This window comes from Sceloporus occidentalis, unplaced genomic scaffold (assembly GCF_023333645.1).
Source record: "Sceloporus occidentalis isolate IW3139 unplaced genomic scaffold, rSceOcc1.0.p SCAF_28, whole genome shotgun sequence".
Taxonomy (NCBI): Eukaryota; Metazoa; Chordata; class Lepidosauria; order Squamata; family Phrynosomatidae; genus Sceloporus; species Sceloporus occidentalis.
Window position 1 is genome coordinate 12,674,985 of NW_028317008.1, and position 254,832 is coordinate 12,929,816.

The 254,832-nt window shown below is 39.6% G+C and overlaps 2 protein-coding genes across 8 annotated transcripts; one reads left to right on the forward strand and one right to left on the reverse strand.

Annotated features, from left to right (window-relative positions):
* The first annotated feature begins 8,212 nt into the window (after positions 1–8,212).
* LOC149299841 (DNA helicase B-like) lies at positions 8,213–18,662 on the forward strand. Its single transcript, XM_089486124.1, has 14 exons — positions 8,213–8,438; positions 8,886–9,221; positions 9,461–9,660; positions 9,976–10,764; positions 11,342–11,525; positions 11,865–12,006; positions 12,585–12,709; positions 13,348–13,432; positions 14,929–14,988; positions 15,810–15,893; positions 16,146–16,329; positions 16,703–16,834; positions 17,162–17,668; positions 18,636–18,662. Exons 1-14 carry the CDS (start codon positions 8,213–8,215, stop codon positions 18,660–18,662), a joined length of 3,081 nt encoding a protein of 1,026 aa, XP_089342250.1.
* A 2,755-nt stretch (positions 18,663–21,417) lies between these two features.
* Positions 21,418–228,293, reverse strand: LOC149299842 (glutamate receptor-interacting protein 1-like). 7 transcript variants are annotated; one of them, XM_089486243.1, is made up of 24 exons: positions 228,239–228,293; positions 93,756–93,836; positions 85,664–85,799; positions 84,043–84,188; positions 60,633–60,716; positions 58,560–58,635; positions 56,492–56,637; positions 49,180–49,327; positions 47,849–48,018; positions 46,263–46,409; positions 45,436–45,588; positions 43,398–43,584; positions 40,434–40,579; positions 40,232–40,312; positions 39,056–39,125; positions 37,079–37,228; positions 34,841–35,014; positions 32,755–32,894; positions 32,057–32,242; positions 30,635–30,791; positions 29,552–29,663; positions 28,721–28,954; positions 28,189–28,335; positions 21,418–21,654 (listed from the first exon to the last, which is right to left on the reverse strand). In XM_089486243.1, exons 1-24 carry the CDS (start codon positions 228,291–228,293, stop codon positions 21,418–21,420), a joined length of 3,363 nt encoding a protein of 1,120 aa, XP_089342369.1. The 7 variants fall into 7 exon arrangements, with proteins under 7 accessions (XP_089342369.1, XP_089342370.1, XP_089342368.1 ...); XM_089486244.1 differs by lacking the exons at positions 46,263–46,409; positions 228,239–228,293 and adding exons at positions 29,421–29,465; positions 148,501–148,633 and having other exon boundaries at positions 34,841–34,985; positions 37,083–37,228; XM_089486242.1 differs by lacking the exon at positions 228,239–228,293 and adding an exon at positions 148,501–148,633 and having other exon boundaries at positions 34,841–34,985; positions 37,083–37,228.
* Positions 228,294–254,832: the final 26,539 nt, after the last annotated feature.

A 254,832-nucleotide genomic window follows, 5' to 3' on the forward strand; every position in this document is an offset into this window, starting at 1 on the left:
CACAATACGTTTGCCTGTATTTCTTAATATTAGTTTGGTTCTTTGTTTGGGTGTTAAAGATTCCAGGTAGAACATCCAGGTGCATACACAAAAAGCACAGCACTGGAGCAATGTAGAGTGCAAGAGAGGCTCCCAAATACAACGACCAGTTTACTCAATTGTCTTCAAATAGCAATGTCTACAAACCCCATTTGTGGAGAGTTGGTGGTCCCTTGTGTCTAGTTTCAGAACCACTAGTATACAACACATTCATAAAATGTTTACACTTTAATAAAAACATATTATTTATTTAGCTATTTAAACCACTGAAATAAACAGATTATTTATTGTAGGTCTTGATACAGACCTACTGTATTTCAACTTTCATATTAAAAAAAGTACTTTTGACAGTGTAATGAAAATATATTTTTTAAAGATGAGCTGTATCATACATACGATGTCACAATAACAATTGTACTGAGTATGATTAGAGTTAGTTACTTGGTAATAATGGCTGGGCATACCTAATTGGAAAGACCCCATGATCAATGAAAGTACCAGGTACTATATGATTTGATATGAGGTATACTCTGTGATGTATAGGGTTGATCATTCAACAGGAATGATACCATGTGACAAAAAAGATCTAAATCTCTTGTTCATGCCCAGGGCTGAGGCGACCACGGGTCTCCTGTGCCAGAAAGCACATTTCTGGTAATAGTATGTTTGCTAAGGTTGTAAGTAGCTTTTTCTTTCCAATGTAACTAAATGCATGTTTTTGTATTCATTTTATCTGTGCGAACTGTAATTTATAAGTTGTGATTACCTTTTTTTATATATATATATATATATATATATATATTTTATATGTTTAAGTAAAGTATATTACTTAAAACTGTCTGTGTATTTTATTATCCATATATTCCACTAATATAGCTTCGGCATGATTAGTTCTGCTGTGATTTAAACAGACGGACTCTTCCATGGTGCTCTAGTATATCGTCCACAATTATAAGCCCAGAGAGTTTCTTGTAAGTTATATTACGAGGCATATGTCTATTTTTTCCAGCATATAAACCACTCTATGGACTGAATATTTAGTTATATTTTATATTGCCTCCTAGCCATCTAATGTGCTTTTTATATGTTTCATAACATTTGCATTATGGAATTGTTTATTGTATATTAAGGTTGCTGTGTGCACTTATGACTACTAAATATTTAACAATTACAATATTGGTTATTTATCTCCATTTTCTTTATTTTAAGTTTGCTATGAAACAATTTTAATGCAAAGTTTAATTAAACAGGAATCTTCTTTATCGTTCCTATAGTCACAATGGGTTCATCCTCATCGCATCAACTAGCTATAAAGTGCTCCAGTAATTGGTATGTGGCATAGAGCCTTTACTGTAAACATTTTATAACTAGCATCATGGATAAATGATATAGCTCACCCATGTTTATCAGTTAATGCTTGCTTTATAGGTTGTGCACCATATGTAACACCAATACTGTTTACATGGCACTTAAAGAGCAGTACCCACACCACTTTCAGAGGAATTGGTTTTTCATTGTTTTTCAAATTGCATTTTCATGTTTAGTTATTGCAGTTGCTGCCTGAATAAGCTTCCTTTTTAATTATCTTTCCACAATGCCTCCACAATGATGTAGTTTACAATGTACTGCACTAGCACCAAGTAAATAATATTCATTCACATATTACTCTCTGAGATGGCCTTTATCTCTGCCAAAACTTTCTGGCCATTTGATATATATTTGTGTGACATGGAAGTGACATAGTGGGTGTCTGGTAAAATTGCATCAAAATAATGTCATTTCTGGGGCAAAAATATATAAATTACATGCTTTTTCAGCACAAACCAAAAGTCATCCAGTTCATCACATGTTGGCACCCAAGTTTCCTTTCCTACTGTTTATTTTACACTCTACTTTTGGAACTTCTCCTCTTCATATCTAAGCAGTTGTCTGTTCATTTTCTTTACATTTCCTGGTTCTTCAAACAAGTTATATAGATATGTTATATATATATATCAGGAACTCATTGGACACATAGAATAGTAAGTAGTGTTTGTGTACCTTTGTGTGCATGGTAGAGGTATTGTTATTAACATTCTGCATAAGCAATACCTCTCGAGGCTCCACTTAAATAAAAAATATGCAAAACAACCCAGATTCATGAGTTAATAAACCGGGCATAAACTGTCTAGAAAGTACAATCACCTATATTAGCTATAATTTCAGAATTGCTGGGATCACTAGCATGAGGTCACAGTTATAGACCATCCCCAATTTCCACAAAGTAAATATAAGTTGCTGCCCTAAATCTTAATATTAACTACATAAAATAACATATTTACACAGTTACATATCTATAGGCTGAAAAAAGACATGCAGCCATCAAGTTCAACCTTTCCTTTCAGCTGCATAGTACATTATCATGTTTCTCAGTATTTACAATTTATTTATTTATTATTATTATTACAGGTATTAGGAGGTATTAGTACTGCTGCCAATGCAGATCTCTCCAGGATGGTACTTTCTGCACAGATACAGCCTAATAATCCTAGTCAGCTGCATGCACCATTATATTCATAGTCATTTAAAGCAAGGTGTTCTAGACCCAAAACACAGACACCTACGTGTTCATATTATAAGGCTGGCGGGAAATAAGTGAGCATGAAAATGACCGTCCCACCTAATATTAAAGGCGCAACTGTGTTAAAATATTAAGTAAGAAAGTAGCATTTGAAAAATGTTAAACAATTATATTTCACCTTGGAACGTTCAAAACCTAAATTACTATCTTAGTAAAGTACTAAGAACGCTTTGAAACATATTAACTTTGGACATTTTAGGTTTAAACAGCAGTTGAGACACCATTTACTGTGACCTGAAACAGCTCACATTTACATGGATTTTATGCCCAATAGGCTGTGGCACAAATGAAATTTAAGAAACTGTAGTTTGAAGTAAAACTGGAAAATACAATATTTAAAAAAAAATATTAACAAACCATATTATGAATATATGTAAAAATGCCAAAAAGATTTTTTAAAAAACATACATATATTAAATATCATCCTCTTGTTTTCTGTGATTCCTGTTACCATTTTTCAGTCTGACAAAGTGCCACAAATCTAAATTAAACATCAAATTATCCTCCAAGGTCTCATCACGGTTTAATATACCCAGCAATTTAAGCAATAATGTAACAAAACTGGTAAGGACATGATTGATTATCTGTTTTAAAAGTAGATATAGTTTTTTCTGTTTCTTTGTAGCTACATATGCACTATATGATCATATGTATGTGGATACTTGGTTATCACACCCATATGAGCTTGTTGGACAACCCATTCCAAAACCATGGGCATTAATATGGAGCTGCCCCCACCTTTACAGCTATAACAGCCTCCACTCTTCTAGGAAGGCTTTCCACTAGATTGTTTGAATTTGTGTCCATTCAGCCAAAAAGAGTATTTGTGAGGTCAGGCACGGGTGTGACTGGAAGGCCTGACTCACAATTGCCGTTTCAATTCATCCCAGAGATGTTCAGTGGGGTTAAGGTCAGGGCTCTGTGTGGGCCACTCAAGGTCCTCCACCCCAAATTGGTCAAACTAGGTCTTAATGGACTTTGCTTTGTGCACTGGGCCGCAGTCATCATGGTACAGGAAAGGGCCTTCCCATTTTCCCCTCAAATTAAAGCTTTTCCTTGAAAAAATACACTTTTGTCCTTTTCTTTTTAGAAACTGGATAAAGACAATGTTGCTATTTCAACAGCTCACCTTCACAAAAACATTGCCAGGGTTTGCACTTAGACATCTAGTATACTAGGCCATTTGCGTTCCCTTCCATTATAGGGAATTTTGCTCTTGGTCAGACTCGAGGCAGCACAATATGAAAGACCAAATTATCAAAATATCTGTCACAAATGTGAGTACATATTCCGACTGGCCTCTTGACACCTTTCATTTTTTTCTGGCCAATGCAGAAATACTGCATTAAGAGTACAAAACATTGTCTACGCCATTATAAAACTATACAAATTCATTTAAACGGTTGCTTGATGATGTTGAATGGGCCACTTTAAATTCAGTGAAATTGGTATTTTCTGGGTGGTTAAAGGTAGGTTAAGATCCATAAATGAAAACATTTAATTTCAAAGCACTTATAGAGAAAGGTTTTCTTCCCCAAAAGCAGGCAATTTGATTTTCTGAGAACAATTGATATTTTTTAAGAAAGCCGGGCAAGCTCCACATGAGGGCTCTTTAACTCTGCAAGTAAACCACAGTGAATCATAACCGATGCTCATAATATTCTGCTATATGTTCAATATTTTAGAATGTTTTGTTCAACCAATAGTCCCAAGCATAATAAAGTACTGTGGTAATGGCACCCGTTCCTAAACCCACATATAATTACGCAGCCAGTGCTCACTTTAAAGGGCTATTTGGTTGTTAGAAAAACCTGCACAATGATGCTATGCCAAGAATTTTAAGACACAGCATAATTTCAATAAAAATAAATGGGTATAGCTACTGTTAGATGGTTTAGACTCTTAAACTCAGGGCTATTGTCTCTTTTCGTGTTGCCAAGGATTTTAGTGCCAGGGAAGTACTTAAAACACATATTTTATAGCAGACGAGGGAGATGCTAAATATTAAAGGAACTGACACTTCTGTTTATATCTTATATGAACTCGTATTTATGACCGGCATTATAATTACGTGGAAAAGAAAAAATAGGACTGATGAATTACAGCTTTTTTTTGAGAGTTGGACCAATATTTTTAATTAACACATTACAGTAGAATGCATCGCTAAAGCTCTATAAACTAAATATATGCATATAGAAATTTTGTTTATTGAAATCATTTTTCCTCTAAAAATCAGATGCCATTAAGTAATCAATCCTGATTATAGCTTTGGCATATTCATATTTTGATGTTTTTAACATGACAATGTGACATACAACTGTCTATGAGAAAAAAAACTGGATCTGAAAGTCTATCTTTGGGTTTCATTCACAGTTATCACAAAAGCTGTACTTAATGAAAATTGTCTTCTTTTTAGTGAGAATGGCAGTGATAAATCACTTGGTGCCATGTCTGTTCTTGGCAGGAAAACCCTTTCTCCCGTTTGGCAGTCTGTTCGTATTTCAGTCAATGCCTTTGATGACCATACATGCCCCATAATGTAAACCTTGTTTTATGGTTATGTAATAGTATTGTTACTTTTCCACTTTTGCGTTTTAGTTGATGGGGTGACATCGTCCACAGCTGTAATAATTGTTCTAGAAACAAGTGATTATTGCTTATTGAGGAGTGCAATGTTCTGGTTAGAAATGTAAGCTTTGCAATGCTCCTCAAGACTGCCAAAGATGGGTTGTGATAAAAGAATGTCATGGCATGTTAGATGATGGGACTGGAAGTCACATTGCTGATTGTGACTTGTACGGTAATCTTCCATTATGTGCGTTTTGAATTTTTCCCATAAACGCAAGGGATTTACATGCCACTATAATATGTATATAAGTGCAAAACTGCAGCTTAGTATTTGAACAAAGGCCATTTCCACCAGGCATGATATCCATTCCTTGTCTGCCTGTCAAAGATTCAATTTTTCAGCTCTTTTTTTGAAAGCTGATAATTCTTCACCTTGTACACTTTTTCAGTCATCCAATGACGAAGCACCTGGGGCATGCAATAAAAAGGGTCTTAGATAAAAAATCTTTCAGTTTCGTTAACAGAAACTGTAATATTTAATTACTTTCCTCTCAAGCTTTGTTGCATTACAACCTGGAATTAAAATGTAGATATGTATGTGTATATGTGTATGAAGGAGCAGAATAGAAGTAGAAATAGAAAAATGTAAAATGCAGGCAATCAAGATAAAAGGAGAAAGGAATGAGGAAAATATGTCGGCAAGTGACAGTTAAAAAAGAGATGAAGCAAAAGAAATAACTAAAGAATAAAAAAGACCACAAAGGGTAGGCAGAAAGTAGAGAGAAAAAAAAAGAGGAAAAAACAGGTTGCTAAGGCCAGGAGGAGGGCCCTTTTTGTATAATTGCTCCAGGGCCCGAAACTCCACTGATATATATGAACTCTTCTCCTTTCTCTCAAAGGACATTAACATACCAAAAATGAGAGAACAGTAACGTTGCTTTCGAGTACATATCACCAGGGTTTCTAATACATACATATGGCTTCTTTTCATTATCAAAAAACCTTTTCAGAATACTGAATCCACCTTAACATGGAGAACAGCATGACTAAGGGGTCACGGCATAATGTTACAGGGGGTAAAGGTTTGGGGCACCATTAGAATACGCCTTTGTTAAGAATGTGAGGTAGAGCATCCTAGCAGAGCTGGCTTGGGTGAAAACATGAGTATTCAGACGAACTTGACATAATAGACATAAATTAATGGTGCGTTGGAACCTAGATAAACAAAATATGGTATTTAAGATAAATGGTGCATAGATTGGATAGACACATGAATTTTATCTTCTGTCAAATCCTATTTTTTTTATTAATATCGTTTTCATGTGGTTCCGAAACCATTCAAAGGCTAAATTAATCCTACTCATAAAATACAAAGCCAACAATCACCACCTGTCCAAATCAGTGAGTAGTGTCTTCATTACCGAGGGATAATCATGACCCAATGCCACAAAATTCACTTCAAAATAAATGACAGTATTTAATTGCAGATAAAGACCAATCGCCCCCATCTAATTTAAATTTTCCCTTTCTGCTTTCTGCTCTCTGATATTCATGGCACAGTTCATTTTCTTTATGAACTTTATCCTCTATTTACTCCAGATCTAAACTGTCTTTCCCTAGTGATCTTCCTCCCTCCAGTTTTATGATGTGACCTCCTATCCCTAAACAACTTTTTCTGTCCTGCTTACCAATACAGACAGTCAGCCGATTCAATATGCCACCATCACAAATTAGATTGTAAAATCCGGCGTAACAATCAGCAACATTACAATGTTTTGCTTCCCGTTAATAAACACAGGAATTGGTGCGTGAACAGCTTGTGTGTCTTTTATTTTGTATCCCAAACCAAGCACCTTATTGTCCACGGAGCAGAATGTGTAGCTGTATTAAACTCAATGGGACACACACAAATTCATATGCCATATAGCGTGATGGATTCCACAATAGTTGTGCATTATATAGGTGTTTTTTGAATGGTATTTGTTGGGTATGCGCTAAATTCTTGTTCTGCTTTGTGTATCCTTTGAAGATGCCCTGCTTGGATTCTCTTTATGTTTCAATGAGTTTCTTATGGGTCTGGTCAGGTTTCCAGATAGCATTTACAGCAGGATCTGTTACTTTTCTTCTGGTATTCATGCAAAATGCCCTGTTAACCATTAAATATGAGCCTTTTGCATGAAAGTCTACAACAACCATGGACAAGCCATAAGCATATTGACAGTGGTTCAGCATATGACATCATGACATGTCCCGCCAGCAGAGTCCCAGTTTTGCATCATTTTGGACACTGCGCGTGCACAGCTGATCGCAGCATCAAAAACTGGGATTTCGGCCCAGCCTGCTGTGTACTCCCCAACATTTTATAGGTCAAAGGGCACGCTTTATTGTGCATGGTTATAAGTGTGCCTAGAAATAGAAAAAAGTAAAGCATTTAGATATCCGGTATGCTTCACCTCTCTGAAATGCAATACCTCTGTCTCTTCCATTGATTTCCTTTTCCAGATGTTCAGAATGTGTGGTTAGTGCCCCATGGCCAAAATGTCACAATAATGTGCATTATATTATATTATGCCTGCTTATAAACGACATTTATAAATAGGTTACTCTTCTCCAGTAGACATGACACACGGGGGTCTATTCGCTAAAAGAGGAGTTGTGTTTTTAACTTCACTATTCATTACACTGGCAAGTGTCTCCTGTAGGAATGGAGGTGGCTCATTCATTCATTGTGCTGCTTCAACTATACATCATGCAGGGCCAGTAAAGCCCTTCCTGCTTGTTATTTGAGGGCAGAAGGCTGTGATAACCCAGCAAGAGTTTTCAACTCTCAGACGCCAGAAGTAACTGTAAAGACAAGTTAAAAATTATGCTTCCTGCCCACTCCTCTACGCGGATGAAGCAACCTGCCAGAATGACATCTCGTACTTCCGCCCTCTTTGCGTCGCCATTTCCTGACGCCACTGGCGGCGATTTGGGACGTGAGGCATGATGAGTAGCCAGAGGTATCGGGGCTTCAGAAGAAGGTTGCTTGACTACCAGGTGTTACGGGGCCAGCTGTTGCCCGTCAAAGATGAACCGGCCCGCCATGGCGACGCTGATAGCGAGGGGGAAGCTGACGATTTTGAGGACGTCGATCCTCAGTTTCTGGACGCGGACGAAATCCACCAAGGTGGAGTCGTGGTGAATGCATGGAGCCTCCCGAAGACCACGGGTGAGGAATATGTGCTCCTGGATCGGTACCGGAGCTGCCGGGGGTGAGGCCTCCAATGGCGGTGCCTGGGGAGCTGAGGGTTTGGGGGGGGGGGGGGGTGACAGGTGCAATCAACAAAACTATAGTTTTCTGGTTTTAGTATCTGGCATTTTTTTTGTTTGCTGGAATAGAGCTATATTTCTGGAACAAAAATCCAGATGATGGGGCGATAGGATCAGTGTGTCAAGCAATATGTTAACAACAGGGATTTCACTTTGAGCCCCCCCTGCGAAGTTTTTACCTCAGCTTATGTTTTTTGCCCTGGTCATAGAAAATAGCTACAAATTCTTACATGAAATGGTTATGGGGCATCAATAATGTGATCGTACAGTGCTGGGTATTTCTACATCGTGACCAGTAGCTAAAGCCATGTAAATCGTTCTATTAAATTTCCTTTGTTTTTCCAAGTCCTTATTAAGGATGAAGATGGACGGCAGCATCGTGTGACAGGACCCTTCTCCTTGCTGGATCCATGGTGGTCTGTGACTGTGGAGGTGAAGCATGGCAGCTCGCATTATTTTACACAGGGCTACCCGTCGTATGAACTTCTAAACGATGTACTTGGAGAGGAAACCATGCTCCCCCTGTTCCTTAGCACTTGCAAAATTGAGGCGTCTTTAAAAAAACGTTTTTTGGAATGGCTACCTCCAAGTGTCAGGGTGACTTTCAGTGATCTGAGGGAGATAGCGGAAGACTTTCACGAGGAGAACAATATCAAGATTATGCCTTTGATTGAAAAATCAAGTATGTCTGCCTTTAACTTTATATTTAAGGGAGCAGGGGCAGACCAAGACCACTGCTTAATGACATCACGTATGTCCTCCTTTTGCCACGAGCTGTCTGTGTCACTCTGAACTTTGGCTGTAGCTTTGTATGAGCACAGGGGGGAATTTAATAACTATATGGGGCGTGTGTGTGTAAGGTCATTTTTTTTTCCATGAATCTGTGTTCCGTCATTTCATGAAATATTTTCATTCCTACAGCTGCTGGTAGCATTGCTATGAAAGCCCTGGACATTCCTCTGGTATTGAGATATTTGCCCAGGCTTTTACCACGCCATGTTAAAAGCTTGCTTATGATGGAAGGGAAGCGCGAGTCTCATGGTGTAAAGGAGATTCCTGACCTGTTACCTCAGGTTGAAGCCATATTAGATTCCAGTCCCTGGAAACTTGGATTTGGCCAGGTGAGTAGCAACATATGCTCTCCTTATGGACTGGTGTTGAATTAGCTTTAATAAATTGAGTTGTGATAGTATGCAGTTTGTACTAATGGGCCATAACACTCACAGATTTGCAGATACAGAAAATGTAATGCTGTCCAATCTCACTATATGGAGCAATGCTGTACGTGCGCAGCTCTGCAAGCATTCTCGCCTAGTAGCACAATTCAAGTGCGAGCCTTGTCGGGTTTTGTCCGTGCCGCTGGTATCCTGTACGCTGTTGGGAAAAATAATATATTTTAACACACATGTTCTTTTTTTATTGTTTGATTTATACAGATTGTTTATAGGGACTTACAACTTTACCATTGTGAGGCATCTTGGGAAAACTTTCTCGCTTGTCAACCTCTCTTGGAAAAGATTCCTGACCTCCAGAAACATGCATTAATTATTTATAGTGAACTAAAGAGAAAGTGCAATGAATTAGGGGATACCTATGTAGAACAAAAAGAACTTACTAAAGCAGTTTCAAGGGACATGTCAACTGAGCTTGCATGGGAGGGAATGAAGTTTTTAAAAGATAATAAAATTGTGGTGTTGGAAGGGCAGAGGGTCTTCCTGTGCAGCCTTTACCGATATGAAATGGATATTGCAGATTATATTCACAGACTTATAAAGAAAGAGCCCTGGATATTGGATGTTGATGCAGATGAAGTACTGGGAGGTGCTCAGCATGTTCATCCCGAAGAAGCCTTCTGTAACGATGAGGCGCTTGGTGACTGCTCTAGAAACCCTTGTGCGAAAGCCCTGGATGAAGACCAGAAAAGAGCTGTCCAAATGATATGTTCAAACCCTGTTACTGTCATAAGTGGCAAGGGTGGTTGTGGAAAGACTACTGTTGTCACCCTTGTGTTCAAGTTCTTGATCAGGAAGGAGAATAAAGAAATAGAAGAGGCATGTAAAGCCCTTGAGAGCGATATGGATGCTTCTGACGAGTGGGAATTTGGGCACATGACATCTAGTTTCAAAAAAAGAGACCATATGCATATCTTACTCACTGCGCCCACCGGGAAAGCTGCCTCTCTGTTGAAGAAAAAAACAGACCTGCCTTCAGCTACCTTACACCAGGTACAAATTAAGCCTATGCTGCAACAACTTGGGAGTGCTTCAGATTTTTGCTTATAGGCTGTTCAGTGTGGCCTTTTATTAAAAGATAAATACTCAAATAATAAATCAGATTAAATAAATTTACACTTTCTACCTATAAAATTGTTGCATTGGTTATAGGACAATAGAGTCATATATGTTGACAATTCTTGCCTTCCTGCAAGATTTGTCATTTAATAGCACATTTCCACGAACATAAGTAAGCTTCTGGCCAATTGGTTGCTTTCTTCAGTCCTGGGTTATTATGCCTTGGGCTAATTAGTAAATGTTATTTAAAAAGCTAGTGCGCTTTTCCTGCAAGAAGGGCTGGACTAGACCTAAAAAAAAAAAAAATACATGGTTAATGGGGGAAGCTTTGAAAATGACTTTCCTGATTTATCTATGCACCATACATGGCCAGCTCGGCCCTTCTTGCAGAAGAAACTCCTGTGTTCGGCCTTTGATGATGAACTATGTGAAAGAGAATTGTAATGTTTATTCACCCACTGTTTTAATGAATGCAGTGTAAACACTCTGTACCCTCTCGCTCTTTTGCCAGGTGACATGCAGCTTCTCTCGCTGGAAAAATCGTGCCGCTGATAGTGATCAGAAACATGACTGGAAGTATTCAAAAGTGGAGGTTCTGGTTGTAGATGAAGGAAGCTTGGTGTCTGTTCATATATTAAGCACTGCATTAAAGTTACTCTACTACCATGGCAAACTTGCAAAGCTAATAATACTTGGTATGTTTCATAATATATGTGTGTGATCCTGACGGATTTTGTGATAAGGGGTTTTTGGAAAATCAGTACAGTTATAATATTATATTCTGTGGTAATTATGTGACTTCAGATTTCATTTCCTTGCCTTTGCAAATAATAGCCCTGTCTGTAGAAAATATATATTATGCCAGTTCTAATACTCTTACCTTTTTGTAAAAGAAAATGTTTACCTCTAGAAGTGTATAAAGAACCTTTTCATGGTTTAAATGACACTGAACAATGGATTTATAATGCTTCAATTTTATGCTTAGCGTTCATATAAAAAATTACCAAGCCAACGTCTTGTTGGATTCTCTGCAGGAGATGTTAGACAGCTACCCAGCATTCAGCCTGGAAACCTGCTTGCTGATATATTTACAGCTCTGGATAAAATGAAATGGGCAGTCGAGCTAAGGACAAATCATAGAGCCGAGTCGCAGCTCATTGTGGATAATGCAACACGGTGAGAAGAACTGCTTGCATCAGACTGTGCGCATGTTCACAAAGTGTGCCAGTAAAGAGCTTATGTGGGTGAAGGGGCTAAGTTGTAAATTTTTCAGGCTAACTCAAAGGTGCAAATGTACAGTTTATAGAGTATAATGCAGATCACAACATGGCATAGTGGGTAATGAAGGGTTAACCACAGCAAGTTTTTATCCCAAGAGCTTTCTACTGTACAAGCTTTCCAGATTCTTGGTGACACTACAGTGTTTGGCTCTGACTTCTAGACTGAAGCTAGTATGTGAACACAATGTACACACACACCCCACAAAGTTTCAAGGACCAGTGCCATCTGAATTAGTTATTAGGCTTTCATTTAATGGTGGGTATTCTTTGTTTTAGGCTGCGCCAATCTCTTAGCTAGAAAATATTTTTGGATCTGGTCAAGGGTTTTGGGGTAGCCAATTAGTTTGTGTGTCTTCTCTCGCCTTCAAAATGGACAAAAAGTTACTAATTTAAACCACCAGCACGTCATCAAATTCCATGGCTGCCTTAGTGTGATGTTTCTCTGATGCAAATCCTTTTCTGCTTCCTTTACAGAATTTCTCAGCAAACATCTGTTGAATTTGATGCCGTGATAGAGCTATCTAATGATACAGACGTTGAAATGCCCAGTGAAGACAAGAGATTTATTTTAGTTTCTCTCACTGATGGAAGTGACAATGGTAAGCTGTCCTTTTCTCGCTACATATTTAAGTTGCTTTTTAGTTTCCAACATAAAGGCTGGGATTTCACAGTTGTATGATAAAGATTCAGGATTCAGAAGGTCACCTTTTATATAAAAATAAATAAACATGTCCCTAACATTTCAGTATTAAGAAGAACCTTCTTTCTTTCTGCTCCCTTCTAGGGCAGCAAATACAAACAAGATTTCTTACAAAATAAATTGTATTCCCGCTTCTAGCAGTGTTTCCAGTGTTCTAGGGAAACCTTGTTACCTTTGGCTAAGTTTCAGTCTTGTGTATGAATGAGTAGGAACAGTTGAGAGACAACTTCCCATAAAAGAAAAAGAAGCCAGATTGTCCAAATTATCACTCATCACATCACAGCTAGTAAATAACAACATATTGTGTGAAGGCTTTTCCTCACATATTCTGTATGTGCACATGCTTTAATGTAAGAGTATGTGTATCTTATGGATATATTATGTACATTTAAGGAGCTTTTGTTCTTGGCCATTTCAGAATGCGTTTTGTACTTATTAAGAATGAAGGTGGACATGGAAACAAAAAAATATTTGTACTTGGAAATTAACTTATTATTTTCTTACCTTTCCTGTTAACTCTTTTTGTATAATAATCAGAATTACACAGTGCCATAAAGAAGCTTCTTGAAAAAGGACCAGGATTACAGGATGATAAACATTCCCAATTTATTGCTTTCAGGAGGTAATTGATTATTTACTTTGCCAGTAATCCTAAAACCACAGAAACTGGTAATGTCCATGCTATTTAAGGGCAATCTATGCTCCAAAATGAATATGGGTTTAGTATCTCATAAACTATGTCTCCTCTCACACTGTTTGAGAAGAGAGGTTACCGTTACCTGTAGTCGGCTGCCAACAACTTTTTTTAAAGAAATGTTGAAGTCATTTTTCTAAAAGGGTAGCAGAATATAGTCAGAAAAAGTGGGGCAAAAACCAGTTTATATGCTAAAGAGTATACTATTAACATTTGTGGGAAGCCTATGTTTTAAACATCTCTTGACTTCAGAGTTGAATGTATCTTTGTATTTTTCAATGTATTGCTGCCAGGTCCCATCTTTAATGTCTAGGACCACTAGGGGAAAGTTTGTCCGGTTAATGTCGTTGAACATGATGGGATTTGTAGTTCAACAGCCGTGCTTCACTTGCCGCTGATTGATCTTACCGCAGAAGCAATGTGAATGGGGATCGGCAAATGGAGGAAATACTGAGAATTATAGGGTGTTCTATGTGTCTATTATATTATAAAACCTTGCTTGTTTCAGGTTTAAAATATGCATATGGCATAAATGTATGTATGTGTATTTCAAAAGCTACTTACAAGTTTAAAGACTAAAACAGTACAGCTTTACCTACACTGTATAAAATATTCTATTTGATGGCAAGAATAAAATGCCCTGATATTTAGTGTACTTATAGAGCCATAACCTGGAGACAGAGCCAACTGGACGGCGCTCAAAATAAATTCAACTAAAATTCTTGGAATTAATCAAGTTCTTGGCAGTGATCGGTCATTACTTCCATAGCAATTAGCTATCAAAATTCAGGCGGCAGCTGGAGGATAAAGCTGTTTGCTCTTTGTTTCATTGGTCTGTGCTTGTAAATGTACCTCGACATGGTATAAATACTACAGGATGTGACATGGCTACAGCTCGGTGTGAGTGCTGGCGGCTGGGCCGACAACCGTTGCGTTTAATTGATCAGACACGTAAACTTATTTTATTAGGCGTATTTGTCTTTTACTAGAGCTCCCGGACAGCATAGAATTTGTTGGGCATGGTTCCACGCAGGCTGCACGATACATGTTGTTGGACCTGTCCTGCCATCTCGCGCTACAGTGGACGTTGAATGATTTTGAGCTCTGGATATGAAGGAGATTATCATAGTGACCTGACACTGTTCTTAGACAACCCTAGCATGATCCTGCTGAATGAATAAACTGTAACTGTGAATGAATGCCGTTTACTCGGTTAAGTATAGCGTTCAATCGTCGCTCAGTGGAAATGGGAAAATAGTGGCAAGGCACTTCACTGCTCAAACCATTTATATTAGTTCTGTTTTTACGATTTTTAGTTTGTACCTGCAATACGGTTATGCCTACCTATTTCTCATTAATTATGTATTCAGTGTAAACCACTGTCCTGAATGTTTTTACTTTGATATGTCTTTCTATTCTATTAGGAAGGATTGCATGTCCATAAACGAGCTGTGTTGCAAATATTATTCTGGACATAGTATCAAGTGAGTTATTCTGTAAAAGTATTCATAAACTGTTTGAGCTTTCTCTAGGATATACTTTGGCGGATGTCCTTTTGTTTGGGGTTGTATTAATTACCTTTCATTCCATAATACCAAATGTGCTAAAGTGTCTTACATCCAGCCTTGCAGGAAAAGAAAAAAAGTTATCTGAATGGTTGCGGAATAGTGGGATTTATAGGTTTATTCGTTAAACATGTTTGGGATAAGATTAAACGCTGCAACCTTAATCGGGTTTCTCGGGCAAGAAGAGCTCAGGTCCTGCACAGCGCATAGGTAAATCAGTGAAGGGAGCACTCAATCGCTTCTGTTTGACAATGCATAATTCTGGGCCAGCTCATCTTTCTTGTACTAGATACTGAGTTACACCAATCAGCCATAACATTATGAGCACCTGCATAATATTGTGTAGATCCCCCTTTTGCCACCAAAACTGCCCTGACCCATCGAGGCACGGACCTCTGAAAGTGTGCTGTGGTATCTGGCACCAAGACATTAGTAGATCCTTTAAGTCCTGTAAGCGCGTTGCAGTTTGTTGTGTTTGGGGCTGTATAGCCGCAGACCAGCCAGGGTGCCCATGCTGACCCCTGTCCACTGCAGAAATGCATGCGAGCATAAGAACTGGACCTTGGACTAATGGAAGATGGATGCCTAGTCTGGTGAATCACGTTTTCTTTTACATCACATGGATGTGCCTTGCTTACCTGTGAAACCTTTCTATCCTGTCATAGAACATAGTATTCATTCATTTCATTTGTTTATCACCCCATTCACAATTGTCTATCTTCATTCTCTTTATCACCAAGGACTCATAAGGATAAACTTGACTTCCGCTGTGGTGACAAGGTGTGCTGCACCAAAAATGCCTATGTTAAAGATCTTGTAACAAGGTGAGTATCTACTGGCAAAGATGTTTCTGTTCCACTTTTCACAATTCTCATCCCCCCCCGGTACTTTCTTTTACACATTGACCACATTTTTAATAATCCCATCTGCCCCTACCTTCCAGTATTTTTGAATGTATTATGTACTCTGATAAATCTGATTCATGCCCTTTTTGTAGAGTTGTTTACTCCTTGCCAAAATTAATGTTCGTTTAACAGACAATAGTATCTATTAAATGTATGCTCTTTATACACCAGGGCAGCTAAGGATAGATCAGAGACCGAGGCAACTTGCGCCGAATTGATTGGTACTGAAGACCCAAAGGAGCAAATACATTGTACAAATGTGAACGATAATCAGCATAGTTCACAGGCTCAATTCAAAAGCGAGCTGAATGAGGATGAAAGACTGTGCAATGGAGAAATATTTTTCATAATAAATGTAAGTACTTCCCTGCAAATCATTCTCCTGCATGTAAGGTTATTTCTGAGATATGAGACCAAATGTAGATAAATCATGTTAAAATGTCCGATATGTCATTTCTTACCGCACCTCACTTCATCTTACATATTGCACTGTCATGAACGGCGTGTGCTGTTCAAGGGTAACTTCCAACAGTCAGTGTATTGGGATCTCCAAACCATCTGTGGATAAAAGCAGTTGGCCCATGGGGCCAATGTGTTTTTACTGCTGTAGAGAGGATCTTTGCATACACAACCCAGTAAATTTCTTATACTGTGTATGGCATTCAAGAATAGTCTTATGTTTTCTGATGTTTTCAGCCTTCCTAATGTGTCTGTTTTCCACGTTGCAGGATGTGGAAATAAACAAAGTCCGAGAATTAACTATAACTGATGAGGATCGTAAATATACTTTGAATTATAAAGCTCTCAGAAGTAGAAGTGGGTTAAGGCATGCTTGGGCACGAACCATTCACACGTTCCAAGTAAGATGTTTGTGGTTGTTTAAAGTCATTCTGTTACAACAAACTTTTGTAGACTTGTAATTTTACTTTTAATTTAATAGACCATTTTGCAGATTTACCTATTTTTCAGTCTTCATTATATGGGGTGGGTGTTTATTACATATGGGTTATTTCTTTAAAACATGTGTTTTCCAAAAGTAAAAATAAGTACTCAAAACCAGGAAGAAATATATCATTTTCATGATAACCCTAAATAAACTCATATCTTTCAAACAGAAATATTACTCGTGCAGACCTTCAGTTTGAATTCTCTGAATCAGATTGATTTTCCTTATCCTTGGGTTTCAGGGCTCAGAAGAGGATACAGTTGTGTATGTACTGGGTTCAGCTGGAAGGCAGAATTGGAAACATGTATATACAGCAATAACGCGAGGCCGCAAGCGTGTATATGTGGTAGCCAAAATGAATCAACTGGACCAAGCAATTTCCAATAAGGCCCGTGAAAGAAAAACCCGTCTGCAACAGCGTTTGAATGAGGAATTCGCTCAAAGTAGAGGAATGTTAAATTCTACACGGCAGGATACCCTCTTAAAGGCCGATAAGGATTTTGGTGACAAGGATCTAAATGTAATGCCACATAGCCAGCCGCAAACACCACCACGCTTTAATTATCCGTCGCGGCAGGTCACGACCCCAGAGTCATCGTCTCACAGAGCGAGAGCAGCTGTATCCGGAGACCATTCCAGCGAACATGTCGCCAACTGTGCTACCGGGCACTCGCCTGTCCAGAAAAGAGCAGGAGTGTCCATAGAACTCCAAACCCCTACCAAGTTAAGCCGGGTGGACACTTGCAAGGTAAGCTGTTGCGCTGTGTATTTCACTGTGGGATTGGCCCTTTATAAATAAAACCATCTGAGACTAAACCATGCCTTTTGCAGGGCCCAGCGTACCTTTTGTAGCACGATTTGTCTTTTATAATCTTGCAGTTTTAGCTCACATACTATAACTCACTTGGAAGCTCAACATAGAATTTTGTGCTAGAACACCATGGTATGAGTTAGTGCAGAAAACATAATGTTTTAGAGTTAGTATGCTTTTGAAGCTTTGTTTCTCATTAAAAAGATGGCTGCAAGCCTTATTATATATTTTTGTTTTATTTTTACAAATTGTCTCAAAATAGCGCATTATGTATATAATATATACTCACGAATAACAAAAATTGTGGTGGGTAAAGGTAATGGAAAACCCTTCCACCTAAAATTAAGGGGGTAGTAGAAGTATTCTTAAACACTCATCTACAGACACCAGAAAAGCCAGGCTTGTTTTTCCTTCAGAAATCTCATGGTGCTACCACAAGGGATTCTGGGTAAGTGCATGCAAATAAGGTCAACAATTATCACCTTTGCCTCTATATCCACTTTATCCATGGATCCCTTGAAAGTAATTGCCCGCTGTACGAGACAGCTGTTTCGTCCTTAATGGGACTAGTCAGGCTTGGGGCAGCACAAGAAATAAGTTTATATTAGATATATATCTATTTTAGGAGACAATTTGTAAAAATAAAATAGAGCTATATATATATATATATATATATATATATATATATATATATATATATATATATATATAGTGCTATTTTAAGAGACTAGGGTTACTTAGCTCTTTTTTTTTTTATATTTCCCCTATAAATGTATCCTAACGATATTGAATTTGATCAATGTCCATTCCCCCAGGTTAGATTACTTTTAGGGAGGTGAAGTATGGTAAGATTTCTTGAAAATGCTTTGAGTATTTCTTTTGTAATAAATCCTTTCCCTTTAAGCACTCGTGTCCTGTTGCTGTTGTATGAATGACAGGCCTCCATTTTGTTTTGACAGGATGCGATGGCCTCACCTTTGGCTTGTTCCAGTCTCCAAAATCTCAGTATCAGCGATTCCTGTCAGAAAAATCTCTTTGAATCTTAAGTATCTGAAGCACAATCCCAAATGTAATATTGAATGTTTTATAGAAATAATTACAACGGATCATTTTGTTTATTAAAAAGAGTGGGTGGGGGGGGGGGGGAGAAACATGCCAATTTCTTCTGAATGCTAGGTTTGTATGTCGGAACAGTACTTGTCAATCAATAGTTTACAATCTGTACATAGTGGTAAATAGTGATAAATCCTGTCCTAAAATATGTTCTCATGAAAGGCTGAAAATACATTTTAATGGTAAATCCTAGCTATATCTGCTTTTTTGTGTCCACATTTTTATCGTAGGCAAACAAAACATTTTTTTGATCCTATCATAATTACATATAGACTTTCATGTTTACAACTTGGCATAAAACTTATATATCAAGTATGTTGACTTGTACATGTTACTATGGCAACTGCAGCAAACATAAGTGATAAGTGTATCAATGCTGGTAATTAGATCTTGGGGACATTGAAAACCTCAATATCTCACAATTCAATTTACATCTCAAGTAGGCTTGTTGCGTATAACTGAAGTCAGCACCCCAAATTTAAATAAATTGGAATGTGGGTCTTATGATTCTGCACAAATGAAAATTATTCAATATGCACAGGGATAGGGAATGTATCATGTAGAACACAATGTGCTACAGACGGTATAGTATGTAAATATATATAAATATGTATATATACTACATATACACAGATAAATGGATAGATACGGGCATGCAATAGGAGTGGGATTGCAGCTGTAGCTTCTCCCATATTTTGATGTAAATAATAATTGTTGATTTGTATACAAATGTATGTAAAGTGATTTTACAAATATCCCTAAAATATATCAATGTTGCTACTTTTGATAGGTTTATTTTAAATATCTGTTTGGCTCGATTTATGAATGTGTAAACATGTAATAGTCACTGTGGAAACCCGTGCTTCGCTATACATTGTGAACGGTTGAGCTGGCCCTGTGTAATGTATCATTTAATGTTTGAGGAGACTAACATATCCTGGTGATTTAACGATACATTATGCAGGGCCAGCTAAGTTCGTTTTGCAGCAGAAGCGCGATGTTAAGGACCTTCAAAACGTAAAGTGAAGTCCAAGGAGTCAAGGACTTCACTTGTAAACGTCCCCTTTTTTGGTGGATAACTGGCAGTAAGCCACACGTTAAGGCTGCCATCTCAACTGTTTTGGTTCTGTTACCAATTGTTTCATGGCTACGGGTTTTGTCCTAGAAGTACAATGTTGTAACACGGGACTGATAACGTATTGATCTCAGGTAACCTGTTGGAAAGCGAAAACAAACCACTGGATGCAGTTTACTATACGATGTACTGGAGACCGATGGCCATGCCCTTTAAGTATTGACCGATGTTAAAACCCTCTGTATCCCACGAAATACACGTTCATCTCCTAAATCATGTTTGTGTTCATAGTGCACTGTTTTGTTTTTAAAGCACGGTTTATTCCAGTTTGTACAGTATCATTGTTCCATACAAATTTGCAACAGGTCGGGTTCTCAAAACCATACATAGACAATGTCATGCTATTAAAGTATTAAATTTGTACAAAAATACTTTACAGTTTAATACTTGTTTGTTACAAACAAAAATACATATTTGACTTAAGATAAATGATTTCTTCTCCCATATACATTTATTAAGAATTCATATTTTGACTGGCAGTGTTTTTAAAACAGTGTATTAGTACAGGAAAGGGTAACGTGTATTGACAATACCAACAGGGCTGTAGTCAGTGGTATCACACACACATACACACAGAAATGGATGCTTGGATTCTCTTCTGGATCTTCTCCCATTGAGCAGATGCCACTAGTAAATATCAGAGCTGCTGGTGAGGATCCAATCAAAATAGGAATTTCTTTATTGCTTCGAGGGGTAAAACCATTGGCAAAGCAATGTAACACATGTACAGTCCTAAAACAACACTAGCACATGGCTCTGAACATTTCGATGCAACTATACAAACAGCAGAGCCAGGTTTATTTATATCTCACAATTAAAATGTTTCGGGGTGTGGAACCGAGCAAGCAATACAGTGCCAGGGCCTGCTGCATGTCCGAGGGGTCAGCGACACGCTTGGCACAATAGGGGTCAAGCACCACGTATGTGAACCCTTGGCCACTACCGCAAACATGAATACGCAATGAAACTGTACATTGTACGAGGGGAGGGAGCCCATGAGCATAAAACAGACTGACCGTCTCAGTCTATCAGGTCCTTAATAAATGATTAATCGACAGATTAAAATGTGCTAAAAACATAATTAAAAGAAATTCTTTTCAGCAGCTTTTAAAGTGCGCACACAGCTATGTGACGCTCTCATAGTTCACAGGCGTGCCACATCTAGAAGCTTCACAGCGTATCGTGCAAGCCCTGTTTCCTCGGTATTAAACTAGAAATGGCACGTGTATATTAGAGTGCTCACAAAGAACCCCTGCTACTCCTGTCCTATGTGTATAAAGTACCTAAATTTGTTTCCCGCTTTAACAGTAAAGCGGCACCAGTGTCATTGTATCTGAAACGTCACAGGTCATTCGACAGGGAATTAGCACCAGTTCTTTTTCTTCATTAAAATATTTAGTTTGCTACAGTGTCAATAAAATACACCTAAACCGTCCTGCTATAAAGTATTAGTGGAATCTCTCATATCCGCCCCTGCCAGCCGGCCACTTGCTTGATGGGAGAAGGCGTCATTGTGATCTGTCCATTCGTCTACGGGCAGGGCTGCCACGTCTGGCGCATCCTTCTGCGAAGCTATTGGATTTCTGCTAATAACTAAATCTAGTTTGTTGCCCGAGTCCGCTATAAGTGGAACGACCAGGCAACAGTCAAAATCTCTGGTACGTATGTGATTTACCTACGATGAAAGAAGAGAACAGATATTATGATGGTTGGTATTATAATTCTTAAACATTGCGACGCAGGCTAATTAACCCCTTCAATCCGCTATAGACATACCGGGACGTCCAAAAAACGCCCACTAAGAAACCCCTATGGACGTCCCGGTACGTCCAGCCCTTCGTGCAGCGTCAGGGACACATCCCGGCCGCTGCACGGGAGACTAGGCTGTCGTTTGACAGCCTGGACTCCCCACTGACAGCAGAAGCCGGCTTTCTGCTGTCCGATCGCCTGTAACAGCTTCCGCCATGAAAGCCGGTAAGCTGTTACACGCGTTTCAAACGCGCGATCGGGCATTACCTTCCGGGTTGCGTTATTGCTGACGTAACCCGGAAGGTCATCGGACAGGACAGGATATCCCCTGCGGGATCGGTGCAGGGGGATCGCGGGGAGGGGAGTGAGAAACCATGTCTCTCACTCCCCCTCCCGTCCTGAAAGAGAAAAGCTGAAAAAAAAAAAACGGTTATGTCACACCATCTTGTGTAGTGCATACATGGACTTGCTACTTGGTAGAGATGGTATGGCCAATTTCAGTATGAGAGGGGTTAATTTGATTGTACAGTCATGTGGTGCCAAAAGGTCTTGTGAGATAAATGTGTCCTTTGAAGCTCGGACTCCAACCGGGGCCTTCTACAGGGTGGTAGGTCCTGCAGTGGAGCTGCCGTTTTGTCTAGGTTCAAATGTAGACGACCATATGCCTGTTTCCCCCTCATAATACTGGATTCTTTGATATGCTAAGTGACCACTAGCAGTCAGGAAAACCATCTCATATCCAGGTCATATCCAACACATATCAATAATAACTCATATATTCATTATCATACCTCCTTGTGTGCATACCTAGAACGGGGAAAGCGCAGCCTACAAAAAGAGTACAAACATGACAGCGCAACGTAAACGGTTTGGAAGGAATTGTGAAGTCTATGATGGTCAGTCATATGTAGCAAGTGTGACATATCTATGGACTTCACAATTTACAGGAAATTCATAAATGCATGAATTATGGCTGTGGCGAGCACAGGAGGGACGATAAAATGAAAATAAGTTATTTTGACGGATATGTTTCCACTACTCAAGGGGGAGGTCACTTATGGTACACCTTCCCTCTGCTTATACCACCTCTGGGCCGGCTTGGAAACTCGAGATGAACTGGGAAAGAGTATAAAGTTAGTGAAAGAAGATTGGTCAGTGTGCTTACTAGGGGCCAAGATCTAATTTTGAGTAAGTTGCCATCTTTCCTTGCCGGAGCCCTACGGACAGAAAAACTGTTACTTGACCATTCAGTGAGTAGTTAGGTTTTCTGTAATTTTCTCCTTTTTATTTTTATCTGTTGGTGTAAATAATCTGTTATCTTTTTGTGTATGCACTGTGATTTTTTTATTCATAATAAATAGGGCTGCAACTAACGATTATTTTCATAATCGATTAGTTGGCCGATTATTTTTTCGATTAATCGATTAATCGGATAAAAAAATGAATGTAAATTTTTCATTTATTTAAAATAATTTAATAAACAAATTGTTAAATACAAACATCAGAATAAAAAAAAACTTTGATAAAATACATTTCTTGTCTTTATTTCCCAACCAGCCCCCCCCAATTTATGCACGTTTGAGCCCAGGCTTGCCACGCTGCCTCCCACATATGCCACGCCACGCTGCCTCCCACATATGCCACTCCACACTGCCTCCCACATATGCCATTCCACGCTGCATCCCACATATGCCACTGCACGCTGCCTCCCACATATGCCACTCCACCCCCACATATGCCACTGTGCCTGATACGCCTTATACCCCCTGATACACCACTCCATCCTCCCCAGACATGCCACACTACCTCCCAGACATGCCACGCTGCCCTCCCCACATATGCCACTCCAGTCTACCCCCAGATATGCCTTATACACCCTGATACACCACTCCGTCCTCCCCAGACATGCCACACTGCCCTCCCCACATATGCCTTATATACCGTATATGCCTTATACCCCCGGATATGTCTCTCCGTCCTCCCCTGATATGCCTTATACCCCCCAGATATCTCATGGTGCCCTCACAGAGTCACAGACCCGTTCACATCACACTGACATCATACTTTTTTAAATAAGTACTGGGTTAATCTTCATTGCCCCAGGATTTAGATTCCCCTTAGTTTGGCCCCCCTTTATCTCTAGCTGCACCTTAAGTTAACTTTATTAAATTAATCAAATTAACCCTCAGTCCTCATCATTAAATTAACCCTAAACACCCCATTAACCATAACTACCCCTAAATTAACTCTAAATACCCCATCAAAACAACTACCCTAAATTAACCCTAAACACCCCATTAACCATAACTGCCCCTAAATTAACCCTAAACACCCCATTAACCACAGCATCCCCTAAATTAACCCTAAAGACCCTGTCAACCACAACAGCCCCTAAATTAACCTTAACCCCTTGATGACAATTGCCGGTCCGGGCACGTCACCGAAAATCGTGACGATTATGACAATTGACGTGCCAGGACCGGCACGTCTTTAAACGGGTGAAAAAATCGATCCGTGATCGATTTTTTCACTCAAACGGTGTTGCTCTAATGCCTCGACATCGAGGCATTGAGCAACACCAAAAAAAACATTCCCGGCCCCCCCCGATCGCTCCTAGGAGCAAATAAAAAAACATGTTTGAAAGACTGCACGTCTTTCAAACATGGCGGCGCCCGCCGCCGAAAAACGGGTTTAGGAAGCGATCGCGAGTCGCTTCCTTTGCTTAGCTGGTGTTGCTAAGATGCCTCAGTATCGAGGCATCTTTGCAACACCTGTTTAGCAAAGGAAGCGACTCGCGATCGCTTCCTAAATGCTCAACTTACCTTCCCGGTGCCGGCGTCTTCGAAACACATGCGGTGTTTCAAGATGGCGGTGCCCATCAAGCCGGGGGCGGAGCCTGCTGTCATCATCGGGGGGGGGGGTGTTGCTGGATGTCATGGACATCCAGTGAATAACACCCCTAGTGGTCAGATCACTCATAAGAGTGATCATGATCTGATAAATCAAAGGCAATGTTTTCTAAACATTGCCTTTGATTAGTATTGGATCTGCCTCCCTCCTTCACTTGCTTCTAGTGAGGGAGAGAGACAGATCAGTGTGTTTTTAGGTATTCTCAATAATATATATTATTATTGATCCAAAGGCTCTTATAAGAGCCACCCATTTAATATTAACCCCTTCATTGCCATTGATCACTGCATAAACAGTGATCTTGCATAGTGGCAATTGTTTTTGGGGTTCTTTTTTTTTACATTTTTTTTTACTTTTTATTTTTTTTTGTACTTTTTTTTAGGGTTTTTTTAATTTTTTTTATTAGAGCCATTAACCCTTTCCTTCCCTACTATTTTTGCTGCAATTGTTGCCATGCAGCGGTATACGGCTGAGGAGGCATGTTCCAAATTTGGCCCTTTTGCCCCCAAACAATCTGACAAACCCATGCATGTGGGGTATCAATGTACTCAGGAGATGTTGCTGAACACATATCGTGTTGTGGGACAGTGACATATACCAGGAGCTGTAATTTTACACCTGAAGTACAAAGTATGTTTAAAAAACAGCAAAAACAATTACTATCACAAACTTTGACAAGGGTTGGTGGTAGGATTAGTGCATGGAAAGGGTTAAACTATCAGCATCTAAAATACCCTGGGGTGTCTAGTTTTCAAAAATATATGGTTTGGTGGGGTAAATTTAATTTGCTGGCTTCAAAGATGCCCCAAATACCACATAGAGACAGAATTACCAGATTCAGAGAAAAATGGTTTTGAAATAGCAAAACGCTACTTGTACTTATTGCCCCATAACGTGTAGAAGAAAGCAAAAAAACATAAAAACATTGGGTATTTCTAAACTCGGGACAAATAGTAGAATCTATTTAGCAGGTTTTTTCAGTAGTTTTTTATGATGAATAAAAGATTTTTCAAATAAAAGTGAGAAATTTTTTTTTTTTTTCAATTTTTCGTCATATTTTATTATTTTTATTATAGAAAATTACATCATATATAAAAAATTATGGTGTCTGAAGAAAGCCCTTCTTGTCCTGAAAAAAACTATATATAACTTGTGTGGGTTTAGTAAATGGGTTAAGAGAAAATTACAGCTAAACACAAACACCGCAGAAACGATAAAACAGCCATTGTCACGAAGGGTACAAAAAATAGAATCAGCCTTTGTCACGAAGGGGTTAAACATACCATTAACCACAACTGCCTCAAATTAACCCCAAACTCCCCATTAACCACAGCTGCTCCTAAATTAACCCTAAACACCCCATTAACCATAGCTGCCCCTAAACACCCCATTAACCATAACTTCCCCTAAATTAACCCTAAACACCCCATTAACCATAACTGCCCCTAAATTAACTCCCACTTACCCTAACTTTCAGCAGCCCAAATATTAATTTTATACTTACAGTTAGATGAGTGTCACAGCCATGTGGTTCTGGCCTTCTGGGAGAAGGAAGGGGGCGGGGCAAGTTGTCACAGTGATTACAGGGAGGGACTGGTAAGTAGGAGCTGCTGCTGTGAGTCAGACTAAACGGATTATATAATGAGGGGTATTTTTCAGAGCGTTTGCTCTGAAAAAACCCTCATTTTATAATCGATAATAATCGATTCAACTAATCGATAATGAAATTCGTCGGCAACGAATTTCATTATCGATTATTATCGATTTTATCGATTAGTTGTTGCAGCCCTAATAATAAATATTCGTTTATTAAGTTCTGCCTTTGTCTGGTAAAGACTCACGTTACCTGAAGAGACTGTTTTATTGGTAATTTTAAATCACATAATTTTTGGGTTAAAATATACTGTGTGGGTTTTTATAGTCTGATTCACTTGGGGTACCAAGACACCCCATTTCTAAATTGTCTTGGTGGTGGCAGCGTTATTTTGATATTTGTTATATCATTCTAGTTAATTGCGGGTGGTATTAAGGGTGGATATTTGTATTTTTATCACTATTTCCGGTCTAGTGCAGACAGATAGTGAATTTTAACCCTTTTACCACCAGAACCAAGTTACGCGCACGCTTGGAGTAGAGTGCGTTCGTGACAGGTTAGTCATTTAAAAATAATATTAAATAAATCACTAAAATAATAATATAAATAATACTTAAAAAAATTAAAATGTGAGCTGTGATGTCACTGTGACATCACTGGCATGTTCAGGCGGTCCCTAGGAGGACCTCTAACCATTACTGTGTAAAAATAATATATAAAAAATACAAAAAAAATGTAAAAAAATTAAAATTAAAAAAATATATAAAAAAAGATAATACAAAAAATTCTTAAAAAAACCTTACTTCCCATTGCCCTAGCATAACAGCTAGCCAGTATAACCCTCCTGCCCCCGTTGACAACCCCAAAACCCGTAAAGCCATAGGCATAAAAATTATACAAAATTGTACACCCTATAGTATGCTCCCTGGTGCTGGGAAAGTCTGGAAAATCTATATAAATTAGGTATTTCTGAAATCAGGACACCTAAATTGATAAACTTGGAGGGGATTTTCCATCACTTTACCTAATTTTGTGAGGATTCAGAGGGAACATGTAAAAAAAAATTAGTTTATTTTTCTAATCTTTGCTGGTTTTTACTAAATTTCTCATTCTAAATTTTCAGCTAATCATCCAACTATGGTATCAAACGAAAGCTCAATCTCTCCTTGAAAAAACAATATATAGTTTATATGGGTACACTATTCACAGGAAAAGAGAATAATCCCTAAACCGACATACCCCAAAAATGGCAAAATTGCTCTGGGCTTTGAGGTACCAAAAACCCCTGGGATTGAAGGGGTTAAATTGGACAGGTACTTTAATACGAATTCTCTAGTAGGGGTGGCAGGGATTTTATATTAAGCGGCTTTTTAAAGGGACGCAGCACGTAACATCTCATTTCTGTCTTCTCCCTGGCAATATGTCAGCGTTTTGTTATCTTTCTGACATGTTTTTAGTGGATGTTTTATGGGGGCATGCAAGAGAAGTGAATTAAATTAAGAAAGAATGCTTAAAGAATAGTCTTGGACGCAGTGTCCAAACATCCTGTGTGTGCAACCACGGTAAGTGAACCAGCATCTATTAAAGCTTCTTGCTAGTGCTGCGTTTTTACTGTCAAATAATGCCAAACACATCTACATTGGGTGCATCAGAGAAGCTGCACCATCTTAGCTGCTAGAACTTCCCTGTCGCTGATACAGCCCTCACACTACCGCTCATCTTTCTCCACAACTTAAGTTTGTCCTCACCCCATTCCATCTAGATTGTAAGCTTGTGAGCAGAGCTCTCTCCCCCTAATGTATCGGTTTGTCTTAGTCTGTCAATTCTCGTCTTGTCGTACCCCTTGAATATATGTATTGTATGAAGCGCTGCGTAAATTGTTGGCATCATATAAATAAAAGATAATTCTAATGGTGTAACTGTAGGGTTTCGATTACTCTGGGGCGGATCTTTTACCTGCAAAAGCCGGTCATATGGCTTTAGGCCAGCTATATCTCCAGGCCCGTTTGGACGAATATTCTTTACATATACACCTTTTTCCAGTAAACCATCAGCAACGCTAAAACCAAAGTCCTCACGATCAGAGTCCTTAAATAAGGAGACCTGTTTTGGAGACAGTACTAATGTTAGCTACATTAAACTTTAGACATTATTTTTCAAGTTCTTTGAAAGACCTACCTTTTTTTTTTTTTTATATTTTTAATTTTGAGATATTGAAGCCATAACACTCCTTCCCACATACCAAAGCATGGTGGCTCAGTGCAAAAAGCTGCGAGAGCTGGAGTGCCTGCTGATGCTGACTTGGACCGTCTAGCTGATTAATGTCAGGAGAAAGCTGGTAACCAAGAACTTGCAGGACACTCATTGCGCAATAACAGAAGCACCCAATGGCATTCCTTTAACCTCCAGTTGGTGAATGAATTGATACAGGTGTGTGTGATGGCGAGTAGGGAGAATGATATCCACTACATTGACCAGGGATTCTCACCTTGTGTAACTCCACAGGAGTAGGTGACATAATTTCTTTCATTTCTTGTTTAATTTTTCTCATGGCCACAGATTTCCTTCCAACGTCAGACGGTAAAGTGTTGCTGCGGGCATTCTGGCTGTAATGCTGCCTGACGGAGTTTTTTTCTTGGAAGCTTCCTTGTCTCCCCAGCTGTCCACGTGGCTGTGCGTTGTCGTGATTTAGGCTCAGCGTGCTGCCTGACATGATTGTTGCCTTCAGAGTAAGTAGAAAAAACATTGTCACTCTTTGACCTACATTACACATTGGTAGTATCACACTGGGATGATGGAAGATACAGAATGTTGTCAGCGCTTTCTTCTTATTATTATTTATTGTTTTATATAGCGCCATCAAATTCCGTAGCGCTGTACCGTCTTTGGAAGTTGGATACATTTTGTCTTCTTGTGTCTGATAACATTATACATTTCCTATAGTGTTTAGACAGCTTGCCAGGAACACTTCCTGCTACTTTAAAGTACTCCATGTTGGACCAATACAGCTATATATTCAGTATTACAAGAAGATCGTTTTACATATTATGTTATTATTTACACCCACATATCACAAACCAGTGCAAGGTGCAGTTTAAAAATCAGAATTATAAATGCAGAACCATGCTAAGTTTTACACACACACACACACACACACACACACAAAGACATGCCCACACATGATATACCAGGAGGATCATGTTTCTGATGTATGCGTGTGTATCGGGACTCTCCTGGAAGAAATTATAAAAAGGGTTGTTGAAAGGGTGAACAAGGAAATGCGAGCGGTCCCACGGGCTGCTCAGTGAGCGTGCAGTACCTCTAACTCTCTCAGGATCCCCGACTGGCCACATGTTTCTAAGTCCTCCAGTGCCTGGGACCAGAAGTTTTCCTCTTGATCAGGTTCTGGTTCTCCTTGTCCTACGGTGTAACTGAGGGGGAGAGGGGAAAAAAAGCTTGACCGCTAGAAACACATAATGACAAACTACTCACCTGCTTCAGGGTAATTTCTAATAGTACAGAATAAATTGTGACTCTGTATGCACAGGGATGCGTGTAGCACAGAGTAACAGAATATGATGCAAATGGCTTTTTATTCACATTTCCAAAATTCGAGCAATTTTAATTGATGCTGGGAGGTATAGATTTTCTTCTAAACGGAGTGCGCTTTGTCAGGTACCACTGAAAATTTTAATATACAGGTGCGGAAACAGAGTAATTTGCAATAACCAAGGGCTTTTTGCATTTTTTGGAAAACAGGTGGTGTGACGTTGACACCACGTTGCTCAGGGCTAGGGGATTGCTGTACTTACACAATATAGCCTGTGTGTCAAACTGCTAATTCTGTGATTGTGCCGGAACACAAATACATATGTTTATGTCCCTCTACAACATAATCTACACCTCTGGGACTAGGCTGAGTCTTTGGGCATGGCTCAATGTACTGTGTTCCTTAAGCAGGCTGTTACAATTCAAGTGAAAATGTGGATTTGCGCCATTATTTCAGGATTCACTGGAGGAATGGGGCATGTGCCTCCAACTGATCAATAAAACCTCTTTAATTTGCTATCCATGATGCATTTCACATTATTTCTGAATTACAGTGGCAGTTTGCTTTGTACCAACAAGTGTCACGTAGTATATTTTGATCTTGCCACATAGACAATATTTAGTGACAACACAAGTAGGTCTAGCACCACTACCTAGCAGTCAACGTACAGTATTCTCCATCCATGTTACGTGGGCAATGTTCTGGTGCTACAACATGTCCCATATCTGCCCCTTTTGCCTGTGAGGGGTTCCTGATTTTGAAAATGTATTTGCCAGCAGTCAACAGAACAGTGGAGCGGCCAGGACCGTTGGTGGCTATACAGTATATTTCCTATACGTGACAGCTACTTACCTACTAGTTGTAGGTCTATCCCATTCGTCATCACTAAGCCCCGTATCCTGATAATGGTTAGTTTGTGACCTGCTTAGTGGAGATAAGCTGCCTTTCTGCTTCGGGTTTCTCCATTCAAACGCGTTGAAGCTGAATCCAGAAGCCTGGAAGTTACCCCCTGAAGAAAATCACAGAAGTTCACTACAGAACACTGCAAACTATCCCTTTAAGTTTTAAGCTGCTGATTGTTGTTCCTGCCTTTGTAAGGGACACAAAAATGATCAGATAATACTTGTTTTGCCACTTTATGCCAAATATCTCCGCTTCCATTGGGTAAAATTGTAAACTAAACAATTACTGATTTGACAAAATTAAAAAAGATATAATCTATAACAGGTTTTGATTAATTTAGTTACACTAAAGGTGAAGGTGAACTTTCCCCCGCAGGGAGGCAGTTACATTAACATTTCAGGTTTTGATCCACGTCGTATCAATGAACCATAAACACATCCTTCACCTGACATCTACTTTTACGACGTAAGGTAATCTGTTTTAAAAGCAGCGCTGAAGGTAAATCAGTCATAAGAGCAGACAACATGACTATTAAAGGTCAAAAGTAAGTTCAAATCTGCCATCTCAATCTTTAATGAATGATGAGCCAATGCATCCTGTGAAACACTGAGATAGTAAGTGATTAAACTAACACACAATACTTCCGAAAATATGAATTAAACCAGGAACTACTGGCACAGCGACGGTACATTCTAGTGATCGGCAGTACATATCCATATATGTCCAGGACACAATATCTTTGCCCTTGAAATGCTTTGAGATCAATGGTAGACAGGCTGATTCTGTGTTAGTAGAATTTTAATGTCTATGTCAGATGTGCTTCTTGTGCACTTCAAAAAACAAAAATGGTGATCTTATCACCACAGCAACTAGCATTCTGCCTCCTAAAATGCCTTATACCTCCCTATATGCCTTTTAACCCCCTATATGCCACTCTGGCATTTCTGGAGGCAGAGTGGCATATAGAGGGTCAAAAGGCATTTCATTGGACACAGTGGCATATAGAGGGTTAACAGGCATTTCATGGGGCACAGTGGTATTTAGAGGGTTAAAAGGATTTTTCTCAATCATAGCTTTTATTTAAAAAATTAAAAATAGTTTACATGAATTTACTGGTAAAACTTTTTTCCTATAGGGTCGTCTTATATTGAGGCTTTCTTTTTTTTCCTAAATTAATATTCAGATTTTGGGGGGTCGTCTTATAATCGAGCAAATACGGTATATGGACAACTGCCATGGATAGGCCTGGATCGCCTGCTTATCAGACAACTAGGAAAACATCAGGAAAGCATGTTTCAAGCATACGTTTGACCAGCACAATGACATTTAAACTAAAATTTAAAAAAAGTGAACAACTTCACAGATATTTACCTTGACTTCCAAAAGTGGTGTCAACAGCGGATCCATCCCAGGACTCCACCGCACTGTCCACACTAGGAACTGTGGTGGAGTACACATCAGATAGGTTGCTGGACTTCTGTGTAACCGGTGTCTCGTCATCCACATCACACATCTCACTTATCCTGCTGGATGGTGTAAATGGCTTGGGACTTGTTTCTAAAGGGAATAACACGTTTAAAAAACATGCTGTCATACAGAAATACTTCTTTTGCTGTATTATAAACCATGGGCTACAAATGATGGGGCTGGTTATAGCCCAAGAGATGAAATGCCTGATCTTGTAATATTCACTAACTCATCTGTTATTGCAGGGGAAACCTGCTATGGGACATACAATTGCACTGAACATTCCCCACAGTTTCTAAGAACATCTCTGCAACCTGGGAGTAGTTGTAATCTAGGAGAGAGTTGTTTAGGGATTAACGTAAAGGGACATTCCAGCCATCAAGCAGTATAATGCATATAATGGCTGCGTGGTCCCTTTGATTTTCCAATATATTCCCAAACCCGTTAGTCATGGCTGTTGAAGCATATAACCCAGAATCTAAAGAGTCAACGTGAATGTGTCAATTTAATGATATTTCTGCTCAAAGAATTGCATGATTTTATGGATGTTTTTCTGCAAACAGACATTACCAAAGAACCCCCCGTCCTATTGCTCAGCTTACCATCGGTTTGTTTTTTTATTTTTAAAGTGACCGTCTCTCCTGCCATCTGTAGCAAATGAATGGCTTCACTCAAAGGCTTCCCTTTCAAACTGTTGCTGTTGATAGCCAGAATTCGGTCTCCTATGTGTATTGCGCCAGTTCTGCAACAAAGCATATACATTTCATTATATCTCTTTTTACGCAGCAGGAGAGTATAGTGTGTGTATGTGCTTAGTCTTCTTCATAGTTTGATCTTGTCCCATGTGGGACAACAAAGCTCAGTTTACTTATTGGTATTCACACAAAAAAGACAAACATAAGAAGAAAAAAATGGATTGATGTGGTATGAATCAACATTCTAATTCATTTAATAACAATATCCCAACAGGAATAACGGGTTCAACTCCACATATTGCAATTGAAACCACAGTCAAGAAAATGTTTAGAAGTGTAATACCACTCAATATAAAGGCTAGTAATGCTTGGAGCGCCGCTACACTGCGCTGACGGCTTCTGGTAATTTTAATATTAAATCCCTCGATGAAATCATTGCCAGCAGGTGGGCATGTAATGAGCTTCTCGTACTTTGGCTCTGTGACCCCTTCAACAAAGACATGTCTAGGATACATGATACGAGAAACACACCAAGGATATTTCTAAGCCGCATCAAAGTTATTTTATCCGTGTGCGTAGACGGACACTTAAAGTGATGTCCTGAATGGACTGACTGATTGGAATTATCGTGGGATCTGCCTATAATAACGGCAAATCGACAACTGTCCATGTTACTTAATATTGCATTCTATTCAAAGCAGTCTGCTTTCAGTCAATCTTTAGAAAGCTAAAGCCAGGCTTTTCATAGTTCTTATTTGGCAATCACAGGTGGCTTGGGTATCAATAATGGGGAGATGATGCTGTAAGAAATGCCGATTAGGCCCTGTCTTGCTGCACACATTGCCCGCATGCACTTTTGAGTGCTTCACCCCTGCGAACACACACATAAATCTTTCAAAATAACGATGGAAATTGTATCTAAATGATATATATCTTCCAACTGCTCAGTAAACATTGCATTTGGTATGATTTTGCTGTGACACACACGTTGCAAAGTTATGGTCTATAGCAATGTTTATTTCAACTTTGGCCATCACCCGAGATGGCGGAATGCCACACTAACATAAAATAGCCATCTGAGCAGACTGCGTATGTACACAAGAGTCTTGTACACAAAAGTCTTGTCCATCTGTTGGTCATTGCCTGCGCAGTAAGCATGAGTGCGTGTGAGGCTGTGTATTCTTTAGATAAAGGTGATACTGTGTGTTGTGTTTCAAAAGCATATACAGTTCTTCATCTTTTTTATGTAGGCCTAAAAATTAAATGACAAAATAAATATGATATAAATGTATTTTGAAAGATACAGTTTCTGCGTCAATGTGCCATTAAAGTTATGGTGACGGTTCCTTACACTTTCAAGCACCGCATGAGATTCAAGATGGCTTCTCCTTTGAGAAGGGCAAATATGGCAGAGTAGTTAGAATGTGACGACGTGACATTTCTGTGTTTGAAAGAATGGCTAAATGAGTAAAAAATGTCCCTCCATTTTGAATAGCAGTGACTAATTAAAAATAACTGCCTAGGTATAGACATTCAATTATCTAAACCAGTGGATTCCTAATCCAGGCCTCAATAGCCACAAACAAATATTTCTTTAAATTCAGGTGTTGAAAACCACTGCTCCAAGTCAAAGGATCTACAGACTGTCTTCACCACGAAGGCTACAGAGTAAACAAATGGATTTATGTATAAAAAGTGATTCTGATTCTGAGCCATTACTAGGTTTACTTGCGTTAAGCAATATGCTTGGTACCAGCCATTATTCTACACTTGGGTAGCCTTTTTGTTTATATTGTCCTAGAGTTTGGTGCTAATGTTTATTTAGTGAAGTAATAAACCTAATAAAGTTGATTTACATTTAAAATACTGATTTTTTTTGTTATATGCAGTTGCCAAGATAATGTGCTCTTGAATACGGTATGAGTTGCAGTACTGTATATGGTTTCAGTAAGTAGCCATAGCAAATGCCCATACTATGCATGGCACAACATACCTTTCTGCTAGCCCTCCCTTTGTAAGACTGGAGATTATTATGGGATCAAATGGTTCTTCAGTTCCTGAAATAGTTATTCCTAATGGGCCTCCATATCTCTTCAGTTCAACTGTGTAAATAATGGCTCCGGTGCTCTCTTGTTCATCTGTAAGTGACAAAATGGTTATTATTGGTCTTGCATCTCAATCTTACAGCTGAGATAATTTCCAATTAATTATACACATTTAGGAGATTAACAGTCTTGCATCTTCATTAGTCAACATATTCTCACTGTGTAGGATGGCAGAAATACAAATTTACTGAGGTCATTCTTATTTTCCACATGGGAGAATCTGGCACGTATCGCTTATCTGGGAAGGTATCAAACATCTAGTCTTGAACGCTGTAGACCAGACCTGGGCAAAGCACGGCCCGCAGGCCACATCCGGCCCGCTGAATAGCTCGGACCGGCCCGCAAAGAGTGTCCTGGTGACTCACCAATGAGTCCGGTGTCCCCCCCCGCCCCGGTCACTTACCTTAAACTCCTGTGTTGGAAGCGTTTGTCTCGGGTGCCGGCGCTTTACGCTGGGCGCCGGCATATGACGTCAGACGCCGGCGATCAGCAGTGAAGCGCCGGCACCCGAGACAAACGCCTCACGCTTCCAACACAGGAGTTTAAGGTAAGTGACCGGGGCGGGGGGGGGGAGATCCTGAGAAGGGGGGGTTAGGGAGTTAGAGGGGAGATACTGAGAAGGGGGGGTTAGGGAGTTAGAGGGGAGATACTGAGAAGGGGGGGTTAGGGAGTTAGAGGGGAGATACTGAGAAGGGGGGTTAGGGAGGGAGGTCTTACTGTGTGTGTGTGTCTTACTGTGTTTGTGTGTGTGTGTCTTACTGTGTGTGTGTGTATCTTACTGTGTCTGTGTGTGTCTCACTGTGTCTGTGTGTGTCTTACTGTGTCTGTGTGTGTCTTACTGTGTCTGTGTGTGTCTCACTGTGTCTGTGTGTGTCTTACTGTGTCTGTGTGTGTCTTACTGTGTCTGTGTGTGTCTTACTGTGTCTGTGTGTGTCTCACTGTGTCTGTGTGTGTCTCACTGTGTCTGTGTGTGTCTCACTGTGTCTGTGTGTGTCTTACTGTGTCTGTGTGTGTCTCACTGTGTCTGTGTGTATCTTACTGTGTCTGTGTGTGTCTCACTGTGTCTGTGTGTGTCTCACTGTGTCTGTGTGTGTCTTACTGTGTCTGTGTGTGTCTTACTGTGTCTGTCTCACTGTGTCTGTGTGTGTCTTACTGTGTCTGTGTGTGTCTTACTGTGTCTGTGTGTGTCTTACTGCGTGTGTCTTACTGTGTTCATAGCTTATTCAGTTATTGTAATAAATATTTTAGCCCATTTTTTAGCTCAAAATATTTTTTCCTTTTTTTTCTCCTCTAAAATCTAGGTGCGTCTTATCAGCAGGTGCGTCTTATAGAGCGAAAAATACGGTATGCACTCCGAAGCCTTGTTCATTTTGTTCACTTCTGTGCTGTGCTAATAGTTATTCAGGCCTTACTTATTCAAGCACCTCTACCAATGACGTAGGCTTGAATAACTTTATTAAACAGCACATAAGTTAACAAAATGGACAAGGCTTCGGAGTTTGTAGTTTGTAGAGGTCTGGCCCTCTAAAACCATTCCAATTTCTCATGTGGCCCCATGGGAAAATTAATTGCCCACCCCTGCTGTAGACGGTTGCTTAATTCAGCTGTTGCCACGGTTCAGATATGTAGTATTTTAATAAAACTAAGATAATCACTTATACTATAAACATCTCATATTTCCTCTCTTTAAATGAAAATAAATAAAATTGTGCCTGTGTTTATTTGGACAGATTACAATTAATAGCAGTGTTATTGATTATACTGTTAGGAAATTCTAATTATCTCAGACTGTAGTCTTTACTCCTGCTAATGTTGTGCCATGGGGTGATAAAGCATTAGTAGATGGGCGATGGAGAATTAGACCATGGTAGCAAACAGAAAGGGTCAGAAAGGTATAAAACAAAGGCAAATAAGGCAAAATATCATTGGGATCTGGTGGAACCGCTTTTCAAATACAGGCCTGTTGGCCAGATGCTGCCAAACAATGGTATTTTTTTTAATTTTTTGGTGTGTGAGAACACCATAGGCTTTATTATATGAAAATGCTGTCATGAGACGGTACAGTCCATGACATGATGAGACATATTTAGTGACATGAATGTACCAGCACAGGTTCTGTTGTGTACCCACCCGAGTTATCTTCATCTTTTCGGATCTTGAGCTTTACAAGGTCTTCACATTGCTGTAATATCTGAACAGCATCTTCCATAGAGCAGTTGTCTAGCCGGATGTTATCTATAGCAAGTAGTTTATCCCCAAGTTCCAATGTACCAGTGCTGGAAACAAAATGTAAACTATAATCACCACTTGATGTCCTCTGCAGCTGGCAAGTCACGGTCAGTATCATGGCCAAAGCAACATTAATAGTATTATTATCTACTCATTTATATAGTACCATCATATTCCACAGAGCTGTACAATTAGATTTTCACAAACTGAGGTTTTTTAGTAGTCAGGATTATCCAATTTTGTTCCAGGACATAAAGGATGAATGCTCTACATGGACCATGTGGGTGTTCACTTGGCGATTGTAGTAAAACAAAGCTACAAGTCACATTTCAGAAATGTTAAAATCCATGATTCATTATTTAAAATCTGTGTTAACTAGAACAGACTCGGAGCTAATTTGGGAATGGTAATTAATACTGGTACATAATGAAAAAACGGCAACATTAGTTACGTGAATACAAGGAGAGCATCTGATTGGGTTTTTTCAGCTTTTTCAGAACCACACATGCTGAAGTTAGTCCTAATCCTTCTAGACATAATGTCCAGCTATTTTATTCTCCTGCTACAGCACCCTTAGTAAATATGAGCAAAGAAGGACGTGAAAAATGGTTTTTACTGTATAGCCCTTTGATGTTTTCTTTCAAAAATACTCATAAATACTCTCATGGATATCAAACAATTGCAAACACAACAGAGGTTTGGCCAACAAAAAAATAAAACTGTGAAATATATGTGTGGTATAAATATTCATCACATCGAGTAAGACCAAGGAATATAGCTGTTGTTGAGCTTCACTAAATGGGAAGTGGGTATAAGAAAATAGCAAAACAACTGGAAATGTTATGAATCAACCTGGAAGAGGATGTGTGTCTATATTGTCTTAACACACTGCTAAGAGGATGGTTCAAGTGGCCAAAAATATCTGCAGCTGGAGAATTGCAGAAGTTAGTTGCATCTCGGGGTCAGAAAGTCTCCAAAACTGCAATCCGACGTCACCTACATCATCACATGTCGTCTTCAGTTTGCCAGACACTGGAACTTCAAATGGAATTGGATTCTCTGGTCAGATGAAACCAGAATGGAGCTTTTTGGCAATGAATACCAAAGATGGGTTTGGCGCACACAGAGAGGTAGCCATATGGAAAAGTATCTCATGCCCACGGTTAAATATGGTGGTGGCTCTTTAATGTTTTGGGGCTTTTTTGTTAGGATACATGGAATCATGGACTCTATCAAATATCAACAGACATAAAATGAACACTGGACTGCCCCAAAAAGCTTTAAATTGGCCGTGGATGGATCTTCCAGCAGGACAATGATCCAAAACATACATCACAATCAACACAAAAATGCTTTACTGACCACAAAATCAAGGTAATACCATGGCCATCCCAGTCCCCTGACTTAAACCTCATAGAAAACCTGTGGGGTGAACTGAAGAGGAGAGCCCACTAGTGCCAACCATGAAATTTGAAGGACCTGGAGATATTCTGTAATATTCTGTATGGAGGAATGGTCTCAGATCCCTTGCCATGTATTCTCCAACCTCATCAGGCATTAAAGAAGAAGACTCGGAGCTGTTATCTTGGCAAAGGGAGGCTTCACAAAGTATTAACTAAAATGGAGCCAATAATTTGTGCCACACATATATTTTACAATGTATTTATTTGTTTTGGATAAACCTGTGTTGTGTTTGCAATTGTTTGATATCCATAAGAGCATAGTATTTTTTGTACAAAAAGTGTTAAATAATAAAGACAATTTTTTTACAGAATTCTTTACATATTTACCAAGGATGCCAATATTAGTGGACGGCACTGTATAATTTATAGCATGTACAAGGCTGGAAAGTCAGAGTCTAACAGGTTACTCACCGGTGTGCAACGCTTCCTTTCTTTATATCAGAGATAATCAAGGCATCGCCAGGCTTCCGACTGGAAGGAGCTGTGAATCAGACACACATGATCCATATTATCTATAGTTTTCCATTTTGGAAATGTAAACACATTCTTCATATAATGCCAATTGACTCAGCAGTAATGGTAATGATATAGCATTCCATTTTATTACAGAATACATCTCTTAACTAATTAAATGCTTCATGACAAATTGGAACACGCTCATATAAAATAAAGCCAACACAAAAATTTATTACAACCTCTTCCAAAAAAACACAATACATGTAGTTGCTTTTTCGCCACTCTGTCTATTCAAAGCTGTAATTGCTATTGGCAATTTGTATGTCCCCAATTATTGTTGCTGTCTATTTTTAACCCTCTGAGTGCTATAGGACAAGGAGGTTAAAAATAGACAGTGAAACTAAAGTCTGCAAGGAGACATTTAATATTGACATTAGCCACACGTGATACAGTACTAACGTGTAAAGCATGGTGATAACACAGTTCTGTGTGAATATAGTCAATTACAGTATACATGTCCTTTTGGGCTATAACATTGTGTGTATCTCTTGTGCTGTAAGTGTAGCAACTGTATACAATATCACTACTATCAATGAACAGTGTTATCTAGACTTTGGTAGAATTTGATATATTAGTGTGCAAAGTATTAATAAAAGGTAAAATAACACTTTAAATACAATTCAGGGCATTTTTTATTTAAAGCAGCAAACATTAAATCAAACATGGTACACGCAGGTGTGTATTCATGCCCAGAATGCTACAGTGTGTTATGTTGGCTTGACAAAAATTTGGTAACATATACAGACAGGAAACATGGGTATCTTCAGCAGAGATGGCATATAAATGCAGGGATGAGACTGGGAGGACTGCCCTCTAAAGCAGAAAAAATACTACAATTTGCCTTCCTCAAGGTCAGCGAACATTCCGAAACCCACATGGTTTGCGAATTTCAAAAATGGCATGCAAACTGGACCATGGAGAGGCAATGTGTGGCTTCTCCTAAAGGTAGCTACAGCTAAAGAACACATATTAAGTAGCTACTTAAGTACTTACAAAGCATTCTTCGTTGGTGGGGCTGCATACTGGCATTGAAGCGCCCCTTTAAAAGTTAAGTACTAATGAACAACTTACAGCTTATGGTTATGCCAAGCTCCACATTGTGTTTTTTTGGTAGTTTGACATGGAACGTTCCGCTGCTGGGTATCACAGACTCTGGAAAACAACATACAATACTTTGTATTATATCAAAGTGTAACTGTTAGCACATACAAGGTCCATGTCATACTATTTCACATTACCACGGAATCTCACTTCTTTCAACATATCCACTTACCTGCAACATCAAACTCAATTTCCAGGGTGACTTTTCCTGCAATGGTCGAATCTCGTAAAAGCTGATTGGCTTCTTCAAAAGTGCTATCCTCAGTCTGAACACCATTTATTGCTATCACTCTGTCTCCAACTTGGAGAATTCCACATCTGGGTTGATTAAAGAAAGAAAAAATAACATGGTCAAACCAGGGAGTGCTGCAGTCTTACTCAGTAGTTCACAATAATACATGGCAATAATGGTTATCATGGAAACCAGTTGCTTTCACAAGCACATAATGTATCCTTTTTTATATCCAGGTACACAGAACATCCATCAGGTCACTTTTAAAAATCTGTCAGAGTTAAAGATCATGTAGTCTTATAGATTAGAATTCTACTATATTAGAGCAGAAGATGAATTTATTGTGAAGGACCCAATTGCAGTGATGCAGTGTTAAAAGCTGCACTTAATGTGCTCAATCATTACTAGGTACTCTTGCTTAATTATCTCATCTCACTAGCCTTTTCATAATCCGGTCATAGTTACACGTTAGTGAAGTGAGATCATGACAACAGGCTGGGGCTCCAAGGCTCAAGAGGACCCCCACCACATTACCTGGTTTCTGGATCTCTGCGGTGGGCCCCTTCCTCTCTGCCCCTCTGTTTCTCTTTTTCCCCACTTTCCATCTTTCTTCTCCCCTTTTTCCCCTCTTATTATCTTTATTTGAAGGTATACAGTTAGTGGCAATGAGGGCTTTACATGCTCATGCACATTGTATCTTGGCTTCGGGCTTGTATGTTATGTCCTTCATACATATTAGTAAAACCATAACACAATAAGATTTACAAAAACACTATTGACAGCGTCAAGTGTTAACCCCTTCAGTCCCCTATGGACGTACCGGTACATCCAAAAAATGCATCCCAAGAATCCCCTATGGACGTACCGGTACGTCCTGCCCTTCTTGCAGCGGCAGGGACAACCTGGACTCCTCCCTGACAGCAGAAGCCAGCATCGCCAGCTTTCTGCTGTCCGATCAGATTTAACAGCTTTCGTCACGAAAGCCGAAAAGCTGTACATTTTTTAATTATTTAAATCTAATCATGCATATCCCAATTCATGGATCACTTTCTGGCATGGCTTTTAAACCTTAATCCCTTAAGAACAATGGGCGGTCCCAAAACCCATTGAAAACAATGCATTAAGGGGTTAATGGTGGGTGGTTTCAAACGATTCCTCTGCCCCTGCTACCTCTAAACTTGCTTCTTGTGGTCTCTTACAGCTGAACCCCCTTCCCACACACACAATCTTTTCTCACCTTTGTACTGTCTCACAACTCTCAAACATTCCTTTCTATCATCCAGCCTTGTAACCAACAGTTTTGCCATACCTATAATCCCTTCTCCTCCCAAAAGACCTCAAACCAACAAAAACCTTTATGACCTAACCACCTAATTACCAACTAATTACCAACAATACCCAACTAATTTTACCTTGTCTTCCCATCACCTCTGCCCCTTATATATTGCATTCTAGAAGTAAATTCTCAAGATCTCTATATCACCCTTTCTACAATCAAACCTAAGGACTAACTTATTTATTCCGACATAGAGTTTTTGGAATCATTGCAAAGCACCTTAATTCAGAATGCAAAAAAACACTGTGTAATTCTGAGAAGCCAGTGAAATGGCCCAAAGACGTGATTAATAATTCAAAGCTAGTATTTTCTTAGGAAGTGATCAGAGTTCATATAGTGCTGAATGATGAAGCTTTCCCCCGGCACAAAAAAAGTATTATAGCTCTCCATGTGCCTTTCAATGCTTGTTCTCTTTTGTAATTAATATAGCCTCCAGCCCCCTGATAGTAAAGCCTGCATGACAGAGCCTCTGGAATTTGTTAATCTTCCCATACCAGATCAAGAACATGATATTTTATTGTCAGGACAGAAATTTGATTATGCACTGCATGCAGGGTGAATAATTCTGCATAATTTACTAGAAAACCTAAAAAAAAAGGTATGACAAAAATAGCTCTTGTACATTTTTCTGTCCAGAAACAAAATGGTCATTTTGTTGGGGCACACAATGAAAAGTCTTAGAAAGAAAAAAAAAACAAAAACAAAAAAAAAAGATATAAAAGGGTCCAATTACCAGGAAAATCAATTGGCTTGTACCTAATAAAGGCAAATCAGACATAACCGACTTCAGTCACTAGACACATTAATACCTGCCATCAAGTCACATCTGTTTAATGTATTACCTTGTAAAGCATACTGCCACTCCAACAAGTTAATTACTATCAAAACTTGTATGCCATATTTCACTCAATGTTATTTAGCGTTATGGACAATTACGTTAGAAAGAATAATTTCTCTGTCTTGCTTAGTATAAGAAGTTGTGTTAATATAAGAAGTCGGTGTGCACTGTGCAGTTGTACAAGCTGTATGTGTGGGAAGAAAGACATAACCGAGTATTACATATCTAAAATATGACATATCAGGGCACTCAAAGCATAATATCAAATTCAGAAATCTTTTTTTTCTTCAATTTGCATAATAGGCTGCATACGTGGCTTTAATTTTCCACGATGTTAAATGTTGTTCATTTGTGCTGCACGCTACTTATTATAAAGAATGAAAGCGATATAAATTCAACAAGGAACACTTTGACTTTGTGCGTGGATAATTTAGAATTTCAAATATATTTTCCCTCAAGGACTTTATATTAATGTCTGTAGCGCAGATTCAACAAGTACATTGTGAATCAAAAAACAATTGTTAATATTTATTCTCAACAATGTAATTTGTAAACCTATCAATGGATATGAAATATAAAAGCATAACATAATGGATATAGTTTTTCTATTTTTTCCCCATGCAAATTAATTGCACAGGTTCAGTCTTAGTTCCTGCTACTCTATGTGCTCAAAGATATTATAAAACATCGGTGCTGCACCTAATTGGGTTAGAAATGAGTACTTGCTCACCTTTCAGCTGGACTGTCAATGTCGATATAGGAAATCAAAGGTGGAGAAGACAGCGTCTCTGTTGCGAACACACTGCCCTGGAGCTGTATCCCAAACCCTACTATAGGGTCAGCAGTCAGAACAACTTCCGTGCTCTCCGTGTGCACAACCTGTCCTGCTAATCCCACGGTGCTAGAGGCTAATGACACTGAAAGACAGAGGAAGGATAAGATATCTTAATATTCCAGTATTGCACGTTACACAAGCAAACGCTGTGACTTTCCCGAGAACCACATTACTGATTTATACTTCATACATTATACTGGTGTTGGAGTTTCCTTTTAGGTTCAGTATAGAATAATACGCTGTTACCATATACACGGTGGTAGTTACTGTATGTATCAATCTGAGCCACACTGACAGCCTCTCCTCTCCCCTTTCCTTCAATTGGGGGAGAGGGTGCCCTTTTGTAGGCGTGGGCCAGGAGGCCTGGTTCACTGAGAAACAGATGAAGAAATAAGACATGGAGAGAAGCAGATGAAGAAAGAAGACAGACAAACAAAAGGAGGAAAAAGATGAAGCTGAGTTGCAGGAAAGGATACGCTTTTATTATATACACTGTGGTAGTTACTGCATGCATCTATCGGTGCAACACTGACAGGCCAGGGAGACCTGGTTCACTGAGAAACAGATGAAGAAAGAAGACATTGGGAGAAGCGGTTGAAGAAAGAAGACAGAGAAACAAGAGGTGGAAAAAGATGAAGCTGAGCTGCAGGAAAGGAGACAGGGACATGGAAGCGGTCAGCGGAGAAGCTAAGGAGAGAACGTGGAAGACAGAGTGAGAGTTAGCATGAGAGGGTGCTCGAGAAAAAATAATTTAGTGTGAGAGTGGAAATGCTAACGAAATGCAAATGAAAATTCAGAGCTCTCTGCTTTGTTTTTTGTTTGTGTAGTTGGGGGTCCCTCCTGATTTTTGGACATTTGTGCAAAGTGATGAAATTGGCAAATTTGATTTAAATTAAAATTCGTACAAAGCAAAATGCATATAGCTGCTACATTTCACCAAGAAATATCAGAGATGGTAAATACAGCAAGACAAGCTTTTCAATGACAGCACCTCATAGTCACCTCAAAGTCGGTGACTGCCCTAAATGAACCAAAAAACAGACTACTGCAACTTGATGTGACAGATTCCATATGTATGTACAAACGTTTGTCTTGTTGTTGTGTATTTTAATTGATGATGTCTCCAGTCAATAACCCGGCAACACATCCTTTTAGATATGATCCTGTTTTTTTAATCAAAACAGTTTCTCGGTCTATGATTGCTGTGTCACTTAGATCATGGTAAAGCACTGACCTATGGAAGTCTATACTTGTAATGGGAAGTCAATAAATATCTCTCTGAGAAGGTTCAAAGGAAATTGGCTGAACATTTTTTTCTCTCTACTTTCAGCACAGGTAGAAATAAAAACATTTATCAGAGATTTATCATAGGTTACCTCTGTCATATCATTTTGTGGGATATAAAATAATGCATTACATGTTTTCACTAAAATCATTGAATTTATGGTAAAAAGGCAAATATAAAGAGCCATTTAGCAAGGAAATCACTCATAATTGAGGCCTACATCACATTATAGTGTGCCAGTAATTTCCTCAATCCAGGTAAATTAGGCACTTGACTGCTAATGTTTTTTCATAAGTGCTAATGGAAGGAGAAATTAATGCTGAAATGTATTTTCCATTAAGATGTGTTGTGAGTGATTTCACATGTGACCCAGCCTTCGACCTCGCTTTAGACTCTCTGCTGCCTTATATCTCATCCAACTAAAACACTCATCATTAAGCATGCTTTGGATATTCAAAGAACCCTGTTATTAGATAAGGTAAAAAACACAAAATGTTAATGGAAGAAACAACAGTCTCTCGGGTTTTACCAGTAAATATTTTACCAATATAGTTTTACCAGAGATTTTCTAGGACGTGATTATGGTACCAGAACTTTCCTTTAACGGCTTTGAATAAATGCATGTTTGAAAAGACCAAGGAAGCTTACATGAGCTTTTGAATTCTTTCTTTTTCATTCTCCGCCTCATCAGGGTCCCTCGTGGACTGGTTGGGTACAGACTGCGAGGTAGGGTACCAGTGTTGAGTGAACTCAAGCTGTATGCACTCATGGAGGTAGGAGAGAAGGATGAGGATACCAATGCTGCTGTAAGAAAGAACAATTAGCAACACGCTTTCTCATCTGACATGGTTTATAGTCATTTTCTACGCATAAAACCCAAATCGTGTTTTGTAGCTGACAAGACTATAGGTGTTGCATATAAAAGGGATTCTGGTGTAAAGTTTGTATGGCAATTGTATTACTCCAGTAGCCAATGGAATGTTTCTACAGACTGGGCCATCTGTTAAATGCTATGGTGGTAACATCACAATTCAAATTTTGCGCAAGAATACATAACAACCATGTACTAGAGGCAGCCTATATAAAACACCCATGACAAACAAGACAACTGTTATTGACATTAAGCTGGGGCTTGACATCTGGATGTGTACGCACTGACACACAAGCATGCACATCACAACTATCATTTTCATTTGTGACATGCCATAATTAACACAAGTCTCTTGAACTCTGGTGCAAACATACTACACACCTGCTGTCAGTACAGTAACTAGGTTGTGTTGTGCGTGTGTTTTCCATAGCCCCCCAACCCAATAAAACGCGCACCTAGAACTCTCACAATACAGAATTTTGTGTTATTGTCAGAAGGATAGAGTGACAAAACTAAAAGTTTTCAATGCCTGGAATGTTGAAGTATGGTAAAGAACAGAAAAACAAATTCAAAAAGGAAAGCCAGGAGAAGAAAGGGACATTACGAAGGAGTTTTTGAGGAGGTGGTTTCTGGCATTTCATGGCTTGCGTCCTGCAATGATCAGGGTGGTAGGTGTTATAATGTTGGCGGCTGTGGCTGTTGGCAGAGGAGTTCCATGGAAGTTGCCCGTCTTTGTTCCTTTGAACCTTTACTGCCCGCATGAAGGGATGACGAGAAATTGGAAAACAAACAAAACAACCAGAGAAGAGGGAAAGGTAACTGAATTTTAATGAACAAGGCAGCAGCGAAACTGAAAGCAGCAAGCAAGAAGATTAGATGCATAATGGCATAAATCACCAGACCCCCATGATTACACACGATGTACACAATTATATTTAATCTCATTTTTCAAAGATGCAGAAAGAGCAGGTTCAGTGGCAAACCTCCACAAATTGTAACATAGAATAGAATAGAGTACATCCACAGGGCAGAGCACGTTATTCAAATGAAAAACAAATAGAGGCATTTGGCATTAACAAGGGCATGCTATTCTCAGAACGCTGGTGATTAAGGATCTATTTTGTGCATGGATTGGAACTTATACATATTCTATTTCATACAAGGACAGACTTGGCTGTCAACGCAGGACACATGGAAAGACTTGGGCGTTTAGTAAAGCAACATGGTTGTTTATTTGCAGATGGGCTTCCCAGCATATTTTTCCAAGCATTTCTTAATCAATTTTGCTTTTTCTTTTACTGTTATCACCATATGTTACTTTAGAAATGAGTGCCAAACTCACATTATCGCAATGAATGTCTGTTACCACAGTGCATATTTCACTTGGATGCAATCCATGTTTTCTACATTTTCCCCACGGAACCACAGAAGTATGCACCCCGTGGTACTCCAGACTTGCCCTCTTGTGAGATGGTTAGGCTGCTTTGCATATTAAATGTTAATATGTGTGCAATCTGTGCATCTCATAACAGCAGCTGGCATTTTTTAACAACATTAAGGATCTGATTTATTTTTCAGAATTCCTACTTACTGTCTAAAAGGATTTTATTAATCTGGTGCAACCCGTGAAATGTGTCTGAATGAAAAAAAAAAATGAATCTAATGCATAGCCTCAATAACATTTTTCTTCGTGGAAGTTAACATAATTTGTTTTCATACATACAGGCATCATATCTCAAAGGAAACGTTTTGCTGCTCAGCTTGAAGGCTATGAATCCCATCAGGTTTCATAATTAAAAGAAAAAGAGCATTCACAGCTTGTAGAATGAAACCCTGCGATAAAGAGCCATAGATGTTGGAAGGGATAAACACCTCTGACCTCTAGAACCATTATGTACCACAAGACTACACGTGCTTGGCTTGGAGGAACATCTCAGAGGAATAATTTTTACCTGGACATAAACGGAAACCTCCTGAAAGTTCTCACTTTTATTATCTGAGCTATTAGTGTTAATTTCACTTATTGTTATGTTTCCCTGGACGTACTACTCGCTATCATATTATCATGGGGCTGAGTGGCATTTACTCTGCAGAGAAACACCTGCAGGTTATTAGAAAATAACACAAAAAGGATAAACTGTGAACATGTTAGTTCAGCAGCGAGGCACATAAGGTTTTAGATTACCGTACCGTGATCTGGACCTTTTAATGCCAAGCGGGTCTGGTGGTAGGGTAAAATCTCGAGCTTCACATGCTCAGATGTGCTAGCTAACAGCTGGGTGGCCTCAGCCAACGTGCAATATTCCATACTTGTGCCATCCACCGACAAGATGTGATCACCGATATGCAACGCGCCACACCTGGATGAGAGAACAGTTCATGAGGTCAGGTTAAAACATACACACACCAGGTATTTTTACAATGAAGTTTTTGATGCCACACATGATATATACAGATCAACAAAATAATTTGTAAACCATTGTTGTGTTTCTCATTCAGATTAGCTGCAAGTAGTTCTAACATCAAAAATCTATAGTTATAGGAAATAAAACTAACAACCATACTATTGTAATGACACGCACCATACATTATTATCCAAGAAAGGAATCAGATTTATAATTTCTGCGAGGATGGCAACTTTGTTTTCACTTTAGGGGTAATATACATTTACATTTTATTAGATATTTTGTAGTTCTGCTTCAGCATAGAAACTCACAAAGTCTCACACTAACGTTTAATCCCATTGGATGTAAGGGAAATTGCATGAAAGTTCTGTTGAGTATAAGCCTGCCAAAAATAGATCCATTATTATAAAGTATGGATCACTATTAGGCAAATCACATACAGAAACTTTGATATTAATTCACACAACAAACCCAGGATTTTTCGTATTTATTCATCTTGCGTTCTCATCACCAAAAGATCCTCATACACATACTAAATGTCCTATGCACACACACACACACTACCATATATGTTCATTATATGTCGACACATTGACACACTGATGCATTAGTTAGTCTCTGTCCATCTGAACTTGTAATACCCAATGACCACTCTAAAGGGTGAAACTTTCCCTACTAGAATTAGGATTCATCCCGTACCCCAACAATGCCTTTGGAATACAGGCTGAAATACTGTGATCAGAAACATCAAACAGTAAATACCAGAATTGGAATCAGCTAACAGATAATTATGCAAGCACATTTCTTTGTCCAGGCAGTTGACTTTGAAAGACATGGTACAGGAGAACAGAAGAAGGCCTTTTCGTATGAGGGCACTGCATTTGGGACTGTCAGTGATGGTCCTGCATGGATGGAGTCACACTGGTTTTAACATGAAACGGTAATTGACTGGAACCTTGCAGCTACATACGTGATCTCTTCATCCTCTTGACAGAGTACATTCAAACAAGAACTGGTTCTTGCTTTAAGATAAAAATCAATAGAATGTTTGCTCCAGATGTTACATTTTGCAGTATTCCATAGTAAACTGTGAAAAAGTATTGGACTATAACTTACCTGTCGGCAATACTTCCAGATTTAATTTTGTCTATCACAATGACCTGTTTGTTGCAGTACATGGAAGTAATTAGAGCCACTCCAAGGTTAGAACCAGGAGTTTTGGCAACTTCCACGAGCAGAGGGCCAGAGGCACTGGATACAGAGTCTGCAATCAGAAAAACAAAATAAAAATCAGCCTTCATCGCTTTCAGCATGGCAGGTTCAGGTGTGACAGGTTTGCTTAAAGAAGGTTTTGTGTGCATTTATGATCACATTTTGTTTTGGTCACTGAATTAAAATATCATTAAGGTGCCAACTGAGTGCATTCATAGCTCAGTGATTTATGAGGGGTCCACACATAAATAGATTAAGGCAGTATGTGATAACATTCGACCTGAAGGAATAGACAGCTTGACAAAATATCTCAAACATAGCAGCTCCATACATGAGGCCAGGTGCACACTGGGAATTATAAAAAAAAAAAAGAGACAGGGCGTGTGCATGCAAAAAGATCATTACTACTAATGTAGTAGTAATGACTTTTTTGCATGCACACGCCCTGTCTCTTTTTTTTAATAATTCCCAGTGTGCACCTGGCCTCATGTATGGAGCTGCTATGTGTAGTGCATACTGTGTAGGGGTTTTACCTGAAGTTTGAGCATATTAGTAACTCAGATTATATAAGCAAAAAAAATATGTCAAGTAATGAAGTCATAATAGGTATCGTACACTCCCGGTCATAAAGTGTGTTAAAATAAATAAATAAAGTGCGTTCTAAAAATAAATAAATAAATAAATGTGCTTTTCAAGAAGTGTGGCTTTCCCCTGGTATGCTGCACACACACAAATGCTTTTCCCCTGGTATGCTACTTATTTTTACTCCCAGCCATTGATACCAACAGGGAAACTGCATTTTGGGGAATTACTGGATTACCGTATTTGCTCGATTATAAGACGATCCTGATTATAAAACGACCCCCCAAAATCTGAATATTAATTTAGGAAAAAAAGAAAAAGCCTGAATATAAGATGACCCTAAAGGAAAAAACTTTTACCAGTAAATGTTAATTCATGTAAACTATTTTTTTAAATAAAAGCTATGATTGAGAAAAATATTTTTTTTGTTTTTATTTCCTTGTATTTTCCAACCTGTCCCCCAGTTACGCACATCTGCCCCCAGGCTTGCCACTCCAATATGGCACTGTGGCCCATGATATGCCTTTTAACCCTCTATATGCCACTGTGCCCCATGGTATGCCTTTTGACCCCCCTATGTGCCACTCTGCCTCCAGAAATGCCTTATACTCCTATATCCCATTCTGGCATTTAGGGGGTTAGAAGGCATATTATGGGGCAGAGTGGCATATAGGGAGGTAATAAGGCATTCCAGGAGGCAGAGTGCTCTATTAAATGCCCCCTTAACGCCACTCTGCCTGCTGAAATGCCTTATACCTCCCTATATGCCACTCTGCCCCATAATATGCCTTTTAACCCCCTAAGTGCCAGAGTGGCATATAGGGGTATAAGGCATTCCAGAAATGCCCTATGCCCCCATTTAACACACACACGCACACACTTACCGGTGCTTCCAATTTCCTGCTGTATTGCCGGGGCAGCGGGTTGACGTCTCCTTCCGCTGCAGCCGGAAGGAGGTGGAGTTGGCAGCGGGGGTTTGTCTGCGTCCGTCGTGCATACCTTCCCCGGCTGTCAGAGATCAGAGTTCCCCGCACCGGTGCAGGGAACTCTGATCTCTGACAGTCGGGGAAGGTATGCGCGACGGACGCAGACAACCCCCGCTGCTAGCCACAACTCCTTCCGGCTGCAGCGGACGTTGTCTACGCGGGTCGCGTAGACGTCAACCCGCTGCCCCGACAATACAGCAGGAAGCACCAGTAAGTGTGTGTGGGGGGTGTTAAGTGTGGGGGGGAGACAGGATCCTGCAGCGGTGCGGGGGATCTGGATCTTAGTCTCATAATCAGACCTCTATTTGAGGTCTGATTAGAAGACGACCCCGATTAGAAGACGAGGGGTATTTTTCAGAGCATTTGCTCTGAAAAAACCTCGTCTTATAATCGAGCAAATACGGTATATTAGGTGATAAATATGCACAGTGTATATTTATATGGACTATATATAAGGATTGTTTGTGTGTGTGTGTGTGTGTGTGTGTGTATATATCTTAATTACACTCCCAATTCCAAAGTTTAGATGTGGGAAATCAAACCTAGGGCAAGCTTCCTGTGTAGTCAATAACTGCTGTCTACTGGAATCTAATTTCAATCATTGTAAATGTGCTATAGATACTAGAATTTGAACACCAGTTAAAAGCAAGTAACGTAAGGATATTTTTTTTGAGTTATTGCAAGGATCCATATATACGCTGTAATACGGATACTGTTTCTGTAGCTGAGAGGATTAGAATATGATATCTGCTGGAAGCATTACCTACTATTTCCCAATACAGGATGGTGAGTGTGAATACAAAGATTGATCAAGCAGCATTGAATATACCAGTTACACTTTAAATAAATATGATTACGATTTGGACACTATTATGAGATGAAGATGATATTCCGATGAAGATAAAGAAAAGGCAATATGGCGTATTTATACAGACGTGGATGGCTTGTTGATCATACCAGAGCATAGTATGCATATGAAAATGAAAGCAAATAATCAATTATTCATGCACACACGGTGTTAGTCATTAAAATATTTACACCATGACCGTAGGACTTACATGCTAAGCTGATTTATTAGACATTTAATGACATGAGAACTGCTAATCTTGTAGTTTATTAACAGAACATATCAACGCAGCACTGCAAAAGGCTTTAACACAGTACACACATTCATTCAGAGCATAAAAGTGGTTGCATATTTTAAATGGGCTTCCAATACAAAAAAAAGGCTAACTCATAATAGGAAAATAATAGAAATGAATACACTTCTGTTTCTTCCACCTACAAGAAAATAAGTGGTTTGAACAAACAAGAGATTATATATATATATATATATATATATATATACACACACACACACACATATACATACACACACACACACACAGTATATGTATTTGCCAGCATTGTTCCTATCGTAATCAAGCCTTTGCATTTAAATATAAGCAAGAAGGTTATAAGCACATTTAAATCATTTTTAACACCTAAGTATCTAATATGGTGATTACTTTTACTATTGTGATACTAGCAGTTTCATTGCACGACAGGAGTATACAAGAATACAAAAACAAAAATTAATAAAATTCATTAGGTGCTTTGTTATTTGCCAACCTATTTGATTCACTATAAATATAAAAGAACAATTTGAGTATCAAGAGCAGTGTCTCACATAACATCAATTTTCAGATCTTGTTAACCGCTCGCTCTCAGTAAGGCACTGAGTAAGGTTAGAGAGCCTTTTCACGGCTGCAATAACCAATGAACTTCCAGAAATGAATGTATTATAAATGACTCTGCTCCTAGGACTAATCAATGGATGGACAGTTCCTTTCTCATATTGCATACTATTTGATTGGAGCATCCAGAATAGATTTATTTCCACTCTTTCTTTATTATATTAGCCAAGGGTCATGACATTAAACACTCCATGCTGGAAGATGAATAACCTTCTAACTTAAAGTAAAGAAAAACACTGGCAGATGTTTCTTTACAAGATCTTACAGTAACCATTATTATCAAGGCCAAGGAGGCTACCTCTGGTGCCTACTATTATTACGCATTAGCCATGAAGGCGTAGGAGCATGCTTATATTGTCTCCAAAATAACCACGTCACCTTAAAATGATGTGATCTACACTGGCCTCTGTGAGCAGAGTTCATGTTTAATACTTTAGGGACAAGATAAAAAGCTGCAAGCTGTACTAGGCTGGTGGGTTCCCCACTGTTCAGCAATACTCCCTAATACTTAACTTGCTACAATTGTTTTTATTTGGTTGTGAAACCTTACACAATTCCAAAATGGCTTTTTTAGTCCAAACAGGAGAATTGGACCATGTAAAAGGCTATTTTTGTAATTATTCACATTTGTTAATAATTAAAAAACTGGAGCAAATCCAGGGTAAAGTATTAAACTGCAAAAGAAACCAAAGGGAGGTCTTTTGAGACAACCAAATTCAGCACCTTGCATTACAACTGCTCCAGGTTTTGCCTTTATAAATATGACCCACAATGGCAACGGTATCCATCAGGAAGCTGTTTTAGCTCAGGTTCTTAATGTTTTGTACAGTTTCACAGGATCCTTGTGTAGTAAACTCATGATGTTTCTGATCATGCAAACCATTTACTTACAGATATTTACCTACCCTATACTTTAGCATGGTCTCCATTAGTTTCCCCATGACTGACATAAAACTTACTGGTCTGCAGTTGGCTGAGTCTTGCCTGCTACTATTTTATGTGAAGTACTACAATTGGCAGCAGCAGTCAGGTTTGAGGAAGAGGGAGAGTGGGAGGGGGTTAGTATATGTATGTGTGTGTTCCTTTCTCCTCTCCCCATGTCCCAGTTAAGATGTCCTATCCTTGCTTAAAGGAGAAGTGTCCGAGGATTTCGGCTCCTCACTCCTTCCCTTGTGTTCCTTGCCTTGTTCCCTGTCCTTTGTTGTGCCCTGTATCATGTATTTCTTGTCTGGTTACGTTCCTTGCTTGGTCTCCCTGTCCCTTGCTTGCTATGTTTCTGTTGATACTCTGCTTTAGCTTCCACACTCCCAGCCTGTAGCATCCCACATGTGAGTCTTGTGCTATGTCTCATGCCTGCTCCAGGGTCCCTGCAGGATTTAACTTTGCTTCGTTTTGGACAACATCTGCTGCTATGTCAGGGTGCTGGTATGTGGCTGCACAACCCTAGATGCCCACCTGGGAGAGTGCAGTCGCCCTCCATCAGGCCCTGTCCAACTCCACTACTGCGCAATACCTCCTGAACTCCATCTTTGGGCGCTCTGGGTCATTACAGTCGTCTGTATGGACCCAGTCCATGACAGGGGGGGCTGTCATCTTATTTCTCGGACATATATTCATAGCAGCTTTCAATTGGATTTTAACAATCATACATTATATTTATAAATTGCCCTCAGATTCCTTGGTGCTAAAATTATACCCGACTTGTAAATGCATCTTCAAACTCTTTTAGGTAAGCAACATGAGCAACAAATTACAAAAAAAATCTAGGACACCTTTTGGTTTAGTGAGCTTTCATTCTCATGGAGTTAAATGAAATGTGAGCCATGCACTGCAAATCACCTGCAAATGAAAAGGTAGAAAAGGTAGGAACGGATGTCTGAAAAATCTTCCACTTGAAGTTAGAACAATTTAATACCAATGACTTCATAATAAGCTCACAGTCAGGTGTTCACACCTAACTAACTTGTTTAAACTAGAAAAAAAAAAAGATATTTTAGTATAGAGAGCTATAGCCATTGCTGGGGCTATATAAATTAATCTTGGCATATATCTACTGTAATGGGTCTGATTCAATCACTGTACTTGAGAAAAAGACAAGGTAATGGGGATGTTCTATGGATATGATGTAGGGAAGTCACATGGCTTTGCTTAGTACACTGGAAGGTTAGAAAGTATGTAATGATATTGTATATGAACATATATCATAAAACAGGCAACTTCTTATAAGTTGGCTACTCTTGTCTTTGGCTCTCACTGTGGTCACCAAGTTTTATGAGCACAATTGGCAATCTAATCCACAGCAATACATCTATTAAATCCAGGACCTCAACTAATGTAAAAAGAAAAAAAAATCCAGATGCTCCGTAGTCTACCTCATATTATGGTCAACCAGCCTTCAAAGCATCATGGTAACCATACTCCATAACAGCTGGAGCGTTTATGTTACTGTTGCATCCAATCTACAGACTGCTAGGGAACATTATAGATTGGCAATGTATTTTTCTAATTAAATAAGAATGGATGCGTTAAAGGAACGTATATGCATGGTAGCTAGCTCAGAAAATAAGTGCACGTTGCTGGAAGATAATTTTACCTTCGATCTCACACTCTGAGCTACATGATAGATTAAGAAAAAAAATGTGTAATTCATTGTCTTTCTTGTGTTATTGAAAAGCCCAAGAGGAAAGTTCATTTTATAATACTTTTCACATGCTCTGCTGGAGAGACATTTAAACACAATAAGGGCAGCACATCCCTCTTTATTATGGATTGTTGTGTTCTGTTGCAATTAAACCAGGGCATAAAATTAATAAATGTCGCAAATGAATGATGTTTCCATTGGGAACTGGATGAAGCCATTACAGCTGACTGAGACGTGTGAAAGCATGTTATGTACTCTGGTGACAGTATTTTTTTATGGGACTGTAAAACAATACATCAGTATTTATAACCAAGGCATGGGGAAAAAACAAGTATGTACATAATATAAAAGAACTAAGAAAATCCCTGATTTTCTACACAAAATAGCCTTTCTATAATATTCTTCCATACCACTGTCATATTAGAAACTTAACTGCAGTCAAAAACAGTATATAGTGATACTAAACATTCTGAATTACTATACACCAATCACAAGAAGTAGTATGCCAACTGCACCGGAATGCATTTTGCTGCATGCATATTGGAGCATGCATTCTTTAGTTACTGAGGGTGGAAATTGAGACTTTCACTGCAAGTGACTGCAAGTGACTGCCTCTACTGAGAGCAGGTAGCATTCATGCATAAATGTCCTGCACATACTCAGTAGCACTTCTACTGAAGTCCCTGAAGCAAGACTGCATGCAGGTTAGCAAATCATCAGTGCTCGACATAATACATGTGATTGACTGATGCTACTCACATTGATTTCAAAAGGAGCTCTGCTACTGTGGCCTACAATGGGTATTCTACTGAGCATGTGCATTATTGCATACTATATTGAGCTGCTCAAGGTCAGTAATGAAGTTAAACCCAATGATGATTGTTTTAGGATCTAAAGCATGAGCATTGGTGGCTCAGTAAGTAGTTGTCTTTCAGACCTGCACTAATAAAAGAGCAACCTGGACCAAGACAAAACAGAAGACCAGCTCTGTTGGGTCTTTACACAATGGATTAAGATGATCATTTAAGCTAATCAGTGCATTTTGCTGAACCGATGACTGATATTTAGCTCACAGAAAAACTGCTGCATGTGCACTTCCAAACATTTAAAACAAAAGGAAAAAGTGTACATGAGGCCTTCTACATTAAAGAAAGGATGGAGAATGAACGCATTAAAACCTCCACAACAGCTGCTCCTGTGGCTAAATGATGAATGATGCTGAACTTTAAACAGAGGATCATTACAAGACCGATGCCCATGCCCTGGCTTACCCATTACGGAGATATCATACTCTATCAGTAAGGTTGCCTCCTGGCCGCACTGCTTCAGAATACTCATGGCCTCTGCATGCGTTGTTCCATGAAGGCGAATTCCATCAACGCTCAGCAGTCTGTCACCTGGCTTAATTGTGCCTTCTCTAAAAATGGATGGAAAAAAAAACAACAATCTATCAATTTTATGGAGTGTGGTTAAGAGGTAATAGCCACTCACACAAAATAATTCACTCGCACCACTCTTGACATTAGTCCCATTTGCCTATACTTAACATTTACCTTGATAGTTAATGAGCTTGATGCCACACAGGAAAATAAATTACTTTCAGCAAAAGTGATAAAGGTTAATACTGTGAGGAATTTAAACATGTATGGGATTGGCATAAAAACTATCCTGAGTCTAAGATGAAGCCAAGAACCGATTAACGTTGGAGTCCAGACTAGATGGGCCGAATGGGTCATGTCTGCAGTCAAATTCTATGCTTTGTATATTATTCTAGAAATCAAAGATGGAAAAGTAACTGCATTATCCTTACTTAGACTTAAATGGGATGGTACAATATGATGTAACTTGTAAAATAAGCTCCATACGGCCACTACAAGCTAAATTGGTTTATGGAACAGTAAAATTATATGAACCTAAACCATGGGTAATTTAAAATATATTTCTTTTATAAGAAATAAAATGGGTTTAAATATATATTACCAGTTAGAATCTGAGTTGCCTTCCTAATTTTTTAAATAAATATTACAAGGTAATTTGACAATTAAACACTATGGCCGGACCTTACAACAGCAATGGGTATAATTCATAACATTACAGCTCAGTGTAAATTACTGCAAATGAAAAAAACAATAAAAATATAATGACCAGCACTGGGCGTGATTGATATTACCAGACTGGAGTAAAAATGTAAGGGTAAGTACTAGCTAGCGAGGATTAGTTTGTCGTGGTTGGATCTCAGTGATTTCACAAGAAGGACATAGTATCCTTCAAATTGCCGCGATCCTCCATAAATAAGAATTCAACAATTGGAGGAAAGGGAAGATATGATATTTGCTTTTGCTATGAAATAGTGCTATGACTAATTGACAATATTACTGCATTTAATAGCTCTTTCACTGCTATAAGGAATGTATCTTTGTATTCAGTACAAGTCTTCACTACTGCTGCATACAAAAATAAAAAACCTCCAAAATTAATTTTAAATAATTGCCTTAGAACATTGATTCAGTGCATCTACTGCCAGGTCTTTCTTCTTTTGCACTTAATTGAACATGTACCAAGATGCCCACTTAAAAGAAAATAATTGTGCTGTGTGCACTATACATGTACTGATAGTTTCATTTTTTACTAAACATGTTGTCAGAAGAGCTTCATGTTTAATAATCTATACTAAAATCTGTGATTAAAAAATAAATAGCAGCGCATAATTTTTTGAGCCGTATTACCACATATAAGAAACATCCATCATTTCCTGAGCTCCTAATAGCAAATAATCAGATAATAGCTTTCTCTAGAGATTAAGAATATCATATTTCCCATCATGCATCTGGCCTCCTCTACGCAATACGCTCCCAAGATCTTTGCAACATAGTTTCTGATTGTCGAAATACATTTGTGATAAGCTAGAACGTTTACTCTAAGCATAATCACTGATTTTCTCCAGCTAGGTCTGTTACTGAACATTCTCAGACTCCAAGGGGAGACAAACAGCTTCTAATCTCCATTTGTTATTCTGATTTCATCAGTCTGGTTAGCTAGAACGTCTTCTCTTGCTATTGTCTCAATACCGTTGAAGAATGTTTACTATTGGTGGCATATGTCTTCTGTGCTGCATTATATAAACCAATGGTGATTGTTGATAACAGATGCAAGAGAAGCATCACAACAAGGGCAATACATATCTTCCTTTGACTTTCTTGGCAGCGTTGCTTTTAATACATAGTGAGGATGACTTTTACATTCATTATGTGCGCTTATAACATTTGATGCATAGCTTATCTACTCGCACGCCAGAATAACCCCAATCCATCTGTATTGCCGCAGAAAGATGTATTGTACCTGTCAGCTGGTCCTCCAGGTCTAACGCAAGTTATTACAACAGGACGAGATTTATTTCTGTCCTCGTGTGCTCCTCCTGGAAACGGTGAGAAAGAATCAGCTAATAGCTCCAAGCTTCTGCTTGCCGCTTCATAACCTGACATACATTAGTCTTTACGATTCTACACAAACATCCCATTACAAGGCATTCTAGACACTAAACATTCAGCTGCAGGAAAACAAATTAAAATAAATGAAATATCTGATTGAAGAAAAAAAATACATCAAAGTTTAAAACAAAGAAAAGAGAATAATGCTCAAAATCTCCCGTAACAACTCAAATTAAAACATTACGTTTGTTACAAAATAAACTATAAATTAATGCACAGACACCTCATTAACACACAGCACTACCGTATATTTTACCCTTCTAGATACATGGGTCTGCAACAACGTATTGTTCAAGCAGCTAAACAAGTTTAATTTTTAAAGAGAAAAACTAAAGAAAAAAATAAAGATAAATGTTAACACACACTTTTGGCATAATATTGTTTCACACAACCTTTTTTCTTACAAAGTAGAGTACGATACAATGTGTACGTATTTATGTTGGGTTAATTTTAAAAACACAACATATCACCTGTCACCACTCATAGTTATAATGATACCTGGAAACTTCACAAGTTTGGCTTCCCTGGGTCAGGATTTTCTTTCTTTGGGCACAGGAATGGGGTTTGACTCCTCTTACATGTCAGTAATTATCCTACCATGATTTTGAGATTACCCCAATCCATACAAGACCACATAATTTTTGTGTTTATACTAAGATGAGCTTGTTTGAACATGAATAAAAATGCACATTTATATAGCAGTAACAGATTCCGCAGAGCTGAACTATGGCATTTGTAACTCACACAGAGGCATGATAAAGCATGCCCGTTTATGGATGGATATCGGTGGTTTAACAGAAACATATTTAACAGGTCTTTAGTGTGTGTAAATAGTTTTATCATTTAATTAAACTCAAAGGCAATTCCTCAACTAACAATCATTCTAAGCACTATACGTATTTTTATGTTATCTGCGCAAGGTGAGTGTAAAGCTCCAGAGAGGTATCTAATACCTTACACTATGCCTCATTATAGATTTAAAAAGCTATTTTATCAGTCATTAGCGGACTATTCAAATAATGCAAAAAGTGCAAATAAGAAACCTATTAATAACAAGGGGATGATATGACCTTGCAAACTACAACATCTATTAATCTCAGCACAGAAAACAGAATTCAATGTATATAACATCTCTACATTTTAGTATCTACCATTCCCCTATTAAGATATAATACAAATCAGCCATACATTAGGCATCTTTTTGCTCTACCCCCTTTAGATCTTGAATCAAAATTAAAATGACTAATTACATAATATTCTTATGACATTGCATGTTGTATCTGTGCCAATTCCACCTTGACTAATCTACAACTCATAATTTAGTAGATAACATTACTTCCCCAGTTGTGGGGAAGTCCAGCTATGTTAAGCAGCGGCGTCTTTACATCTGTGCTGCCCTAGGCCTAACCCCTCTGACAGCCCTCCGTATTGCTAACAGGCCGTTTGGGGAGATCAGTGATTTCCCTTTTAAATGGCCGATTAAGTAGTAGCGATACACAAAGCTGCCCCCCCCCAATATTGCTCCCTGTCTCGTATGGACATGCTGGCCTATGCAACTGATGTTAAGACTATAACAAGGAGACCCATTTAATTAGCAAAGTAAGATTTGTTTGGGGGTAGCTATTCCTCCTGTACAGATCCCCTATAAACAATTGACACATTTCCTAAACAAGTTTTGTGCATCATCATTTAGTGTAATGCTTACAGTGAGAATAGATGTAGGCAACATACAACATAAAATCAGAATTCATAAAAAAACTAATATTCCACTGTGTGATGTGAAAGGGTTAAACTAAATAATTTTGCAAGATTTCAGAAGAGAAAGTCGGAATGAAAATTGAAAAATCCAATACTACTCGGAGTGCTAACATACTTGGATATAATAGAGCAATCTTTTTTCAGTGTCAAGTTAGAAATTACTTACCTCGTATTACAAATCCAAAGGTGTTGCCTTCTTTGTGTAGAGTAACTTCCACTGTTCTAAACATCACCCCTGATCCTTGTATTGCTGAGAAATACAAAAAGATGAAAAGATAACTATGGAGCATTGTACAGACAAAGAGAGGAAAGAGGAACAGAAAGAGCTGGCACACATTGTTGGATAGACCCAAACATCTCACACCAGGGCTACTAAAGAGAAGGCAGTTCCCAAGGACCACCACCTGCTTTTCAATTAAAATAAAGTACAGTTGCGTGCTGCAAACCTTTTCAACCTGCATGGCATTATATCAGGAACAATTCCACCAAAGACAGCCCTACTACTGTCTACTGCTAACTAAAGTTCCTTATATAAAAAAAAATTTGGAAGGTTTTTATGGAAGGAACTGTACATAGTAACAAGAAAAGGTAAGAAAACTGTTTTTTGTTCATTAATTGTTCATAAAATGTGATCTGATCTACAAGTCACAATTATAGACAAACAATGTGCTAATCGAATAACACACAAACAATCATAATATTTTATGTCTATATTGAACATACCCATTCACAGGGCTGGTGGAAAAGTTAAATGTATTTAATAACTGGCTGAACTTCATTTGGCAGTAATAACATCAAACAAGCTTTTCCAGTTGCTGCGGATCAGACCTGCACAACGTTCAGGAGGAATTTTGGATCATTCTTCCTTATAGAACTGCTCAAGCTCAGCTATATTCCTAGGATGTCTGGCGTGAACGTTTCTCTTGAGGTTATTCCACAGCATCTCTAATGGGTTAAGGTGGAGGCTGTCACTGGGTCACTCCAAAAGGCAGATTTTTTCTTACAACATTCTGTAGTAGATTTACTTTGACTCATTGTCCAGCTCCATTACATAACTTCTACTGAACTTCAGTTGGCCAACAGCTACCCTGAGTCTAGGGTTCTTTTTCCCCCCTGATTGAGCATTCTGTGTTGTGCACAGGAAGAGTGCTAAATTGTCTCCATTTGTAAACAATTTGTCTAACTGTGGACCGATTAATATGCCGTTTCGGATTGCTTTGTAATTCTTTCCAACTTTGTTTAGACTCCAGGTTTTGCCAACTTCCGACGTGATTAGTCTAGGGGTTCACATACTTATTCCAACCCACACTCTGAACGTTTGAATAATGTATTCAGTATGGACAAGAACAATGCAATAATTTGTGTGTTATTAGTTAAAACAAATTGTGTTAAATATTGTACCTTAGATGAAGATCATATCATATTTTAAAATACATTTATACACACATTCTGGTAATTCTAAAGTGTCCACTTACCTTTTCTTGCCACTGTTTGTCTGTGACATATTTCACATATATCACACATATGTAATATGTAACTAATTTTTCATATTCGAAGGGAGTACTCACCTGTCCATGATCTTAGGCTAACTAATAGGGTAGTTGGTGATTCATAATCACTATTAAGGATATTTATCCCATACCTCTCATTTAGGAACTCTTAAACTAAGAATTGCCTACAGGTTAGTGTCATGATTAACTCATATAACGTAGTGGATGCATGGAAGGGTAACCCAGCAGAGGTGGTTAGTTTCTTTGTTTCAGCACTCAATGAGTTAATCTGAGGTTGATTTAATGTGTTTCTTTGTGAATGCCCTCTGTATCTGTTCTGGCTAGAGGTGTCATCTTCCCAAAGGACCCCTGTGGTGATTCATGGCCTAACAGATAAGGATCCTTAGTTATAGGAATTCCATTCCTATCTTAAGTGGAGGGGTTTCCATCACCTTTACCCCACCATAACTTATTGGCACATCAAAGATGGGACCCGATTCTTGGGGATGGGGTCATATAATCAGTCATGTGGTCAGAGGGACGTTTGCTGTCTGATTTAGGGACAATGCAGCGACCTCAAAGCAGAACTCCATGATATACTCTGATCGGAACAACATCGTAAGAATCCATCTGGACTTAAGGAGTTCCCACAGGCCTACTTATTGGAGAAACTCGTGAGTGAGGGTCCTGTGTTTAAGTCCTATTGTTTTTAAGAACTGTTTGCTGTTTTACTTTTATTTTGTATGTCTTGTTTTTGTAATTCTGGCACTGTGTAATCTTTATCTTTTTGTTATTAAAATATTCATAATCCAAGTCTGTCTTTGGGCTCTAGTATCGATATCCACGAACCCTAAGAGAGGATAACACGTTACCATATTGTTGTTATTACGTTTTACTGGATATATATATATATATATATATATATATATATATGTTGGTTGCCCAGGGTGGGTTGATATATATATAGAGATAAAGGTTCTAATTAGGATTTCTCACGAATCCGGTATCAAAATCGTGAGTGGTGGCAGACTACCTGGGGGGATACAGGCAGGATTTGGGGGTTAATTTGGTATAGCTTATGCCTTGTTAAGGGGTCAAGTTAGTAAATCCAGAGGCCTGGTGCTATTAACCCCTTCATGCCCACGCCCTCCACACAGTCACGGCTTGGCAAGTAGTCCTGACCGTGACAGTTAGTATCCGTATATCAAGAGGACGAATGGAAAACAGCCTTCGGGCCACTATCTATATATGATTATGCCGTCTTCCAAGAGTTTATTAATGACTATTTACAACGATTTGTCATAGTCTTCTTAGATTGTATCCTTATTAATGTCCCAGATCTTAAAACTCATTGATAATATGCTAAAAAGGTGCTGCAATGCCTTTAGGACAACATTTTATACGCTAAGCTGGAGAAAGACTCAAGGACTCAAACCTTTGCAAAGATTTCTTGGTTTTGCTGTAAATTTATTCAAAAGAGGGAGTTGATAAACTGGCCTGAAGCTAAATATGAGTTTATTAAGCTCAAGAAGTGGTTTTCTTTTGCCCCAGTACTGATCCATCCTGACACGCAACAGCAGTTTGTTCTTGAGGCTGATGCCTCTTAAATAGGAGCAGGGGCTATCCTTTTCCAAAGAAAGACTTACAAGAGCCCACTTCATCCTTGCAGGGTTTTTTTTTAATGAAACTTTCTCCTGCAAAAAGGAACTATGAGATTCGGAATCGTCAATGTCTGCCAATTATTATGTTCCCTGAGAAATGAGGACATTTACTGGTGGGTTCTCTCATGCCCTTTACCATACTTACTGGCCATAAAAAATATTCATTATATCTGTGAAGCAGACAATTTCAATAGGCATTATTCCTTTCTCGAGGGTTTTTTCAGAGCAAATGATCTGAAAAATACCCAGCGTCTTATAATCGGGGTCTTCTTATAATCAGACCTCAAATAGAGGTCTGACTATGAGACTAAGATCCAGATCCCCCGCAGCGTTGCTGGGGACCTGGATCCTCCTGTCTGATAACCCTCCCCCCCCAAAACTTACCGGTGCTTCTGACTCCCCGGTGTGTTGTCCGGGCAGCCGGTAGACATGTTCCGCTGCAGCCGGAAGGAGGTGTGGTTAGCAGCAGGGGTTGTCTGCGTCCATCACGCAGACCTTCCCCGACTGTCAGAGAGGAGAGTCCCCCGATGGACGCACACAACTCCCGCTGCTAACCGCACCTCCTTACGGCTGCAGCGGAAGTTGCCTACGCAAATCGCGTAGACGTCTACCCGCTGCCCGGACAACACACCGGGGAGTCAGAACCACCGGTAAGTTTGGGGGGGTGTTAAGTGGGGGGCATAAGGCATTTCTGTAGGCAGAGTGCTATATGATATGCCTTAACCCTCTCAATACCACTCTGCCTCCAAATATGCATTTTAACCCCCTTTATGCCACTCTGCCTCCTGAAATGCCTTATACCTCCCTATATGCCACTCTGCCCCATAATATGCCTTTTAACCCCCTAAGTGTCAGAGTGGCATATAGGGGTATAAGGCATTCCAGAAATGCCCTATGCCCCCATTTAACACACACACGCACACACGCGCACACTTACTGGTGCTTCCAATTTCCTGCTGTATTGCCGGGGCAGCGGGTTGACGTCTCCTTCCGCTGCAGCCGGAAGTGGCATATAGGGGTATAAGGCATTTCTGGAGGCAGGGTGGCACATAGGGGGTCAAAAAGCATATCATGGGGCACAGTGGCATTTAGAGGGTTAAAAGGCATATCATGGGGCACAGTGGCATATAGGGGGTATAGAGCATTTCTGGGGCAGAGTGGCAAGCCTGGGGGCAGGTGTGCAGAACTGGGGGGCAGGTTGGAAAATAAAAAATATTCTCAATCATAGCTTATTTAAAAAAAATAGTTTAGATGAATTAACATTCACTAGTAGAACTTTTTTTCCCTATAGGGTCGTCTTATATTCAGGCTTTTTCTTTTTTTCCTAAATTAATATTCAGATTTTGGGGGGTCATCTTATAATCGAGCAAATACGGTAATTTCTAATAGTCCAGGATCTAAACATACCAAAGCTGAAGGCTCTGTCCAGGATCTTTTCCATTTATGAAGAGCCTGTCAAGACCATAGTGCCTACAGAACTACTTATTGCCTCACTACCGCATTATAATCAGATCTGGCTTCCACTTTCACCAGAGGAATTGTGCGCCTACATGAATTACTTTTTGGAATTGTTTCTGATTGCAGACCCCAATTTTATAGCAAGACAGGAGGCTTCGTATTTTGCATTAACCTTCTTTACTGTTAACCTCCAGCAGCAAAACAGTTAACAGAAAAACAATAAAACAACCAATAGGAACACAGGGAACAGTCTATATAAGTCTGTACAACTGGAAACTCCTCCTCTTTCTTTGCTGCTTAACCTCCAGGTGAGAACATTCCATTTTATTGCTCTATATTGTATTTGGGTACTTTTACTTTATTTTGCTAACTTTTAGTTAAGTTATTTGTATTTTTTAGTACCTGCTTGTCTCCCCTGCGCTCCCGGGGTCGCTTCTTTCCACTTTCCCTCGGGCTGTTTGCCTGTCTGCTCTCGTGGGCCTGGGCCCTCTAGACCCAGGGCGGTGTTTTTTTCCCTCCGCCCTAGGGTATTCTTTGTCTCCGCCGCCTACGCGGTTTCTTATTTCTTCCCGCTCGGCGGTTTTAGATTTCTCCCTCACGCGGCTGCACCTGCCGCGTTTCCCGTTGGCGGCTTGCCGCGTGGTTCGTGCGGCGGCCTGCCGCGTGGTTCGTGCGGCGGCCTGCCGCGTGGGTTATTCTTACCTCGGCGGCGGCTGCCTTCCCGCGCGCCGTCTGTCCGTTCCCGCGCGGCTCTACGTCCGTGACCGCGCCGCGCCCCTTTTGATTTTACCGCGTCGCGGCCCTTTGTATAACCGCGCAGCGGTCTCTGCGTTGCCTCGCTCTGCTGGGTTTTTATTTTCCGGCCTCGCCCGCGGCGTGGTGGTGGCCCCGGCCTTTCCGTTGGCCTTCACCACGCTGCGCGCCGTCCCTTGGCTGTTGGGCCTTATCAGCCGCATGGCATGTTTTTTCTTTTAGGTTGATTTTTTCCTTTTTAGGTTTTTTGCTACGTTGCATGATTACACTTATGGATCTGTATACCTTTCACTAATCCCCATGGGTGAACCCCCACTGCCTCTCACTGTTGCTGGCTGTGCCTCTGAGCACTTTGGGTGAACCCCCTTTAGCCCTGTTTCTCTGGGGTGACCCCCTTTCCAGGTTTTGCTCCTAGGGTGACCCCTTACAATATCTGCTCGGGTAGCCCCCCTGCAGCAATCAGGCGTGGTGAGCCCCACTCCTCTGGGCACGTTCTTGGGGATACTGCACCTCTAGTAGGTTTGCATTTGCTGTACGGGCGAACCCCGTTTATTTGGCCTGTGTCTGGATTACCCCTACTCACTCGTTGTTTTGTGTTCCCATCAGACACACTTGGAGTACAATGGCCGAAGATTTACAAAGCCAGCTCCCAGCGGCTGTCCAGGCTTGGCTCCGATCCGCTCTCGCTGCATCGCTCCCTGCCGCTCTTGAGGAGCTACAGTCTGCGCGCCCAGCTCCTCCTGTCATTTCCCCTGCCGAGGTTGAGGAGTCAGACGCGGGCGGTTCATTTTCCCCCGCAGGCACGGCGGCTTCACAGAAACGTGCCTGGAGCGAAATGCCTTCCACATCGGCAAAAGGAACAGCTCCTTTAAAGAAGGTCCGCAGCTCAGTCCTTCCTATGATGCCCCCAACGGAGGACCTCACGGATTATGAGGTGTTGGATGAATACTGCGCTGGCTCTTCGGGTTTAGCCTCCCCTGCCCGGGAGCAAGACTTTGCTCCCGATCCTCCCAAGATTCCACCCAACCCGTCCAGCGCTCCCGACCAACCGTTTGAAGTTACGGATGACCTCGGCACTCCGTTGTTTGACCCCAGGGCCCTTCGCCACCCTCGCTCTTCGGAGTGGACTCCTTCGGCACATATTGCTGAGTTTTTGCGGTTTTGGATCCGCCGGCCTCTGGACAAGGAAGTACGTCAAAGGCTCCGCTCGGAGTGCCCTCGGCCTACAGTCAAGGATAAGGTCCTCAATACTCCCGAGTTCGACCAGACTTTTGTAACCTTCCTGACAAGGAACGGTAAAGACCCTCGTAAGGGCATTGAGCTGGGGTTGCGTTCCGCGCAAGACAAGCTTTTGGACGTCGCAGGCCCTTTGACACAGGTCTTCCAGATGGCGGATGAGGCCATAACGGACGGCTCGTCTTTGGATCCCCAGTTGGTGCGCGATTGGACTCAGCGCGCCTTATGTCTTCTGGGCAACGCCAATTGCGCTATCTCCTCCGAACGGCGCAAGGCGGCGCTATTCAAGCTGGACGCCAAGTTGGCCCCTAAGGAGTTGGGCGCGGAAGCCAAGGGCCTTCTATTTGGCGAAAAATTTATCAAAGACCTTAGCCAACATGTGAACTTGTTCACCTCCCTCACCAAGGCCCAGACTAACATGAGACGTGTTTTCCAGTCGGGGAGTCGTTTTTCCTCCAGGGCTGGCCGGCAGCGGGGTCGTGCCGCCAGCAGAACGGCCTCATTTGGCTCTAGACCCCGGTTTCCGGATGCCTCCACCGCCTACCGCTCCCATTACCGGCTTCCATTCACCAGAGGTGGCGCCAGGGGCAGAGGACTCTCGTCCACCAGAGGAAGATCGGCTTCAGGTAAGACTGTTTCCTATTCTTCCTCATATTCCTGTCGGGGGTCGGCTCGCCCATTTTTTCCATGTCTGGTCCCGCCTTACGTCCGATCCCTGGGTCCTTCAGACCGTAGAGGGTTTCCGTCTGGAGTTTCTCTCTGTTCCTCGGCAAGCCTCTCTCCCTCCTCTCCCCAGGCTGTCCCGAGACGCCGCGTCCCTGGTACACTCCGAACTCTCCTCCCTCCTAGAGAAGGGTGCCATAGAGAGGGCAGATTCCCCTGGCGGATTTATCAGCAACATTTTCTTGGTTCGCAAGAAGTCAGGGGAGTTCCGTCCCGTGATCAACCTCCGGGCCCTCAACAGGCAGGTCGTGTACCGTCACTTCAAAATGGAGGGTATTCACCTCCTCCGCGACCTTCTCAGGGAGAACGATTGGTTCTCTCGCCTCGACCTCAGGGACGCTTATCTCACCGTCCCAGTCCATCGCGACGATCGGAGGTTTCTGCGGTTTCGTTGGCGCGGCCTCCGCTGGCAGTTCACTTGCCTCCCTTTCGGCCTCAGCTCCGCTCCGTGGTGCTTCACCAAACTGTTGAAGCCGGTCATGGAGTTCCTTCGGGCCGTGCCATTTTCGGGTCAAGCCCGGATTTTGTCTTGGACTGCGACGCAAGCCTGTCTGGCTGGGGAGCAGTTTGCGGAGACGTGGCCACCGGGGGTCCTTGGACTGCGGAGGAGCGCGATCTCCATATCAACTGCCTGGAGCTCATCGCTGGATCGTTCGCGGTTCGCAGCTTCATGAAGGACGTCACACATTGTTCCCTGGTGCTGCGCATGGACAATGTTTCCGCCGTGCGTTACATCAACCGGCTAGGAGGCTCGAGATCCAGGCTTCTCACAGAGCTCACCAAGGAGCTCTACCAGTTCTGCCTGGACAATCATTTGTCCATACGGGCAGAGTATCTGCCCGGCAAGGAGAATCTTGTGGCAGACTGGTTCTCCCGTCATTGGAGAGACGTGAGCGACTGGCGTCTTCTTCCAAGCGTGTTCCACTCTCTCCACCTTTGTCGAGGTCCTCTCCATCTGGACCTGTTCGCGTCCAGGTCGAATCGTCAGACCGAGGCGTTTTTCAGCTGGCTCCCGGACCCGCTGTCCTCGGCAGTGGATGCCTTCCTACAGTCGTGGCCTCTCCACGGAGCGTATGCCTTTCCCCCATTCAACATGATCCTCCGTACTCTCCATTCCGTCCGTCGTCTCGATCCTCTTGATAGCACCCCTTTGGAGGACTCAGCCGTGGTTCCCGTTGCTTCTGGAACTGTCGTGCGCGGATCCCCTGGTCCTTCCCTCGACCTGGGATCTGCTTCGGGATCCGGAGGGGAACCCTCATCCGCTCATCCTCCAGGATCGGCTGACTTTGGTGGCTTGGTCGGTTTCCGGGGATCCTGGCATGTGCCGGGTTTATCGGAGGCAGCTAGGGACCTGCTCTGGGGCTCTTGGGCACCAGGAGATCTTATCTCCAGGCTTGGAACGCCTGGAGTCGCTGGTGTCTGGTTCGACACCTTGATCCCCTTACGGCACCTGTGACGTCGGTCCTTAATTTTCTGGCTCATCTCTTTTCCATCGGCAAGTCCTATCGCACTATTAATTTGTTCCGCTCGGCCATTTCGGCGGCTCATGTTCCAGTGCAGGGCTTGGGAGTCGGTAAGGATCCGGCGGTCTGTCGACTCCTACGGGGTATTCGGCTCTCTAGGCCCCCGAAGGCTCGTTATGAGTCCTTTTGGGACGTCTCCCGGGTTCTCCGTTTTGTCGAGAATTGGCCGGACAACGATGGGTTGTCTTTTCGCCAGCTTTCCGCCAAGATGGCTCTTCTTCTGTGTCTGGTTTCTTTTCGGCGGGTGTCAGATATTTGTGCGTTTGACGTGTCCTCTTTTACCTTTTCCCCCGAGGGTGTCTCGGTGTCCGTGTTTCGGAGGACTAAGTCCAATTCCTCCGTCGTGTCTTATCCTTACTTCCCCGACCGGCCTCGCCTCTGCGCGGCCGTTGTGTCCATTCTTATCTCGCCAGGTCGGCCCCTTTACGCTCGTCTCCCTCTGGTCCTTTCTTCATCTCCTACGTGCGTCCCTTTCGCCCCGTCTCTGTTCCCACGCTTTCCAGGTGGATTCGTTGGCTTCTCCTTTTGGCTGGCGTTGAGGGCTCCTTTGGGGCGCACTCGGTTCGTGGTGCGGCCGCCTCCGCGGCGTTGTCGGCTGGCTGTTCTCTCTCGGACCTTTTGTCGGCGGCAGATTGGTTCAGGGAATCTACATTCCGGACTTTTTATTTTCGAGCCCCGGTTCACGCTGCCTTGGCGTTGATTTAGGGGCGTTAAAATTGCAAAATACGAAGCCTCCTGTCTTGCTATAAAATTAGGGATTAATCTAGCCTTGGTGCAGTATTAATCTAAATTTTATTAAAGACAGGAGGCGAGTATTTTCCCCCCCTTCACTTTGTTCTGTCCCTCCCTTATTTGGCTTTATCGGGCTCTGCATGTTTGGGAGGTTGTTGGGGGGGTTGTCTGTTATGGCGCTGTTGTTTTTGTGTCATGCTTCGCATGTCTCTGCATGGTCCTGTCACGTTCTCTGTTTTTTCAGGTCGTCCTCCGGTGGTGTGACGTGTTGGTGCTGTGGTGGTCCTTTGTTCTGCTATGTTCCTGATGGGATGTTGCTGTCGTTTGCAGCTTCGCAAAGAAAGAGGAGGAGTTTCCAGTTGTACAGACTTATATAGACTGTTCCCTGTGTTCCTATTGGTTGTTTTATTGTTTTTCTGTTAACTGTTTTGCTGCTGGAGGTTAACAGTAAAGAAGGTTAATGCAAAATACTCGCCTCCTGTCTTTAATAAAATTTAGATTAATACTGCACCAAGGCTAGATTAATCCCTAATTTATTTCTCTCTTCTGGAAAAACAACATTTTTTGTATGAGCATAACATTAACTTTCTTCACAGCTCACCATTCCCAAACCAAATGGGATTGGCTTCTGAAAGAGCCAATCAGGCTTTGGAACAATATTTTTGCCCATTTACTAATGATAATCAGGACAGCTGGCCCAGTCTTCTTCCACTTTGCAGAGTATGAAATAACTTCTACCAGTTTTGCTACGTGTCTCTGAGTACTTTAATATGAATTCTTCCCATAATACTTACTTTATGTAGAATCTGCAGCTGCCCCCCTGCATGGTCTGACACCTAGCCAATCAGTGCCAGGTAACTTCTTCCATTGAAACCAATAGCAGCACTTTCTGAACATGTGTACAGGGGTCTAATCAGACCAATACCCGTAATGTTCATCAAGCCAAAGCTGAAGCAGACCGGAGTATATCATGTGCAGGGAAATGCGTTTGGCCCAAGAATCCCCCTCAGATTTGCTAAATGGCCACACGGAAATGTAAAGATGCCACACATCTATTATATGCATTAAATTGCATAAGAGAGCAGGAAGGTCCCTTTGAGTCCAGCTGGGAAAGCCAATACCCAGCTGTAGTAACATTGGATGCACTTCCTATAAATCCTACTTTGGGAAAACAACATAAAAAGAACCATCCACACCTTGATGAACGTTTTCTTCTTGAAATAACCAAAATCTACTTATCACACACTCCTAGACACCATACTAACAATATAAATATGTCACATGCATGATAAAAATGTGGGCATTAAGAAAACCACCATGAGGTAAAATGCACTGTAGTCCAGGCAAAATGGGCCTCAATAAACATATTAAATGAAAATAGGGCTGGAATGCTCCTTCAGCAACAGGATTGCAAAAATTTTTTTTTTCGAAATAACCATATAGTGCTTTTACTGGAACAATATTTTTTAATATAATGTAGGTCACTTGCATTAAAAGCAATAAAAATTAGTTCTGGGGTACCAATAGTGAATGGGTTGTTTCAAATATATGCACATATTAAAAAAAAAAAAAAGGAAATCTACAGTATCAACTGCTGAGGGTCATGGTTAACGGAATGCATGCTTGTGTTATAACGGAAGCAGCACCCTTTTCATCAAAGACCCCTTAATATAGTAGCCCATTGGCTGAATTAGAACATGCCTGTGGACATATTTGTCTTAGCTTTTTTCCTGTTACACCAGAATTGAATATCCATATGTATACAGCAAGAGACTGATTCATCAGGTAGATTCCGACAAATATTAATGAACTACGACACAATGTTAAGTAAACATGTCACAGCAATTGGGGTCTGACATCAATATTAAATTAACTGGATGGACAGGTTGCTTTCTTTTAAAGCACATCACACATATATAGACTTGCATGAGTACATGCTTCTGGGTTCCTTCCGTACGCCTAACACTCTCCACCTTCCCAATGACAATTGATGCAGAAGAGGAGAAAACTGCTTGTTCTGCTTGTTTCCCTGTACTAAGCAGATCCTCTGTCTGCACTTACTCATCAGACAACGACAGCTCCCAGAACAAAATATGTTAATTGCATTTACTCTTTTCCCTGCATAGCCACTTCCCAAACTAGTTTTAAGCATGAAAATCAAAACAATGGAATAAAAAATTAATCCCAGTGCTTGGAACAAATCAGACTTAATCATTTCTTGCAGCCAATAGGGCATAATGACACCAGGCAATGAGAGAAGCACCCATAACAATAAATGGCAATACCCATACTGAAGGCTCATTTAGTGTTATATGTGGAAATTGGAAACATTTTAATCAAATTTAAAGAAGTTAATTACCCAATTCATTGTAGACTAGGAATCATTACACGTGTAAAGCACAGGCACTAAAGACACTTAAAGCACATACCATTAATTTCAGTTTAACTCGCTTAAAATGGGTCCTATTCCCCATGGGAATTGCCATACCATGTAACATTTGATTAAGAGGAAGAATGAGATCCCAGTACCAAGAGCATTGATTTAGCAGAATATATCACTGAGGTAAATTGTTGGGGTACCTTTACAGGGGATTCAGAATCACTGCACACCATCAGCAGAGACGCACATCAATTAATAATAAAAGGCAGAGTCAAACGTGACATCTCTTAATAATAACGGATGTTTGATCAATCAAAAGATATTATCAATGTCCATGGTTATACAGATGGATTGCAACGGAAGCCTCGAACATACTTTATGTTAAAGCTAATAGGGAAATATGGAAGAAAGGTAATTCACATGGTAATCATTTTTAATTACTTAACTGTTTTGATAAAACTCAAGTGCCAAATACTACCATTCACAGCCATCTCATGTTAATTGTCAATGTTAACATCATTTATCTATTTTTCTATGGTATCCTTATACAACATGAAATTGAGGCAGTAGCAAAACTCTCTCATGTGGATTTTTGAGGGAAAGAGCTAAATAGGTTATATAATAAAGGAATTGAGTAAAACAGAAGTCTCATCAACTAGATGTATATAACACAGACAGAGCAAGGTTTTACCAGTACCAAGAAAACAAGATAGTGCCTAAGAATATAAATGTCTCAGAAAATTCTTCCTGTGATGTTCTGATGGAACTCAGAATCATTGGTACATTATACAGCAAAAATATAATCTGCTGCAGATGACTTTATAGCAGCTAAATGGGACATAACTCTAGGCACTCTTCTGTTGTTTTTATAGTAATGAATCACAGCTAGCTATTTCCAGGCTTACCATGGCAACTGCAGCAGGACAGCCTAGACAAAATAGACATTTCTTTGATTTATCACCGTTTTTTTTAAATCACTCTAATTTTACTTTCTTCCACCTATCATATCACACTTAGTGAAAAACCATCATCTTATCCCAAATCTATCCCATTTAAATGATCGTTTCTCCTCAGTTTGTAATCTCCCCTTTCCTATTGGTGGCATCACTGTCCAACTTTCTAAAAGGGAAAAAGAGCTATTTCATATTTTCATATTTATTGTAATGTTCTTACACAATGTGTTTTTATTAAAAAAAACAATATATTAAAAAATAATGTTAATGGACAAAGGAGAATGGTCATCAATAAACAAGGTAGATTTATGGATGAACTGGTGGATATTTGGAAAAAAAACCAGATTAACCTTTAGTCATGGAATCCTGGAGATTCCAGATATAGTAATGATAAACTGGCTCTATTATACGATGGCACAACCAGCATGTAGATCTGTCCCCCCTTCTCATAAATGTCCCTCTTGGAATCAGTCGAAAGGAACATATGAGATCACCCAGCAATAACTCCCACCAGGTTTGCCATACCTCAGATGACTAACATACTACCATTGCCAGAAGACTAAGGGTAGGTGGTAATGCTATAGATCAAAAGCTTTAAAGCGTATAGTTTTAAGTACTGCCTCCTGGACCTTTGCCTAGAAGTGCCCACCTACTCCTCCTTAAGCATCCCCTACAATAAGTTGGCGTACCTAAGACTGGTTTGGACATGGTACTCCTCCAAACATAGTTACAGGGCTCCCAAAATCGATTTATCAATTGAACTGAGTAGACAAGACATCAGTTTTCTTCTAAATATCTTAATCAGTTGCATAAATAGATATTGATCAATGACAAAGTACCGTATTTGCCCGATTATAAGACAAGGTTTTTTTCAGAGCAAATCCCCTCGTCTTATAATCGGGGTCGTCTTATTATCAGACCTCAAATAGCAGGGGACCTGGATCCTCCTGTGTTATCCCCCCCCCCAGCTTACCGGTGCTTCTGAGTCCCCGGTGCTTAGTCCGGCCAGCGCGTAGAGCTCTACGCGATTCACGTAGACAACTTCCGCTCAAGCGCGTAGAGCTCTACATGCTGCCCGCACTAAGCACCGGGGGACTCAGAAGCACCGGTAAGTTTGGAGGAGGGAGAGGGAGGGAGTGTTAAATGGGGGGGGCATAAGGCATTTCTGGAGGCAGAGTGCTCTGTGACATGCCTTTTAACCCCCTTAATGCCACTCTGCCTCCAGAAATGCCTTTTAACCCTCTATACACCACTCTGCCTCCTGAAATGCCTTATACCTCCCTATATGCCACTCTGCCCCATAATATGCCTTTTAACCCCCTAAATTCCAGAGTGGCATATAGGGGTATAAGGCAATTCTGGAAGCAGAGTGGCACATAGGGGGGTCAAAAGGCATATCATGGGGCACAGTGGCATATAGGGGGGTATAAGGCATTTCTGGGGCAGAGTGGCAAGCCTGGGGGCAGATGTGCATAACTGGGGGGGCAGGTTGAAAAAAAGGAAATAAAAACAAAAACAACATTTTTCTCAATCATAGCTTTTATTAACAAACAATTGTTCACATAGTTTACATGAATTAACATTTACTGGTAAAACTTTTCCTATAGGGTCGTCTTATATTCAGGCTTTTTCTTTTTTTTCATTAATTAATATTCAGGTTTTGGGGGGTTGTCTTATAATCAGGGTCGTCTTATAATCGAGCAAATACGGTAATAAAACATTTTTTTGGTAAATCACTGCACTTAATAGCATCTCTAACCATACCCAAAAAAATAAATTTGTCTCACTTTAGGTAAGTGAAATGAGAGGATATATAGGATAGTACCCTGAAACTTCTGCCCCATGTAGCCCATCTGCTTAAACTTTCAATACATTGTGCATTCAGAGATGCCCTTCTGCATATTAATGTGCTAAATGTAAGCATTGGCAGCTTTCTAAACTAAGAAAGGCTGAACAGGCGCTGCATAATGCAAACTCAGAGGAGACATATTACTGATTCAACTATGCTTCATACAGGGCTCTTTTCAGTATACATTCACCAGGGCCCCTGCATAATGCATGTTTGACTCAGGTCTCCCTTAAGTGAATAGACCCATATGATTACATGGTTTCCACATTTTCATACTTGGTCAAACAACTAAACCTCCTAACCACGTCTGAGTACTTCATATATTTATTTGCTGTCAAAGAATGTGGTAAATCAAGTCAACCCATTTTTTACCTTAAACGTTTTAGGAATGTGTTTCTCTTAAAGTATAGAATACCTTGCAAATGGCAGGGATGGTACTGGAAATTAACTGGAGGAACACGAGAGGTTATCGCCAATGCCAAAGAACAATCAATAAATGTAAAATATCATTTTATCATTTATCAATACAATATTTTTAAATAATAATATCACAATGTTAAAGTTTCATGACAAATGATAGAAAATGGATGGCTTTTATGGGAAAATGTTATCTCCAAACTGTAACTTAATGGCAAATGTAGCCAAACTTGAAAGAGCAGCACAAAGCGCTAGTTGCCTTAACAGCTGAGATGTGACAACTTTCTAGCAACATGCTTCATATTTTACCATCCCTTTAAGAATGTTCAGAAGAGAGATAACATAATAATAACGTTAGCACGCTACATTATTGAATACTGCTAGGTTAACAGAAAAGGCTGCCCAGAAGGTAAAATAACCATATGTTAGTTACAGTGATTTTTTTAATAGGTTGTCATAAACATTGAGCCTTCTGACAACATAAAATGTTTGAAATAATGATGTTCAAACAAGATAAAAAATGTGGTCTTTACCCGCTGTCAGATTCTTTATTTCAGGGAGAAACCCTCCAGTGATAATCAAATGCTAACCATCTGTCTCACCTCAGGAAACCGTTTTTGGATAATTGCAGTACAAGGAAATCTTTAGGTTGTTTTGTCCAACTCTACAAGGGACACAATATCAAACAAATCTGACTTTGAAGTATAAATTCGATTAGGATAAATTATTAGAAATATGTAGTCTCCACAACCGTTTCTCACCCTCTGATAATTTAATCAGAACAGTAATAATATTAAATAAAATAATAATAATAATATGAAACAAAATTGCAAATCCAGTGTATAATTATTTCAAAACTGGTTCTCATTGGTCTCAATGTTTTAAATTCTCGACTTGGTTAGAAGGATTCCTTTTATTATTTGTTAAAACAATTGATTGGAATACTACTACTTTTGTTATATACAAGTTTCTTAATATGGCCAGGTGCTACAGTTAGTGAATTGTTGGAGCTAAGTGGGATGGAGCTGAAGAGAAGTGTTAGTTTTAACATTTCATTTTAACAACATTACAAATTCTATTTTGGAGAGGAAATCAACCTTAAAGGGTATTCCTGCTTAAACACGAGTTAGTCAAATACGACAATCCCTAAGACACCAATCTCCCCATAAAGTTGTTATAAGCATAGTTTCTGTTGCTTATGTTTAAGTCCTCATCTAAGACGCTCGATTTCCTCTTAAAGCACAAAATGAAAATTACATTTTGAAATTATTTGCTGTATAAACAAATATATTTGCAGGTATACATCTACAGGGATTTCCGCTCTTTGGTTGGAGACTTTCTTAACTTCATCTGAGATGGTGTCTGCTGCTTTAAGGCTAAAGGTAATGATGACGTAATAAATAACTAGTGAGTAAATCCCATCTTCAATTTAATTTTCTTTTTCTATTTCTTTCCAATTGGAGCTTCTAATACTCACTTAATGGCTGTTCACCTTTTGGCACAGGGGAGCCTGTAAGATGGCTGACTTAAATGCACATCAGGACAGATAAACAATGGTTGGCCATAATTTGCAACTGGAGATGGCTAATATGTGAAGGGTATGGAAATTCTTTTTATTTTCTAGTTTATCTGACAATTCTATCTAATTCCCAAAAAAAATATGGGGTCTAGTCACTTCAGAGTTTGCAGGAGAGATGTTGTTTCAGCTTATAAACAGTCACCATTAAGTTGAGTTGAGCTGGCCCTGCATAATGCATAATTCAGTGGGTGAGAAGACTGGAGAAATGTCACTGCTTGAACAATTCATTACAATAGGCCAGTCAAGCTCTCCTTGTGGCAGAAGCTTGCTGGGGCTTGACCTTCACAATAAACGGTGAAGTTAGAGAAAACGTCAACTCTTAATGAATATATAATATATATATATATATAAAACACACAAGATTTCCCTGTAGTCTCATATGCAAAATTTTATTTGTTCTCAGCCATACATGATGAAAATGCAAGGAGAGTATACTATATTATTTGGTTAGCTATAAAATAAGAATATTTTATTGAAATATTCAGAATGCTCCCAGCTGAAGACATAAATACAAGCGGACATATGGCACGGTAAAGAGACAGTCCTTTTTCCTATACGGATGCGTTATTTCATTTTTCATTGCCTCATATTAAACCACGCTTGCATGACCGAATGAATGAGGGAAATGATGGCTATGCACTGCTGCTGCTCCTTCTACCCTTGTTCATAGCGTATAATGTATCCCATACTCCAGGGGGTGAAAAATTGAGGTCACACATTGTGAAACATGTTAATATTTAGGCATTGCCCACAACCAACATAAGAGAGCTTCTTTCCTTCTCACTGAACAGTTACCAGTGACAACATCAAATCATCTAATTCACGCATGATTACTGAAGAAGAGATATTGAGGAAAAATAAATAGAAACAGACATTCCTATTTCTGCCAGTTGGATTCATTTAGCTGACAACAGAGGGAGAATATTGCTTTCAATATTCATTCTATTAAATAAGATTTTTTTTTATTCTAATGTATGAAGGGACTAATCATTCTTTTAATATGCATTCATGTTTGGTGGGTTTTTTGGTGGAACAAACCATCCCCAAGTTGCTTTTTATCACATGAAAAAGCTATTAAATTCAGTTATAAACGTTCTAGTCTGATTCATGCTACTAATATAAATATCTTCCAACAAAACACTGTTTGCTTGCATGGTACAGAAGAAACTTATAGAATCTGGTTGGCAAATGATAGGGGTAGGAGGCATATGTATATTATCTGATAGGAAAGGGTAAGGTCAAATTATAGAATAATCCACGCAAAAGGAGGAAATACCAAAACATCTTGTGAAATGTCCTGCTGCTACAGGTTATTTGGTTGAAATGCCAGACACTATTGTCCCTACGTTGTACCTAACTTAGCGACATATAAGAATATATATATATCTATATATATTTCCTAGTTTTGCATTTCCATGTCTCCCAACTGTGCCACTTTGCACAGGAGAGTCCTAGTTTTGACACTCTATTACGCAGTCCAGCTTAGCTTTTTTGGGGCAGATGTAGATCTCACAGGACAGCGGGATTGGGTCTGGGACTCTGGAGAATGCATATTGTGCATGGGAAGAATTGTGCGCGTGTACAGTACCGCTGCCAATTTGAATGAAACTCTACCTCCCAAGTTCAACCCCCCATATTACTATTCCCAGAGTAGAAGTTAGGGGGGTATGCATTTCCTAGAATGCATTCAACTCCTAATCTTGATTGTATGCTCATATTTCATGTTTTTGTTAGCGAAAACATTAAAATGTGTTTTAGACAAAAGATTAAAAATGGATTTACGTGCTGTCATGATAAAAAGTTTTAAAATGCATACATTATTATTTACATAGCACACAAACTCTAGTATACATAAAGCCATATTTTACTACATAAAAAATGTCCTTTGAACAGGTTTGGGCTCAGGAAGGACTGTTGCATCGAACTGTACAGCTAATCATATGCCAGTTTATGTGTGCCAAATTATATATATATATATATATTTCACGATAGGAACATTTGATTAGCAACCTTTCAACGTGAAAAAAATGAATTTATATGAAATAGAAAAAACTTACGTGACCTAGTTTTTTTTTCCTGGCTTCGTTTTTAGACAGATTGCTAAAAGCGAGATTGATGAAAACAGCTTCTTAGATGCAGTATTCAGACACAACACTGACAGCTAAAGAGAGTCAGAAATATCTCACTGTTCCAGGCATTGTATCCAGATACAGAGCAGCTCATCTCGTCAGATTCTGTGTGTGCGTGGGGTGAATTTGACTCCTGGAATTAAGCGTCCCATTCCCTGTGCTCCCAGTCACACGAGGATGATCTGGCTTAGAGTCAGTTTTTAAACTCCACTTGCTGGCCTCATGTTGATGAGTAATCAATTCTTTCTGCATATCGTTCTGCCTCAGGATGCTTTCAGCTCCCTTGACCTAGAAAGCAGGCTTTGATGATCAACATAGTGGCACTTAAGTGAGGAATTACAGGTGCAAGGTGCACAAGTGTAACCTCCTGCCTCAACTCACTCACATATCTCTATTTCATTAGCTAACAATCTCTTAGTTATTTCCTTATTTTTTCCTTCTCGTCTTGGTACCTCAAAGATTTAAAGTGCTGAAAGTCTGCAAAAGACTGAGGTTTGCAATACATTGTTCAGTTGTTGTACAGAAGCAGAATGCCACAATTGAAGCAGTGGTGTAGTTAATAGGGGTCGCTGCATTAGGTCTGATGAGGCGTTCTTAGACCTACGGACACCACAGGGGTCATTTGCCTGTCTTCTTTGTGTAGACCGCTCAGATATGATGTCTTATCCCAGAGGTCCACATTCCTATATCTACAAAACAAGCCATTAAGAGCCATGGTGCACTAGGGAGGGCAATAACCAAGTAGTGTGATCATATCCTAGTTATCAGATCCTAGTATCCTAAGTGGCCTACATCAACCGTATATCACACTAGGCTACTAGATCAGGCAGATCCCATCACCTTCACTACATCTACTGGTGGTTCTCTACCATAAAACAGTTTTCCTTTTCAAGATTTTCTAGAATAGATCCATGGCTGCTGTTGCTCTCCATTGATGTGCACTTTACAAATAATGGAAAAAAATCCTCGCTGCACACAGCTCAGAAGGACACATAAAAATATTTGGTGAAGGGGAACCAGTTCTGTGTCCCTGGAAAGACAGTAGAGCGAAGGCAAGATGAGTGTGGCTGAAACGCATTAGAATGAGAAGTAATACAAATAGTTTCCATAGTGTTCTGGAGAATGAGGCCTTTAACGGCGCGGCCTCATTTCAGTGCCATTAGTGGTTACTGTACAGTGAACACCAGCTTTGGCTAATAAGTGCCTGAAACTTACAAGATAATGCATTTTTCAAGAAGCAGCACTATCTACATTAAATAGACTGCAATAAACTTCCTAGATTTTCTTTTAATTAAAATGTATATTTTCAACCAGCATCTTAAATTTTTATATTCTGCACAAGAATTTATTAACATCAATGGTGTATATTTATTACTTGAAATTATTCTCTCTTTTCATCTCAGCACCTTCTGACTACATCAAGCTCTACACTATTAAACTAGAGTGCATAATTACCGAAACTGACACAAAATTCATTAATTTTAGTGATACTCCGGTGAAAACAAGCAACCTAATGACAAATTATAACTAATATTTATGGCTGTTAAAAATGCACATTACTGTTTTATTTCAGCAACCTTTTCAACAAACAAATGCAAATTAAATTAAGACATGGAAAAACATGTTTCGGAATATTTCTTTTGATGAGTTGAATTTGTCATGGGAAGATCTCTTTCTAAAACCTGATAACTTCACTTTTGTTGTCAATGGTAAAAAAGCAGGGTAAGCGTGTGTGTGAGTGCAGACACAGCATCTTGGTTCTGCCAATGTTTAACAGAAGTAGTGTTTTTCACCATTTCTCACTCAGAAACCCCAATATTAAAGCTTCCTTTATTAAGTATGACCCTCTTGTAATTAGCATTATAAATCCCAGGCACAGACAGCTCAGCACCAAACATGGTGAAGTTGCACGTAAATTGATTGATGATAACAGGTACTTAGGAAAAGCTGAAGAACATTGTTTGATTAATTATACAAGCTCTTTGTCTTTAAAAAGATGCATCTTGTAAAGCACTGCATATTTCCCTCTCTTCTTAACCTGTCTGGCACCATGTTCTACCAGCATAATTGTTCTACCGGCAAAACAAAAAAGTGTAGAATTCGAGTGGTGCTATACCAATTGCACCTCCTAGACATCAAAAAATCTTAAAGTTGTCAAAGACTAATCCATTTAGAGTTTCATGCAGAATTTTTTAAATGATACAGGAATCCATTACTGGATCAGTGACCTCCAATGAGCCAATTGTTCAATAACACGCAGATGCACATAATGCACAAATGCATTCGCCTCTACTTTTCAGGTGTCCAAAATGTTCTCTAAAAGCAGGGACCGGTAGCGAAAAGGTGGGAAGATTACCTCTTCGACATAATGTGAACTAAATAAAAGTTGCTGTAAACTAAGTGGGAAGAGACACAGGTACTCATTACACAACAGTGGTAGAAGTAGTAGTATGACATGATAAATTACTATTGCACATTAACTGCTATGGTGGAACATCAAGATGATGCATATGTACGGAACTTTAGGTAAATAGGCTGCTAAACTCCAAATTCCGGTAGAAATCCTATTTACCTATGCAAGAAAAAGACCGCTGGTTTCCATGGTTGTCCAAAACTCAGAATTAGGTTCCAGTGCTGATCTTTAGACATGTTGTCTATTTACAGGTTGACGTCTGACATCATCAAAAAGATGTTTCATAGTTTAAACCATGATCAGACACCCTGCTTTGTGTATACACACACACCAACTAAATAAAGCTTTGGACCGTAAACAAAACAGAGTAGATTCATTTACAAGTAATATTTTGTGTTACTGCTGAAATGAAAACATCAAGTGGCAGAAAGTCATGCGCAGCTTAGACCAAACCACTAAATAATTAAAAGAAATAAAACAGAAGACTCAAGACGGAAGCATGAATAGGTCACTTGTTCTGCATAAAAGAACACAGCAGAGATGAATGTATGCATACAAAAATAAGATTTATGAAGCATGGGATTACACCTCACATACATATTGTATATTTATAAGAAAGGTTGCCTTATCAGAGTCTGGAATTCTATCACATTGTGATGAAGGGGCAACACTATATGAGGAATGTTTGCATCATCAGAACTTGCTCACCATAAATATAAGGTGTCAGCGCTGATGGGATCAGATTTTACCCTTTTACATTGTTACTTGTTTATTTTCTACATGTAAAGTTGCACATATGTTATATTATATTTAGCTATATTTACACCTAGAGGAATATATCGCGTAATCCAAAAACAATAATGCCCTGTTAAACAAAAGAACATACATTTTACGCCTATGGGCTTCTTTATTACATGTATCTTGAGGGCCTCAAGGACCATCAGATTTTACCTACTTATTTTTGTTTTCTACCCATTAGAACGGGATCTCCACAAAGAGAAGCGTCTTTAACACTCATTACGCATTACATAAAAGAATAACCCATCCTTTAATTTCCAGGCACATTCCAGGAGAGAACTCATTTATTAGTAGGCATGGTACAGGAGAAAAGACCTCATCCATCCTTGTTCTTCATGAAATTCTGAGTGACTGGTACATTGCCCAATAATTAATGTACCCCTGGTATGGGTCTCAGGGTAAATCTACAATAAATATCCACAAAAAGTTAAGCACTATAAATATAACACTAGTCAGCTACTAGCATGGTAAAGGATTATGTGATGTTCTGTAACATACAAGTGTGCTTTAAGTGCACTGGGAGACCATTAACATGAAGTTGTAATAATTTAAAGCATTTTGAGAACGAAAATATTACATTTGAAATGAATATATACTTTTGCTTACCAGACCCTTAGAGGAAATAATCTTACAATAACAGGGATGTTAAAGGGACAGTCTAATGTCCCTGACACCCCATCTAAAGAAGAATTCATATTTAAGCGATTATGCATTCTTTCAAAATGAAAATTAAGAAATAAAAGCACTTACCTAAAGACACTGCATTGCTAATATGAATATCTAAATATATTAAATAGAAATATAATTTGTTGCACTTCATAGTGCCTTGAATTCACAGTCAAAAACTACGAGAAGATTTCACAAAGTTATGATATTTTGCCTCCAGGGCTAAATGTTTTACATCAGACTAGATCAGGAAAGCAAAACTTGAAAATGCTAACTGAAGCTATAAGCAAGCATAGTTCTTGCATCTACCTGGACACAATTTATAACTGAAGTGAGAAAAAGGTCAACACTGCTGTAGAGAAAATTAATGTAACCCCAAATATACCAGTGGAATGCAATTCTCACCACCTGACTTTTTGAAAGGGCAGAAAACAGGGTTTGCGTTCTCAAATTCTAAGCGTAAGCATATTACTAACCAAAGCACATGAGCTAGAGTATAACTTCACAAAACAGTGTGTGATCTAGACTGATTGTACTTGAAACAGATTGAAAAAATTGTTACAAGTAAAAATTACAGCTGGTTAAAAGAGTGCAAACAGTGGTAGAACAGATGTGAGGTCTCTTCCGCAGTTTTCCATAAATTCATAAGTTCTTAGGACTTTTATTTTAAAATGATTTCAATTGGTGCTAGAACATTAGTACAGAAAATCCAAAACCGTCCTTTTAACCGTTTTAAAGGGCAAAGTGCTTAATGTTACAATGCAACAGTTGCTTTTGTTGAAAATCAGGACAGTGGACGTTAGCTGGGGCACTTACCCACTGGAGGCAGCTCATATTCCACCTCAAGGACCACTCGTTCTCCAACATTCTTCAGTAGGCTGATAATCTCATCGTGGCGGAACTTGGTGAGGTTTATTCCATTCACAGCTTTGATATAGTCTCCCACATTCAGTTGGTCACTTCTGTAATGGACACTGAACTGTCAGATTGCTGGAAGCTTACCAACTGCATCTGCCATTATGAAAAACATGAACTCCTATTCCGCTATAATCTTTATAAACATCGGCAAGCTGGAGAAGAATTTTATTGTGTTTAGGTTTGGATGCTAGTGAATTAACAAGTAGCTTTACACACTTACGTTTCTGCTTTTATTATACGAAACAGTTTGTGGTTCAACTGTACAGCATATGAACAAAACATGTTACTGAACCAATTTGTGTTCAATGTATCTATGATACAAAGGTCAGCAGTACGGAATGATGTAAACTCTGCAATTCACTTTGTACTGTTAAGAAAATGCTAAATATTGTCTTAAAACCTGACATCTGCATAAAATAATACTTAATACTTAAATATTCATTTGTGAGGATATCCTCAGAGCACATTTTTCAGCGTATCCAGATTCGAATGTCAGCTTAATTCACATAATTATGGCTTTTAAAAATGCGAGAAAGGAAATGAATCATCAGCGGTAAAAGCAGAGATATTAAAATTCATCTCTTCTGAGATTCCCTACATGGAAAATAGACCTAATCGACAGGTGCAGTGAGTGCAACAAATGGATCATGATGGATATCGTCTATTTGTTGTGAAGGTAGAGAGAAAATCAGATGCTTTTGAAGAGGAAGCCCATATTTGAGTCTTCTAAAACTCAGTAATGTGTGTGAGAAGGGCTTCTAATGGGATCAGGTAGCAAGGTGGGACAAACTAGAACCAATGGAAAATGTGCCAGTTTTTAAATTTCTAGTCATACAGACACTAATGTTATTGAACAGAGCAGTATCCAATATATTAATAAACTTTTTTTATGTAATAAATTAAAGATGTTGTCTACGAGGTAACACTCTTGTTGACTGCTCCTTATAGGGATACCTAAAAACTTCCCAGACCTCTCTCTTTCTTCTGGGGAGGTCTGGCCTCAGAGATGGGGAGTGGATGGCACCTTTCTCACTTCTGCTGATAATGTTCCATTGTTGCCAGGCACGTAGTATCTGGTTATGGCAAGAGTCAAGTCTGGAATACTTCTGGGAAGCTAATGTTATGTGTCCCTCGAGCCATTCTCAATTCTCTTAGATTTTTGAATAGCATCAGCATGTTCCAATATTTTAAATCGTTCCGTTTACTTTCCAATTTCACATCCCATTATTCTAATTCACAAGATTACACCCCAATTCTGTATCATTTTTAGTAGTCGGCTTGCAAAGTGTAATTTAGCATTTACTCGTTCCTGACACTTCTGATTGATGGAATGACATTTGGAATAAAGACACAGTAATACATACAGAAAGTAGAAAAAGCACATTTAGTGAAAATGACATTTTGCTACTATTTAGCCTTTAGCTTCAGGTTAATACATCTCACCCAGAAAGCCCAAATCTCTTATCATCCCTGATGCAATATGTCCCAGGGCCAGAATCTAGGCAAAGTACATGATTACCTAGCAGCGATTCCTCCTTGACGTAGGTTAGACACTCTTGGCTTCCCATCCTTGTCAATTCCACCTGACACTGTCAGCCCTAGTGTGGTGCCTTCCTTCTTCATCAATTCAACTATAGTTGAGCCCTTGAACTCTTCTGTTAAAGAAAAATTACGAATATCGTTAAGTTAGGATCATGTAAAAGTGTTGGTTGAGGAAGGGCCAAAATAATCTCGCACATTTAATGCCCCCCCCAAAGCAATAAATTATTCATTTAAACTATTCTGTGGAATTACAGCAGAGTTGTCAAAAGATAATTTGTCAAAATCTATCTAAAATGGAAAATAGTACAAAGGAGGTTCTGAGTGCTTAATATGTGGCAACATTTCTCGACTTTAGCATCTAATACACAGCCAAGTTTAGAAATGCGCATTAGAAAATAAAGTAGAACAGGGCGAGCAGTCAGCTTTATTGTTACAATTTACAGAAGGCCTTAATTATGTTGTCTGGATTCTCCTGCTTTAAGTGGAGAAAACGCTTTTTTTGCGCTCATATTTCTTTTGCAGCTTGTTCGTTTTTCAGGACAGGAGGTCAGGGAAGCCAATAAACCTTTGCAGATGCATACTTTGATTATTATATTCTCCTCAGATTATAGGTGTACTCTATCTATACGAACGCAGAGCGATCAGGATGTAGTCGACTGTAAAGGATTCAATTTTAGAGACTTAAAAACCATATACACTTGAATTCTTAGGTTTATAATAAGCCACTTTAAAAAAAAATACTTGGCTTTTCATTTTCTTTTCCTTCACTTCTACTGATCTTTGCAGTAAAATAGCTGCTTGGTAAAAATAATTAACTTCCTTGGGAATTTATGGGATTTGCATAAATTTCATTCTAAAAGTGCTTTGCCTGATCTACACACACCATGACACGTAACAGAAAAAACAAATGGAGAAACTTGGTGGCTGAACAAAAAAGTCAAACTACTTGGAACACCATCAAGACAGTTATTTACTTTATGCATTATTTAGGAGAGGTGAGGGGTATAGGATAGCCCATGGCAACACAAGCCTTCAGCATTTTTAAGTAAAAGTGAACATACAGCAAATAACCAACCAAAAATCTTCATTTTGCCTATAGCTTGAAACAAAGGTCATAAGACCTTTAAGGCGATTAAATTTGAAACTCTGGAGACAATGCAAAGTACATATCAAAATGTTTTATTTGATCCATTTTCCATAATAAAGCTTTGTTAAATTCATCATAATCCTGTAATAGCACACCTCCTAGTTAAAGTCTAATTCAGATGTGAGGTTTTCTAAATGTGGGGCCTTCATGGAGATGCTCATAAAAGGAGAGTTAATGTCCACCTGTTACTTGATCAGTGTGTAGCCATACATAAGTAGAAAGAGAAAATGGTTTCAGATTTAGCAGCCGTCTCTCATTTTAATCATTCTCATGCAAATGAAATGCTACAAGGAAGCGTATCTAATTTACATGTGAAGTTCTAGTGACTATGTCACATGAGGTTTACATTTCTCCTGACGCAATTGAGCTGCTGTGCCAACAGACATTGTATTTTTTTTGTGTTAAGATATCCATCAATTTTATTGTGTTTAATGGAACGTGCTGTTGCTTGGCAATTGGGCCAATTTAAAATGTCGTGAGATGGACATTTACATTCATGCTAAAGTTAAACCAGAGATAAATGTCAACCCAACTGCAATCAAACCTTTATGAATAGATTTCTGTGAAGTACTCTCTAAAACAATGGTGGAGGAAAGTATTTTTACATGAAAACAATGCCAGTTGAATATTTTTTTTTTTTTAGATACCTGTGATCCAGCTGGGATACCTAAAAACTGTGCTCTGTTTGCAGCCTTAATGACTAGAGTTATGCACCACTAAACATACATATACAGCATACAATACAGTGCTTTATATAGTAATGCAGGATAGCACTGACAAAATCGTATTGCAATACACTTTTTATATCCGCAGACCTGAAGGTTGACATTGTGAGTCATGTGATATGTTGGGGGACTTTCCCTGCTGAAAGACCACACTGTGCCGATTCTTTATGGCAATGCTAAAGAATCCGTACCTACATATACTTTCATTGGCTGTAATAGGCTGGGGTCATTTTTGTATTGATTTCACATAGGCAGTATGATAGATTTTTTTTTTTTTTTTTTTAGTAGATTGGACTAAGGTTAACAGAGCTAGAACACATGCAAATGGCTAATGATCAGCTGCCAGAAAACATATAAAAAAATAACTTTTTTTTAATCTGTTACAAACAATAACAAAAAATGGCTGGAGTTCACCTTTAAGGTGCTTGCAAAGGCCAACCTACAAAGTTTGCATAATAGTCAACCTCGACTCAAGAACTGCTCTAAGTTTTATCTATGCTAAGATTCTGTGGTGAAATAAAAAAGCTTTTTTTTTTGTTGTTTTAATAGGAGCAGTAAATCAAAAGGTTTGAGAAATAGCAATAGAAAATGATTTCATTGCAAGAGAAACTTCTCGTACGAAAATGAATTACAATGAATGTGCATCTAATTCCAGTTTCTATGTAATCACTGGTAATGTATTTCTACAGAAACACCGTTTAAAATAATTGAACTTGGTTGCATTAAAAAAACAGAAGTCAGCTCGATCTGGGCCAGCAAAGCATTTCAATTATACATGTTCTTTATAAATACAGGTACATTATTTTGCCAGAAACATCACTGGGGAAAGTTCACATCAATAACCATCGTCCTCAAAGGGAGTGTTCCGCCAGGAGGCCGGGCATTTCTTGGCTGGTTTGCAGCCTTGCAGATGTTCTGCAGGACTCTGACTTGTACAGTTAGCTATCCGAAATGCTGCACTACCGGCTACCACATGACAGATAACACAACCGAAGTCAAATCGTTTGACACATCGCACCAGCAGTGCACCATATGAAACAGCCACTGAGCAGATGGACAATAGCATAGCGCCTCGTGTATTTCATTTTTAGGTGCATTACAATAATATGGAATTTAAAAAATAACATTTATTATTGTCCTGGAGAATATATTATTATTCAGATGCTTCAAAATATATATATACACACACACATACATACATACATACACACACACACAGTACACACACAAACTGTACCTTATCTATATTATCATATATTTATATATTAAAATTGTGGGTCTAACGAGCTCTCACACGTTGCAAATGACTGCTAAATCTGGTACATTATATCCTGTGTGGCCTCCTATGCACTTTACGGCTTAACAGAGCTGTACTTGTGATTCTATTTTATTCTATTGATAAAGACCTCATCGTGAGGTCGAGACGTTGTTGTCCTTCTTCAATAAATCTGCCTGATGGAACCCTTGAGTGCCTGGAGCCTTTTTCTATTTCTATTTTTTCAGTGACATTTAAGCAGAGAGCTAAAATGTAAATGTATTTTGACAATGTTATGGGTCATTAATTTTGATCCCGCTCACTAAAATAAATTTGAGTTTGGGGGTCATGGAGTAATGATCACATTCTCGTTCCCTGTTAAATTCTGTACAAATGTATAATCGCTGTGCAGTTCTCAAAACAAGATAAATCCTCAACATTCAGATTTAGATGACAACAAGCCTATGGCAAAGCTTTCCAATTAGGCCTCCCAATGCAATGTTAGATGTAAAGGAGCACACCAACCCTATTTTCATGTTAAACGTAACTTGGAGCTCATTGCATTTTACCACATGGAAATCAGTGCCTGCATTCTTAAGTTAAGAGGCTTCTGCCTCATTTAACCCCTTCTTCATAGCTGCCTCTACTGAAAGCAGGAGACATACCTCAATATGCTTCTGGCACTTGCTAAGCAGAAGTCCTGTTGTATGCTATCTGAACATGTAGGAAGGACTCCACACTTGGCCAGGAACCTTAGGTGGAAGCTCTAGGCAGACAGTATCCATACATTATCAACACCCTGGCCTCATGTCCCAGGTAATAGGGGAACATGTGAAGTCACACGTAGGTCCACCCATAATGGATGCCACTGGGCATTCCAGTATTCAAGATACTGGCCAGTACTGCCAACACATTTGGAACTGTTGACAAAAGGGTGACCACATCAGCCATGTTTTCAAGGACACATTTTTACATATCTATATATCACACACACTGAAGGGTAGCATTATATTTTGGGGGAAAAAATCATAAAAATGTTATGTGTCCTGGAAAGCGTTGCCAATAGAGTCACCCTTTTGTCAACAGTTCCAGGATGGAGGATGAGAAAGGTTTGCAAGCTGGTGTGTATATATGTGTATTTGTGTTTATGGGAAGTGTGTATGGGAAGTCGTGTGTAAGGGCAGTGTGTGTGTGTTAGTGTGTAAGGGCAGTGTGTGTGTGTGTGTGTATGTAAGGGCAGTGTATGGATATATGTGTGTTAATGGGCAGGTGTGTGTAAAGGCAGTGTGTATGGGCAGGTATGTGTAAAGGCATTGTATGTGTGTTAATGGGCAGGTGTGTGTAAAGGCATTGTATGTGTGTTAATGGGCAGGTGTGTGTAAAGGCAGTGTGTATGGGCAGGTATGTGTAAAGGCAGTGTATGTGTATATGTGCGCTTATGGGCAGGTGTGTATTGGCAGCTGGGGGGCACAATTTTCCATTCTTGCCTCCGGCACAGAGGTAGCTAGCTATGGCTCTGCTTTCACCTTATAGGAATTTTAGCCATGTAAGTACCGTGTGTCAAATCAAAAAAGTATTGCTCATTTATGTTAAAGATGACCACCTGTTGTGAGAGAGAAACGTGGAAGGGAATTGCAAATCAGGTATTTTATGTGTACTGGACGACAGTCTATTTCACTAATCAATCTCAGTTCTGGCTCCCTTGAGAAAAATGAATGCATAATGAACTAAAACGCAAAGAAGACAGAAGATGGATGCATTAATTTGCATGAGCTAACTTCTTATTTAACCTAGCTGACGGCATTAAGCACAAGCCAATAAGGTGTTTTATCTAAAAGCATTTATACTGCACAGGAATAAGCAATTTGTATGTTTTTTTGCTTCAATGAGACCCTTTAGACAAAGTAACAGCACCAGGACTAATCCTGTCCACCAAGAAAAGACATTTAATGTGAAAATAAAAACCTATAAAGTGGCCATGTACCCCTATCACCTCTGTAATGACCGAAACCCTAGTTAGTATAGTTACAATTACTAGTTAATTATTTTAGAACAAATTAACTGGATGCAAAGAGAGTGCTTACTAACACAGTAAAGAACCCTGCTGCTGATTCTACATTCTTCTTCTAAAAAAACCCCCAAAAAAACAAACATGGTAGTTACAATCTTCTCAACAATATCTGAGGTTGTAAGTTCAGTAACATCTTCAGTAAAGATAGCCTCATTTAACCTCAGCTATACGCTGCATTCCCAGGAATCATATTTAAGGGGGCATAAAGGGAACTATAGAAAAAGCTAGGAGGACAATCATGCAAACTGCATGGCGTTTAAAAAAGCTAACATACATAACTAGGCAACTATCAGACAAAACAGTATAACATAATAACATAGTATAACATACATTGTTGCATATATGATGGGAGAAGAGCTACTGCTTCTGTCCTTGTGCTGCTAAACTGATATGCGCTGACACACAAAAGGCATACATTCATATACACACATAGCTATGCTTAAAAGGCACAATCATGCATTCATATGGAGATATCCAACAAATATATGAATTAAATGTATGAGGAGACTTGTAAGAGATCTTATTGACTTAAATATGCATTACATATGGCTCCCCCTTGCAGGATCTTTCTAAGCACCAGTGACTCCTACCCGCACACTCTTTTCCTGTGGCTGCAGTTTCCTGGCTGGAGCCCCCAACCCAGTAATTATGAGCCTTGCAGACAACATCCTCTTTTACTGACTGCAACATGTAACTACAAACGACAGCACAACTGTATCCCTGCTCTGCTGTCCCGAAAAATGCATAAAAAGTAGTAAGCAGCAAGATGTCCCTTTTGACCCATTCTTAATATGTTCCTGGGAAAAGTTATTCAATGTTGACCAGGACCACTTGCTCTCTTTGGAAAAGGGGCATCTGTTAAGCTATGTTCACGGCTCAGCCCATCACTCCATACCTGTTGTCGCAAGGTGCTTTTTTGTATCCTAATGGATAGTGTCACTTAGCCATCTTTAGAACGGTCATGTTGGTCTCACTTTTTCTGAGAAGCTTCTGCACAGTTCAGAGATTATAGCAGATCCCTGAAAACTGTCAGCTAAATCATATGGGAGGAGGGAAACTGCGTCATACTTAATCTTATTTGAGATTTTTTTTTTAAGGCTATAAGAGAGCTGTGAAAATTAATTAAGATGTGTTAGCATGTGATAAAGTAAGATGCCAAAGTCCTGTTCCCCAGTCTTGGACTGAACAGTGCTTTATGCTGTTCAGAACAAGATGCTGTTCATTAGCACAACAGTAATATTTAGCAGGGTGCTGGACAGAACTGGGTGTTAAATTCTCCAAATTACAGCAATTTTATTTAAGACTTGTAGGCCATGCCATAAAATAAATTGCAAAAATAAGGAAATATAACAATGAGAAATTTTAAATTGATTTCCCATCTAAGCTGGTAAATATTAAGGGCTAGTTACACAGACTATATATATGTCTCAGTCAGTGATCCACTATTTATTATTGTGTCCTTATTTATTAAAGTGCCATTATTGGTGCCACTGAAGGGTTAAATTCCAGAAATGTTGAAATAGGTCAAATTCCACAAGTTCCTGCTGATGCTTACATGCTGCACAATGCCCCTCTGGGCAACAAGCTTCAAATACAGAAAACTATTGCTGTCGGCCTATATATTGTCATCCTAGCCTGATGGCATTCTACCAGTCCAGTATACTGGCATTGTTCCAAGGCTTCACACGCATTGGACAACCACGGCAAATGCCCAATCCCACTTAAACAAAATCTTTGTGGATTCCCGGCGGCTGACACCAGTCTGTTTTCCTTGTAATAGAAAAGTTGTATGCCAACATCGCCTAAAACCACAGAATGCACTTAAGTCATGATATGTCTTAACTTGCAAGCCAAAAAACAGAATCTCTAAGTGCTCCGAGGTGCCTCAAGTAACAACTACTTCCTTGACACCCCATGATTTACGAAGCATGGAAAAACTTGATTATCCCAAGGGTGGAACACATTTCCGATGTATTGGTACTTGCATTTATATCGGTGGCTTTCTCCAAGTCGCTTTCTTACAAAACCAATGCCATACAATTGAAATACAAGGAAACAATTGTGCCTCAAAAAGGGGAATACATCTTAATTTACTCCATAGTGGCAACCTGGTTTTCTAAAAGTGTTTTCTAAAAAGGGAAACTGAGAAGCAAATGTAGTAGCAATGTCATTGAATATGATAGATATTGACAAATCCTACTGTGTACTTGCAGGTGTCATTTTTGGCATAATCAAGTGTCATATCAGTCTTTGGAAACAGTGCTTATAATTGGGACAGTTGTGCAGTGCTTTTGTGAGTTACGTGGTAGCTCTTGCATTACTAATTAAGTAAACCAATAAAAGCTGAATTATTTTACTGATCAAAGATATATTACATCTACTGCAAGCCCCCTATATGTATCTCAAGAGAATTTCATGCCACTGACACATCGAGCTGAAGGCTTTCACACTGAACCTTAAGAGAAGACCTCGCCCCAGCAGTAGACTTTGTTACAAGCACCACCTGTACATATTGCTCCCTTTATCCCTTTGTAAGGGAAGATGGGGTCTTTGGTTGAAGTAGATGCCATTTATTGAACCAACGCAGAAAAGGATGTTACGTTTCATAAGCATCTTGTTCTCAGATAGACGGAGGTTATGCTTAAAGTGCATTGCTCTTGCAAAGCTCTAGCAACTGTAACATTTCATTGGTTTCTATGGTGATAAAGCGTATTTCTCACGCAAAGCTGTAAAACTGGAGAAACTATCACATTCCATTGGTTTCTATGGTGATTGCTTCCCTAAATTCCCCATTATGGATATGCTTCACATGGGAGACCTTCTAAACTGAACACTACCAATACATGATAATACTCCAAGACAGGGACTTACCTGTGATGCTCTGCCTGCGCACTGCCAGTGCCCCATCGGGTGCCTTAGATTGGTTTGCAGACTTTGTGTAAGGACCCTCATCTGTAAAGAAGCAACAGACATGTTACACTGTAGAACGTTTTCTCTCCTAGGCAACAATTTTATTAAGCGTTGACATTTAGCAAGAAAATTGTTTTGAGAAAATAAAGGTGACATCATAAAAATACATCTTTGATTTACAGAAAATAAAACATATCTTTGGACGACTAAACAAATCATTGTGCTTATTTTGACACCAGATTCTACAGAACAGCTTGTAATGCATCCATTTATAAGAGAAGTGCGACACAGATCACTGCAGAAGTACGTCTACATCATTTACATGTAATTGATGCATTTCTCCAAAATTACTTGTGAACAATGAACAGGGAAAAAACGATACATAAATGTTTTGAAATTTCCTTCTTTGTGTTAAAACTTTGATAGTGCTCTATTTATATGCTTCTGTGAAGGGTGAAACAGTGTCCCCATTTTAAGGGGCACAGTTCCCTAGTGGAGACATCTGTCCCCCTCCACCCACAAGTTTGTATTTGTCTTTCCTAGAAATGTCCGCTGAACCCTTCTTAAGGCTAAATGTAAACTGTTTTTCAAGAGTAACCTGGTATTTTGCTTTAAATGCTTTAAATGTCATACAATAAATCTTCCATTATTAATTAATGCATTATTAAACTCCTGCCAAACATTTCATTTTATCAAAATGTCACCCTTAAGTAACACATTAGTACAGAATGTAAACATTGCTATCCATTTGTCTGATTATGGCAAAGCACGACACAACTACACCACATCCTTGGATCCAGATTCTGTCCTGTGATTACTGATATAAACGCATAAAATCTTTCCTGGCATCTTGCTTACTATATTAAAGTCAGTTTACTTTCATGACTAGGTTTTTGGTATTCATTTTATTTCTATATTCACAACATTTCATTTAGCTTGTCAACATATTTACAGTAGCAAAATACGGTCAATTGTGTTTTATAGCAATAACATTCTTAAAGTTACGTTTTTAGATGTCTCTTCTTTAAAGCTCTACATCAGATATCCCAATACCGTAAAAAACAGCCACAAGCTCCTAGCCAGACATTCTGCATTCATAAATGGTTGTGAAAAGATTGGGTCGTTCTGAAGAGCGCAATGAAAGGATCCCACCTTTACAATAAGTCAGTTCATGAAATTTCATCCCTGCTAGATATTCCACAGTCAATATTAAGTGGTATTTTTGGAAAGTGGAAGCATTTAGGAACAGCAGCAACGCAGCCATGAAGCAGAAGACCAAGTCACAGAGTGGGGTCACCGAGTGCTGAGGCCAACACTCTGCTGATCCCATAGCTGAAGAGTTCCAAATGTCCACTGGCATTAATATCAGAACAATAACTGTGCAGTAGGAGCTTCATGGAATGGGTTTCCATGGCCGGGCAGCTGCATGCAATCCTCACATCACCAAGTACAATGCCAAGCGTCGGAACGAGTGGTGTAAAACACGCCGCCACCGGACTGGAGCAGAGGAAACGTGTTCTGTGGAGCAATGAATCACGTTTCTCTGTTTGGCAGTCCGATGGGAGAGTCTGGGTTTGGTGGATGCCAAGAGAATGTTACCTCCCTGACTGCATTGTGCCGACTGTAAAGTATGGTTGAGAGGGATAATGGTATGGGGCTGTTTTTCAGGGGTTGGCCCCTTCCCAGTAAAGGGAAATCTTAATGCTTCCAAAAGTTTGGAGAAGGCCCTTTGACCTCAACCCCATCAAACTATATATAGTAAAGAGTACACCCATGGGAATCACTATTAAAACACCATAAAAAAGTATTAGTTAGTAAAGGCAGCTATGTAGGAGGTGAGAGTAGGTTCTCACCCTATTGAGAGTGTGCCTTGATGAGGCGGGTGAGCTTAATTATGCTTTGGCCAATTCATATAACCAAAACCTCTCATTTATATTATGTTTATATATTTGTTTCTAACTTTATTAGGGTGAGAAGTGCAGACAGTTTTTGTTTTTTGTATACATTGTACAGCCAACACACTGTATTTGTAGCATGCTCACACTGTTTGGTAGGCCTCATATCATACATTTGTATTATTTGAGCCTGAGACTAGCTTAGCGCACCGACATTTTTTCTTTTCCCAGTAAAGGCAGCTATGCACATACTAGATTACTGGGCACAGGGACAATGATTACCACTTTAAAACAGTCACTTGGTTGAGAAGGTACAGAGAGTTTCTGAAGACTGGTGATTCAATCATCATCATTAAAGTTACAGCATTAGCATGGTGCTTATTGTTGGTTTTCAAAAGAATACTAAAAGTGTTAATTAACAAATTACTTGTTATAACTTTTTTTTAATGACAACATCCAAGTAGAATTACTATGGTTTGGAAGGTTGGGTACTGATATCTTGCTTAATAAACAAGCTTTCATTGACTTAACTGTGAAATTTAAGCACTGCAAAATATGCATTAACTGCCTGCTAACCATCCAAATCAATTCTTGGATTTAATCCAGACATGGGCTGAGGATGATATTAACAAATAGGCAATAAACATGGGTATTAATAAAATATAATTAACACACATTTTACTCGCAGACTGTAAAACTATAAAACTATATATTAACTAATAAAATTAAACATGCCAGCTGCAGGCCACAGCATCCCTGATCTACACAAATTACTAATAGACTCTTTGCGCAGAATCCTCCTCGCTCTATATTAAACTGGAAAACACTGTTTACTAAAGAAAACATAAGTATTTCACAGGCAAATGTATAAAATAATAATAATAAAAGGCTTCACCATTATACAGCATCAAACACAAGTTAACTGTTCTATATTGTAGTTATTAATTTGTCTTTGGGGAATTGTAGGCCAATTCATTTTCATTCTCTACTGAGCAGAGTATTGCATAACCCCCCCCCCCTCCAACATTTCATGTGGTAAGTGAATGGAGGAGCAAGGCTTCTGCTGAAAGGGGGGGGGGGGTCAGAGGTGTAACGTCCTAATCATCTTACCCAGAGAGTCAGTACTCTTGGTAGCGGCAATGTAGGGTCTGTGCTGTGATCTCATGGTGTCACACCGGGCCCCCTATAGGCACGGGCCCGGTCGCAGCTGCGAACCCTGTAGTTAGGCCAGTGGATATGACTTTTTCTACATTCACTAACTTGACCATAACTATGTGGACAACGGCATGGATATTGGAATTTTTTTCGAAATATTACTTTTGTTACAAAGGGATGCTCCAAGCAATTCTGCATGCCTTACATTCGAACATAACTACTAAGCATGCAGGGCAGAGGATGGCTACAGCAAGATACATCATCCTTGGAGCACAATGAACATGCTTAGACAAGTGACTGGGAAACAGAAGTGGAAGAGAGCTGCGTCACCCAGCAGTCCACTCCTGTTCGTAGTGTAACTAGCACCGCATAAACGATTGGGCAACAAGATACCACCGAGGAGGAAAACTGTAATTTCCAACCACCTCCAATTTAAAACTATGCTTTAGAGGTATTAGAAGTGCTGCCATCTTACAAAACAAACATGTATTTCAATGCACAATAATTTAAGGATTAGCCCCCATAACAAACCCCTTCAGATATACTTGGGGCACCAATAAGCTTTTTGCTGAATGTCTGCTCCTGAATTACGGTACTAATTCTGTGTTGAGGAAATGCTATAGTCTTAACCTTTACATAATGGCCATGAAATTATTATACTGACTGCTGAACTCACCACATTCCTTCTGGAACGTCTGTTTAAAACCACAAAGAAGGGCCATCGCTGCGCTATGGTTACATACGATTCAAATCAACAAAAATCCAAACTCGGAGAGACAATCTTCCAGTGTCTGCCTTCTTCAATTAATATGCGGTGCAAGAGACTGGTCATCCCTCTTCTCCATTCTACATCTGCTCCACCACAGCCTAAGGATGTCCATGGTGACTTTTACAAGCAATATGTGTCAAGTCAAATTATAGAGGAAGCCTGCTGCCTCTCCTCGGAAATCAGCCACGAAGCAGAATGCTTTATTGTGTTGCCGTAGCCCTGCTCATGGCCTGGGCTGTGGGGAACAAGTTTTAATTTAGCTCCTGGTCTCAGCATGCAGATACTTGGCAGCTGTAACACAGATCTACTGCTCCTTTCAGGTTTCTCCTCCTCACAGTTCATTAACAAATGCCAGTAAATGAGATCTAAAGGGGCATAAAGTCATAACTAGAAGTAGGCCAGAGGGATGGATGAGCTTTATAGGGGTTGTATTCCAGTTGCCCAACTACTAGTTGTAGTCCATGGTTTTCCTTTTTTTTTTTTTTGATTAGTATTAGGTTATTAATCAATCATATGTCATCCATACAATTAAAATACAATATCAAGGGAGGGATGTTTATTTAAAATCTCTGATCCAATGAAATGTCTTGTAATTGAGAACAAAGTAACAGTGTTTTTTTATTGCCTTGTATTTATTTTTGTTTTACAAGGGTAGAGTCTTAATATTCTCATTTTGATATGGCAACAGACAAGGATGCGGAACAGCTTTTCAGGGCGCAATAAAATACATGCATTAGCTACTGCGACAGCCAGTGACTGAGCACAACAAATCTTACCCGTTCACTGCATTATTAGTGTCACTTTTATGGAATCTGTAGTTTTACTTGCTGCAGTATCTTCCAGAGACGACGCTGGCTTGTGTGCACTTGAGCAAAGAGGTAAATTCTGTATATTACCCACATTCTATAAACTCTCATTATGACGAATGAGAAGAATTGTGGCATGTTTAGACCCCCAACAATTATATTACAATAATTACCTGAACCCCGTATTTATCATTTTGCCACTATACCGTGTTCTTTCCAGACACTATCCACATTACTCAGTGTTCCATATTCTGGCATTATGAATACCCTGGCTGAACGCCACTACCTGCAGAGAAAGCCTATACTACCTGGAAACAGACATAGACGTTTGTGTACATTTCCTGATATACTATTTTCAGGCTGTCCCTTTACAAGTTGCCAATTTAAAGGCAACTGGGAGCTTTCATGTTTAGAAGAATTGTCCAAACACTGTTTAGTGGGGATTTTTTATTCTCCTTATAAATAAAACTAAAATTTCACCTCTCCCTGGAGCCACTGTAGTTTATTACATGACGTGATCGACACATTAAATAAACATCACATAGAGCTCTCGTTAAATAAGGCTTAGCACTATAATCTCTCTCATGGGCGTTAAAACGCACAGTGGCGGGCCGTAAACACTGGAAAGGTATTGCCTATGGACTAATTAACATCCTAGGTTAAAGTGTTCATAATGCTACTGGACCGCTGGACTACGTGTAACCAGCGCTTTGGACGCGGTCAGTAAAGGTAGATAAGTAAACTCTACTAAGCAACATTATTTCACAACTAAGATACATTACTTTTATTACACCTTTTTTCTATTTCTTCTGTTGAATGTCATTCCTTTGCCATGGTAACGCAAAGATTTCATGACAAAACCACAGCAAAGAAATTAAATCACTTGATGTCACTGTTTGTAGGGGTAAAAACATAGTATTTCATAGCTTATGAACTAAATGTATCCATCCGTATTTATCTCAATAAAACAAACTGTTACGCTGAATTGTTCCCGTCCTATAACTGTATCAGTGTTCTACAGTCCTAAGTGTCACAATAATGGTTGATTATCCAGCAGTAAATGTGCTTAACATACTGGAGAAGATGGTATTTAGTGGAGCAGCCTGCCAACGGAAGTAATAGGTGTTAACATCATAAGGAAATTTAAACATGTGTGGAATATGTATATGACTTTCCTGAATCTTAGAAGAGAACAAGGACTGATTAAGGACCAAGTCTTCAAAGCAGAAAAAAACAGGCAGAGTAGATGGGCCAAATGGTTCTTATCTGCTTACAGTTAATCTTTGTCTAATTGGAACAAAACCTTCTTTATGTACCACAGACATATCTATTTGTGGATTGTTGTGTTTATTTGACTTAAAAAAAACACCCACATTAAAACATGTTTCTTCCTGTAAAGTGTAGATAAAGTCTGGTTTTAGAAGAAGGTTGTAATTTCATTACTAACGGGTCTACAAGATATTTCCGATGTACTTCAGTGTACATCCAGTAGCACTAAACAAGTTGTGTTACTGAGATAAGGACATCAAAGAGGAAAAGTGCTCTAACTCCCCCCAAATAGACAATCTTCCTATTTTAAGATGTCCAGCTTTCATGGGCTAGTACCCTCCTAGCTTCTACTGCTACACTGTGCTCTAATCCATTCTATTTTAAAAACCACACAAATGAAAACTGGCCCATATCAGAAACAAAGCAATTTGGCAAAAAAATAGTTAATTCCTCAACACAAATGTGTGGTGACACCCTTAACAAAGCAATGAGAAAACAAAATGCTTAGCGATTAAGCCAACTTTTTACACTATTGCAAGAGGGCAGTCTGCACTAAAAGGAATATGATTTTAAAGGTGCTGTTCCGCTAACTGGGAAAAATGTATACTTTTCTAAATAAACAATCAAGAAACATCATCCCAAGTACAGCTCAATGTCCAAACTCTTCCCAGAGGTAATTCTTTAATCAGGTAAAAATGTTGCCTCATTCGTATTTTTGCCAGGAACAATTATGCGACACTTAGAAACTAAGAAACCTTCTTAAAAGTTTGTATATTTTGTGTGACTATACCAGTAGAAGAAACTATTACAGACGTGCCAAGGTTTTTTTTTTTTGCATAACATCTTTTCATCTCAATTAAATGTTTTATCTAAGAGGACTGTTGACTGCCCTAATGAAAACGGCATTTATGGTGCAACGTAGCGCTGTAATAACAGCATCCTTTATTTGCAGCACACAATGGCAGTAACCTATGAAGAATGATGCTGATGCAGAATCAGAAAAGTGATGTCATCACCATGGCAGACAATGTATTGCTCCTGCTTGTGAACTATTCTACTGGCTGCTGTGGTAATAAGACCACCTTTGAAACTTTGCAATGGAGTTGCTTTCTAAAAACAATCCCCATTGAGTGGTGCAATCAGCCTTAGAATATAAAGCCACCACCAGCTGCTTGCCGTCCATGCGATGCAGCTCGTTGCCAGATTGCCTGATGAAGGGTAATTTCTGACCCATTAATTTGCTATATCAGACAGTTACAAAAAGCACCCCCATGTCTTTTCTGAATGTTCAAATTATCAGAGATAAGTAATGCCGACACAGCCAGAAATGTATTTAACCAAGCTCGCTGTATAATCTCAGCAGGGATTCTCACATCCTCTGTGAGCATACCAATTCTTCATGCATCAGAGTGAAAGCGTTTTAAGAACCGCAACACTTCATTTGGTTTCTTCTGGATTGCAAATCTATCCTATACTTTGCCTAAGGGCATCTTTATTTGGCAAAGACATGAATCCTCCATTTATATCCAGCTTCAGTATGCTAGATGTTTGATGAGTATCCCCAATTGAAAAGTGCCACATAAAAAGGCACCTCAACATAAAGACTTCTTGAACTTAAAAACCCATGTGTTAAGAGACCAAATAAAGCCCTCGGGGGCAATTCTTTTGATTTCAACAGCTCTCTTTGCTCTCATAAAAACACATCCCTTCCAGTCTTTAGAGGAATATGCAATATTTATGCCAACATGCCCCTTAAGTTTGAGAGTGATATACATATACATTTCAGAACACATTGGGTTATCAGATGAAATTATAAAGAAGCCTGATACTAACAGACTACCTATAAATAAATAAAATAACATAGAATTTGATGAACCATTCGGCCCATCTAGTCTGATCATTTTTCCTGATGTCAAGACTTGGTCTACATCTAAGTCTCCCACCCTCTAGTTTGAGATTATGACCCCTTGTTCATTTCTCTTTCTTTGAGATAAAGCTCCCTCTTGTACTTTCTATCACACCTCCAAGCTTCCTTCCAAGTTATACATATTGAGAAGCCTTAAAATGGCACTGCAATTATAAAATCCCTCAGCCATGTTATTATTTATTGCTTTCTATAGCACCATCATATTATGTAGTGCCGTACAATGGGTAGACATAACAAGTAGTATATAACATAATATCTTGATTTGGCAGAAAAACAGATGAGGAGGTCCCTGCTCAGACTAGCTTACTATCTAGAGAATGGTTAAACAAACAAAAACAAAGAATCTATATATATGTTAAAAAGGTTAAAGAGAAAAAAGCTTAAAAGTAAAGGAACTACTTAATTCCCGACTGGAAGTGGCCTTGCATTGCAGGTCACCCATATTATTGGTTACCTATCCCATATGCTCAACTATTTCAGGAAGGCTTCAGTCTCTGTAGTGATGGCTGATATCATGCATACATCCATATTAAAGTCTTATATAGCCTAATGTTGCACTTTTAGGCTTTAATCACATCTGTGCACATGTATGGCATTTGTCCTTCAATATCACTATGGACAGCTGATGCCGTCGGCAATGAGAGTTTTTCCAGAAACTGGTAAGTGTTTGGGCTAAGCGGTGATAGCAGTAGAGGTTTGGGTGGGGGTACATTGATTTTTTTTATGTGAAAATCACGGTAAAGCCACTTTAATCACCGAAAACCACATAAAGAAAAATTTGAGAGCATTTTCAGAAAATCATTCCAGTATTCATCCTGAATATTGTGGCATATATTAAAGACTGTACTCTACACATGTTTAAACTCTAAATAAGCCATTTTGCTATCTATGCACAGAGCTTAAATTCTCAGATTTGTCTAACAAGTGTATGCGATTTTATCTATCATTATCATGAGTGTTCCGATTAGCTGGCGTTCAGAAATAAATTCAGTGCATTCTAAGTTTAACTTCCTTTTCTGAAAGAGAGAGTCCCATTATCTAGAGAGAAGACATTAAAGACATCATCAAAAGCTTTGTTAATGTACAAGAAGTAGCACAGCTCCTGCCAGCAGCAAAGGGACCCCAGATGTAATAGATTTGTAATTTACGTAGTAAATATTATACTTTTTATGCCAGTTTAGAGGATCTGAATACCAAGAGATCTATAGATATAAAAAAATACTCAATGAATGAAAGGAAATGTTCCTGTCTTTAAAGAAGCACAAAAAAAAAAAGTTATCCCTATAAATAAATAAAAAAACATGCTCTGAAGATATTAGATATAACAAATGTCACACTTGGGATTAGACAGGCAGGGATCAAATATCAAGTCATAGAAAAGACTTAAGGCCATCAAGTTCCGCTTATGACTTATTTCACAGGTCCCACAGTTAGAGATCATGCATGGCGTGTATGCCACCAGGAGACGTCATCTTAACTTCCTGCTCTGAGATAATTCCTCCTCATTATCTCTGTCTTATTGACTCATTCAAAGCCAACCCATGACTATGCAAACATACATTTTATTCTTTAAAAAAAAATAAATAAATAAAAATAAGGTAAATCCTTGTAAAAGCAAGAACACAAAAAATAGATACAATGTGCTGTGTGGATAGTGTCACAGGGAAAGACAACTGTGAAATAACATTTTGCAGGAGAGTTAAAGAGACCTACAACATAAATAGTAGACCTATACAAAAGAGCCAAAAACGATTCAGACTAATTTTTCAGTTCACATTCTGTTCGACTGAAAATTCGGAGGCATTCTTAGTTTGAAATTAACATGAATAAACATGAATTTCTGTAAACTACACAAGGAGACACACAGCTTGCTAGCCAGCCAGAACGACATATGCATAGCTGGGAACTCTCCGGGTTTGACCCGGAGATTGCCGGGTGAGTGCCGCTCCTCCGGTTCAATACCTGAATCCTCCGGGTCGCGGGAGCGGGGTGCTGACACGCCCCTCTCCCCGGCCATTTTTTCCTTTACATGGGGGTGTTCCCCCCAACTTCAGTGCGCAGTCCTGGCCGCGTCCCGCAAGGGAAGGCTCCGGGTAGCCGGAGTCGAGAAGTTCCCAGGTATGGACATATGTATAGAGCTACATTTTCTTAAAAAAGGGAGTAGAGATCTGGACAATAATTATGACTGCAGGGAGGTATACCAGCACATAAGCAGACTACTACTACCAATTTATTTAAAAATCTATAACATACAGACAAGCCTTCCATAACGTAAGTATCATGGCATGCGTACCACTCATATGCCACATGTTTGAATGGCCAGATCCAAATAAATTGATGAGGTACTGATAATGAAACAGAAGCTTACTAATGTACAGCAACTTGAGCCCCACATCCAGACTGAAGCTGAACAATAACATTACAATCAGTTTTTAGTTCTAATTTTCTGGTACAGTAAGTACGGCTGTGATTGATATACAGAAGCTAGCTGGGAAAAATCAATGAGGAGAAAGCTATGGTGACAATACATGATCCAGTGCTGGATGTCTGCGCTGGAACACTACTTCAAATTATCTTACATGCAAAAGCCCTGAACTCTCGCTTTATCCAGCGATATCCAGCTGTGTCAGGAAATTATGAATTATTTAACTATGCATTATGCTGCTATTGGAATTTCATATGCTATGTTTATCCTCCATCCAAGATCCTTCACAACTTTTTGGAAAAATTGTTTCTTCTTGGGGGGGAAATCAGCCATAAAAAAAAACACTACCTGGTGTAAGAATCACATTACATTTTATTTATACAGCACTAGCAGATTCTGTAGGGCTATTACAATAGGGGACATTGAACATGAAAAACATTAAAAATGACAATATTCAAAACAATAAGACATACTGGTACAGAAGACGAAGAAGAGGGCTTTTGCTCATGTGAGCTTACAATCGATAAACTGACCGGTTATGTAGTTTTACATATATGATTAAGCATTTTTTCTTGTTGGTTTACTGTTAAATGGGAAGACCAATGGGGAAAACATCTTTAAAATGCAGTGCTATACCAGCAAAAACCTAGTTTTACCTCAATTTATTTGGAGACCCGGAGGCTGCCATTGTTGTCAGCCGCGTGATATTTTGGATGATTTTCCCCGCTCAGACACCACGCTGAGCTGATTCTTTATGATAATTCTAATGAAGTTTGTTCCATAGACTTTCGTTAGTGGCTGTTTGAGCCACCACAGGTAGTATCATAAGGAGCCAGGGTTTTTCTAGCGTGTTTTTCTTAATAGATAAGTTAACAGAGCTAGGATACATACAAAGCACCTGCCTGACAACATTGTATCATTCGAAAACCAAAACTGCTCTGAAAAGAAAGCAGCATTACATTTTTGAAAACGCATTCTTATTCTGATTCTAGTAATAAAAATTGTTTAATTTGATGGTGAATTATGAAATAACATCATTAGCTTTTATACAAGACACAAAAGGTTTGTAAAGCTTTTTTACATGTCACTGATCACTAAATAAACAGCCAGTTTTTACCCTCTTAGCACACAGCAGCTTAGTGTATATGTTCCATAAGAACGGGCATTGAGACCTGATTTATGGCTTGCAAGTATGTGCTTCCATTTTATATGCTCCTAATTCATGGTTGGCATGTAAAGCGCTGTAATAAATTGCTGATGTTCCACAACTTTGCTATTGTCACATCTAACAGAATGAAGGGAATTACAGTGCTAGACATGCTAACTTTTAAATTATAGCTCCCATTATCGAGTATTTTATGCTGATATCACTCGGAGCCTGTCACTTTTCTTGCGGCACACCTTGCAAATGCACGGATGGATTAATCTGAATCCCTCACATGGCCTTTCCTCTCAACTCCTGCTGCCAGGGCCCACGTGCATATACATTGCCAGTTAGATCCAGTGCCAGGTGAGAGGTCTATTGGAACCCACGAGCTCATGTGCAGAAAGTGCTCCCATTGATTTCAACTAGGGAGCCTTCTTTATGCCAATTGTTACACTATGCAATACGGCGGCCAAAGTAGAAATGCTGAAACATGTTGCAAACAAAGATTTTCACTTATTATTTCCCTTTACTACAGCTTGCCCATGCTGCGAGAGAACTGGATATCACATCTACGCTTACAGCCGATCACACAACATTTCCAAGGAGGACATTTGATAAAGACCTCATTGTGAGGTCGAAACGTTGTTGTCCGTTTCCTTCAATAAATCTGTCTGATGGAACCCTTGAGTGCCTGGAGCCTTTTTCTAATTTGTAGTTTAGAGACATGGTTAGAGGCGTGGTTAGGGGTAGATGTCTACAAAGACTATAGGACTTGCTGGCAGTAATTTATGCATATTTCATTAATATTCAGTTAATAAATATTTTTTATTCTTTATTAACTAATTATTGGGAAATTTAGGGCTGTAGAATGCTGTTATATTCTCATACAAAGCATTCTGAGCTTCTAGAAAAGAGGGACATCAGGGAAGGTAAGAGGGACTAACAGGTTTAAAACAGCACAATTGGGAGGTATAGTGTTGTAGCTACTACCGGGGGTAAATACAAAGAAACACACTAATGCTAGATCCCCATTTTATGTAAGTTATTGGGACTTCAAGGTTACATTGATTTGCAGGGGTTAAAGGGATTATTATATTGAATGCATTCTTCTAGTGAAAATAGCATACTCGAGTTTTTAAGGAAGCCAATTCTCAATTTGCACTGCATAAGATTAGTTTTTCACAACATCTGCTAATGGCAAGCAATAAAAACAGATTGAAAAATGAATCACAACGTTATGCTTTGCCTAGACACTGTACATATCAGCAAGCCGGATGTACACAATGCTTGATGTTATATTTGACATACACATCCTATATCTAAATGTCATACTATAGTACACAACTAAAACAAGATTTGCCATTAACTTTGTATGTACAGACAGTCCCTAACACTTACAGGAAAAGATGCTGGCAGATGAGACGATAAGCCGGGTCAGATTTGTTTTTAAACTATTAATATGGTTGCTGTAACATTGTATACATTTCTCAAAGAATGCACAGTGCCATGAACAGTACAGTAAACCATTATGTGTTAAGATTCATGCTTTTACAGAACATGTCCATGATAAGGCACAGAATAGTACATGGAAAGACACCAGTGGTCAAAGAACATACTAATGAGAGTAATGATGTCTGAAAGCGTCTAAAATTGTAGGCAAGTACGAATGTACCATAAGTACACTTGAATTGCCATTAACGAACGGCGCTTGAATATTTTTCCATATAGTGAAATTATTTGGCTATTTAATTATAAAATGAATTGTTAAAAGAAACCATATTTGTAACTTATACAAAAATCATTGTAGGGTATATATATGCAAAGACTCGGCTTATTGGACTGCAGCTGAGGCTGGCAGTAATGGGAAGTCAACCTAAAGGGGGAATCTATTGCACTTGGACACCATCAGTCACACACTGACTGCTTGATTTTAGCTGGGCACATGCAATAAGCACAAAACACCAGCTTAGAAACCTTTATTCCCACATATTTAATAGACTGACATCTTTTTATTGGACATGAAATGGATTTTTTTTGTCTCCTTGCCCTCCAATGGCAAGCGTGGCTTTCTAAGTTATCCATATCCCAGCAAGACATCAATCAATACCAAGATCATTGAAACTTGTTCTCTGCAAGAAAGTTATTGGCCATCAAGCTGTCAAAGAAAGGTTCTGAGATGTGATTTAAAAGATTAGCACCTGAACATTCTGTTCCTGTGGAACATGGAAATATCCCAGTCATTTCACTTCAGTCAGCTTTTCTGTCACCGCTTAAGTACTAATTACAGAATTCAGTATGTATCATTTGTGGTGGATATTCTTAGGATAGCTATGTTGTGCAAACTTAATTATTTTTTCTAAATGGTGTACGGGCAAGGAAAATATACATTTATACACCAAGCTAACTGAGCGCATGAATTTCAGAGACCAATAGTGTAAAGTCCCATGTTCTTCTAGACCACTACTGAGCCATGAAGCTGAAGCACTGGACTCCTTGGTGGATTGGATCTTTAAGCTGCATTTATAAATGCATAATATAAATCAGTTTACAACTGTCACCAAGTCAGTTAAAACTGTCTAAAACTAAAAGCAATGCAACATTATAAATGTTTCTGCAAAAGTCAATAGTCATACTCAAGTAATTTTTTGTTTTTGTTTTGTTTTTTGCATTTATTTATTTACATTTTTTCATATTGTGAATTTGGGGTAATAGCTGTGCTCTATGTCAGGAGGTAGTTCTCAAGCCCTGCAGGCAGCCTAGCTTATAATTTTGCAGGAACACATAGATTTTATGAAAACCCTGCAACATAAGGAGTGGCTTTTCACTGTTAACGTCCAACGCATCTTTATTAAGCCAGTGTATTAATTTGTCTGTCCCTTAAACAAAATAAGTACTTCCACAGTTCATGAACACACTTCAGAAGTAAATAGGGATGCCTGGGTGCTTTTATAAATAGGACCGCAGACTTTCCGAAGCACAAAGAATCAAGGTAAATCAAATTTGTATTGACAAGAAGCAGGAAAGACCTGCTTTTGTATTACTGGCCTTGCCTGGTGCATTTTTTTACGGCCTCAGCCAGCAATTTCCACATTCGGAATGGAGGAAACACAGATGTGACACATTTATTAGCAAACGGATGATCTTATAGTAAAAATTTTATGGATCTTTTCTACAGACATGTATTAAAAAGATAACTGGGTTAATGCAAGGAAAAGAACTGATGCAAATTGAAATAGTGCTATAAAATCAATTTCATATTATCTCTTGATATTAAAAAAAAAATATATAGTGAGGAAGAAAAAAAAAATATGAATCCGTAACGGTTAACGGACAAGGCAAGGAAACAAAAATTCCAAAGTATGTAAAATAAAATAAAAGCAGCAAGGTCAAAGCTTTAGATGTAGCGGCCCATTGAGCACAGATGGGGATAAAGCTTCCAGCTTTGGTGAGTTGCCATGGGTTTTTTCCCCATTTGCTTCAAAGGGGACAGTTCTCAAGAACACAAATCATAGTTCATGAATTGCCTCATGATTCTAACAAACTAAATTTTTGTGTGAATCTGAGGTAGTGAGGAACCCTGGCGATTTCTTCAAATGTTTCATGAGCAGGCTGTTTGTTCCCAGGCCAGCTTGGCCCTTAGAGACACTGAAGAACAGAATTCATATTTCTAGTACCATGCAGGTTAGAGGATTTTTCTTATTCTTAAAAACTTTTACATTTTCTCACTGTATCTTTATTGTAGGCAGGTAGATATATTAAGCTGCTACTTATAAATAAGTTTGGCAATTTTCCATTTTATTTGGAAATACTGTGTTGCTTTTTTCTGTATTTACACAATTTCTCTATAAACCAGGGCAAAGAAAGGTAATCCAAGGTGCAATATAGGCTTGTTGCTCTTGGCTATTGGTCTAACAGGGGCCAAAGCTAGCATTATAGGCACGTGCTACCTAACTGAATTTTCCAGATTCCAGTGAATTAGCATTGAAGTATAAAGGGTCCTATTTTGCATACCTGTGACATTTCCAGGGTTGGCTGTCTGAAGATCCCCCCAATCCCGGCAGCGTGGCTGTCATCAGTGGGGTTAACCAGTTTGACTTTGGAGAGACAAGAAGGGTGCAATGGAGTAGGCATAACCTTGGCCAGAGTGGACAAGACCAAATGACACACCCCTCCCCAGAGACAGAAAATACTAACCAAGCCCTGAAGAAGCAGACTCTACGTCAAACCAGCAAGTTCCCAGGTATGCTAATTTTACTTGATCCCCTTTCCATCAAGAGTACAATCAACACATTAACCAGTCAGGACTAAACAGAAAAAATACGCAAGATTCTGATAGGAGTTTACCTTTGAATGGGTGGTCCCATCATTTGGTGAGCTGTGTTGGATTTGTGCATCTCTTAAATCTTAGACTCTTATAGCAAGTTATTTTTTAATTTGTACTTTACATTCGCCCTCCTTAGACCTGACTACTCTACAAGAAAGAAAATAGATCAGTCTTTAGTCCTTGCACAAAACATGTGTGTTGCATGGCAGCACAAGGTATTTCACTTCTGAAACCCCCTTTTTAGTCCAATGTTTGCATGATCAGTGTCTGATTCAAGTTCAGCAGTCACAACAATCAAGACAATCACAGACATGCACAGCCAGGTCTGTCCTTGTAAATTCAGGACTGTTAGCAGATATAGGAGGACCTGACATGACAGCTACTTTAGTATCATTGTAGGACATTCTTGAAGAGGTAGTGTGCATTCTTACAGATTCCACACATTTCACCCAAATCCTTTTTTAAAGGGAAGGTGGAGAAAACCCAAATCAAAATAATAAGTATTTCCTACACCCACTTTCATCATTCTATCCTTCTGTTTTCTCCTCACACTGATTAAAATCACATCTTATTTGACTCCTCTTCCACTTTCCATTTCATTCCCTATGTTAATTTCCCACTGCTTTCCCACCACATCAAATGACGCTGCAGCAGCACTGCTGTCAAAAGTCACATTTCAATAGTGACACTGACACATCGCACACCTTGCACCTGCCTTCAAGATTCTCATGACCCTGAACACTCCCCACCATAAAAGTAAATTGAATCAATTATATTTAGCAGTGACCTTCACACTAAGCATACATGGAATTATATATAAAAACTACTTATTCCCACAATGCAAGCAAGCAATAAGGTGTCTAATAGTTAAACATACTAGTTAGTACACCTCTTCTCCATCTCATCTTTACAAGGTAGTTCTGGGAAAGCAAATGTAAATCACAGAGTGCTCTTTCACACCAATCAATATCTCTATTCCTTATGAACAAGGTACGGCGAGGAAGCGAAACACTCAATAGAACAAAACGCTCAGAAGCCATTTCCACATCTGTGAAATATTTCAGCACAAGCCGGATGTACACAACGATGCATGCAGGAACGAGCGATATTCCTAAGCTCACTGCTCACTGAGCAGGATCCCTCTAACCATTTTATTGAAATGTCATTATCGGGTTACTGCAGAGAGAGAGAGAATAACATTACACATGCAAATACCAAAAGACAGAAAAGAGAAATATATACACATGCTCGTGTAAGATTTTTTTTGCACTGCAAATAAATACTGCTGGATACTTCCAATACTGCAGGTGAAAACCGAGGGGAGGAAGCAGCTTGCTATATTTCCCTTTAACCTTAACTGAGTCTTTGCCAGAGGAAGCGTGGAAAGCATTACCGCTGGCGATGTGTGGTCTGCCTGCACTAATGGACGTGCAGCGTTTTTCAAATTACTCCAGCAAAACATATTACATGGGTCCCATGATGGGGGTTGGAATGCTTATTTATAGCTCTTATATTCATTAGCAATGCTTTACTTGCATAAACTTTTGGTTTTTCATTACAAAGCGGCAAATGCATTTACAGATACTATTGTGTTTAATGACAAGAATAATCTTTTAACAAACAGGGGGGCTTTATATCTTATATCCGTACCGGGTAAACTGGCAAATCCCCAAACATAAATCACATACAAGAAAATCCCCAACAATTAGGATCATCGGTTTAACATAATATTACCCAACACTTTCTAGAATATATTCCATACATAGTTCATATTTGCCATACTTAACTATATTTTGCTTCCCGTGAATCCATATAGGTTTACTGAAAGAAGATACAAATTGTTTATAAATAGCACAGTACGAGAAAAACGTCTTTTAATAAGTGCATGGGAGCCACATTCTTATGTGCTCATTTGACACAGAATCCCTTAAATTAATAAGTAGAAAAATACATTTTGGTACCTTGATGGTTCTGAAGCATATATACACACATATATATATATATATATATATATATATATATATATATATATATCTCACACACACATATATTTGTCCCACATTACCAATGGTTGAAAGGACATGCAGACCGATCAGGAAAAAAATCTGAACATACTGTATCTGATTAGTAAACGAAAAACCGGTAAGCCGGCTTCAAGGAGAAGTCCTGTGCTACAGGAAACACAACAAGACAGATATAAGGCCTGGGTTTTAATGGGTTATAAGGGACCAGAGAGGTACATACACACTGCTCTTTGCTGCCTGCACATAAATTGTTACGACAGGCACATTTCTAAGTGAAAGCCATGAGGCAGCACTCCAGAAAAGATGAGGCAGAGCGAAGGGTTGTACGACAGAAAGAGAGCCCTACCTTTAACCATTCTCCGCAGGATCTGACAACGGCATTTGAAAGAGACAGCTATCATTCTTCTCTGCTGCTTTCCACCGGTAATGCTCATTCACAGTCCGTCTTAGATAGATGTAGAAGCAGCAGCAGCACAAGCATACAAATTCCTAACGCGTCTAACAGAAGAAAGAAGGTAGTCCCAGAGGAGAGTGACACGGTTTGATTCCCCCTGGCTGATGCAGAGATCAGCTCTGTGTCATCTAATGACACTGTATCAGTCACACGACTCCCAGCTGCCACTTTAGCAAGTAACCTGCAGCACTGGATCAATTGCCAATCGGACAATATTTCTCCGTTGCAGCAATCAGCACATGGAATAAAGCACTGATGAGGCACAGCAGGCAGCTAGCTCCTTGGCTCTGGGCTACTCTGCTCCTTACACTTGTTCATGCTCAGACTACTGTGCCTGACACAGGGACGAGCTTACAACGAAGAGGGCCGTGCATTCAGTGTGAACAAGCAGCCTGCACATCACCTCTCGTTCTCAATGAGATGATGCCACTTTGTAGATATTTTAAAGTGGCAAACACAGTTGTTGGATGAATGTGCTTAAATAAAAGAAGCTGGTTTCAAACCCATAGCGTGCATTTAAAATACAAAGGGGTGCCTTAAATATTTACACAATAAGGAGATAGAACTACACTTAAGGGTTTGGACAGGAAAATCTGTCAATGCTTTCTTAACCCTTATGAAGAACCAGTCCATTGAGTTTCACTTGCAAGAGCAGCTTGGTTGGCCACGTACAATGAATGAGAATATGAGAAGATTTAAAGTCATCTCATAATTGAACTATGAATATGCATTATGCAGGGCCAGCTCAGATTTTTTGAAAGAAAACACTGGTACACACAGAAACATTGTATGTGTATGTATGCAAGTAAAGTGTTCATCTCAATCATGTTTGTTTATAATATTTTATAAAGCATCATGCTTCAGTTTTATCATTTTTCTTAATAGAATTTAAATATAATAAAACCAATCTCATCTTACAATAACTTACAGTACGAAACTACACTGTACAATTTTTTAGTTCAGTAATACAAGAGAACTGGGGTCCAAATCATTTTGCAAGGCATCTTATCTATATGTATAAATGTATATGTATACACACACAACAGCACACCAAGAATGTTCTTTGTGACTATATTGAAGGCTTAATAAACCTGCAAAGCAGACTTTTCCAAATCGCTTTATTCCGCAAGCAAACTGCATATTTATAGGGAACAACAAATATCAATACATTACAGCTGAAAAATACATTTTATTCTATGTGGGCATCATCAATCCGGCTAGAGTCTTCTTAAATCTGGAAAAAACACTACCAAAATGCATGCATGCCCTAATAAATTCAGGGACTACAGCAGCCATAAGCCTGTGCCAGACGCAATGCCAATAAGCTAGCAATACATTTTTAGGAGAAAGGGGTTAAATTAAACATTTTTGGGGGGCTTATTTATTATACAAACAACCCCCCCCAAAAAAATTATGAAAGTCCAAGGAACGTTGCAGAACAATTCACCAAAATGAACAACAATCATTTAATAATTGCTGCTGCCCCTGTCTTGTCACATACCAGAATAAATTCAATATTTTTGAACTGGAACATTATTTTAGCTAGCTGGTCCGTAATACAGGATAAGGTTTTGGGACAGTGGAGAATCAGAGGAGATGTATAATAGGATAATATAGACACCTAATCGTTGTGCTCTTATTGGCTATTTTCAAAAAAGTGAATGCTCCCCTTGATTAATTTACCCCTGTAAGTGCTGGTAGTTAATGTGAGCACTGGCAGGGATACACAAACATTGAATCGGATGGCAGATCTGATTCCTCTACAGCATTTCCCCACCTTCAAATATTATGTGAGGTTTTATATCTTTAAAGGGTCAGTAAACAAGTGGAAATTAGACTTGCGCACATGGACCAAAAAACGATTCGGACGCATGTTTCCATTTAGGTTTTTATGGCCATTTGCGGAAAATACATTTAGTTTCCTGGCATTTTGGTTTGGATGAAATTCGGAGGGCTTTTCCCATTTTTAAACAAAATTCACTTCTCTTACACTTCTCTTTCTCTGCTAATCAATCTGCATTGTTTGGGTCTGATGTAGCACTTCCACAACAAGGCAGAGCCTCTGTGCACATACCTTGGGGACAACCTCTACCTCATTCCTCCAGTCTGGGGAGAAGGTGTGCGCCAACGCCGGTCGTGGAACTACTACACCAGGTCGGGAAACGCTGCGGAGAGACAGGACAAGCACACCACAGGAGAAGAGAGAACAAGAAGTGGACCAAAGGATAAGCTGACACACGAAGGTGGTAATGAGACATTAAAAGACAGCATGAGAGAGACAGAGAGAGTGTGTAAGAATGGAAAAAAAACCCGCAAACTTTGGTTTTGTTTGTTTCATTGGGGCCTCTCCAAATGCACAAGTCTAGTGAAAATTACTGTCCTGTCAAGACTCTGGGTAAAGCGGTGCTTTTCTGGGCCCTCAGGCCACCACCTAGAACCAGGAGTGGCGCTGAGGCACACCTCAAGGATGGTGGACTTCCCACTGACATCAGTAGGGACAACTCAGCTATCGTATACATTAAAGTACATATAATGGCTGGACTGCCCCTTTACCATAATTGGAATAAATTATACCAAGTCAAAAGTGCAATACCCCATTTACTAATAATTTTTTCATGTAAGCTACACTGAAAAAAAAATTGATGGCAATTTGTAAAATGGTACTATAAGATAATATTTGTGACTTCCACTTTATTATTACACAATGGATGCGTACAATGGTGAGCCAGGGCCTTTTCATGTAAGTGACATCTAATTTCCACCACTACAAACTGCATCACACACAAAAATAAAATGAACTGTGTGGTACTATTCATTTAGTCAGAATGTGGAGAGAGGTAGGCAGGCAATACATTTCATAGATCACTGTAGTTTTGTGACCAAACCAAGACAATTTTCAACAGAACCCACTGTAAACGTTCAATACCGAAAGGGTTTAACACTGTCACTCTGATATATGTACGTGTTTTTACATTAACCGCAAGGGCTTCTAAACTTTCTCCTTTCCCTAACGTTTCTGTTAGGTAGAATCTGGCATTATAATGTGGAATGAGTTTATTTACTAAGCTAACGGTATGCAACTGAGCATTACAAAAGGTCAACCCAAGCAAGCTTCTCCTGAAACAATCATACCTTGTGTTCTTTGCGCACCCCATTCCCAAAAGATTGCAAATGGACAAATGCGGCCCTCTTTATCTTATGAATTGCTTTGCTTCTGTCTAATTGAGTGTGTAAAGCACTGCATATTTTTGGCTTTATGCAGATCAATAATAGCAGTAAAGATGAATCAAGCTCACGGGAATTAACAATAAATACTTCTAAAGTTTCCTCTTACTGATTTAACTATGCATTATACAGCTCATCACTTCATGAGAAAGCCACTGGAGTTGGTGCTCTATAACACATATAGTGTCAGTGACCCATTCTTGAAGTGTAAAAGTATTCTTAAAAAGTTTCTTTTCATTTAAATGCCATAAACATTTTTTCAATTTACAATTTATTAAGGATGTAATTGTTTTTCCTTCTATTAAATACTGTATAGCTTGTATATTACTTTTTATAATCATCATCTGTACAGACGTTTAAACTGCAACTGGATGGATACTTGAAGAAACATAATATTCAGGGATATAATCTTTAATTATGGGGAAACAGCTTATTGATCCAAGGAGAAATCTGACTGCCATTTTGGGGTCAAGAAGGAATTTTTTTCCCTGGTTAGTGCAAAATTGGAAAGAGCAAAACCGGGGTTTTAACGGCAACAAATTAACCGATATAGGAAAGGCTGAACTTGATGGACGCATGTCTTTTTTCAGCCTATGTAACTATGTCAACAGATTTTCTATAAAATTGGGAGTGTTTTCTATGCCCTAGATACAGCAGGGCCATGTCACAATAACAACTCACAAATGTATTACTTAAAAGAAAAAATATAGCTTACAATTCTGTAAAACAAGGTGTTTCAAAACACATTTGGATTGCCTTCATCTGACTTCTTCTTCAACTTTCTTTAAACCACAACGTTCTTGTGGTTTGTTTTTTTTAATGCTTCTATTTTACCAACAACCTATCAGAAGAATTATAAAATGCTCTCACTGTGGTTTCTGCAAGCGATTTGTTCTGCAAAGAACAAATTATATATACCGGTAATTTATATAATATATATACACACACTCTGAAAGATGTCATGAATTTAAGCCATGGGAGGTTTTTATATAGAGTTGTCATATTCCGCAGCGTTTAAGACAGGAGATAACAAATAGCGTATTACATAACAATTTTAATTTATGCAAATAAAAAAGGTATAAAATAAGGAGATCCCACCAAAATTAGTAATCTTGTAATCCAGAAATAAACGGAAGCCGAGATGGACAGCTAAGATTATTTTTGGAGCTGCTCGCACATGTTGCAGAAGTTCTATTGAGTGCTAAAATGATTATCTCCAGGACTGTAATTTGCTAATGTTCAACCCTTATCCTTACAGAGCCCTATTACAGTATCAAAGGGTTTCCCTACACCTTAACACTTTAGCGCAGAAATGGTTGTTACTGGCATTGCAACAGAATTTGTCAGCAGATAAGAACCATTGGGCCCATCATGCGGCCATTTATCCCGACTGTAAATGACCTTTAGTGGGTTGCTGGTCTTGGCCGAGACCAACATAGCTTTATGCCTCTCTCATGTATGTTTAAATTCCTATACTGTATTAGCCTACAACACTTCTGATGGGAGGCTGTTCAATTTATCTAGCACCCTATGCGTAAAGTAAAACTTCCCTACATTAATAGCCACTGTGTAAAATGACGTCTTGTTCTATAATGAGCTGCAAAGCTTGTGTTGACAGGTTAACACAGAAATTATCCACCTACATTATTTGCAAAGCGGCTGCAAAGCCTTTAGATCAGTTAAAAAAAAAAACACAATGCAACCTTAATTTATTCACTTCTAACTTGCCAAATAGCATTTTCTAAGAGGATGATATCTGTTTGTCTCAAGAGACAGAGACATCAAAATGATTGCAGAGAGACTGAGGAGCGACAGCCGTGTGATAAAAATCTCAGCAAACAAGTGCCTCGACATTGCGTGCTTCGAGAAACAATTCTAGAGACACCTTTTCTACGCAGGTCCGTAAAATAGCATCAATAATGCGGCGCGGTGAGTGCAAGGAATGAACTGCCGCAAACCATTCATTCTAACCTTTTACGTTTTAGTATAATCGATAACGCATCGCACAAACAAATAAGATACAATTAAACAATTTAATTCAATGATCCATTGCCAGTTATGACATTAAAAAAATATGTACAGTTTAAGAGTATGGATTATTCTGCACAATGCAAAGCTGCAGCAAATGAACTAGTGAATAAATGTGTGCAAAAATCCTGCCAATTCTTCACCTACCTCCTCTTGCATAATATTTGAAGTGGACATATCACCTTCAATAAAATATCTATTATTTAATAAAACCTTAATAACTGCCTATATAATGTGTAGACATCTAACAGTTTATGACTGTAGTTAAGATATATGTAATAAAGGAATCTGTAGTGAAATTATGCCTAGATCATTGCGCCCCCCATTTGCAGTTTTCTGTACTAGTTGTAAAAACAATAGCCAGCTTGGGGGGGGGGGGTGAGTTACACATTGTCCCTTTTTGGAAATTGCAATGCGAGTTCTGACACCTTTTGCCACAGTCTCAGTGTCCATAAAGTAAGTCGCTTATTAACTAGCCAAATAGCTCCAAAGTAATATAGCTAAATGAAAACACACAATCTGTATGTGTAATAAGTTTGTTAATGACTGTGACTTTTCTGCTTTAAAAAAAAAATGCTTGTTAATACACATTTCCTGGCACATAATATACTTAGCGCCAGTCACCGCCAGTGCTGGTTCAACAATCGTCTTCATGCACGGTTGGAACCATCGGACCACAGAGGCGGCAAGAAACACTGAAGCTGCAGCTTCTCCCCAAGGTATTTTTTTTTAAAAAACTTTTTGCAAAAAGGTATATTAAATCACTCAGTAAGTACTTTAATGTTACAGAAATCTATTCCACAGCATAGTGCAAATTAAACTGTCCCTTTAACATAAAGAGTTTAGGTGGCAATTCTTCTCTAAGCCAGGTTCTCACAGTGGGCCAAATCTATTAGCTGTATTTAGCATATTTTCAATTTGATGACCTCAAGGATATACCCAATCTGCTGCCATTTCACCTCATTAAACAAACATTTGAACATTACGCTTTGCAGTCTCTGACTACCCGTTAGATAAAACAACAATGGTTCCCAAACAGATATTTGTCTATGGACTGTTAAATAGTGGAGGATAATAAGAAACTGTGAAGGGGAGAAGAATTTCTTTTGATCACCTTTTTGTCGAGCTCAGCAGATGTTCTTACTACTGGCATCTTTACAATCGTCCCATAGGTCGCTGTGAAGTGAATGAGTTTCTTCACTGTGAAATATTTCTGCCATTAACAGACCTAGCCATGAGCACTTTCCATAGAAGCTGTGATCTGCTGCCGAGAGAGGCTTATGCTACATTGGAATAAACCGTCTACAGAATATCACAGCCCGAAAACTTTTGGTTTTCAGATGCTAAACGCTGACTCCAATGGAGGCAGAACTGTTACCCTGGAGCGGCGCGTGATGCTTTGAGATCAGTCTAAGCCACCGCAGTGGAAGATGACACATGTATAACTTATGATGTGCCCTGCAGTATGGTGCATTTTATATAATGGCATCACCTAAAGCGCATAGATGGGTATAGGCATAGTTTAACTAAAGCAGAAAATAACCAAATATAAACCCTGTATATATACCTAACACAAACACCACACAGGCAGTACTCGACATCCAGCAATTCCGTTTTAGACTTAAACTTGAGGTTCGGCGAAACTTACACTTGAGCCAGTATTAAACACACTGGAGTACACCGTCATCAGTCTTGATATCTTATCCAAAAATGCTAACTCCCCAATTTAAATTAGATATATACTATAGCCACGTTCACCTAAAAAGTTCATTTAGCTAGAGTTGTTCTCATAACATTCATGGAGATGAACCAAGTTTATGTGTGAACATTAAATGCTGTAATTAAAAGCCAGCAAACCTAGGGTTTATCTGAATAATGGCAGGTGCTGCAATATACTACAATTTTATTTTCCAAGGCTCACAGAAGACACCTCCTAGCATCATCCATTTGCCTGCCTCGGCTCACAAAGTTCAGGATGAAATGAATCTATAAACTCTTTTCTGATTGCTTTCATCTGCCAGCGTCTAGTGGGAACCTAGGCAAATATCACACACCCAGTGGGAATGACAGAAAGATGGAATACGTTGCGGGGACTCGGTGCAGAACACGCTGCAACAGCTGTACCCAACCAGTGACACGTGACTTACTCGGAGGGAACAAATCAATTTCCATTTGCAGGATTAAAAAAATCAGCATCGCAGACTGCATGCAGCCAATTTCCTCTCCATCTTCCAGATTCTTTAAAAGAGTAATAAAAATGGGTGACGTATGAGTAATATATATATATATATATATATATATATATATATATATATATCACAATCAAGTCCACAATCATCACCGCACAAATCAAGATCCTCAAAAATGATGAGTTTCCATGTATCTGCTTTAAAGATGATTGTGCTGGAAGTAGTGAGTGGTTTCAAACAGATTTTATATTTTGAGCACATTGACAATGGGCCCGCAGGTTCTGCCACAAACCTACGTTGAAAGAAAGTGGTGATGTACTCAAAACAGGAAACTGACGTTTGTTTTTGGTATTTGGGATATTGGGCAGAGAGCCAGCAGCTCTGTCCTGTACTCGGCACCCAATGGTACTGTATTCTGTCACCGAGTATTGCTCCAGTCCTAACTGTTTTATACATATTGATTATGCTGTAACCGTTATCTAGTATTCCCTATGTCATTTTGTCAGCCTCTCCACTCTTTAGAACAGTATGCATCTCTTCTACCCACCATTGAGATCTCCAGGGCACTGAGCCCTCCCTATCACACTGAGCCAAGCAGTCCCTTCACTTTCTCTCTCATTCCCCTTCAACCTACTTGAAGCTCACCCGAGTAGGGCCCTATTCTCCTGACATAGGTCAACATTATTCTTAGTTTGTATATTGTAGTTTTGAATAGGGGTTTTCACTGTCCTCCTATTGTAATATTGCTACAGAACCTACTGGTGCTCTATAAATTAGGTAATGTAAAACTATTAGCCCACATCTGTTGGAGGCAGGGATATATATTTATGCTGTTCTCAATGACATTCTACCTATTCATTATAAAAAAAAATAATAGGAAAGTACTGTTTTTATGGGCTGTACATACGATCCCATTATATAGTTATATGTACTGGGATAAACATATATTCTATTCAGCTACACAGGATTCTGAACCATATGGATCCCCACACTGTTCAGCCTTCCTTATCATTTGAAAAGTGTTTTTTTAAAAAAATTAGCAAAATATAAATAACCGATTATAGGTAAACAGAATGCATAAAGGTTAATACTGAAAGATTAGTTTTGTTCTACTTATAAACGAAACGTTATTAAACATTATTAAACAAAATGAAAACAACTGTATGGTATGGCTCTGCTTGAAAGCCTTGATATTCGTTAACACCAAATTAAAACCAGTTGCACCACCTAGTGGCAAATTTAAATTCATTCTCTGCTTTTTATTCATGCTTCTGTGATAACATAAGTGTATAAGCCATTAAGAAAATCATAGTTCTGCAGTGCACGATTTACAAAAGCAACTCCTTAAACCACAACACTCTCAACACAGCAGAGACTTCATGTACATTATGTTATGTGTATAATGCGAGCGGCTTTTATTCAGATACTGAGATGTTCCAACAAAGTGCACAAAAATAAATCCATGAAAAACATGTCAGATCTCTCCGGGGTTGACCCAGGTCTCCAGGCCACTATGCTCTTTCCCCTGGGCAAAGGGTTTGGCCATGCCTACTCCTCCCCAGCAAATTCCTCTCTTACTCCCAAACAATCCAATGCTATCTGGGGCTATTCATGTTCTTGTCCGCAGCTAATCCGACCCCACGCAAAGACACTCCTTCAGAAGAGGGATTTCTCAAGAAGTTCCCAGGTATGATGATGAGTAGATCAGGCTTTTCCTACTGTAGCGATATATGTCTACATTAAGTCACTTCAGTTTCAGAAAAGCAAGAAACGTATTTCTTACTCTGGCATAACAATCTTGGCACATTTTTTCATTAAGACTTTAAAGGACCTGCAACGCATATTAAAAGGTGCTTTCCACATTTAACATATGTGTTGCTAAATGCAGCATATCATTTTTACTATTGAGTGCCTTACAGCTTTGCATAAGTAATGCTTTCATCAGGAAAACCTTTGACGTGGCACAAAACGGGTACAGGAAGATCCTTCCTGACCCCGTATCTTTACCTGCATTACTGCCAAAAGCTGTTCTAGATTGTAGACCTGACTAGATTGTAAGCTTGCAAGACCAGGGTCCACTTCTCCGCTTGTACTAGATCTTATGGATTGTGAATTTTACAGAATCTTATACAGCGCTACAGAATGCGGTGGCACTAAACAAATAAATATAATGTGTTCTGGTGCTCTTATCTTTCTGCACGGTGTATCGTTTTGTTTACTGACCACTGGTTTCAGAAATACGGATGCTCCTCGCTTTTACGATGGCTTGACTTACGATATTTTGACTTTACGGTGAGGCGATAGATACACATTCAGTACATTAACTTGACTACCCAAGGATGATACAGTACATGTAGCGATATGCAAGTACGACTTATGATATAGTCAACTTAAGATGGATTCATCAGAATGTAACCCCATTGTAAATCAAGGAGTAGCTGTATCCCTAAAAGCTAGCGGTTGTGATACAGTTTTTAGTCAATGTCTTGGAACCATTGTGAGCATCTTGTTCTTGAAACAAGAGCAGCATAAAAGGAAGCTGTCAGCTGTACCTAGAGCGACTTCAGCATGATTTTATTTACATCCTGACCTCAAGTCGCAGAGGAATTACCGAGCAGGGACGATCAATGAATAAATAAACATGCAAATGTTAATGTTTTACCCTTACCGTTAATGACAGTGCTGCCAGGCTATTTATACCATGGGCCTTTTAGTTTGGAAGCTTTTGCTATGTGGGTGTGTGCTCAGGCTTTCGGGAAAAGTCAACAGTATCAAGTGCTGACATTTTTCACACTAATGCTGAAACACTTGAGGGAAACGAAGCTCATTCTTTCAGTACAGCGAGCACCATATCAATATTGATTGGTCAAAAATGGCTAGTTTCAGTGACTAAGGCAGGTGAGCTCTAACTACATTGCAAATATTCAGAATACCAGCGCAAGTTTCTAGAATTTCCCTGCCTTTTTCTCTGCATGTTATAGAAAAAGCATTTTGTTAATTGTTTGCAAATATAAAGGCCAATATCTTAATATAGAATAGGAAGAATTTATTTTTAATGACTAAGTGTGATGGACTGCTTATGTCATGTTTGTACAGCACTGTAGAATATGATGTCACTATACAAAATTATAAAAGGTTAGGGGGAGAGTACAGCTTTGGGGTCATGTTAAGAACAGCACCATTGCAACACTGTTTTTCTGCATAAAATGTCACTTCAAATTTAGTACAAAAATCTATATCTAAAAATTCAAAGCAAATTCATCGGAAGTCAGCAGCTCTATACAGAGAGGTGACATTTCACTTGACGAGGTCCGAGCTGATTACTGAGGCTGAGTTTAATTACAGCACCTTCTCCAACAGAAGCTGAAAACAAAAGGTAAAATTAAAATCAGATCCCTGCTTTAGTAAAGGGATTGGTCCATAGACCAGGCAGCATAATATGGTTGCCTGCTATCATGATAACTAGTGCAAAACATGTAAAACTAAATAAAAAAGGGATCACGCTGACTGCTGTTTGATCATAAGATCAGCCAGCCAGCAAAAAGGAAAAATGTTTTGTTCCACCTAAAATGTAGAGATCATTCATTTCTGTGGACTACAACTCTTAACACGTTCTTATCATTTTCTATGTAACTGTTTCTTTAGCATAAACTTGCTATTTGACCCCTTCTTACTGTCAACTACACGGCCTTTGTTCATTGATGTCTACGTACAACCACATCCGCTAGATAAAATATCTAAAGCTTTTAGCTATAAATGTACCAAACATTAAAAGTAAAAACAACAACACAATTTGACTTTGTATGCAGAATTTTCACACATGTTATTCTGGATTTATATTAATGCATTTATCAATTTTTCCCCTCAAAAATCTACAACACATGTAGGTTAAGCATGTCATTTTTCTTAATGAAACATGAGATGCCAAGTTTCTGTGCACAAATTAATGAGGTCTAAAATCCGTTCTGAAAACGGCCTTCATGCAAACTGCTTTTTGTATTATTAAACAGAGTGCAAAAAAATAAATAATGCAGCATCTGTAAAACAGTACTTTAAATTCCTGCTTAAATATTTATGTCATGAGTTGAAGAAGAAAAAAAAAAAAGGGAAAAGAAAGTTTCAAATCCTGCCTGCGATGTACTTGAAACCCTTGAACATGAAAGGAAAGTTATGCATGAGTGGCTTGAACTCATGGCTTGGTTGGCGTCATGGCAGATACATAGGGTATGGTGCGTATCACTATCCACTCTCCTCAACTGAACTGTTGCTTAGAAAGGCAAAGGAAAAGGAGAATGATGATGTGTAATGAAATATTTTTATTGCAAAGGATAAAGGGAGTAGCAGAAAAAAAACACATTGTACACGTTTGCCAAATAAGATGACAGCACAGCTTCATCCGACATTTCTATTCTTGGAAAGAAAAATGAATGTTTCCTTATTAGCCCAAAAGAAACTGGAATCCTGATTCCTTGTATTGAGACATTACTGAAAAAGATCTAAAGCTTTCAGATCTTAGAGGTCTTTTTCTTCAGATGGAATGATTCCATAAGAGACTGCTGAGGTTTTGAAAGCTTATGGAATTTTAGATCTTTTTTGCATTGTCACAATAAAATGTGTTAACTTTGACTTTACACTGTATCTTTGCAGATGCCATTGAGTGTGTTTAGACATTACTGAGGTGGCATATTTTGCCCTAGGGCACCAGAATCCTATTGACTCATTTGTCTGACTTGAGATATGTTATTTCCATTTCAGAGACAGATAGGTTTTGAAGAAAAGGTAAAGATGGCAACCTGGCATTCTGAAAATCCTACCCAGCATGCTGTGATTGTTACTGTATCATTCACATTGGTCAACAGTAGTTCACACAGGATCACTTACCTTGCAATCAAGGTTTGTAATGATTTAATAGCAGCACACACAGCTGCATTCAAGTCTATGCTTCAACCTCACTAAATTACTCCCATGCAAACCCCTAGAACTCTCCAGGTTTTGTTTAATTAACCTTTACAATAATTAAAGTGGGAACTTTATCTATCAGCCAATATCCGTTGCCTTAGCAACAACCTTGAGCTTGCACAATACGTAAAAATGTGCCCTGGTAAACAGAAAAGGGAAAAATGGTTAATTAACTGTCAATTCCTTTAACACATCCTGCTTCATCTTCAGTAGCGGTCGTTTGAAATAGTTCATTCTTAGTACTGAAAAAGAAAACATAGCCTTAACACTGTTCACGATGATATGTTTATTTCAGAAGTGTATGGGACACTGTCCAGCAAGCAGAACCGTATAAATGTATGATGTGCCAAAAAATCTACCGTTTAATGGATTTACATACCTAAGGAGAAAAAATACTTTCTTTTGTTAATAGTGGCCATTCTTAAATAGTAAAGCTAAAGCAGACCACAGAAAAAAATATCTCTGCAAAAGGCAATGATACAAAATGAAGCAAGAATCTGAAAAGAATCCCCCCCACTCCCTAAAAAACAGTTTCTTAAGTGTGAGAACAGCATTAAGGGCCGAGCACTATAATGGTTCTTGATTATAACTCTGTATTCATTCCATGCATTCCTCGGGATTTCAGCAAAAAAGGTCATTTGTTTTGACAAGACACTACACTGATGAGAAAGGGACAACAAAGTCTAATATGACTTTTAATTAAAATATAATTTTAACAAATGTGAGAAAAGCCTGCATGCCGACAGCAGATCTATTGCTAGATAAGCTTGGCAGCATGCAGGAACGATTGTCTGATCCTGTTAACATGGGTCACTGTGAAAGGCCCTCACCAATAAACACAAATGTACCAATATTTATATAAATGTATTAAAAAAGGGACAACTTAGCTTTTTTGTACAGCTCCCATGACCCTTGGGTCAGAATGATGATTAAGGTCGTGGGCGTTGTAGTCCATAAAGGCCAATGAACTAGGAGGAGGTTATACTTGTTTTAACTGGTGTTCTTTCTGCCTAGATTGTGTTTAAGACTTTAAAGTCTTGTGTGTGACCTGGCCTACAAGGGGAAAATGTCACCAGACCCCAACAGGTAATGTTTATTTGTTATGAGGCTTTACGGAACAAGCAAAAGTAATGTATAAGCCTAAGGACACATTGGAAGGGGCTAGATGGGGAACTGAAGGCATTTTGAGCAAAGGAAATAAAGTTTGTATAAAAGTGCGTGTTAGTTTGTAGGAGTTTGTCAGCCTGCAGGACTACTGCATTGTGATTGAACTTATAGCCTTATACATGTGAGAGTCCATTAATGACTTCCTTTTGTTTTATGTCTCGGGTAACTCACTTCTTTATCATTCCTATAGAGCGATTCATTCATCATAGCCTTGGTAATCTGATCCCTTGCCAAAGCCAGAAAGTCTATCTTGCAGTCCTCACTTTGTCCTCTAAAGTCTCTCAAACGCACTGCATATATGGATGAACCAGACAAAAGCTTTGCAGAATGTGGCTATTTCTTGTCCTTGAAGAGTTACTTTTAAATCCGCAAGCCGTCTATGAATATGTTAATATGTAATAATTTATTTAGTTCAGTTACAATTTTGTCAGATCACGAATGACGAAGATTGAGAATCTCCCACTTATAATTTGTGTGATGAATTCAAGAATAGTGTTTTCACAGTAATCGGTTAAATAAAGATAAACTGTTATTTTACAAATAATCTATGCATTTAAAGTCCCTCATTTATCTGCTCGGCAAATGTTTATCACATCCAACTCCACTCTAGGAAGGATTCTGCAGTGAAAAAAATATTGTATTTTTTCCCCCCCGCAGGATCAAATATTATCCTCATCCCTCAGGACACGGAGAAGTGATTGATAGCTTTGGAACTAGAGAGAGTCAGGAAAAATGAGAAATTCAAACGGCAAAAGACAGTCAGTGTTACAGATCCTTTTCTTAATAGGCCAGCCGTATCTCTGTCAAAGAGAAAGAAAGATCTGGACAGCCACTAGAACGTACAGAGGGGTTGTCTTTGAAAACTGGTGGGCAATAAAATGGTGATGAACAGGTTAGTAAATAATTATACAGATAAACATATAAAAATACACCTGCTGGTTTGCACAATATTACTAAGGTACCAAATTTTTTGATTACCTCAGGGCGCAACAAATCCCAGGCGCCAGGTCGCCATGGCGACAGAGAATTTTGTCCTGGCGCCTAGGTGTTTGTCAGCCTCTTACATCCACAAAAAATTGCCGCCGCGTCACCAGGTGGGGGCGCTGCTGCTGCTGTCTGCCCAGGAGTCTGGGCAGACCAGCACAGCCACTCCGAGCCCGCCCCCGAGCCTGAGATCACTCCCACGGAGTGATCCTGTAGGCTGAAAACGCGGTTGCAGGAAAACCAGCAATCGTGTTTTCAGGTGCCACAGGCAGCTTCAGGGAAGGGGGTTGTGTGTTGATTAGGTCCCCACACAAGTGTGGGGACCTGACCCAACACCCCCCAGTTGTCTGATCGCTCCATGACAGCGACAGTGCAGCGTTAACCCCTTCAATGCCGGGATCGCAGCATTTTAGGGGTGAATTCCAGTTTTGTACGGGGCTCTGCTGCTGGTGCCAGGCAGACCAGCAGCAGCAAAAACGAGCCCCCACAAGCCCTTTGATGACTCCTGTAGGCATGGAAGCCTACAGCAGTCATCAGAGACTCCCCTCCCTGCAATGGCTGGTCTATAGACCAGCAATTGCATCCCAGCTGCAAGAGACAGCTTCAGGGACAGGGGGAGAGGGTTCTTCGGTCTCCACATGAGTGTGGAAACCAGCCCCAACCCTCCACTGCTGCCTGATTGCTCCATGAGAGCGACAATGCAGCGTTAACCCCTTCAATGCCGCAATTGTGTATGACACATTCATGGCATTGCAGGGGTTAACATTTGTCCCCACAAGCTTGTGGGGACTAAATATCAGTAAATGCTATGCTCCAATGGAACATCAGCATTGAAAGAGTTAAAAAAAAAAAACCCCAAAAAAAACAACAGCACTGACCTGAAAGTCCAGGGTGCTTCCAGGTCAAATGCTGTGAGTTTAGTAAGTGGGCTGATGATGATCCGATCACTCCTGACCAACTGTGAGTTTTAAAAAAATCCTGGCTCCTAACTTTTTTTAGCTGAAGCCTAGATTCACAACAAATTTGTCAAGCCCTGGATAACCTGCTCATCAGAGTGGTAATAACCCATTTCCATCACGGCCTGACGGCCTTCTTGTGTACCTTTTCACAGAGATACACCCTTGGACTCTGTTTACTAAAGGGAGGACTGACTGAAAGTTAGGGTTTCATAGAAACATAGACTTTGATGTCAGATAAAAACCATTCGGCATATCTAGTCTGCCCATTTTTTCCTGATGTAAGAGTCAGATATTTGAATTCCCTTACTATATTAGCCTCTAGCACTTCTGATGGGAGGCTGTTTCATTTATCTATCATCTTCTCATTAATGTAAAACATCCTATCATATAAACGTCTGACCCTTTAGTTTTAGATTATGCCATTTTGTCGTAACATTTCTCCTCCTTTGAAATAAAGTAAATAAGTATTTAAATGATTATCTCACATCACCGCTTTCTCTTCTTTCGTCCAAGCTTTACATATAATTCCCTCAATTCACTATCCATGAAGAGCCAACACTGGCAAGTTTAGCCACCAAAAAGGGCTGAGCAGGCCCTGCATTATGCATTATTTGTTGTATGAAGATACTTTAATGAAATTCCAATGATTTGACTATACATTATACTGGGCCAGCCTTCATTTCTTCCTGCAACAGAAGTGACACCAGAGTGGGACCTTCATAATGGATACTGAAGTCAGGGAGTTGAGACGTCAACTCTCCTTCAAACTCTTATTTTAGTCTTCACTATGCATTATTAACCATATAAACATTATCCTTTAGGGAGGGCTGTGCAAGCCCAGCATGACGTACATTTTAATTAGTAAAGTGAGAAGCAGGAATCTTCCCACGGTAACTATGCCATTATGCAGGGCTAGGTAGGTGAAATCTCTCTACGGCTCTCCTTCAATCTCCCATGCTTACAGAGTAAACCCGCAAGTCCGTGTGCGCAGCTGCGTGAATTGGAAAGACACAGTCCTCTAATGATGGTTAACCCAATCCTCAGTGTCACCACAACATCAGAAACATGCCGAGAACAAAGACACAGTAAGAGCATGTTATCTATGCTTTATGAAATAACTGCTCATGAAATGCCAAAATCAGAAACTCTCACATTTGCCATCCTTTGTCCAGTTTAGATTAAGCCAATATACATATGTATTTAATGAAAAAGTACTTTCCTTGCAAGCTATGTTACATTAACCCAAAGCTGCTGTCATCATGCATCCTCTGCTGGCAGACTGGGGAACTAGCAAATGTCGTGAATGCGTAGGAAACAACATGAAAATACCCGCAGTCGCTTTGAAGCAAATGAGTCATAAACAGCAAATGCATTCATATCAGATCCGACAGCAGAAACCATTTCAATCCACCTGCTCCATTTATTACCAACTAAGTTATACTGCAACCTTGTTAGATATTTATGACCAATGTTCCCTCTCTCATTCATTGTGTTATACTGCGCCATCTTACTCCACAGTGCTGCACAACAGGACTAAGCAGAGTGTGCACGCACACGTTATGCAAACAGCGCACAAATGTTAGCAGAGCCTGACCAGCCATACAATTATAAGGATGGTCACCGTGGCCAATGCAGCTACCGCCTGAAAAGAGATTTCTGCCAACTGAAGCCCAGATATCCTCTCACTGATGTCATATCCGGCGCAACACTGACCGGAAGACACGCAGAGCTAGACTGCACCGCAGACAAGAAGGTGAGGGAAATAAATATTGTTGTATGAATATGAAGATTGCGTGTGCTATGGAAAGGGTATGGATATGATGAGACGGTATGATGGAAAGATGGAGGAGAATGATTGTGATGCAATATGGGGTGATGATGGTACGGGAAGGAAATTTATACATACATGTGCTCATTCTAACACCTTACACATACTGTACATGCACGCATAAACTCTTGCAGCATACACATACATACATACACAACCACTCTAACATCAATACACATCTAAACACAAAGATAAATATATACACAAGTTGATGGACATTGGGGGAACCACCCTTGCATCTAGTGCGGACTATCAATTAGATGGAAGCTATATTAACCCCTTCAATCCCCTATAGACGTACCGGGACGTCCAAAAAATGCCCACTAAGAAACCCCTATGGACGTACCGGTACGTGTAGCCCTTCGTGCAGCGTCAGGGACACATCATGGCTGCTGCACGGGAGACCAGGCTGTTTGACAGCCTGGACTCCCCCCTGGCAGCAGAAGCCAGCGTCGCCCCAAATGAAACATAGGTCTACTAAAGCAAAATGTGAAAATTGCACGTTTGGAATCTATAACGCGCATGGTCCCGTTTGTGCCCTGTAATGTCCAGAAAACCACAAAAAACTAGGCATGTGGGGTATTTCCGTAAGCAGGAAAGGCGGCTGAACAATTTAGGATAGATTTCTCTGCCGTAACACATACCCTGTACAAAAAATCCTAAGAATACTACAAAATACTAAGACACGTTGTTGAAAAAACTCATTTCTGTGGCCACCTTTGACAGTGATTGGTGGCCAAATACCTGCATGTAGAGGGCCCAAATACCCCTGATAGGATAGCCTGGGTTGCTTTACAGAAATATATACCTTTGTGGGTGTTTTTGTTTTATTTGTTTAAAATTAGAGTTACAGTCCCATCATACCTAATGTAAAAATGTTACGGCTTTGTATAAAGTAATGTACACCTTATAGTATGTTGGCTTTATGTGCTGGAAAAGTATGAAAATTCTATATAAATTAGGTATTTCTGAAATCAGGACACCTGAATTGATAAATCTGGATGGAATTTTCTGTCTCTTTACCTAATTTTGTGAGGATTCAGAGGGAAAATGTAAAAAAACTTACCGTATTTGCTCGATTATAAGACAAGGTTTTATACCTTTTATACCCCTGGCAAATAGGGGGTATAAGGCATTTCTGGGGGCAGAGTGGCAACCCTGGGGGCAGATGTGCATAACTGGGGGGGCAGGTTGGCAAATAAAAGGAAATAAAAAATATATATATTTTTCTCAATCATAGCTTTTATTAAATATGAAAAAATTGTTTACATGAATATTTACCAGTAAAACTTTTTTTCCTATAGGGTAGTCTTATATTCAGGCTTTTTGTTTTTTTCCTAAATTAATATTTAGATTTTGGGGGGTCGTCTTATAATCGAGCAAATACGGTATATGTTTTTTTCTAATTTTTGCTAGTTTTTACTAAATTTCTAATTCTAAATTTTCAGCTAATCATCCAACTATGGTATTAAAAGAAAGCTCTATCTCTCCTTGAAAAAACAATATATAGTTTATATGGGTACACTATTCACAGGAAAAGTGAATCATCACTGAACCGACATAGCGCAAAAATGGCAAAATTGCTCCGGGCTTTGAGGTACCAAAAACCCCTGGGATTGAAGGGGTTAATCTAGATAGCGTTTACAAATAATGGGTAAATCCCAAAGACAGGAAAGAGAAAAAGTAAATTAGTAACCTGAGTATGTATGTTAATGTTTTTGTAATTAGAAAACAAACATTAAAGATTTTAAAATTAAGCATCTGGATCGTTTGTCAACTATCTTTGTAATTGAATGGAGTTTTGATTTTCACATTTCCAACTAACCTTTGGATTGATGGGTGTTTTTATTTTATTCCAACATTGCATCACATAAAGATAAATACTATTTGATGTTTAATTTACTGGAATAACAAGCTTCAAAGTATGCAATAAAAAGTTAACTAAATAAGTAACTTCATAGATTGCATATAAATATTTGTATTATATTAATACATAGCAATATAGTTGTATTAGCCATGAGAGAGAGGCTGTGCCAAACAATTTCAGGTTTACATTTGCACAAGCATTTAGCACCTACATTTTTTCGTAACAGGAAAAAAAATGCAGCAACTGCGACATGATTGAACCCCAAGCACAAACCCCACTAGCTAATTCATACCAGGAGTGTCAGACCATAGGAGTGCTACAGCTTCTACTTCTAAGTGTCTTTTTCCTTTTGGAGCAATACGAATGAATATTGAAGTACTTACAAATATACATATTTCTTTGGAGAGACTTTGCTCTAATATGTTGGTCAGAGTGAAAGCAGTATAATATTGTAGATACAAAAAGAATATGAGATGATCACCAAGAACAGACAACCACTTTATAGCCAGCCTTACGGTGAGTCCCTGCTTTGGAGCATCTCATTCTTTTTTGTATGGCATTTCACCCTTTGGAGATCTCTTGGGGTTCACCCCAAGTATAAAAGCTAGCCCAGACGTGGACCTCCTTGACACCAACCGTACCCCACTGACGAGGCCAATGAAAGCCAAAATGTACGTCTGGAGTTGTTGGTTCCCTTGTGCATAGTCAAGTTGCCTCACATGTCTGTTCTGGACTGTCCTTTTGGGTGGGATCAAACTGATTTGTAGATGGATACTTTTCTCTAATGGCACAAGAGAGCTAAAATTTGAGATGCTCCCAAGTGGGGACACACCGTAAGGCAGGCTATAAAGCGGCTGTCTGTTCTTAGTGAGCATCTCATGCTTCTTGTATTGTTATATATTTGGAAACATTCCAAAACCTCCCAAAATCAGTAGAAATACATTAAACAGCTCAGCACCGGATGCACTTAAACCCCCAGGATCAGCAATACCACTGACTCTACTAGTGTTGTGGGATGTTCCAGGACTGTCACCTTACACTGATAAACTCCCAAGCATGGCTCCAGTGACTAAAACACTAAATCATCCAGGAATGGAGTATTTAGTAATTATACAACATGAAAATGCAGATACCCAGCAGGGAACAATAATCCAGATGATCTATTTTCTTATACTTCTCTCTTTTGTGAAGAAAAAAAACCCACAGAAGACACGACAATATAATAACAGTGAATGACAGCCCCATTATTACTACTTTAGGAAGGAAATAAAATACAAATTAATGTCAGAACAGATAATGACTGGGTATACAAATAAATCTTGAAGTCTTTTACAAGGAACATAAATACTACCTTAAAACTGCCTAATAATTGAACACAAATCTCCACTGACAATGCCATCTGCTAAGCCAGCGCCGAGGATGACTGCATGAAAAAAAGACTCCCTCTGAACGTATTCATTTTACAATCTGCCATTTTTATTGTGGTGACAGAAATTACCATGCAGCCTGGCAAGTGTTTCAAATTCCTCCCAAGGTAGAAGAGGTTGGAGAGCACGCCTTTATCAGTCCATTATTATTCTCTAGTTATAAAGGCAGATGCGGCGTGGTGGTGAGCTAATCCCCTATATCATCTAGCTGTGGGACCGCCAACGCATTGCTAAAATGCCTTATATCACATGTGGTAGCCCTAAAACTCATCCAACAATAAATGTATTGTCAGTTTGCTGTAAAACCCATATATGCTTCAAGTTATTGAGTTAAAATTGACAGTTTTATATCTTGATAGATATATCCTATGACATATCAATTTCCCCAATATGATTGATTTTTTCCCCAACCAGTCCGAATTTCCTCTTTACAATGATAATGTTCACTCTGTTTGATGTAATTAGATTTCTGCTCAAATGGGCTAGGTTAACACAACTATTAGGGTAAGCAACCAATTAGGATTAGTATGTGAAAGCTCATTACTATGATTGAATGGTTTCCTGGTTTAAAAACATCCTTAGGATAAACAGTCCATGCAATACTGTTTACAAGCTAAACCGCTTAAGTTCATTAACACTTCCTTATTAATATACATAACATCTGAACTGCAGGACGAAGCTATGCAACCATCAAAAGGGTTAAAGCTTCTCTCAGTAAGTAAAAGCCACATCAGCACGTCCTTCCTGTTTTTTTTTTTAAATCTTTTTATCCAAAAGGTTGCCTGCCCAGCTTGTGCTGTCTGTATTTAGTAAAGGTCAGATTTCACATACAATGCAAAAACGCGTAACATGGCTCCATCTTCCAATGTGCTTTTTATAGAGGTTAGAATCGTTTTCCTCCTCCCCTTGGATGCTCCTATTGAAAGCAGGAAGCATATTAGAGTATGCTCAGAAGTACTCCTTCTGAAGTCAAGTAATTAAACCAAAGGCAGTAGCAGCAGCCAATATCATGTGCTAGCTAAACACCATTGTCAACCAGCATACATGTGATTGGCTCCTGCAACTCTTGTCGAATGCAACAGTGGGATCTGTAATTCAATTGCTATAGCAATTGACTTGTGTCTTACTTGTACCTATGCATGCTGTGGAAGGATATGCAGTACTTCCGAAACCATGATACATTATCAGGATAGCACACCACGTGTATATCACAAGGACATACCAGGCTTCTCTAATGCATTTCCTTTACATACCGAGAATCTCTCCAAGGGATTCTATAAAACCAACATTTCCATGACAAATGGAAATAAAAAAAAAAAAAACGAAACAAAAAAAACTAAACACTTTTTTCATTTTGCAACACAAAACATAAAAGGCTAAAGGAATTTGCAGACAAAGCTGGCAAGATGAGACATGCAAACTATTTTAAACAGAGATAACTTTACTGCAAGAATGTACAGTTAAGACCAATATATCTAAAGCCTTACATTCCATTTAACAAATAGCACTAGCAGGCTACATTGTTTCATCCCACGATGATATTTTATTATATAGTCTTGCCACTTTAATTGGGTGATCCTGAATCATTTTACATTAAAAAAAATGAAGTTTGTGGTTCGGGCCAATGTTTAATGCCTAATAGTGATGTTTTTTCAGTGCTGCTGAAATGGCCAATATGTGCAAACAACAAAGCAAGGATTCAGCGCATACCCATCAAATACGGTTTAGAAGCACCTACCTGAGGCAGAAATATTGGGGATTCTGTCACATGATATGGCCATATTTTGCTTAGCCCCCACTACATCAAAGTTCTGATGAGGGCTTGGGGTGAAGCATCCCACGTACCACACAACTCCCTCATTAAAGGTGTCCAGAATGGGCTTTAAATTGCAGGAGTGTCTCAGTGGGTTAAAAGACAGCACAGTCCCACCGATTCAGCATCATGGTAAGCAATACAGCCATGTTAGGATTATAAAGGATTTGCCAAACTGGGGTAATTTGATGTATATTCCCAAAAAGTGTGAATAAATTCCCAATATTTATGTCTATGATAAGTGCTTTTAAATTGTATTTGCTTGGTGTGCCCGGATTCCTTGTTTATTGTATATATACTCCCGGGTATTATAAACCTGCACGGGTTGGCATACGACTATCCTGTATCTATGATGAGGCCAAGGACTGGTTAAGGTTTTAGTCTTTCCAAGACTAGATAGGCTGAATGTTGTATATCTGCCATTAAAATTTGTGTTCTATTTTATGTTGGTGTGATTGTATAAACACAGTTTGATGTTGCTATTATATTAACCATGTTAGGTATGCCAATACCTACCATTTATTTGGAGTTCGGTTTAATTCTTACTTAGTTTAACTATACATAAAAGAGCACATAATACAAATCTTCAACCAATATTGCCATAGCACATTTGCTGATAGCTAGTGTTCTCCTTTTACTTTCATGATCATTTAAGCTGCCAGGGCAGATGATATTTTACACACACACACACACACACACACAGTCCTGCAGACTATCCTCCCCAACACAATCTCATTAGTTTTGCTGCAACATCACACGTAGGCAGGGGCGTAACTAGACGCCTCAGGGCCCGGGTGCGAGAATCTGTTAAGGGCCCCCCCACCCCCTCACCCCCCCCAAAAAACATGATTTTTACCCAACAATTTTTTTTCAACTAATTCAACAAATTCTATTTACATATTGAATCATATCTGTAAAAAAATCAAAGAAAAAGGGGCGCATGTACAAAGGGCATAATCCAGGGGTGTCCAAGTTTTTTCTGCAGTGGGCCACTTCATCAGAATTGTATACGTGCGCGGGCCGCACTCATTTTTCACTGTGACAAAAAATATGGCCTTTAATAAAATATGCAGATTAAAATAAAGTAAAATGACACAAAACCTTTACTCTTCCTCTCACTGATTTCTGGGCCTTGAAAGTTTTGCGACTACAAATTCAGGATTCCCTAGATTTATTCTAGGGATGAACTAAAATGAAAATTCTGGACCAAAACATTCAGGGTTCACTTAGCCAAAACCGAAAATGACCCCCACCTTTAAAAATAATAATAAAAACTCACATGTTTAATAAAAGTAGGTAACACACAATTGGACAAAATTAGCAATATGACTTGGCATGATAGGAGTGTGATTGCTAACAGCAATCACACTCCTATCATACCCAGGCAACCAGTAAATGCTGGTACCTAGGCATGATGAGACTGTGCTCGCTGTGATTGCTGTTAGCAATCACACTCCTATCATGCCAAGTCACCCAGTACATGCTGGTACAGGGTGGCTGTAAGTGCAGACCCCATACTGCTGGCAGCATCACTACACAAGGGGGGCAGCTGGCCAGGTTTCAGCATGTACTGGCTGACTTGGCATGATAGGAGTGTGATTGCTAACAGCAATCACAGTCCCATCATGCCTAGGTTCCAGCACTTCCACATCCATGCTATCACACACACACATTTATTCATATAATCATTAATTCACAGATTCATTCCCTCAATCACACACACTCATTCAAACACCCTCCCCACCCCCTTACCTGCACTGCAACTCCCTCGATGCCGCTCACAGACTTCAGCAGGGGGCGCGGCCTCCCTCTGCCTTCTCTGCTAAAGCACAGAGGAAGTAGGATGTCACGTGAACTCCGCTTCCTCTGTGCTGTCCAGAAGACCCTCCCACAAGTAAGTAGCAGGGCTTGAGGTGCGGCTCGTGTAAGATCGGTTGCCCTGGCTGCCGATCTTACGCGGGCCGCATTTGGCCCGCGGGCCGCATGTTGGACGCCCCTGCCTTATTTTAAAAAAAAAAACTTAAAAAAGATTTCGGGCGGCCCCTTGGCTTGGGCCCCCCTGCTGCCGGGGCCCGGTCGCAGTCGCGACCCCTGCGACCCCGGTAGATCCGCCACTGCACGTAGGGTTACAAAGTCATTGTAACATAACATTACTGGAGCAAAAACAGACATCTCAAAAGTTATGCAACCAACTTGAAACTATTTGAAGAATTTGTTTTAATCAGATACGTTTCACAAAACAACGGGATATTACAATTAGAGTCGTAAAACCTGAATCCTAAAACCCTTGTCAGGGCCGGCCCGACAATGGAGCCAAGTGGGGCAACCGCTCCAGGCGGCACTTTTGAAGGGGCGGCACTTTGCCGCCCCAAGCCCTTTTTCTTTTTTAAAAAAGCGAAAGAGAGAAAGGGGTGCCGGGTGGTTTTCGCTTACCAAGCTGTCAGTACCCGCTCGGCGCCCCTCTCTCCTCTGCGGCGAGTCTCTCTGTTCGGTCTCCGTGCCGGCTTGTAATGCTGAGTGCCGGAAGATTTCCGGCGCTCAGCATTACAAGCCGGCACCGAGACTGAACAGGGAGACTCGCCGCAGAGGAGAGAGGGGCGCCGAGCGGGTACTGACAGCTTGGTAAGCGAAAACCAAGCTGCTGAAAGGTAAGTACAAGGGGGGGGGATGGAGGGAGAGGAAGGGTAGATAATGGGGGGGGCGGCAGGGACGGAGGGAGAGGAAGGGTAGATAATGGGGGGGGGGGGCGGCAGGGACGGAGGGAGAGGAAGGGTAGATAAGGGGGGGGGGGTGGCATTTTAAAATTCGCCCCAGGCGGCATTTTGCCTTGGGGCAGCCCTGACCCTTGTAATAATCTAATTAATCTCGATCTCACTTATTAAAGGGGGACGGCAGCTGTTTTTTTCTCTCCTATTTGTGGCATATTTATATTGTCAGTAGGGTACCTAAGCAATACGCGCCAAGTAGATTTTTATTACTTAAAGCTAAAGAGCAAGAAAATCCAGCAGGATTTACAGGTATTGCTACATGGTGACTTTCCTAGCCAGACTTCAGCCACTAAGGGGGTAATACTAGCCAGAGCGGACATCAGAAGTGCTGTTTGCAATGTCAGAGTATTGTCACAAGACACCTTTTGCTATATTTGCGACAATACGTGGCATGCATAAGGTAATTTGATGCAATTTGTGACTAATTGTTCTGATTTATATATTGTGCATCAATATAATTACTTGTGTCACACACCCTGTCACATGTGACACAATCAGGTGTCATGTTCTGATGATTTTTTCCTGTTTTGCCACATTTTGGAAAATCCCATGCTGAATTTTACGACTAAAATTGAAGTCTGGCAAAGGTGAACAGTCAGAACGTAGATGAAAGTCTTGTTTGGAGAAGCCAACAATCCATGGCTTTAGGATGGGGTTCCATTAGCCCATCAGACTCAAATAGACCCAAATGACTTCATAGGGCTAGTTCAATAAAAAAAACCTAGAATACAGAGGAAGAAAACATAAAGCTTTTGTTTAACCCCTTAATGACAAAGCCCGTACATGTACGGGCTCAAAATGCATTGTTTTCAATGGGTTTTCAATGGCACATTGTCCTTAAGGGGTTAAAAAGTGGTTTCATGTGTGGGGTTGTTGTTTTTTCGCCTTGTATTATGGAAAACTATAAACATGATGTTCATTTCGTGCACTTTCTGTGCTCACAGAATAGCCCGAAGCGAATTATTTCCACTATTTTGAAAGGAAAATGGCACGGCATCAAATTAACCTATTTAATACTGGAATAAAACTATGTAACATGACCACAAGGGCCAATGCATTTAAACACAGCCTTTTAATGCACACGCTTACTAATGACTCCAAATCCAGCGGCTAATAAGCTTAAGCATCTCTAATGCAAAAATCTATTGTGAATGGAAACATGCCCACAAAACATCCAATTATCTTCGGCATAGAGAGGACCACCAACCCTTTGGGCTGTGACCAAAATGACCCTTTGCTGCTTTGCTCAAAGCCTGGAAACAATTACATTGACAGAAAATCCATCCTATAAAATTCACAGACCATTACATGCTCTTCATAGTATTGTGTATTTGAAGCCATGGAGATTTTGACATGGTTTGTGTGCTCGTACAGAGCACTTCAGGTACTGGCAGAAGAAACGGTTCACATTTATCTCCTGACCTTGCTCTTTATTAAACTGGAGATCTCCACAAATGGAAAGGTTCTCTGGTGATTACTGAGTGATTATAGATAGAATTATTATTACCATTGGCTCAATCACCACTGAGCAAATTCACAATGAACACCATTGGTGTTAATGTTTGCTTTACATTTCTTTTATCGCAAATAACTCTTCCTAATATTAAAAGTCTACCACGCACCTTTAATTTGTGTACCAGGTGTAGGGATATCTAGAAATGCCCCGTTCCTCTGTCTCAAATATTCAAAAATGAAAGACTGGAGAACAATTAGAAAGTATTCTGCTTGCTCATGTAGTTATTTGAATTATAACATATGGAAATACTGTATAGCAAGTGAAATATAGTTATGAATATGTTTGCAATAATAAAAAGTCCAAAACAATATAATTTTAAAGTTATTAGGTCAGCTGGTTCTTAAATCTGTTTAAGGGGAACTGACACAGCATTAAAATTAAATTCATTGATTAAAACAATTGCTTGTTCTGTTCGTTTACCAATGATTGTAATCGTTTTGGAGAAGTTTTGCATAAAAGTTAACCTTATGGATGTTGAATTATGTGGCTCAGAGTGGCAATGCATTATCTAATCAATTTTATTTCCTTAAGTTCTCTCCGGTCTTCTCAACCCATCCTTACGAACCAATCAACAATAATAAGTGAAATAATGTTACACATAGCTGCCCCAACCCACTTTAAAACAAATACTTTTTGTTTAGTAGAAAAATGAAGGTATATTTGGTACTGGAAACATCCCGCAGTACCATCTTGCAGCTAAATTGCCAGTTCTCTGTGCAGCAGATGTTACCGATGATGTTATCATGGCTTGTCTGACACATAGTGCCACTTGTCCAGCACACTAGATAAGATAGTTGCTTCAGTTAAGTTTTACTATACATGCAGCACAGAAATTATTGTAAATACCTTAAACTATGAAATTCTGGCTTTGACAATATGGCAGATATAAGCAAATGGAGAGGAATAATGGTGTAGCTCCTCAGAAAGGTTATACATAAGGTAGGTTTCAATATGTGTATATTGCTTATTTTAACATGGGTTAATTCTCTGTATAGAACTGTAAAATGTAAACATTTTAGGGTCATCCCGTATACAAGAAAGCACTTTTCATATCAGAAATAGCCCTAACTGATCCAAGACCAAATAAGCAAGACTCGCTAAGCACAAGGTCACATCGTGTAAAAGTGCACCAGCATAATTTGAGGCGTCATTTAACAAAACCTTGTCCCTGTGTAAAAAATTCAAGGCAGAGAAAACATGGAAGATACAATGCTACTGTACTACAGCATCCAAGGTGGTCAGTTAATCATGCTCACTAACCAGAGCTATCAAATCACCACCATTAGTCTAAACATAAAGGAACAGAACCAGGAACCTAGAAGCCTAGTATTACATAGAAGCATTGGGACTGCACCGATTAAAAAAAGAAAAAAGAAAAAAAAAAGAAAAAAGCTTAATCATGGGCAATTTTGTACTGGCTGGCATTGCCTCCAACTACTAAAGTTAACAGCCTGCCCCATTTTTCCTTGGTTCTTCTTGGGGACTCCATTAAATCCATGCAGGGTGGTTCTGTGTATTCAGGGGCACTAGGTGAAAATATTTTGTAGGACTCCATATTTAACACAAGTAATAAATCTATGTTTTTATTTAACGAACAGAATATTTGCGATAAATAAAATGTTATAGCTGCAGCACCCACGGGACAAATGCTATAGTTCCCTGAGCTTGATCACCACAAAAATAGCACAGGCAAGCTCTATGGGAGCAGACGGTCTATTGTCAATATAGCAAGACTGGATGGATGGCCTTGCTGTAACCAGAAAGGCTCATTCTCACATTCATCCGCACAGTGTTCCAAAATCTGTCTGGGAGGTGTTTTGTTGCCTTTTATCACAACAAAACAATCTTCTAAATCCAGCTACTTTACGTTACAATAGAGACATGTTTAATTGCATTAGCCTATCCCAATACAAATGTACTACATCTGAAAGTGTTCATTATTACATAACAGAAAGAAAATAATTTAATCGTTTCAAGTTGTGGAGGGCACTAAAAACATGTTGGAAAGACAAAAACATCTCATACACACTGGTAACGGCGGCTGATACTCTCCACACTTTCCCAAAAGCAGCAGTACTAGTAATGGTGGGTGCTGTGGCCAATGCTACTTGCACAGTGATAGGAAAATAAGCCATTTACCAGTGATGGACAAAAAACTAAAAAATACAATACATTATGGGTGTATTCACTAATTCATCATTTTGCAGGTAAGTCAAGAATTTCAATTTATGAAGCAGCAGCTACTAAATATATGTCTACAAAATCCCTGACTTTGTGAAGGTGTACCTGGAAGAATTGATGCTGTTTTGAAGGCAAAGGGTGGTCACACCAAATATTGATTTGATTTACATTTTTCTTCTGTTCACTCAATTTGCATTTTGTTAAATTATAGAAATAAACTATTAGCATGTCTATTTGTGAAACCATTCATACGTCACATAATTGTGTTTTTAGACCTGCCTAAAACGTCTGCACAGTACTGTATTGACAAACAATAGTCAGAGATGTACTGGGAATTAAAATTCTCTCTGGCACTTTAAAGGGGACCCCCCACTATACGTGTATGTGTTCTTGTCTCGTGATTGTAAGGAATATACATGTAATATTTTTTTGGGGGGGAAATCTGAAATGGTAACTATCGTTTATGTCTACATTTCACAAGAGTATTACTCTACCCATAATCCTCTGAAGTTTGTGAAGCTAGCTCTTGACACATGAAAGCCTCTGGGAGATCCGCCTGCAATGTCATCACATACATATTTATATTGCTAATGGAGTCCTTATAGTCACATATGGTTGCAAAGAAAAAAAAATAAAAAAGTTTGTTTTTCCAATACAATTCTGGCAAAATACAAATAGAATGTTATTAATGCCGCTAATGTCCAAAGTCCAGCTAGGAAAGGAGACAGGCAGCTGTAGCAAACCCTGGATGTACTGCAAATAAATCACACTGGAAAAAACCCATGCTAAACTTTAAGTAAATGTTGTTGCTCTTCCGCTTCACTAGTAACAAAAGCACACATTGCTAGGTACCCTACTGACAATATAAACATCATCGTATTATTATTATTATTACTTGATGCATTAAAAAAATCAAAGGATATAAAAGTTAAAAAAAGAACACCAAAGAAGATGAGATGTCTTATACCACATCGATTTACACGTGACGGGCCAGTACCAAAATTAGAAACCACCGTGTCCCTGGTGACACGATACAGCTCAGGAGACTCGGAGAGATGAAAACATATAGCAGAAATGTTAATTAGCTAGAAAAAGCTTATAGCTGAAAGACAAAGTGGCTTGGAGAAAACTTGAGACACTACCAATAGTAGTGATATATGTTACATAGTTTAATAGACTAAACAAGAGCGTGAACACACCAGTTAAGGAAGCCTGTGAGGTTATTTAACGCTGGTACTCTATCCGTGAAGTGAGTAATGAACAGTAATTCTTCTAATGCCAATAAAAAAAGACTAAATTGCACAATGTGTGTTTCCCCATTGGCAGGATTAAGTGAAATCGTCCATATCATTTATTGTGTCCACTGCAATAAAACTAATTGATTTCATTTGTATCGTTCATTTTACTCTTGCTGCACAGAAACCAGCTTGGATTCCTTCTCTCTCTCCTCTAAATGACAAAACTATCCAATAATGAAATTTCACAGGCATACCATTTTTTTCTGCAATTGCTTTCCTGATTACAGATTGATGAAAAGTGGCACAGAGTGCACCACAATTTAAAAGAAACAAACACAAGTGAACTCAAGTTCAGCTTACTGAAGACATATCTATCGATATTATATTTAATATTAGGAATATCAAACCCACTTTGCAGTTAGAACCTCCAGACTTTTAATATCCAGGAGAAAACAGTAAACTATGGCAATAGCATTCTATACTGTGTGACCTAGTTACATCAGGAAGCATCTGAATTCATTACATAACCGTACAATTATGTCAACCATTTTCCCAACAAAATAAGGGAAATATGAAAATTATTACCATCTTGCTATGCCTCATAAACGTTAAACAGAACTTTTCACCTGAACCAAAAAGAAAAAAAAGATTAGTTCCAAGTGAAATGCTAAATTAGATGGTTCATTTATCTATAGTGTGTAGTCTAATCAAGTTAGAGTATAAAATAACGTATCCTTCTGTAATATCCTCTCTCTCGTGTAACGTATGTAACATAATAGTTTTTGTCCGGTTCATTCTGTAGGCAGTGACGCTGGGCTAGCGTATCTGTGAAGCCACCGTCGGGGTATAGAAGCATCATGCAGTTGGACAGGTAATTAGGTATTTCCACATTTTAAGACAATTGCATCAGGGGACATAAGTATTATAAAAACTCGACAATATCGTACATTGGAGAAATAAAGGAAAATGCATTCCTCTGATATGTTTGCACAATAGAATATTACAGTTCAACATGACATTGAATAAAGATTCTACATTGTGATTTACATATTTATAAATGTCTGCAAATATACGCTAATGCATTTCAAATGTATTAAAATGAATGAGATATTTCCACAGCATTTATAAATAAACAAGCGCACAGGCGCTAGTTATTGAACTACATACACGAGTGTGTGAAACTAACAACTGAAGCACCACAGGGAATTCTTACATTAATTGTACACATAAAGATACAATTAAAGATATTACAATCTACATGAAATATATTCTAAAATATACTTTCGTGAAAGTCCTGTGTCAAGCTAATCTTTGAAGTTATTACATGAATATACATGTATTTCTTAAAACATGGATGTGGGACATATGATATATCCATTATGTATGCATAGACGTACTGCAAAATTGCCAGCTATAAAACCGTAGGGATGCCTTTGTACATAGCATACTGTTTTGCATTAGTTCTACATATTACACGATTAATTTTTGTAACGTTCAGAAGCGTAGGTTAAATATTTCCAAAAGACAGTTTAGCATTTCCCATCCATCCAACCAGCCAAAAACAATCGCTCTTTATCAGCCGACTTCACAATGCAGCAAAACAATTAGAAGAAATGAACACCTGCTGCCCAGAATGTCATATAAACTATTGATGTCAATGTGACACAAATCTGACCTACAAGGATGAATGAGGTTATATATCTTACAGACAAAACAGTTATATTATCACACAAATAAAACTGTTGAAAACATATATTAAGGGGGGGTTGGAAAAAAGCTCACTTTTTAATGAGCAACCTTGTGAACTAATTAAAAATGGGGAGACTGAGCACAAGGCATTCATACAGCAAGATGAGAAATATAAATAATATATTTTTTCTGCAGAAACTGAACGTTACAATGGAATTTCAAGCAAAAGGCTTTAACAAAATATTTATGTGTAAAACAAACACAAATATCATTTTGTTTAAAAATAAAATACAAAATTTAAGGGCCGGTTCTAGGCTTGATCCTACACAGGGCTCCTGAATCTTTTTTTAAAAAGTAAAAATGTACTAAACATGCCAAGTGGATGTAAGAAAGTATAAGATAAGTTACATTTCTTCAGTTTAAAAAAAATATATATGTTACTTTGCCCCAGATATCATAATGAAGTACTAAATTTTACTGTTCAGTACACTAAAATATAATGACAATACTAGATTGAACTACACCACATACATATGTTTGTAAAAAGTGTACACAGGTGCATCAGCCAACATAATACCCTGGTGTTGGAACTTACACAGCCTGTAATGTTATTTTTTCCCTTTTAAAATGACAGGTAGAAGTAACTATAGGTAGTTTTCATAAGTAAACTATATCACACGTGGGCCGTTGTTGGCATTGAGAAGCCATGGTTCAAGGATCGTGTGATGTACCGTATTTAAGAAAGAAACTGGATCAATGCAGTACTTAACACTAAAAAAAAAAAAACATGTTTAATCAATGACCCCAAATCAATGAACTTGCCCTGTATACCACGTGTTCACATTAGTTTTGGAGTAGTGATTTTTTAAACAAAAAGTCACGAGGTCACCTAGTATTGCTATTGATCGCTGGCCTCCTATGTGCACTGACCTCTGATGATGGAATTATAGGTTAATAACGAGATGGTTTGAAAGTAAAGACAGTGATATCTCTACTAGACTGTCCCTAATATTAACAAGGCTGTGTATGTGCTCAAAATCAGAGCTGGACCATTCTTCATCAAAATGAGGAATATAAACAGACACCAACCTTTTTATAAAATGCTCCCCAAGTATTTCTGCTGCTTGAAATTGGAAAGCAGTCATTACGTGCCATTACACTACATGCTTTGCTTCGACATAGTACTTTCAAAGATTTTCATTCCATAGACTTGATGCATAAAAAATTGCATGAAATGGAGAAATGTCAACTGCAGCAGGACCATAATTTAAATAGATATCCCCCCAAAAATACCCTGTGCACCTATACAGCAGACAGAGCTGCTTTCAGAGGCTGCTCTACGTGAGATGCTGAGGCTTGATAAAAGTCTCTTTGTGATCAGGTGATTGATGCGGTGCCAGGTGCCACAAACACGGGTCCTTCGGAGATAACTTTGCAGTCTTTTGAAGTTTGTGTCAACCTGTATCTTATTACATCAATGATGCACTGCAGGGTGTAGGCCAATTCACTTCTAATTCTTACCTACATTTCTACATATCTGCCATTTTATTCTTTCCTGTGAAGGTTTAATCATATAAAGACCAACATTTAAGACGCATGTACATTTCTATGGCAACAGCCTACTAGTGCCTGCATTTGTGCTATATGACAATGATTTGCATTTTATTTATGATTACAGAAATATTTCTGTAAGAGACTTGGGTATTCAACAGTACAAATAATGATGTTTCGCAAAGAAACAAAGAAGTGTTACAGTCACCACATCAACTCAGAGAGCATCCCTGCTAATCCCTTTCACACCAGGCCCCTGCGCTGGTTACAGGCTCCACAGACTGCATTACAAGGCACTCCATGTATGACCAAGGATGGGGCGGCTGGGGGGTCAGTCTATAGTTTACTTATACATTAAAGCTCCTTAAAATGAGTCATGTAACCGAGACTGCATGGGGTGCACTTGTGATCTAGACCCTCATCATACACCAGGGAGCTCTGCCCCTTTCTGTATGTTGATGTGGAGAGATGGCGCAATGGAGACCTGTTGCACTATTGCATCTAACTGCTCTAGACAACCAGAGAGTGCTCCCCTGGATTCCTTAACCTATTAGAAAAGAGACGCAACTGGGGATTATGGGAACAAGAAAAAAAAAAAAACAGTATAAGGCATGTGTCCCTCTACCAGACATGCATCTATCCTGTTTTGTCTATATATTTGCATCTTATGTCTTAGAAGGACACTGTCCACATTTGAGATGTAGGGACTGATTTATTTCAAGTTTCATGAATTCAAAGATTTTTATTTCTCACTGCCATCCATGTATTCAAGAATTTACCAAAGCTGTTGCTGCCTTAAAAGTCACTGAATAATAACGTATTCAATCAAACAAAGGATATATTAACTTTAAGCAAGGACATCTTTGGAGAGACTGAGATGACCACTGTTCAAAAGAAAACAGCTCTTTATGTTGTTATGTTGCGTCTCCCTGGATATTACGGGAGTTTATTAAGCTTTAGAGAACACCACAAGGGTCCATGTGATTTATGACACCTGCATTGTAAATCTAATCTAATGGAACTGTTCAGAGCACTTCTCAATATTAATAGGCGTCAAGCACTACAGGTTATAGCCTGCACCGCTTATTAAAGGCAGAGCTTCTAACATATGACAAGCAAACAAAACATTTTTGAAGAACTGGAAATATATTTGGTTGGGACTCTTGATCCTTACTTCATACATTTTTACTGACACACATACATAACTGTATGAAGTAAACAAAATGAGATTAAAGGGCTCCCAAGCATATTCTCGGGAACATGTATGCAAAAGGCTGCAGTTCTATCTAATGGCACATAAAGGAGATAATGCAGCCGAGACCACTGGGAGTAGTGATCAGAGCCAACAAGTGCATACAGGTGGTCCTGGATATCTTTAATTTGTTCCGTGAAGCAAGTGCTGCAAGAAATAGATTTCATAGAAGGAAACTACTACTTCCCAATAACCCACAATTAAAGTATATTTTATTGCATCTTTTATGATAAGTGGAGCAAGGAAGCCGATGTATTGAACAGTCAAAAAGAAACCATACCCTGTTTAATCTGGACCTTAAAATGGGACACATGGAAATATTTTAGAGACATTTTTCAACACAACTACATTAACCTTTAATGCTAAACTAAGTTCCTAAATCTTAATTCTTAATAAAAGGGACTTATGAATGAATGGTGCGGAGGCTAGCCACAAAATTTCTGGACCCCCGGCGTGTTTTTCCAATGTAAGCAATGCACCATTAGATGTAAAAGTAAGAGTGAGATAACGCCTAATTAACCTGGTTTTATACATAATTTCTTTTTAAATCCCCATTTTGTATACATACAGTAAGACAGTCGACAAGTCTAAATAATAACCAATACAAATCAAAAGAGAAGTAACAGAGATTGTAATGGTTATTAGTGGCCTGTAACATGAAATGATACAATGGGTAAACAACAAGTAGTGCGTCACATAAAAACTTGGAGTGTGGTGCTGTCAGCTTAATCTCTGCTTTATCTTAATTAAAACATTAAAAGCAATGTTCCTGGATAGTCAATGTTCCTGGCAATTCCCTGCAAGAAACTGTTTAAAGTTACAAATTACTTTTTCAAGTGCGCAGAAGTATCTCTGAGAAGCCTGTAATAATCAGACACTGACATTTTTCCTTAAAATCTTACACACTATAAAAAAAACAAAAACAAAAAAACTTGTCACGGGTAGTCACGTAACGAGAAGTGACATAGCTGGCTCAGGGAGAACCGCCTGGGCTGTGGACTCCTGTCACTGTCTCCTCGGGCAGATCTGGGCATTTGTAAACCAAAGGGACAAGCCTGAGATGGGCAGAGAGAATACAACAGTGACAGCTACATAGAATATACCCACTGACACACGTAGCCATGTCTATATTCTTTATAGACATGCGAGATTCATTAAAAAGAACAAAATGTGTGTATGTGTGTGTATATTATATATATATATATATATATATATATATATATATATATATATATATATATAAACCCCAACACTAGCAATTGAGTTCACCAAAACACTAGAAAGAGGTTCTCATTTTATTATTATTATTTTTTTAAAAACATACACAGTTAATCTATACAACCGGATTATTCGGTGCAATAAGCAACGCATTAACTCGAATGAAACAATCAAAAAAGCAAAATAAGATAAGCAGAGTCCAGCCGGTTATAAATCAACCTGCATGATCCACAATCTGTTAAAAAATGAAGATTGTGTTTGATGTAAGTTGAAGTTTCCCGAGTTTTACACCAAAACAATGGGATCTCAGGCCATTGTGGACATGCACCTCCGCCTGATAGACTGAAGCTGTCACATCAGCATCCAGTGTAGGGAGACCCCTGCGAGACAGGCTCCATTAGACAGCAGATGTGATAAACGGGCCACCTGTGGGGATATGTACAATTCTTAGCACCCCCGTGAACTTTCCTTGGCATAGAAAGCACTTGGAGACACACACTAGCAGATAATGAAGGCTACTGCAGGAGTAGTTACTCCAAGCACGGCAGCACAGGCACAGAATGTCAGACAATGCGGTACAAGACACGGAGCCGGCAGGGAGCAGGCAACCAAACTCCTGGCGTGCGCTGCCTTCCCCGGAGCAGACACTTACTTCGGAAATGTTCCGATGCGTAGTAATACACGTCTTCGTAGCCTTCGTGGTAATCCTCCTCGGGTCGGTACTTCTTGCCTTTCCTCCTCCTGGATCTTCGGATCTGTCTGACGAAGCCCAGGAACCTGTCCATGCCTCCTGCCGCTGCCCGGGCAGAGGTGCAGGGCGGTGCGTGCGGGCGGGCGCCCACGGGGGGACCTGGCACGGTGACTGGTGAGCGTGTGCGTGGGGCTGCTGCTCCCCTGTGGGTACCTGGCTGCTTACTACAAGGCGCCCAGCGTGCCAAGCATCCCATTCACTGGCAGGCGGGAGCCAGACTGCAGCCCCGGCAGAGGAAGCGGATTCCGGTGCAGCGTGTAGTAAAGTTGCCTGTGTGTGCGTGTGAGTGAGAGGTCTCCCTGCATTGACATGCCGCTGCCCCCCTCCGCCTCCTCACCCCCCCCCTTTCCATCATTGGAACGAGGGGTGTGTGGAAGGAGACGCCTGGCTGTCAGGGCTGAACCATTGTGCTGCAGAGAAGGAGTTCCACTGGATTTCACCCCCCTCTCCGGGCATGCAGGGGCCATTGAAGTGGTGTAACCCACTTGGCACAATGGCACTACTACAACTATATCCGCCACGCATTTAACCCTAAAACCACTGAACTGACTATTCTGCACCAGGGGGTGGCTGCCACACCATCGGCTCAGATATAGCCAAAAGGGACAGTGTTTTATTTATATATATTTATATTGATCCAAAAAGGTAAAACTTGCATTTTTTTCAAGGTTAGCACCTTGAGGAAGACATCTCTAGTAAATAATCAATAGACATCTCACTGCATCCACCTGTGGCACAGTACAGAGAATAAAGATGTGTTGTAGTCTGTTAGCCCAGTAACTCCCCCACACAAGCCCGAGTCATGGTGGCTCGGTTGCCTTTGAAGAATATCAGCACTCTCTTATTTTCAGGACACAATAAACAGAAACGTACCAAAACGGTTTTAGCCACAAGAAAGACGTATTAAAAAAATAATTTAAAAAAAGACGAAGGCTTCATATATCTGTAGGAAGGTACTCATGTATACGATACGCTTTGTTGGTTTTACCTCTCATCGAGAAACGGAACTCTTGATAAAATGAGTTAGCAAAATGCCAACCGAATTGCAAAGAGGAGGTCGGATGCTTGCTGAAGGATAGTATGGGCTGTGGTTAAGCCTACATAAATCCTCATAAAGAGCTCTTAAATACAAATTACTAAAGCTGTGCTCAAAACAAAAACATGCCTGTAGGCGACAACCTGTGCAGCTGAATTTATGACCAAATAACCCACTGCGGTAGAAGACACCAAATGTCACAAGTACTATTACATGTCTTCACAGTTTACATGCAGTAACCCAATGGTTATTGGGGTTTGATCCTCAAAAAGGGATACTTAAATCAATATACACCTTACAGGTACAACATTCAGATTAGGAGGCATCTCTGACCAGTTTATCCAGTAATAAAGCAGCCCAGAGCCCATTGAGAAGACAGCATGCCCAACGTGTACTATTCAGTCATATCCTGATTACGTTAACAAAAGGATTTAGTTAAGGAGTATATTGTTCCTAAAGCCAGTGTTACTCTAGATTGTGGCTGTATGTGGAGCTGTACTGTATAGTAGTACACATTGGCAAGTAACACAGGCAGCAGCCCAAAATTCTTTAAATTAGAGGAGGCCGGGGGAAATTGCACCCCTAATCCTCGTCTCGTGCCAACAGAAACGCATCGGTATTGCTTTACTCTGTGTGGTTGGGTTCTTCACTTGATGTGAATAATAGCCCACGGCCCAGACAGATAAAGCCTAACATGGATTAACTGTAATCAAGGGCAAACACAGTCAACTAGCTGTTACTAACAGAAAGGCAAACTACAGGAACTTTTCTATTGCCAAATCCAGGGTTACAGTTTATAACATCCTTCCAAATTGATAACATCAAACGAGGCTGCACGGATCATACAGTAGTTAGCATACACGGACAGTAGAGATGGACTTTTCTCCTGTTATGTATAGGAAGATGTGGATATAATAGTTGATATTCTATAGTTGTATGAATTGCACCTTTTATGAGTTCAAATACCTCTGCTTTTTATTTCTTTTTTGTTAATACATTATCAGCAACGGACGTACTATATCTTTTCTCCTGTTCTTGGAGAATTGAGGAATTTGCCATATAACAAACTGGTTTCATGTCCACATTTCATTTTATTCGGCTAATGTATAAAATAAATATTATATATATATATATTATTATTTATATGCCTAATATTGGTTTTGCTTCAACTCTTGGGGACTGGAGTCTGAAATAACCGAACTAAACATCAGTTTTCTTTCTTGCATTTTAATATGTGCCATAGTTACTTTAATGAGAAAAACTGCAATCAGTAACAGCATTTTAACTCTTGGTATTCTGAAGCACATTAAAAGTTTGAAACAAACTTTTGGGGTAACTTTCATCTGTCATGACAGTTCCTTCCAGAAGTATGAAAGTATGGATTTTATGCATTTTCTCATAAAATCAATATTGCAGAAAGTGTGCCAAAAGCTATTTTTATTATTATTATTCTTATCTTCAAAGCAAGTGCAATAATCTGAATTTACTTGAAACAAACACTTTGAAAATATTCCATAACACTATTACTTCTTCCCTTCTTCAGCTAGCATCTAACAGATCACCCAGAAAGCATGGCTGCCAAAAAATCCACTCTTTTCTCTTGGATGCGCACCAACGCGATGAAACAGTTCAAAGGGACCTTATGAAAAATGTATTTTGAACGTCTGTGTCTGAGAGCTACTAGTCTAGCAAAGTCATGCACAATTCATTTCATTCCAAAAAGCACTTTTCGTAACCGTGCCATAACTGGAACACTCAACCCACACCACACACACCTGTCTGAATATAACCCCCATCATCCTCAGCATTCAGAAACCATTTTCATAGTTCACAGTTACATTCAATGGTCATTGTATGGCTAGATTGCAGTATTGCTTTGACAGGATATGCTTTATTAACATTAAATTAGAAAAATTCTTAAACATAAAGTATCTGTGGAAATTCCAGTTACAAACCCTATCCCATTCTTTTATTGCTACTCTATATCAATACAGCTGGGTCATGTAAAGACACAACACAATACATACCGCAACGCACGTGCCCATTATGATTATATAAAAAGAATTAACGTTTCAGGGTGGTTTCACTTTAAGAACTCTTCCTTGAAAACATTCACAGGAAGGGGTGACTTTAATGTGATAAACCACAGTACCAGTCACAGCTTCTTATATCCCCAGGCTTATTTTGTCCTTTTATTTGCAGTTTCTCAGGCATCAAAATTTCAGGGGCGAAACTCACTCACATTGCACTCCCTCCTAACTATAAAGCCAATTTTAGTTAAAAAAATAAAAAAGTGTTTTGATCTATACATCTGCTGTCTCCATTCAACCAGAATCATCAGTGGCCCATCATTACAGTAGTATTTGACAGCAAAGCATAACCATCTAGTATCTGCATGTCTTACTAATGTAAAATCACAAACTTTTTTGGGCAAGTGTGTGTGAAGGCAGCGTGTATGGGCAGTGTATGAGTATATGCGTGTTTACGGGCAGGTATATGTAAAGGCAGTGTATGTGTAAATGCATGTTAACGGGCAGTGTATGTGCATATATGAATTAATGAGCAGGTGTGTGTATAGGCAGTGTGTACAGGCAGTGTATTGCTATCCGCATGTTAAAGGGGGTAAAGTCGTGGGTAAGGGCAGTGTATGTATATATGTGTGCTTATGGGCAAGTGTGTGTGTGTAAAGGCAGTGTGTGGGGGCAGTCGTGTGTGTACAGGCAGCGTATGTGTATATGTGTGTTAATGGGCAGGTGTGTGAAGAGAGTGTGTACGGGCAGTCGTGTGTAAAGGCAGCGTATGTGTATGTGTGTGTTTATGGTCAGTGTAAATAAAATAACATCTGTAAAAAAAAAAAAAAAAAAAAAGTAGCTGGGGGGCACAATTTTCCATTCTTGCCTCAGGTGCAAAAGAAGTTAGCTACAGCTCTGCTTATGGCTATCGTATACATGTATAAATTCCCTCGCTGTATTAAGCTAATTAAAAAGTGTTTCTCACACAGTCCACCAGATATTTCAGGAAGCTTTTATGAGCTAATGGGAATGGGATACAAGCTTTGCAGCTGTTTACAAATTACATGTTACAAACTGGTCATTAGAGTCACTTCTGTTTTGTGAACTGAAGGCAAAAGTTTTATCTTTATTGATACAGTTTATATTGAGCTTCCCAAATGTAGAACAATTGTTCTAGTGCGCACTTTATACATTTACATATTATGTGTGTGCATTATTTTTACATTACTGCAAAATATTCCCCTTCATTTCTCCATTTCTTCTTGTTTTAAAAGAAGTATAACAATGTAACCTACAATATGCAATTATATCAGCTCTTCAGGAGAAGAAAATTACCTGCCATTCATAATGGATTGTGAAGTGAGGGAATTACATCCACTACCCTCCTGCCAACTCTCCCTTTAGTGAATAAACCATAGAGGGATAGCGTCCAAATAATATAAGATGGAAACATGAAAGAAACCAGGACAGAGATATATGACAATGTATGTGGGGTGCCATAATATGCAGACCAGTGTGAGTAGCAATTCAATAATAGCAGAAAGCTCACTACACATTGGGTTCTGTGGCTAAGAAGAAGTCTCCTAAAACGAAGGGGGTTTTTTCTAGGCTTCATCAGATGATTAGCGGCACCATGCACTCATGGTTTCCATATCGAGATGGGAGGGAGACTTCTGGGGATGCATCTACAGGGAGTGGAAAAGAAAACCGCAGCAAAGACCTGGTCATAGCAATATTAAGAAAGACAGAGTAGTCAGGCCAGCTAGGAAGAAAAGGTCAGGATCTTAGTAAATATTATTTATTATTAGTAGTAAAAACCTTAAGAGACAAAAAACATGAAAATGCAATTTTAAATCTGTTAAACCAGTTTTTACATATATTAAAACAGACATTTCACTGATTCTCTTACTAATTGGCTGGCTCTTCATGTTAATATGTTTTATTATTATTATTTTTTTTACAAAATGAGACATCACTGGCATTCCATACCATGCCCTCAGTGGTCAAGGCGAGACATGGAATGGCATTGTAATGCTTCAATGGCCAAGCTATTAATAGAACAAACTGGTTTCTCAACCTAGCATAAAAATCAACACATTTTATTCAGGGAAAAGGTAAACAAATTAATAATTTTCTCAAACAAAAACCCAAAACAGAACACACAGCCATGTATTATAGAACTGCATGGTTACTGGCTGTAAAAAAAACAAAACATATGCTAATTTAGTAGGTTCTGAGTAACATATAATATTATATAATGCTAATATACACTAAGAATGTTTCCTATATGCTTTCCTGTTTCTACTCCAAGTCTTAAAAAATCCTGTATAAAACCAATACGCATTCATGCCGGTGCCTGAGGGTATTTTCAGCAGGGATGTTTTTATCAGGCTTAGAAAAGAAAAACAGTTATGTGAATAATCCAACTTTCAAGCAACCTCTAACCCTAGCCCCAGTTAAAAATGTACCCATAAACTTGTTCAAATTGTTACTTTTAAGATTTATTCACTAAAAAATGCTGGCAGGATAGTTGTTGCTCTGGGAGTAGGCCTTCTGTAATGTATATATCATTGAGGCATCTTTCAAGAAATCAAATTTATTTGGTGTATACAGGACATTCCAAAGTATTCTGGGGTTAGAAGCTCATACCTCCCAACCTCTACACTCACCCCCCCCCCCAAATGCTGGGGATAGAGCTTGGGAGTTAGAGTGTCAGTCAAACTGGCAGCAATACCATGCCCGGAGCCCCAGATCTGTCCTAAATCCTGCTGCCCTGCTGAGCTCTACCCAAAAAAGTGGGACAGAGGTAGAGCTCTGCAGGATAGAGTGATTTTCCGAGTGCCAAAACCTTGTTTCTTCTTGTTTAATCTCATCCCTTGCTAAACCTTACGAAGATACCCTTTCCTGGGACTTGTCAGCATGTGGTTGGTTACTGGCTTACCGCTTGAGGGTTGGTATATGGGTCACACACAAAATAGGTTACAGTAGAGATTAGAAAGGTGATGAAAAACCTCCCCACTACAAAGCATGCTCCATTGTTGAATAAACTCAATGGAACAGACGTCCACGAGTGGTGGTCTAGCTTCTGTACCTCTGTCCCAGGCTTTGTTTGAACGCAGTCTAGCACAGCAGACTTGAGCTTTAAGGGATCGGTGTATAAAGTGGATTTTGGATCCCTTGCATTATGATTCCTGTGGGGAAAAACCAAAGCTTTAGGCTTGCCTGGTGGATGTAAGTTAGTGTTTAGCAATGCTTCCTTATTTCTTAACTTTTAGCGGAGAGGTTTTTCCAACACTACCTTGTCCCCACCATAACATATTTTGAGTTATTCCTACATAAAAGAACCACATATTGTGGTACACTTATGTTATCACTTACAAGGACTCACACTTGCAGCTGTGATAACACTCTCTGATTTGAAGCTTAGTGATAAAAAAAAAAAATTAATGCACCACACATCTAGCCTAAAAGGCCAGGGCTAGTGACAAAAAAATTGCCGCTCACCAACATGCATACAAATAAAAAATGTGTTAACACAACACTAAATTATGATTGTAAACTTTCTCTCAAGATTGTAAGCTTGTGAGCAGGGCTCTCTCCACCTAATGTATCGGTTTGTCTTAGTCTGTCAATTCTCATCTTGTCATACCCCTTGAATATATGTATTGTATGAAGTGCTGTGTAAATTGTTGGCGCTATATAAATAAAATAATAATAATGTGCATGCACCCTTGCAGGAGCAGGCATAAGGCCAGAGGACCAAGTTTTCCCTCTCTTCCAGGTACTCACTTGATCTTAGCCAATGGCTGGGGCTTTTTATGGAGCACCTTTGTATGTAGTTTACATTTATTTTCAATAAACTATACTGCGCTGTATTTTCTAATTCACGGAAAATTGCCATGGTGGAACCAGGTCCCCTAAAAAGGCTCTGGTTTTCTGGTGAGAAATTAGATAGAGGCAGGGGGCCGCCCGAAAGGCCAAGAAAATCCAGCCCTAGGGAAAAAGCAGAAGGGAACCAGTCGACCACCGTAGCCTTAAGGCACTTTGGCCCCTGAAACACTTTTTATTTTTTGGCAGAGCCACTGTACCTTGGGGCTTCAATAAAATAAAAACCACTCTTTGATTTTAGTCACAGAAGTGTATTTCTTTCTAAAATGTATTCTTGGGGAACAATATAAAAATGTGAGTGCGTTCTGTAACACCGCTGCTCAGGACACAGGACTTGAGGCAGGGCCCAGGTCAGGGCTGGGACAGGAACCCCCTTAAATACACATATATATGCCACATATATATATATATATTCTGGATTTCCCTGCACTCCAGCTGTCACTTTTTGGCGACACATTAAATGAATGTTATTCTGCACTTGATATGATGCGTGCCACATAAAAATTCCATTCTAGTAATAATTTACAAATTTTGGGGGAAACTATACAAACAGTAGGAAATCATTAACACGACGTGAAGGATGTTCACCGTTTGAAACAAATCTAGACATCTAAAGAAGTCAGGAATCTTAATTTCTCCATACTGCAATATTCATTACTGATCATGTTTAGATGCACTATGTTTTGTAACAGGTGGCTACAGAAAAGATATTACAAGTATGACTGTACAAGGGTGGCTTTGATGGCTCCCAGGAAGTGATTTTTTGGGTTGTTTTTGGCCTCAATAATCAGACTACTATATTTATTTACAGGCTGAAAATGACAAAAAATAAAAGTATAAGCTATTTCAACACTTAAGAAAAAAACTAATAATTTATTCTATAATGTAAATCCTCAAGGGCTTGAATTATGTGAATACTTATTTCGGTTACATGACACGAAACATTCTCACAAACCATATAGCTTACGTCATTTGTGGTGAATGAACTATGGAGGTGGTAACGGATCAGTGATCTTCCTTTTAACTGGTCCCTAGTGTCATGGCTCTATAGGGAACCTGATCACCCAAGTGGCAGCAGTAAAATGGCCCTAGGTCTGACTTGAGGGCAGAGCCCTCAGCCACTCCCTCCACTGGGATATGACTTCTGTATTCAATATAAGGACTTTCCTCTCACTCAGAAAACTCTGCATACTCCACAACTTCCGCTAACTAGAATAATGCAATTGAAGACCCCTGGCTTAATTGCAGATGATTACTACAAGCATCCAGGGGCCATATCTCCCAGACTTTGTTAAATAATTGGAGAGTGGGAGAGTAAGTCATGTGTTTCGTAATGTTAATAATATGAATGATCCCATTGTAGATTGCTGCGGAATATAAACGGCGCTAATTTGTAGCTAGGGTAGCATTATTAATGACATCTTGTTACGAACTTACCCAAGTAAAACACTAAGTGTATAAGCCTGGGGTTACCCTTAGGTAGAGATTAAAATCCTACCATTCACACCTTAGGGAGCCCTGTCATCAATTTTGGGAGAAGTCAAGAGAGGATAATGACAAGTCAGGGCAGGAGGGGTGTTTAATGGAGGAGTTTTAAATGAGTGCTGCAAGAACAAAAGCAATACAGTAATCATGGCAAAATATGAATCAAAACAATCAGCACATCTTCTGAAATAATTTAAATGTTAAATGGCATAATTCACTAGTCACTGGCTGATCGGTGACTTTACTAAAGTTGGGATGAGTTGTAATTTTTTATCTTAAGGACTCAAGCATGCCACTTGATATATGTATTGATTGTTTTGTGATTGATTTTCCGATGAACATATTGTTCTGTAATAGATCACAACCTTAACCGAAGGGCAAAGTAACAACAGGTGTAAAAACATTTTCCGTGACAGACACAAATCACTGGTCTCAAAGGGAAGGGGACCACTGGCTATATTTACAATGAGTATCTGTGGTTTGTTTGAAGAGGTTTTATTGTTAGATTACACATTGCTTTGTTGTCTCACTGAGTGATGACTATTTGGCCAGAAAATGAGTATTACAAGATAAAAGGAAGACACTGTAACTGTATGATAAACAACCAAGACTCCAGGTTGGAGAATTAAAACTTGTCAGAGTTAACAGGGACATGTCATCAGGGGCACCTGGGATGTAAATCCACAACTTGTATGAATTCTCATCAAAGTGCGTATGATAGCCTATTGCTGTTCAGCTTTTCTAGTGTAATTAAAAGGTACAAACCCTGGCAGGAGCATGAAGAATTTGACTTGTTCTACAAATATTTAAATAAATTAGAACAGGTATTTGATTTGGAACATGCATGCTCTTTATTGCACAACCTAGGTATTTTGATTGCATCTTATACATATTTGGACCAAGTACATCTATTTATACTAATTAATAGGATTTAAAATGTTATTAGAAGGAGAAATATTTTATATAATTATACATATTAACATAATTTTAACTACATTGTGGCTGCATTGCAGGTTAAAAACAATATATAGAATACATGTATAATTTTTATAGCTACTATTCATTTAAATGTAAGGTAGAAGAGTGACGTAGTGGCTATTTATTTGAAACAGACTGACACCTAGTCCCTGCTTGCATTCACATTCCTTTACCCTTTTAAGATAAGGGTGGAATTCCACAAATGAAACTCCCTATGTATCCTTTCAAAGAACAAAGACATGGCACAATACCATTAAAAAGAAAAGCTTTTCAAGCTTCTCAGTGATTGCAGTCAGACTAACTACAAGAGGCGGTTTGCTTCCTGGGGAGAACATAGAACAGAGAACAGTCACAGAGAAGGGTAATGGACAGTCTGCTTACAGTAATATCCTCCCACTCCTTATAATAATATCCACACCAGTGGAAAACAAGACCCTGAAATATGCATTTCTTTGGTCTACTTTAGGAGATGCACCATCTAGCATTAATGTAATGGTCAACAATTTGTTTACCAAAAACTGACTCAGATGTGATTTAAGAATCTGGATTCATGCATTGTGTCTCCGCAGGAATGCTTGGGAAGAAAACATATGATATTTTTATTTTGCAATAACACAACAGTAATCTTGCCATTAGGGTTCATTTGTATCATGTCCCTTTGTGCTGTTATTGCAAACGTTATGACATATCCAAATGTTTATTACCATGTGAAGCATTACATTTAATCAATCCTCCATCCTATATCAAAATGTCTAGTAAAGGACAGCAAAATAAATGTGTTGCTTGTTAGAAGCATTTTGACAGTACTTTCTCTCCTATTGCTTTAGTTATTAATGACTTTGTATAAAATAGCGTAATCACTTTTATGACCAAATACAAATCATCACACGTTTTTGATTATGGCCTAACTATTCATAACTGTTCTCACCCACTAGAATCTACCAAGTGTATGGGAGGTATGTATAACAAGCTATTTCTGGGGCAAGGTGTTGAAAGTGGAGCAATTTGTAGCAACTGGTAATCAGCTATGGTGACTGTACCACACTTTTGGCATCTTGCACCAGAATTGTTCTTTATATATAAAGGTTCTTTAAAATATGCAAAACTGGAAGGGGTGGCCATTTTATTAAAATGGTTGTATTTAAGTTAACAATTAGCCTTTGGCTGGAGTGATAAAAACATTTACCCTGTATACATCGCACACCTACCCTAAAGGCTGGGGCTAGTGTATACAAAAATACTCACTTGACAGAGGTGCAGTAGCCTGATCACCACTTGAGGACAGCTGTTTCATCCTCAATGGGACTCATCAACATTAGGTTGGTAACTGGCTTATTGATTGAGGCTTGGGTTGGAAGGGCTTTGTTTAGCTTTAAGGGATCCATGTATAAAGTGGATAAAGAGGCAAAGCAGGTGTTTGTTGTTAACCTGACTTGCATATATCTACCCACAGTCCCTTGCACTATAGAATTTCTGTGAGAAAAACAAGACTTCAGGCTTGCCTGGGTGGATGTTCATTTTTTGTAACAATACAGTAAACATAATTAGAAGTCATATGACTTCAAAATGCATCCATAAATGAACTATTCAGGCCCTTACAGCCTAGGATCCCACTCCACAGGATACTCAACCTCTGATTAATCAAATAAAGACAATACAACAATCAGTAAGGCTCTAACGATCATTATTTTAACAGGATAAATAAGATCATTATATTACATATATCCAAAAAGCTACATCCACATGAGGAACAGAGGTGCTAAACATATTACTGGGAACTAATATCACAATAGAAGCGTTCTTAGGACAGCTCTCTTAACAACACAGAACTTAAATGACGTCTTATGTGTAGTTAGTTATTCCCATTTCCCATATTTTAATACCATAAATTCTAGAGACCTATATTATCCAAGCAGAAATAGATCCTATTCTAGAGTGCTGCAGAATATGATGATATATAAATCAATACTTGAAAATGGTTGAATTGTAAAACAATTGGAACTCATGTTCATATAGAATTGGCGTTGATCAAACAAGCGCTCAATTCTCAATTAAGGCATACGTTAGTCCAATAACACTAAGGAGGGGGGTGGTCTTTACACTTCTAGATACAATTATTATTTTCCAGTTCATTCGTAATATGCACAAAGACTTGTGAATATACATTCAATTATATTTTTGTTTAGAATTCCCACACATGGTATTAACAACATAATGTGTAATAAGAATGTTTTACTGTGAAATAATACATCATTTAAATTATTCTCAGTTTTACTCGAAGTGTCACAATTTCCATATTTTAGTCCATGAATGCCACCTAGTGTTTCCTTTGCAGCTAATGATAACTATTAAGCAGTGGGAAAGTGTGACTTGAATTGGTCATATATCTATTGGAGGGGTCCATTAAATAACTCTTAATTGCATTTTGCTGGTGCTTTACCCTAAATACATGAAGTTCTGAAATGATTAGCAATTTTCTAAACTTTAAAGTATATGTCCCATGTCTGCTTAACAATATTGGATTATTAAATCGCACATAATACGGGCCACTGTAGTATGTAGTAGTTTACTTTTTCAGTTGTTAGTCTATGTGTAAAATTTGATTGAAAGCTACAGTTTTTTTATGATATGACATTTAATAATTTAGAAGACAACATTCTGCTTTCTTTCTCTAGCATTCTCCATCAGCCTTTTGCAGAAGCCGAGGTTGTGAGTTAACTCAAATCCTATGTGCCATGACATCAGATAAATATTGGCTATATACACCTGTTATGTTTAAGTTTATTATTAAAACAGTCATTGTACCAGTTATTGTTAGAAGAGAGGGACTGCTTTATATTAGAAGAGATGTTAATGTTGTTCCTAATGTGGCCGGAACTCCAACGCTAGTTACCAGCTGGTCTACAGCTCATTTCTCCCTCCAGAGGTGCCCTAATATATAAGTCTTCAAAAAGGAACAAAATAGTAGAGGATTATTATTAGATCAATTATTTTCCTAGCATGAAGAGGTGAAGCAAAATTGTAAGCTCTTTTCATGGTATTTACATTTCCTTTAATAACTGCAAACTACTTTTTTTTTTTTTTTAATTTTATTTCAGGAACAAGCCATTTTTTTTTATACATATCTGAGGTATTGACCATTGTACATATGTTTTTGGACATAGAAAAAGAAAAAAAAGAGGTAAAGATGAACAATAGATGTCAAGTACTGTTCTGTCGGCTTGAAAGATTATGAATAATTCCTGCTGAGTTAAACATATATAAATACTAATATTACACAATCGTACTAACCCATTTAACCATCAAACATCCTCATGGAGGGGGCCTAGGGCTTTCTATCGGGGCGAATTGTCTGTCTGCTGTAAGGTGAACTGTGCCGCCCAGGGAAAAAAATAAAAATAAAGAAATATAATAATAATAATAATAGTAAAAAAAAAAAAAAAAAAAAAAAGGGATAAGGAGAGAAGCAGCTAGAGGAGAAAAGTTAACAATTTTTGTATTTTAAGCCCCTTTTAATTAACGATTTCATCCAGACCAGCTATAAGGGCTAATTTCCAAGGTTCCCAAACTTTATCAAATTTACTAATATTATTAGTATTAAAGAAATATCCTCTTTCCATTGAGTATTGATAATGTATTTGATTGAGAACTGCATTCCAGCTAATTGTATCTACCTTTCGCCATTGCATTGTCATACTGATCTTAGCCTCTAAAAAGACATGTGCGATTACAATCTTTTGTTTTAGTGAGAATGCGTCTAAGTCCAAGTGGAACAAGAACATCCGGGGAGCCAATTGGAACTGGGAATGAAAAAGGGTGCCAATTATCTGCGAGATGTTCTTCTTAATGAGATAGGCCTGTAGTTCATCGTTAAGGTTGGGTCCTTACCCTCTTTCAGGATCGGTATAATTGCGGCTTGCAAAAGTTCTGAAGGGAGCTGCGCTTTTAAGGATAATGTCGTGTAAAGTCTCCAGTAAACCTGCGCCCACACAGCCAACAAACCAGGACATAAATCTGCAAGTTAGTGACTGTTAGACACATAGAATTTGACAGCAGATAAGGAAGATTAATCTTGGACTAGATTCAGGACAGCCTTATGCCTATCCCATGCATGTTTAAACTCCCTCGAGGTATCAGTTTTTACCATTCCTGGTGGGAGGCTGTTCTATTTATCTACCAGCTTCCACTTCTTTCTCTCTTAGTTTTACGCTATGGTCTCTTAAGTTTTTTTTAGACAATGTCCTCTTGTTCTAACCTTTCTCCTCTAAAAATAGCTTCGTTCTAAAATTTTCTAAAAGCCTTTTAAGTATTTACATGTTTCTATCACATTCCTCCTCTCTCTTCTTTTCTTTCAAGCTACATAATGTTATTCTTAGTCTTTCCTGATAAAATTGTAAACTGTTTTCAGAATCAAAAATATTATCCTTCCTTTAAACACTGTCAATATCCTTCTGGAGATGGGGTCCCAGAATGGTACATACCTATACATAATACTCTAGATGAGGTCTAACCAGAGATCTGTAAACTGTCAGAACCACCTCTCTATTTCTGCTACTAATGCCTCCAGCTATACACCCCAGCACCTTGCTTGCTATTTGTGATGCTTTATTGTATTGCCTTATTGTCTTGAAGTCCTCAGATTTGATTACTCCCGAGTTCTTCTGTTGTCACTTACAGTACAGGATTCCCAATCCTATATTCCGTTTTGGGATTTTTACATCCCAAGCAATGTTCCCTCTAATTTTTCTTAGGTGGTATGCGCAGAAAATTTCTCTTGTGCAAAAATTTCCCCAGAGCCAAAATATTGTGCGCACAATATGCTTCTGCAAATGTTACATTTAAATTGTTATTCTATATTTTTGGTATAGCTCGCTCATGGTTAATAACACTACATTATAGTGCGATAATGTAGTATTAGTTACACACCATTATTACTTACTGTAATGTTTTTTTTAAGGTGAAGTTCTCACTGCATAAGTGTAAATTATGAGCGAATCACGAGCGGAGGCTCCAGGCCGCATAAAGGATAAAAAAAAATTGGGAAAAACTGTTGTCCGCAGGGGCGTACCTAGAGTATTTGGCACCTGGGGCGGATCCTGTACGTGGGACCCCCACACACACACTTTAAAACTGCATAGCTTCTATCATTAGGCAAACATTGACAGGGGTACAGCATAACCGTTATTATTTACTAAGGCAGACATTGACGGTGGTACAACATAACACCTATCACTATATACTGAGGCAAACATTGACGGTGGTACAACATAACACCTATCACTATACATTGAGCCAGACATTGACAATAATGCAGCATAACCCCAATCACTATATACTAAGCCAAACATTGATGTGGTGTAGGCCTACCACTTTAGTATCTGGCCTAGTATCTATATATATAGTATATATCTATATAGGGGTGCACCGAAATGAAAATTCTGGACCTGAAAATTTAGCATTCACTTGACTGAAACCGAAAATGACCACCCCCACACACCTTGAAAAACAAAAACAAACACTTTTATTAAAAGTAACACACCAAAATTAGACAAAAAAAAAATCAATAACACTCATTCACACAAATCATTAACACATTCATTAATGCAGTCTCACAAATCATTCAAGCAATTCATCCACACATGAATTAATTCTCATACACATTCACACAATTCATCCACACATTTATTCATTCATTCTCATACGCATTCACACAACCCCCTTTCCCCATGTTAACTGCCCCTTCTCACTATGTACCCCCTTTTCACTATGTACCCTGTCACGGAGCTGGCTAGTCCGACCGACTACCTCCGCTGTCTTGTGCTCCCTTAGCCTGGGACAACACACTTTCCCCGGTTCCCCAGTCACTAGCCGAGACTCAGTGTAGGGTAAAACCAAACGAAGACTGATTTATTTCTCACACACTGGACTGGATATATCCAGCAAAACACACATTAACATAAAACAAGATATTGGGACACAAACCGCCCCCTTAATCTGCCTCCCAGAGACAACAGGGGCAGTAACGGGATTAACAATACAATAGGGGGGGGAGACTGATTTATACAACATTAAACGGACAGAGTTTGAGCTATTGTGCACCGATGCTTCCAGACACTCGCATCTTCTCTCCGTTTTATACCAACTTCTCTCTCTCACTAAACCGTATTTTTTCGGTCTCTGGGAAAGGGATCTTAATCGTACGTTTGAGCCAGTTGATTGGGATAAGATGGTTTTGCTCATACACAAAGGCTCCACTTCGAGTAGACTGCAGGAATCTGCATATAAATTGCTGACGAGATGGTATCGGGTTCCTGCGGACCTCCATCACTATATACCCCATGTCTCTCCCCACTGCTGGGAGTGTGTTTTAATTTAAACCCTGTGCGGCCGCACACCCGTAAGGCCGGCCCTGGTGGGGGCTTCCCGGCCCCTTAGGGTGGCGGACCCGGCCGCAGTTGTGGCGGGCTTATGGGGCAGGTGACCCTTATGCCCTGCGTTAATGCGGCCGTAGAGGCCGCATAGGCCCAGTCAGTCCGGTCCTGACTGGGCCTATTTTAAGGTAGGGGCCTGGAGCTACAGCTCTATCAGCCCCTACGTCAATCCGGCCCTGGATAGATATAGATATATATATATATATATATATATATATATATATATATATATTAATATTGTTATCGAATTTTTCTGTCCAATTTTGGTGTCTTACTTACTTTTAATAAAGGTGTGGTTAACACACCAAAATTGAACAAAAAAATATATAATTGCTAACAGCAATCCTATCATGCTCAGGCAACCAGTACATGCTGGAACCTGAGCATGATAGGAATATGATTACAGCCTCCCTATGCCATGCTATCCCCCCCCCACACACTTACACATCCATGCTATCACACAAACACTCATTCACATTCAGTTTAAACTACAGCATAACACCCATCACTATCACACACTTACTGATTTACTCTCACAGAATGTTTTCCTACCTGTCACTTTTCCTCCTCTTCATTCTTCCTCTTCTGTGTCCTCTCCTTCCTTTGCAGTGGTGGCGGTGGGCGTGGCTTCAGTGCTGTGCGCCGGGATATGACATCAAATCCCGACGCACAGCATCAGTTGCCGCGCGCATCGAAAGGGAGCAGGATCGGAGGTCTGCATTAACAGACCTCCAGCCCCCTTAATTTTTTTTTTAAAGACGGTTAGAGGGAGATCCTTGATCTCCCCAACCGAGCTTGCTCCTCTAGCGGCGGACATTACTGTCCGTCTCTGGAGGGGTGCCGTGCGCAAAACCAGTAGCGGACTGCCCCCTTCAGTACGCTACTGGTTGTGCGCACAATTTTTGTTCGTGTGCGCTCCCTCTGAAAGCTATGTGCGCACTGATCCCAAGTGCATTATTTTACATTCATCAACATTAAACATTAACTTGTGTTACATTGATTTTCTTGGTACTGATAGATATGGCATTTAGCCATATGACTAGCAGTTTCACGCCTGCTGTGAAGGGATATTTAAATATTGATACAACTTTTTGTAAGGATACTTAATTTCGAAGATTTATCCACTCTTTGTCCTCCTGGTTACAAGGCTTTCCTTTTCAAACCTGAATTGCTCAGTTAAAAGAAAAACAGTCAAATACTTTGGGCCACACATTCACTAGGTCTGCCTTGACAGCATTACTTTCCACATTACTAACCTCCTAAGTGCAGGAATTCCCAGGGTTGTAATAACTTGTAAAACTAATTATATCACAGAATGGAATATTTTAATAAATATATCTTGTAGCTAAAGTAATTATCCCTCTTTAAAAAGGAACACAAACTATATTTCATATTTTCTGCTAAACATACAATAAAATAGTATCTTGTATCCTGTCAATATCAGCTATTGTCTTTTGTAACACCTGGATATACTTTAGTGGGTCTTCCTTTACCTTAATGAACGTCCATAAGGACCGAAACCTAGTCTGCGTTATGCTGGAATAAATTACCATTTTCCACCTTTTTCTGGTGAATATATGATCTAGTGCCAAACAGGTTAGGATGATGGTTGAGACTTCTAAAACAGCTGTCTGTAAATTCATTGCTATATGTAGAGGAATTAAATGTTAAGTGGGGATAAATCTCTGCCCCCAGTTTCACAACAAACTGCACCCACACAAAAGAAAAGTGTCCCTCTGTCACCATTTGTACTTATTAAATTAGCACAATGTTTGCCACCATTTTTCATCAATATTGCTTGCTATTTTGAATAAAATACAATTCTGTAATGATGCTTAAATCAGACTTATCGCATAAAGAAAAAAATACATTAATCAATTGAGCGTAAAAAAACATGTTCAGTTTAAACAGAAGCAAATAGGGCTGCAACTAACGATTATTTTCATAATCGATAGTTGGCCGATTATTTTTTCGATTAATCGGATTAAAAAAAATGTTAATGTTTCATTTATTTAAACTAATGTAATAAAGTAACGTAGGATGTTAAAAACAAACGGCAGAATAAAAAACTTTGATAAAAATGCATTTCTTGTTTTTATTTCCCAACCTGCCCCCAAGTTATGCACATTTCAGCCCAGGCTTGCCACACTGCCTCCCAGACATGCCACTCCACCCTCCCCACATATGCCTTATATACCCTACATGCCTTATACCCCCAGATATGTCACTCTGTCCTCCCCAGGTATGCCGTATACCCCCCTGATATGCCATAGTGCACTCATAGATTTGCGTAGATTATACTTTTATAAATAAATACAGGGTTAATCCTCACTGCCAAACGAAAAACTAAAAACACCCAAAAAACACGTGTAAGGTGATGGTAAAAGAATAGGAACCAAAAATTACTTCTCTAATGTATCACTGCCGCAGCCCAACCAGAACGCTCCTCTCGGCGTTCAAACACGTAACCAGCAAAATTCGGGGCGCATGTGTACATAGAAAAAAGAAATAATCTTATAGTGTAATATTGTCAAGAACAAGAAGCTATGTAAAAGGTGTGAAATGCACTCACAAACAGTGCCAGCACCATATGGTTGTTTTCTTTATTTTATGCTCTTAGAGATTTTAAAGAATAAAGAACAGTCTTCATACCTCAGACGAGCCTGTTGTGCTGGCACTGTTTGTGAGTGCATTTCACACCTTTTACATAGCTTCTTGTTCTTGACAATATTACACTATAAGATTATTTCTTTTTTCTATGTACACATGCGCCCCGAATTTTGCTGGTTAATCCTCACTGCCCCCAGTATTTAGATTCCCCTCAGTTTGCCCCCCTCGACCTCTAACTGCACCTTAAGTTAAACTTATTAAATTAACCCTCAGTCCTCAGCATTAAATTAACCCTGAAGAGAAGACCCCATCAACCACAACTGCCCCTAAATTAACCCTGAAGACCCCATCAACCACAACTGTCCCTAAATCAACCCTAAAGACCCCATCAACCACAACTGCCCCTAAATCAACCCTAAAGACCCGATCAACCACAACTGCCCCTAAATCAACCCTAAAGACCCCATCAACCACAACTGCCCCTAAATTAACCCTAAACCCCCATCAACCACAGCTGCCCCTAAATTAACCCTGAAGACCCCATTAACTATAACTGCCCCTAAATTAACCCCCACCTCCCCTAACTTTCAGGAGCCCAAATATAAATTTTATACTCACAGTTAGATGAGTTTCTGAGCCATGTGGACACTATAGAAAATGGGCGGGGCCAATCTGCAGTTTTCTTTCTCCTCGTCCCTCCCTGCAGTCACTACCGATTGGCCCTGCCCCTTTCTTTCTCCCTGTCCCTCCTTGCGGCCAATTGGCAGTGACTGCAGGGAGGGACTGGTAAGTATCAACTGCTGTGAGTCACACTGAAATGGATTATAAAACGAGGGGTCTTTTATCAATTAGTTGTTGCAGCCCTAGAAGCAAAATTTGGCAAAGCACAAAACAAATAACTGACTAGGAGTCAAAAAAGTTCGGTGCCACCTTTTTTTCTTCTTCACCAATTATGTTTTTATGTGCATAAATTACCCAATCTGGCTCCCAGGGATTGCCGAGCCTTGCCATACACTAACATACATTTCCACACTAACACCTTACAGTAACACACAGACACTCTAACATTCTACGCTCATGTACACACATGCTATACAGCATATATGCTATACAGCATATATGCTGACATACACACATGCTAACACCATACTGTAATATAAAAGTATAAAATAAACACCACTGTAACACTATATACACCATATACACTTAATCTGGCACTACAATACAGTAGACATACTGAATCTACTCTACATTTACACACACACTGACTCCAGCACAATACATATACACACGGACTCTGACATCTTCACACACCTTCTACGCTGCTGCCTATCTTCTCCCATCGCAAAGCTGGCACACTATCTATTACTGAGGATGCGTGGTGAAGCAAGTGTCGTGAGGCACTCAGCGGGTCGCACAGCATGCATTATGTGACTATGCTGGGCACCTCACGGCACCCACTACATCGGATTCATGATGGCAGCCAGGACATGGTTTCTAATTGCCATGGGAATCTGGGGCCATGAGTTTGACTGTAGGTAGGCAAATTTATAGGATTACCATAAAGTATTCAGTGTTGATTTTTGTGCTATATTATAGATGCATATACATGTCACAGAATTCTTTATTGAATCCAATATGCTGTGCATTGCTTATAGAATAAATTAGGACAGAAAGGATTGCAATGGTAGGATTATTTCCAAGATGTGTCCTTCTTCAATGATTCTTAGTATTTTATTCATTGCCATAAAGGGGCAATGTACAGTTACATATAACCCCACTTATAAAGAATGCATGGTAAAGTACTTTGTAAGTACTTAATATTCAGTCAAGGAAAAAGGGAAAAAGTAAAGTACTTGCCCTTAGGAGAAGCTGCAGTTCCGGAGCTGGGGTGCACCACACTATCCATGACCCCGTTTTTGAGTAACTCAGTGTCAGAAAAATTCATATTAATGTATTTAGAATGCGATGTCTAAAAGTGCCTGATGTAATGGTCAGATATATATATATATATATATATATATGCTGTGTGTGTGTATATATATATATATATATATATATATATATATATATATATATATATATATACACACACACACACACACAGCATATATATATATATATATATATATACACATATATATATATATATATACACATATATATATATATATATATATATTTATCTTGAGTTACCAACTCATTTTTTATTTTTTTTTAAAGAAATCTAAACAACCATAATAAATTAAGAAACACAGTCAAAGCACACTGTTAAATTTCATTTCACGCTCAGCGAACAAACATTACCAAACTCTAAGCACTGTCACCTTCTATCTTTTTAGCTAGAAATCTTGTGGCCAACTGAGCTGTGGCCTTGAAGTATTTCACAGCTGGATGCATTACCTTATTTTGTTAGTCCTTTACTTCCAAGGTTTGCAGGCCATAAATGTTGAGAAATCTTTAATCTTTAGGGATTTTATTTTAGCAACCCCTTATCTGCTTGTTGTTAAAATAAACTCTAAGAACACAGCAAATGGTACAAAATCATACTGCTTCGGTAACGAATAGCAGTACTCATACCTCAAGTAGATCCACAATGTTCTCTGTGTCTCCTCTCATCCCAAAGCACTTGTATCCCACTATGGTCTTCTGCATCAATACTTAACTCCATCGATAACTAGAAACAGTTTCTAGGTTTCAAAAAGCAAAAAGCTAGAGGGAAAACCTTGGTACTCAATCAACATTTTTATACTTATTCTTTAGGGCTGTATATTATGAGTCGGTACAAGTCAATCTCGTGCTCGTTTGCTCACGTAATCCTTTGGATATACAATAACAGTTTACTCCATGTGAAATACATTTAAAAACAAATGAACACATTACTATAAATTGCTGCTCACAATAATTGGAGGAGTGTTTTAGTGGTCTTCTCATCCAACCTGGATTATCACTAGATAATGGTAGACACAACCTTAGTCTCTTAAGGCACTTAGTGCTTTTATGAAAATTGTAAGTTTTTGTTCTGTGAAAGAACATAAGGATTTTGCTAAATTGGTTTCATCTGTTCTTGCAGTGTTTTGCATCACAGATTATGTAAAATATACTAAAGGGTCATTTTAGAAGGAATTTACAACTATACCAGAAAAGCTCTGAATATTCATGCAGAAAATCTCACAAAATTAGGCAAAAGAACAGCAATGACTTGAGGAAATATGTCTCAAAAAGGTCACTATGCTCATTTCCTAGTATAACAACAAGTAACCATTTAAATTCAGAGCAAGTATACAATACATTGTTACTCAAACATTCTTCAGTTGATAAAGTTATGCATCAAACCGGGTAAGTTATTTGGTTTGCCGTTTCTAATGATAAGGATAAAATCCTGAAAATGCAGTGACGTAGTTAACTAGGATGCTGATTTAGGGCTGACCAGGAGTAGTGCCCCAGCTGCCCGCTCCACAGTCTCAATCTTTGTTGCGCAGTGCCAGGACATGACATTATAAGGCATTCTAAGGGAGTGTGTGGAAGCTTCACTCTCACTTTGGGAGTTATGGACAAAGACAATGAAAGAGACAGCGTTTTTTATATATTAGCCAGGGAGATGTAGTAGATGTGGTTAAGCAGGATGTCTAACACAGTGACACACAGTAGGTTCCTATACAACATGCAACACATAGGATGCCTATCCCATGCATTTTTAAATTCCCTCATTGTATTGCCCTCTACCACTTCGGCTAGGAGTTTATGTACCATCCTCTTTGCAAAGTAAAACTTTGTTACATTACATTTTAGCCTCTGGCCCTCTTAAATTTTACCTTAAATGCCTTAAAATATTTAAATGTCTATTTCACATCCCCTCTCTCTTCTCTTCTCCTCTCCAGTCTGTACATATAATGCAACACGCAGTATGTTAAAGTATTATAACTAAAGCAATGACAATATTTAAAATAAATTATATCCTGGCAAATAGGTTCCATTTTCAAGGCACACTTTCTAAACAGGTTACATATGTAGCAGAACACTCACGTGCCTGTAAGTATTTTGCACAGCTTGTGTCTGTAAAACTAGAATCCTTCTTTTCAACTTGCTTTATGTAAGCATTAGTACCAGTAATTGTCAAGATTTTACTGAATGTCAAGTGAGAATTGTAATGTGTATAATCATAACCAAAGTCATCAGCTTTAAGTGCAGGAGTCCCATGGCTATAGATCCAAACAGTCTATATATTCGCAAGGCTGGTACAAGTATTGCAAATATCTAGTGGCGAACCTTGGAGCATAGCAGCGATTTGTTCCTTCTGGCAAAATCCTATTATTTTATGAACTCGTAAGAATAAAGTGCTGCGACCAGTTCCATGTATTTCAAAACTTCTGAGAATAAGGTTCGAGGGAATATCAAGGGCTAACGATGTGTCTGGAACTCAAGGCTCAAATGGACTCACAACACTTATGAATGCATATTGTTAAGTTACAAGATACAATCTACTAAATTTGCCTATTATAATAATAATAATAAATACAATATGTTATCCTTATCGTTAAAGCACTACACCAAGCATGATGCATGCATCAGCTTCCGAAATGCTTACATCTGGAGAATGTAAATGATTTAAGTAAAAAAAAAAAAGGAAAGGAACCTAGAATTCAATTGTTCATTCAATTGCCACTACCATTAAAAGGCGCATTGCAGGTCTATAAAGGATACAAGTAATCCTTGCTACCATTGTGCATGAAATGTAACTTTCCTTTTAAGTTCCATAAGCAAAAGTTTGTCATTTTGATGTGTAATATTCAGGAAACTATCACTGACAACACTCTGCATTCCAACAGGACTTGATTCTATTTATACAGCCTGCATTACAACAAGAAATGAATTAACATGAATTAAGCTCAGCTGCACATCAAAATGCATTAAAAAAAAATAAAAAAAATGCACACAATATTTAATTTGCCTATGCGCATGATAGGAAATAAAGAAGGTGCAAGAGAGAAAATACATGAACAAAACTACAAGTTAGGTTCGCTGCAAATCCTAACAGTGAATTACAAAACAAAAACCAGGCTGGCATAATAGTTGTCAGTCTTCTGATAGATTTCTCTCGGTTAGTATAATTAACTAGGAGCATCATAAACAATTGTGGTGAATGTATCCTGCATCAGGCACTTCGCTTGCATTTCAGTCCCTATAAATTATGAGCGCAATCCATTTGGCTTTATACTCCCCAGCCTCCCCCTTTTCCTCAAATGCCTTTCAGCTGCAGAGCGCCACAAACAGAACAAGACATCCAAACCGAGCAAGTCAAGTGGAAAACGCTTGAGATAACGGGTTCTGATGATGCTGTTAAAAGCACCTCCGTTTTCAGGCCTCAGAATCCACCTTAAAAATCCAATGCGGCCTCAGAGGTAGGTTAAGTTCTATTCATTGTTTTCCGCTAAAGGCATGTGTTTTGTTTCAGCTGATTTCGATAGCGTGCATAAATTTCCTTCCATTATAGCCTCGATTTATATGCCACACAATGGTTCTGCATAACAAATCATTCTGCACAACAAAATTATGCCGAGAAACGTGTAACTAACTTCCAGTAAAGAAAGCAAAAAACTTACCTGCAAAAAAAAAATAAAAAAAATGAAATGTTGATATAAAGCCTTGAAGGTGAGAGCAAAGCACAACAGTTTCTACTATAAACATATTCAATTGTTAACTCCAGCAATTCTACGTCAGCATATCTTCTTCCCTGTGTCCTATTTTCAGTCCCAATTTCCAGACACCCTCCCACCAAGTGACCCCCACTTTCATGGGTCAATTAGGGAGATGCACTGGTATGATGTCATATCTCAGCGTTCATCTTCACTTGCAAGCGATATGCCAGCCTACAGCCACACTCCCAATAAAGTACACTCCCAATAAAGTACACTCCCAATAAAGTACACTCCCAATAAAGTACACTCCCAATAAAGGTGATCCAGTTTACACCGTAGACACCTGAAATGGGATATGCATCAGTTTGCCAACCAAGCTAAAGTTAGTATATGCTTGTAGTTTTACTCATCATTAATCTATAAATATTTTTTAAGGAACTTCATCTAATATAAACCCATAACAGATTTTGATATTCACACGATTAGATTCAGGATAAGCCATATTCCTACCCAATGCATGGTAATAATCAACATTAACATTATGTGAAAAATATTGGTCTTTCTTTGTTCTCCCCCCCCCACACATAATATGAATAATGATAATTGCTGATTAATGCTGTAAGATCATAGAATCAGCATCATGAACAGGTAAAATGTTTCCTCACTTATTCCATGTTTTACAGCTGAATAAGCACACATACCTGCAATTGATGAAGAAATAAAAAGCCTACTGCCATGAACAAAGTTCAATATCTGAATTTCAGAATCTCTCAGTAGTAATGACATTTAATGTTTGCGCACATTGTGTAATGATATTACATATTAATGCACATTGTTCAAAAGATAAAATATACCAAATATTAAAAATGTATGCAATAACATAGGAAATAATTAACAGAGTATACAATTATGTAAAACAATTCATTAAAAATAGATTCATAAGACAAAGCTAGGACATAAAGAGAAAGGAATATAAGTTTCAAATACTAAGAGAATAATATAAGAAACCATTATCATGTAAAATGAACACTACTTTATTAGTATGATAAATAATGCTGTTCCATTTACATCATTATATTTTATAGGTTTTGAAGTTTCCCACTAGTACCGCATCTACCGACCATTCTGAGCTGAAATAGTTAAAACACATCCACGGTAACTTGTGGATATTGTCCCCATGCACAAGATTTCTTGTTACAGTCTGTGCAATGAAGTGAACATAAATGAAATTTTGTATTTGGCTGCACTGTGCTAAAATGTTTACAATGTTATAAAATGTGATGACTGAGCAATGAGCATTCACTATTGAGAAACATGTCAATATCCTCAAGCAGATTACCAATAACCATTGACATGAGCGATTGAGCTTATTCAAGGAGAGAACCTACATGTTATATACAAGCTAAACTGTGATGCAGTGCAGGATAATCATTGACATGAAATGTACTCTAGTCAAAGCTACAGCTGCTTTTGTACCTTCTTGGTACTTTGGATGAGGACAACAGCAGTTGTGGGTTCTCTCAAAGTCATTGAGAGTAGAATCATAGTCATTGGGATAGCTGAACATATAAGTAGACATTGATCTTTGTATCCAACATCAGATTATCTTCTCATTAGAATGTATATCGCTATACCACACTTTCAGAAAACTATTTAGTTGCTAGTCAGTAGGCTACCTTCATCTTATATTGTTCTCAAGCTCAGCGTAGAATGCCGGAACCCAGTAGCGAAGACTGAACAGTAGGCTGAAATTGGTATATAGGTACGCAGAGTCAGGAACCAAAAAGGATCAATAGGAAGAATCAGAATCAGAATCCAAACCAAGGTTAAATACAACCCAGGTCAGAAACGAGAAGAAACTGAGCAAACAAATTCACACAGCAGGCAGAACATGGTCAAAGATAAGCCGAATCAGGAACCAAAATATGGGACACAGAATTCTCTGCAAGGAGTAAAAACTATAAAGGGCAAGGAAGAAGTATGGGCCCAAGATTTAATTAGCTGGCCCACCAGAAAGGGGGGGTCAAACTGAGGTCACACAGCACCTTTAAGACCACTCATGCATGTGATGAGTAGTACAAGGTCAGACAGGCTTGGTGTTCGGGTCTGCTTGCGCAGTGAAGGATGTGGAATGCAGACCCCGGACATAGAGTTGAGTCCTAACAACCGCACAGTGCTGAAGAAAATGTCAACACTATATAAATAAATAATATTTATCAGACCCATGAAGGTGTTACTGTGCTTTTGTAACCAATTCATATTTTTACCGCCATTATTTAGGAGTTAGCCCTGCCCGGTTCATAACGGAGGACTGCTTTATTATCAGTTATATTGTGTGCAGGGACTCAGCTGCAGCTATGCAGTGATGGCTGTGTGGTTAAACCTTTATGCTGGGTATTAGCCAGACAATTTCCAGTAGAAAAGACAGTGGCATAGAGGGGGGTGCTGCCCTGGATTAGGCCTAGGGCAATGCTAGAAGTAAATACACCACTGGCTAGCGGCATGGATAACCGACTGCAGAATTCAAATTTGAACGCTATGAGAGAAAGCATTGGGAATGCGCATCACCAATACCCATGTGTACACAAACTGATGGCAGATAAGAACAATTTGGCCCATCTAGTGTGCCTATTTTCCCAATGACATAAACATCAAAACTTCTCTCTCACCCACTTACAACCCTTATCTCGCCCTACAATTAACACGCAGTCCTCACCTCTAGTTTCTCACCCCTTATCCACCTAGATTGTAAGTTCCTGCGGCAACAGGGCCCTCCATTCCTCCGTTATCTGTATGTCAATTGCTGTATTGTACTTGTCATTATCTGTAAAATTTTCATCTTGTACAGTGCTACAAAATCTGTTGGCGCTTTATAAATAAAGTATAATAATAATAATAATAATAATAATAATAATAATAATAATTTAAACCTTAGTCGGCCCTTGGTCTTTTCAGTATAGCTTTATGCCTATGCCATGCATGTTTAAATCAGCCTCTACCACTTCTGCCAGGAGGCCAGTTCACTAATCTGTGTAAAACTTCCTAACATTAAATTACATCCAAGTCTCTGATCTAGGGCTGAAACAACTAATCGATAAAATCGATAATAATCGATAATGAAAATTGTTGTCAACGATTTTCATTATCGATTAGTTGAATCGATTTTTATCGATTATAAAAAGAGGTTTTTTTCAGAGCAAATGCTCTGAAAAACTCCTCTCCTTATATAATCCGACCTCAAACAGAGATCGGATTATAACACTAGAACTCAGATCCCCGCAACGCTGCAGGGGACCTGGATTCCCCTCACTGTCGGCCGGTCTCTCACTTCCGTCTCTCTCCCCCCTCCCATAGACCCCTCTGACTCCTCCCCCCTCTCATACACTGCTCTGCCTCTCTCCCGACTCCCTGGTGCTTTGTGAACCTCCGTTGTTGACAGGCACTTTCACTGCAGCTTCATAGAAGCCTCAGCGTAAGTGAAGGGCAGTAACCAGTGGAGTCGCTACAGGGGGGCAATTGCCCCCCCTAGGTTAATCCTTGCCCCCCCCCTGTTGCCCCCCCTGCCGAATTTGGAATAAAGTCGCAATGCGACTTTAAATCCTGTCTTTTTTTTTTTTTTTTAATGCGGACCGCTCGGCGCCCCCCATTCTCCTCCACGAGGCCTCTACCTCCGTCGCGGTGCCGGCATTTCATGCTGAGCGCCAAAATATGACATCATATTTCGGCGCTCAGCAGTGAAGCAGCGGCCACCGCAGCAGAGAAGGAAGACTGAAGCCTCGTGCTCCCGTTGCTGGACCTAAAGGTGAGAGAACTACAGAGGGGGAGGGACGATAGTGAGTAGGGAGGGGGGTTAGAAAGTGATAAGGGAGGGAGGGGGGTTAGAAAGTGATAAGGGAGGGAGAGGGGGTAGAAAGTAATAAGGCAGGGGCGTCCAACATGCGGGCCAAACGCGAGACCTCGAGGTGCGGCCTACGTAAGATCGGCAGCCAGGGCAACCGATCTTACGCGGGCCGCACCTCGAGCATGTACTGGCTGACTTGGCATGATAGGAGTGTGATTGCTAACAGCAATCACAGTCCCATCATGCCTAGGTTCCAGCACTTACACATCCAACCAGTAAATGCTGGAACCTAGGCATGATGGGACACTGATTGCTGTTAGCAATCACACTCCTATCATGCCAAGTCAGCCAGTGCATGCTGAAACCTAGCTAGCTGCCCCCCTTGTGTATTGATGCTGCCAGCAGTATGGGGTCTACACATCACTTACAGCCACCCTGTACCAGCATGTACTGGCTGACTTGGCATGATAGGAGTGTGATTGCTAACAGCAATCACAGTCCCATCATGCCTAGGTACCAGCATTTACTGGTTGCCTGGGTATGATAGGAGTGTGATTGCTGTGTGGGCAGTGTGGACGCCAGGGCTGGCTTTGGGGTGTGCAACCTGTGATCTATGCCTGTAATTTAGGGGGTTTTAAATATACCTTTTAATGACGTGTTTTTATGTGAATTCCAATTGATCTATACCTGCAAAGCTGGGTTTTTGCGTTATTTAGTAGATCCATATCTATATATTTCCATACATTATTTATGTATACCTGCAAATACAGGATTTGTATGTCTGATTCTGTTTATTTGATATATACCTTCAGTGCTGAGATCACAAGTGAATTTCAGTTGATCTATACATGCAAAGCTTGGTTTGTGTGTTAATGTATTGATCTATACCTGCTATCGGCAACTGGGGCTAATGTTAATATATATGGGCAGCAGGGGCATCAATACACAAGGGGCAAAAACACTAAGGGGAGTATAAACAACAATGCAGTGTGAAAAATCCATCCTGTAGACGTTGTAGTGACTTCAGGGGACAAAACGTTCAAGGCCCTGAAGTCATTTAGTGGAAGTGTTATTTATTGTATTATAATATTTATTTCAAGGATTAGTCGCACTCAATTGTGGCTTCAGGCTTCCCATGTTTAGCCCAATAACAAAAGTATAATTCCATAGCACATTACTTTTGGAAATTATGAATGCCTCCCCAGTTTGACTGTGGTATCTTGTGTGCCCCCCCTATATATTGTTTCTAGAGTCGCCACTGGCAGTAACGGAGGCTGTCTGTGCGCATCGCGCAGACCCCCACCGGCTGACAGAGAATCATCCTCTCTGTCAGCCGTAGGTGGTCTGCGCGATGCGCACAGACAGCCTCCGTTACTGCCCTTCACTTACGCTGAGGCTTCTATGAAGCTGCAATGAAAGTGCCTGTCAGCAACGGAGCTGGGTAGAGAGGCAGAGTGATGTATGGGAGGGGGGAGGAGTCAGAGGCTTGTATGGGAGCCACCCTCCCATACACCACTCTGGCTCCTCCCCCTCCCATCCGCCACTCTGCCTCTCTACCCGGCTCCCTGGTGTCTTGTGAACCTCCGTTGCTGACAGGAGGCAGAGTGGCGTATGGGAGGGGGGAGGAGGCAGAGTGGAGTATGGGGGGGGGGGAGGCAGAGTGGAGTATGGGAGGGGGGAGGAGCCAAAGTGGTGTATGGGAGGGGGAGGAGCCAAAGTGGTGTATGGGAGGGGGGAGGAGGCAGAGTGGAGTATGGGGGGGTATTATGAATTTCAGGGCATATAGGGGGTATAAGGCATATCGATATTAGGCATCAGGGGGCACAGTGGAATCTGGCATATAAGATCCCAGTTTTTATTAAATATGAAAAATAGTTAACATATGAATTAATATTTACTAATAACTTTGTATTAAAACCTAGTTTTTGAAACACTGTGTTTGGGTTCTTGTAGCTTTCATTATAATGTCAGTAAAAAAAGAAGGTGAATAGAGAGAGGCCATTGCAATAAAGAGATGAAAGTGTAAATTGTATGTTTTTTATTACATTATTTTAAATTTTAAAAAATTGCATTTTTTTTTATCCTATTAATCGAAAAAATAATCGGCCCACTAATCGATTATTAAAATAATCGTTAGTTGCAGCCCTACTCTGATCCTTTAAATGTAGGTGAGGAGGGCAAAATATTCACCCAGAGTCACAGTAATGAACCAACAGCAGAGGATGCGGTCAAATCGTTTATTACAGATGCAGTCACCCTGTCCCACAACTTCTTCCCTACTCGAAGTGACACAAAGTGTCCATTTCCATTTAGACATGTGGTGGACAAACATTTCACAAATGGATATTATGTAAATGATACACATACATCAGTGTGAGTAATTTCTTTCCTCATTTTTGTTCCTAGTAGATAAAAGGAAAAATAAACACATTGTTGAAGGAGGATCACACTTTTAAATTTGGTGGAAAGTTTGAAAAAGTAGTCTTATTATCATACGATTAATTCATGCACCAGACCAGTCTGTTCCTCAGTAGGAACACTTCTCAAACACTACACCAGATCCACAACCTCAGCATCATCACAATCTTTGTAAAATTGTAGTAGTGCTTAATTCTACTAACTGCCCACTTGTTTTGCCACAGAAAACGGGTATCTACATTACCAAACGATCCCTGAATAACAAGTAAAGTTAGAAAACTTACATAGTGCTACCTTCATTCCAACCTCCATGAGCTCTTTCAGACTTGAAAAGGTCACAATGGACCCCAGGCAGACCCATTTGTAAAATTAATCCCAGAGGCATGCGCAATGGCAACATAATTCAGCTAATGTTACATTTAGCCAGAGTTAGTTTAACTAACCCAGAACCAGAGGCTGGCATGTATAATGAATCAACGCAAGACAGCATAATAAGCAGGTATGTTTTAAACTGTTTTCTGTATACTTACTGCAAAGCTAAATCAGTCGTATAAAAGCCTCTAGCAAAGACTGCTTAAATTAAAACATCCCCACAAATCCCTTCATCAAACACAATCTCACAATACTAATGAGAAATGCATGCTGTTGCAAGGTAACAATTATCTGTTGAAAGGGTTAAGTACAGCCTAAAGCATGCCTTTAATTTATGTAAATCTGGAGCGATCAATTAACTAATCACACATCAAAGGCGTAACCGAGAAGCCCATCAATACAATAAAACAAAAACGCATGAACATGTATCAGATGTACCATTTACGCATTCATTTTATTTTCAGAAGCAAAGGGAATTGTTCGGTTTGGTTATAACATACTGCCCCCTGTTGAAATCACAATAGCCTTCACCTGTTCATTACTTTAAAAAAAAAAGAAAAGAAAAAGATGCAACCATTATTATTATCTTCAAACAAACTATATCTGTCCAAAGCCTCCTTTAAACAGATTTTTATGGCCTAAACAGACTCAGTGGAGAAGATTTTAAAAAGGTTGGTAAATTATATTAAAACAATCTGTATATATTCATTATTATTAGCTTTTATTTATATAGCGCCAACATTTTACGTAGCGCTTCTTACAATATATATATATATTCAGGGCATATGGGATGACTAAAATTGACAGACTAAGACAAACCGATACATTAGGTAGAGAGGGCCCTGCTCACATGCTGACAATCTACAATCATTGTAAGATTAGAGCCATTTGACCCATTATTTAAACCTACTGTAAAGCATCAAAGTCTACCTGGTTCTTGGCTGTGTCATGTTCCAGACAGTCTTATAAATATATAATGCATTCTTAAATTCCTGGACTGTATTCACCTTCTTCCCTTGAAGCTACGCATATTGAGATTTCTAGGTCACTCACCATTTCAGTAGCCCTTCTCTGAACTCTCTATGATGTCAACATCTTTCTGGAGATCTGTACACCATATGCTAGGTGAGATCCTAAAGACTCCAAACATACAAAATGACCTAAAATGTTGCAAAACGCAAGAGAGCAACAAACTGTATACTGTACAAGCAGTTGGCTTTTTCAAATCTCTGACCTAAATGTGGTTTATGCTCAGTAAATCCCAGTAAGGTTCTGTAGCAAGAAGAGCCGAGATAGCTATGTATAATATTCTAAAAGTCACCTCACTAACTGAAATATGTACTCGTTTAGCCTTTCTTCAAGGAGAAACGACAACAAAACACTAATACAGTTTTTCTTACGTTTTTTTTGTATATATAGTAATAAAAGAACAACTTATATTTCAATAAAGCTACCATGTAATGTAAAGCCTTGAGTTTTTAGCATTTGGCAGATGAGTTTGGAAGAGCTGACCTAGCAAAAGGGAATAAACCCACTGAGTTCTGAAAGTGGATATTCCAAGGTGCTGAAGGATCTTATCCTCACAGGATGGGGCATTATACTGCTACAGCGAGACGTTTATGCTTTAATGTGGGTAAATTGGAAACACATAGGTGTAGAACATTCTCCAGGGCTTTGAGGAAGCAATGATCCATGAGGAGCACAGCATTCAGTTTGTTAAAACTGAGGTTCATCTAAATAAAAAACCTACACTGTGGAACATTAAGACAGTTTGTTAGCAGTAACTGTAAAAGATGAGAGCAAATTGCTTTTTAGAGAAAATAAACTGAACACTACACTTAACATGTAGATGTACCTACAGTGCTATCAATAACACAATCCTTATACACCGTATCTCAGCTTTTTGGCTAAGAGCAAGTGAGCTCACCTATAGTGAGGTGAAAAGCTTGAGCCTCTGGACTTAAGGCCAAAAGTACTAAAGGCCTCAAGGTGTTTTTGGTTGCACCCAGATTAGGACGGGGTCTGGGTATGGTTCGGCAGGGTCTGGGTCTGGTTCAACAGGGTCACGTAACAATGCGTGACCCTGTAGAAGTAGTGCGGCAGCTGGCACTGTGTGCTGCACCGAAGACAGGATGAGGCTTTAGGGGCAATGGGGTAGCGTGTGTGTAGGTTAGTGAGTGGGCTTGCGATACGATTGGCATCTTTTTTGAGGGGGGGGGATTTGCCCTCTTGAAACTGCAGTTTTTGTTGGTGGAGTTGGATTGGCTGAAGATTTTTTCTGGAGAGAGAGGTGAGGTAGCTGTAGTTGCTGCCCAACCCCCCCCCCACCACTTGGTTTCCTGTGGTCATTCTCTGTGGAGATGCAGCACACAAGACCACTCAAGCGTTTAAAAGTTGATTCCAGCCATTATGTTCACTATTGCATATGGTAGCTGAATGGCCCATTTAAATGTTCATGTGGTCCTGCTTGCTAATGCAGAGTTTGACAGAATCCCTCCCATACACATTTGCCACACATCTCCCAAGGTCCTGGGCTTGCAGGAGATCTCTTCGGCTTAATCTCCTGCTGCTTGCACCAACCGTGGTGTATTAGCCTCCAGTCAAACAGCTGATCAGTGGTGCAAAAAATGGAACTATGGAGGGGGTATTTCACTCCAGATATGGAGCTGCAGCTTCTCTTAAAAACAAGTATTTTTTGCCTTTTAACCCCTTCGTGACAAAGGCTGATTTTACTTTTTGTACCCTTCGTGACAATGGCCTTTTTAACATTTCTGCGCTGCTTGTGTTTAGCTGTAATTTTCTTCTTTCCCGTTTACTGAACCCACACACATTAGATATTGTTTTTTTCAGGACAAGAAGGGCTTTCTTTAGATGACATTGTTTTGATTGTATCATATTATTTACTACTAAAAAAAGTATAAAATATGGTGAAAAATTTAGAAAAAAATGACTGTTTCTAACTTTTAGTTGAAAAATCTTTTACTCATCTATAAAAGGTAATGAAAAAACCTGCTAAATGGATTCTACTATTTGTCCTGAGTTTAGAAATACCCAATGTTTTTATGTTTTTTTGCTTTTTTCTACCCATTATGGGGCAATAAGTACAGGTAGCATTTTGCTATTTCAAAGCCATTTTTTCCAAATCTGGTAATTCTTCCCCCCATGTGCCATTTCGGGTATCTTTGAACCCGGCCAATGCAATTTACCCCATCAAATCATATATTTTTGAAAACTAGACAGCCCAGGGTATTCCAAATGCTAGTATTTTAACTATTTCCATGCACCATATCTACCACCAGTTTTTGTCAAACTTTGTGGTAGTCATTTTTTTGCATTTGTTTTGTCACACACATTTTACTTCAGGTATGAATTAAAAGGTTCTCGTTTATGTCACTATCACAAAACACCCCAATATGTGTTCAGCAACATCTCCTGAGTACAGCGATACCTCACATGAATGATTTTGTCTGGCTGTTTGGGGGCAAAAGGGCCACATTTGGGGCATGCGCATTTTTCAATGTTGAACTTTGGCATTTGGGGATCCACTGCCTATGCCCTATTTGGTACATCTTTGAGTCGGGCCATTTCAGTGTGCCCAATAAACCCATATATTTTTGAAAACTAGACACCCCAGGGTATTTCAAATGCTAGTATTTTAACTCTTTCCATGCACCATATCTACCACCAGTCTTTGTCAAACTTTGTGGTAGTCATTTTTTTGCATTTGTTTTGTCACACACACTTTACTTCAGGTATGAATTAAAAAGTTCTCTTATATGTCACTATCACAAAACACCCCAATATGTGTTCAGCAACATCTCCTGAGTACAGCGATACCTCACATGAATGATTTTGCCTGGCCGTTTGGGGGCAAAAGGGCCACATTTGGGACATGCGCATTTCTCAATGTTGAACTCTGGCATTTGGGGATCCACTGCCCATGCCCTATTTGGTACATATTTGAGCCGGGCCATTTCAGTGTGCCCAACAAAACCATATATTTTTCAAAACTAGACACCACAGGGTATTTTAAATGCTGGTATTTTAACTCTTTGCATGCACACATTTTACCACCAGCATGTTTTCAAAGTTTGCAGTAGTATTTTTGTGTGTGTATTTTTCCCACACACACCTACTTTATGTATGAATTTACAGCTCCTGGTATATGCCGCTGTCACACGACACCCCATAATGTGTTCAGCAACATCTCCTGAGTGCAGTGATATCCCACATGCATGGGTGTGTCATTTTTGTGGGAACTAAAAGGCCACATTTGGTACGTGTGCATTTTTCTAATTGGAAATTAGGTGTGTGGCCATCCTTCCCCCGGTGTTAATTGGGACGTTGTTGAACCTGGCCAATTCAATTTACCCCATCAAATCATACCTTTTTTAAAAGTAGACACCCCACGGGCATTTAATATGCCAGTATTTTAACTCTTTCCATGCGAGAATTGTTTTAAGCTAATATGCTAATTTTAGGACTTGCTCACAAAAATATATTTTTTATATATATATATATTTTTTTTGTCTTTTTTTAAAAAAAAATTTTAACATTTTTTTTCAACTTGGAGGTTCCCCTGATAGTGACATCAGTGGGAAATGATTTTTACATTTTACTAGTTTTTTTCTAATTATTATTAATTTTATTTTATTTTTTAATTTATTTTTACTAATCACACTGTGATTAGAAAGCTGGGTTCCATTGACTTGCATGGTGAATGCAGTACCTGTATTCAACCTGCAAGTGGAGCCAAAGTTCTCTAGATGGTCTGGACCATCTAGCGAACTTTTAAAATTTGTTGGTTCCTGTTACAGGGCAGCGGCCATCTTGCTTGATGGCGAAGATCATCGGCAGCTGCGGCTGTGACCGCTCTCCGGAGCGGTCACAGCCCATCGAAAGGTAAGTGTTTGGTGTCGCTGGATGCCTCCTGATCGAGGCATTCCAGCGACACCATTTAAGTTTAGGAGGCGATCGTCGATCGCCTCCTAAACGCTTTTAAAACGGGCGTCCGCCGCCATACAAAGTATGGCGGATGTTGACGCCCCGTGGAGGGGCCAGAGATGGCCCCTTCGTTCCGATCGCGGCGTTGCTGAATGCCTCGAGGTCGAGGCATTCAGCAACGTTTTTTGGGTGCAGAAAGCGAAAACAGATCGCTTTCTGCACCCGTTTAAAGACGTGCCGGTCCTGGCACGTCAATTGTCGTAAAGCACATGCTTTTCCGTGTCGTGCCAGGACCGGCAATTGTCGTTAAGGGGTTAAACAAGTTGAGGAATGCGAATTACTTACTAAGTACTTCAATATGCATTCTTCATCAGTGAGGCTACATGGGATACTGGGGTGTCCCTTTAATAGTAATGGCCCATAGCAAAGGAACATCAATGATAGTACCACTGAGTGTTATAAATTATACAAGCTACATATATTTCTTGCACGCCCTGCAGTGTGCATGTACTACTGAAATGAAAATATATGTAAAATAAATTTCCATCCGACAAACAATTAGTAGTGAATTAAGAAATGCTGTGTACCACAAAGGGCTTTGTTCTTTTTGTCTACAATGTAAATGACTCTTTTGTAGCTGGAGGCTGCATCGTATGGATCATTGCTCCGTCTGGGAGTGATTTACAGTCACGGCTCAGTTTCACTAACAGTCAATTAAAGCAGTAGTCAATTCCTTTCAACTATTAGATGGAGAACAAGGCAAGCGAGAACTGGCATTTTAGGTTTTATAAAGAAATTATATATCTGGAGTTATACAAAGCAAAGGTTTACGCAGCACCTCATTTCACCACAAAGCCTACCTTGCCGGTTGACTACCACGATGTGAAAATGCATCGGGCTAGTGAGCAGTTATGTAGCTTAAGTGGAAATCTCTATCACTTACTTTCTACTTTTATCAACATTATAATACATGCTAGTTTGTATTTAGCACTATGGAATGTACTGGCATCAATGCTGGAATATGATGTCCTATTGTTGACATATATCTGCTCCTCCTTGTGCAGAAACCATGCAAGTGTAAGGGTGGTAGGATAAGGTAAATTACAATTATGTCACAAATTTCAGATAACAATACTGATACATCAGATCCTTATTAGAAGAACATCAACTCATAAAACAGAAAAATGAATATAGCCCATTTGTGTATTAAAATATCCCCGTCATCACAATTATTTATTGTTTTATATAGCGCCATCAAATTCTATAGCGCTGTAAAATGGGGTACAGTGCTTAACTACCACGAGGCATCGGCAATAAGTCTGGAAGACTTATTGTGAATGAATGCTGCCGGATGTTTTATATCTGTTAGCCAGCGACTGCATCCTAAGCACTTTTCCAGTGCCTGACCGAGGAGGCACCAGTTAAATTTATGAAACTATATTCTTTAGGGCTCTACAAGGGGAATGATATCCCTTAGTGAGAAATTTCTAAATAAAAAGTGCAATTTTTGTTTTTACAAATAGAAATCCAATATTTCTGATAAAGAAAAAAAGAAACAAACATATGCCTGGAAGTTTGCTGATTTACCTCACATTGCGATACTTGAAATCCATATTACTGAAGGCCAAAGAGCTTCATGAGCAAAGCGACTCTCAAAATCTGTTTACATCCGTACCTGCATGTTCTGGAATAATATAAAGCCATCAAGAGGCAACAACCTTAAGCACAAGATAAAGCACTTTATTAGAAAGAGGAATGAACAGACACACTGCCATTACAAGACAGTATAGCTGCATGTTCCATCATTATACTGAAATAAAACAATTAATATTGGTATGGCCATGATCGGTTAGCGATGACATTTTTGGGCTTCAAAGTTGAAGTTTCATCTCAACAACCGCAGTTTACATTATGAAGGGCCAACCCGAGTGAGCCTCTGATACAAAAATAGCTTGGATGCCCAGTATAAACCATTTTTAAAATCCGCAAGATTTCTTAAAAGCTATTCATCTATTTCCTTCTTCTTGTGAAATTTGCCAGGGGAGGCCTTTTTAATGCATTGTAAATCAAGCAAGTTAAAGTTAGGGCAGAATTGGTGCATGCCAGGCAAAAATTCTTGGCAAGCATTTCTTATGCCCTGACAAAGCAGAGAGTTCAGTCTGGTTTGAGGGAAGGGACCCAGGTATTATATGTAACTATCTAACCGCAATGTTCTTTTCAACACTAAAATATAGAAGTAAAGCATATGACGGCAGATAAGAATCATTCAACCCAAATGTAGAAAGCAAATGTAGTAACCCTACTGAACAGCCAATGCCTTGCTAATGTGCTCTGTATATGCATATTTTATTCAGAAGGGGGCACATTTAACCATGCTGTCCAAGGATGGTCTACCCCGAGAATATACCAGATAATCAATGTTGAAAGATTCTTTTGTGTATAAATACGTGATGGTGTCACCGTTGTACGTTAAACTTGATACATGACCAAATAATAATAAAGCGGCTGACATGTATTTCTCTAGACTTGAGATCAAATGATAAGAGGAGACCCTGTTTTTGTAAAGCGGACAATGCTGTGAAACAACGCTTGTCATTGAATGCGCTATGTAGATTTATTTATTTTTTTGCCCTCAAAAAGAATCATTAAATAGCATAACAGCAAAATGTATGTGTAAACTATATGTGTAAAAAAAGTGCCAAAAAGGCAGCAGTACAAATCAGTGGCCAGTTTATTAAGAAGTCATTTAGAGCATTAAATAGAACTAAAGGAATGCGTAAAGCAGCCAAATGCACAGTGTTTAACGAAACTGCCTGACGTGATAATATTAAGACAGACCAGCGCGGCCCCCCCGTCAAACACAAAGCAAAATCGACACACTCTTCCTTCGAGTGACCGCGTTCTGTCATACAAAACTAAAAAGAATAAAAATCAGAGGGGAAAAAATGAAGCCTTATTTGAAAGCTTTCAAATATAAAGTGCAACTTAAACATCACTATTGATTTTGACACTGTCTTGAATGCTTAGTAGATAACATTTTTCCAGTATATATTTTGTGACAGATTTGTCAAGATTAATTTACCGCCAAGTCACATTTCTGGATCAGTGGTACTGGTTATCTGTATTACGTCTCTCTAGAGGGAATGTTTTTTACAGTTAGGGAAGTACAGAAAATGTGCAAAAACAACTTTTTCCATTTTTTTTTTTACTACTTTACTGACCATCTTAAGGCACAGCAAAGTTGAGGAACAAGCATACAGATTCTGAATTAAGGCTACTTTTAGTGGTATAAGCATATAGTGATTTCCAACATTATATATAGTTATTTAGTAAGCTGGAGAGTAAAATGTAATATTTCTGAAGAGTGACAGATCAGGCTTTACATCTGGGAAGTTTTGAGTGCAGACTATATAGAGAGGATTTCGACATTTACATAATTTTAATGACTTGTAGATGCTACTTTCGAAAGAGCATCTCCAGATTTAACCCCTTAATGACAATTGCCGGTCCTGGCACGGCACGGAAAAGCATGTGCTTTACGACAATTGACGTGCCAGGACCGGCACGTCTTTAAACGGGTGCAGAAAGCGATCTACTATCGCTTTCTGCACCCAAAAAGCGTTGCTGAATGCCTCGACCTCGAGGCATTCAGCAACGCCGCGATCGGCACGAAGGGGCCATCTCTGGCCCCTCCACGGGGCGTCAACATCCGCCATACTTTGTATGGCGGCGGACGCCCGTTTTAAAAGCGTTTAGGAGGCGATCGACGATCGCCTCCTAAACTTAAATGGTGTCGCTGGAATGCCTCGATCAGGAGGCATCCAGCGACACCAAACACTAACCTTTTGATGGGCTGTGACCGCTCCGGAGAGCGGTCACAGCCGCAGCTACCGGCAATCTTCGCCATCAAGGAAGATGGCCGCCGTCCTGTAACAGGAACCACAAATTTTAAAAGTTCGCTAGATAGTCCAGACCATCTAGAGAACTTTGGCTCCACTTGCAGGTTGAATACAGGTACTGCATTCACCATGCAAGTCAATGGAGCCCAGCTTTCTAATCACAGTGTGATTAGTAAAAATAAATTAAAAAATAAAATAAAATTAATAATAATTAGAAAAAAATAGTAAAAAAACAGTAAAATGTAAAAATCATTTCCCACTGATGTCACTATCAGGGGAACCTCCAAGTTGAAAAAAAATGTTACATTTTTTAAAAAAAAAAAATAAAATAAAAATATATATATATATAAAAAATATATTTTTGTGAGCAAGTCCTAAAATTAGCATATTAGCTTAAAACAATTCTCGCATGGAAAGAGTTAAAATACTGGCATATTAAATGCCCGTGGGGTGTCTACTTTTAAAAAATGTATGATTTGATGGGGTAAATTGAATGGGCCAGGTTCAACAACGTCCCAATTAACACGGGGGGAAGGATGGCCACACATCTAATTTCCAATTAGAAAAATGCACACGTACCAAATGTGGCCTTTTAGTTCCCCCAAAAAATGACACACCCATGCATGTGGGGTATCACTGCACTCAGGAGATGTTGCTGAACACATTATGGGGTGTCGTGTGACAGCGGCATATACCAGGAGCTGTAAATTCATACATAAAGTAGGTGTGTGTGGGAAAAATACACACACAAAAATATTACTGCAAACTTTGAAAAAATGCTGGTGGTAAAATATGTGCATGCAAAGAGTTAAAATACCAGCATTTAAAATACCCTGTGGTGTCTAGTTTTGAAAAATATATGGTTTTGTTGGGCACACTGAAATGGCCTGGCTCAAAGATGTACCAAATAGGGCATGGGCAGTGGATCCCAAATGCCAAAGTTCAACATTGAAAAAAGCGCATGCCCCAAATGTGGCCCTTTTGCCCCAAAACAGCCAGGCAAAATCATTCATGTGATGTATCGCTGTACTCAGTAGATGTTGCTGAACACATATTGGGGTGTTTTGTGATAGTGACATATACGAGAACATTTTAATTCATACCTGAAGTAAAATGTGTATGACAAAACAAATGCAAAAAATGACTACCATAAAGTTTGACAAAGACTGGTGGTAGATATGGTGCATGGAAAGAGTTAAAATACTAGCATTTGGAATACCCTGGGCTGTCTAGTTTTCAAAAATATATGACTTGATGGGGTAAATTGCATTGGCCGGGTTCAAAGATACCCGAAATGGCACATGGGGGGAAGAATTACCAGATTTGGAAAAAATGGCTTTGAAATAGCAAAATGCTACCTGTACTTATTGCCCCATAATGGGTAGAAAAAAGCAAAAAAACATAAAAACATTGGGTATTTCTAAACTCAGGACAAATAGTAGAATCTATTTAGCAGGTTTTTTCATTACCTTTTATAGATGAGTAAAAGATTTTTCAACTAAAAGTTAGAAACAGTCATTTTTTTCTAAATTTTTCACCATATTTTATAATTTTTTTAATAGTAAATAATATGATACAATCAAAACAATGTCATCTAAAGAAAGCCCTTCTTGTCCTGAAAAAAACAATATCTAATGTGTGTGGGTTCAGTAAACGGGAAAGAAGAAAATTACAGCTAAACACAAGCAGCGCAGAAATGTTAAAAAGGCCATTGTCACGAAGGGTACAAAAAGTAAAATCAGCCTTTGTCTCGAAGGGGTTAAAGTACCTATAAAAAGGTAGTTTAATTGGAACTCATACTATCCTGAAATTAGCAGCCAAATAATTATACTTAATCCATTAATTTTATATTTCATATTTTTTTTCAAACCATTTTTATCTTTTAATAAGGAGATGAAGACAACTTGAATTACCCCATGAATCATTGAAAAGCTGACGGTATAGTAACGGACATGAGCGACATGGAGGTAACATTTTCTCTTGAGGAATCAAAAGCTGTGGCACCTACTTTTCATAAAATGACGTGTGTGTATATGTAAAGCAAATACACAATGAGCACATATAGCAAACAGCTAAATACATATTTTCCCAATGTCAACAAAGTCTAAGTATTCCTAGGACCTAGGTCCCGTGATTGTCCTTACCTGCAGGATGTGACCAGAAGATTAGGGTCATCACAAACTTTTTATAGTTTTGGTATAAATGGCAAGAGGGAAGAGCATTGGCTAAAATGAGTGGAATATGGGCGAGTAATCATGCCATATGCATTCAAGTCTTCTATGGTACACTTGAGAAAATGCTGGTCTTCAAAATGTTTTTCTATGAATCCTCAATGGAAAGCATTAAAGTTAAGCATTCACATACAGCGCATGTTCAAACATTTTATTCACCTGGATGGGATTCAACAAGAGGAAAGACAGTGTTTGTCCTTTTTAGAATATAATGATAATTTTACCCAATTTATTAGTGTAAAATGGTATTGAAATTTCTTTCTAATCAGTACAGTGAAAAACGGCTGCATCAGTGCATGTTTCTTTGTAAACAGGAGAAACATTAAGTTTCTAATGAGACAACTTATAAAGGGCACTACTCCGAAACATGAATTCTCAACAAAAAAGGGATCAATATTAGTTTCCCATATTTAGATTAGTGCAATTCTCAACTCAGGGCAGACTTGAGCACCACTGCGCCATCTACAGGACAGATGAGGGCTCAGGTGTAGACACTTGCACATGTTAACAAACATCAATACGAACATTTTGTAAACATGCTTCAGTCATTGCTGACTTGGTGTACTCAAGCGAGCTGCAATTTCTACACTAGTATAAACACACTGCCAGCAATTTCTATAAAGGATACCATCAGATGTGTGGGGATTTTAGAAATATGAAGTCAATAAGGAGCAGTGTAGAGTCAGACTGCTAAAAAAACTGGTTGTGTGCTGTGCATGATTATTAATCTCTATTTTAACATAGAGACAGTGATCCACCTGGGACAGTACCCTGTTTTGACAGGTTGGTGCCTTGGTTACAGCAGAGCAACAAGTGATTAGTGTACACAGATCCCGCATGCTTCAGTAACCTGTCCAGCCAGCACACACAATCATTCACTTTCATTCAAATTAAACGCACATATGCTGCCTTCAGATAACAACATTCACTAGGCCCGCTGAGGAATAAGACGCAGATGGCTTGCATTTATCAGTTTGTCTCCAGTGTGTGAAGTATAATGATAATTATGGCAACCAGAAAGGGCAGCTTTTGGTACAAGGAGCACACTCGCCACAAATCTTAATGTTCTGATTTGGTTGTTTAGGATTATCATAAAATTGATACTAGAACTGTATTTACGAACAGAAATTATATATATATATATATATATATATATATATATATATATATATATATATATATATATATACACATATATACACATACATACATACACACACACAGTAGCTCACAAAAGTGAGTACACCCCTCACATTTTTGTAAATATTTTATTATATCTTTTCATGTGACAACACTGAAGACATGACACTCTGCTACAATGTAAAGTAGTGAGTGTACAACCTGTATAAGTGTATTAACAGCCATTAAGGTGTAAACTTTGGCAACAAAAGTGAGTGCACCCCTAAGTGGAAATGTCTAAATTTGGCCCAATTAGCCATTTTCCCTCCCCGGTGTCATGTGACTCGTTAAGTGTTACAAGGTCTCAGATGTGAATGGGAAGCAGGTGTGTTAAATTTGGTGTAATTGCTCTCACACTGGTCACTGGAAGTTCAACATGGCACCTCATGGGAAATAACTCTCTGAGGATCTGAAGAAAAAAAGAATTGTTGCTCTACATAAGGATGGCCTAGGCTATAAGAAGATTGCCAAGACCCTGAAACCAAGCTGCAGCATGGTGGGCAAGACCATACAGCGATTTCACAGGACAGGTTCCACTTAGAACAGGCTTTGCCAGGGTCGACCAAAGAAGTTGAGTGCACGTGCTCGGCGTCATATCCAGAGGTTGTCTTTGTGAAATAGACGTATGAGTGCTGCCAGCATTGCTGCAGAGGTTGAAGGGGTGGGGGGTCAGCCTGTCAGTGCTCAGACCATATGCCGCACACCGCATCAAATTAGTGTGCATGGCTGTCGTCCCAGGAGGAAGCCTCTTCTAAATATGCACAAGAAAGCCCGCAAACAGTTTGCTGAAGACAAGCAGACTAAGGACATGGATTACCGGAGCCATGTCCTGTGGTCCGATGAGACCAAGATAAACTTATTTGGTTCAGATGGTGTCAAGAGTGTGTGGCGGCAACCAGGTGAGGAGTACAAAGACAAGTGTGTCTTGCCTACAGTCAAGCATGGTGGTGGTGGGAGTGTCATGGTCTGGGCCTGCATGAGTGCTGCCGGCACCGGGGAGCTACAGTTCATTGAGGAAACCATGAATGCCAACATGTACTGTGACACACTGAAGCAGAGCATGATCCCCTATCTTCAGAAAACTGTGCCATAGGGCAGTATTCCAACATGATACAGACCCCAAACACCTCCAAGACGACCACTGCCTTGCTAAAGAAGCTGAGGGTAAAGGTGATGGACTGGCCAAGCATGTCTCCAGTGCCAACCTGTGAAGCTCTGGTGAACTCCATGCCCAAGAGGGTTAAGGCAGTGCTGAAAAATAATGGTGGCAACACAAAATATTGACACTTTGGGCCCATTTTGGACACTTCCACTTTTGTTGCCAATACTTAGACATTAATGGCTGTGTGTTGAGTTATTTTTAGGGGACAGCAAGTTTACACTGTTATACAGACTGTACACTCGCTACTTTACATTGTAGCAGAATACTGTGTATATAGATATAGATCTAGATACATTGTGTGTGTATATACACACACACACACACACACACACACAAACTATACTCCTTGGTTAGTCTAACATAATTACGCTCTTTCAGTTTGAAAGGTTCAGGAAAGAAAGTAATTTACTTTGACTTGTGAAAACGACAAAACAAGATCACACGAAACAGACCCTTTTAACAAGGATCACACGGATAAAGCACTCCTGTCCATGTTTAATTATATGTCTGTAGACCTCATTTAAAAGCCTTTTAGGATTATTTGCATATAACATTTCGTATAAAATTTGAAATAGGTTGGGTATCAAATAGGAACTATAGGAGTTTTACTGCTTTTTATATAGGAGGTTTCACCAATGGAAAAGCACATTATTTCTTACTTAAACACACTACATGCCACACTTCTGCCAAAACACCATCAATGTGTTCAGCACTGAGCCCAGCAGCACCATTGTTTGTGCCATTGGCACAGATGTCTGCTTACTAGATGTGTGCAAATGGGGCAAAAATGTCTGACAAATTTTTCTGTTCATTCTTGGCCCATTTGTTTTCAGACACCAAATTTTGTTTCCTGCCTGTTTGTTTCAGACGCCTAAATTTACTCTCTGACTTTCACACTCTCACTTTCTCTCTCTTACTCTCTGAATTTCTCCCTACCTTCTCCAACCATTTTGGCATAAGCATTTACACAGGGTTATTTTAGGAAATATTTCAGAACTTCTGGTGACGTCCTCTATCCCGACCCTCCAGAGCTGCGGGACATGGAATCGTCCAGCAGATACGGTAGGGAGACATTCAGAGAGTGTGAGAGAATTGGAGTGAAAGAGCCTGCAAACTTAAGTTGAAAATTCATAGCCTTTTGCTTTGTTTTCGTCCATTTTGTGGAGTGTCTGGCCTCGTTTTTGGAGATTCCTACAAAGGAAATCCGCACATTTTGTTAAATTTGCAATTCGTACGAATCGGAATGCACAAGTCTACTGATTCCACGTGAGAAGTGCTAGCAACCTCAAATGGGAGGGGGACGAGAACCAATGGAAGCTGACCAATGATTCTATACAATTTTACGCTGCCTGAATCGGTTTTAATGCAGTAAACCCTTTCTAAAGTGTCATCAGTCAGGAGTTGTGTATCAAAATCAATATTGAAAATTTATCATGGGAGGTTACACAGCTGGAATCCTGCGCCAAGTTAAGACAACCAAGGCAATGTTACACGATAAAAGTACTAGTAAGCGCCCATGCCACTAGGACAATATCGCTAATTTTCTTGCCAACAGCCATGATTTGGCAAAAAACATTACAGAAGAATTAAGACCTTTGTTATGTAAGGACGACAAATGATTTTGACACAATCATACAACTTAATAAGTATATGTTTTAGAGTAGTTATAATTTATATGGAATATGCTGGCACTCTATAAATAAAATGTAGAGATAAAAGCAACATTACAACAAATCATAATGATATCAAGACCTTTTGTTTCCTCTGGCATTAGTTATTTTAAGGTTTAACTGTAGATGTTCAAGGTGTGTTGCAACTTAAGACAATCAACTGAAGACATGTACAAGTGTAAAAGAGATATTAAACCAGAGTTTACACCCAGTCATAATCTAAAGAGAGCACGTTACCAAATTTAGCATTATGGCAGCAATGCACGCAGTCAAACTGACCGGCAAAATAACAATTTTATTGTTTAAAGTCTTGATCAGAAAATGCTAAATATTTGCATGAATACACAACATAACCACAATTTACTTCAGGCATAAACATCTCTAAATGCGCCTGTTGTAAGTACGAGCAGTATGTTTCCTTACATCTGACCCTATAGTTAGATATACCTGCAAGGCAATAAGTAACAGAGTGACAGTATGTCGGAAAGTTAATTTGAAGCAAAAACAATAGGGCAAGACTTATTAACTCTTTTAGCCTCCTTAAGATGTACTGGTACGCCCTTAAAACCTGTGGCTAGAAGCCCATTAAGATGAAGTGGTACATCCTGACTTTGCGGCAGCAGCAGGGACATCTCCCTACCGCTACACAGGAGATCAGGCTGTCTATATCCTCTGTCGGCAGAAGCTAGCATCGCGATCGGACATTACCTTCCAGTAAAATGTAAAAATGGGACTGAAGGGGTTAAAATACATGGTTTAGATATTCTCAATGTCTCCCTAGCTTCTCCACTGACCATGTCCCAAGAAAGGGAGAGGATGAGAAAGAAAATACTGTTTTGCCCATCTACTGTGTTTTTTTAATTTATTTTTTAAATTACATTTCTTTAAAGTGGCACCAATGGGGGTGCGGCCTATAACAGGGACAATACGCGGATCGGGTTGGCAAGGTATTGGGATCCCAATAAGCTGCCCTGCCTCTCTGCCAGTGGTATGGCATGTATTAAAAAAAAATCTATGACATGTATGCATATATTTAAATAACATTTTTTAAAAAGTACCTTCTGGTACTAAGACGTTTCAAAATGGACACTATGTAATTTTAAAAAGGACCCCTCAGCTATCATAGACCTTAAAGCTGGGGTCCTCAAACTACGGCCCGCGGGCGCATTTACCCGGCCCGCCGGGTGTTTTTGCCTCAGGACATCCATGTGTTCCGAAAGATGCTTTCTGAACACAAGGATGCCTCTGTGAAGTCCCTGCGGCACGCGTTTACTTTAAAAACACGGGGACCGCCGGGAGCAGGCGCACGCAGCGACTTCACTGACGTCCCATGCGTGCACCCATGACAACCGAGCGCGGAGGAGCGGAGAAGCGGAGAAGAAGAGAAGAAGCAAGGACCACCGATCCTCCGGTCCTGCTATGGCCGGAGCGGTGGTCGGAACACTGAAATGGGGCAGTACACAGGCATACAGTATGGCTGGAGAATGTATGCCTGTGGGGGAACATACTGCCAGCCCCTATAGTCCGGCCCTCCAGCGGTCTGAGGGACCGTAACTTGCCCCCTGTTTAAAAAGTTTGAGGACCCCTGCCTTAAAGTGTCTGACAGCTGTAGTTTCTCTTTAAAGCAGGCCTATGCCAGTAATTTGTAAAAAATGTTTGCAGCTGCATAACATGTCATTTTGTAACACACTTTCCATTTACAAAAAACGCATCCTAACTGAATGGAACTGATTTGGGTCTCTTCACTAAAGACAGAGTTTGCAGGGAAAAGCCCTGTCAGTAAAATAGCCTGTTTTTCCCACCATTCCCGGAAAAAAAACAAAAAAAAACCTTGGAAATATTACATCCAAAGGGACATCTAGACAACTTTTTTCTGGATTTAAAAGCAGGTACATAGGTGGCCTAAGGGGGTTAAAATACATATATGCACAAGCTTTCACAATTATTACCTTTTACTTATATAGGGCCAACTGCAACGCACCAAGACATTGGAATGGAATCCAAATAGAACCGACTTCTGTTAAAACAATAGTTTTCACATACATACATACATACATATATTATATATAAACACACATACACACACGTCACAGGTGGTATCAGAAGTTTCCCTGTATCATTAAAGGACTTTATTTCCAAACTTTATGATAAGAATATTTGCTCTTTTGTTTAACCAAACACGCAGGTCTGTTTCTGTTTGCACTGAAGAAAGTAATGACAATGAATAATGGCACAGTTTGAGTGCAGACCTAAGCAAATGGAAAGATAACAGAACCCATAACTGATCTGACAGATTCAAGACACAATATAATGTGGGATGAAGAATACTTAATGAGGGGTCACGTTTGCCCTGCGGCTTCTCACTAAAGGGCATTTTCTGCCTGACAGATATCTTTCAGATAATGAAACTTAAAGAGGAAATTAAAAGGCTCTGCATGTTTCTTTCTTTGTCTGAGAAGTCTGCAGATCAGTAAAAATACCATAATATTCCACATTTTGCAGAACAGAAGATTTAAATTCTACTATTGTTCCTCCTGGAAAATTAATAAAGTAGGTTTTCCATCAATGTCATCACCTTTTACAAAATCTATAGAGAAAATAAATCCTTAAGTTGATTTTCTAGTCTGTAAATGTCCATGAGTTGACTTTACCACATGAAGTTACTAAGAACAGTGAATACTTTGCAGTTATGTCTATATTAAAATAAATGTTTAGAGTTTTTAAATAAAACATGACTGAATGCGGCAGTTATTACAGTCAGATGTAAGCAGTTAAATGGGTAGCCATATAAAAAAATAAGTCTGATGTCGGACATCACCAAACTATACATGTGAATCGAAGAGTGTTTACATCCATCTGATCAATCCAGATTTAAGCTCATTACTACGAGTCAAAATGTGTGATGACTAAAGCCATCTACCAATAATATGAGGAAAAAATGCAGATATACACTATATGTAAAAAAGTATTGGGGAACCTAACCATAATGCTACAGGGAATTTATTACATCTCTTTCTAAATACAGAGACATTAATATGTAGTTGGTCCCCCTTTTGCAGCTATAACAGCTTCCACTCTTCTGGGAAGGCTTTCCACAAGATTTTGGAGTATTTCTGTGGGGATTTGTGCCCATTTATCCAGTAGAGCATTTGTGAAGCCAGGCACTTATGTTGAACAAGAAGGCCTAGTTTGCAATCTCCGTTACAGTTCATCCCAATGGTGTTTTATGGGGTTGAGGTCAGGGCTCTGTGTGGGCCAGTCAAGTTCTTTCACACCAAACTTATCTAAGCATGTCTTTATGGACCATGCTTTGTGCACTGGAGCACCGTCATACTGGAAAAGAAAAGAGGCTTCCCCAAACTGTTCCCACAAAGTTGGAAGCATAGCGTTGTCCAAAATGTCTTGGTATGCTGAAACCTTAAGATTTCTCTGCACTGGAAGTAAGGGGCCAACACATGAAAAACAACCTCATACCATTATCCCTCCTCGACCAAACTTTACAGCTGGCACAATGCCGTCAGGCAGGCAACGTTCTCCTAGCATCTGCCAAACCCAGACTCTCCCATCAGACTGCCAAACAGAGAAGTGAGATTCGTCATGCCACATAACACATTTACACTGCTCCAGTCCAGTGGTGGCATGCTTTACACCATTTGATCTGAACCTTGGCATCATGCTTGCGTGCAGCTGCTCAGCCATGGAAACCCATTCCATGAAGCTCTTGTCTCACAGTTTGGAACTCTTCAGATTCAGAGCGTCGGCGACTTTTAGACACCGTGCACCTCAACAGACATTGACCCCGCTCTGTGACTTTACATGGTCTTCCGCTTTGTGGTTGAGTTGCTGCTGTTCCTAAACGCTTCCACTTTCCAATAATAGCAATATCTAGCAGGGATGAAATTTCATGAACTGACACTGTAAAGGTGGTATCCTATCACAGTACCACACTTGAATTCTTCAGACAGACCCTATTTTTTTCACAAATGTTTTTAAATGCAGACTGCATGGCCAGGCACTTGATTTTATACAACAGAGTCAATGGGTCTGATCAAAATACCTGAATACAATAATTAAGAGGTGTGTCCCAAAACTTTTGTCCTTATAGTGTACTTGTCTCATAAAATCGTGTTTTTTTTTACATAAACAATGTATGTATGTGTGAAAAACACAAGGCAATTGCCAAATCATTTTATTCCTTTACCTGTGTCCAATTCTTGACCAACAAAACACACTTAATATTTGAATTTTACAAAAATCATTTTTGGAAAGCTAATGTTCCTTAAAAGCGGGCTGCTAACCTGTCAGCTTTTCCTGTAGTGGATTAAGGAAGCTTTGTCTTCGGTTGGTGAGGTTTCCACATTCTGCCCTAGCAAGCAAACAATATCAAGCTGTGAACGTTTACAAAAACACCAACAATAGGGGCTCCTTGAAGTGACCCTGCAAGTGCGAAACAACACAGTCCCTTCCTTTCAAACCAACGACCTCCAAAACGATTTCACAGACAAAAACAAAAAAGTATAATCAAAAGGTGGTTTTAAGAAACGTATCTATGAGATATGTTGGCGACAAGTCCAATTTAAGATCAAGGGAGGAATGTGAAGAAGGGGAAAGGGATATGCACTTGAGGGACAACGGGGAGATGGCATGACACAGGTTTGGGAAATGCAGCTAGAGTAGAAAGATAAGGTAAAAATTTTGTACATTAAGGTCCCCTCGGCTTGCAGGGTTTTTTTTTCTGTTTTTTTTTTTTTTTAACAAAGGGGAACACGGAATAGGAAATAAAGCCTCTGGAATAAATAGGGCTTTTTTATCTACTCATTTTAAATTTGGAACTAGTACACATTGCAATATGTTACTACATTTGACAAAACAACGCTGCAGGGACCAAGACACTTTATTTTTTCAAGCAATGGGATGACTTTTGTGATCGGCTGCTCGGGTTTTGCTCTGATTGCTTGATGGGTCTCAACTGCGTTCCTTAATTTTAGTTTAAACAAGAAAAAACTGCAGCCTATGTCTGTATTAGATTCATGCATTTATAAAGAAAAGGACTAAACAGGACTTTAAGCACACTGCTGTAGAAAGCACGGTTCGGAAAAACACACAGCATTAGTGCTTTAAGGAGACTAAAAGACCTACCACGGTTAAGATACTTACATGACCAGAAATCTACCTAAAACATTTTTTTTTTTTAATTTCAGACAGAAAACAAATTACTTACACTCTAACCAGTGGCGACTCTAGAAACAATATATAGGGGGGGCACACAAGATACCACAGTCAAACTGGGGGGGCATTAATAATTTCCAAAAGTAATGTGCTATGGAATTATACTTTTGTTATTGGGCTAAAATAATACTTAATCATTCAACATGCGAAGCCTGAAGCCACAATTGAGTGCGACTATTCCTTGAAACAAATATTATAACACAATAAATAACTTTTACACTAAATGATTTCAGGGCCTTGAACGTTTTGTCCCCTGAAGTCACTACAACTTCAGGAGGGCATTTTATCTCTGGATAAATATAAATTAAATAATTCCTACTGTAAGTTAAGTGCCAGGAAACAGATGACCAAACACACACACCAACACAGGCTCTGTCACACCGACACCCAGACACACACCAGGACAGGCTCTGCCACACCGACAACCAAACACACACACCAGGACAGGCTCTGCCACACTGACAACTGAACACACACACCAGGACAGGCTCTGTCACACCGACACCCAGACACACATGTCACGGTCAGGACTACTTGCCAAGCCGTGACTGTGTGGAGGGCGTGGGCATGAAGGGGTTAATAGCACCAGGCCTCTGGATTTACTAACTTGACCCCTTAACAAGGCATAAGCTATACCAAATTAACCCCCAAATCCTGCCTGTATCCCCCCAGGTAGTCTGCCACCACTCACGATTTTGATACCGGATTCGTGAGAAATCCGAATTAGAACCTTTATCTCTATATATATATATCAACCCACCCCGGGCAACTAACATATATATATATATATCCTGTAAAACTTAATAACAATATGGTAACGTGTTATCCTCTCTTAGGGTTTGTGGATATCGATACTAGAGCCCAAAGACAGACTTGGATTATGAATATTTTAATAACAAAAAGACAAAGATTACACAGTGCCAGAATTACAAAAAACAAGACATACAAAATAAAAATAAAACGGCAAACAGTTCTTAAAAACAATAGGACTTAAACACAGGACCCTCACTCACGAGTTTCTCCAATAAGTAGGCCTGTGGGAACTCCTTAAGTCCAGATGGTTTCTTATGATGTTGTTCTGATCACAGAATATCGTGGAGCTCTGCTTTGAGGTCGCTGCTTTGTCCCTAAATCAGACTTTTGCAAGCAAACGCCCCTCTGACCACATGACTGATTATATGACACCATCCCCAAGAATCGGGTCCCATCTTTGATGTGCCAATAAGTTATGGTGGGGTAAAGGTGATGGAAACCCCCCACTTAAGATAGGAATGGAATTCCTATAACTCAGGGTCCTTATCTGTTAGGCCATGAATCACCACAGGGGTCCTTTGGGAAGATGACACCTCTAGCCAGAACAGATACAGAGGGCATTCACAAAGAAACACATTAAATCAACCCCAGATTAACTCATTGAATGCTTAAACAAAGAAACTAACCACCTCTGCTGGGTTACCCTTCCATGCATCCACTACGTTATATGAGTTAATCATGACAACACACACACCAGGACAGGCTCTGTGACACAGACACACACACCAGGACAGGCTCTGCCACACAGACACACACACAACAGGACAGGGTCTGTCACACCGACACCCAGACACACACCAGGACAGGCTCTGCCACACCGACACCCAGACACACACACCAGGACAGGCTCTGTGACACAGACACACACACCAGGACAGGCTCTGCCACACAGACACACACACAACAGGACAGGGTCTGTCACACCGACACCCAGACACACACACCAGGACAGGCTCTGCCACACCCACATCCAAACACACACACACACACACCAGGACAGGCTCTGACTCACTGACAACCGAACACACACACCAGGACAGGCTCTGCCACACCAACACCCAAACACACACCAGGACAGGCTCTGCCACACCAACACCTATACACACACACCGAGGACAGGCTCTGCTACACTGATAACCAAAAACACACAAACAACAGGACACAATCTACGCCACAGACGTCTACATCAGGATGGATTTTTCACACTGCATTGTCGTTTATACCCCCCTTAGTATTTTTGCCCCTTGTGTATTGATGCCCCTGCTGCCCATATATTTTAACATTAGCCCCAGTTGCCGAAAGCAGGTATAGATCAACACATTAACACACAAACCAAGCTTTGCATGTATAGATCAACTGAAATTCACTTGTGATCTCAAATAAACAGAATCAGACATACAAATCCTGTATTTGCAGGTATACAATAGTATATGAAACTTAGCATTGCAGGTATAGATCAAATAAATACATGGAAACAGCATTGCAGGTATTAATCAACTGAATAAGACATATTAACCCTGTATTTGCAGGTATATATAAATAATGTATGGAAACATAGCATAGCAGATATGGATCTACAGAATAACACACAACCCCAGCTTTGCAGGTATAGATCAATTGGAATTCACAAAAAACACACGTCATTAAAAGGTATATTTAAAACCCCCTAAATTACAGGCATAGATCACAGGTTGCATACCCCAAAGCCAGCCCTGGCGTCCACACTGCAATCACACTCCTATCATACCCAGGCAACCAGTAAATACTGGTACCTAGGCATGATGGGACTGTGCTTGCTGTTAGCAATCACACTCCTATCATGCCAAGTCAGCCAGTACATGCTGGTACAAGTTGGCTGTAAGTGATGTGTAGACCCCATACTGCTGGCAGCATCAATACACAAGGGGGGCAGCTAGCTAGGTTTCAGCATGTACTGGCTGACTTAGCAATCACACTCCTATCATGCCAACAGCAATCACAGTCCCATCATGCCTAGGTTCCAGCATTTACTGGTCGGATGTGTAACCTAGGGATGATGGGACTTTGATTGCTGTTAGCAATCACACTCCTATCATGCCAAGTCAGCCAGTACATGCTCGAGGTGCGGCCCGCGTAAGATCGGTTGCACTGGCTGGCGATCATGTTGGGCCACATGTTGTACGCCCCTGCCTTATTACTTTCTAACCCCCTCTCCCTCCCTTATCACTTACCTCCCCCTTTGTAGTTCTCTCACCTTTAGGTCCAGCGACGGGAGCACGAGACTTCTGTCTTCGTTCTCTGCTGCGGTGGCCGCTGCTTCACTGCTGAGCGCCGAAATATGATGTCATATTTCGGCGCTCAGGATGAAATGCCGGCACCGCGACGGAGGTAGAGGCCTCGTGGAGGAGAATGGGGGGCGCCGAGCGGTTGCTAGGCGCCCCTCTCTCTCCTCCGCATTAAAAAAAAAATAATAATAAAAAGACGGGATTTAAAGTCGCATTGCGACTTTTTTCCAAATTCGGCAGGGGGGCAACGGGGGGGGGGCACTGATTAACCTAGGGGGGGTAATTGCCCCCCTGTAGAGACGCCACTGACTCTGACCTATCAGGAAGATGATAGACGATGATGGTCTAATTAAAGCATGTCTGTTATTTTTTTTCTAAAAGACTTCATATTTCAGTAAACTTAGCTAATGTAAGAGAGTATAAAGATTTAAAATACGCAATGTTAAAACCACCCTTATGTAAAAACTTCTGGGGACTGCGTTTAATTTCCTGTCCTCAAGATTTGCATGATAATTATCACCCTGACTCACTGTATTATTGGGTTTTGTGACCTACTGACAACTATTTATGTAACCAATAAGGCATCTGTAACAATAAAACATTCACGCAACTATATTTCTAAACCTGTCTCTTACTGTTTCTATACCAGTTAAATGATATACCAATTTACAAAGCAGTCGTATAAGAAAAACTTCCAAAAAATAAAAAAATGTTTTTGAAGAGTTAACTGTTACCTGGACCTCTCCGTCTGATCAGGGGAACAGCTGGGCCCAGAGTACCTTTTATGGGAGGGAATGTGTACAGGGATTAAGAGAAAGTAAAAAAGAGAGCGTGCATGGTGAGACGCCATTACCAGCCTGGAGAAAGATGCAACCGACTCGGAAATCCAGGGAAGCAGGGTTTCAACCAGAGACTCCAGGTCAAACCCAGGGATTTCCTAGATATTGTACTAGCTAGTTATCTCAGCCCATTTTACAACATCCTAAACATCTTTTCAACTACATGAGGTAGAGGACACGTTATTGTTTCATTAACCCATTCATTCATATTTTTTTCTAATTGATTTATGGATGGAGAGATATGCATGAACCTTCTGACTATTTCTTGAATATTTCATGGATTGCACAAATCGATTGGACCTCTCAGGAATTGAATATGTTTTTATTATAAAACTGAGTAATTAATTGCCGGGAGTGTCAATCGCGTTGTAAATTCATTCTTTGTAAACTTGTTGCTAGACTTCATTATTTGAAACAATTTTGCAATATATTTGATTTAATATACGGCTATTCATCAAAAAAGGTATGCATTCGTTTTCCATTTACGCAATCAGGACTGGTTATCTCATTTTCCTGAAAGCTGGGAGTTTCTTTGGAGTTATAAACTATTGTAGCCCATACTCGAACAGCCTCCAAAACGGGTGCCATGTCTACTACGCATGCACAGCATTTGGAACAATGCATCACCCATAGTGGAAAGGTACAGAATTGAATCTGATCAGTAAACATGTAAGACAAAAGCGCACAAGCCTGAATTATAGGTTAATAGGACATAAAGCAAATATACACAGAAGAACTCAGCAGAGCAAAGGGAGACTGATTGGACTAAGAACTTATCTTAATTAAACAGTTCTGACAAATAAAAAGTCACAGATTCTTTAAGAGATTAGAGATTTCTCCTTTGTGCTTATGTTAGTCATTTGGTTTGTTACTTGCCAACCTGTCCTTTAGGGCTGCACTTTTAATGTGTAGTGGGGATTATAACTGTAAAAAAAACATGCAGATATATTTGCAGCATTTCCCTTCATGAGTTTTATTTATTTGAATAGTGTTTAATGTTTTGTCACAGATGGTTTGATGAATTATGTTTATGCTAATGATACCCACTGCTAGCTCAATTAAACATATGTTGCCCTTTCTTGCCTTCCATTTTCTCACAAAAAAACATATGTGCAAATCATACAGAATCAAAAATGCCAACAATACAAGCAAAAAAATACAGTCCCGTGTGCAATAAACCAAAGTTTCTGGTCAGCATTTACAACTATACAAAGACAGAATTAGACCGCAAGGTCTGTTCTGTAAAATTTTCAAGTGGCTCTCTCTGGAGGAAGGCTGTCACATAATCAATACTCCAATAAATGAAAATCATCAGCTGCTATTCGTAAAAATGTGGTACTATCGAATTTGAGAGCTCGGCAAAGTTTGCAAGCGACTTAATGGTTTTAAGCATTCAATTAAAAGGTTTTCTCTGGCTGGTATATATTCTGTAGACATTTCCAAGCCGCCGTGTTACATCGTAGAAAGTATTTGGAGGCACTTGGCAAAATTCAGTGCATTGAAATAGGCTCCTTAAATGTTAACAGTAAGTATAATAAAGAATAAATGTTATTTACAGAGTTTTCTCAACATCAGCACCACCACGGGCTACAAACATGCAACCAGGAATAGGCATAGATCTTGTGGCCAAACTGGATTTAGTAGTGAAACCAGCTGCCCCAACTGGAAGACCGAGGAGGATGTCACCACAGCTCTGCCATTTTAGCGGAAGTTGCCGGGATATGGCCACAAAGATGCAGACAAAGAAAGAAGTATTTTAGATTGGAGATTGAATGGAGGAGAGAATGGAGAAGATAGAAGGAGAATAAGATGCAGAAGTGGAAGTCCTTGGCAGAAGCGGAAGTGCTCAGCAGAGAGGGTGGGGAAACATTTAGAGATCATGAGAGAGAGTGTGTACAAAAAATGACAGTGTGAGAGAGTTAATGTAGGCACTAGGCAAATGAATGAGCCAAAAGTGAAACGAAAAATGTGTCCGTTTTTGGCCTATTTGCACATAGTGAATACTCAATGCATGAACAGCTAACCAGCACTGCTATCTGGCTGATGCAAGGTTTAATGAAACTGATATTAAGGGACCCATTGTGGGTGCAGCTAAACTATTTTTTTAGTTTGGTTATCAATTAAGTGCCATGTAACAAGTACTTTTTGTTTGATTGTAATTGTTTTTAAGCCACTTTGTTTTAAAAGTTCACCTCATGGAAGCAGAGTTCTGTGTCTTGGTGGCAGGGCCAGCATTATCTAACCAATTTCCTCACTGGGAGTTTGTTGTCTCTTCTCCTCATCCACCCTTACAAAAGCAGCCTGAATCAACAGCAATTGATAACTTACCAGTAGGGTAGAGATGGGACAGTGGGGAGGAACAGTTGCCATGGTATGTATGTAGAGTTCTACTTTACTGAGAGGGTGGTAGATAAGTAAATTACCATCTGAAGCGGTAGAGGGAAAGTAGACATGCATAAAATAGGCATATGGCTATACTGAATCTAAGATAAGTGAGGACTGAAAGGAAGGAAATAAAAAAAACAACAAAACACGGCCCATATCTGCTAATTTTCCTTTAGGCAATGTTTTTTGCTTAAGCACTTTAATAAACAATGATAATAAATAATAACAGTAAAAAAAAAAGCATGTGGGATGACTTATTTGAATCTTAAATACCTGCAGACAGTTTCTGTAGATACAAAAAGGCAATTATCCCTCCAAAACCCACAAGTAGGTTTTATCGGAGGACACTTCAACAATTAGTATTCGGATTAAGCAAAGAAACACATTCTCTGGGAACTAAAGAAATAATTGTGCACAATAAACTTAACAGTATTTTTGAAATAGAATGTTTTTGATTTTGGTTGAAAATCGCCTCATGTGAGTTTTTCAAGTTCAACATTTCTTAAATCCAAAGCTGTTGAAATTGTTTGAGTCACCTTCTATGTTGATACTAGAATAGTTCAATGCAAGACACATGGAGGGCACGGATACTAATTACAAAAATATATCATACAAAACACACAAATATGCTCAGAAAAAAAGTATTGCAAATAACTATAAAAACAAGGACATTAATAAAACCTGCAGACAACTGTCCAGGGATAGCCATCTTTATTACTTTGGAGGCTTTGAAACAATTGAATGATGAAAAATGCTACCAACCTCTAAACTCAAACATCACTATGCACTTCCAAAAGGATTTATTTAGCAATTAGAACAGAACCAAGTACAGAACCAAATAAAACAGAACCAAGACAACCCCATCTCTTCTTTTACCAAAGATACATAAGAGTCCTACACAACCCCCAGAAAGACCTTTCATCTCTCACATTAGATCAGTTTAATAAACCAGTCACACAGTACATAGATATCTTTCCATTACCATGGGTAAAATATAACCATACATGAAATATATTTTAGTCACCATGGATGTATCCAGTCTATATACAAACATCCCACACGATGCAGGCCTATGGACGATTGAGAAGGTTCTATCCCAGGACCTCCAAAAATATTTGTTTGATTTATTACATTTTATACTAAAGAACACTTACTTTACATTTGAATAAAAGATTTACAAATACAGGGCACTGCAATGGGAAATTGTGCTATGTATGAAGAGACAATTATTAATGTAGAGAATATATACGATTATTTCCTATTTCGGAGTCATTGATATATTATTGTTTATTTGGCAGGGCTATGAACTTACACTGAAAAACTTCATAAATCGTCTTAACAATATTGCTGGCAACAGAAGATTTACAGTACATTTGAACAAGATTATGAACTCTCTGGATGTAACCATTTGCCTTAACTCAGGTAAACTCAGCACCAGAACTCATTTGATCAGGGCCCTCTTCACCTGTTTTCGTATTTTATCTTGTTATGCAATATACTAATTGTTATGTCCTGTTCAGTGCTGCAGAATGAAGCAATAACAGCACTATATTAAATACAAGAAGTTTTCATATTTCAACTTTAATCCAAGTACTTCCTTATTTAGTTTTTGGTAGGGTATGAACATTGGTTAGTTTTACAACAGGACCATTTCCCCCCCATTTTTAAAGGAGAGTTGTAGTACTTTACCCATATTTGTATGCAAAAGAGGACATCATCTTAAGAATCAATTAGAGCGGGCCACCTTATGCATTGGATACCAACAACTCAATTTTGATGTTTAGATGTTTAAAAGGCTTATGTACACATCTAAACAATATTAAATTCATAGCTTTATTACATGTCATATAACACATGTGATCTATTTCATTAAATGCCCATGTGGACTTTTATATGCTGGTAGAACCATACAAACTCTATAAACAATTATTTTATCAAACATAAGCGCACCCTTCGGAAACAGGAGGACACCACTACAATTGTTTAGAAAAGAAACAATATTTAATCTTCAAGGTTATTGGTCATATAGTATGTCACCTCTGAAAACTTGGGCATAAGCAGGGACACAATTCTCCAAAGAAGGGAAGCAGAGTGGAAGTTCAGATTGAATATGGTTTTTCCCAATGGATTGAAATATAGTTTATCTTGTTTGTTTGTTTTTTTAGAAGATCTTTGGTGTATCCATTCCTTCTTACCTTGTTGCCCTTTCCATGCAGTCATATATTCTTCCTGTCAGGTAAACTATGATAACTGTGTCATCCTTCTAACTTCAGAACGGTCTTGTTACACCTGCATTTTTAAGGCTTATTTTCAGTTTGGTGTTCTCTAGATGACCAGTTTGTGTGTTCATACACATTACCAGGTTAATCCAGACCATGCTAGACCATCTACCCCCTTTTTTATGTTTATGGACCTATTCCTTCCATTAATACATTTACTTATTTTTCCTTTATTTAAAAAAATGTTGGAATATAAAATCTAAATCAATATCTTTTAGGATGATTTATGTTGGGATTATAAAATGTTTCATGTATTATAAATTCTGTCAATGTTTGCCATAGCGTATACCTATATATATGAAATATACAACTCCTAAGCAAGAAGTATAAAAGCTACAGAACTACTCAATGTCTAAGCAGTAGGCTGTCATACCACTGTGCATTCTTTTCTCTTCACCATGTATATCTTAGAAGACAGGGGTGTTTTTTTGTTTTTGTTTTTTTTACAGTATGATAGATTGTAGCATTTAATCAGACAACCAGAAATATGTATACTTGACAGCATATAAATGCTGTGCTTCCATAGTGTACCAGTGTGCTCCACACTATGGTAAAGCTAGTTATAAAAAATTTTTCTCATATTTTGACTTCATTAAATCTGTTGCTACTTTATCTTTGCAGAAATGGTTTTTTTCCAGCAAAACCTCTATTTTATGTTCTGAGGACACTGTTTCTAAATTGCCGGGGTGATTTTCTTTCTTCTTTATCTCCTCTCGTCTTATCAAAGTGCCATTTCAGCATCTCTTAGCTTATATATCTCTTGTTTTGATCTTTCAGCCCAATATGAAAGTACTTACGTTTTTGTTTTGTTTTTCAAGCCGTTTTGTAAAAACTGCTAGATAATCAACCCCGAAGTGAAAAGATTCCCTATTACTAGATATGCATTAGTATAAATGTCTCAATATTATAGACAGAAGTGCTGTCAATATTCAAAAGCATGGCAGTAAAATCAAAATACATACTTAAAACAAAAAAAAAAAAAGAAAAACAAGTGCTTTCACGTATATCAGCAACATAACATTCCCCATCCTTAGAAGAATCTGTCTTAGAAAAAGTATATCCTGTCGTTATGCATAAAGGTTTGTGAAGTCTTGGTTATGTCCTGATGTTTCCGTCGACATCACATAAGCTTGTCTGGCCAAGAAAAAAAAAAAAAACACATTGCAAAAAGACCAATATGGAAAAAAACAATTTCAAAGTGAATATGCTTTTACAGTATACATAAAAATGGATATGATACACAATATCACAAATAATGATATACAACACACATTGGAGGAAATATGGAAAACCGTGTGCCATGTGTGAAGTCAAGTACTCTTTCCTCAGGATTATGCAGTTCACCCGTGACCATTTTTACCATGTTTGTTAAAGCATGATTCCCCCTTTCCATATCTGATGAACCTGCACAAACTGCACTTTATTTTGTTTAGGAGAAGCAGGATCTTCTTTTAAAATAATATCAAATACATAAAACAAAATAATTATTAGTGATAAATAAAAAACCTAACTACAGTAAAGTAGAAAATAAATATTTTTTGGGAGGAATTTTGCTGAAAATGTCTTCTATAACGATGTTGCCACAGCTGGACATTACCCAATATTTGTTCAGCAGCATCTCCTGATTACAACCATATCCCACATACACACATTTTTATGTCATAGACCACAACTACGCCTTAGATAATACCCTATATCACATATTTTTTTTTTAATACTAGTGGCTTAAGTGGTTTGAAGCGTATTGATTTTTTTAAAATATTTTTTTTGTGGTGGGGCACTTTAAATAAGGAATGCACCGAAATGAAAATTCTGGACCGAAACGGAAACCGAAAATGCAGGATTCACCTGGCCGAAACCGAAAATGACCGTACCTCCTTAAAAAACAAAAAAATTCACACGAAGAGTAAGTAACACACCAAAATGAGACAAAAAAAATGCAATAACAATATTAATGAATATATGAATGTTAACAGCAATCACACTGCTATCATGCCCAGGCAACCAGTACATGCTAGAACCTCGGCATGATAGGACTGTGACTTCAATAACAACATTACTTACATGATCGTTAGCAGCAATCACACTCCTATCAAGTCAGCCAGTACATGGTGGAATCAAGGTATGCCTGGGCATGATAGGAGTGCTGTTAAATTATATATATATACACATACACACACATATTATATATTGTTATTGCATTTTTTGTCCAATTTTACTTACTTTTAATAAACATGGTTAACACAGCAAAAAAAAAAAAGTCACTATATATATATATATATATATATATAAACGAATGTACCGATATATAGGTGGCCGAAATAGATGTGTCATAGGGAACCTCTAATCACACTCCTATCATGCCCAGGCAGACATCACATGCAAGAACCTGGGCATGATAGGAGTGTGATTACAGGCTCCCTATGACACATCTATTTCGGCCACCTATATATCGGTACATTTGTGTGTGTATATATATATATATATATATATATATATTTTATTTTTTTTTTAATTTTCCCTTTAATTTTTTTTTGCATTGTACCTAGTGCAGTCTGGCTCAAGATACCTTTGCGACCCCTCATATCCTGTTTATGCCACTTATGTCATGATGACATCACTGGACTCCCAATAAATGTTATTTCATTTTGATTACGTGCTGCGTAAATTGTTGGCGCTATATAAATAAAAGATAATAATAATAGATTAAAACCTGAGAACACAAATCTGTGGCTGCTTCAAAAATGTAAGCAACCCCCCCTTATGCATTTGCAAGTGGCACACTGAAAATTTAAAGGGTCCTCTCGGCTATCATATGCAAATGATGGCTAAAGTCTAAAGGCCTTTCTTTTAATAATCTATACATTATATAAATGTTACTGTACAAAACATTAAAAGTGTTCTTTGTGCAACTTGTACTGAGTTTCATATTTCTGTTAAGATCTATAGCCAATCAGCACAACATTAAATGGTTGGAGGCAGCGCCAAATGTAAACTGATCTAAATGCAATAATGCAGGTTATTTAAGGTCTAATCAGCAGTAGCTGTTTACTGAATCAGGAAAGCTGGATTCAGCTCTTGGTAATCAGTGGGGTTATTAGTGCAGTACTTCTGTTCACTGTCATGCTGGCTTTAGCCTGTGCTGAAACATGCTAGAATTTCCTGAAAAAAATACTGTCACGCAGGAAAAAAAAAAATACAATATTAAGAGCTTCATAGCCCGATTTTAAATAAATAACAGCTACTGCTCCTGATTAGAGGTCATGCATCGCGTGACATGGTGAAAAAGAAGTGCAAGGAGGTAATCAGGTCTTATAATGGCACATATCATAAAATTTGCAACGAAAGACCATATACCTTGTGTACTCTGAATGCAATGTGCAGAAATTGTTGAGACAGCTTTAGCACCAGTCTGGGCTTGCAGTGTTTTAGCACATGCCTGTTCATTCATATGGAAGCCCTGAGTGCTTAAAAGGGGACTCCTGCCACACTGTTCAAACTTTTTTCTTCATAAAGCATTATGTAAGTAATACATATCCAATGCCCACAATTAAAGGTTTAACTTACGTTTACGTTTCATGCGAGTACTCACGTACCCATTATCCTCTGGCGTTCCTCAATATTCTTTTAAATACCTAGAAGCCTCCTGAAATTCGGATCACTGAAGCGATGACATTGCATGCAATGTAGCATGCAGCGTAATCAAATAAGTATGGAGGCTGCAAAAGCCTTCCTATGTACCATACAGAGGCCATGTGGAATCACTGATGAGTGGCCTGATGTCAGCAGAGGATAGCACAGCTCCGGTAGGTTCATGGTCTGTCCCTGAGTGGTGACACTGGAGCACCATAAAGAAGGATGATACAGCATCCTGTGTATATGGAGGGAACTTGTAAGTAAGGACACCCATGAAGAACCAAGTTGGTTTTCAAGCATACCGATTCGCCTACCACCTACCAACAAAGCTCACATTCCATGTATGTGTAAGTATGCTGTACTACCAAGTGCTAGAGTACCATTCATGTCCAATTTACACATATAAGAAATATACATTGACTTAAAGAAAGGGTTGGAGCCATTTAAAATTATTTGCTGGCATATTCAAAAATAGGAAACTGATATTAAGGTATAATTCCCACAGAAAATGTACTATGGTCAGAGGCCAGCCAATGCCAACATTCACATCATCTCCATTTCTACAACCCTGCCTTTTTAATCAGAGACAGAGGTTAACTGTTTAAACTGAGAGGCAAAAAAAGGATCTCGGTATTAATATCTCAGTTCAAGGTTTAAATACTCAAAACTGCGATCATGCCGCACATTTTTGAAGAAGAAGTCTATTTGTAGCATTTCAATACACAATATCGGGGGCTCATAGAACCACTCAAGGACTTCATTGACTTGGTGCGCAGCATGACGTAGGCTACATCACTATGCATTAGCTACTGCATTTAACTTCTTGTTCAAACCTGGATGTGATTTACACTTGTGCATGGCCCAGTAAAAAAACAAAAAAAAAAACAAAAAACTTTATACCGAAGGTCAAATAAGCTAGAGTCACTCATGGGTGAGATACAGCTTGGTTCAGTGCCTTCCAGACTCTAGATAACGCTCAAGGCTTATTCTACCCCAGAAAAGAAGAAAGAAAAGTATATCATGGCAAATAGATTGCCAGTACACATTTATGAAGAACTGTTCTGATTTCTTATGATGGACGATGGACTAATCGTGGGTAACTTTTGTTTATTAGAAGGAAAAAAAAAATGGAAGAGATTGTAATTTTATTTATAAATATATTTCACCTGTGTTATTTGCCTAGTGAATATAGAAATACAAATGAAAACATCACAACCAGACCAGGATTTAAAATCTGTTTTCTAGAGTGTACACAGAAAAAGAGAAAAAAATAAACTCTAACTAGAATACTAAGTCTTGTTGCACAAGTGACAACAACAATTGAGGCAAAATGCCATAAGTCACATTAATATTAAAGAAACAAAATTAAAAAGGAGAAGGATAAGCCCTGCTCGCCATGTAACATATGTAACATAATTATACTTATAAGGTTCAAGTAAGGCAGATAGAGGTGACAAGCATAGTAGCACGACAAATAATAATAGAATCTAGCAAATACAATGTGAAGGTATACCTATAGTAAACTGATATCTAATGCCTAACATTGACCCGCGCATCAGCGCTGGATTGTGAACAGTCTTACAATTGGCAGACCAAATTCACAGCTGCAACTGAAATAAACAAAACCGCCAAACTAAATATTAAACAATGTACACGAATATAGAATAGGTACCATGAAAAGCCGGAAAGCATGAGTACTTCTGGAATGTACCATAAAAAGTACACGGCATGTGCTGCAATGGCTAGGTAACAGTGTATCACCATACCGTCTCTAGGTCGGCACCCGAGTCCTCCGGGTTGTGGGAACGGGGTCCTGACACCCTCCGCTATTTCTCCCTTAAATGGTGGTATGTCCCAAGACATCAACGAGATCATCAGTTGATGTCAGTGGGCAGTCCTGGCTGCATCCCGCAAGGGGAGCTCCGGGTAGCCGGATCCTACAAATTCCCAGGTATGTGTATCACAAACTACTGATCAAAAAAGTTAACTACGAAAAGTCAGTCTTTCATTTAGAAAGGGATATAAATAAATAAACATATGTATTAAAAAGAAGATACCATGATGCAGTAATATGCTTAAACATGCTTGGGATAGGCCTAAATCTATCCTGAATCTAAGAGCTGACTAAGGTTTGAGTCTTTACATCAGGAACAATGGGCAGACTACATGGGCCATATTGCTCTTATCTATTGTCAAATGATATGTTTTTATGAGATAACTTATATGAGATGGCTAACGTGTGCTACCTTGTAACCGGTCTGCTGAAATATATAAACAATTAAAGCATCACAAGTCTACTATTACAGTTTCAAGAAAATGAAAGACTGCACAGAAACTGCTTTGTAAACATTTGTTTTATATTCTTGTAATAGTGCTCTAAAGGGCTTTTGCTAAATTACAGAAATCTGATTTGTAATATTTATATCCAATTAAGCAGTTTAATTGTAATACAAAATTCCTTATACGTTTATTTAATCATACCTTGCATATTTATATTGCCATCTGGCTGAAGACCAGATTCTGGAACAGTTTAATTATACTGGTGTTAGTAGCACTAACATGAGCTCTCTTTCAAGCAACGGAACACAGCTCCACTTCATCTATTAAAACCCTATATTTAGACATAAACAGGAGAACGTGTCATAAGGCAGAACCAATCACAGATATTTTGATGCTGAAAAATAGGGAAGAATAAACGGAACATTAATTGCCAATTTTCTCTCCTATAAAAAGCAATAATATTTTATTTTTCTTTAGGCACTGAACACAACACATAATCATCTTCTTAAATGTGGATAGGTTTCTGGCACCGGGGTTCCACCGGATGGACACACAAAACAGCTCTACACAGCACTATTTCGTGTATGTACGTGTATCTATTTGCCAAAGAACAAGGAAAGCTTTATGGATCAATCACATTTACTTGTTTTATGTTTAACATATAAGTAAAAAAAACGTACCTTCAATACAGGTAATATTTCCTCCTAAACGTGTCGATTTTTCGTGAACAAATCTAATTTTTATAGATTTTAATTTGAAAAAGTTATTTTTTATAAAAAGATGACAGCATTCAATTTTGATCATTACAATGTCTTACTGCGTTTATTTTAATATAATATGTTGGGGGAAAAAATAGAAAAAAAAGGGTCAGCAAGGACACGATCTCTTATTATAATACGTTAAATCGACTCATGGACATATTTTGACCCATACAGACTAGGTATGTTACGGTGAAAACAAAAAATCAGTAAACTGATTTAGCACGCCCTATGGTGTAAAAGATTCGGTATTATAAACTGGAACACTAAACTAAAACGATGTGGCACTGTGCTATTTCAGTGATCCAGCATGATAGTTTGACAAAAAAACAAAAACAGGTCATCACCAGTTTAAATCCTGAATCTAGAATACATTGGGAAAAGTTTTTTTTGTTTGTTTAAAGCCAGTGCTTCAGCCATTAGGAGCACCACACCAGCGTTGGGGTCCATCAGCTGCCCATAGCGGGCAAACCAGTTGCATGGGATTGAAAGAGTAGCGGGTGACTGGACACACAATGCTGAGATAAGTACTAGCCACAACTGAAGAAAGCCCTGTCCCTGTGCGGCATTCAAAAACATACACATATCTTTTTATATAAAAGGTGTAAACAACATATGATGAGTGCTGCTACTGAATGGCACAGGGCATTCAGCTTTTACACATGGAGAATTGTCACTATGTACCCATGTACAATACCAAATAGACCCACCACAGTAAAGCTATGATCTGTAAGGCCAGTGACTCAACAACGCTCAAAAGGGTTAACATACAAACCACGTTCTTCACTTCAGAAGAATAGCACGGCAGAGAAGATACAGTGAGTACACAAGGAGCCGCAGGATTTTTTAGACCTTTAAGTCATGCATTGCTTTAATCAAAGTGACATCTGGTTTGATTTTTTTTGTAACTGAGGCTTTATTCTCATTCACAATGTTTTAATCTTTGTCTCTTCAACAATTTTGGGTTTTCTGGAAAAAGATACGTTTTACAAATGTAATTTAGTTAATAAAAGGCTACAACCAAAAAGAACGAAAAGAAACCACTAATATTTCACTGCATAAAATGGAAAGTTTGACATGTTAATCTTATATCATGAAAACGTGTACTCCTAGATTCATTATGTAAATACGCGCATAGAGAATTCAAAAAGATTTTCCATATTAATGTTCACCTTACCAGGAGTTCTTCTACACAAATGGATCATGTTAATGCACAGAACAGCAGTCATTTCATTTTCTTGTCAGCTGTATAAATTAGTCTGGATTTACTACCTCTGGCTTTTGGAGTCCTGCAGACCACGGATAGGCTTTGTGATGGCAGCCATATATTACCTTCCTATAGTTATTTTTAAATGAAAGAGAATGGTATGTTTATTATTGTCAAAGAGGTTGCAGATCCATATAGTTGTACATTATTTTAAAGGTTTATAATGCCATACATTTCTGTGGGTAAAGAAGAAGTGGTACAAAGAGTTTCACAAATATATTCTTCAGACTTTGACTAAGCTAGCAGTATACCAAAGTTATTCTTTGATAGAACCCGACTCAGTATACAATCATAGAATAGACCGCAGTGTATTTTAAGTATAGACTAGAAATTGCCAGCATCGAGCAGTTGAAAAAAATAAGAGTGCTGAATTCTCAAAGTGCTTCTCGTGTTCTGTAATGCCAGTACAGTATGCAAACCGTATGGCAAATTTGATTATATGGTACAAAACAGACACATTAAAAAGGTACCAAAAGGATGGATCTGGTCACCTCAAGGCTGCTCCTGTGAAGGGATGGAAAAGAGCACAACCACCATATGTCACGTTCTGCCCAGGCTGCGGAGCTGCATATCTGTCTTGCTTCAGTTACCCTGTTTTGCTTCGATCCATTCCTGGATTTCCTTTTGCTCTGTTCTGATCTTCCATTCCTTGCTTCTGCTTCAGCTCTGTTTCCTTTATAAGGTGTGCCCCACCTGTGTGTTCCGTTTGTCTCAGTCTGCAGTCTAAGGTATGTCTCAGTGCTATGTGTTTTGATTACATGTTTGGTTTGTTTCGTACCAGCAGGGATTAGCGTTAGGACCCAACGTCATTGGAGTACTTTGGCGTAGTGGTGGGCTAAGCATACTATTGCCATATGATGTGACGGAATCTCCAATTGTTATCATATAGTTCTAGGCTAGTTCCTGTATTCATGTTTGTTTGTCTCTTATGTACCTTTGCCCTTCTTCCTTGTATCATCTGAGGATTCTGGTTCCTCTCTCCTCTCCCTTTGTCCTAGTCAATATGGCCTATCCTTGCTTAAAGGAGAAGCGTCCGAGGATTCCGGCTCCTCACTCCTTCCCCTGTGTTCCTTGCCTTGTTCCCTGTCCTTTGTTGTGCCCTGTATCATGTATATCTTGTCTAGTAATGTTTATTCCTTGTCTGGTTCACTGTAGTGCCCTGTAACATGGATATCTTGTCTGGTTATGTTTCGTGCCTGGTCTCCCTGTCCCTTGCTTGTTATGTTTCTGCTATATCCTTTGCTTAGCTTCCATACTCCCAGCCTGCAGCATCCTGCACGTGATTCCAGTGATATGTTTCATGCCTGCTCCAGGGTGCCTGCAGGATATCACTTCGTTTCATTCTGGACTTCATCCGCTGCTATATCAGGGTGCTGGTGTTTGGCTGCACAACCCTAGGTGCTCAACACCTGGGTGAGTGTGGTCGCCCTGCAACCAGGCCCTGTCTAACTCCACTACTGCACTGTGACTCCTGCACACAATCTTTGGGCGCGCTGGGTCCTTTCAGTCATCTGTTTGGACCCAGTCCGTGACACCATATGTGGAGCATATCACCTCTGCCACAGCAACCCCTCCAGCAGATATGGGATACTATAGGAACATCCTTGCCAATTGGACCTAACCAAATAGTTAAATGTTCACACAAGTATGACTAACTCAGAACACACATCAGGACACAAAACTTTAAAGAAGCATTGCAGTTTAATGTATATTATTGCAGAGTGATCCCTTTAAATTTACATTTCATCCCTGTTGCAAATGCATGGAGGGAATGTTATATAATATCAATTAAAGGTTTAAGAGATCACACATATGAATTTTCATTTATTATTTACCCCTAGTATCTCTCAGACAATAGTCGGCATTAATAGCACACAAATCATGCCTTTTTTCCTAAGAACAAACCAGGCTTCCTTTTGATACCATGTTTAGCTGTATTGTCCAACATTTGGTATGAAAAATATATTAAAACAAATAGACAAAGATTTTTGTATCATTTTGCTATGGTAATTGTTACTAAAAGAAGCTGGGTTGAACACAAAACCCTAAAATATATTAATTTCTGTGTCTTGAGTTTCTGGCAATTATAGGGGGGATATTAGAAGGTATACACTAAAGTCTTAGTATTACTTTTACAGCGAAAAGCGTGCCGCACAGGAGGAAGTGAGCATCAGCAGCTAAAATGTATCTTATTCTTTTAAAGGACTGATTCTGAAAATCTTAGTTTTAAGTCAAGTATTGGTTTTAAGAGTTATACTAAAAAAGGTTAATGCCACCGATTGTGTCTCCACTTTACAAAAATGCAGTCCTAAAATGTATAGACCACACACGATTAACCTAATTCTCAATTACACTATATACTAGAATAAAATGTATTCCATATAACAAAATATTAACACAATTACAACATTTGATGTAAGATGGGTATGAAAGTGTGGTCTTCAAACAAATAGATCTAGAACATATCAACAGGACATATTTTTAAGTACTATGTTCATTTGTCAATAACCCATTATTACCATTTATCTGTCTTTCAGGTCGGTGAATGCAGAACAGTACTAATCTGTACAAGTTTGTCTATCGACAACTAAAATCAAGCACCTATTGTCTACAACCACTTGGCACCCATCCATCTCTAGTCACAGAAAAAATGAAAATAATAAAATAAACATATATCCCCAGCTATAATTTATTTCAATGGGAAGACATAGTTAATTGACAATTTGGCATAAACTATATATCAGCATGTTATCGCATCCTGTGCCATGAACATTTAACCGTATTTAGTTTATATATGCTGAATATTATAAATAAGTTAATGTAAAAGCTTTTACAAACAGACATTTGCTTTTGACTGAACCGTGCCCTAACGGAATTTAATTAATTCCACACAAAGACACTACAATAATGCACTTAACTGCATTAAACTGTGGGCAAAGCAGATAATCATATGCTCTAAATCACCAACAAGGAGCATTTAAAAATATTTTTTGCAGATAAACCCACTTGAAGTATCAAATATAGACACACAAGTTCATAGATCTGCATGCATCAGCTTGCAATAAAACTGACCTGGAGACATGTTACATCTCGACAGCAAGGAGATGCATAATCATGTTACGTCACTTGCAAGGTGCACAACACTAAAACATCAGAAGTAAACATACATATTTTAGCAGTATCTATATAAGAGAAAAAGTGATGTAATTTAGCACATTGATCTCAGTTTGTTTTCTATTCAGTAATAAAGCACATTAAATGTGTTCTAATGTAATTTACAGGCTTTTGCTATTGTGAATGTTCCTATTAAAAAAGATCACTCAGGCTACACTTTCCTTTTCTGTGTGCTCACTACAATATTCTAGTTTATACAGAAACTAACTCTGCTTTTCAACACTAAATGTCAGTGTCAATACCACAATACCATAGAACAATTTCAAGAGTAATACGTAGCCTGGGGTCAATAACAAAACAAAAAATATATCTGCAAATAGATTAACAGAAACACTTGGAAGACTACTGACAACTACTTCCTAAACCAAAAAACAATGGATAAAAAGGACATCATTAAATTAGAAGAAAAAATTAAAAACTAGGACTCTTCAATTGCATTTCATATTACAGAAGGAGCGTCAAACCCGAGGATCGCATACTCGGCCTTGGCCACGATACATTATTGCTTATGGTATTATAAACACTTTAGCAAAAACAATAAATCAAAAAAATCAACCTACACAATACTTTGGTTCTTTCATAATGAAACAAGGTACTGAAATGCAGACATGACATATATATAGCATGGCATGCCAGAACTGGTGAAAAGATGGAGCGGAATTTTGTCCCCAAATTGTATTCTATATGCATGTTAAAATGTATTTTACATGGATCCCAGTAAATTTTACTGCATGAAACTGGTTCAAGCATTAATTAGTTACTGCCTGTCTATATCAGTATGAAGAAGTATATTCAAGTAGGAAGAACCGTTTTTTTCTTGGCCCCTTTGACGTCTCTCAACTGTTAGTAATAAATGATCAAATAAGGAAGCCTGCATTTCAGAAAACAATGTTTGCAAAGAAATTCTTTAAAAAAAACGATATTTAAATGTGTATGAAGCTTTATTTGAAAGAATATTCTGTCATAAGTTTATAGTCACTCACGGTGAAAATCTTTATTTTTTTTTATTAACATTAGCTGGACATGAAGGCCAGCTATGTGTGCGCACAGCAATCACAGACATGTAGAAAACAACCCTAACAAATCGAAACATGCTTTCAGACACTCATCCGTTTCACATACCTCCAGACATGACCTCAAATTACATTTGCTCTGCTAAATGTTTATGGGTCACCTTCTGTTTCAAGTGAGCATAACTGGAGCACATTAGCTCACAATACTCAGAGAAGCATGAATAACAGTATCAGAATACAAAAAATAAGGAATACTTAAAGTACAAGCATTACCGAAGGTACTCATAAATGCTAAAGACTTTACTAAAGAGCAAATATAATGCAGGATCCTTCCCTAGCACTCTGAAATAGAACAGTGTGTGTTACAGTCGTCAGGCATGATAGGAGTGAGTTCTGATAAGGGGAGAAGAGAATACAGTGGCAGAGAGAAAACAAGGTTAAGATACAAAAGATGGAGATAAAGTAGAAAAGAAGTGATAATGAAGAGGGAGTGAAAAGAAAAAAGAAAAAAAAAAAGAGGGAAAGGCACACAGAAAGAGGGGGAAAAAGAAAAAACAAGAGATGGAAAAGGTGAATATTTGAGACAGAGAAAAAAAAAGATGCAGAGACAGAAGAACAAAAAAACAGAGGGGTAGAGTTCAAGGTATATATAGAAGATGGATGTGAGGTGTAATGACTGGGTATTATGGGCAGAAGGTGTGATTGTTGAGTGGCAACCCTAAAGAAAACAGACAGAAACCCCAAGGAAAGAAGAAGAGTCAAGAGAAGAAGCAGAGATGTGGACAGGGTTGTGAAGCGGTCCCGCAGACAGTAGGGAGACATTGAGAGAGAGAGAGCATGCGTAAGAGTGAAAATGATGATGGGAGTTATGCTGTACCACTATCTGTGTCTGGATCACTATATAACAGGAACCATGCTGTACCACTCTTGGGCTTACTATGTAATGATGGGAGTTGTTGTGTACCACTGTCAGTGAGTACTTGTACAAGAAGCATAAAGCTTAAGCTCATAGGGTCATGCAAAATTGAGTCGCTCTTGCCCTTTGGTGGCTCCTCCCTTGCCACAATTATGGCCAGCATTTTTATTTTTATTTTAGGGAACAGGCTACATTTTTTTTTCTTCCCAAAACTGTTTATTCAAGTACATCATACACAGGCAAGAAACAGGCTAATTCCACATTGATTAGACACATGTTCGTTACACAACAATGAAGATATAGTCTTGTGTAGCTGGGGCAAAACAACAAAGTGGTATAGCAACCGGATGACATAATATACTGCGTTATAGTGGCAGTAGAAAGTAAATGCGTTAATACAGGAGTGGAATCAAAAACCTGCGTGTATTTCAAATCTTTGCAGAGGTAAGGCTGTGCAGTTGTACTTTCATGCTACATTTTTTAAACACATTCATCTATTCTTGTAAGTGAAAATGCCTATGCTACTAGTTTTATTTATTTACCACTGACTCAGTACTTCGGTATTCATTTTCAGAAAGCGACATAAAGGCAGACATGCTTCTACTAGCTGCAAACCACACGTAACTTTGCATACAGCTGAAATCTGTACTCAGTGGCATGTTGGCAGCATGGAATGGCTCATTGAACTAGGGCTGCAACTAACGATTATTTTAATCATCGATTAGTTGGCCGATTATTTTTTCGATTAATCATTTGGATAAAAAAAAAATTTCAAATAATGTAATAAAAAACGTACAATTTACACTTTCATCTCTTTATTGCAATGGCCTCTCGCTATTCACCTTCTTATTTTACTGACATAATAAAAGCTACAAGAACCCAAACACAATGTTTCTCAAACTAGGTTTTAATACAAAGTTATTAGTAAATATTAACCCCTTCAATCCCAGGGGTTTTTGGTACCTCAAAGCCCAGAGCAATTTTGCCATTTTTGGGGTATGTCGGTTTAGCGATGATTCTCTTTTCTTGTGAATAGTGTACCCATATAAACTATATATTGTTTTTTCAAGAAGAGATAGAGCTTTCGTTTGATACCATAGTTGGATGATTAGCTGAAAATTTAGAATGAGAAATTAAGTAAAAACTAGCGAAGATTAGAAAAATAAACTAATTTTTTTTACATTTTCCCTCTGAATCCTCACAAAATTAGGTAAAGTGATGGAAATCCCCCTCCAAGTTTATTAATTCAGGTGTCCTGATTTCAGAAATACCTAATTTATATAGATTTTCCAGACTTTCCCAGCACCAGGGAGCATACTATAAGGTGTACAATTTGTATAATTTTTATGCCTATGGCTTAACGGGTTTGGGGGTTGTGAACGGGGGCAGGATACTGGCTAGATGTTATGCTAGGGCAATAGGAAGTAAGGTTTTTTAATAATTTTTTTAATTTTTTTTTATAAATTTTTTTTTAATTTTTTTTTTTTTATATATTATTTTTACACAGAAATGGTTAAAGGTCCTCCTAGGGACCTCCTGAACATGCCAGGGATGTCACAATGACATCACAGCTCACATTATAATTTTTTTTGTATTATTTATATTATTATTTTAATGATTTATTTAATATTATTTTTTAACTGAATTAACTTTTTTTTTTTCTGCTTTTCTCTTTCAGGATGGGAAGGGGAGTGAGAGATATGGTTTCTCACACTGTGATCTCTATGCAGGTCCTCACAGATCGCAGCGTCTCTGTGCCTCATCGGAGGGCAGGATATCCCCGCAGGAATGCCCGATCGCGCGTTTGCAACTGCACTTTTAACTGTAACAGCTTACCGGCTTTCATGCTGGAAGCTGTTACGGGAGATCGGGTAGCAGAAAGCCGGCGATGCCGGCTTCTACTGCCAGGGGGGAGTCCAGGCTGTCAAACGACAGCCTGGTCTCCCGTGCAGCGACCGGGACGTCCATAGGGGTTTCTTAGTGGGCGTTTTTTGGACGTCCCGGTACGTCTATAGGGGAATGAAGGGGTTAATTCATATGGTAACTATTTTTCATATTTAATAAAAACTGAGAAAAAAGCCTTGTTTATATTTTCTTTTATTAACCAAACTGCCCCCAGTTATGCACATCTGACCCCCAGCTTGCCACTCTGCCCCATATATGCCTTATACCGCTTATATGCCAGAGATTCCACTGTGCCCCCGATATGCCACTGTTCCCCCGATATGCCTTATACTCCTTATATGCCAGTGATATGCAACTGAGCCCCCTGATATACCTTTTACCCCCAGATATGTCTTATGCCCCCCTGATATGCCTTATAACTTCCAATATGCCACTCGCCCCCATTTATGCCTTATACCTCCCTATATGCCACTGTGCACCCTGATATGCCACTCCGCTCCCCATAAATGCCCTGCAGCACCCTGAAATTCTCAATGATTCACCACTCTGCCTCCCCCAGATATGCCACTCTGAAATTCATTATACCCCCCATACACCACTCTACCTCTCCTATACACCACTCTACCTCCCCCAGATATGCCATTCTGCCTCCCTGAAATTCATTATACCCCCCATACACCACTATAACTCTCCCATACACCCCTCTGACTCCTCCCCCTCCCATACACCACTCTGCCTCTCTCCCGACTCCCTGGTATTTTGTGAACCTCCGTTGCTGACAGGCACTTACACTGCAGATTCATAGAAGCCACAGCGTAAGTGAAAGGCAGTGACGGAGGCTGTCTGTGCGATGCAGACCCCCACTAGCTGACAGAGAGGATGATCCTCTGCAGGAGCACCCCCAGTGGGGGTCTGCATCGCACAGACAGCCTCCGTTACTCACCTTCACTTACGCTGAGGCTTCTATGAGCTTCTATCAGCAAAGGAGGTTCACAAAACACCAGGGAGTCGGGAGAGAGGCAGAGTGATGTATGGAAGGGGGGAGGAGTCAGAGGGGTGTATGGGAGGGGGGAAAGAGAAATGAGGGGAAGTGAGAGACCGGCCGACAGTGAGGGGAATCCAGGTCCCCTGCAGCGTTGCGGGGGATCTGGATTCTAGTGTTATAATCCGATCTCTGTTTGAGGTCGGATTATATATGGATAAAATCGATAAAAATCAATTCGACTAATCGATAATGAAAATCGTTGACGATTTTCATTATTGATTATTATCGATTAGTTGTTTCAGCCCTACATTGAACAGTCCTGCCTAAGGTGTCATCAAAAGGGGCCTCACAGGTAATACCAAGGAACATACTGCTAACCAAGGCCTGCAATGACTGATTCTAAAAATGTTTAGCAATATATAAATATAGTTAAACCTGTACGCATAGATGTTGGTGTAGGACTTACCTTTGCCAGGGAATACTGGTATCTTCGTTGACCCCAGTTTTCTTGGACTACCTGCAACCAATGCAATGACTCGATGCTCCATCCCACGGTAGTCAGAAGAGCTACAGGTTGTCGCTAGATCTTATGAAGAAAAGTTAGGCTCAGCCTATTTTAGCCCAACCAGCAGCCTAACATTACCTGAATTACCACCCATGTCCATGTCATTATTCACTGCAGACCACATTAGTTGACTTGATAAAAATCTTATGTTAAAGTCACATAAGTCACCAACTCGTCACGTCTCTTGAATGCATGGTGTTCACTTTTCTTACTGTTTAACAGCTGCATTCCTAAAATATGGTGTGGGACAGCCATTTACTTTATTCATGTTTTCTAAATTTGCAATGCAGCTCATACACAATTTAATCTAAATAAAAATGGAATACATTGAAGCAGAGAAAACCAGATTTGTAATTAGCGAAAATACAGGGTAAAAAAAAAAGACTTAATTCACAGGTGTGCTATGATCAGAGGAATGGGGAGAAAAATAAAAAAGGGAAAACAACTGAATACAGAATTAATTTATTTAGACAAATCACACAGCTAAACTTAGAAATATTCTTATATATGCCTACAGGCTTGACAGACAGATATACAGATAGGATTAGTTTGGGTTTAGAATTGTATCCCCAAGGCTAGAGATTTATTACAAAGGGGTATATTGGGACCCCTGACAATTACATCAGTGATTGTAATGATTTGTGGGTACTTCAATATCCTAAAAAACAACAACAACAACAACAACAACCCTTTCTCCCACCCTATACACAGAGAGAATACTGAGGTCTTTGGATCCCATTCAAATATATGGGGCCGATTGAAACTAATGGTGGCTGCATTACTCAGCTAACCACTCAACCTCTTGGTAAATAGACCCAAGTAAACCAGAATTTGTAAAAGTGTAATTTGTTAAACAAATAATGACACAAGATTTTGACATTATAAAATAGAGCTATTATTTTTGTCTCTAGATACAGAGTTAGTCCAAACCCATTGGTAACGTTATTTTCTAGTAGTATGGTAGCCAATGGTCTCTCACACGGCATATAGAGACGACTAATGACAACACCAGGTGATTTTTTTTGAACCCCGAGCACACATATAGCCTAATCCAAACTTGGATGTTCTTATGTCCAGCAATATTAGTATTTAACAAGTGTTTCCAACAAGATACACTGATGCAGCTGGTCCATCAAAAAAATTTCACTTTTACCTTGTGCGATATACCCTAGCTCCTTCTAGATTGTAAACTTGTTCATGCAGGTCCTCCTCACCTTTAGTTTCTGTCCAAATTACTATGTCATACACTACTTGTTATGTCTTATTTATCTATTATACAGTGCTGCAGAATATGATCATAAAGATATGAATTTATCACAAAAGGTTTTATATATGCTAAAGGGAGATTTGGCAGAAATGTTGAGGTTTCATACACATTATTCATTCTGAAGCAACCAATACTGGCAAGTTTCTCCTGCAACAATGTCTGATTTGGACCCGTACAATGCATAATTCATTCAAAAAGCTTTTCAGCATGCAGGGCCTGTCAATCTTCTACTGTAACATAAACTCACCAAGGTTGAACCTCATATTGCATATTGAGTCAAGGAGATGAAAACTTTCCATTTAGTGAGTAGACACCAAAGTCACATGCCTTGTTACAATCCAACGCGGTCCACACCTTAATGCGCTGGTGGCTGTAGCACCTTTTCTTTGAACAAGAGTGTTGAGAACCAGCTAGGAGAACAGAAGCTTGCGCTACAGTGTTTGCAACAATATCCTTCACACAAATTCATAAGGAAGGACTCATGTTTGATAACATTTGGAGAGAAAATTAACAAACACACTAACAAATTAATATATCAACATTGATATTTAACAGGTATATATCACATGGTTTCACTTCATTGTGCTTCTGGGAAGACTATTAAATGAAGACACTTTTTGAAGTTGTACAAGACTTCACTGTCGACACAATGCAAGATTATGAGTTAAGATGAGCAGCATGTTCAAAATCAGATGCACATTGATATCGAAATACCGTGACTCAGGACGAAAACCTTGGGTGTCACCAAGTCTGTTTTACTGCAGTAAGAAGCCACTGTCATGGATTTATAACGGTTTAACAACAAGATATTGGACAGTACTTTTTTGTACCGCCATCCTGGCAGTAACAGAGATTTTTTTATTTTTTTTATTTTTTTTATGAGAAATTCTTTCTATACATTTAGTAGACCTGTCATGGTATTGAATGGCCATTTATAAATGTTATACTGCATTAATAATTAAGTAAATTGTCGTTTAGAATCTAATTGTAGAGTAAACCAGTGATTATTATTCTATGCTGTCAATTACCTTTTAATTGTCAGAACAGCACAGGATAATGAGTTTATTTGACAAATTAAACCTTGATTTAAAAAAAATAACAAAAAAAACCCACAAACTTATAAGCACAAAACACACAAAAAAAATTAATTGTATTCAATCTCAATAAAATCAAACATTTATGAAACCAAAAGGAATTAGAACATACTCCCATTAATTGGGACACAACAATTTTTTTATTTTAGAACTATATTGAATAAGCATGACACAAAGTGTGGCGTTTTTAAAGTACAGTCAATTAGACAAAGAAATATTTTTTTGTCTGTATGTATGTATAACCAGAGTTTCAAGGTAGAAATTTATATTTCACCCAACCTTATATAAGACATGAGAAGCGGTATCCTTCTGCGCTGTCTTCTGAACTGAGCTTAACCACAATGACAAGTGTCCTAGTCCCATCAGGGCTTAACAGCTGCAGTTACAGCCCAGTTCTATACCTCTCTCCAAATAAACCTGACTGGAGCACATCAAGCCATACAAGACAGCAGCAATACATGGTGTGGAGGAGCCACTTTTCACATACATCATTAATGTATAGATCAGACCTGCACGCTAAGCAAGGCCTTCTGAGAAAGCAGAAATCAAGTACAGCATTTAACATTAAATACCATTACCAGATAAAGTACAGAAATAAAACTTAGGACTCAAATAAAAAGGTAGTTTTTATATTAAATGTTATAAGAAAAATATCAAGAAGAAAAATATTTACTTCAAATTCCAATAGTTCAAAAGTGGTAATATACACACACACACACACTTATATATATATATTATATTCACCATACTAGCCCCCTCCCAGTAGCACATCAATACACTAAGGTTGCAAAGTGAGTATATTACAGAACATGAGAGAAAAAGAAAAAAAAGCTACAGATGTGAAATCACTGGGACACAGACCATTGCAAATGGGAAAAAACAGAATTTTGGGCACTGAGTAATCTCACCCACACTCCATTCATCCTATGAGTGCCAGGGCAGCACTTCCAGACAGAGATCTCAGCTAAGGAAAGTTGCCATGCCACACTCACTAAAAGAATTCTATGTATTAATTAAGGGGGCCACGTTTCTGACGATCGCCGGGGATTTAAGGAGTGTGCCAGCTCGGCTAAATCAGACCGCTGGCTGTAAGTGCTGAGGTTACCGGATCGCACACTAGGTCAAAGTGGCAGCACTTGTTTCAGTTGTAGCCCTCCCCCTGCACGCACTCTCACCTCGCTCCTGCTCAGCCTGCAGGCAGATGGGAATAGTCTTCTTCCAGCCAGGCATGTTCCCAGATTCACAGCTCTCCTTCAGGGGTTGCTGCACCTTTGGCACATAGCAGCTTGGAGTCCCGGGGTTAGAGCAAGGAGTGGTGTAGGAGCGGCAGGACCCGCAGAGGGAATCTGCCGGTACTGCGTTAACCCGGGGCGTCCAGCACCGATCCCGGCAGCCCCGTTTGGTGTCTCCGGGGAAAGGGCTCCGACAGGCACAGGAGGGGCTGCAGCGGCACACGGAAGGCACTGTAGTAGGAGGAACAAGTGCACGGCAATAGAGGCACAAGAGGACGAGGCGGGGCTTCGCGCCAGAGGCGGGGCTACAACTCCACTCACTGGAGGGAGGCGGATGCTCGGTGTGGTGGTTTTTCCTGCCCTGGGGCCGTGGAGAGGAGCTGGGAGATGCTGGGGTGTGTGAGTGATGTGTCCCTGCCTGCACTGGGTGCAGGTGGGAGCCTGAATGGCCAGGCATGGCCGGGGGAGAGGCTGCTGTCTCTGGAGGGCTGCTATTACCGGCTTCTTAAGAAAGTGAAGGATGCTTCTTCCTCCATCACTTTCTTCAATGAAACCCTCCCCCACATGTTACATGTATGATCTCTGCTCTGGGCACATGTCAGCATTCCACCCTCATTCACATGGGATGACAAACACAAACAAGTCTAATAAATAAATTAATACCACTAAATAGCAGATGCTAAAAGTAAATGTTTCTAAGGTATAGAGACAACTTGAATTATGGTTATTATTATTATTATAGGGTTAATGGAAATCAGGACAACCTGTCAAATCTGGTTTTTTTTATCAGTAGGCAAATGGATAGAAAACCTAAATGAAAATATTTTTTGTGGGGGTTAAGTAGAATTGATACAAATGGATAATTACATATACAGTAAGTGAAGGAGTATAATACAGACTATCGTGAACTCTGGAATATCATCTCCCGGTACGTAGTGTATGTGTGTAAGTATGTTACTGTATGTAAGTATGTTAGTGTGTGTGAGGATCAGGTCCTGCAATGTGGGGCAATCATCCTCCTTCACTGACGCTGCACACTGAGAGGTGATGTAATTTCCTGGTGCGCACTGTCATTGAAGGAGCAGGGCCAGCGCTGGCTACAAGCAAGGTAGGCGCCAGCCTAGAACGGCTCTGCCCCGCTGCTGGTGGAAAAGGGCCTAACCCGCGGTGCGCCCAACCTCATTGCAGAGATAGAGAGAATGGCAGAAAATGGAGAAATAGTGAGAATAGGGGAGAATGAAAAGGCATAGGGAAAAGGGGGAACAAGCCCTATATGTGCTATAAGGGTGCAAGTCCTATGAGTGCAATGTTGGTGCCAGGGCTTGCCTCTTGGGTATGCGACCTATAATCAATGTTGCAGTTTAGGGTTTTCATACATTATTATTTGAGCTATGCCTTCAATGCTGAGTTTGCTTGTGATTTTTCAGTTGCCCTATACTTGCAATGCTGTGTTTCCATGTGGTGTTTATTTGATCTGTACCTGAGCTACATAGGGGGAGAGTTGTAGCACAGTAAAGGAAAGGATAAAGGGCGCTGTCAACGCAGGAGGAGGGGGCGTGTCATGTGTATACTCTGCTCACAAGATTAAGCCATGTTGAGGGAGGATGATTGCCACACGTCATGGTACCTGGCCGGATTCCTGCTTCATGAAAGAGGTATAAAAAAAAAAAAATACTTATACAAGGCCGGATCTACAGAGGGGCACACGGAGCAATTGCTCTAGGGCTTGGTGTTCTGAGGGGCCCTGCACCATCTGCTCAAGGACCGTCAGAACATCTGGGCCCTGGAGGAATTGGTGCAGGTCCCCTCAAAACGCCGAGCCCTAGAGTAATTGCTCCGTGTGCTCCTCCATTGATCCGGCCTCCATAGATACTTAGTTAAAGGCAAACATTGCATCCCACCTCATAATGGTAAAAAAAATTGATTATTTTGAGATATATACCAAACCAAATAGTAAAAGTAAATAATTTTCTTAAAAGCCCCCACAAAGATATGAAATGTATCCAAAAGATATGGCTGTACACACATTGGCAATGAACCCTTTGGAATTACCAGCATTTATGTATAAATTTCTCTTAAGATATATGATCTTCATGTAAGTTTCAATAATGAAAAAACACAATTTCTGTTAACTAATAGCACACAAATTATTGTATTGTTCTTGTCCATATTGAATACATCATTCAAACATTCACAGTGTAGGTTGAAAAAAAATATGTGAACCCCTAGGCCAGGGGCGTCCAACATGCGGCCCGCGGGCCAAATGCGGCCCGCGGAACCTCGAGGTGCGGCCCGCGTGAGATCGGTAGCCAGGATCACAAGAGCCCTGCTGCTTACTTGTGGGAGGGACTATTCTCTGCTTCAGTCCTGCTTCCTCTGTGGGGAGAACGAGGGAGGCCGCGCCCCCTGCTGAAGTCTGTGAGCGGCATCGAGAGCTGTAGAGCAGGTAAGGGGGTGGGGTAGGTTGTGTGAATGAGTATGTCTGATTGAGGGAATGAATCTGTGAATGAATGAATTTGTGTGTGTGTGATAGCATGGATGTGTAAGTGCTGGAACCTAGGCATGATGGGACTGTGATTGCTGTTAGCAATCACACTCCTATCATGCCAAGTCAGCCAGTACATGCTGAAACCTGGCTAGCTGCCCCCCTTGTGTATTGATGCTGCCAGCAGTATGGGGTCTGCACTTACAGCCACCCTGTACCAGCACGTATTGGCTGACTTGGGATGATAGGAGTGTGACAGCTAACAGCAATCTGCTAACAGCAATCACAGTCCCATCATGCCTAGGTTCCAGCATTTACTGGTTGCCTGGGTATAAAAAGAGTGTGTTTGCTGTTAGCAATCACACTCCTATCATGCCAAGTCAACCAGTACATGCTGAAACCTGGCTAGCTGCCCCCCTTGTGTATTGATGCTGCCAGCAGTATGGGGTCTGCACTTACAGCCACCCTGTACCAGCATGTATTGGCTGATTTAGGATGATAGGAGTGTGATTGCTAACAGTAATCTGCTAACAGCAATCACACTTTAAATAAAAGTGTGGTTACACACTAAAATTGGACAAAAAATACAATGCCCAGCCAACCAGTACATGCTGGAATCTGGGTATGCCTGAGATTGCTGTTAACAATCATAATATATAATTTTTTTGTACAATTTTGGTGTGTAACTTACTTTTATTAAAAGTGTGTGGGGGGTCACTTTCGGCTAAGTGAACCCTGAATTTTCGGTTTTGGTCCAGAATTTTGCATCCCTAAAATAAATAGAACTATTTTTTTTTTTACTTATCCAGAATCCTGAATTTGTAGGCCCAGAAATCCCAGAAATCAGTGAGAGGAAAAGTAAAGGTTTTGTGTCATTTACTTTATTTTAATCTGTATATCTTATTAAAGGCCATATTTTCTCTCAGTGAAAAAATGAGTACGGCCCTCGCACGTATACAATTCTGATGAAGTGGCCCACTGCAGAAAAGGACACCCCTGCCCTAGGCTAATGCTTTCAACATATGCTAACTGGACTCAAGAGTTAGCAAACCTGGAGTCCAATCTATGACACAGGATTGCAGGTGTGTTTTAGAGTGACTTTGACATAAAAAAAATTCTCATGAATCCTAGTTTGCTATTCTCAAGAAGCATCTGCTGATGTAAACCATGTATTACAAACAAATAAATCTCAGAAGACCTACAACCAAGAACTGTTTTGCATTAAGCTGGAAGGGGTTACAAAATAATCTCAAAAAGCTTAAATATTCATCGGTCCACAGTTAAACACATTGTTTATAAATGTAAACGATTAAGTTCTGTGGCTAGAAGTGGATGCCCAGCCAACGTGACTCCAAGGGCACAACGCAGAATACTCAATGAAGTAAAAAAATAACTCTGGAGTTACAGCTAAAGGCTTGAATGAATCACTGGATCTGGTTAACATCTCTGTTCATGAGTCTACCATGTGCAAAACATTGAACAGGCATGGAATCCAGGGCAGGACACCACAGAGGAAGCTGCTGCTCACCAAAAAAGTTTGCCATAGAGCACCTTGAACTTCCACAACGTTACTGGGAAAATGTTTTGTGTACTTATGAAACTAAGGTTGAATTATTTGGGAAGAACACGCAGCAAAAAAGGGGCACTGAATATCTACATGAAGATATCAAGTATCCCAGTGGTGAAGTACAGTGGAGGGAACATCGTGACTTAGGGCTGCTTTGCTGCCTTAGGGCCTGGAAAGCATGCCACCATCGAGGGTACAATGCATTCCCAAGTTTATCAAGGAGCAGTTGGGCATACCCTGGTAGAAATTGTGCCATTGATTTTAAAAATATGATTGATCATGCAAAAAAATTTCTTTTATTTAAGGCTAGTGATCATATGAAGCCATTTATTATCACATAGTTGTTTGGTTCCTTTTAACTCCTTAATGACAATTGCCGGTTCTGGCACGGCACGGAAAAACAAGTCGATTATGACAAATGACGTGCCAGAACCGACTTCGCCTTTAAACGGGTACAGAAAGCGATCTATGTTCGTGCCCCTCCCCGGGGCGTCAACAAGGCGGACGCCCGTTTTAAAAGCATTTAGGAGGCGATCAACGATCACCTCCTAAACTTAAATGGTGTCGCTGGAATGCCTCGATCAGGAGGCATCCAGCGACACCAAACACTTACCTTTGGATGGACTGTGACCGCTCCGGAGAGCGGTCACAGCCGCAGCTGCCGGTGATCTTCGCCATCAGCAAGATGGCTGCGGCCCGGGAAAAAAACCAATAAAGGTGAAAAAGTTCGCTAGACGGTCTCCTGACCCTCTAGAGAACTCTGGCTCCACTTGTAGGTTGAATACAGGTACCGCATTCAACCATGCAAGTCAATGGAGCCCAGCTTTCTAATCACTATGTGATTAGTAAAAATAAAATTAATAATAATTAGAAAAAAATAGTTGAAAAAAAATTTTATTTTTTTTTTTTAAAAAGCCAAAAAAAATTAAATATATATAGAAAAAATATATTTTTGTGAGCAAGTCCTAAAATTAGCACATTAGCTTAAAACAATTCTCGCATGGAAAGAGTTAAAATACTGGCATATTAAATGCCCATGGGGTGTCTACTTTTAAAAAATGTATGATTTGATGGGGTAAATTGAATTGGCCGGGTTCAACAATGTCCCAAATAACACGGGGGGAAGGATGGCCACACATCTAATTTCCAATTAGAAAAATGCACATGTACCAAATGTGGCCTTTTAGTTCCCCCAAAAAATGACAAACCCATGCATGTGGGGTATCACTGCGCTCAGGAGATGTTGCTGAACACATATTGGGGTGTCATGCGACAGCGGCATAAACCAGGAGCTGTAAATTCATACATAAAGTAGGTGTGTGGGGGAAAAATACACACAAAAAAATACTACTGCAAACTTTGAAAAAATTCTGGTCGTAAAATGTATGCATGCAAAGAGTTAAAATACCAGCATTTAAAATACCCTGGGGTGTCTAGTTTTCAAAAATATATGGCTTTATTGGCCACATTGAAATGGCCCGGCTCAAAGATGTACCAAATAGGGCATGGGCAGTGGATCCCCAAATGCCAAAGTTCAACATTGAAAAATGCGCATGTCCCAAATGTGGCCCTTTTGCCCCCAAACAGCCAGGCAAAATCATTCATGTGAGGTATCGCTGTACTCAGGAGATGTTGCTGAACACATATTGGGGTGGTTTGTGATAGTGACATATACCAGAACCTTTTAATTCATACCTGAATTAAAATGTGTGTGGAAAAACATGCAAAAAAATGACTACCACAAAGTTTGACAAAGGCTGGTGGTAGAATTAGTGCTTGAAAAGGGTTAAAATACTAGCATTTGGAATACCCTGGGCTGTCTAGTTTTCAAAAATATATGACTTGATGGGGTAAATTGCATTGGCCGGCTTCAAAGATACCCGAAATGGCACATGAGGGGAAGAATTACCAGATTTGGAAAAAATGGCTTTGAAATAGCAAAACGCTACCTGTACTTTTTGCCCCATAATGTGTAGAAAAAAGCAAAAAAACATAAAAACATTGGGTATTTCTAAACTCAGGACAAATAGTAGAATCTATTTAGCAGGTTTTTTTCATTACCTTTTATAGATGAGTAAAAGATTTTTCAACTAAAAGTTTTTTTAAATTTTTCACCATATTTTATACTTTTTTTAATAGTAAATAAGATGACACAATCAAAACAATGTCATCTAAAGAAAGCCCTTCTTGTCCTGAAAAAAACAATATACAATGTGTGTGGGTTCAGTAAACGGGAAAGAAGAAAATTACAGCTAAACACGAGCAGCGCAGAAATGTTAAAACGGCCATTGTCACGAAGGGTACAAAAAGTAAAATCAGCCTTTGTCACGAAGGGGTTAAATCACGATAACTGATATCACCCAAATGGCCCTGATCAAACGTTTACATTTCCTTGAATGCTTGGCCTTGTTACAGACACACAAGGTGACACACACAGGTTAAATGGCAATTAAAGGTTTATTCCCCCACACCTGTGGCTTTTTAATTGCAATTAGTGTCTGTGTATAAATAGTCAATGAGTTTGTTATCTCTCACGTGGATGCACTGAGCAAGTTAGATACTGAGCCATGGGGAGCAGAAAAGAACTGTCAAAAGACCTGCGCAACAAGTTAATGGAACTTTATAAAGATGGAAAAGGATATAAAAAGATATCCAAAGCCTTGAAAATTCCAGTCAGTACTATTTAAGAAGTGGAAAATTGGGGGATCTCTTGATACCAAGCCAAAGTCAGGTAGACCAAGAAAGATTTCAGCCACAACTGCCAGAAGAATTGTTTGGGATACAAAGAAAAACCCACAGGTAACCTCAGGAGAAATACAGGCTGCTTTGGAAAAAGATGATATGACGTGGTCAAGTTGCCAGAAAGAATCATTTATTGCACCAAACCAAAAAGTCCGGTTATGATATAACCAACAACACCTTGGTATGCCTCACAGCTTCTGGCACACTGTAATTTGGAGTGACAAGACCAAAATAGAGCTTTATGGTCACAACTCCAAGGTCAACAAGACTTATAGCGAAAAAGAACACCATCCCCACTGTGAAGCATGGTGGTGGCTCACTGATGTTTTGGGGGCTGTGAGCTCTAAAGGCACAGGGAATCTTGTGAAAATTGATGGAAAGATGTTATAAAATATTGGCAGACAATTTGCATTCTTCCGCATGAAAGCTGCGCATGGGACGCTCTTGGACTTTTCAGCATGACAATGACCCTAAGCACGAGGCCAAGTTGACCCTCCAGTGGTTATAGCAGAAAAAAGGTAAAGGTTCTGGAGTGGCCATCACAGTCTCCTGACCTTAAGAGCAATGAGCCGCTCTATGGAGATCTCAAACATGAGGTTCATGCAAGACGACCAAAGACTTTTGCAATGACGAATTGGCACATAAACCACCTGCAAGAATTTGAGGCCTTATAGACAACTATTACAAACTACTGCATGCAGTCATTGATGCAAAAGGGGGCAATACACAATATTAAGATCTAAGGGTATGCAAACTTTTGAACAGGGGTCTTTCATTTTTTTCTTTGTTATGTTTTGTTTTATGATTGTGCTATTTTTTTTTTTTTATGCGGAGGAGAGAGAGGGGCGCCTAGCAACCGCTCGGCGCCCCCCATTCTCCTCCACGAGGCCTCTACCTCCGTCGTGGTGCCGGCATTTCATCCTGAGCGCTCAGCAGTGAAGCAGCGGCCACCGCAGCAGAGAATGAAGACAGAAGCCTCGTGCTCCCGTCGCTGGACCTAAAGGTGAGAGAACTACAAAGGGGGAGGGTAGATAGTGAGTAGGGAGAGGGGTTAGAAAGTGATAAGGGAGGGAGAGGGGGGTTAGAAAGTTATAAGGGAGGGAGAGGGGGTTAGAAAGTGATAAAGGAGGGAGAGGGGGTTAGAAAGTAATAAGGCAGGGGCGTCCAACATGCGGCCCGCGGGCCAAATGCGGCCCGCGAGACCTCGAGGTGCGGCCCGCGTAAGATCGCCAGCCAGTGCAACCGATGGAACCTAGGCATGATGGGACTGTGATTGCTGTTAGCAATCACACTCCTATCATGCCAAGTCAGCCAGTACATGCTGAAACCTAGCTAGCTGCCCCCCTTGTGTATTGATGCTGCCAGCAGTATGGGGTCTGCACATCACTTACAGCCACCCTGTACCAGCATGTACTGGCTGACTTGGCATGATAGGAGTGTGATTGCTAACAGCAATCACAGTCCCATCATGCTTAGGTTCCAGCATTTACTGGTTGGATGTGTAAGTGCTGGAACCTAGGCATGATGGGACTTTGATTGCTAACAGCAATCACACTCCTATCATGCCAAGTCAGCCAGTACATGCTGAAACCTAGCTAGCTGCCCCCCTTGTGTATTGATGCTGCCAGCAGTATGGGGCCTACACATCACTTACAGCCACCCTGTACCAGCATGTACTGGCTGACTTGGCATGATAGGAGTGTGATTGCTCACAGCAAGCACAGTCCCATCATGCCTAGGTACCAGCATTTACTGGTTGCCTGGGTATGATAAGAGTGTGATTGCAGTGTGGACGCCAGGGCTGGCTTTGGGGTATGCAACCTGTGATCTATGCGTGTAATTTAGGGGGTTTTAAATATACCTTTTAATGACGTGTTTTTTTGTGAATTCCAATTGATCTATACCTCAAAGCTGGGGTTGTGTGTTATTCTGTAGATCCATATCTGCTATGCTATGTTTCCATACATTATTTATGTATACCTGCAAATACAGGGTTAATATGTTAATATGTCTTATTTAGTTGATTAATACCTGCAATGCTGTTTCCATGTATTTATTTGATCTATACCTGCAATGCTACGTTTCATACTATTGTATACCTGCAAATACAGGATTTGTATGTCTGATTCTGTTTATTTGAGATCAATTGATCTATGAATTTCAGTTGATCTATACATGCAAAGCTTGGTTTGTGTTAATGTGTTGATCAATACCTGCTATCGGCAACTGGGGCTAATGTTGATATATATGGGCAGCAGGGGCATCAATACACAAGGGGCAAAAACACTAAGGGGGTATAAACGACAATGCAGTGTGAAAAATCCATCCTGATGTAGACGTCTGTGACGTAGATTGTGTCCTGCTGTTTGTGTGTTTTTGGTCAGTGTAGCAGAGCCTGTCCTCGGTGTGTGTGTATAGGTGTTGGTGTGGCAGAGCCTGTCCTGGTGTGTGTTTGGGTGTTGGTGTGGCAGAGCCTGTCCTGGTGTGTGTGTTTGGATGTGGGTGTGGCAGAGCCTGTCCTGATGTGTGTGGGTGTCTGTGTGGCAGAGCCTGTCCTGGTGTGTGTGTGTGTCTGGGTGTCGGTGTGACAGAGCCTGTCCTGGTGTGTGTGTCTGGGTGTCGGTGTGACAGAGCCTGTCCTGTTGTGTGTGTGTCTGTGTGGCAGAGCCTGTCCTGGTGTGTGTGTCTGTGTCACAGAGCCTGTCCTGGTGTGTGTGTCTGGGTGTCGGTGTGACAGAGCCTGTCCTGGTGTGTGTGTTCAGTTGTCAGTGTGGCATAGCCTGTTCTGGTGTGTGTGTCTGGGTGTCGGTGTGACAGAGCCTGTCCTGGTGTGTGTGTCTGTGTGGCAGAGCCTGTCCTGGTGTGTGTGTTCAGTTGTCAGTGTGGCAGAGCCTGTCCTGGTGTGTGTGTCTGGGTGTTGGTGTGACAGAGCCTGTGTTGGTGTGTGTTTGGTCATCTGTTTCCTGGCACTTAACTAACAGTAGGAATTATTTAATTTATATTTATTCAGAGATAACATGCCCTCCTGAAGTTGTAGTGACTTCAGGGGACAAAACGTTCAAGGCCCTGAAATCATTTAGTGGAAAAGTTATTTATTGTGTTATAATATTTATTTCAAAGATTAGTCGCACTCAATTGTGGCTTCAGGCTTCCCATGTTGAATGATCAAGTATTATTTTAGCCCAATAACAAAAGTATAATTCCATAGCACATTACTTTTGGAAATTATTAATGCCCCCCCAGTTTGACTGTGGTATCTTGTGTGCCCCCCCTATATATTGTTTCTAGAGTCGCCACTGGTGTTAATGTATGGTGTTGGTATGTATTTGTTGCTGTGTGGTTTTCACCTCAGGCTCCACTAACCCTAGGTTCACCCAATCAACCTCCAAACAAAAAGTTAACATATGAACTAGACTTGTACATTTGGATTTGTACGAATTGCAAATATACTATATTTTGGTGAATTTTGTGATTCGTACGAAGCCCCGGAAACGAGGCCAGACCCCTCAAGAATCGGATGAAAGCAAAGTAAAAAGTTAAGAATTTTCATCCCAAATTTGTGGGCCCACATTTACTCATACTCCCATTCTCTCTTTCTCTCACGCTCTCTAGATGTTTCCCTACCTCCTCTGCCAACCACCTCCACATCTTCTTCTTCTATCTTTTCCCTTCTCTCTTCTAGCTGTAATCTGCTATTCTCTCTCTTGGTCCACATCTCAGTGGACATGACCCATGAACTTCCACCAAAATGGTGTGCTTGCAGTGACGTCCTCTTCATGAACATCACAATATGCCCCTAGATGAATACCCTGGGTTGTTTAGTTTTCAAAAGTATGTCTTTTTCTTGGGTTAAATTACAAAATGGGAGCAACATACTGCCTCAAATGAGACATTGACTCAGTTGGTAGAAATTCCAGGTTTAAAAACTGAAATGTGCATTTTCCAATGTTGACTCTATACCATTTAAAATGCATGACATATATATATATGTGGGACATAGCTATAGCCAGGCAATTGTGCTGCATACAAATTGAGTTTATCTGTGAATTTCTATATATAAAAAAAAAACATCTGCAATACTGTGAAAAATGTGTTCTTCCGTTTTTTGCCAACCTTTTTAATATTAAATGATAGCATATATAAATGGCAAATGTTTCAGAAGAAGGTCCTACATGTCCTGAAAAGAACAATATAAGGTTTGTGTGTATACAATAGAGGGAGATTACAGTTCAACAAATATAGTGAAACTCTTTGCATCCTGACGTGTGAACTAGCGTAAAATACCTGCATCCTTAATGAGTTAGGATGAAACTCCTGTGAATTAAAAATATCCTTCAGGTAAGTGAACTCATGTCGACAAGAGGTTTTATAAATATGCCTTTTAACTGTTCTCTGTATTTTACATTCCTGTTCCAGTGTATGTGGAAAGGCTGATAAAAAGATGCCTTGTAGCTTTCCTTAATCATGTCAAATCTTACTGTGCAGCAGGCTACAGAAATAAAGAAGATGCAATAATGCCTCATTCAACTCCATTTTCATACATTTTTTTTTCACCGTGGATAGATTGTTTATTACCAGCTATTGACTTGCACTGAATAACTAATGATTCTTAATTGGTATAATTACAATACTAAGTATAAAATGCAAATACTTCATCAGTAGGCAGAATGCAGCTTCTGAATACAAATTCTTAAAACCCAGAATTCTAAAAGAAATAACCATTTTTACATGTGCCTTGCATCTTGTGCCACCTGTTGTGGATTCTGGATGTGACCAGCGAACATTATGCTTCTGAAAATTGGTATTTTGACTAAATAAAAACATACATATATAAGGAAGCTAGCCAAGGAGACAGTGGTTCTCTGTAGGGCACTCCTGGCATGTACCTATTATCCAATCTACATTTTATCAAGTAAATTGTGGGTAGATTTGATACAATGAAGGCTTCATTCAGGTATTATAACATTATATACTAAAATAAAACATACATTTTATTAGAAAATAATGCCTAATACGAAAAAATACATTTCTAATAGAAATGTACGTCTAGATCTAGGCTAGCCATTTTTAAATAGAGTATAACAGGTTTTTGTTTTGTACCAAATCTTCAAGGTTATTAAACCATTTCTAATATATTGTGTACTAACCAGCTGTGTTAATTAACTTGCCTTTAGTTTCCTCCAGAGAACCACTTACCCCTATTGACATTGGGAATTAAAAATAAACACATTGCATTAAATTACTGTTTGCACAATAAGGGCTTGGGTCATTATTTCTTCCGGATACAATTCCAAGCATACAAATAAAATCTAAATTGGATAAAATAATTAATTACAACTTTCTGAAATGTTGAACCGATAAAGCTTTTTCAATTTTTACAACCTGGTTCTTACTTAAGTCTGCCTTGTAATGAACATAACTCGTTCTGATGGAAGTTGAATGAGAATTTCTTCAGGGCCAGTAGTTAAACAAAATGTGTGTCAGAAACAATAAACCATTTGTTTATAAAGGCCATGGATCTCTGTTTATCAGGATGGTGAATGTTTTTTTTGCGTCAGGGACCAAAATTAATATCGTCAGTCTATTGTTCCTTGGTTGTTCCATCTTTCTAAACAGCAGCTACGAAAATCTAGTGAATAAATCCAGCAGAAAATGAATGGTGCAGACATTCTACTAAGCACATGAATGGTAAACTATTTTTATGTAGATTGTATATCTTCTCCCACATATCTGTACAGATATTCTGCATGTGTAAATTAAGTTAAGAACTCCAATGACCCCAAGAAGCCTCAGGAAGAAACCAGAACCAAGCAACCAATCCTTAGGTTTTTGGTCATATGGCTGTAGTCCTCCTTTGGGTCCCAGGACAGCTGTGCATGTGCACTAGTATTCTAAATGGTGTTGTGTCTAATTGGTGACCAACATACATGAAGAAGTCAAACATTTGAGGCCTTTTCAAACATTCTCAGTTGATTTTACTGTTTGTCATTATTTTATACAATTTTTGTCTTTGTTCAGGAAAAGTAGATGCTCGGGTTTTCACATTGCTTATAATCTATAAGGTCCAGATGTCCTTAAGCATTAGCTGAAATATCTACCGAGGACAGCTGATGAGAAGAAATTCTGCCACCTTGATGTACCAGGTGGTGTTATGGCATGACTGTCCCCCAGCACTGCTCTGCCAAATATCTCCCTAACCAGCGCCATGCATACCGCAAGGCCAGAGAACAGTGCTCCCTCAGTCCCTGTACACTGAGTATGTGATGCCATTTCCCAGGACCCCCATGAGTATATTAGGTTGTGTGTGTAAGTATGTTGCTGTGTGTGCATGTATGTTACCATGTGTGTAAGTATGTTGCTGCATGTGCATAGGAGGAGCTTGGGGGCCCACTGTAAGTCTTGCAGGGGGGCCCTGGCATTTTTAATTACACTACTGGCCTGAGAAGTACTGAATGCAGAGCCCTAAATTATTCTGAATAGCCCTCTCACAGTTATATGTATTACGTTTATAAGATTTTCAGTTATTTTATTCTAGTGAATAGGCATGTTTCATGGTTCTGTTTTACAGATTCTAATTTGTTAGTATTGCATTACATAATTAATGGATGACCTTGTTATAATTAAATCGGTGGGTGGTATCATTCAAGATCTATTGATCTTAGAACCTTGCAGAGCACCTTTGCTTTAATTGGCATTTTTATCGCATGCTACACTTATCACCATGACTCAATCAACCACCAAGGGAGTGCCTGGGAACTAGCATCATTAAGATGCTTTGCACCAAGTACGCCTAAAATGGCATCCAAGCCAGTACAGCGCTCAGTTCTCTATAACAAACAATGGGCTGCAGGATGGACCCGGGCAGGGGTGAAAGGGATTAGGAAAATGAGGGCTCTATTTAAGTGCTTTTCAATGTTTGTAAATAGGTGTAGGAGGTGTACACCTCCTACACCTATTTACAAACATTGAAACATTGAAAAGCACTTTAATAGACCCCTCATTTTCCTAATCCCTTTCACCCCTGCCCGGGTCCATCCTGCAGCCCATTGTTTGTTATAGAGAACTGAGCGCTGTACTGGCTTGGATGCCATTTTAGGCATACCTTTAGCTCTGCCCTAGGTCTGACCCAGGGCAGCACCCTCCTCAAGGCTGCCATCTTCACTACAGGGCACTGGGATATGATGTCATACCCTGGTGCTTTGTGTATATATTTATTTAATATTTATGATTTATAAAGCGCCATGATATTCTACAATGGGTAAACAGGAGAGAGAGAGAGAGAGAGAGGGAGGGAGAGATATGGAGATGTTTTGTTCAGATTCTATGCGCAGATAATATATATATTGTATGTATGGGTCCCTGAGGTGGAACATTTGGACCGGCAAGGACTGGAAGTCCAAGTCAATCATGTGCAGTAAGTGGATATTATATAAAAATAATTTTATTTTTAGAGCGCCAGCAGATTACCATGAGTAGAGAACACAAATTGATGAGAACATTGGAATTGTGTCTGACATATTAATGAAAATGTCCAGACATTGTCCACTGGTAACTAATGCATATAGACTACTATAGCTACTAGTTTTTGATTTAATTGTAGTTAAGTGTTACTTACCTTCATTTTCCAAAAGATTTCAGCATGGATTTTTCTATAAAAGACAATGTAAACTCTGAAGCTCACTGTGATCAGCACTCCTAGAATATATGTACATTTTGGTCCTAAACTATAATTATCAGACTTGATGATCACTTGTACATATTTTATCCGTCTTGTAGAGGATTAGTCCTTTGTATTGTAGTTGAACTCGACAATTACAAATGGACACAAAATGGACACAAATAAATCATTACAGTCATAATATAGCATCACATAATATCAGTGTGGTTACTTAAATGCAAAAAACACAAGTTGGGGTAAATCCAGCACAATTCAGAGAATATCTCTTGTTTTGTTTCCCTTTGTACATAATTAGTACTTCAATCATTGTCCATAGGGCAAAGTACTGCACTGGCTACTTATTTTAAAAGAAATTGAATGCATGTTAACACTTAAGATTGAATGACATCTTGGAAATGCTGTTTCAAACCAGGTATGTATTCATTAATGTTTTCTTACATGTGATCTTCTGTTGAAATATGCCTTATATCCTTGCCAGGAGCAAGAAAAAAGATGAATTACTCTTGTGCGACACTTAATCATTTTTATTGGCAGCATTTATTGCTATCATGCTCTCAATATAACAGTGAAGTAAAATATCGCCCCCCAAACATCATGGTTCAGATAACTGTGAAACAGAATGCATTTTAAGGCATAGGAAGACTGAAGCATTTAAGATAGTTCACTTAGTTTTAAAAAAAAATATATGTTTTAAATAATAGTATGCGTATGTAAGTATATATATATATATATATATATATATATATCTATATACATGGTATATATATATATATATATATATATATATATATATATATATATATATATATAGCCAAGACTGTCTGTCATTACTTTGATATTTTAACATATTTTATTAATATTATTCTAGACATAGTTCCTAAATCTAACTTTAAATGTTGTATAATATAATTATTAATCTTTAAACACAGTTACATAGGGTTATTTAGTATAATTTACTTTATTTTTGTCATTACAAATGCTATTAATACCTACTACTTGGAGTTACACAGTGCAATATATATCAGCTCATCTAACAATATACATGGGTTTTTAACCACATGTATGCCTTATGAACTTTGAGGACAACCACCCTTGGAAAATGGGTTAGTATTAGTCCACTTTGGCCTCCCAAGTGTGTCAGATGCTTATTTCTATTTTCCTTGTTAAAATTTCCTGTGTGATTGTAATCTTGATATTTTCTGTTGTAACAGAAAATTACAACAGAGATATTTGTGTTGATGTTACCTTATTCACCTGCTTAGGTATGTCTCAGGCTAGTGTGCATGTGATGACGATGGATAACAGATAAATTAGTTTGTATCAATATTGGATGTAAATTACCAGTTGTGCCATAGATGAAAGTATATGACAAGATGGTGATGGTTACCATTGGCACCTCATAATATCTTCATATACCCTTCAGCCACATGACAGAGGGGTAGGCAGCAACATTCTTTGTGCCAGAAAGTCCCACAAACATCAATCTCTAGTTCTCTGGGTACAAACATATTGCCTATCTCTGGATTTTTGCTGTCCTTCTTAAACACATTTATGTAAAATCATCAGTATGGACTACAGCACCTATGATGGTTTTCCAGTAGACCAATGTGGTGGCTATGCCTGTGTCTTTTGTGTCAGCTCAAAATTAATTATTTCTAGGTTAACAGTAAAGCTAACAGGCTCTATTACATTATATAGTTGATGAAACCTACAAGAAGCAAGCTGACATTATACTACAACTAAGGTAAAGTATTTTAGATAATTTTCAAGAGAAGAAAGGAAAATTGTGTTGTTTCCTTCAAAAAATAAACTCCAGTTCATTCATGAACCTAATTCAAACCATTTTTTTTTCAAGCTGATGAAAGATGTTGGGAACATCATATCATGAAATGCAGTTAAACCAAAATCTATTTGGTAATCCCTGAAGAATGTGAAAAGAATCAAAGAAAAATATTTGACTCACTGCAATCATTAAAATAAATGTTAGTTCAATGTTAGCTGCAGGGTACTTTTCAAATGGGGATAGATCATTAGCTAGTAGGTTAAGTGCTTTCATATTTTTTTAACTTTAACCCCTGGTACATTTTCCCAAATTAACAAAGGTTGAAAAAAAGTAAAAAAAAAAATGATAAACTTCATTTCTTATTTACTATGACATGGAAGTTTATATTACCTGTCCCATATTATTGACTATATATATGCACTGACTGAAAACATGAGTATTATAAAATACCTCATAAAAAGTTTATAATTTTGCTAGATAAAAGGTATGGCTCTGGACAACCAGGTCCAGACTGGAAATAAAAACCAGCCCTGGAAATAACCGAATACCAGCCCCATATTTTATGGTGCTATTATTGCGCCACATGTGTGGGGTCCCGGACCCAAATCTTTTTTGTTTAGAAAAGGGACAAACCCTGCACTTATGTATCATATTTGAAGAATAAATTAGTCATAAATAAGATGCATATTAACACAGTTAATACCACTATGCCTTTTAACCCCCTATATGCCACTATGTCCCATGATATGCCCCTGGCATATTGGGGTATAAGGCATTTCTGGAGGCAGAGTGGCATAAAGAGGGTTAAAAGGCATATCATGGGGCACCTCCAGAAAAGCCCCCATATAACACCCCCTCCCCCCGATTTACCACTGCTTCTGGTGTCTGGTGAGGGCAGCGGGTGCAGGCCGGCATTCATGAAGTTAAAGGGGGCGGTGTGCATGCACTGCGCCGCCCAATGGCCGTGCCTCAGCTCTTCGTCCCACCCCTTTTAAGACCCCACGTCTTGCTGAGACACGGCCCGCCCCTTCAACTTCATTAGGCACCGAGGGCGGGAGGAGGCGATCCGGGTGCCGCTTTCAATCCCGCTCGCAGCCGTTCAGCAGCTGTTTTGAATTTTGGTCTGCCGACCGGCCCATCGGTGGGAAATTCCGGCCCTGCATGCAAGTGCTGTTTATATCTGTTGTTTATTTGATCTGTAGTTCACATGGAGGAAGGAAAACAAAGGTAATGCTTAGTGAATGAGGGGACAAACGGACTCTGGGAATACTTACAGGTGAGAGGACCTCTCAAAGTCAGGATCAGGAGGAGGGAAGACTGCACTGACTCTCAGTCTTCCCCTAATCTGCAGTCAGTGTGGCAATTTTTTTTTTTGGTGTGGTAGCGGAGGCGGTAATTGCATGTAGCGGGCCCCAAAGAAATGCTTTCCGGGTTCCAATTTTTTCAACATTTAAAAAAATGTTTTTATTACAACAGATTAGCTGGCTTTTTTTTTTTCTTATATTTAATGTATATTATTGTTACCAGTGTTTCCAGTTATGTATTATTGTACTTGTTTGCACTAGCACATAAATAATATTTAATTAAAACTAGTTGTTTGTTACAAGATTTTTTCCCTTCTTTTTTGTGGGATGGGGGGTACCAGGGGAGTGGATGTGCAGTGGATGGGAGATCTTTGCCTTAGTCGGCACAGATCTCTTTTACGGCTGCAGCCACTATGCAGCGGCACATATTGCATATTCAGATGACCGGTCTTGATACACATACACCGCCATTACACACGACTGCCAATGTACACACATATACACTGCCCTTACACAGGTCTGCCCATATTCACATATACACTGCCCTCAGTGGCGTCTCCAGCTTTCATATTTAGGGGGGCACATGGGGGCCAGGGACCAAAGTAGGGGGGCCAATTATAAAACGGTACATATATATATATATATATATATATATACATACACACGTTAGACGTGCATTTTTAACTACATAATATGCACTTATCTCTTTGAAGTAAAGACCGTGATTGAAATATGATTTCAAAAGAACAGCTAAACTGGCAGTTATTTTTCATTCTTTAATATTAACAACAACAACACGACTATCTCTCCTACTAACCAGGCCCGATGCCTTGGGGTCATCCTTGACTCAAACCTCTCCTTCATCCCTCACATTCAGTCCCTCGCCAGATCCTGCCACTTGCACCTAAAAAACATCTCTCGTATCCGCCCATTCCTCACCCAAGAATCCACAAAAACCCTGGTTCATTCCCTTATCATTTCCCGTCTTGACTACTGCAACACTCTTCTGGTTGGCACTCCACTGTCTCGACTCTCTCCTCTACAGTCTATCCTTAATGCGGCTGCTAGGCTCATCTTCCTTGCACGTCGCTCCTCTTCTGCTTCCCCCCTCTGTGAAACCCTCCACTGGCTCCCAATTACCTTTAGAATTAAATTTAAGATCCTGGTACTGACATATAAGGCCATCCATAATACTGCTCCTCCGTACATTTCTGACCTCATTAGCAAATACTCTCCTACTCGATCCCTACGTTCCTCCCATGGGCTAAGGCTCTCCTCCTCACTCATCACCTCTTCCTTTTCCCGTCTACAAGATTTCACTCGAGCTGCCCCATATCTCTGGAATCTTCTCCCAAGGATCCTTCAGCATTCTCCCTCCCTCCCAACATTCAAGAAACATCTAAAAACCCACTTCTTCAGAGAAGCATACCATCTTAGCTGCTAGAACTTCCTTGTCATCGATACAACCCCCACAATACCTCTCACCCTTTCTCTATGCCTTATGTTTGTCACCCCATTTCCCTCTAGATTGTAAGCTTGCGAGCAGGGCTCTCTCCACCAAATGTATCGGTTTGTCTTAGTCTGTCAATTCTTGTCTTGTCATATCCCTTGAATTTATGTATTGTATTAAGCGCTGCGTAAACTGCTGGCGCTATATAAATAAAGGATAATAAATAAATAAATAAATAAATATTAGCCCCTGCTGACAATATATATATATATATATATAAATATTAGACCCAGCTGCCGATATATAGAAATATTACACCCTGCTTCCGATATATATTAATATTAACCCCTGCTGCGGATATATATTGATATTAGCCCCTGCTGCGGATATATACTTATATTATACCCTGCTGCCGATATATATTAATATTTGACCCTGCTGCCAATATATATTAATATTAGCCCCTACTGCCAATATATATTATTGGTCCCTGCAGCCAATATATATTAAAATTAGATGCTGCTGCCAATATATATATAAATATTAAACACTGCTGTCAATATATAAATAAATATTAGACCCTGCTGCCAATATATAAATAAATATTAGCCCCTGCTGCCAAAACATATATAAATATTTGCCCCTGGTGCCAATATATATATAAATATTAGAACCTGCTGCCAATATATTTTATAGTGAAAAAATTGGACCCTACCCAAGCATTTCCTTGGGCCCTACTCAACGCTTCCTTGCATGCAATCACTCCCTCCGCTACCATACCAAAAAAAAAATATTTGCCACACTGACTGCAGATCAGAGGAAGACTGTGAGAGTCAGTCCTGCACCGTGACATTGAGAGGTCCTCTCCCCTGTAATCATCCCCAGAGTCCCTTTGTCCCCTCATTCACTAAACCATACCGCTCTTTTACTTACACCCTGTAGTTCAGGTATAGATCAAATAAACAACACATGGAAACAGCACATGCAACTGAATGAGATAAAAAAAACTTGCATGGGGGCGTGGTTAGCCTGCCAAGGAAGATGGCTGCTTAATTTGTGAGCTCCTCACCACCCGCTCTTTACATCTGCGCATTGCACCTGCTAAGCCCGATATGGGCAGAAATAAAAAGACCCCGTCGGACCCTGGTACCCCAGGGACGAGCAGCAAGCCTCCTGCGGCGTCCCTCCGGGAGTATTTCCACACCCCGGCCCTGCTACACTGCAGCCAGAGGGACCAGACATGGCGCCGGCCTCCACGTGCTCCCGGGCCTCAGACGAGGGCTTACCTCAAAAGTGCCCTGAGAGTCCGCCAGGGACTGGCGTCGAATGTTCTCTTCGCTCCCAACCAAGGATGACTTTAGCCTCCTCGTGACTGAGGTGAAGGAAACCGTCCGGGCCGAGGTCACGGCGCTGCGGGCGGATCTCTCGAGACTGGACGCGAGGGTCACCTCTGCCGAAACCAGGGTTCGAGTGGTAGATCGCCAACTCTCCACATTTCAACGCTCCTATTCCTCCCAGCTCGCCACTCTGTTCTACCACCTGGAGGACTTAGATAATAGGGGCCGACGCTCTAACATCCGCGTGCGGGGTCTGCCCGAGGGCGAGCGCCCCGAAGATCTCAAGGGCCTGCTGGACCGCCTGTTCTCTTCGATCCTGGGCTGGCCTGCTGATGCTGGGAGGAAACCTATCAAGTTTGACCGGGCTCACAGGGCCCTACGATACGGCGGTGGACCGGGTGACCCTCCTCGGGACATCATCTGCTGTCTACACAGTTTCGCTCTCAAGGAGGAAATCATGCGGGCGGCACGAGCCCATCGGTCCTGGTCCTTTGAGGGACACCAGGTTTCCCTTTTCCAGGACCTTTCTCGGTTTATGCTCCAGGCTCGACGGGCGCTTCGACCAGTTACTGCGCTCTTACGAGAACACCAGATCTCCTACAGATGGGGATTTCCGTTTACTTTGACGGCGCGCAGGGGTGCCGCTACCGCCACGATCCGGACTCCGGCTGATGTTGCACCTTTTCTACGCGCACTGGATTTACCGTCTGTCGAAGTGGAGGACTGGCTTGACAGGGACCCGGGCCCGGGGCTGACCCAGCGTGGAGACCGTCGACCGCGACGCGCTCGCCGTGACGCTGTGGAACACGCCCGGAACTTACCGCGGAAGGATTGACTGCCGGGCACCATGCCTCCTTGACCCAACCGCGTCGGCACGCTTATATGCCTGCGTACCTGCAGTTGCCTTCGTCGGCTGCAGTTGCCGCTTTGGGCCCTTTGGAGACTTTGCTACTCTCGCCATGCATGTCGCGTGGCTCACGTGAGCTACCTTGTTGTTTTTTTGTTTTGTTTTTTTTTGTTTTGTTTGTTTATGTTGTTATCTTTATTTACTTTCTCACAGGGTTTTGTACATGCCCCGTAGGGCCCCCTTCCGCTGGCTGCTACTGCGGTGCGTCTCTTAAGTGTCCTGACCGACTCCTTGTGATGTTGCACTATTGGGTTTTTATATATATATATTTTTTTTTTCTTCTTTCCTCTTGGTGCTGTTCCCTTCCCCTTCCCGCGCCTTTCGAGGTTCCTGCGCTACACATCCACTCACTTCCTACACCGCGCCGCCCCTTGGTGGTGTCTGTCACACTCACACCTTCCGACTGCAGTTGCAACGGGCGAACCGCTTGTCCCGGTTCGGTTCCTCTTGTCCGTGCGCTTGCGGCTGGTGTTGTCCCGTATGCTCGCCACCCTCTTTTCTTAACACTCCACGTCCGGTTCCGTGTCCTCCCAGTCTGCACGTCTCATTTCGGTTTTGCTGTGGCTGGACCCGTGTGTCTTGCCTTCGTGGCTCCTCGCTCCATCACAGCTACTGCCCGCACCCGACAGTGGCATTACACAAGCGCGTGCTCTCTGTTTACGCGGAGCTGCTGCTTCGCCTGCCAGACCACACACTTGAAGCTGTTACTTTGCCTGCACACTGTTGTACTGCAGTGTTGCTATGGCTGAGCCATTGCACTCTGTTCTCGCACTACTACACGCCAACACAAGCCGCTTTGGGGTCGGTCACCGACTTTGCTCTGTTTTCCATTTACTGCCTTCTACCCGCCGCCTGATTTACTGTGGTGCTGTATTTCTATGCTACTGTTCCATTTGGGCGGGTGGTGGGATACTCTGTTCTGTTCATTGATACATTATTACTATAAACGGTTTTGCTGTTGCCTTTGTATTGTTACCTTCCTTGACCCCTAACTCTTCTGCCCCACGTGGGTTCTAGTGTCCTGGTAGTGTTCTATTGGTGGCCCTTTTCCCTCGGCCGAGGTTCGGGTTTTCCACCGGTAGACGACACGTTTGCCCCAAGACTCCCTTCCCCTCTCTGCCCTATATTCCTTCCTTCATCCTTCCATCCTCTATTTCCCTGGTTCTTCCACTTCCCACCCCCTTCCCTGGGTGTCGGGTCCATTGCTGCCCTCGATGGCTTTCCAACCGGCTCCCCTGAAGTTCTTCTCTGTGAATGCCAAGGGTCTTAACGTCCCTGAAAAGCGCTCTAGGGCCCTTAGGGAGTTCCGTTTACACAAAGCTTCGGTTGTCTTCCTCCAGGAAACACATTTTAAGGCGGGACAGGCTCCCAGTCTTCGTGACTCCCATTACCCCACTGGCTACTTTAGCAATAACCCCGAAGCCAAGACTAAGGGGACTGCCATCCTGATCGCTAAATCAATCCCGTTTCTGGTGGTAGACTCTCTGTCCGATGTGTCAGGTCGCTTTACCTTTTTGAAGGGCACTATAGCCGAGGTTCTGTACACATTCGCCAGCGTCTATCTGCCCAATCGGGGTCAACACACTGCCTTGCGCTCCATTATGACTTCCCTCTCCTCTTTTGCGGAGGAGATCCTGATTTTGGGCGGTGACATCAATGTTCCATTGTGCCCTACGCTGGATACCTCCAGCAGCTCCTGTTGTGTTCCCAACGGTCATCTGAGGTCCATCCGCAAATCGCTCGCTGACACTCACCTGATAGACTACTGGCGGTCCATGCACCCCATGGATCGTGATTTCACGTTTTATTCCTCGCCACACAACAGCTACTCTCGACTTATTTCTCTCCCAGTCCCATCTCGACCTCTTGTTGACGTGTTCTATACTGCCGATGACTTGGTCGGATCACTCCCCTGTGACGCTGACCCTGGCATCCCCTTTGCATAGGGCGAGGGAGTGGACGTGGCGACTCAATGACTCCTTCTTGTTAGACGAGACGCTTGTGGCTCGCGTGCGGTCGGAGTTGGAGCAGTATTTTCGGGAAAATGATACGCAGGGGGTGTCTCCCCCGGTTGTATGGGAGGCCCATAAGAGTGTCATCAGGGGTTTCTTCATTAGGGAGGGCGCGCAGCGGAAGAAATTACGTGCCCAGGAGATAGAAAGGCTTACCTCCCGCATTACGCACCTAGAGACCGCGCATAAGCGGACCCTAACGGACGACATTCATAGGGAGCTGTTGTCCCTCCGGGGTCAACTCTCTGACATCCTGAACTCTCGTTATCGGCGGGCCTCCCTGTATAGTCGCCGGTTCTTCCATGAACACGGCAATAAGTGTGGCAAACTCCTAGCGAAAATGCTTAATCCCCATAAAAAGACTAGCCATATTCATAAGATTCGGACAGCAGCGGGTACCGTGTCCTCCTTCCCTTCTCAGATTGTGGAGGCCTTCCACTCCTACTACACGGCTCTATATAATTTACCCCGGGGGGTCCCTCGGGGGACAGAGCCCGACAGACACACGCTCATACACCGCTACCTTGCGCAACATGTCCGCCGCAAGCTTACGAATGCGCAGGCTGCTGAGATTGACAAACCACTCTCTGTTGAGGAGCTCACCCTGGCTCTGAGAGCTACGCAGACGGGTAAATGCCCGGGCCCGGACGGGTTGCCCTTGGGTTACTATAAAACGTTTTCTGACAGACTGCTCCCCTACCTACACAGGGCTTTGAATTCCCTCTTGGAGGGCTACAGCTTGCCCCCCCAGACCCTGGCGGCCACGATCACCGTTATTCATAAGGAAGGTGGGGACCCCTGTTTGTGTCAGAGCTACAGGCCCATATCTCTGTTAAATACGGACTTAAAACTTTACACTAAGGCCCTGGCGATGCGACTTGCTGGGTTTCTCCCCCAGCTGGTGCATCCTGATCAGGCGGGGTTTGTCCCCCGCCGCGAGGCACGCGATAACACTATACGTCTCCTTAACATTGTCCACCGGGCGGGGACAGGGAATCACCGCCTTTTGTTCCTCTCCACCGATGCCGAAAAGGCTTTTGATAGGGTGGACTGGACATTTTTGCGGGCTGCCTTGGAGCACCTGGGTCTGGGCCCCTCCATGCTCGCGTGGATTGCCGCCCTTTATACCGTGCCCACGGCCCGGATAAGGGTTAATGGTGCCTTGTCACCGCCAGTGTCGATTGGCAATGGCACTAGGCAGGGTTGCCCTCTGTCCCCTCTTTTGTTCGTGCTGTCTCTAGAGCCCATTTTGGAGGCTATTCGCTCGTGCCCCGACATTCTGGGTTTTTCTGACGGAGGGGGACATCTTAAGGTTGCTGCCTACGCGGACGATCTGCTCTTTGTGGTGGATCGCCCTGAGATTTCTCTGCCTAGCATTCTTGCAGAGTTTCGTTCCTATGGTGCCCTGTCCAACCTTAAAATCAATTTCTCCAAATCGGAGATTTTGAATGTCTCGGTGCCCTCGCAGCAGGTTCCCGCTCTCGCCTCTAGCTTTTCCTTCCGATGGTGCCCTGGGAAGATGAAGTATTTGGGTGTTTGGTTGACGACTGACTTGGCCTCGTTATACGCTGAGAATACTTTGGCGAATGACCTCCAGGGGTGGATGCCCATGTATCTATCCTGGATTGGCCGGGTCAATGTGGTGAAGATGAACCTGCTCCCGCGGGTCTTGTATCTGTTTCAGACTCTTCCGATCAGGCTCCCTCGGGACTTTTTTGCCTCTCTCAGGTCCACAGTGCTTAGATTCATTTGGGGGAATAAGAGCCCGAGGCAGAAGTTTTCGCAACTTACACGGCCAAAGTCCGCGGGCGGACTTGCACTGCCGGACTTTCACGGGTACTACCAAGCCACTCACTTGCTTCGCGTGGTGGAGTGGAACGTGGCGGGTCCGGGGCAGAGGCCCTGGATTGCGCTGGAGCTCGGTGGCTCGCGGGGTAAGGTCCTGCACGCCCTCTGGGGCCCTAGAGTGGGGGTCCGAGTGGTGTCGCACCCCTTGGTGTCGGCGACTCTGTCGGTGTGGCGGGCTGTGGGCTGTAAGGCCAAGCTCTCTTCATCGCCATCGCCTATGTTGCCTCTCTGGGACAACCCGGACTTCGCGCCGGGTCGCCGTTGGGGGACTGAGGGGTACATGGGGCTCCCCCTTCCCGTCCGGGCCCGTGGGTTGTTGGCGGATGGGGGGGCTGTGACGCTGGAAACTCTACGCCCGAACGCTGACTTTTCCTGGTCTGACCGCTTTGCGCATCTCCAGGTTACGCACTACCTTGACACCCTTCCCAGTCGCCAGTGCTTGACCAGAGACCTGACCTGCTTTGAGACCTGGTGGGCGATCCCTCCGCGAGGGGGTATTTCTCTACTTTACTCCCTCATTCTGTCTTCCACACACACTGAGCGGCCTTCCTTCTGTTCGAGCTGGGAGTCCCTGGGCGTAGCTGACCTTACGGATGGGGACTGGGAAAACATTTTTATTCTCACGCACAAAAGCTCAAGTGCCACTAAGATTCAGGAAACAAATTATAAGATTTTGTCTCATTGGTACCGAACGCCTCAGAGGCTACGCCTCATGTTTCCAGACTCCTCAGATAGATGCTGGCGATGTGAGAGGGCTGTGGGTACGATGCTGCACATATGGTGGGACTGCCCCCTTATTCAAACATTCTGGAAAGAGGTCCACCGTGTGATTTCGGAGCTCTCTGACTCCCCTCCCCCTTTTCAAGCTTTGTCTATGCTTTTACACCACACTCACTACTCTCTCTCCCATTATAAGCGTTCGGTTGTGCGCCATTTACTGGACGCGGCTAAGGGCCTCATTCCCCTGTATTGGAAGCAACAAAGCGCTCCGCCTATCAGGGATTGGATGTCGAGGGTTGAGGACATTAGGAGGATCGAAGATCTCTCCGCAGTTACTGTGAGGCAGAGGGAGAGGTACACGGCCACCTGGTTTCACTGGCTTTCTTATGTGTCTTCGCTCGACTTGTGAATTGTGTTTCTCTCCCATGCATCTCTCACGCTTTGGGGATTTCGTTGATGCTGTGTTTTTGATTATCTTTATGCTCACCGTCATGGTGCATGTTTTGTCCTCTCACACTGCTGACGGTGCTGTTTCTGCTGCAACCCCTGCGCGGGTTTTTGCATGTTTTATGCCTGACTCTGTTCACACTATGTATGGACTTGCCTACCCTTACCTCCCCCTTCCCTTCTTTCCTTCTGTATCCCATCCCCCGTCTTACCTCCCTTATAAAATTTCTACAAAATTTAATAAACTTTGATTCTGA

Bases quoted from the DNA above. Each gene is read 5' to 3' on its own strand.
- LOC149299841 (XM_089486124.1), top strand. From the start codon at position 8,213: ATGATGAGTAGCCAGAGGTATCGGGGCTTCAGAAGAAGGTTGCTTGAC. The intron at 8,439-8,885 runs GTGAGGAATATG...TGTTTTTCCAAG, and splicing joins GAGCCTCCCGAAGACCACGG to TCCTTATTAAGGATGAAGAT. The intron at 9,222-9,460 runs GTATGTCTGCCT...TCATTCCTACAG, and splicing joins GCCTTTGATTGAAAAATCAA to CTGCTGGTAGCATTGCTATG.
- LOC149299842 (XM_089486240.1), bottom strand. From the start codon at position 148,633: ATGGACAGGTTCCTGGGCTTCGTCAGACAGATCCGAAGATCCAGGAGG. The intron at 93,837-148,500 runs GTAAGTGTCTGC...GCTTCTTTACAG, and splicing joins CGCATCGGAACATTTCCGAA to ATGAGGGTCCTTACACAAAG. The intron at 56,638-58,559 runs GTACAATACATC...ATCCATTTTTAG, and splicing joins CCTGGAGGACCAGCTGACAG to AGAAGGCACAATTAAGCCAG.